At 34.8% G+C, this 288,358-nt stretch overlaps 15 protein-coding genes across 21 annotated transcripts; 3 read left to right on the top strand and 12 right to left on the bottom strand.

The window, feature by feature from the left end:
- Nucleotides 1-15,031: 15,031 nt before the first annotated feature.
- On the bottom strand, nucleotides 15,032-26,378 carry dap (cyclin-dependent kinase inhibitor dacapo). Its single transcript, XM_014360912.2, has 3 exons — nucleotides 26,230-26,378; nucleotides 22,135-22,812; nucleotides 15,032-16,805 (listed from the first exon to the last, which is right to left on the bottom strand). The coding sequence occupies exons 2-3, from the start codon at nucleotides 22,784-22,786 to the stop codon at nucleotides 16,699-16,701; spliced, it is 759 nt and encodes a 252-aa protein (XP_014216398.2). The 5' UTR covers nucleotides 22,787-22,812; nucleotides 26,230-26,378; the 3' UTR covers nucleotides 15,032-16,698.
- A 15,744-nt stretch (nucleotides 26,379-42,122) lies between these two features.
- On the bottom strand, nucleotides 42,123-68,343 carry LOC106645132 (uncharacterized). The gene is made up of 3 exons (XM_014360914.2): nucleotides 68,241-68,343; nucleotides 42,939-43,101; nucleotides 42,123-42,304 (listed from the first exon to the last, which is right to left on the bottom strand). Exons 1-3 carry the CDS (start codon nucleotides 68,258-68,260, stop codon nucleotides 42,140-42,142), a joined length of 348 nt encoding a protein of 115 aa, XP_014216400.2. The 5' UTR covers nucleotides 68,261-68,343; the 3' UTR covers nucleotides 42,123-42,139.
- Nucleotides 68,344-88,320: 19,977 nt separating this feature from the next.
- Nucleotides 88,321-89,681, bottom strand: LOC111643549 (dynein light chain Tctex-type protein 2-like). Its single transcript, XM_089588514.1, has 3 exons — nucleotides 89,631-89,681; nucleotides 88,656-88,855; nucleotides 88,321-88,486 (listed from the first exon to the last, which is right to left on the bottom strand). Exons 1-3 carry the CDS (start codon nucleotides 89,679-89,681, stop codon nucleotides 88,321-88,323), a joined length of 417 nt encoding a protein of 138 aa, XP_089444640.1.
- Nucleotides 89,682-94,624: 4,943 nt separating this feature from the next.
- LOC106645122 (uncharacterized) lies at nucleotides 94,625-107,720 on the bottom strand. Its single transcript, XM_014360898.2, has 2 exons — nucleotides 106,956-107,720; nucleotides 94,625-95,008 (listed from the first exon to the last, which is right to left on the bottom strand). Exons 1-2 carry the CDS (start codon nucleotides 107,284-107,286, stop codon nucleotides 94,836-94,838), a joined length of 504 nt encoding a protein of 167 aa, XP_014216384.2. The 5' UTR covers nucleotides 107,287-107,720; the 3' UTR covers nucleotides 94,625-94,835.
- Nucleotides 107,721-128,579: 20,859 nt separating this feature from the next.
- LOC149375387 (uncharacterized) lies at nucleotides 128,580-131,663 on the bottom strand. Of its 2 annotated transcripts, XM_089588498.1 has the most exons (3): nucleotides 131,602-131,663; nucleotides 131,406-131,536; nucleotides 128,580-130,176 (listed from the first exon to the last, which is right to left on the bottom strand). In XM_089588498.1, the coding sequence occupies exon 3, from the start codon at nucleotides 130,051-130,053 to the stop codon at nucleotides 129,070-129,072; it is 984 nt and encodes a 327-aa protein (XP_089444624.1). In that variant the 5' UTR covers nucleotides 130,054-130,176; nucleotides 131,406-131,536; nucleotides 131,602-131,663; the 3' UTR covers nucleotides 128,580-129,069. The 2 variants fall into 2 exon arrangements, with proteins under 2 accessions (XP_089444624.1, XP_089444626.1); XM_089588500.1 differs by lacking the exon at nucleotides 131,602-131,663 and having other exon boundaries at nucleotides 131,406-131,543.
- Nucleotides 131,664-139,795: 8,132 nt separating this feature from the next.
- On the bottom strand, nucleotides 139,796-143,096 carry LOC106645121 (uncharacterized). 3 transcript variants are annotated; one of them, XM_089588487.1, is made up of 5 exons: nucleotides 142,863-143,000; nucleotides 141,257-141,862; nucleotides 141,003-141,169; nucleotides 140,492-140,915; nucleotides 139,796-140,149 (listed from the first exon to the last, which is right to left on the bottom strand). In XM_089588487.1, exons 2-5 carry the CDS (start codon nucleotides 141,737-141,739, stop codon nucleotides 139,991-139,993), a joined length of 1,233 nt encoding a protein of 410 aa, XP_089444613.1. In that variant the 5' UTR covers nucleotides 141,740-141,862; nucleotides 142,863-143,000; the 3' UTR covers nucleotides 139,796-139,990. The 3 variants fall into 3 exon arrangements, with proteins under 3 accessions (XP_089444613.1, XP_089444612.1, XP_014216383.3); XM_089588486.1 differs by adding an exon at nucleotides 143,059-143,096 and having other exon boundaries at nucleotides 139,796-141,862; nucleotides 142,863-142,993; XM_014360897.3 differs by having other exon boundaries at nucleotides 139,796-141,862.
- Nucleotides 143,097-144,070: 974 nt separating this feature from the next.
- On the bottom strand, nucleotides 144,071-147,713 carry LOC106645129 (uncharacterized). Its single transcript, XM_014360910.2, has 3 exons — nucleotides 147,298-147,713; nucleotides 147,105-147,163; nucleotides 144,071-146,704 (listed from the first exon to the last, which is right to left on the bottom strand). Exon 3 carries the CDS (start codon nucleotides 146,577-146,579, stop codon nucleotides 145,284-145,286), a length of 1,296 nt encoding a protein of 431 aa, XP_014216396.2. The 5' UTR covers nucleotides 146,580-146,704; nucleotides 147,105-147,163; nucleotides 147,298-147,713; the 3' UTR covers nucleotides 144,071-145,283.
- Nucleotides 147,714-157,842: 10,129 nt separating this feature from the next.
- Nucleotides 157,843-159,174, bottom strand: LOC106645120 (exosome complex component RRP4). The gene is made up of 3 exons (XM_014360896.3): nucleotides 158,961-159,174; nucleotides 158,656-158,896; nucleotides 157,843-158,585 (listed from the first exon to the last, which is right to left on the bottom strand). The coding sequence occupies exons 1-3, from the start codon at nucleotides 159,107-159,109 to the stop codon at nucleotides 158,064-158,066; spliced, it is 912 nt and encodes a 303-aa protein (XP_014216382.2). The 5' UTR covers nucleotides 159,110-159,174; the 3' UTR covers nucleotides 157,843-158,063.
- A 1,725-nt stretch (nucleotides 159,175-160,899) lies between these two features.
- Nucleotides 160,900-164,998, bottom strand: LOC106645131 (uncharacterized). Its single transcript, XM_014360913.2, has 5 exons — nucleotides 164,751-164,998; nucleotides 163,249-163,934; nucleotides 162,931-163,156; nucleotides 161,772-161,957; nucleotides 160,900-161,646 (listed from the first exon to the last, which is right to left on the bottom strand). Exons 1-5 carry the CDS (start codon nucleotides 164,806-164,808, stop codon nucleotides 161,495-161,497), a joined length of 1,308 nt encoding a protein of 435 aa, XP_014216399.2. The 5' UTR covers nucleotides 164,809-164,998; the 3' UTR covers nucleotides 160,900-161,494.
- A 5,179-nt stretch (nucleotides 164,999-170,177) lies between these two features.
- LOC149375386 (glutamate receptor ionotropic, kainate glr-3-like) lies at nucleotides 170,178-172,299 on the bottom strand. Its single transcript, XM_089588928.1, has 7 exons — nucleotides 172,282-172,299; nucleotides 171,841-172,161; nucleotides 171,619-171,725; nucleotides 171,372-171,542; nucleotides 170,814-171,049; nucleotides 170,532-170,746; nucleotides 170,178-170,450 (listed from the first exon to the last, which is right to left on the bottom strand). Exons 1-7 carry the CDS (start codon nucleotides 172,297-172,299, stop codon nucleotides 170,178-170,180), a joined length of 1,341 nt encoding a protein of 446 aa, XP_089445054.1.
- Nucleotides 172,300-176,318: 4,019 nt separating this feature from the next.
- On the bottom strand, nucleotides 176,319-190,335 carry LOC106645125 (uncharacterized). Of its 3 annotated transcripts, XM_014360906.2 has the most exons (7): nucleotides 190,015-190,335; nucleotides 188,358-188,496; nucleotides 188,124-188,275; nucleotides 187,295-187,647; nucleotides 186,700-186,918; nucleotides 182,993-183,421; nucleotides 182,322-182,922 (listed from the first exon to the last, which is right to left on the bottom strand). In XM_014360906.2, exons 2-7 carry the CDS (start codon nucleotides 188,490-188,492, stop codon nucleotides 182,675-182,677), a joined length of 1,536 nt encoding a protein of 511 aa, XP_014216392.2. In that variant the 5' UTR covers nucleotides 188,493-188,496; nucleotides 190,015-190,335; the 3' UTR covers nucleotides 182,322-182,674. The 3 variants fall into 3 exon arrangements, with proteins under 3 accessions (XP_014216391.2, XP_014216392.2, XP_014216390.2); XM_014360905.2 differs by lacking the exons at nucleotides 182,322-182,922; nucleotides 182,993-183,421; nucleotides 186,700-186,918; ... (2 more) ...; nucleotides 188,358-188,496; nucleotides 190,015-190,335 and adding exons at nucleotides 176,319-176,802; nucleotides 176,879-177,295; nucleotides 177,752-178,316; nucleotides 178,378-179,112; XM_014360904.2 differs by lacking the exons at nucleotides 186,700-186,918; nucleotides 187,295-187,647; nucleotides 188,124-188,275; nucleotides 188,358-188,496; nucleotides 190,015-190,335 and adding exons at nucleotides 183,708-184,257; nucleotides 184,333-185,113.
- Nucleotides 190,336-192,232: 1,897 nt separating this feature from the next.
- On the top strand, nucleotides 192,233-231,540 carry Hipk (Homeodomain interacting protein kinase). The gene is made up of 15 exons (XM_089588471.1): nucleotides 192,233-194,036; nucleotides 213,700-214,416; nucleotides 221,610-221,984; nucleotides 222,980-223,072; nucleotides 223,168-223,386; nucleotides 223,685-224,057; nucleotides 224,204-224,421; nucleotides 224,518-225,159; nucleotides 225,251-225,969; nucleotides 226,216-226,305; nucleotides 226,866-227,150; nucleotides 227,239-227,395; nucleotides 227,590-227,837; nucleotides 229,023-229,433; nucleotides 231,261-231,540. Exons 2-15 carry the CDS (start codon nucleotides 213,703-213,705, stop codon nucleotides 231,457-231,459), a joined length of 4,743 nt encoding a protein of 1,580 aa, XP_089444597.1. The 5' UTR covers nucleotides 192,233-194,036; nucleotides 213,700-213,702; the 3' UTR covers nucleotides 231,460-231,540.
- A 16,220-nt stretch (nucleotides 231,541-247,760) lies between these two features.
- On the top strand, nucleotides 247,761-250,025 carry Mdh2 (malate dehydrogenase 2). The gene is made up of 5 exons (XM_014360908.3): nucleotides 247,761-248,128; nucleotides 248,541-248,756; nucleotides 248,827-249,099; nucleotides 249,194-249,523; nucleotides 249,598-250,025. Exons 1-5 carry the CDS (start codon nucleotides 248,051-248,053, stop codon nucleotides 249,724-249,726), a joined length of 1,026 nt encoding a protein of 341 aa, XP_014216394.1. The 5' UTR covers nucleotides 247,761-248,050; the 3' UTR covers nucleotides 249,727-250,025.
- Nucleotides 250,026-250,183: 158 nt separating this feature from the next.
- On the top strand, nucleotides 250,184-252,242 carry LOC106645134 (uncharacterized). 2 transcript variants are annotated; one of them, XM_014360919.2, is made up of 5 exons: nucleotides 250,184-250,690; nucleotides 250,778-250,903; nucleotides 250,994-251,119; nucleotides 251,191-251,505; nucleotides 251,595-252,242. In XM_014360919.2, exons 1-5 carry the CDS (start codon nucleotides 250,418-250,420, stop codon nucleotides 251,844-251,846), a joined length of 1,092 nt encoding a protein of 363 aa, XP_014216405.2. In that variant the 5' UTR covers nucleotides 250,184-250,417; the 3' UTR covers nucleotides 251,847-252,242. The 2 variants fall into 2 exon arrangements, with proteins under 2 accessions (XP_014216405.2, XP_014216406.2); XM_014360920.2 differs by having other exon boundaries at nucleotides 251,570-251,832.
- A 953-nt stretch (nucleotides 252,243-253,195) lies between these two features.
- 14-3-3epsilon (tyrosine 3-monooxygenase/tryptophan 5-monooxygenase activation protein epsilon) lies at nucleotides 253,196-259,480 on the bottom strand. The gene is made up of 5 exons (XM_014360916.2): nucleotides 259,409-259,480; nucleotides 258,831-259,295; nucleotides 255,856-256,162; nucleotides 255,430-255,773; nucleotides 253,196-255,041 (listed from the first exon to the last, which is right to left on the bottom strand). The coding sequence occupies exons 2-5, from the start codon at nucleotides 258,892-258,894 to the stop codon at nucleotides 254,986-254,988; spliced, it is 771 nt and encodes a 256-aa protein (XP_014216402.1). The 5' UTR covers nucleotides 258,895-259,295; nucleotides 259,409-259,480; the 3' UTR covers nucleotides 253,196-254,985.
- Between the last annotated feature and the right edge of the window lie 28,878 nt (nucleotides 259,481-288,358).

The raw sequence follows: 288,358 nt of genomic DNA, 5'->3' as shown, positions 1-288,358 counted from the left end.
TCAAAAATTTTGGTATAATATTTGTTTAATTGATTGAATTTGATTGAACAAACTGATTTTTTTCGTTATAAATCAGTACTTTTGGATATTTTTTTAAAAATACGTTTTTGATATATGTTTCCAATTTATAATTTTTTTTTTTTTTTTATTAAATACTCATATAATTCTATATTATAGCATTTATGTATTATTAACATACAGATGTATGTTTTTAAAAAAATATCACAAATTATTTTTATTATTTACGTTGGTGTAGTAACTGAAACTGGTAAAACAAAATTTTGAGAAGTAATATTTCACCTAATTGTTCTACTAATTTATCGTTGAAGTATCTAGTTATTGAAGAACTCATGTTCGATACAAAATCAACAAAGCATAAAATATGTTTTATAAAAAATTCTGTAAATAAAATAAAAGTCGATGAAATTAAAAAAAAAAACTTATTTAAAAGAATATTAATACTATTGAAAAAAATTACTTTAAAATACATTTCTAAAAATTTCTAAAAAAATATAAATGACTTTAGAACGAACCGCTGTTAGAATTATAAAAAAATTCCATTAACTTAGTAAAATACTTGCTCGCAAAATAAGTGTTGCTAAACAGTTAAAACGTTCTCTAAATAAAAAACATTTTAAAAATTCTAATCTTTAGAAGACATCAGTTAGTAGTAGTAGTAGTAGTAAGCTACTCGCTGGCGTACGAGGAAAAAAATGCTTTTGAAAATTTTATTTACACGTAGTGGATTTCATATATTTTTCAAGGCTCAAATTATGTTTGACATTAGGTACAAGTGATTATTAATCTTGAAACCTATCCTTTGAAAAAAAAATAACTAAAATAAAATAAAATCATAGTTTTTGAACGTTTAATTTTGTTAAGCTGTGCGTCACGCAAAATCGTGTCTCTCGAGCCTCACCATCCATATCCATCGATCAAAACCATGTCACCGTGACCGTGTTAAAATCAATCACCATGACCCTCACACTTTAACAACACAACAATAAAATGCACAGCCGTATCAGCTGTATCAGCTAAAAAAAAATAGCAAACGCGTGCATTTGACTTTAATTGTTATTACTGGTTGGAGGAAAAAAAATTGTAAAAGTGGTTGTGCTGAAATAGGTATTATTTCGCCGTTTCGGGCATTTAAAAATTTTGATTAAAATCGACCATGCTCTTATCAATAATTTTTGCTGTAAAAACAGTAAAAAATACTCTAGAAATCAGTAAAAAAAAAAAAAATAGTTTAAATATATTATAAAGTTTCTGGACCACGGAACAACACCAGATTGTCATTGTAGAAAAATAATTTTTTTTTTTTTTGTTTTTTTTCAGCGTACAACAAACGAGCATCCATACCTAATATATATGCTCCACCTCTCTGTTTTATAACACATACACGTGTATATACGTGCAGTCGCGGCTGCGGTTATTTAAAAGCGTTTCGCGCCGTAAGCCAAGTAACGAGAAGAACAGAAAGAACCATCAGGCACAAACAAAGAGACGAGGAGAGAGAGAGAGAAAATGTATAATACCTCTCTCGCTCGCGCGCTCGCTCGCTTTGCCCACATGTACCCTACTCTCTAAAAATATTAACCGCGCGGCGCGCGCCTAGCAACAGCTCCTACGTGCTGCTGCGGAATCACGCCTATGGTATCTCTGTGCGTACAATATGTACGACCAGTTTTCAAAGCTTGTCTCTGATCCGACCGTCTGGCGGTCTGTACGACTTTATGATTTGTATCTCTGTGTGTGTGTGTGTGTGTGTGTGTGCGTGCGTGTGTACACTCACGCATAATCTACGCACACGATAGCGCTCGTCTGACTGCAGAGATAACGGATGATTCGACGACGGCCAGTACAGTGCGGCGTCCTTCCTTCCTTCTTTTTTTTTTTTCTTTCCTTCCTTCACTTATTTTATTTTCCATTTCCACTTCGAGCTTCGTGTCTTTTGTTTGGGGTTGCTGACCTACACCTTCACCCTCCATTTCCCCCCGTTAAGTGTTGTGTGACTAGATTCTTGTCTGATGAATGTTAATTCTATTTATTTTTTTTTTTATTTTCTTTTTCTTTCACCTTCTTTCTTTTCTGTTTTTTGTTTGTCGAGGTGTGTTCTCTCGAGTTTTTGTAAATATTATACACTTGGACAAAGTCAATTGTCGTATCCACGAAGTGGACTTTAATTTCAGAGCTCACTCAACGAGAAAAATACGTGGGTTGGAGTCACGCACAATTACTGTGCCGTAATTCACTAAAAAAGCGATCGACTCGTTAAGTAGCGCGGACAACTTGGATGAAGGTGATGGCTGGAGTTTTTTTTTCGGCTTGTGTTTCGCCTTGAAATGTTTTTTGGGCTAAGAAACAAATTAAGGTTTTTAATAGCAAAAAAAAAGAAAAAAAAACATATTTAAACCCGATCTATAATAATTACAACAAAGTAATGTAACAAAAAAGTATAAATTAACAAATGATGGGTCTGACGATGAATAAATGAGAATCAAAGTATTGAAAATAGTAGAAAAGTAAATAATTTTTTCATCATAAATAAAACGCTTAGTCAGAAATAAAAGCTGTATGATTCATCATTGATTTGGATTCCGATAACTACTGTTTGTACAAAACTTCAAAACTACTGTAGAAAAATTCTACGCTTGCCGTAAAAATACCTCGAAAAATACACTTTTCGTTTGTGGAGCCTTTTGAGTTGGAGTACCGAATAATAAGTATTTGTTCATCATATACGTAGACGTACAAGGCGCCAATTTGTCTTCTGGCGCAAAGATCACCATATAGCCATATTGGCTAACAAGTTATATTTGCTGTATATTAGATTAACAAAAAAAAAAACGTCTTTGTGAATTAGTTTTTCGTACAGTTGACATCATTCTGATTATTACACGTGGTGTACAATAACGAAACGATTGAGAGCTATTCACGCCATTTGGATTGAATTGAGGTGTAAGTATATGCGTGGTTCGTAAGCGATTTAATTCCGTTCATCAAGTTGCACATTGGCTTTCAAAAATTATTCATACCGTGCCAGTGATTTATCGGCCTGGAAAAATTGGATTTGTGCACTTGCTGCGTAATGATGAACGATTTTTGGTACATTGTCGTGGCTACAATTACCGACAAGCGCATTGATTTCATGCTCTTTCGATCGATTGAGCTAAGTTGTTAAATTGTAATGCGATGATGATTCATCGATATTTTAATTGCAACGTTTATTAAATATTTAAATATTATCATACTGCTATAAATTTTTTTATCTTTATAAATTTATAAGTATTGATGAACGGAATGTTAAAATTTATGTATTCCTTTTCATGCTAGGGAGTTTTTTAAATATTTATAATTGTACAAAAATATTCAACTACAAGTTTAAATTGATTTTATAAAAAAATTAGTTTGTATTACTGTATTATACAATCACGGAAGTGCTTGTTTTGGCAATACTTGCAAAATAAGAGTTTGTGTATACTTTCGAAACCACGAAACCAGTTACATTGGCTGGCCCGAGGTACTGTTTGGCGCGATATGTAGGTCACTATTCAGGAAGAATATCAATTGGATGCAAACAAAAAATACATTCGGTGCTCACATTTTTTGGTCAGTAATGTTGTTTCATGGTTTTCAATTCTGTCACATTGCAGCAGTTTCTTTTTTTTCACTTTTTCGTTACTTTTTATTCATACTCTACAAAGAATTTGAAATGGAAATACGTTTTTTAATTAAAATACCCACTGTAGTTCTTGTTTTTTATTTAAATAGATGTCTTGCTCGTAACCAGGTGCTGACGGGGTATTTTTTATCCATCCATGATGAAAAAAAAAAAATCAAAATTTAATCTTTTTTTGTAAAAAACCGTCGAAAATAATGAATTTTATAACAAAGCTACTGTAACTCAGGTAAAAATATTAATTTCAAATTTTTAATAAAGCTGGAGTGATGATTATTATTATTTTTTGTCATTAAAAAGCTTGAAGTTCAAATGACATATATCTGCTAACAATTTAGTTATGTTCTACGTATAGAATTGATATTAAAAATTGTAAAAAGTGATCTCTACAGTTAAAAGCATCTTGGAAACTTCAAGGTTGTAACACCGTAAGAGCAATCCACAAGAACATCCTGTGCATTGCAAAAGCTCTAAGTAAATATTGCGTCTTTTGATACGATAAATAACATCAACAACAACAATAGTGACATCAAGACTCTACTACTATTTACTTAATCTTTTTCCTGTATCTGTTTAACTTGAAACAAGTGACAAGCAATCGGAAATAGAATTTCGTTACACACTCTACTCCTGTTTTCCTAATAATTATTTACTTCAAAAGCGTCACGTGCTTCTGTAACATAATTATTTACTGTAACCTGTAAATAGTGGGTGGGAGTTGGTGTATTTCAAACAACCCTGTGCTTTTCGTACCCAACTTCGTAATTTCAAGAATATTGTAGGTACGCGATCCCAACTACGCTTCGTGAAGCGGCGAGTTATTCTGTGTAGTTTTTCCAATGTAGCTCCTCCGTATCAGGAGAATATGTGTCGATGAAGTCTATTTTTTCATACTTTGTTTTTGAAGATGCAGCCTGTGTAGTTCCATCAGACATTCGAATATATCACGAGTGCGTACACCCACTGAAAGCTACTTTTGTTTGAGCAGCCGCTTACGAAGTACACGTCAGTTTAAACGAATAAAGCGTTGGTTTTTTACTTTTTTTTCTGTACAAAAACTTCCATGCTTCATGTATAGAAACAAGTATATACACACGCTTTCAATAACGCGTCTGACGAAATTCCCTTTCTACGTTTTTTTTTTTTTGTATAATGTTTTATTAGCTTTTTCTGATATACATAGGCATTCAATACAGCTGAAGCCACAAGGGCTAGAAATGAAAAAAAAAAAAAAAAGATTAAAGATTATCGCTTTACAAACATATAAAACTAATCATATTTATCAAACAAATATTTGGTTTTTTTTTAAGAAAATCACAAATTAGAGAGCACGCTTAAATATTAGGCCTCTTAACAATATTCGCAATAATGTACGGTGGAGGCCCAAGAACATAGTTCAAGGCCCTAAGTATTTTTACTCTAGAAGCAGCATAAATTGGGCAGTCCCACAGAACGTGATTAATGCATTCCGAGAGGTGACCGCAAGAGCAATTAGAGCTCGCAATGAACCCAATTCTGTGTAGGGACTCACCCAAGTTATAATGGTTCGCTCTAATACGATTGACCGTAGAGGTAAAAAATCTGTCTACGTTTAGACCAGAAAACCAGGGCCCGTTAGATTTCCTAAATGAATTTTGAAAGTAGAAAGTACCTCTAGTGAGACTCTGTCCCTTACTCCACTTGTCAGTGCTACTGTACATTGCTCTGTAAAAAGATTCACGAAAGTCAGTGAAGGGAACTTTACAGGAATCACTAGATAATTCGCTGGTTGCGTCCTTGGCCAGAGAGTCTGCTCGCTCATTTCCCCCTGAAAGTGAGCTGATAGTCAAAAATAATTTGGCAGCCCAAGCTTTGTCAGTCAAAACCCTGGTACAGTTATGAGCCGGTTCACTAGTGTCAGAATTTGTATCGAGGTCAACCACTTGTGAGCTTTCAGCGGGAACAGGAGACTGACAAAGACCCTCATGCAACTGGCCAAGGGTGAGAGCACCAGTGGTCGTGGTCGCAGGGACAGGAACAGGAGGCATTGGTGGATCCATTGGTCGCTGCTTTCCAGTGAAGCAGCCCTCGTTGACGTTGGGAAGTGCAGGAAAAGCTTTTTCAGTCGAAACCTTGGCACAGTCACGAGCCAGATGCCCTTTCTCTTTGCAAAGAAAGCAGGACAATTCATCTGAAGAGAAGAACCGGTTATGTTGAGGGCCATTTTAAGTGAAATATATAGAAGCAGAAAGCTTAAGGAGATCCTCTTCGCTAATATAAATCTGTCTCCTGAAGCTGAGAACATGAGCAAAATCTTTATCTATTACACTTGCTCTGATTGAGTACATTCTTGACCTCGGTGTCATACCTCTTTTCTTGAGTTCTTCAATAATCAGCTGATCAGGTATGCATGGACGAACATTAGAAATAATAATTTTCCTGTTTTTGGTGACGTACAGGGCTATCTGTAACTTGTTGCCGCCAACATCTAACACCTTGATTTCGTCGCTAAACTTGTCAACAAGTTTACGGTTCTTGAAGAAAATACAAATACAACTTGCAGTGCAGAACCGCGAGCAAAAACACTAAACTAGGAGCACCCAATGTTAGCCCCTAAGTTAGACACAATGTGAGAAAAACGCACAACTTATAGAGCACTTGCTACATATATCCGTTTACTTTAACCGCTCACATGGAATTCCCCTTTCTACGTGTACTTCACCAACTTCAGCGCCAACTTCGGTATCAGGAGCGCAGAAGGTGCTCGCTTCAAGCGCTTCGAAGTTTTACGTATAGTTGTAGTGGAGCTAGACGACGAAGTTCATACACACATGCACACGCGTTAACGCGCTAATGCGACGTGACATTCGAAGTTTACCAAAATGGAGGTTTCATACGCTGATAAATAGATAGCTTTGAAATACTTTTTTCATAAGATTGTATCACCAGTTTTTTATTTATTTATTTTTTTTTATTTTATATGGGAGGAAGAGGTATAAACTCATCGATCTGTTTTTTCATAAAAAAAAATAGCTGCATCAAACGGTTCAAATTAGTTTATGTACTAAAACAAGCGCGAAGTTTTATCATTTGTACGAGAAATAGTATTATTCATAAGATAGTGATTATCGCCTTAATTACACCAGTTTCTGAAGTTTTCTCTAAATTGCTTTAAAATGGATTTTCTAGCTTCGTAAAAAGACCGCCTATTATTTTTGCTTCCTTGTTACATGATACAAAAATTTAAGTCCTCAAACTTAGTTGCTGCACAAGAATATGTAATGTGAACCTTTGGTAGTTTTCATTTTAAGTATGCTAACTGTAAGTTAGCATTATAGAGGCGATGTGTTCTTAACAAGGCCTTTATTTCATACTACAAAATTAGGAGCCTATGTTACTAAGGAGTTATGAAGTATAGTATGCGTTGCAACTTCGAATTTGGAAACTCAAAGAATTAGAAGTTTAATAAACTTTAAACTCGCTCAATATGTAAATGTAGATACCAGAATGAAAGAAATTAATTTACAATCTGCAATTTTAGATGTAGGTATGTTTATAACTTTACTTTGAAGATATTTCCTTCATTATTGAGTTAAAAACAAGTACTTTGGTTCTTTCTGTCTTTTTTTAGCTATTCTTACTTCACTGGAAAAAAATTTAGTTGTCAGTACATTTATAGACACGTACGTTGGCTCGAAACTAATTTGTTTCATCACTTTTTTGAAGAATTAGCCATCAGGAAAGCAGTGCCTTTGAAGAGCTTCTTTTTTGTAATTTATTTCTGATTGGCTTGAACGATGATTGGCCGAAACCTATTAATTACGAATATTCAAAACAATGATTATTTCTCTTTAACATTCACTTCTTTACTGGGTAAGTATTTCATGTAGCCAAATAAATATTTAATTGTATCGCCTCTAACGAAATAATTATTTATTGTAAAGAAAAATAGTATGTATTAAAGTAAATATTTGATTCGTTTATAAATGGCATCATGTGCTGTAAAAAAAAAAAAAACATTTTCTCATTGATAAAAATTTTTTTGTTTACAACAATTACATTACGCTATTGTATTGTGTTTATCCGACTATTCTGTATATTTTAAGGTCTCTTCAGTTTCTTCAATGAAATAAAACAAGTTAAATAAGCAGTGATTTTGTTAACTTGGATTGTGAATTAATTAAACTAAATGTAAATTAGAAATGATACCACGAATATTCAATTGATATTAATAAATTTTTTTAGAGCCTCTTACTTGATGAAATGTTATCACTTGACGAATATTAATGCTTCAAACTATTAAAGTATTAAAAATTCAAAAATATAAAAAACTTCAGATTTAATCGCTTTGTGTGCGTGTGTGTGTGTGTGTGGGGGGGGTACTTCAAATACAAATACTGCAAAATGTTAGAGTTGAAATACGCAATATATACTATTCAAAACGCAACACAATCGCACACAATGCCTTTTTGTATCAGTTAAGATTCCTGTAATTTGACGTCTTGTACTTGTACAAAAATACACATGCAAGACTTAGTAAGAGGGTGATATTGAAATGCAACGCATATAAACACAGTGCTGTACTGCGTAGTGATCGAGCATATGAGCACACCTGCATGCATGGCTTCTTTGTCAAAGCACTATGATTTTGTACATCTACTCCTAAAAAAAAAAATCTCAAAAAAAAAAAAACAATTAAGAAAAGAGGCCAGTTTGAGTAAACTAAATGGATTTCATTAAAAATTATTGTTAAAGTCAGTAGATATGAACTATAATCTTCATACTTCGATGTCAAAATTGTATAAAAAGAAAAATTCACGAGCCTCATTAAACAAAATAGATAATTACATTTTTTTTTCTTCAAAAGTGTACGATTGCTTGCGTGTAAGCTTGCGTGAACGATTTCGTACAAAGAAGCCAGGAGATATTTTGTTCGAGTCGTTGGTGTGAGTAATATCGCATTCTTTGTCTCCAGATGTTATCATATACACATTTAATGTCTTCATATTTGCAGTATATCCTAGTGACACTAAACCACGCGAGTTTTGTAAGCGAATGCTTTCCGACTCTCTTTACAATGGTTGTGAGTCAAATAGGATCACAAGTACCATTTCGGATCTGGCCTTGTCGGGTCGAAAAAAGGTTTCTCAAATCTTCAAGTAGCAACGTAAAGTAGTAAAAAAATGTTTAAACAGGTCGTATATGATAAAAAAAATGTATATAAGTCTACATGAGAAATGTGGCATTAATTGGCAATGCCTTTCACTCAAGCCACGACCACATATTTGATCCAAATATTGATTTTAAAAATAATAAAAATAAGAGTAAAAAAAAAAAATAACTCAATACTACAATAGGAGGGATAATCATCATCATAATGATAATGGTAACAATAAAAATAGTAATAATCATAAATGACCACAACTTATGCTACGATTTTCAAAAATTGTTTAATAAAATATAGAATAATAATTTTTACCAACGGACGTCATTTTTTAAAATTAATTAGCTATTGTTCTTAGTATTGCAGCACTGCCATTACCCACATTGCCTTACGAACTAACTAAAATACAAAGCAGCAAAAAGAACAGTGGAATCAGAGCCATTTTCAGTTGAACAATAACAGCATACACACAATTGGGTGTTAAATAAATTATAAAAAAGTTAAATAATACACGGATAAGATGCATGTGATTTTTGACACGATACTTCAAAGATAAATTTTTTTACATTATCGCTATTGTTGTTTGTTAAACAATTAAAAGTAAGGAATATAAAGCGTTTGTAAAAGAGATATTGAAATGGCGGGAGTTTACTTTAAAGTAGACGTATAAGGTGGTTAAATAGTTTCGCAATTTCACAATCAGTCATAAAAAATAAATAACAATATGTTAAATTTTGATTGTGGACACCGAGAAAAATTGTTTGAGAAGATAAATATATTTTAACAACTAAATTCAACCAAGTTAATTTTTAATTTTGATGATTCAAAATATCTAATAAGGCCAGAAATCTTAAGAAATCTGTCGTTTTAATGATCATCTGAGAAAACGATATTTTTTTTACGGCTTACTCGTTGACTTTTCAGGGTTAATGTACGTTAAAGCAGTACGTTATTTTTCTGCATAACATTACCTCGAATAACATTTGAAACGATTGGAAAACCCTCTAATAATGACTAACATAAACCAAAAGAAAAATATTAAATTATTCGCCGTTGAATAGAGGCTTTTTTGACATCTCGATGAAAAATGAGGGACACGTGTAGCGCATCAATGCCCCTTTTTCTTTTTCTCTCCTGCAAAGGATGCGCGCTCTTTAAATATCCCTCCTTCGAGCTGAAGTGCACCCGCCTCCTTCCATAAGCGTCTGTTTTTTTAAAAGCTTTAGGGTGTTTTTAACGCAGACGCACTTTTGTCTGACTACAACGTTCAGATGTGTTGAATCGGGTATTTGAAAATATTTGATAAATGATTGATGCGACGTATTTAGTGTGAAAATTATTTTTTCATCATCCATTGACAGCAATCGTTTGATGGTGTCATTATTCGTAAGTGACATAATAAACTTAACCCTTTAATTGAATATTTTCTAAAAGGTAGCCAAAAAAATTTTTGTTTTTTTTTCTAAGCATTTTATCTGTTTCAAATTGTTTTTGTTTTATTTACTCTGAATTTTTTATTTACAGTTTCAAGGTGTTTTGATTAAAATTGATACAAAATCCGTGACCATATAAATTGTTGTTTCTTTATCCTAGATTTGCTAATAATGTATGCTTGGAAAAGTAATTAGTTTGTTTAATAATTACTGATAAGTCTTAAAACAAAAATTTTTTTTCAACTAGTAAACAAAAGTTAAAAGGATTTCTTCAACTCTTCAGAGTCAAAAACTGTGGAGTATGTGCAACATACACAGGTATACGTCCAAGTGCTGCTTTCTCCTTGTACGAGGCATCTATCCATCTTTTTTTCGAAGAAAAACGAAGTAAAAGTAATATTCAACCACTGAGAGGTCAAGAGCCCCTACAACAACTTCAACGCGCGTTTACTCAGACATACCAATCAACAAGAGCCTTTCTCTGGCAAAAATCCAACGATCCTCGCGTGTGCCCTTTCAACCCGTACGTACGTGATTGTAGGGTTCCACGCGAGCTTCATCTCAAGCGATGCACCAAGATCGAGCGAGTAATAATATCATATTACGAAGAAGAATCGTGATGATGATGCTTTTCCATGTTAGGCACTGGTGGAGCAATTTCTACGATTCGACTCCCACGAAAATATGCTTGAAGAGAATTTTACTGTGTCTTATTTTGTAGTGATCGCTAACGCGATGAATTTTTTACCTAGAAAAGATCAATACAGTATAAAATAAATGGCAGTTTTTTCAAATTCGCTGCATCACGTTCTCACACGTATATTATTTATTGTCAATTGCAAAAATTAGCTAGTTACTTTTTTTTTTTAATTATTTTTATTGGATTTTTATTTTGAAAGAACAGTTAAATGAATTTAACGTGGAAATTTTTTTTTTTATTATTTAAAGCAACTGTTTACAAAGAAACGCAAGTGTTTTTTACGACTTTCCATATGTGTTTTTGCAGTAGCAATTTTTTATTAATTTCTTACACAATAGCACTCTCAAAATATTTTAAAAAACTACACCTCGAGTTTAACTTCATAAAGACAAACAAAAACTAAGTACCACGACAAATTTTTATTTGATTCAATTGAAAATGAAGAAAAAAAAATTTATTAATACTTCTGGCGCGCTCTGCGATGAACACACGTACTAATTTTCGATCAATGATGTTTTGATCAATATTTTTTGTTTTTTAAGGCTACCTACGTTGTAAGTTCGATATTTATAATAAATCATTCAAGAACTAAAAAAACCTTGTAAAATTGAGAAATACATTAAAAATGAAAAAAAAAAAAAAAAAAGATCAGAGTAAAATCTATGAGATATAAATTTAATTTCAACACGGCAGTATTGCACCATATCTTGTCAATGGTCCGAATTCTTTGGACTCGAGATTCGAAGGAAGCACAGAAGCTCCTCGGCAGTTAAAGATACCTCGTGGGCCTCGAGGACTCTCTCTCGTGGCATTCAAACGGCGCTTCGCGCGCAAGGTGGTCTTCATTGCTCGTCAGTGTACACGTACACATAATGCACTTCTACGTGGTACGTGCCGTACAAATTTAACGACTGCGCGTACACACACACACACACGAGAGAAGAAAGAAAGGAAGTCCGTCCTTTGTCGCACAAAGAGCTGGAAGATAAGAGCGCCGCGTCCGTGCGAAGATTGCAATCTCTCTTTCTCTTTCGCTCGCGCGGTACTTGCTCCGTTGTTGTTTCGTACATATATATATACATATATATATATATATACGAAAGCCAAGCTGGAACGAAAATAATTGAGTCGGATTCTCTCGGGTAATTGAAGCGAGCGAGCACTGTGAGTAGGTACCTACCCCGCGATCATTTCGTTTTACGTTGGAGATGAAGTTTTGAGTTGGGAATGAAAGGGTATACAGGGGAGCGCGTGGGATGGCTGTTGCTTCTCTGAAGGTGGATCGTTTGTAGCTCGCCGTGGGTTTCAGTGCGAGTGTGTCTGATGAGAGGTATATGATGCAGTTTTTGAATGAAACAGGCATTTTCACAGTTTTATCGTAAAATTGTAATAAAACAGATTGTTCGAATAGCCGTTACTGCTTTTTTTGTATTCTGAATTGTGAATCTTAAATAAGTTGTAATGTCAGAAAACGAGTTTTGGAACACGGTTTTTGAAAAAAGTGCCAAGTGGCTTTAAAATTGAAAGTCAAACGTAACCGCAGTCCGCACTAATAATCCAAAGCAGTCGTTACAAGGTAGCTGCTCCCTGTTTCAATTTCCGTTCTGGGCGATCGGAAATCAAAACCGTATAGACGAAGATGGGAAAAAAGGAATTCAAAGAGCCACCGCGAGTTCCAATATACCTGATGGAACTATTTGACCGTTGGGTGTGCTTCTTCGCCTTTTTTTCTGGTCAGCAAAATAAGAAACTTAAAAATCCAATTCGGAACGTAAAGGGTCAGTGCACGTGGAGATGTAAGATATAAATAAAGTAGAGAGAGAACAAAAAATACACTATTTGACGTTTTTCGAGTTATGCCCTGTTTCAAATTTAATTTGAATTATTAAAAATCATTATCATTTTTAAATAAAATTAAAACGACTAATAATTTAAGGGCTATGTTCTTCAGTTTTTTATTTTATTGATAATGTTTCAACTACACACTAGGTAGTTAGTCCCTACCAACATGGTACTGTAACAAATCAAATTTTTAGACAACGATACATTTAATAAAACCTTGTTTACAATATATTCTTATCTTTTGCGACCGCGATCTCGTACGTTTATTTTGTACTCAAGATTGTCTATAGAAATTTGCTTTGTTATTTTATATTATATTTTAGTGCAATGATAAGGACTATACTTAGTAAATATTCGAAAAGTTGTCAACAAACAAAAACTGAACGGCATAGCTCTTAATTGGTTATTTTCGCTGTTCTTGGAAACTTTTTATATTTTTGAACAAAACAATGTAAAATAAAGATCATTTAAAAAAAATCCATTAAAACAAAGAAGGTGCACTATCAGAAGAAAGAATAAATTATGTGTGTAGGTATCGAAAAAAACAAGATGATGGAGCGACTCTCTCACTGCAGCACGGCAAGAGTAAGAGATAAAAAAAGAAGCCACGAGTATATGAAAGGAAAAAAAAGGTTCGCAAAGAGAGCGTGCACCTGCCGTTTTCTGTCGCACCGGTGGGGGTAAAAATGTATACAAGCTTGCTTATATATACCTACCTTCGTGCAGCTTCCCCTGCACGTGTATTGTATACACACCAACGCAACGCAACGCGTAAGTGTGCGATTCTCCCGAGCGCAATGAAAAACGCTGCACCTGCCTTCCATCGACCCCTCACTCTTCGTCTCTCAGAGATTTTGCACTTGCAGAATACATATATATGTATGTATGTACAAGGTAGACGAGCAAAATGATCCCCTCGAGCCAGTCGACCTCTTCTTTCTTTCTTTCTTTTCTCTCCCTCTCACGTTTTCTTCTCGTTCACTGTTCCTCTCTTTTTCCCTGCACCTTGTACGCATCATAGTTGCTTTCGTTTTCTCCGCAGGTATATATACCTATACGTACCTATTGACGATCCAGTGCTACAGGTTGAAGATCTGCAAGCTGCGGTTGTGGTATCACATTGAAACGGACAAGGATATGGCTGTGGTGTATGTACTTATTTATACATGCGACTGGTATTACTCGATGAGATTTTTTATCAACACTTTTGATATCTACTTGAAAATTCATATCAAAGGAAGTAGATGAAAGTTTTTTTTTTTCGTTTTTAATATTTATTTAATGACAAGAACACCTTTCTCGGACGTTGAGGTGTACAAATTATGATTTGTTAAATCGGCTGACGCGTTGCCTGGTGGGCTTTTTTGGGATTTAGAAGACTGTCTAAAAAGGTTGGTAATACCAATAATACTGAAAATACTCGTCGATTTCGAGAAGCAGCTAATTTTCATTGCTGTGTTTTATTTTTCTATTACTGTTTTTTAAGTGCTACGATTGGAAGGAAAAGCTTTATCGCGTAAAACCAGTTTTTGTCCGAGTTACGCTTAGGAATACGATAAGTACAAAAGGAAGTGAGCAATTGATAAAATGTATCTGTTGTACGTGAAAAGGTGCAATCACGGCGATAAACCATTTTCCGTGAATAGAATTTTAATCTAAAACCAACTTGTTTTTTTTTTTTATTATTTCTTGTTCACGACACCGTTCGATATCATACTTTTGTTGTGAATGAACTTGTATAGCTTGAAAATTTTTAGGAAAATCTGTGGAAAAAGTATTGAATAATAAAGGACACTGCATGTGATCAGTAGAGGGTGACTCAGAAATAAAATAATATATATTTTTCTGTCTTTTTTAATAAATTTTATTATAAACAATAGCATATTAATCCACTTACATATGTTAGTTTTCTTTTTAAACTCTCATAAAATTTACTATGCTCGCTTATTACAATAATAGGTTTTTTTTATCGCTACACGCTTACTTGATAATCTAATAGATAGAATCGGCTCGCGTTTGAGTTGGCGTACCCCCAAGGTACTACAACTGACGCAGTGATTCACTTGCCACAATCGTCACTTCTCATCCATATTTTGACATTTTTTTACATTATTGTATTTTTGTTGCCAAACAAACGTCTCTTTCGCTTTCAACTTTAAATCTTTGCACGTCCATATTTTCGCACTCGCACACCTAATAACATTCATTGTTAGATTGTAATTTTTTTTTTCTTTTTTTTTTTCTTTCTTTTTTTTTTTTTTTTATCTATTTCTCGCTTACAATGGTGTTTTTTCTCTTATACTTTACTTTCAGCCATTTTTCTCTTGTCTCTCTTGTACTTGCTAATCACACAATAAAAAATATGTACGCGATAAGTTAAGATTACTGAGATCATACTAATACATCACAGGGTTACATCATAAATTTACGTTAATTATTTTTTTCTGTTTTTTTTCCGCTATTTTCTTTTTTTTTCGTCTCATAAATGCGACTTTCCACTAGTTCCTTTTAAAATTGAATTTGGAAATCAATGAAAGGTTACATTTATTTTTTATTCATGTAAGTTGCACTTTGGGAAGAATAAATAAATTAACAATAATTGTTGTGTGATCGTATAAAATTTTCTCAGATTAAAAGACTTCGTCATTTTTAATTGCAGATGTGTAATATTGTCAAAAAAAAAAAAAAAAAAAAAAAAAAAATCAAAACATCCGTGTAACCGCAAAGTAGTATTTTTCAACTGTAATCTCAAACAAAAAACAAGAGAAGGGGTTACAAAATTAAATTAAACGAAGAAAGATGTCATTTTGAATAAAGGCTACTTTTTCCAGACATCGAAATTCTCATGCTTTTCAAAATCATGATTGTTTATATTTATACATCGAAACATTATTCTTATCTAATATTTATAAAAATCTAAAAAAAAAAAATATATATTTATTAGGCCTTAGCCAATTAAAAAAAAGGGTCTATTTTACATATTTTACAAGTTAAAATACAAAGGTGCTATGGTCACTGGGCAGGTAAGAAAACGGTTTTCAAGCATCACATCGTGAAAACCGCTTTACTACCCAAAGCACTAGAAAAACAACGTCGAGAATGGCACGCCTCTCGGCCCTGAGTCAAGGCAGACAAGTGCAATCGACCCAACCTCGAGAGGAGGACGCGTCTTTCCGGATCTCCAAGTGCACGCGGCAGCGCATATGGACAAGACCATTCTCCGATTCATCCGCGGTTACGCGTCGTTCACGTACCTATGACGAACAGGGATTGTGTTGAAAAACAAAGACCTTAGAGGGAAAAAAAAATAAGGAATAAGTTAGTGCGCGTGAAATGCAGGTTACTCCCATCGCGGAAGGATAAAAAAATTCATTATGTTTCCTGATCTTTCTCGGTGATTGTCATCGCGCACCGATCGATGAAAAGAAAAAATTGATTGACAATAGGTGAAAGATAAGGCTCGCATTTTTTTACCTTTGCGTTTGTGACAAATATTTATATACACAATTAAGAAGGGCTCAGAAAGTCTTTCCAAGCCCCTCCTTATTGGGTGCGTGGAGAGAATCCGTGGCGAGAAAAGTAAGGAATCATAATGTAAATTTTTGTCCTTCCACAATGGGAGTACAAAAGTGGGGAAAAAAAATTGGGGAAATGTATAGGGTGAATGGCACAGCCAAGCAACCCTGAGTTTCACGCGCACTGGCTTGTTCCTCACTTATTTCCCTCCAAGTTCTTTGTTGTTTAACACGATTTTTCTGTTTGTCACAGGCACGTAAAAGACGCGTGACCGCGCACAAACCGCCGAAGGAGTTGCACACGATTGCGGGAGAGAGGCCCAGTGGGAGCTCCTTTGTCCTCCTTCGGGGAAAGCCTTTCGGCTTCCGGAGTGGGAGGAGCTCTAGCTGAGAATCTGGCTATTTTTGCGCGCCACTTTACTGGCCGGTGGTGAGTCCATGAGGCCCTTCGACGAGCCGTTCAGCGTGCGCTTGCGGCACTTCATGAAATCTGCGAACAGAAATGCAAAAAACAAAGGTTTAGGGAATTCGGTGGGAAATTCTATCGTCTTTCGCATCGATGTAGTGCTCGAGGTGTGAGAGATATGCATGCGGGGCGCTTCACCTATTGTAATTCGCGCGTACGAAAAAACAAGGCCGCGCGACCCCCACGATGTAACTTGTAAGTAATGCAAATGTAAGCGAGTCGCGGCATTTCGCGTTTGTATTGCATTTTCATGGATTCGGCTGTGCTCTCCATAATGCGTGAATCACTTGAGAAATCTTTGGAAATTCCTTATGGAAATCAGGCGTGACATCACGTTAAATTCCGAGTTTTTTTTTCCGTTATCTTTAATTCAAGTACTGGAATCGTAAATTTTTTCGCACACAGCAGCGGTCGTGCTAACGAGAGGATGACGAGCGCCGCGTGTGCAAATATTTTTTTCCACGCTCGCGCTCTTGTTTGTAATCTTTTTTTTTTTCACGCGGTTGCAATGCCCCGTCGCGATGCTTGACCTTGAGTCGATGACAAACAACGACCGTCGGGGCACTGTACAGAGAATCCACGCACGACAATAAAGAATTAAAGTAAAAAGGAAAAGTAGGACGGAGGCGGAGCTTATCTCGCGACTCCGCGGCGAATTCCATTGCGTGTCTGAGGTGATTCAAATTTTTTTTTCTCTCTCTTTCTCTGCGCTCGCGCTTCATTTGCTCATCCGGATAATCGGATTGCTCGTGTGATTTGCGAGTTATTGCGCCCAACGAATGATTGCGCGTGCACATTCGAGATAAATTAGCAGCTCGTGTGGTAGTTTTTTCGCAGCTTTAATAACCTCGAGAAGGTAAAAAGTATAAGGAAAACAAAGTATCTTCGTTAAGGTTACAATGGATCGTTGTGTATAGCAACTCGCAATGAATTCGAAAAATCCGATGATACAGGCAAACAGACGCGGGTCGATAATTATACGCGGGAGACGGCCACGCGACCCCTCGGCCATATTACCCTCGGATCGTGTCAACTGCCCTCGTCCTCCCAAAAAATATACATATACACGAATTCAAATGGGCGCTCCGGCGTAAGGAGCCTCCCCCAAAAACGAGGCACGCGGGCCCCGTTAATGGGCCCCTCGCCGAAAATTAAAATAAAGTGCGCGCGTGCCACGTTCGATACGGCACGTATGTACATCTTGATATACCGGCGTGCGACGCGATATATATCTTTCGTACCCCTGCCCCCATCTGTTACCCATTTATACTTCCCGCATTTCTAGACTCGCGCTCTCTCTCTGTGCTGGTGGTTTTATATCTAAATGCGTATACGTACATATGGATAGGCTCTTGTTCATGCATATGCATGCACGTACATATATAAGTATTTCCAACCCCCTCGGCGATGCTGAAAGGTATATATGCATATGGTGCTTGTAAGATAAAAAAAAAAAAAAAAAAAACGGTTTTAAAAATAATAGACATGCACGCGTGCGCGGGTGGTGTTGGTTTATTTGCATTCGAGGGGGTTGGATTCCGCGAATGTTGATTCTATACCCCCTGTGGCTACGGACACCAACAATTATAGATATACAAGGCGAAATTTACGTATATAATTGTACGCGTGGCTTTTGGGTGTGCGTTGTTTTTTTTTCCTTTACTGCTGCTGTTTGCATTTTACCCGCGCGCAACTGTTGCAACGATAATAAAACGCAGCGGTGTTACGTCGCGTGACTAAGAAATTACGCCTATTTGTAATATTACGGGCATGACGAAATAAATTAACGGGCGAGAGCGCATTTTATTTGGAAACCGATCGATTTCGAAGGTTACGTGGTGCGCTGACAGCGGGAGAAAAAAAAAAAATAAAAATGAAGCCGTCAAAAGAGCCATTTAACGCACACAGCCTCTCCCGTTATAGATCTCGCGTACCCGTATATATACAGGGGCGGGAGAGGAGCGCGCTAGAACAATCGGGGTGCAAACGAGCTTTATGGGGTGCGCACTCGACATCTCAATGTCGCTCACTGCAGCTGCCGAAAATTTTCGAGTAGTGAGTGACGAGCCATAAAACTGCAGCGCTGCGGACAATAATATATATGAATGTGTACGCTCTAAAATGGGGGAAGATCGGACGACCCCCCCAGAGCGTCACGCCGATATCTCTGAGAGAATAAGAGCCCATCAGCACATGCTTCACCTCAGCTTGCGTTTATGAGCTTTCCCGAATTTTTTTTTTTCATACACTTGGTCCCAACGAAGATAAATCACTTCGTTTCGATTCGCGCTACAAAGGTGCGTGTGTCAAGAACGAATGATCGAACGTGATCTTTTTCTAGGGGGGGCGGGAAAACGAATTTTTTCGACAGACGGGGACTGACAGTTGGAGAGGGCTCGATAATCGAAGGGGCTTTAAAAGTTAAACAAAATATACACGCATTTTGGGGATTGAGACACGTAAGTTAATACTGTCGAAGAAGAAGAAGAAGAAGAGAAACCATCTGTCTGGTGATAACTTTGGCGCGCCAAATCCATGCGTAACGGTTACTTTTAAAACGGGCGCGTGGGTGTAAGGCGTTGCATTAAAGGTCAACCGTTGCGGGTAAAATCCAAGACAGTTCCCTCGAGAGAGAGAGGAAGTACTACGTCGTACAAGAAAGTCAGCCAGGCAGGAAAATATGGAGAACGGAAGTGAGGAGCGTTTAAATCGCCGTCGTCGGTGCGCATGTTATACTTTTCGAGCGAGTTAAAGCCTCGATTTTAAATGGTAACAGACGAGAGAGAGAGAGAGAGAGAGAGAGAGAGAGAGATATGGCGCGCAAAGTTACGAAAATAATGCACACAGCTGATTTGTATGTGTATATATAGAATATAATACGTACCCCCATGCGCGTTGGTTAAAAATATAGGGGGAGGGGGGTGCGGTGTATTACGGTATCCGTGCGAGGGTGCAGTCTCGCAACCCCCATATGTACGTATCGTTGTACCGCACCGGCATACCAGAGGCTTTTATGTATGTATTGTAACAGCTGACGCTGTTGCTTTCTCCCTCGCCCGCTTTGCTCATTAATAAAGTACGTTACGCTGCTTACCGTACACGCGGCGGGCGAACGTCATATATAGATGTATATGTACATCACGCTTTCCCTTTTCCGCCCCTTTGGTACACATGTATTTGCTACAGCTACCCCTCTCTCTTCTTCTACTTCTTGTGTTTCTGCGCGATGGCTCCCTTTATTTTTTTTTTCCGCCCTGGTATATGGAGTTTGGTCGATGACGACGACCCCCCATCGGTGATGTGTAATATAATGTGCGGCTTCGAGTACTGAAGGAAATTTTTTTTTTTTTTTTCGAGATAAGGAGTGGAGAGCGCTGTGTTTCGGAGTTGTCTCGTTTTTCTCTCTGTGCGTCTTGTCACGGATGGAATCGAGACAGAAGGGAAGCTTAACGGAAATTTACGGTTTGGACGTGACAAGTATTTTTTTTTTTTTGGGAGGGATGAAGGGGGGCTGGATTGACGGTGATTAGAGGCAAGTTTTTGGACCTCGATCGGTGTGATGATGATGGTGATACTGAATGAAAATGCGGGTTTGGAGGATTGAAGCTCGAAGGGGTGCTCGAACACGGGAGGGTGAAAAAATTAAGCTGGGAGTCGGGAGAGACTTATTATTATTTCGAGTGTTTTGTAAATGTAAAATCAATACGTGAGTTCTAAAAATATGGTTTGGAAGAAGAAAACTACCACCGTCTGGTCTCTCGAGTCTCTCGTTCGTGCACCCCCTTGATCGTGGGCTCAGAGGGCGACGATTGAAAAAACACGTCTGTCCCACGAGGTGCGTATGTACAGCCGAAGCTGCACGCACCGGGAGATAAAATATAAACAGAGACGACGGCGCTCTTGAGTGCAGCGGATGAGAGGAAAAAACGCCCCCGCTCCTGTTTGCTGTCGCGGCACGGACGAAAATAAAATTCGTCGTCGCGTGGGTATATTTTTGTAAGTGGAAGCGCAGTACTTGCACGAAGAGAAACAGCGCGGGGGATGATTGCCTGATGGCACTCGACGAAGGATACAATGCTGTGACGATAATGTCCCTTTTTTTCGGTTACGTTCCTTTTTTATTTTAGGGGCAAAAAGTAATTCGATACTCGGTTTTTACATCTTTCAGCAATGATAATAAGCGACTAAGAAATAAATTGTTCGCTTTTTTTTACATTATACAGATTGATATAAGTATGTTTTTTTCTTTGAATCCATACCTTTGCACATTTAAACACAACGAGGTAAACAAAAACGAAAGCGTGTAAATTTATGGATGTCAGAATGTAGTTAACAAACTACACATAAGTACACTTGTTAACCAGTTTCTCTTTGAAGAATTACTCATGGTATCGGGGTAAAAAAAAAAAACCTGCTGGTACCTGATTACAGTCGCCATACAACTATAACACAGCATTAGCATTGTTATTTATTTCGCGTGTTTCTTTTTGATAAAGACACGCGTCTGTCATGAACGTGTTTAGATGTAAAAATAGTGAATAATAAAACTACTCAGCATAAAAAAGATAAACGGATGGGAAAAAAAAAGTCTTATCACACGTAAAAATCACATTAGTCTCGACATTCTTAAAAGCTGATTGAACGTTGACTTCTAGCCAACTTGAAAATGTTTACCAACGAATTACACATATTGGTGCAACATTGTTCTAACGCATGTTTTAAAAATTCATCGCTCGAAAGAAACGCACCTTTGCAGAGCTCAAATGGTTGTGTGCCAATGGCTCGAAGTAACTCGTTTAAAATAACTCGGGAACTTAAAAATATCTCGGCAAAAACTTTTAAAGCACCCCAGCTAAAAATATTCCACGTACATTGAAGCACACGCATTCACACTCACGCGAGCAATACATCGTTTATGTTTTATTTTCTTACTGGGGAGGGGGGGGGTCCGAAATTCGAAACGACAACGCACTTCAATTTTGTCGTAAACCTATGAAAACTTATTCCAGTGACGTGCATTTCGACGACAACGATAGCTCAGAGCAACGACTGTTCATTAATTCGACAACCAATAACGGTGCAGTTTAAGTAGTAATTAGCGAACTGCTCCGTGATTGGTTGTCAATCATGAGGCAGTTTACGTTGGCTTAGTTCTTATGTGTTCGAGCTGGCTTTCGTTATTTCGGATTCTCACTTCCTACTAGGTGTTCTTCTTTCACACACTAGTTGAAAATGTAATACGACTCAAGTTAGTGGCGCTATGGCTCATCAAAGCCAAAGCCGCCATCTTTGTCATTTTACAAGTACAATCAGATAAAGAGAAATAAAAAAAGTAACAAAGATTTTTACTCACCGGTTATCGCCATTTGTTTCCTCATCTGTCCCGGCGTGGTGCTGCTATTATTCGTGCAACTCCTCCTGCTCTGCTTGACATGCTGTGCCCTGGCATTCCTCTCCTTCGTCATGGCCGTCGTCGTCAAGGAACCAAGGTTACAGCTCTCCTGTGGCGGCGTTCTCTCGGACTCACACATCGAATGGTAAACTTTGACGGGCGTAGGTATCGTCAGTGAATCATCGGCTATTCTGACTGTCCTTGGCGAGAGCATGGCCGAAGACGACTTTTTCGGACTCGAGGGCATGCTTTTCTTGGTGTAAGGCATACCGCGCCAAGCGTAAGGCTCAGGAACGTCGTCGTTCGCCGTAACGATTTCCCACTCGAACCTCGAGCCACTGCCGTTCTTTGGCATCTCCAGCCTAAAGTCAAAACCCCAGCGCTCGGTCTCCTGGATCGACTGGGCTTCCAACTCACTTTCAGCCATAACACGTGCCTCTACGTGGTCCACTGGACCGAACAAGTCACGCTTCACCATCGCCAAAGCTTCTCGGCTCGGCTGTACTCGGCCTCTGATGCTCCTGCCGGTACTCCTTGGTGGCGTGCTGGTACTGCCAATCCTAATTATCTCCGTCATCAACGTGGCAGCAGGATTGAGTACGCGGGTACTCATTTTTCCTTCTTCTTGGTGCTTTTTAACTATAAAAGATAACAATTATTGTTGAAGACTCTGCTCGGAGGTAAATCATCCATCTTTGCATCAGGCTGGATAACAAAAATAATCCAAGTTGCTCGTATGTACGGGTATGATGTACAAATACCTATTGTGTGTCGCGCACCCATAGCTTGTTGCTGAACCAACAAGAAGGAACCTCAGTAGTAAACGGAAGAATATTTTCGCCTAAATCACAACGGTTTGGTAGCAATTCGTCCAAACGACAAGAAAAACCACGTGAAAGATGATTTTATCGGTATTCGCCGAGAGTCGTGGTTATTGTGACACGTAACACGTGCGCTCACTATATCGACGGTTGGGTAAAAGACAGAGCCAACTCAGATACTTGGTGAAAAAGGAGCCAACTCGAAATTTGGGTTGAAAAAGGAGCCAACTCAGGTTCGGGTTGAAGAAGCAGCCAACTCGGGAGTAATTTTTTTCATCAAGTTTTGTTGTGGTAGCACTGAAATTCACAATATAGGTATACCTATATAAACGAACAAAGATTTTTCATTAATCCAATGGTTCAGAAAAATAATTTATGTTATTGTAATAGAGTGTACTATACTTATTAAAATTTGTGCTTTTTATACGTTATTTTTTTTATCTGTTCTTATGTTTGCCTCTCAAATCTGATTTAATAATACCATGGTCATCCTTTATTTTATTTTCAAAATTGTTCAAATTATATCGTGCTAAACATCTAAAAAACATAAAAAATGTAAAGCAAAAGTATTGCAAGTAAGAGAAATTAAAATTACTCCAGATTCTACAATTTACTTTACATACGATTTTGATGAACGATTCCAAACTACGTCTCTGAATTCACACACACTTGTAAATCATGCACTAAACAAAGCATATAATACAAAAATTCAATTAAATAATGAAAAATAAAGATCTTAGAGACATGTGCCAGAGTGGTGTCATCCGGGTCATCCCACAAGAATATCACAGTTTTTATGAAAATATTATGAAGTAGCGCGCCGCATTGACATACATTTAGTGTATCAATAGTAGAGAAAAATTAAAGATTACAATAACTGTTCATGCTACAGTTCACAAAAAAAAAACATTTGTATAGTTAACACAAGTTTTTTTTTATTTAACACGACGTTTGAAAATAAAAAAGTATTTAAAAATTTTTTGAAGAACATTTAAAATGATTTACGTCCATAGTCTCATCATAGAATTACGTCTAATCGCTGCAGACTTGTAAAGTACATAATTTAATGAGTATAGTACACTCTATTACAATAACATAAATTATTTTTCTGAACCATTGGATTAATGAAAAATCTTTGTTCGTTTATATAGGTGTACCTATATTGTGAATTTCAGTGCTACCACGACAAAACTTGATGAAAAAAATTACTCCCGAGTTGGCTGCTTCTTCAACCCGAACCTGAGTTGGCTCCTTTTTCAACCCAAATTTCGAGTTGGCTCCTTTTTCACCAAGTATCTGAGTTGGCTCTGTCTTTTACCCAACCGTCGATATACTCTCGCGACTACACACGATTTCACAATGTCGCGCTGGTTTTTATCGCGACACTGTTCTTTGTCTTTCCCCTCACATATCTTCCGTGGCCAAAGCGACATCCAATCATACACGCACGAGTGTAGTTTTTGTCCACATTGACGAGAAACTCCTCAGGATTTTACGCGGGAAATTCTTGTTGTACTCTCTTGTGCGTTGATAACTTCCTTATTTTTTATCATTCCCTGCTTTTCGTGCCGTGTGCAAGATGAATTCAGAAACGGAGCGCGGGATCACCGTCGATACTATCGATATTGTTGATCGATTGCTCTGTGATCGATTATTTTTTTTTTTTTTTTTTTGAACACACGCACTGTTTCAATTTTTATGTATAATCGTATGATATTCCGCGTCGATGAAAAATTACGAAAGTCGGATAATACGTAATGATTGTTCAACTGTTACTATCATTTTGTGTACTTGTCCCCTGATTCGCACGTGTTTCCCGAAACAAAAGCCGAGTGACAGCTAATGCACTGCAGTGACGAGCGTGTTTCAGCACGAAATATTCGTCAAGTGCTATTAGCGAAAAAAATAAAATAAAATAAAAATTAAAGAAGCAGCAGACGGAATTTTCCTATGTATAAGTGAGTGAGCTCTATGCGTCGTTGCCAACCTGCCACGTTCATCGCGTTCCAGCCCCAAGGCTATCGACAAGAAACGACTTGTAGATACATGCACGTCCCAGTCTTTTGCTTCTCTTATTTTATTTGATTTTATTTTTCGGAATTGTTGTGTAGTTCTGTTATTTTTCTTGCTCTTTTAGCTGTCTCCCGACTTTCATTTCAAGGAACACGTGGGGAACTAATACAAAATGACGGTAACAGTTTCAGACTTTCTTAGCTTTTTCCTCGACGTAGAGGTTTACGATGGTATACAAAATTTTACGCGCTCCGTTTCTGAATTTAATCTTGCACGCGGCACGAAAAGGAGAGAAGAGGGAGTTAACATCGTACAAGAGAAAGCAAGGGAGCGACCTCGACTAACTACACTAAATTATCGGAGAAAGTTTCGAGTGGTTCCCGCTCTTTTGCGTAAGTATATATATATCGTGCTGAGCAGTCTCTCGTCAGATTTGCCGAAAACTACACCAGAAAATATGTATGCTTAAGTATATTATATAGGTATACATTAGCATATGAACGGGTGTCGTTTTAGCCACAGTTGAGATAGCAGAACGTCGGGACAAGAGTGCGCGTATGTACCTACAGCAGATGCTAAGGGTGCAGTCCCACCGTGCGTAAATCATTCATCTTGTGCGTAATACAGCTGCGAAATAGACTTTGCGCAATAAAACGAGCCAATCAAATCTATTGCGCGCCTTTTTATCCTGCTCAGCCAAAGTTCGCCCCGTTCACATGGGCAGGGAAAGACCAATGCACAACTAGTTTACGCTCGTGAATGCAAATGAAAGGTTGGATGTACTTTTATCTCGCTTACACTAACAGGCTTAAGTGGGTTACGCATCGGTCTTTCCTCCATTACGTGCCGTGGGACTGTACCTTAATGGTACGGGTGTTTGCAAAAACGATGTATGTGCGCGTGGGCCATACATACGAAAATCACGACTCAGCAAATACTAATACATCCATTTTTCGCGCAATAACTTTTGGGAGCAGCACGTGATTATTATACTTTCCTTGCTGTCTGGATAAATTGCTCCAATGGTGTTATTCAATTGAAAGTATTCTTTAGCTTATTATGGCGGAGGTGGAGTTTATCCTCCTTTGCTCGGCAACAAGCGTTGGGCACGTGTCACACTCACACTAGGTATACGTACACATATACATATGTGTTGGGTACGAACAGCACGGGTTACTTTTGTTTTCTGGCCTGATATTATTTGTAAAGTTCGATAATTCACCTTTGAACACTGTCCTTAACAACACGGGAGAGATGGTTATGAACGCACTTATTCGTAATCACGGGCTTATTTGTCACACTTGCTCCAAAACTTGGGGCCTCTTTTGATAGTGGCGACGAGGCAGAAACTCACGTAACACACGCGTGAAGCGCTCTCGAACGACTGACGCTCGCCAATATCGTTGCGAGCAGCGACGAGGCCGACGAGCAGCGCGTAGTGCGAGTCCTGCAAATTTGCAATAATGGGTGCTTCGGGCAACTTCGGTTACGCTCGTATAAGTACGGACGAAGCTGGTTGGCTGGTTTCGATCGCCAACCGCCGCCTCTCGGAATCCCACCACTTAGTATTTTGTGAGGGGTAATTCTACGTATACAGATTCTTTACGCTTTCCCCTCCGTCGGTCGCCCACTTCACGATCATTGAAACGGACACAAGTGTATGGGTACATATGGATAGGCAGAAGAAGGAAGAGAGAATGAAAAAGAGACGTCATTAGGTTCGTTTGGAGCTTAATTCCACCTCAAAATACGAGTTTTGCTCCGAACTCACCAGTGGTCCTGAGTTCCGAGTTATACTTCTACGCCATAAATATAAATATACTGACTGTAGGAGTTTGTCGGGTGAGTTCGGAGCAAAACGCGTGTTTTGGGGCGAAACGCAGCTCTTTTGAGCTGCTCCAAACCAATCTAATGTACCTGGTATGCCTTCCCGACAATAATTTGATCCGAAGGCTAAGACCAGGGCCCAGATAGGCGAAACTTACATCGGTGCCTGGCCAGGCTTAAATGAAGAGTTTATTACACAGTGTAATGAGTTATACCCCATGCTATGATCAGGCCCTGGCCAAGATAAACGTATATATATTACAGCCATTTCTGAGAACTATGCCCAATAGACTCTGCATTTACATGCTATCGTCATTGGCATATTAAAAAACCGCCTCAGATTTGTTTGTGATTTGAATCATTTACACAGCAAAGGGGACCTTATTTTACACAGCTTCCGAAACATCGGACCACAGTTGGAATACGCACATGAGCAATTAGTTTCTCAGAGGTGCGAGTCGAATGTGTAAAGATCGTGTGCAACTTTTTCGGGCAAGTACCTCTATGAATTTTCACATGTGCTTTGTCACCACGCAATAATCCTCGTGAAGGGAATTGGGAACATGGCTGTACCACGTGACACGGTGATATATACATCATTACTAGAAAAATAGCAGGACAGGCCTTATGGGAGAAATTAAGTTTTTTTTTCGCGGTGGAAAAGTTGTCGAACTCAAAAACTTGATGGAGTACATATTTTTAAAATTATTAGAGTTAAGTTATTTTTTGAAATGATGAAATCGTTTATTAAGGCTGAACAAATCTTTTTGACAGTAAGAAGTACAGTTAACCCTTCATTGAGCTACTCGTTTCTACTTTCTGCAGCTGCTGCTGTCACCGTTGCGCATGCTTAGACGTGCTTTATGTTATAAGTTAAACTGCACTTCGTACCTTCAAAACGCTATTTTCAGCCTTAATAAACGACATTGTCATATAAAAAAAATTAAAACCTAACTCTTATAATGTTAAAAATATGAACTCCAATAACTTTTTGTGTTTTTTACCTTTTTCCCCACGAAAAAAAAACAAAAACTCAATTTCTCTCATAAGGCCTGTACGACTTTTTTTCTAGGAGTCATATGTATGTATATATATATATATATATATATATATATATATATATATATATATATATATATATATATATATATATATATATATATATTGTTGATATATTGTTGCACGTTGGTGCCCGAGTAGCGTTTAATGTTTCTCTTACCGAGGGCTCAAAGTGCAATTTTACGCCCGTGGGCACACTTTGCACCCTGTAAATCACTTTGAGCCCACGGGCAGAAAAGTTTTTTGCACCCTCCGGGCCTAATGTACTTTTCTGCCCTAGGGCCCAAAGTGATTACAAAGACGCAAAGCGGCAGTTGCACTTGCCCATGGTGCGAAATAGTAGTTTTCCTCGGATAAGTGCCATCGTCTCTGGGGCTATTTTGTGGCCCGAGGGACCTGCGAAGCAAGGGCCCAAGGAACGTAACGTAGACACGGAGCGATGACGCTTATGTGGCGAATCCTATTTTTCCCGCCACGGGCACACCCGATCCTCTAAAACGCCTGAGGTCGGAAAATAGCACTTCAGTCTCGCTGTAAGAAAAACTTCTTCCACGAGCCGGACATAAAAATACAAAATCAATCGTATTTACATGCACTTTCTATGACCTCCGTAATGACGGTGTTCATCTCTACTCCATCTGTAGAAACCCCGTTTATCCTACCTAAAATCTATTAACCCCAATTCCCCTTCCCTTAACTAACCCTTATATTCTTCTATTTATCTCTTTCCAACTTTACCAAAATTCCATAAACTGGGCTCCAGGTCACGATAAAGTACACTACACTTAAGTACTCTAATTCTATGGTCTTAAATTTCAGTAAGAATTTGGAAAAGGTATTTAACTGCCACAATCGCACCAGAAATAGCTAAGACCTCGCTGGTAAGCAAGACTAATTGAAAAAATATAGAACACCGGAAATAATAATAGAACTCTATTGGACTATGGCTGTTTACGTCTTATATAAGCAAGTCCTTGACTCACTTACAAATTCCGAACTAAAAAACAACTAAGCCGATTCTCCGAAGCTCTTTTCCCTTCCATCTCTACGATGTTCTGTTTTTCTCCCCGAATTAAAAAACAACTAAGCTGGTTCTCCGAAACTGTCTCCTCTTCTATCTGTTTACGACATTCTGTTTTTGTCTCTGTGGACTAGTTATATTATTAGCATGCACTTCACTCCAAACTTTGAATTACCAAAACTTACAAGTATTCACGACAGTAGAAATGGAAACAGGAAAAAACAAAAAATAATAACGCTTGATAAAGTAATGACAGTCCGTTCGCTTCGATTTCACCATCGGGGGTTAAGGGTTAATTCGAGATTCAAGGTCGCAGATAAATTTTTAAGCCAAAAATTCTTACAATCAGCAGATGATGATAACCTTGTAACCCAATTGACAAAAAAAAAGTTTTTTTTTTCGAAACGCAGTTAAAAAACACGCTTCGAATCGCAAGAAACGTATATCCATATGCTACAAGCAGGTATGTGTAAACAAGAGCGAACGTGCTCAGTTTTGGCGGGCTTTTTCGCGTGTACGTCTCACACCCATCCGCCTTCCTCTCTCGAGAGGCTTCTCTCTTTCGTAATCCGTATAGGCAATCTATACTACAGCCTCGAACAAGCTGATGGTGCCTGCTTCCATCTCTTTCTCTGTTTTTCTCGTGCTCCCTCGCTTGTATAATATGTGACGCACAAAAGAGCGAGCGAAAAAACCCAGAGTTTCGTCAAAACAAAACGGACACCATACCTAGTTTATCTTATCGGAACTAAGTAGCACAATTCGCCTCTATTTTTCGATCTTTTCCTGTCATTAAAATACATGCGTCTAAATATATTCTTCCCGTAAATAGATACTCTTTATTGTTATGACACGCGATTGTGTTATTTTTTTTTTATCTTTAATTCGCAATAAATTTTATGTTAGGTAATTTTTTAGTATGAAAGTGATTGAAATAATCATTTACGCCTGTAGAAACAAACCCAAGTTTTTGTAAAGATGTTTTTTATACTTTTGAGAGACGATTATTCGTGTTTACAGAAGAGCGCATGGAAGAGTCAGTGATATTGATTATAAATTAAAAATACATCCTTAATCTTGAAGCTTATTCGTTTATCTCCAGACTTTCACAACACTTCAATGTAATCGATTACTTTTGACGCACAATAATGTTTCACCTGCTGTACTCGCTTATTCACACCTCAATTCATAACTCTGCAATCCTCTTTTCATCTCCAATATGTGCACTTTCTTGTTATTAAAAAATATATGCGATAAATCGTAATTATCATTTTTTTTCAAGATATACGAATGGTAGCTACCAGACAACGTTTTCTGTGACCTACAGAAACATGTTTTTTAAAATATTGAATTATTTATTAGGTATTAAAATAATTTTAGTTGTGGTCTAAATATTGCTGATATTTCAGGACTTGGATCAGTAGAGCAGTTGAGTTCCTACTTTGGCAGCTTTAAACGTTACTGCAATGTGTGGTATAGGTATCCCTCTCGAACGGTTTTGGTCTTCCGGTTTTTTTAATTTTTTTTTGATGAATGAAAAAAAAACTTGAAATATAAACTACTGCCATTGCAGTGTTTTTTTTAATGTTAAAAAATATTACTGTGATAAAAAAAATCTAAAAATAATATTAAAAAATTTAAACAGTTTAACTGTAGTCCAACCCTTAGAAATCAAAGTAGAATAATTTTTTTTTTTTCTTTCTTATAGAAGAAGCTTTGTCATAGAGAGAAAATTTACACATAGAGGATTCTCTTGAGAATTTTAATTTTATTTTTTTTTTTAAGTTTATTTTTTTACCATCCATCCATGTATAATTAAATCGTAAGTTGAAAAATCTAAGAAAGCGGCAAATTTTCTGCAAAGTAACATAAGTCAATAAAAAAATGTATGTTAGTGTGTGTGCGTGTACGTTTTTGTATGTGTAGAAATAGCCATGTATTATGATTACCTCATTCGTTTTTGATCAAACAAGGCTAATTTTTTTTCCAACTAGATTCCTATTAGCTTTGAAAAAAAGAATTTATACTATGCCGTCTAATTTTTTTTTAATCTCTAATTAATCGATTTTTTAATTCAATTTAAAAAAAAAAAAAAAAAAATAGTTGATTTTTCCCGTTATTATCATTAATTATAATTGTTTTAGTAGTATAAAAATGATACACACCAAATCAACTTAGAAAAAAAATCTTCCTGCATTAAAAAAAATTGGAAAATTATTACAGATGATTAAATTAAAAATAATAGTACAATTTAGTAAAAAAAATTACTGAGATGTATGTGAGAGGAAGTTTCATATCAATGTATGGCAAAATATAGCTTCGACGCAGCATCATATGAAATCGTACTCTTAAACACAACTCGCCTTCCTTCTCTTGCCTCTTGCTTCCTTTTTATCTCTTGCTCGCAGCATCGTCCGAGAGTATACTTTACGCTTTTGAAAGTTTTATACACCTATGCCTCGCGTGTATGGTGGCACCTTATGATACATCCCGATAAAATCGCGTCGCAGCTTTCTCTTTCCCTCTCTCTTTCTTAATCGAGAAATGATGGCGCAAGGAAAGAGGGGAGATGATGATGATGATGATGACCATTCGAAAAGTTATATAGGCATGCTTATACTCTCCGCGTCTTTCCTTCCTCGCATGATTTCTCGTATACAAGCGAGCGATGGGCGGACGTATTTTGCTTCTTCGCTCGTCATTCGCATTACTTACGCGTCTGTGTTTTCTTCTCGGATTCGAAAGACGTTCGAACTAAGGCGCGTTAATGCCCCAGATGACCGATAGGGTACAGCACCATACAGTGAGTTAGTATGGATGCAGTATTCAATGAACATATTGTTGAATTTGCAAACAATATATGTATGAATCAATCTATAATATGAAACAATTGATTTAAACATTTATAAATAATTAAATTATTTTTTTGATTCTGTTTGCCGATGATTTGTCAAACATAATTTAACAAGAAAAAGACAATTTTTTACTGCAACGAAAGTAGTACAGTTTAAAGAAATATTTTTTTGCTCACGAGTTTAAGAAATTAATTTTTATTTGAATTAATTCATTACATGTTTTTTTTTTTTTTGACATGTGAAAAAATATTTAAATTTTGATTTAATTAAATATACATAATATGATTTCTTTAAATGTAATTACAATTATGTAAATTTAATAATACAATAGTGCTCATTTTATCTGAACCGAAATTTCTGAAAATTTAAACTGGAACTTAACAGTGAAGCAACGATCGATAAAAAAATTGTTATTTTAAATGATTAAAAAATCTAAACACACATACAAATGTAACTATATCATATTGAAACACTATCGATTGGCCTCTAAAAGCAGAGGCACATTTCGACGTTGTGATAATCGAAGCTCATTCGGTCTTTTTTTTATACATTGACAATAAATTTGCAGTTCTTCAAAAACCAAATGTCTTTTGAAACCTAAGATATGTGATAAATCATTCCTATTAGGAATGATAAATATTTTAAAGTAAGATAATGTTTTCAATATCGAGGGAGATGAAAATAGTCACATGCGTAAATTTAGAATCGATAAGTTATCTAAGTCAAGAATTGGATTTTGTTTTTATCTTACATCTATTTTTATCTATCGCTATATTTCAAGATGATGAACGTGACTGGAAATATAAAATATTCGCATCCAAGCTTGAAATAAATATGAACAAGAGCTATTATCCTGATAAAGCTAATACAATTACATTTCAGCGCCGGTGATTTTACAAAACGCAAACAAGATAACAGTCGAATTTTCGGATTCTTGTCGGATTTGCGGTACAAAAATCATTATTTTACTCTATCGATCAAAGAAAAAGTATGCATACGCGCTTTTTTCTCTCTCAGAAATTAGGGTGATTTTGGATTTTAATGATCGAATAACAGTAATAACGATAAAATTGTCTTATAAAAATGAAATAAAACAAAAGTTGTTTTATTGCAAAAAATCACGTAGTACACATGAAAATCTTGTAACTTGAAAAAACTAATTCACAGCTGAAATTATTACATGGTGCAGGGACAAGTATTTTCGTAAAATTTTGTTCAAGAAGAAATAATATTAGTTGCATACAAACGCTTATCAGGTAGAAGCACTGCTCTGACAACTCATTTGTTGTGCAAAGAAATAATTGTGAGTGTTTAATGTTATCAAACGGCGTTGGTATTTTGATAATTCCTTGCAATATATTTATTGATTTTTGTGGTTTTCATTCTGATAAAGATCGTGTTTGGAGAGGTCAGCGAACCTTACTGATTAAGCAGTTCGTATAAAACATTAAAAATTTTTTTCATCATAAAAAATTTTCCATAATTCTCCACTAATAAACTGATATTTCTTATAAAGTAATCATAGAGTAAAATTTAAATATTATTGTTAAATTGTATTAGGTATACGATAATGTTCCCAATAATAAAATAATTACTGTCCTGGTTTATTAATTTTATATTATAAAAAATAACTTTAAATGGTTTAAAATGGTAAAAATTTTAATTATTTTTGTCTCTTACAACTTTACGAACACACAGTTTTTAAAAATTTTATTTCAGTGCTAAAAATACGTATATTTTTTTTCAACTCTTCATCTAACATTGGAATAATTCATTTTTATAAGTGGATCAATCGTCTAAATTTTAATGTTGTTATGTGTATGACTAAAAATAAACCATAGTGTTTTATCTTATGTTTGGTTCAGAAATGTAGTTCTAAAGTGAAAGAATTATAAAAAAAAAATCTTAATAGGGAAAAGTAAAAGAGTGTATTCTTGTAAATTTATAAAAATAATTAGAAAACAGATTTAAAACTATTTCCCGATAGACTCAATTGTTTGTAACTTTCTGATTTTTTAAATACAATTATATTATTTGCTACTATAAAATGTATAATTTTAATTTTTTATTCAATGCAAAAATTAAAACTACTAATTATTGAATAATAGTACGAATAAACCGATGACAATAAAAATTTATTGGTAGGATTATTATTATTTTTTTTGTTATTGTTATTTGTGTAATTATCATAACTATTATTTATACTACTACTATTGTCATTGTTACGATTATTATTATTATTTTTTTTTATTATTACTGTTATTATTTATAATTCGACTAACTAAGTAAATAAATCCAAAACTCCCACTGACAGATAACGTAGTTTTGAATATATTCGACAAAAACCAACATTTCCACCCATTTTTCCACAGCTACTCAACAATTCCATCTGTTCCGCGTAAAAAAGCGCGGCAATAGTCTTCTCGTCCCCTCTGCATTAAATAAGATACCACGTGTACCTATGCACACATTACACAAAATTAGATTAAAAAAAAAAAAAAGGTCGCTCGTGGACTGTCGCTCGCAACAGTTGGCCAACCGGCCCGATCTCTTCCTCCCTGTTGTAAGTCATCTTTCCGAGTCCTTCCAAATTTTATAACGAAGCAGAAGGAAGCCTCGCGCGTGCCGAGGCAAGGGGAGTGCCGCGGTATATCGCGCGTGCCATCGCTGCCCACGCGTAAATTTTTTTTTTTTTTTTTGACACTAATTGGAGCGCTAGACCATACATGAAAATCGTCAGGTTACACGATCTACCGAGAGGGTGTTGTTCCGTGCGCTCGTACCTACGTTTGACTTGAGACTTGACTAGGGCACTCGCTCGGAAAAATTTAATCTTCCGTACGGATCGAGTGGCTCGAGCGCTCTTATGTAAGATCGTAAAGTCCAAAAGCGCGTCACACGGTCTCTTGGATTATTATTATTATTATAAGCATACCACACAAAAGGGCAGCGGATACCTTATCTCTGTACGGTTGCAGGAAGCAAGTGGGGAAAAAAGGAAGAAGAAGAAAAAAAAAAGAAGCACACCTTGACCCCACATATATCTCAATCTTCTTTTCTTCCTGGAATATAGATAATGCGACGTGAGGAACAGTAACTTGTCATCCTCAAAGCCTCGTTAGGCATCGAGCAAAGGCGAGCAAAGGTAAGCCACTTACTTACCGCATCCTCGAAGCAGCTGAAGAAGGAACAGCAGAATTATATCGATGCAACGTTTTTTTATATACATTACCTTGTCGTCGGAGCATGTGCGCGCGTAAATTAATATCTTGAGCGGGTGATTCGATTTACGGAGAGAAAAGAAGGAAAGCGCGTGTTGCATCAGGAAGAGAGTAACAAGAGAGGAAAGCCGACAGCGTCACCTGCAGCGTCTCGGACCATGTGCTTTGATATATAAGCATAACTATCCTATACTCAAGAGAGGCTTATTGTTCCGTCTTATCTTCTCGGGCTACCGGCTCTTCTTTTACTTTACGTACACGCAGTATAAAAGTGGCATCTATGTGGCTGCGTCCTTTTTTTTTTTTTTTTTTTTTTTTTTTTCGTTTAGGTAGTAGATTTTGTTGCTTATCGCGCAAAAGTTTATAGGGGCGTGCTATATGGGGATTTAATGTTTGCAGGTTACGAGGTAAGTGTGGTTTCTGAGAAATTCTAGGAAGATTCCCAGTGGTGAATGCGGAAAGACAACGTGGGTATTTTCAGGGTGTGGAGTATTTGCAGTTATCTGACTTGGGCATAGTTTCTTTTTCAAACACATTGCGTCGTAATTTTATATTAAAATTGAATCAACAAATTGTCCAAGGAAAAAGTGTTGTTTTTTTTTTTACATTTGTGTCACCAAACTTGACAAAAAAAAAATCCATTTTATATGAAAAGAAAAACAAATAATTATTTGTTCGATTACTTTAAAATAAATTTTTTCTCTAAAAGTATTAATTTTACAGTTTTTTGCTGGGAAAAATTTTTTGAATATCGTATAACATGTAGTAGCGAAAAAAAAAATTTCATGCCAAAAGACTGCATTATTATTAATTTTCATTATACTACATCTACATACTTTCAAAATACTTGAATAAACTGTGACACTCAAATATACGTTTTACCCTTGATATTCACTTCCATTTAAAGATTCATTATCAAGTGACTATACCTTTTTTATTTGTTGCGTGATTAGATTAAAAACAATTTAGTGTTTCGTTTTGCGAGATTTTTGTAAATTGATTTAGACTGTTAAATTAATTCTTTTTTTAAATATCTGGTAATGTTGTTGGTATGCGCTGCATACGTTTTGATAAAAAATGATTTTAATTTACAAATGTTATGGCATTTAATTTTTTAAGTTCTCTAAAAAAACTGATACCATTGTTCGTAACAACATTTCATAGTCAAGTTACATTATGCACACATATGGTGACAAAAATATGTACAAAATAATGTAAAAAAAACTTTTCCTCTTAAGGTAGTATGGTGATATGCAATGAATAATGAAATTCAAAACATCACTTATAGAAATAACATAATTAATATTATTTCAAATCATAGATTTATGATGTAATGATGATTGGATCCTCTCAGTTGGGACGTAATTATATTTTGTAACTGATAAAATATTTTTTGTAAAAGTAAAATAACTAAAAATTGCAATGGTTTTTAAGTATTTTGTACAATGTCATTATAAAATATTCACTTACAAATAATTACATAATATGTTGTTAATGAGTACAGAATCAGTTTTTATTCCCTATAAAATATTAGTTTTCTCCAACAAAATAAAAAGAAAAAAAAAAAAATAGTAATAATATCCGTAAAAGCTAAAAATAAGAAAAAAATGTATTCCTTCCGTGCACTCCTTTAACTCCACTCGGCAACACGAGATGCGGTTTTTCGGGCCATTGTCGGTGATCCCTCGTTTTTTTTTTTTTTTTTTTTTACTATCTACCTACACGCATTCATTTTTCGACGCCTACGAATCATCATTCTTCGCCAAACCATTGGCAGACGGACGCAAAATACATCATAAAGCTTCGAGCATGCGCGCACATGTGCAAATCTTTTGTATAACTTATTGTGCATCGCGATTGTGTAAGCAGGCCACTTCCGTGGGAATCGTCCCCGAAACGGAAGTGTATGGTACTTATAGTTCGATTTCAACGAAGCTCAATCCGTTCTGTATGTACACTTCTTTGAGTATGACTGTATGGTTTTATTTGTGGTAACAGTTAAAAGATTTTTTTTTCAACACAAGTGATGCTGAATTGGCTTAATGCGCGAGAAAAAAAAAAGGTGGAAAGGTGAGATGTGAGATCGACGGGGATCGCAGTGCTATCTCTGAAGTGTCGTTTACATCTTGGAATCGCGTACGGAAGATGCGCAACGGAGATGATGTTGCACGACACGACGAAGGCAGAGGATTTTATTTTGAAACTCGTGAGCTGTACAGTAAACATACGGGGAATCTATTCTTCTCGATTTAGGTACGGTATATTGTCTCGTTGGATAAGCGAAAGACATTTAGCATCTTTCAATTTGTACGTCGAAGAGATACCATCTCAAAAATAAATTGAAAATACACAACCGTATTGATAACAAAAAGAAAAATTAGTCTAATAAAAAGAAAAATCAACCGTTAAATCTCATTTTTTGTTAATTTCGTTTTTGTGAAAAAAAAAAAAAAAAAAAAAAAAAAAAAAAAAAATTGATAATAATAAAAACAATCATAACTAAAATTTATATTTTGGTAAGCAAATAAGTATCAGTGATCCTCTTGTACTTTTTGTCCTTGATAAATCAACACAAACTACTTAAAGTACAGAAAGTATACTTTTTTTTTTTTCGTTATTCCTATGATTTTTTTACATTTACATTTTTATGAATTAATTGAACAATAAACATTTTTATAAGTGTTTTATATTGAAGCCAATATGTTACAAATGTTATAAAAAATAAAAATTTATTTGATTTTTGGTACATTATTGTGTAATCTATAACCAAAGGGTTATTGCCCCTATATTTAATGTCTCTTAGAGGATAGCCTCGAATGTAGCTAACCCTTAAGAGATTTGTTAACAATTTATTGAAGATGAAATAAATCCAACTATTTTATATTTCGATATCTTTTTTTTCCATATCAAATCTCAAATAAACAGACTCGGTGTCGAGCGAATAGGCGCACTAGGGATGAATATGTGAACATCGTTATGCTCACTAACTCTATGTACAATTAGATCAAGAACAAAGACAACTGCACACTCTGTCTCCATCAACATGCTTATATTTATGAATCACCACAAGGTAAACTGTATACATCGGTCTGGCCCAGGCCCTCTTCAGGTGCACTAAAATTAAAGGTTTTACAACAATATAAAATTCAAATAACAATAAATAGCGCTAACAAAAAATCGACGGCAGTCACAATTTTGCACAATACTTACAATATTAATTATCATATTATATGATACATCAACAGATTACGTACAGCAAGACACGCATCGGTAAATACGTGTCTCGCTAGACAATGTGGTGTTTAAAAGAATTCGTTCAGTAAAATCAATTTATTCGCAGATAAGGCTTATAATAGTATATCGGTGTATGTATACTAAATGTTTCAATGTACATATGTAAGGACGGGTAACGAGCTTTCAATCAAAGGTAACTATTTATTAATTCTTAAATTATTTTTAAAAATTCTTGTAACAATTTTTTAGATTTTGCGTATCGGTCATTGTGTTCAATATGTCGTTAGTCAATTGAATATGTACCATTTCTGAAAGAAATCCATTATATATATATATATATATATATATATATACACATATATTTGGTTCAGTATCTAAAATATCGACATTGTCAAAATTAAATGTGTGTTTGGTGGATGACGTATGTTAACCTAATGCCGACATTGCCGACTTGTCACTTTTATTTGTTACATCCCTAATATGCTCACAGGTTCTTTTGTTTAATTAGATTTTTTTTAATTGTCTGCCAGTCTGATCGACGTACTTTTTTTACATTGTGTACACTTTATTCTGTAAACAATGCTACTTTTCTCCATAGGAGGAGTGATGTCTTTGTCCAACCTTATGACACTGTTAAATTTGTTTGTGTTTTCATAAATTACATTACAACTAATTTTCTTAAAAATTGATTTTGTCTTTTTACTATAGTATTTGAAAAATGTTGAAACAATAAACAGTTTATTTTTATTAACGTTTACAATTTTAGTGCCTTCGTTTTCGTGAATTTGGCATGGCCTTTTCTATATATATTTATTTATAAATGTTACCGGGTAATCGTTATCAAGGAGAAGTTGTAAGTATCGTGCAAGGTTGTAACTATCGTCGATTTTTTGTTAGCGCTGTTTATTGTTATTTTAATTTTATATTGTTGTGACCTTTAATTTTAGTACACCTATAGAGGGCCTAGGCAATGACCGAAGTAGGCCTAAACGTTGTGCAATTAATAAATATGTAGATGGCGAGACCACTTGAGTTTTTATTAAATTAAATACATATACTCACGGAGATATATACACACGCGTGGCGTTATTCGTCGCTGCATCTCAACAGAGTGTTCTGAGCATGAGAGAAAAAACAAGAAGCAATTAAAAGACCTGCTGCATTCTTACGCTCCCCTGTACACTCTATTATTTTCATTGCAACAGAAGAAGCAATAACGGGAGGAAAAAAAAAGATAACCAGCAACGAAGGCGCGAGCGGAATTTCTCTGATGGCTATAAGTATATTATATATATATACGTATACTTTTGACATTCCTATTGTCGCGGTCGATTGTGCCCACTTCCGTGGGAATTCGCGGAACGGAAGTGCAATTTCTCCCATTCTTTCTCCACCTGTTATTTCACAGTGCTCGCACCGTGCGCTCAACGCGACGGAGGCGCGAGGGTCGCGCGTGGAGGCTGGATACACAAAAGACGCGCACCTCGCGAAGAGAAGGAGGTACGCTGGGAGACAGGGAGAAAAAAAGAGGATTAGTAGTAGGAAAGGGAACGGAGAAACGGTGGAAAAAAGGAGGCAGGTAAGCGCCGGGAACTGTGGGACCTGCAGCCGAGATTAATTTAACCCCCACGTACTTGCGCGCTTGTTTTCTTTTTTTTTTTTTTTTTTTTTTTTTGTCTCATTCTCGTGGGTTGTGTGCACGTAAGTATATGCGCGAGATCGTTGCTTTCGAGAAATTCTCAGCAATTGCTTCGCTGTTGCTCGAGCTATTCTTTCCACGATGAGGCTCTCCAGAATTTTATTCGATTTACCTGTGCTTGCTCGTCTGGGCTTTTTATGTCGCGTGTTTCGATGTGTTTTTTTTCTTCTCCTTTGTTGCTGCTTGCGATGGTGATTTTAACCTAGTTTTTAAGAAAAATGCGCCAAGTGTTTCGATTCTCCTTTTTTTTTCATTCAGGGTACAGGAGTGTACAGTTGAGGATTAAAATAAGATACAATTAGGTAATTATGGACATAAAAAATTGCCAATGGGCCATAGAAAGTACGGTTGAACAGTCAAAATTTAATTTGCTGTTAAAACGTTAACGAAAAACGTTTGTTAATTGTTTAAATTTCATCAATGAGTAAAAGAAAAAAAAATTTCAAACTCAACATAGCAAAATTTTATTCTAGTTTGTTTACATCGAACTTGAACATCAGTTTAAAAAAAATTATTAAGGCTGATCTGTATGCAATTAACGAATACCGTTTTTCCCGTCAAGTTACCTCGGTAGGCACCTGTTAACTAATTAGAAAAGTTTCCGGGGGTCACCAATTGATACTCTACGGTCTCTGATCGGGTCGTAGCGTAAATTCGTTTTGCATTACGGGTAGGAATACTTTTTCAATGGATGCTTTAAGAATTGTGGTGTGATAATAAAATGACAAAAATATCAGACAATATTTTATCGATAGTATTAACTTTGTAACAAGATAGCACATCATGGCTAGACTTATTAATTGAATGTGCAATTTAGGGAAGTGACAAATAAGTACGAGAATTGTTCAATGACTGAGTTGGTAACTTTTCACTCATGCGTATTTTCATATTAAAGCTATATATACTTTGCTGTATCATGTGTATTACCACTGAAGCTTTAAAAAATATAAAAATCAATACACATTTGCCTATTAAAAATAACAAATTTTCAATTATATTTTAACATATTTTTTAGGATCAGGACTTCAAGTGAATGAGGCTAAATTCATACTCACAGGTTTTATATTGTATTACTGATTAACTTTCGTTAAATAAAGAATTTTTCATTATTTATGAGTATATCTTAATACACCCTGTAAAAACAAGAAGGTTACTTTTTAGACTTAAAGAAAAAATGGTGCTTTTCAATATTATTTTTTTTTCTTCGTAGGTCAAGTTGGCTACGCCAATTTTTTTTTTTCCTTAACTTCCGCTATTATTTTAACTTAAAAAAATTTTAATTCATTTTTATTATTTATTTCTAAATATTATTAAAAATTTTAAAAAACGTCCAGGTTTAATAATTGTTGGTTGTTAGAAGAAAGTTTAAGGATAAACATGAATAATTTGAAAATTGCTAAATGATCTTCTCAATAAATGTTTGTACATTTATAAGCAAAGAAAAAAACAAACTATAAAATAAGGGTGATAATCATATTTTTTATCCAGACAAAATTCTTCAGGAAAAAAATGGTTAGCAGAAATTAAATAATACTTGGGTTTTTTTTTACAGACATATTGGTATTTATTCAGCTTTTGACAAAATATTTGATATAATTTATCGGTTTATTTACAGTAACACTCTTAAAATTTAAATGGTTATTATTTTTTAATATTGCATCATACATTAGTCATGCACATTCGCTTGTGAATTTTAAAGAAAGTTACATTTACAAATTATCACATTTTGCAATATCATTATTCTTATCTTTCGTCAACCAATATATAGTTTTATTTCTTTTTTTTTTTTACTTTAATCAATATATTTTTTTGATAGTTTTCAACGACAGTTTTGCCTTCGTAAATTGACTAGAGTTCGTTGCCAATCAGTTCTTTGATTCTGTTGCGCGCAAAAAAATCTCGTTACGTTTGATAAAAACGTTCTCTCGAAAAGTTATGACTTTTCCAATTTATCAAATTCGCTTAATTGGCTATACTAACATCCATTCAATTCATTTGCAGTCCATAAATAAGCGTATATAAAATCCACCTATTCTCCTTCAACAAAATATATCGCGTACAAAAAAAAATTAATCTCAAAATAAAAATCTCCTCTTACGCTTCCTTCGTTTCGATGAAAAAAAAAATTCAAAAAATCACGACCCGCTATAACCGTCCATTTCTGATAAAATGGTTGTTAAAATGTCGATTTATTCGTTTCGTCATTTTTCCCTGTTTTAAGTTGACTGTGCAGGATTTTCCACATCGATTTCGGCTCTTTCCCCATCGATACCAGTGCTCCTGGGAATTTTATTCCCGTTTGGCTGCTCAACTTTCATCCATTCCCATCTACCCTCGATGGGATGGCCTTCTTTGAAGTCAAAGTTCCACTTGGCTTTTTTCTGCAACCAATCGCGAGAAAAATATTTTTGGGGTGATTTTTTTGAATAGGCTCAATTTTATTAGTGAAAATTTTCATATAATAATTTACGAGAGAAAACAAAATTACTAATCAAAAACATGTATAGAGTTGTGTGATATAAAATAATTTTTCGTTACTCCTTATACTTGTTTTTACGTTCTAAAACAATGAGGTAGAGAAAAATAATAGGTTCAGTATTTTAACTCATAAAATAAATGAAGATTGATTGGTTAAGGTTTTTTTTTTTTTTATTTTGCTTCTGACTAATGTAAACAGCTTTTTTTAATTTCTATGGAAATACAATTTTGTGTGCCCAAAAACGTTTTCAGAGCCCCAGAGTATAATATTTTTCATTCATTAATTTTGAAGTGCTATGTTTTTCATTAATTATTCCGAAATCTCATATTTTTGTCGCATAATATTCAAATGTCATACGTTTTGTCAACGTCGTATTTTTCTTTTATGCCGTTGATTTGATAAAATTATACTGCGTTAAAACATCAAACATCCAATTGTTTCCCGATTTAAAAAAATAAAAATAAATCTCTAATATCCTCGTCTACTGAAAATTTAACTACACACCAACCACGATAAAACTCCCTCACAAATCTCACCTTTTCTAACTCTTTCCTATTCTCCTCCTCGAACTTACGCTTCAGTTCCTCCTTCGTCGGTAAATTGTCGTCATTCGTATCGCCAAAATTCAAACGCTTACGCACTCTCTTCAATTTTGCCTCTTGGCTGTCCGGATTAGTTTCTGCCATTGCGAGGCGAGCCCTGAAACATAAATTAAAAGAACACAAATTCAATAATCATCCATCGATCGCTGTATTTTATTTTACTCATGCGCATCCATCCATTCGTTCGTGTTACGAAATTTTTAATAAGTAGAATAATAAATACATGAAAAATACGCAAAATCTTTATTTTCAATTACTCCGACTCCTACCACTTAACCAATAGCCCTATGGAAAATTCAGAATTGTTCATTATACAGGCGTCCACGCAAAAATATATACTCACGATATCAGCAGTTCTTTCATCCTCGTCGAGTCTTCGCATTCAGGATTTACTCATGTAAAATAATTAACCTCGACTTTGCACAATTTTTTTTTCATTCGTTAGCACGTCTTTGAAATCTCCACGCTAAAAGTTTTTTCCCCTTAACCTACGACTAGACTACGTTCATCCTATTTTTCACCACTTAAAACCTATACCTCTAAAACCTAAGACTTTTTTCCCTAAAAGTATGATACAAAAATATAATATTCGTAGAAAGTTTGACTAGAAAAAAGGGGTAGATATTATGAAATAAAAAAGCCGTGTTGTCGCTCGGCCAGTCGTTTCGCATACGACTACGGCACCGTTTGCGTTTTAGGTTAAGGGTGGCTCGGCTGCGCCGTCATCGGATCGATAAAATCGAGGAGGGTGGCTCTTCTGTGTACGGGAACAGTTGCGCGACAACGTCAGACGGTACGGCTTTCGGGGGTTGTCGCGTGTGCAACACCGGCGCGAGCTTCCCTTCCCCCTCTGCCCTTTGTTCATTGACCCATGGGGTATACATGCAGTGTACGTGTACCTACAGTGTGAATGTTTCCGTGTGTATGTTTGTCCGTGGTATCACTGTGTTGGACGTTTAAATGGCTCCGATGCCGATGGGATTTAAATGCTACAACCATGTGTACATCTGTTGGGTTTTATCCGTTATGTTTTTGGCGACCGTGAGTTGCTTGATTTTATTTTTTGATACGTGGGATTTGTTGCATTTCGTTGAATTTCAAATAATTTTTTTCATTGTTATTAACGGTGAATTTACATGAAAAAAAGCCTTGAAAATTTATAAATTAATACTGCTTCAAATTTTGATATAGAGCATGACTGTATTCATTTTATTTGTTTTTTGACAAAGTAGTAAGTGTAGGGGAGATATTTACTTTAAGTTACTTGAAAATTTATGTTTGTTGGCAGAAGTTGGGAACCAAAAATCAGTCCGAAAAAAATAATACTAATTATTGTATTCTTTCGAATCTCGATAGTTTCAATTTAAATGTTACGGGATGCTAAATTTTAATGATTTTTACTTTTTTAACAGTAATTTTTCATTGAAACAGGAAAAACCCCCTTGACAATTTTTTACTAAAACGCGTTGATTTTTATGCGAAAAAATTTGTATCTTGTTAAGTTCTTGATAATCAGCTAATCTTTATTAACAAAGGATTTATATGATTTGGAAAAAAAAGAAATTATGAATAGTTACTGTTTAAAACGAAAAATTTGGAATCAAATTCCGTGTCCATTTTGTAAATCCTAATTTACGTGATAAAAATAAATTTTTAAAAACCTTGGATAAACCTTCTCATAATTCTATCGAAAATCTTAAATTACTGTATTTTTAGTTTAAGGTATCAATCTTCGCCCCGTAACTGACATAGACTACTCGAGTATCTTTGCTTTCAATGAAAACAATACATGTATGCAGGCAATACCTCACAACGATCACAATGATCAGCTCCTGCCCCTCGTCATCTTTGAATACTCAGAAAACACATCATCTCCACTTGGAAAAAAATCAAAACATTTTTACGTCATCGACACTTTTTTTTTTTCTTTCAAATAACAACTGGATGAGAAAAAAGGCACTTTGCCACGCGAATTTTCTCCCGCGACGTTCGCGAGTCGACTGCGCGAGTGAACCCAACGGAGATAAACTATCCTAGTGCACCACGAGAGAGAGAGAGAGAGCCAAGTATAATCCCTTTGAGTCTGCATGGGTACCGTTATATTAACTCTAGAAAGAAGGAGAGAGAAAGAGCGACGCCGGGTCCCCACTGCCATGCTATACCATCTATTGCTGCACTTGTACTTGCATCACTTGCGCGTATGCACGTACATTGTAAGTAGATATGTGCTGCAAGCATAACAGTATTTGCTACGTGCGCAATTTTGAAGCAGCGCCACCGAGGGAAAAACGAGAACTATTGGTCTGGCACAGCAGATGGCAAAATGGCAATATTCGCGATATGTGCTTGATACCTATAGGAACACAGCACCTCGATAGATACACGAAAGGTTCTGTGTTTATTATATCACGAATTAATACAATGTCTCAAGTGGTACAATCCTATGTAAATAACTAAAGACAAAATTTGTACTACAAGCACTATAAGCGCTTGAGTATTACTTCAACACAAGTCCGTGTACTGTGTGATACGTGATACGTTTTATTAGTTTGCAATGTAGTCAACACAGACCTCCTCTGATCAATCAGAGAGCTCCGTTAGCCCTATACCGGCGTGTTAAGTACACAGTATGTACAGACGTTCATACGATACGCTTGGAGGATCGGGCCCCAGCTAAAAACTCTAAGAAATACACAGTATCCAATGTATTTCACTGCGTTTTTTAATAAACATGCCTGAGTAAAATATGTACATACTACTCATAATTTTATTAAAAATTTAACCCTTAGAATGGTTGTCGATGTATAAACACATAACTTTCTGATGATAGTAATGCTTAGCAGTCTGCTAGCAGAAGACAAACATATTGTTTAGTTTCACATATTAGCACAGGTATTGCTGCGATCGCTTTTTCAGCTTGTGCACGTAGCGAATGTACGAGCAGTGGACGGAGACGTCGGAACGCCTTTGCTTGTTGTTACACTCTTGGACGTCTCTGACTCACGTTGTACGTTTGATTTTCTGAAAAAATATTTTTCTCCGACTCAACGATGAATCCATCGTAGTTTTTTTTTTTTTTTTTTTTTTTTTTTTTTTTATCGTGGTCTCTTATCACACTCAAAGCTACGGGATGTGTATACTTATCGGACAACCATGGATTTTTCTTCGAATGGGAGCAAAAAAAAAAGAAATTTGATAACGCAGCATTGTACCGAGAACAACTTTCCCAACTTTCCCGAAAAGACTCTCTTCCTTTTTTTATTCTCCCTCCCATCGGATAACACATATTTCCTCGGTAGTATTTAGGTCATGCAGGCCACGAGTCATTGATCCCGACTAGAGAACAGGAACGCCCGGTGGTCGTCCACCATGTATATTACATATAAACGCGCTTATATTCAAACCGGAGACGCGCTGCTGCAGTTTTATATGTGTACATAATATGAGCATGAGTGACTCTGTGGCCGGTCGAGGTGCGGTTGGTTACACGCAGCGGTCCATGCACCGATCATTTTATAAAGGGGCCGTTCAACCCGCTTGGCTTTTCATGCGTACAAGATGCTCTCGCTGCTCTCTCTTCTTGTATGGGTTGTGTATAATGTATTACAACAGTGGAGGATGAGAGGATTTTCTTACATTAGTTTTAAAAAAAAATTATTTTCTATCGTTAAAAAGAGTTTTTAGGAGAGTAAGAAAAAAAAATAAAAAAAAAAAAAAAACATAAATCACCCAAAAACATCCTGGTTACAGGAGAAATATTCATAGGTAGTATTTTTACTTTTCAGAGTGACCAAAGGTATACTCTACGTGTGTGCATGCAATAGAAGACTGGTGGTGTTGTTATTTTTTAAATTAAATTTATTTTTTTAACCATGCATGGACCGATTGAAGATCGAGCGTATGCTGTTGAATTTCTGGTGGTGCTACCTACCGCTACTTCCTTCAACTGAATACGTGTGACTTTAGGTCTCATTATATTCAAGACTACTATCAGGTTTTAGCCACAGGCAAAGATATCTGACATTAAAATTGAGTTAGGGATTGATTTATAAAACTAATTTTTTTTCCTACGTACACCACAATATGCGTATATACTGAAATAAAATTTCAAACTACCTATTTGAATGTAATTATTTATGCATAAGTCATTCGTATGGATGTGTGGATACAATTCAGTTGCTCAGCCATACATCTAAAGTAGCACCTTGCTGTAACTTCGTCTTTAGACTAATATTGATTTATTACCTTCTTAAATTGGGGATAGGCAAAATACGTATTTTAATATATAAATGCCTCGAATTACTTCAATACAAAGGTAAAAAAAATATTTTTAAATACTGATTTGAATACATTGTAAATGCTGTTGCTTTTTTAGAAATTGTAAAGCTATATTTTTAATTTCGCCTTTTTAAATACAATATTTAATGCCGATGTTTATAAAAGCGTATTAATTCATAAAATATTTTTTAATAGAGACAACATTTTAATACTTTCATAAATGATCAACAACATTGAAAACCCCTATATAAGTTTTTCAACACAAAAGCCATACCTATTCCTATCTTAAATATAGGAGACAGTTATACTGTGATTATGGATCATATAATAATATAATCACGATTGAATGATAGTTATTTTCCTGATCACAAAATTTTAGTTATTTAATGGCATACAAATAATTGAATAATTTATTGATATTCTAAAAATATTTTTAGCAATATAAGTGACGGAAATAAAAGGTACATTTTACAAAATAAGAAAAGCTTTCGTTCATTTAATTATTTATCTTTACTAACCAAATCGTAAGTTAAATTTATAATGGACGTATCATAATGTAAAAGACCCACAGTTTTAAACTGTATACTTGGCAGTCATAAAATAATTATTTGCCAATAGCGTTGACAATGAGATTTCTAATTAAAGGTGTACAGAACAACCAAATATGATACGGTTAAACTTATCATCTGAAAAAAAAAATTGTTTATTACAGATAAAATATCTTTCTTTAATACTTGACTTATTTGAGGCTTGATAGAGTAATTTTAGAATATTAAAACAACTTACTGAGGCTAGTAATGATTCGTTTATTTGGAAAACATTAAGAGCTTCGAATCTGGTATCCGAACTTTTACATCGATAGGAAAACAATAATAGCTACAAATAAATGTAATAAATATAATTTATTAAAATTATCCTTGACTATTTAAATTTCTACCTGATATGTTATGATTTTGTCGTTATCATGATACATCAAACAATTGATCAATGTAGAATTAATCTTCTCACTCTGTAAGATTTATAAAAGTTTTATAAAATTTTAGAGGAAAATGGAGATGTAAAATTAATGTTTAAAAAATAAGTAAAACCTTTTTAATAAATTTTTAAGAGTTTTTTTGTATGATTTCAGAAATAAAAATAAAACTTTGTTAGTAATTATAAATTACCTGTTTAATTGTCGAGCCAGCAGACCTAGTTAATAGTAGGGTCATGAGTAGGGCATCAAAAAAAAAAATTAAATTTGGTAGTAATCGTAGAGTTCGAGTAGCATAATTGCCGATAAAAAAGTATACAGTTAAGTCACAATAATTTAAAAAAAGTATAAAATACTCAGCGATGCATAAAAATATTGATGGAGAGTAAAAATTTGAAAAATCGTTTGATACTTCAACCAGTAACGTGTACATTTTTTGCAGTTTTAATATAGTAAGAATTTTTTTTCGTTCACTAATGTAATTAAATGAATCATTCATAGCCACGTCAGTAGAATTTTGAAAACTGTTGTTTAAATAATGACATATCGTTTTATATAAATCTTTAAGTATTACAGTACAAAATATGAATTGCAACACGATAGCATCTATTATTATACGGTAAATTAGCTTTATAAAAAAAAATAATGGGCTTCGCCAGTGGTTCGTTAAATTGTTAGCATAAAACCTCAAATATATAAGAATAATTGCATGGAGAATGTACTTGAAAAACAAAAAAAAAATATATTTTATTCCTTGTAACGTCCATTTGTTAGCGTTCATATTTTTTTTTAGTCCCTTAAATATTAAATAAAATTTTGTAAAAACAGTGATGGCCATTTTTTGTTTAGCAATAGCATGAATTAAAATAAAATCGACTGCTACAAAAATAAATGTGTTGTTAATAAATCCATAAATAGTTATAATAATATCATTAATATTAACATAGTTTTCCATAAAATCTTGTAGATCAAAATATTGTACTATGACTAAAAATGTCAGTAAACAAACATTATAGGCAACTCCAGTGTATGAATAACTAAACGACGATTGTTTAGAATTATTGTTTTTAATTGAAATTTCTTTAAAATTCATAGGTAAGGTGCCAAGTACTCTATTATACAGATAAAATATCTTTAATAAAACTGGAAGTTCAGAATTTTTAATTTTTTTTCTTGAAATTAATTTCCTTGACATTTTAGCAGTAGCTTTTTTGTTGCTGAAAAAATATTTATAATTCATTGAAATACAAAGAATTTCTATTTAATATACTTACTTTGGCAGCTTTTTCACGTAAAATATACTTTTTATGGAAATAATAATACTGTTTTATTTGTAACTTTTATGTTTACTTTAAAAGTATAGGTGATAATTTGCTTTTGATGATACCGTTTACAAATAAATTATTGTATTCTACTAATGAAAGTTTTCCTCACTTGATGTCTCAGAGACTCAAAGCTGATTGACTGTGGTAAAGTAATTTAAAAGTACCATAGTATCTTATCGATTTTTGATGTTTTTATTTCAAGTACGTGCTTTAAAAGTAATATGCCAGTGACAACATAGTACATTTAAAATTCATAGATAAAAAGCTCGAGTCACCACTTCCAGAAAAAGGATGTGAATCCTAACTTGTCACTCTTCGGATTACACTAAATTATGAAATTGGGCTATGCTGAGCTGTACTTTTTTTATTAAAAAAATGTAGAAGGGTAACGAACGTTGAAAAAAATTTATATTATTTTATAGTTGTTGTAGCATTTTATGGACGGTAAAGTTCTAAATTTTTACGTATCACCTTCTGACGTAAAAACATATTTGGAATTTTCCATTTTCACACAATTTATGGTATTTATGATACACTGTGGCATTTATTGTATACGTATACTATATTTAGCTTTGTAAGTCATAAAGTATTATAGGTATTTGAGATCGTCTCTAGTGACACTGTCCTGTAATATGTAAATTTATATTTCTCTACTAAGGTCTGATCCGAAGAGCGTAATAAATTATGATGCTTTCATACTTATCATCTAAAAAATTACGTATGGAAAACTTTATTTATCGTACTACTTGTGCTACTTTTCTTCCATACTTTATTTATTTTTAACTTCATAATGACGAATAGTGACTCGTTTATTGAAAAAATATGTAAAGCATCGAATTTGATACATCCCCTTTTGCATTGATGTAAAAATAGTGATAGCTAACAATAAAGATATAGTTTTTTATTAATCATCTATGATAGAGAAATTAGTAAACTTGAAGATTATTACCTGTATTGTATTTAAAATCATCGTCAACGTCAATTCAGCAACTAATCAATACACATTTAATCCTTTTACACTGGTTATTCATCAGACTTTGATAATATTTAAGCCCAAAAATTTTATGGTTTATTATAATTGTATTTCTTATTAAGTGAAATCGTTTTTAATATTGCTTTTTGAGCAGATCAACGGAATTGAAAATTTAATAGTAAAATTAGGTAATGTCAACCTTTTAAAGGAGAAAAACATTACGATCAATCAAAAATTTTCTAGAGTAGTCAGTAAGAATATCGTTCTTAAAATTTTTTTATACTTCTATACATTGGATTTCGCGTTGAATAAGTTGTAAAAATTTCTAGATAAAAAAAAAATTTTCAGCACCAATTAAATTCAAAATAAAAGATTTAAGTAGAAAAAAGGCACTGCTGCTTGCGCCCTGATTGAAGGTAAAAAAGGCGGGAATTCGTCTGATAATTGCCCACTTGTGCACCCTCAGAGCTGCACATGAGCGAGAAAAGGAACATATGTCAAGGCTTCTTCAAGTCGGTTGCACCGTCCCTGCCAACATCGACTTTACTTTGCCGGCGCGATAATCCGTGAGCTAACAGCAGCAGGTGCGCGCGAGAATGCAGTTCGCAAAACTGCACCCGTACCGTACTTATATACCTACTTGGGTCTGGAGGTGTAAGCAGGAAGACGACGATATGCTCGAGCTGGGACGTTTTTCACGTTTTGGAAGTCGTGATTGCTTGGAAACATTGTACCTGTACGTGTGAGAGGTGGTCGAGGACGGGTAGCCTTTCAGCTGTCGCCATGACGGTTTAATCTTTGGTTTTCTTTTGAAAGATAGTCTTGAGAGTGTACGAAGCCCTGATTTAGATTTTTTTTTTCAATTTATCGCAATGTATTCTTGAACATTGGTAGTTGAAACTTAAACATTGGTAATTTCTCTTGATTTTTCCATTTTTATTCGTTTTAAATTTTTCAACGCTTATTTTACTTCTTAAACGATTTTAAAATAAGGTGGGATTGCGAAAAATTTTTTAAACATTTATCATGTGAAAAGTGAGGTGCTCTAGTTAATAAAATACATACAAATAATTTTATGGATTTTTAAACTCTGAAAAATACACTTTTATGTGTTGAAAAATTAAATATATCAAATTCAGTTAAATAAAGTATAGAAAAATAATTTTAAATGCTCCCAAAAACCTTAAAATAATGTTTTAAATATAATACAATTCATTATTGAAAAATATACTCAATAAAATATTTACAAGTAATCAATAACCCAATAAATAATGTATTATATTTTTTAGAAAATACATTTTATCATAAAAATATTTGAACACATAAAAAATTTTTTTTTTTTTTTTATAATGTAATCCATAGTTTAGTTTCTTCAGAAAATATGTCTATTACATATTGTGATATTAAGCGCGGGAAAAAAATTTTTCAGCTCATATGATGCATCATAAACTTGGAAAAAACATTGTAACGCAAAGTATACGAAACCATTTATGCCCAAATCTTAACACGCAGCATCCCTAAAATATAAGAGAAAAATGCTTCTCGGTTGCACTGAATGGATCTCTTTGTAGTAAATCTCAACAACATATCCATGGATGTACCATATCAATTAAATTAAATCAAGTTGTATGGATTTTTTTTGAAGTCTTGGCCTCTGGATGTACAGTTTTTTTTTAAAAACAATAATTCAGATATCATAAAATATTCATGTGAATCCAAATAGCAATATTTCAATTTTTAATATAGAATAATACTGGGCATTCTTTCATGCAATAAATTATTCATCGTACGTATGACCTACCAAAAAACTTATTTGTTATTATAGAAATTATATTACCAGAAGCTGTATAAAGAAACAAAATTTATTTTACAAAACCTCCGTTGTTTGGGGCAGAAAATAATTCCACATTGTCCATATCAACGCAAGCAGCCCTAAAACATTCTAAAAATAATGCACAATGACTCTCAGCTAAGTCAAACTACTCTCTCTTTCTTTTGCGGAAGGAAACGGCCACCGCTATCCGACATAGTGTAAACGTATACGGCATGAGCGCACGGGTGGTAAATGGGCTTCCCTTAAAAAAAAAAAATCTACCCCCTCTATATAATATATAACGTGTACATTTTAGGCGAAAAGAGAAATGCATATTCATGCACGCGCCTGCGGGCTTTCTTTCTTCCTTTACTTTTCGTCATACAACACACGCGAGCATATGCCGTCGCCGCACACTTCCTGCAGACGCGCATATGCTAAAAATCTCGGTGCACCATAATAAGGCCATACACGCGTGTAACTCTCTCGGCGCAACTGTCGCTTCCTGCCCGCGGCACCCGGACCTTGAAATTTATTCCTCCCTCGGGCTGAAAGTGTGTACGTATTTATATGCAAGAAATCCCGGAACTCAAAGTCGAGAATGGGAAATGAAAAAAAAAAAAAAAAAAAAAAAAAAAACAATAATACTGGGGACGAGAAACAACGCGCTTGATGCGGTGAGCGTGAAAAGCGCGCGCTCGCGGGTTGGAGTCATTTTTTTTTCATTCGCTGTCCTTGCATAGTGAGTGTATATGGGGTGGGTATATGTGTGTGGGGAGTGAGTTGTGTGGATTGTCCTTTTTTGGGCGTTATTAGTATGAAAAGGGAGCGTTAGAGTTTTTATTTTATCATTGGAAACTATTTTTAATTATTTTTAGAGGGGGTAACGATAGGGTGGACATTTTTTCATTTTTATACATTATGATGCATTACATCGACACTAATTATTTAAAAAAAAATTTTTTTGTATTTTTATTAATAATTCATTGTTATTATGAGTGAAAGATATTTTTTTTTCACGATTTATAACACAATATTCATCAAAAAATCGCATAGTAATAATTATATGTAATATTTTCGATGGGAAAAAAATTCGGGAAACAATATTTGAAAAAACCATGCAAACGTTTAACTAATATCCTTAAAAATAAACATAATTTTGTTTTCAACATATTACACAATTTTTCGGTGGAACAATTTCGGTTAAGTATTTTGTTACAAGTAGTAATGAAAAAATTCTTTTAAAACAGTACAGCCTTAACATTTTGGAAGAATTAGTTTCTGTGAAATGCTACAAAATTTATTGCGAAACTCAGGACATAGATTATGAAAATTATGTGGAAATTTAGGGAGATCGCTACATTAGTAAAAAAAAAGTAAAAATAAATAAATAAATAATAATAATAAAAATAACAATAATCATAATAGTAAAAATAAAAATATTAATAATAATATTAATAATAATAATAACAATAATAATAATAATAATAATAATAATAATAATACGTATGGATGAAAAAACAAGAAAAAAAACTGTTGTCGAAATAAAAGAATGGTACAGTTATGTCAGTGAAAACGCTGAAAGTCAGAATAAAATTAACGAAAATCAGGATTCAACATTGCCTACTTACCAGACAGTCAGTGAAATACCAAGACCAACGCTTGCACCGATAAAATGCAAAATATAATGCACCCTTACTCTACACTCATTCCTTTCGTTACATATTTTCATTTCCATTACGCCTATGTACGATAAAAAGATCTGTAACGATAAAAGAGGAAAAGAAAAAACGCAAAATCACTGTAGTAGCCATATACATATAATATATTGATAATAATAAAAACAGAAGAAAAGCCCATGCAAGCGGTGCTACATATATGTAATTACTCGCAAAATGCACCCATCAACCCTCGTCCTTATTAAGGCAACAATCATCAAGTATGTAACGCGATAACAATATAACACAAGTCTCGTTTCGGCAAAAGAGACAGCAGCCGAGTGTACATCCTCTCTCTTCGCAACTAATTTTCGCCCCACACACGAGTCTATATACCCGAAGCGTCCATCGTATAGAAAGCAATTACACGAGCGCCTCGCGCGTGTGAATATACGCGCCTTATCGATTCCCTTCCATCTCCGCTTATAAACTACTGCGCCTAGTGTGCACTTTTTTCCGCACCGTTTGACGTACCTCGGCATTGTGTCGTACCGCAATGTGGGTATATATATATGCGTACCTGCGCGTAACATAAAGCAGAGCGTAATTGCGAGGATCCATCCTCGAGATAGAGGCATTAAAATACCTCAGAGACTAAAGTAGGAATTTTTACAAGTGCATGCAGTTCGCGTGATTTTTTAAGGAACGATCCGTGAAAATGCAAAGTTTTTTAATTGCTCGCGTCAAAATGTGCTCGGCGCTGCTTCGATGATAATCATTTTTTTTTTTTTTCCGGGGATCGAGATTTTCGTGCAAACGTAGAAATCTTCCGGTGTAATTATTATTGCACGTCCTATCTGGACGGGACTACCGGCACTCAGCGATGAATTCATCACCGGTGATATAGGCTGCACGTTTTTTTTTGTTTTTTTTTTCGAACTTATCGCAGGGCCGTCGTTTTTTTTGCCTCAACTCTCACACTGTGGTGTGGGAATGAAAAAAATCAGTCAAGGGCCCGCAAAAAATCTCAGCGCAGCGCATTGCGAGTCGGTAATAGCTCCCGCACTGATAAAGATCTACCCCACGAGCGTGTGTATATATGTAGGTTTCTCAACGAGTCGTGTGTAATAATAATTCCTAACTGACTCTCAGCTGTGCAGGTATATGTATGTATGTAGTGGGGGCATCGTTCACCCCGTCGCGTTGGTACTTTTAAAAATAAGTGCGCTCCCCTCGCGCCTGATGCCTCGGTGGGGAGGTCGACAAAAAACAACACCTCTTCGCTCTTCTTCCGTTTCGGCGTTCACTCGTGGGTAATGTTGTTATTTTTTAATTTTGAGGATTTCCAACGGATGCGGGGTTTTTTTTCGTCGTTAGACTGTGGGAGAGTATTTTTTTGCAGATGATACGCGCACTGTTTTTTACTCGTGGAAACGCGATTCGATGGGGCGATTGTGTGTTTTATGGGTGGCGTGGAAATTTTTTTTTTCTTTTTTCTAAACTTAAGGATTTATTTCACCCAGGGATCATTAAAAAATAGGATGGGAATTACGTTTTTTAAATTTATTAATTTAATGCTTCAAAAATCAGAACCGCACATTTTCAATCATTCGTCGGCTTCAAAACACGGCACCTGAAGCCACTTAATAAATTCTAATAAATCTTCTTGAATATGAATACATTTTGCGTATTTATAATATCACTTTTAACTAGATATTATTTTCAGTAGATATCTAAAAAAAAAGTTTAATAACATTTTTTTTTTAATTTTAATTACGTATTTTTTTTTTAATAATAACTGAATGACTTTTTTTTTTATAAATGGACGAAAGTAATGAAAAAATAGGAATGTGCATAAAAAAATTACTTTTTTCTAAATCAGATATTTTTAAAAATAATTTATATTGAATTTCACCATTAGATATATTTATATTGATATCTGTAGGATGAAAAATTTTGTCGACCCCAAAATCAACTTCTGCGGTAATCTCCAGCATTATCCCAGCAAAAAATGCGATCCGTCATTTTTCTACAATACAGTCGCGCACATCACTTGACACTTGTGAGACAGATAAAAAAAAAAAAAAAAAAAAAAACCAGCTGATGCAGCAACAAAATTCGTTGATCCGTCGTTTTTTCCCAAAAATCCTCTTTGCCAGTATCTCTTTCCCTCCTCTCGCAATAAACACGCGGTGCATCTATATTTAACACCGCAGCTCGCATCCGGGGGAGGTACTACACGCAATGCTCTTTTTTCCCTTGATCCCTTCCCTTTTTGAAAAAAAAGGACCCCCTGAGCGACAGCGAGTAAACGACCGGGATTTAAAGTCAACTGAAAAGGCACAAAGCTTTCTGTATACCATTTTCAATGTGAAGGTTAATGGCGTGATGCGTGCGCGAGTTAATTTTAGAATTTTCTTATGGATGAGGGTAAGTATAGTTTACGTGATTTGTGGCGTCCTCATGTATACAATTCTTGAACTTGAATTTTACTTTTTGTGTTAAAATAAGAACGCTTAATGATTACATCTGCAGAGTCGATACAATACAATTAATATAGAACGACATTAAGGATAACAAAAACCTTTACTGTTGTTAATCATCCCTCTACACGCTACATGCACAAAAATAAAAATATCACATTCAAAATTCTAAAGTTTTTCTCTCATCAAATCATTATCTGCGGAGGTCAGTGTTTTTTTTTTTTTTAATTTGTTTATAGTTAAATAGTAATTAAAACATGCTAGATCACCAAATGTGTTGAATTTATAAGTGAAAGTGAAACATTGTTTAATGTGCATTTCTTTTTTGTCAGATAATAATCACTATGATGATATTAACTTGAACAAAATTTTTTGGCAAAATAATTTTTAAATAAATACAATATATAATACTTACAATTGGGAAGGTATTATATAGATTAAAAATTTCTTATATCTGTTAACTATGTGTAATACTGCACGGTATTTTTTTTTCATGACACTAAAAACAATTTTTTTAATTTTGTTTCACACTGTGAAGTTAAAATTGTTGTAAAATTTTATTTAATATCTTCTTAACTATGTAGATTATTCTTTTTGATGAATTTAGATAAATTATAGGAAGTAAATAAATATTCCTTAATAATTTTTTTTAAATAATAATAATCATTATGTATTCAAGAGAAATCGTCAGGTTTGGAATACAGATGAGAGTTAGAGCTTTGGGATATGTTTCTCTTTATCGAAACATTAAATAGACTACAGTAATGAAGACTAGCGCTCTTTTGTTTCAAAGTTATATCAAACGATCAAATTGTACGTAATGAATGAATTTCGAGTGCTTGCACCTCTGTAGCAGAAAATGATATGATTTTCTGTCTAAACGTAAATGAATATATAGGAGAGAAAAAAATTATTAATAAATCTTGAACACTATCCAAAAGTTATATGCGTATCTTGATAAACATCAAGATGATTTACGTCGGTTTACGTCTTGCAGCTTTAGTTTTTTTATTTTAATTATTCGTAACTTTTGTACAAAAACTTCAAAATCATAGGACAATAAAAAATTCTTTTTACAAATCATGCACCATACGTTTTTTTATTTCTAGGTGCTTACGTTCGTTTTTATTGAGGTTTTTGTTTACACCTTTTGAGAACATAACATCATTAATTAAAGACCAAGTTTAATCGATGTATTTATATTCGATATTAACGTATTGGAATAAAAAATTTGTTAAAGTTTAAAACTGTGACCTGTTGAATGTTCTATCAGGAATTGTACATACAATTTTCATTTAAATTCGTAACTCATACCAGACAAGTCCACCTCATTGGTATTCTACATACAGATCACCATTGTCGTGCACTCCATTAACAAAAAAAAAATCATACTATCGTAATTATATTATTATTTTATCAAGAAAACGATAATTATCTTTCTCCATGTTTAACAAGATAAGAAATTGTTAGCCTAGAGACTCAATTATCCCATTGTAGTGCTTTACTCGTGTGTATATGTAATCATAAGACATCTGCTCTCTATTGCACGTATTGATGCACAAAACGAGAAAAACAGAGACCCACGTTGCAGCAACGTTATTGTCTTAATAGTTATGTACATATTTATTTATGTACGCGATCAAGTGCAATATTTCTTATCTGCCTACGACCCGACCTTGTGAATATTGTGCATGCATATGTTTCATGACCCCATTGTTTTAATCTTCTTTACATTCATTGTAGGTGCATAGTAAATAAATCGAGCATAAAAAAGCAGTATGTACCGCAGATGTTTAAGTGTACATACTTTGTGTGTTGTGACTCGTTCGTTATATTTTACAATTGTTGGTGGATAGCCGATACTTGTCATTATTGCAAAAAAAAAAAAAAAAAAATTATAGGAACGATTGTTGAATTTTTACATAACAAACATAAAATAAAAATCGAGCGTTAAAAATGCTAGACAGCCGGGTTTGAAAATAAATACAGTGCAAAATCGTTTCATATAGATGAATATGTCATAAATGGAAATGGAACATGGAAGTGAAAATGATTATTGTTAAATATGTAAAACTGTTAAATTTAAACGGGAACATTGTTCGAATAAATGACCTCACATTACAATTTCTGTGCACTTTTGACATCTTAATTATGGTTTTACTAATAACTAAATTTCCAAGTATGGCAATTCTAGAGGTAACATATAACTAATTATGAATATTTATACTTTTTAATAGTTTAAACTTTTCATGAAACTTCTGTAAATTATGCAGAGTCAAAAGATAAGTGACGCATTGATAAATTGTTTGGTGTATAACGATTTCGAGAAGTACAATAATATTACGTACCAGATGTGAATTAAACAATTATTAAATAATAAGCATTAGAATCTGGTTTTAAGTTTTTACAGTTTTTTCATTTTCAATCAGTCTAAGAGAAACATAAATTTTTTTTGAACGTTTCCTTTGTTTTTCATAAAATTAAGCTTACAAAACGTAAAAAAACAGCGTTGTAAGGTTTTGGGCATATATAGAACTTAAACAACTAAAAACTCGTGTCTGAAGGTTAAAAGCAATTTCTTGTGCGCAGAGTTATAAAAAAAATGTTAAGTTGAAAAATTTAATTTATAAATATTATGAAAAATAAAAACATTTATTTTCAGCTACTACTCTTTTCACATAGATGTAAAAGTGCAGATATCAGATTCGAAGCTTTAAATGTCTTTCTATTTAACGAATCATTATTCATGTCGGTGAGTATTTTTAATAATATTTGAAGAGTACATCAGCAAATCTGAAATAATTGATGCACACCAGAAAATCACTTCATGCAGTACAAAAAACAAAATATATTCTACGATATATAATTTTTACAGATGATGAGCCTAACAATATCATACTTGGTTATACTGCACACATTCTAGAGATTTCATAGTTAACGTTACGTAAAAACTGTCAAAACAGTCATGAGATATCTGCTAGCTAAATAAGCTTACAGTGTGGGTCGTTTGAATAATTCTCTATTTGTTGTCACTAAGAATTTCACATGAGATTTCATAGTACGAATATAACATTTTGACTAGTATAGTATAGTGTTTGCTTAATATTATATATATTTACAGTATACAACTACATACCGTACTAGTCTCTAGACATAGTACCTTTTTTATAATATTAAACAATTCAATAACTGTATTATGGTTACTTTAACCAGAATCTATTGTAATTAAAAAAATTTAATATTTTGTTTGGACGTACTTTGAATGTATCTATTTCTAAAATTAAAATCCAGTTATGATTAAATAAATTTTTTTTTAAATTTAATACTTCTATTGCGCCACCTATTTGGATAAATTTACCATTACTCGATATTTTAATGGTATATCTTGACAAATTGATTGTTGCAATATTAAAAAAAATAAAATAAATGTATGTTTTGTAGCCTCTCAAAATACCTGCTAAACCGAGTGATAATCCATCGAAAGATTCTGAAAATGGCAATGGTAAGAAATTCTAACAGTTTAATCCATATGAACACAAAGCAATATATTAAAAAATTTCGAAATATGTTCTTTGGGTCGATAAAATACTACACATTATCAACACTCAGGAAAATAAGAACCCTCTTACATTTTCTACGTAGAAAATGACAAGGCTGACTTGACATCGTTTTTATATTTTTACTCGTCACTTAGTGTTTTACTTGATGAGAAAAAAAAAAAAAAAAAAAAAAATTACTTTGCTGTACCTGTCTTTTTTAGTGTCACTAAATCATTTAAAGAAGTCATAAATCGATATCATTTCGTTGATTAAGAGGTTAACGAGGTTCTGTTTTTATTTTGGAATACCATTTGACTACTAGTGAGCTTTGGGGGCTAACATAAAAACTGACATTCAACTGTTAGTTGTGTAGCTCATTAATTTTTGTTTTCGTTAAAATTGTGATTACTTCTTTAATAATATTTGTATATTTCACTCAAAAAATTATTCATTCGAAAAAAAGGCTTTCAAAGTGAGTTTCAAAATTATATCGTTTGAGTGGCGAGTGTTATCTAACGTTTTTCAAGAGAAATTGATTTTTCAATCAAATGAAAAACCAAAATTATTTTTATTCCACTGAGTTGTTTTTTTTTTTTTTTTTAGTTCAAAACTTCTATTGCTACGACGATCCTTAAATCAGTATCAAGAATGGGAACCAAAAACTTCAATTTTTCATTAATAAAATTGTTTTACTGTTATAATCGAGTGCTAGGATCTATAACCATGAATTTTGGAGAGATGCCGATTAAAAATAACAATTTCAAGCGCTGGTCGTTTAATTATTCTAATTTTGGAAATGCTTACAATATTTGTTTACTGGCATTCTTAATCGTGACTCAATATTTTTTTCTATTAGATGCTCTGGAAAAATTTAGTCAGTTTAAGGATTTACTAGCCGTAATTTGGGGATTTGCTTCAAAAACAATAATTTTTGTGGCAGTTGATTTTATTTCAGTTTCAACTGTTGTCAAACAAAGAGCAGCCATTACTATTTTTACAAAATTAAATGTAATTAAAGAATCAGTAGGAGGATTAGAAAAAAAGAAAAATATTAATAAATGGAGATTACAAAGCATTGCATATGCATTGATAATACTTTTTAAGTATACCATACTCATAATTATTATCATTTATTCAAAGTTTTATGCCTATGATTTAAGAAATCCACTATTTTTTTTCATAAAATTAATTCATTATATGATAATTGATGTGGTTGTATTGCAGTACATATTTTTTACTATTCTTATTAGAATTTTGTTTAAAATAATATGTTGTAATTTGAAAAATATTTTTGAAACTTCTCCCAGCAAGTCCAGCACTGGTTTATTTTATAATATCACCGAACGAAAAAAATTTCTGGCCATACTTAAATTGCAAAGAATTTTCATGTCATTGTTTAAAATATCACACAAAATATCTAGTTTTTACTCTTTACCAATTTTTTTATGTATTGCCGTGTACTCTGTATTTCTTTTATATCACACTTACATTTGTATATACTTGCTTATTGTTAGAAAGCATAGTATTGCATTATTTGTAGAACAATTATTGTTATTTTTTAATCCTTTAATCATGACTTTACTGTTGACCAAATCCGCCGAGTTAGCAAGTCAACAGGTAATACATTACTTATTTTGAGTTTTTTTTCCTTTCTCATTGCTAAAATTCCTATGAAAATGAAATTTTTGTAAATTTTATAAATTAACATAGAGTAAAAGGATTCAACGTATATTGAATAACTGTCTGATGTACAACGATGGTATCAAATACAAAAGTGTTACATATCAGGTAACAATTAAAAAACAAGGTATCCGAATTACAAACCATTAAAAAATTTAAATGTTCATTTTTAGTTATTACTATTCTCACTTCGATGCAGAAGTACAAATATTAGATTCGAAACTCTGAACGTTTTTTCACTGAACACGTCATTATTCGTATCGGTAAGTGGTTTTTAAATTACGAAATATAGTTTTGAATTCTCGAAGTGCACGAGAAAAGTATTCCATGAAGTTATAATGAACAGGATATTTGAAAAAAAAAATTTTTTCAGATGATTAGCATGATAATTTCATATGTGGTTGTACTATCCACCTTCTTTGTATCTTATTATTAAACTGTATTATTATCAGTTGATAACTATAGCTTCACAACTTTTAACTGAAGGCCTTTTAATTACTAGCTTCTTTGTAAAATTTTGTTTCAATATTTCAAAATTTCATGCAACACTGCACAGTATTTTTATTTTTGCTATCACTGACATTTTTAATGATAAAGTATTTGTGTATCTGTAAGTATCAAAATAAATATTTAATATGATTTTAAAATTTTACATGTACATCATATAGATAATTAATTTACTAACAAAAAAAAATTAATATCTACTTGTTATTGTATTATCCTGTAGCCAATAACTAATATAAACTGTAGTCGACTTGAATATTTAGTACGATAATAAGTAGCGTAGCAAAATAGTATTTAGCACACGTATTTGTGCAGTCAATCATACAGAAAAAATTCGTTTCATCCTCAATCGTTAAAACTGAACTTTTCAGTGTTATCTATGTTTTTTGTGACCAAGGTCTAGAAAATATATACTGTAACCAATATGTATTTTTATCGTTTTAAATTCAATTTTTTTATTTATTTTTTTTTTTTTAATAGCCTACTTCTTCTGATGTTAAAAAATTGTTAAGTGAGTGGTTTTTTATAGAGGAATTTTTCATCAACTAAATTTAAAAATAGGGGATTTAAAAATTAACACACAGTAGCCACATGATAATATTTACCGATGGCAACCAATTTGATGCATTTGATTTGCATATAATACATCATTGACTGGTTTATAATATGTTTATGTTTTTATAAACGCAGCATAAAAAAAAAACACGCAAGAAAAATGTCTGTGTAACAGAAATTTATCGAACCGAAGCATCGTCGATCGCGCAAAATCGACTCGCATTATGTACACGAATGACCCCCAATGTAATTCATTCCCACGCTTTCGAAGACTCGCAGCATGCACTGAATAATCGCGAGAGACAGACAGCACATATACAATGCACGAGGGAGGGGTCAGGTGCGCAAGTATCGACTGTCTGAAAAGGTGCTCCGTGTATTTCGTACGGCCAGCTGCTTGCCAATACATTATCAATCGCACGGAGCAACGTGGGAGGCTCTCTCGGTTCATTGGAACAGAAAAAAAAAAAAAAAAAAAAAAAAAAAAAAAAAAAAAAAACTGGCAACCACGCGAATTAGCCTTTCCACCCCACGCACGTATATACATATACCTTTAACTAGTAAAGGGTAGTGTATAGGAAAAAGTGCAGCCTAGGAGGTAACAGATATTCCCTCCTCTCCCATGGGGGCGCATTCGATACCCTCGTCAGGAGAGGGGATAGAATTTAAAACCACCAACAAAAGGGAAATCCAAGCTCCGCCGAGGGATCTCTAGGAGCCCCAGCTCATCTCTCATTCTCTCTTTGTCTCTGCCAGAGGTGCAAGGGTGTACACGTAACGCTACACTGCACGTTTAAATCCCGTATGTAACGTTACTCGACAAAGGGAAAAAAAGAGAGAGAAAAGAGGCTTTTGCACGATAGCCGGATGCGGAGTAACCACGTGGAGGAGTGAGCGAATATAAATACTCTTACGGCTATCCTGGTTTTTTACCCTCTTTCTGGATCGGACACACGCTTCGCGGACGGTTTTAGTGCGAGCGTTATCTCTTTTTCGGACCTGTTAGACGAGCGAACTCTCACTTTTGTTTGTACTTTTGTTGTGAATCTTTTTTTTCTCTTTTTTTTGTGCAATTCGAGGATTTTTATGTACGTACACTGTGCTTATGGCGCGATGTTTTTTCTCGGTAGGATGTGTAGTAATTCGAGACAACAGTGGGGTGGAAGTCGTATCATTTTTTATTTATTTTTTAGAGTATGAAATTTAGTCTACTATTTAATACTACAGTTATTCATCCACTTTATTTATTTATTGAAATTTTTTAACTTTTTGTTATAAATTTTCGTAAAAAATTGACAAGACCTTACTACTTTTTATTATAATTATTTTTCTGTTTTACTTATTTAAATTAATTAATTTTTTTTTAAATTTTAATGGAAATAAAAGTAAACTTATAATTTTTTATTATGATTATTCATCAATTTTATTTATTTGAATTGTTCAATTATTGTTTTAAAATTTTAATGGAAATAGGAGTGACCTTACCATTTTTATTATAATTATTTATCCACTTTATTTATTTATTTAAATTTTATTTTTAATTTTAATGGAAATAGGAGTGAGCCTTAGTCTTGGTAAAGAAAATTTTTTGAGTAGATACTTTAATTTCTTAAGTGATTATATTGGCTTACCAGATTGTAAAAAGCATTAACGCAGATTACGAAATACATACAATTACTACATTTGACGTGATAAGCAACTGAAAAATACGAAAGTTTCAGTACATCTTGTAATTTCAGTTTATTAAATGTTGTGTATTTTTTTTCGTATCTCAAAAATATTTATTTACAAACAATCGCACATCTGTATCTGATTCGTGTTAATCTCCAGTCGAATCTGAGAAAGCAATTGAAGTTGATTCGTTTTAGGCTTTTCAAAGGAACAATGTACGGCGTTATTATCAGGTGAAATTGCGCTCGACTTGCATTGGATTTCAACGCTATCGGTTTCATTGATGCACATTTATAGATGTAGATATGAGAATTGTTTTGAATTCCCCTTCGAGCGATGCTATCAAAGTACACCTTTCTGACAATATGAAAAAAAGCCATTCAGCTGAAGAAAAAAAACCCTTTTCATACATTGTTAATTTTAAACAACAATAAGATAAAATTGTAGCAATATTTTCTTATTAATCAAAAATAACATGAAAAATCAACAAATATTATACCTGAGAAAATAAATTTTATTTGGCATTTCGTATCAGCCGCAAGGCATCTGACAAAACAAAAATGAGGAAAACCACCAAAAAATATTTAAACGGAATTCATATGTGCCACTGTCGATTAAAATCGAAAGTCACAAATTTTCTAAGACGTGGCATGAAAATTATAGCGCATAAGTGCGTTCATTGCCGCTATTAAATTTTATTACCCCCGAACCCTACGGTATGTAATACACTATTTCACCTCTGAAAAGAAACATCTGTTGGACGACGAAAAAATAATGAGTATCGTATCTCAAATGCTTGAACTAATTTTGTAATGCGCATCATTGCTGAAAGCAATCGAATGACGTCTCTCTTTGATATGTTTATTTGTTTATTCGTCTGATACATCCATACGGAAAATATATAATTACTTTTTTTATGATTATCAAGAAAAGGAGGGGCATCAGGATGCGTCATGTTGGGCGTTGGCTGTAATTACTTTAAGTTAGTTCTCTAAAGTAATTAATTGAAAATACTATTTTTTTAGAATACCATTATTTTTTTAATTAATGATAATTCTTTTAACAAATTTACTATGAATGTTAATTATTATTGTTCAGGAGAAAAATCATGCAGAAAATAATTTTTTGGGTTCCCTAACATTTTGTAAGCAAACTTTTTTTCCTGATTTAAGTAGATGCTTTATGCTAAAAAAAATTGTTTTTTCATCACAATTAACAATAAGTTAAGAAAAAAAAAAACAGATGTTAGGAAAAATTTTATTTGGCAGATAAGTACAATACGTTTTTGATATTAAAGTTTATTGTAAGGTATTGGAAATCGATTATTAAAAATTAAAAAAAAAATTTTTTTTCTTCCAAATTGCAATGCATTGTATTTAAAAAAAAAAAAAAACCAAAAAATTTTATTCATGCCTAGGACTGCACACAGTGAACTTTACCATGAAACTACCGAAATGTTAAAGCGTTAGACCAGGTATAAAATCTATTACTGTAATTCACTGTTTATACACCTTTTTTCTCGAGAGTAATTGTTACCATGGTTTTGTGGTAAACATTTTTTGATTCGCATAGTATTTCAAGATTTTGCAGTTTCACGGTATAAATTACTACAGTATTCCCTACATTCACCTACACTGAAAACGAAATAGTGTACCTAGTCAACTAGAGGTAGGGCAGTTGTTACCTCGCTCACACTAAAGCAGAAGAGGCCCAAGACTAGTGATGTTGCTGCGCGAGACTTGGGCAGCAGCTGCACAAGTCGTATGGTGTACGTGTTGAGCAAACTGCATGGTGCAGCAGCAACGCTAGTCATGGGGTATTTCAAGAAAGCTACATAACAATATAAGGTAAAGTACCCTCTATTCGGACACATAATTTTAGGTAATCCACTATTTCTAACTTCACAAAGAAATTAGCTGTTTTTACGAAAAAGACGATTGACACATAGATAATAAAGTAATTTTTCTGTCACTTGAAAAAAAAAGTTCTTTGTGACCGTGTGATCATTGTTTAAAATAGTTATAAAGATTCAGTCTCAAAACCCCTATATTCGGACAATGCATTTCTAAATAGTCCGAATATAGGTCCCGTTACGACGTACACAGTAAAAAAGCTTTACTAGCGAATTGTAAAAATTTACTAAATTAAATAATGTAAAAGTACAATTTTTTTTGCAAAATTACAAAAATTTTCGTAGTTGTACAAAATTTTTGTAATTTCACTAGATTTTATGTTGGACAGAACTGCGACCCATATTAAATGTAGTAAATATACAAGTCAGATTGTAGTCCATTTTACAACTTCCTGAGTAATTTTAATACTGCGCAATAGTAAGTTTACAATCTTTTTGTAAAATAAGCTAACGGTACGTAAATGGATTTATGAATAAGATACACTATACAGTCAGACTGTAACAGTCTATACATAATACATATATCCAGGCACGAGGCACAGAGGCTGCGCATTGTGAATGTAAATATTGCGAACACAAAAGTAAGTATAAAACAACTTTTACAAGATTTAACAAAACACCACGAAGTGCTATTGCAGGCTTGCAGCTGCTCTCGGTTTTCAGTTTATTAGTGATATTCGTCGATATCGCAATGTAAGTTTCGTTCTTTCAGTTATTGTTTGCAAACTAGCGAATTACAGTTTCAAAAGTAAGGTTACAATAATTGAAGTTAATGTACAGATTGTAATAACGAATAGTTCTATTGTTACTCTAATATTTTTTTTAAAGTTTTTATTTTATTTAACGTCTCAGTAGATTGTAAGACATTAACAAAAAAGTTTTACGTTAAAGTTATCAATACAAAATAAGATTCAGAAGAAAAAAAAAAAAAAAAAAAAAAAAATTTTTCATAACGATTTGTAACCCTTTTCCCGATAAATTGTAAAACAATTTTCAGATTGTTGTTAATCGTAATAAAATTTCGTTCTTTATTCTCACTGTAGACTGAATTTATTTATCCATTTACAATTTCATTTCAAAAAATACTACAGAAGGTGTAAGTCACGCCCTCTATCATTAGTAAACTTACTATTCAAATGTTATTTTTACTACTGCAGTTGTACTTATACAAGCGCACCGTAATTTTACAAACGATACTGTAAAGTCACTACTGTATTTGTAAAAGTACGGCCGAAACATCAGTCGTACTCTGGTATTACAAGCGTCGTTGTAAACTTACCACCCTTTTTTAATATTACATTTTTTTTGTAAATATACTACATTTCATATGGGTCGCATTTCTGTCCAACATTAAATCTAGTAAATTTACAAAAAATTTTTTAATAGAAGGCATGAGTAGCAGACACCTTAAGATGCGAGTGCCACTGACGTACAAATCTGGAATGTGAGCCCCCCTGACTTGTGCAACTGCTGCACAAGTGACTGAGAATAAAAAGTATTAGGGTATTTTGTGTGATTTTTGCACGTGCTGTGGCGGAGGATGCACAATTTCATTTTCAGTGTACAAATATTAAAGTATTAATCATGAAAAAACTTGTACTTTAAGCATAAAAATTTTATCCAGACTCGAATGCCGATACAACGAGAACAGTCGGTAGAGCAATAGCACGAAGTAACTATGTTCGTCCGAGTTTTATATAGTATTTTCCGAAGATATCGACATAAAAATATGTCAATTAAAAGAAATTGTCGTCCAACTAAAGAGACCTTTTTTTGTTTAGCTAAACAAACAAACAATAAAAACGCTCTTATCATTCTTTCCAAAAAGCATCAAAAATTGGTGTGGGGAGGAGGATCCCCAAAACAACCTACCTGTGTCTAGCGGCCAGCATGTTTTCCCGCCTGAAAAGTTCAACGTTCCTCGGCTGCACAAACAGAGTATCAGGCACAACAAAAAATTCTCCTCACTTCCTTTGTATCATGTACCATCCAGCAAATCCGCAGCTCGCCACCTCGCACCAAGCACTGCAGTCACACGTGGTGCATCCGAGGTCGTCAGTCCAGCGCAATCGCCCTTATCACACACCAGAGAGAGTGAGACGATAACAAAAAAAAAAACAAAAAAAAAAAAAAAACGAAACAGTAAAACAACAAAAGATAAAATCGAAACAATCAACCTGGAGGAGAAAAGACTACGCGCCACGCATCCGGGGATCGACTGCCTCGAGGGAGACCCAACGCGCGCTCTCGATAATACGTCACCTCCTCTCCCTCCTTCACCGCGAGATGTGTATTCGTCGTCTTTTTTTATTTATTTTTTTTTTTTATTGTGCCTCGACGCGCGCGCTCGTTCAACTTGCAGTTGCTGCAGCGGGTACGTGTATTTATAGGATTGGCGCGCGCTTTCGGGGAAAAAAAGATTCGCCGTCGAAGCAGTGCAGAACCTCGTCTCTGCGGCGCGCGTGCCGATGGTGGTGAGTGATAAGCTTGAATCATCCGCGAAAATACCGCGCAGTCTTTCTTGCATCGCGAGGACGGATGGCACCCTCCTCTTCTTCGTTGTTTCTCAAACTCGACGCTGCGAAGGATACGTATTTTTCGCGGTCTTCTCCGGGTTTGAATAATTTATGTAAAAGGGACGGGTGTAGGGGATGTTAAAGGGACACGTGCTCTGGTGGGTATTTTTCATGAGATTATATGTATAGAAACCGTGTAGTTTCAAATAAAGACGTATGCGTACGTTTGAGTGATGTCGATCGGTGCAACTGTAATCCCGTATGAATCGAATGGTACCTCCACAGCTGGGGTATATACGCACGAAGCGGATCCCATTAAGGAGCGTACACCCGGAAATTTTACATCTCAATCTCACGTGGCTATTGTATGCGTGATGTCTTCAAAGCCGTCCACGTAATTTGTAATAATCTCGCTGGGTGACTTATGCAAAATCGCGTCGTAAAATTGGAGCGGCACTACAAACAGTCACGAATACATCTATAATCCTGTGTATAGCCTCACGTAATTCGGTTCAATGCCCTTTGAAGGATATGTATAATCCTGTTTTAAGGGTTTGAACCGGAACTCGATGGTGGTGACGGCATCACGTTTCCCGACCAATGTATACACAATGTCTTAAGCCTGAGAGAGAAAAATCGAAGGACAGTGGGGAAGAAGGGGACAAGCAATTTTTCGTCGCTTTCCCTCTCGGCGTTGGCTCGGGTTTTATGACTTTTCGCCGAAATCGATCCTCAAGTCGGTTCTCGTACAATGTATGAGTACATAGTGCTAAAGATTTTCCTGCTCGTTAAGTTTTTTTGACCCTACTTGAAGATCGTTACAGAAGTACGTGTTGCGTTATGACTTTACTTTTTTTTTTTCAAGATCGTAAAAATGAAGTTTTACACGAATTGAGTTCAATGAACTGTATATCCGAGTAGGAGTATTCGCTTGGTACGAAGTCCCTTAAGGGTATAATATACAGATTTTTATCGATTTTTTCGTTTCTCTACTTTTAGACATATTTATAGGTACATTGATTTGACAGCTACTACACATTTTAGTTAGAAAAATTATTGCATTACATTTTTTATTTCTCGCAAAACTTACCACAATTTATTAGAAGTACTTCATTTTTTTCAAGAACCAACTATTTTTTCGATTCTCGTTGGAACTTGATTCTATTAACGTCCATTCCTTTGTAGTCCGGAATCTAGTCTTCATTTCAAGTTAAGTAGTTTTCAGTACAACAACATTGCAATATCCACCAATAAAGACATCTTAGTTTGTCATGTTTGCACGTAGTAAACAGTACTGTATAATAAGATTGTCATAATTTTTATCAGTACGATGGTTGACAAAAATAAGTTTCATCCGTATTAATTTATGACTTATTTTATTTAATTTACGAATTGTTTTATAATTTTATGTATGTCATGGAAATGTTTTTTTTTTTTTTTTATAATTTAATAATTAGTAATCGCATTAGGTAAGGATTAAAAATTATTTTTTCTTACAAAAATCGTTCATTTTACTTTTAGAGTTAGAGTATAGATGCACTACCACGAAGCACAGCAGATGTCAAACAATTAGGTGTATCCAGTGTTTCTCTGGGAGTGAAAAATGGTCCTTTGGCTGAAACTAATAAAAGTATTTAAAAATGCCACTCCTACGGCAATCAAATCCACTTATTACTGGGCACGTCTGAGTTTCGTGCACCTCAGAAAAAAAAAAAAAAAAAAAAATCGACACCCCAAGTAACAAAAACCACAGACGAGCAGCGTGGACAGTCGACCGGTGCATGGAAGTGATTTTACGCTCGACAGGAGTCTTTCCTTATATTCTCTGCTACACGTGTACACGCCCAATAGTATAATCTATACGTATATGAACGTATACGTATGGGTACATTTGGGTGAGGCGGCCAACGACTTGCATCGGCAGCGCACTTTCATTATTTGCGTTTCGCTCGACTGTCCCTCCACACTCCCTTTTTCTCCTTCCGTGATTCCGTCAAGGAAAAGGGACGTTTATAAATCGGAGGTGACGCTCTTGCGCCTTACCGATTTTTTTTTTTTTTTTTTTCATTTCCAAGCACCCTTCGTACATTCTTTCGTAGGAGCGAAGGGAGGGAAAAGGGTAGGTGATTTTCGGGTATTTTGCGTTCGTTCGTCTTAATCACGTCTTTTTTTTTGTTTGAGGTCTCACTCGGCTTTGCGACTGGAAAATCATTCAACTTAATTTTTCACGCTTCCACGACTTTGGGGGAGCGCGTTACACCCTTTTCCTTCCGTAAGATTTATTATAATGGATTTGTGAGCTGTCATTGGTAAACATTATGTGTATTTTTCGAGACTGGGTGATTGATTTTTTTTTTTTTTTTTTTTTTTTTTTCACTCTAGAATACAAAATCAAGACCCGATGATTAATTGATTTTTTTTATTGTCTAATTTAAGACTCATCATCTTGAAAACGAATATTGAAAAATGTAATAATTCCCTCTGTAAATTTTACACAACAGAATTTGATTAAATGTATAGTATGTACACCAAGTTTGAGGGTTTGAAGATTATAAATATATTAATATTTTGTATTAAAAAATTGAAAAATTTTTCTTAAATCTTCCAACCAAGTTACATATTCATTAATTTATTTTCTTTTTTTTTCTTAGTCCTTTAATTAATACTAATTATCTCACAATAATATATTCATCAGTTTAGTTCATAGAAAAGTTATACAAGTGAAAAAACGAATCGATAAATATCGTAATCTTACTGTTTTCCACTTGTTGGGTGCTTGTTACAACAATAATACTTTGCAGCTGTGCTACTACTTACCTTAATATTTAAATTAATTTATAAAACGCAAAATATATTGTATCATAAATGTAGTTGTGAATAAACTTATTTGTAAGTAGATAAATACTAATATAAAATAATGTTACAAATAAGCAGCAATAATTATGTAAATTTTTAATAAGTAAATAAGAAATTAATTAAAAAATAAATAAAGAAAAACTGATTAGAATTTTTATAACTATTATATTAAACGGCACATATAATTTTTTTAAATAATCACTTGTAATACCAGAAACTTGTACCTCGTAATAGGTAATAACTATTTATGAAATACGAAACAAAGGTCTCTGCATAAGTGAGATTTAATACTATCCCTGCTATTAATATGCCACTCGACTGATGAAGTCTACCATTGCTTGAAACAAAAATATGGAGTAATCCAAAGAAATCCTCAGTAAGCATCACAAAAACTAACATTAGAACGTAATTTTAATCAAATTAATGTCGTAATGTATATTTATAGGACGAGGTCATTAACATTCGGCACCGAGTAACACGATTTCTTAACCGTAACTGTTCCCCAGACAAACATCCTGTTTCCTAAAGTCAGCGCTAACGGTAGAGACACTCGCTGAAAATTTTTGCTTTTTCACGCTGAGGCAAAAAAATTATTACGTACAGACGCTTTCTATCTGGAGTTCATTGTGAAATAAAAAAAAAAAAAAAAAAACCAGGCAATGTAAGATCAGTGATACTCTTATGTTTCAGGAAACATAAATTACCTGAGGCACAATGAAAGGGTGTGTGACTGACATTAGTCTGTGTGATTCGCTTGGCTGTGCACTACGTACAGTTCTAGAGTTAAAAAAAATCCCGTAGTTTACCACAGCGATAAAATGTAATTTTTTTACTGGTAAAAAAGAAATATTTTTAAAAACGTTTATTTTGTTTTATTAAACCTTTTTTTAGTACATTGAGACCTATCTTGGTCCACTGTGTTTGAAGAATGCAATAAAATAAAAAATTTTTACTAAATACCAAAAAGCTAAGTAAATAGGTTGAAAGCCAATCACTGCATCTTGGCAGATTCATTGTATCGTATGAATATTGTTACGATCCGTTACATAAATATAAGTGCGAACACGCAAGTGAAATATAATTATTATGCTCAAGAGTAATAAGGAATGTCGAATCAATTACAATCAATCTTAATTGTATAATCTATAAATAGTATACATCCAGAAAAAAAAATATTTATATTGATCAATTTTAACAAATAAAACTCATATTTGCAGATTACAAAATTATTCATCATTTTCTTATAAAATTCGAGCGTGAGACAGCAACGTAGCGTAAAAAAATACGCATATGCACAAATGTACACCTCGGATGCGGTGTGGCGGTCGTGATCCTTTGATTTTCCATACCAAGTGTAGGATTATGTACACTTTTGCGGTGCGATTCGGTCCGTCGCTCGCGTATATGCAAAGTAGGCACGTATTCGTGAGAAACAGTATGCAAGCGGTTGTCTGTGGTATTTTCTCGGTGGTTTCCAAGCTCGTCTTTCGATGGAAATTCCCAATCTGTGATGTGAAGGAACATATACTATGTAATAAAAAAAAAAATTACCCTTCTGGGATGCGATAGTCTGGGAACAACAATACTGCGAATTTTTAATGCAATTTTGTGGAAGTGCGTTTAATATTAAATATCTAAGTTTTTTTTTTAGATTTCCAAAGAGTAATAGTATTAAATTTTGAGTAAATGGTTGTTTAACGTTGTTTTATACCCTATTATGCTCTTTTTACCATTTACGTTTTTTTTTTTTTGGTATTAAACATCGCATTGCTAACTGCGTGGAAAAACATCATCTTAAAAAATATTAAAAATAATACTAACAAAAAAATTTTTTTTAATTTATCATTTAAAAAATTCTTATTGATGTTTCTGATAATTTTAAATCATACTAATAATTTGATATCTCAAAAGTTTTTGAAATGTAAAATTAAATATAAAGTTAATCAAATCTTATGTAGATGGGCGGTTCACTTAACGGAAAAATTATGGGAATTTTGAATTTTTTTATTTTTCAATTTATATTTTGCAATATTGTTTGAGATGATCGTATGTTTTTGAAATAAAATTTTGGGATGTTATACGCTGTCACACTCAATTTTTGATGTATCCATGTCAGGAATTAATTTAAAAAAAAAGATTTACGATAAAATGTAATTTTTCTTTGGATTTGACACATCAAGGTTAGACTATTACACTCTAGGGATACAGACTCATTTATAAAAAATACTTAAAATTAAATAATACCTTAAAATAATTAAAAATAATAAGTAAAATAAAACTATGTATCAAACATGCAGGTTTTCGTACACCAGCTATTTTTATTCCACATTATCAGTTTTGTAGAACTCTTCCTCTCGATATTCGTGTTTGTACTTCTCATTTTTTTTAACTTCTCTCCTTTGAAAGTATAAATTTTAATAGTTCATTGTTATATAAACAAAAAAATGTATGCAGGACTGTGTTACTATTAGTTTTATATCGACAAATTATACATTAGTATTCGATCAATAAATCAATTATTTATACTATAGCGTAGTATTAAATAATAATAAAAATAATTAGTATTTTTATTTTCATAAATTTTCCCCACAAAAAAACGTAGGATCATTGATTTGCAAATTTTCCTGCTGTACTACCCTCTAATAAAGCAAAAAAATCTATCGTGTTCGCATTAACACAAGACAAAACTGGTAATGCTCTTCACATCCATCACACTTGCATGACACACTTGCATGTATTCGCAAATTTTCTCGCCACCATCCAAAGTACACGTCTAATCCCGTTCAACATATCATTTGCACTACAAACCCCTAATACCCCAACATATGACCAACCAACTCTTCATTTCGGGTTTTTCAAGTCACAATAATGCAGGTATACCGTGTACATTAATCCAAACGACAAGACAACAGTCGAACTCCATCGCACCTCGCAGGACACACTTAATCAACTCTCCTTTCTGAAAAAGAAAGAAAGGAAGAGAGTCAAACCCCCTCAAAGGACGAGTTTTTGCGCGCCCACTTTTATAAAAATGGTATATAATGATAGCCACAATAATCGCAGTGACTTTACGGGCATCGGAGTCGAGAGGCCAATGGCTATCCTTGACTGGGCCCTTAATTAAAGCGTCGGTTGGGACAAGAGGAGGAGAACGTACAAGGGACCGACGCGCCCCTACGACTAGATCTGGTTTTATTTCTCCTTTTAGGTACCTACAGGACGGACACGCTCTCCGCTACTTGGGCCAGCGTATAAGTATGGATACACCCCGGTTATTGTGCGTATATGTGTATATATATACATATACAACGTGTGCCATATTATACATAGGTGTTTGCATTGGCGAGCATTAGGAGTCATTTGCATAAATGATGCGAGAGGCGTGCGCTCGTATGGTCCCGCAGTGAAGGGCCTCTCCTGCCATTATTCCGTTTTATTGTGGAGTTTTCAATAGGCTACAGAAGTCGGACCGAGAAGTGGTCATATATACGAAAGTCGCGCGTTATTTGCTACTTCATGTAGCAGGCGCTTGGGTATATTATACAGGGGGTTTTTCGGGTTTGTAAAATGCCTATTGATGTCAGACGGGGTCTACACGCTCGGACTGTGAGTTTTTTTATTCACCCTTTTTTTGGGGGGGGGGTGAGGGAGGAGTCCTGTTTGTGGAAGTTGTGAAATGAAAATGGAGGATTTTTCAACTGTTTTTGCAGTTATCAAACGAAAATGCTCTTATTTTTAGAGTTGGAAGTATACGCGTTTGGGAAGTTTGGAAGATAATGAGTCGTAGAACAAAAGAATTCGTATAGAGTATTTTATTTTGTATTCGTGTGTTACGATTTTGTTCTTAAATTAGTAATGATGTGTTCGAATATGAAAGTGTTTCGTTAGTCAAAAATAATTTTATTTTGAAACAATTGATGAAACAAATTTCTGAGAGTTTAGTGATGTTTTTGGAACTTTTACCAATAATAAATAACGAATATAAAGTACGAAATCAGTAATCGCTCGAAAATATGCCATGTGGCCGATTTCATATTTTTAATAATATAGTACAATATCCATTTATCACTTTAGTTACTCATTTTTTAATTAAACATCTGTAGTTAATAAAACATAGAGCACTAGTGGTCGTGTGATTAAAAAATTTAAGTTATAGAGTTGCATTGTGCAGTTGGCTTGTGTTGAATAAATTTGTTCAGGAAATCAGTTTTAACGATGTAATTTTCAAAATTTCAAAAGAAAAAAAATTCTCAGATATCAGTAAGAAATTAGAAAAATCGTCATAAAAATACATTAAAATCACATTATGTGTTTGACATCACAAAGAAATTATTCTTTTGTTCAAAAATTTAGATAAGAAATACAATTTTTTTTTATTATCCATCCACATTTCCACATATATTTCTACCACGTATCAGCAAAAAAATTATTGTTTGAAACAAAAAATTAAACTAATCAATATATATTATCATTTTAAAACGCGGCTATTAGTCAAAAAATCTTTTACTTGCTTGAAAAATTACCAAAAATTAAAAAGTGCACCAAACTAATTTTGTGCGACTCACAAGCAAGAACCTTTGGTTTGAAAAATACTTCTGAATTTAAATCTTCGGTAAGCACTACAGTCAACTAACAATTATATATTAATTATCTTAAAAAAAATGTGACTCCTACGTAGGAGGACTATAATAAACTCTTTGTACAATGACGCGAGAATTTTTGAGTGGGAGAAATATCGGCGTCTTTCATACCTTCGATCAAGCTTAATATGGGTCACGTACACCACTGAGCAGTAAACAGGTGGACGGGCTCTTTTTTTGAGAGAGTGTAGACAATATCGTCAAGCGTCGGATAGAGGGTGAGTACTTTTAGGATCTAACATAACTTTTTTCCGCGTCACTTTTTTTCTCCAACTCGATGTATATTTTCTCATACTTTTGATTTCATAAAGTCGTTTCTGGGCTTATTGTATTATAAATGTACTTTTGTGTACCTTTACAATACCTTAACTAAGTATTTCCATATTTTTCCCTAACCCTACAAACTCGAACCTTTCCACGTTTGCCCAGACTTGTATGACTATAGGGCAAAGAAAAATCCAGTAAACCTGGTGATAACAATACTGGGCGTGGTGCATACCTACAACGTGTCAACTTGTCGTTGGTATGCTAAACAGTTTTTGAACATTATTTTCGATTCTAATTTTTTTTTTTTTAATTCATCCTACATATCCATTGTTTCCGTCCTTTTGTTCATTTGTATGTATCGATCCACTTAAATTTTTCTTACGTATTTCGATTTGCTCTGAACACGTTGTTTGGTGCTAGGTTCATGGTACGAGTAATGCATTAAAAGTTTTTGAAAAAATAATGAGCTTTTACTATAAAAAAAAAAATTGCTATCACTTGATCAACACCTCAAGGCTTTGACTGACAAAAATCGACAATTTAAAAAAATGTCATTGGATAATTCTTTGCCTCTCAGGACGTCCCGAATTTTTTGCAAAATATTTTATTTTAAGAACGTGTCAACATGAGATCGAACATGCCATTTTTTACACTGACAATGAATAATTTTCCCTACTAAATTCGTTAATGTTAAAAGTTGTTCGTAATTTCTAGAACAATCGTGTTCAGCAGGTAAAAATAAGTCAGAAAATTCGCCCAAGTTCATTCAAGTTGAAAACACTACGGCTAATCCTTTGGCTCGTGGACTCACATTTTTTTTTTTTTTTACGTAAGCGTATCTACGTACTTGTTTACTTGGTTATACTCTCTCGATTCATAGGTATTCAGGACTCAGGTCTGAGCCACCAAACGAAAGATGCCAACTTTTGCAACAGCCATAGCGGCCGTGGGTCTGCTGTGCTTCGCAGCGCAGGCAGTCAAAGTGCAGAATTTCACTTACGAATACATCGAGGATTTGGGGTTCGTCAATTACGCAATATCTCGAAATATCAAGAAAAACCTCGCGTACATGACCAGATACAGCACAAAAGAGGCCCAGACGGGCGACCTGCAGTTCACGCTGAAGATAATGAATGGCACCGAAAACCACCGAATCGTGAACATAACAGTACCTAACACTCGCAACATTATTTGCGAAAGCGAAATCAAACTACTTTACACCGACGTGTTGGAGAATACGATCGTGATTGTATGGGAATCAAATTGTTACAAAGAACGGCTCGGATGGGTCAGTCTCGTCGACGAGGAAAGCCTCGACATCGTCCACAAGAAATACGTACTCGAGAAGAAGGGGAAGTTTCTTGTCCTTGTCGATCGCTTCGGCGTGAGCGTATGCATGAGTAGCAAGGTGATGTGCGGCGAGCAGCCAAATTCGTGTATGATCCGTTTCAACCGCACAGGTAATAACAAATTCATATTCCGGTAAAAGTACGGTAATCTGCATGACCCTTTGATTATTTTCAGGTGGCGAAGTCTCCAAGTTCGTCCAGTTTCGCTCGAAGAATTACGCAGTAGCCATGGTAGTGGACGAACTCGATCCGAAGAGTGGCTGGTACTTTGTTGATTTGGTCGAAAGTATAAGTTCCATGAAAACCATGATCATCAGTCATGTGAGCTACAACGGCTCCGAGACCGTGTTGGCCAGTCAATACCGATACGAAACTGGTAACCGAAACTCTGTAAGTGTTTCGAATGACAACGGGTACTTAACGCTATGCCACGAGGCCAACGAAGTTATGGATGATCCGCAGACGTGTATGCAACTGGCCTTGAATGGCAAAGTGGACGTCATCCCGTTCCGCTTTCAATTGCACAAGTGGATGCACAAGATATTCAACCAGCGCCTTGGTGGCATCATTGTCATATACTGCAAGAACCAGTGGATATTTTGCTTCAGATCTCCGGTCTGGGTGCAGTGGCTAACTACAAACGGGACGGTGTCGAGGGAGGTCGAGCTCGCCGGAGTCGAGTTGAATGGGTTGTATAAGGAGTTCATGTTTTCCAGTGTCAACTACTTGGAGACGGACACTGAGCATTGTTTTTACATTGCTCACGCATTCCAGTCGGATGCCAACTCAAAAACCAGAATCAAGTACTTCAACAAGTGCATTGACAAATGAGAGTTCGATATTTACTCTTTCTAGTACTCGTTACGAGAGTTTTAAAAATATTATTGCTATTGGTTGATTTTGCTGAATAAAAAATAGATGAGGTTCATTGCTTTTCAAGTTGATTAATTGTTTTCATGGGTTGCATGGTGGTGGTATGTAAAAATTAAAAAAATATGTATCAAGAGAATATAATATAAGGACTATCTCGAAAAGTTTATTCGTACCCTAATCTGAACCTACAAATTCTCGAAATCCTAGATCCAACATTTAGAATAATGTGTGATTACATTGATTTTTCCTCGATGAGAAAAAGACTGATGCAGTACAAAAATGGTCAATTTGTGTGTTGGAAAAAAAAACCTATTTAAAATCCTTAATTTTACTGTCTCAAATATTATTAGTAACATATAAAAAGTTAAGCAATAGGACGGAAGTTTTTTAATTTTTTCAAGACGTGTTTTCTCTTGATTACTTAGCTCATAGTCTTTATAAATGGCTCTAGTTTATTTCCTTAGAGCAGACGTACAGACATATTTTATCTTCCGATTTTAATCAAAATTTTTTTGTTATTTTGAATACAGAAACGTTACAGTGGAATTTACGTTAAATTTTCAAAACCCAAGCGTGATTTAATACAGTTTTCTTCAAGTAGTAAAGTGACAATTCGTTTATCATATAATAACATTGTTCAATAGAACCAACATCACTAAATATAAACAAGTTTAAATTGTGGTTCTTTTGTACTTACAAAACAACTTGAAAATCAAATTATCAGAGTGATAAACCGTATGTCACACCTACCAAAGAAAAATTGATCATGTACTCGCGTATCAGCAAAAACAAACCCGCTCACTTCCACATCTAAAACTCACACTTTCAAAAATAACCGACTTATTCAAATAATTATAGAGCCTAGCAAGCTGCTGCTGCTGTCTGTGTGACCTTAACGAACAAATGTACAAATAATGGTCCCTGCCGAGAGATAAAGGGCTAAAGTCGTTTTTATTTATCTATGGCGTGCGTGAAGTGGTATCGCCACTCGAGAAGAGAAGAACCCCCATTTATGGGTGTATACAGGACGAGTTTGCTCGAAAAAAAAAAAAAAGGGGGGGGAAGCGTGCAAGGGGCGCGACTCTTCTGAAACTCGAAGCGACATAATCGTTGACATCAGACCGCGCTTCTTTTATACGTGGGGTGTGTGCAGTGTATTAAATCCATTGTTGTAGTTTGGCGCCTAATATCACACTGTTGTCGTTTATAGCGTACACCTATGTACGTCGGGCAGCCCGGGATTTGCGTTTATGGAAATTAGTTGTCGCTCACGACTGGCCCTATTAGTTATGCCTTTGTGACATGACGGGTGTGGTGGGCTTGAATTTTGATTTCTTATGTTGAAAGCTTTTTATCGATTGAAAATACAATTTTTTCTAAAAATGTGTTAAGTAACAAAAAACCGAAGTGTAGGTCTGACCCTTGGAAGAAGTGAAACTTGAAAATGGTGTGTTACTCTAAACATAATATTATGAAAATGGAGTAAGAAAAGATTTACTAATGTAAGGATTTTTTCATTAAACGAAAAATTTCTGTATTAAAAAAAAAAAATTGTATTATTTTTTTACTAGTAGTCTTAGAAAAAAAAAAATTTGTTACACAAGTATTAATATTCCATGTATTCCAATATTTGAGAAAAATGTATGTTTGTGCGTGCGAGCGAGTGTACTTATGTAGATGGTTCTATGTGTACTTTATCAGTTGTATCTCAGGAATTTCATATCTTTTAACTACCCAAGACTTTAAGTCACTGGTCCATTTTTAAAAAGCAACAAATTTTTATAATTTTCAATAATTAAAATACACAAGTTCAAATATTTTGTATACATGAGGTTCAGTAAATACTGAGTTTACACAGGTGAATTATACTTATGGGAAGAGAAAAATTATATAGCCGATGTAAAACCACACATAAGTATGACTTTTCATGCGTATAGACGCATTTAAAAATAGCTAACCACTTGTTGTTGCATAAACGTATCTCATCCATAGACACGTAAAAATAGAGACCCAACATACCTAGGTCAAAAATTAAAAAGAAAGATACTGCTTTGGGGGATTCATTGTAATTAGCCACACTAGTCGTACGCCACATTTATATATGGATTAGAGAGAAAGAGAGCGCTGATCTTATCAAACCAATATTTCTCTTAGTTTCCGGCCACCAGCCGATGCTTATGTTCGATCTATACTTTTATGTATATCCATGATCTCATCAAGTGGTATGACAGAATTTTAAAAAATGGCTTTCAAATATTTTTGTATTCGACATTATCTAGAATTGTTTATACTTCTCACGTATATTCACATGAAGTGAAATAAATTTTTTTTAATTTTTCAGAGTGTCTTAAAAAGTGACTAGTATATACCTCACACTTGTAAAAAATGCCTATTAAAAAGCCATTAATGTATATCAGTAACTCGCTTGTAATGACTAGGTGAATATTAAATTGTAAAAGTATTCGCTGTTTGCCAGTTGCCACGCACAGACGGTGTACAAGCTTTTACACAGGATATTATAAAAATTTGTTGCTTGAGTTTCTGTTGCTACGTATAGGTTAATAAGTATCAGTTACATGCGTTAAGGTAAATCTTAGATGCAACTATTTCTCAACGAGCAGTGAACTTGGCAGTCCAAAGGTAAGAGTTTTCAGTTTCAAATTACATTTTTACTGTGATCCATTAGATTCTTTAACTCTAAGGTCCTAGATAAAAATCTAAATATCTTATTATTCATAAACAGCGAAAAATTTATCAAATCAGTGAGTCCTGCCGTGAATTCAACACTAGTGTAATCCATCATATCACTTGACCACTTCATGAATCGAGAACAACGATAAGGAAAGAAACTATTGAAAATATACACAAAAAAAACCAGATATTGTACAATTCCCCAGTAAATCAGTGCAAAAATGGACGACTGTCAGCAGCAAGAGCAGCACACACCTCATAATTCCGAAAAAACTATTCCCTCTTGCAGTAATTTTGTCCAACCAGGGGAGAAGCTCCACAAGTGCCTAGTGTGCTCGCAAGCTTTTAGCTGCAAGAGTTACCTCGCAAAACACAAACGGATCCACTCAAGAGAAGAGCAATTTTATTGCTCTATATGCTCCAAAAGTTTCACCCAACAGTGCTATCTCATCTCTCATGAGCGCACCCATACTGACAAGAGGCTTTTCCACTGCTTCAAATGCTCTAAAAGTTTTTCTAGAATATGTAATCTCACAACTCATGAGCGTACCCACACAGGGGAAAAGCCCTTCCACTGCTCCAGGTGCTCTAGAAATTTCAGCCAAAAGTGTCACCTCAGGACTCACGAGCGCACCCATACTGGCGAGAAGCCCTTTCATTGCTCCAAGTGCTCCAAAAAATTTACCAGAAAATATAATCTCGTACATCATGATCGTACGCACACGGGGGAGAAGCCCTTCTCCTGTTCTGTGTGCTTCAAAAATTTTACCCAAAATTCTCATTTAATATCTCATGAGCGCACCCACACAGGTGAGAAGCCATTTCACTGCTCCAAGTGCTCTACATCTTTTTTCAGAAAACATCATCTTATTTCGCACGAGCGCACCCACACGGGGGAAAAACCATTCCCCTGTTCCAAATGCACCAAAAAATTTTCCAGAAGAGATTATGTCACAGCCCACGAGCGTACCCACAAAAAGGAGAAGCCCTTCCATTGTTCCAGCAGCTCTAATAATGTTTCCAGAAAAGACCATCCGATGTCGCATGAGCGTCCCCACAAAGAGGAGAAACCCTTCCACTACTCCAGTTGCTCCAATAGTGTTTCCAGGGAAGGTACTCCTACATTACATGAGAGCACCAATACCGAGGGGAAGCCCTTCAATTGCTCCAAATGCTCTAAAAACTTTTCCAGAAAATATTATCTCATAACGCATGAGTGCACCGACATAGAGGATAAGCTATACAGTGGTCCAGCAAACTCTCAGGCCATCAGTGAACTCAAGTGTGATCTGTCGAGGCATGTACCAACTTATGAACCAAGCCATGAACTTCCATCTTCTTCACAAACGTCTGGTCATTCGGCGAAGTTTATAGACAACTGCATGGCCGAGAAGGTGTTTCAGTGCTTCATGTGCCAAAAGAACTTTGCGGAAAGACGTCACTGGGAGATACATTCGTATCAATGTTGTTAGTGCGACGAAAAAAGAATTACCATTACTTTTTTTAAACCTGCTTTTACAAGTATAACTTACGAAATTGAAATTAATTTAAAGTAAACTTTTTTATGTTATTAAGGAGGAAATTTTTTTTTTTTTTTTTTTTTATAAGTAATTATTCTGTATCAAATATGATTGAAAATATAAATGATTTTGTAAGCACTGGCAACTATAAAGCCAGTGTGATTTTTGTATAATTTGAAAAATAGTGAAGTTTTATGCGATTATGACTTTAAAATTGTATTCCTTCGTATCAACAATAATTCACGCATTTAAGTATGAATCGTGTATTTTCATACAATTAATTTTTTTTTGCACAAGTTTTTGAACAGTTCATTTCAATTATTTTCATTAACTGGAAATTAAAATTCAATTATATTAATAGATTAATTTTTTAAAATTTTTTACCTAGATCGAAAATGATTAATGTATTTTAAAGTATTACCTTCTTTATTTCAATCAATAAGGTGCAATTACTCGGATGTATTACGATTGTTTAGTCTCTTAAAATTAATTTAAAAAATTTATCTACTCCTATACTTTAAAACAGCTAATGAAATCTACTAATGGCAAAGGTTCTAAATTTTTTGAATAAGCAATTCATGAAAAAAAGCAGAAAATTAGAGTCTAAGAAAACTTTGCACAAATCAATTAGCAGCGATTTTTTTGTTGTATTTAGTGATTAATTAATTTTAAAAATTAGCAGACAAATATACGGTAGTATATATTTTACTGTAACATAACTTTTTTTTTTTTTACAAGTCAAGTATCACATTTTGAACAATGAAATTATAAAAATTTGGAACTTGATTAAGCTTTAACAAGGTTCTAGTGAAAACTAATTATACAGATAAGATGTTCGGTAGTTGACTATGTTAATTCACCTTGAAGCTTTTTAAAAATTGGCAGAGCTGCATTTATCAATGATGTCTAATAGTTTATTTTTTGTAGTACAGTTAATTAATTTGAATAAAACTGAACGACCGGTTGTCATACGACTGAAGGTTTTTTATGCGATCGATCGGATTACTGATTTCCCTGCTTATTTTAAACACTAAATACATGAAAATGTGGCAGCAATGTGGTATAAAAATGATCTAAAGTAATAATAGGAAATAGTAACTCCTTCGGAACTTCCACTTGCTCGTTTTTTGATAACCTCAACATTATTTAGGGTTTACATCAACAATAAAATACCACTTGGTTTTTCTTGCAAAAATTTTTTTTTTATTTATATACTTGTGCAAGTGTGCATACAAGTATATAAATAAAAAAATTTTTGCTCGAGAAAAAGCAAGTGGTGTTTTATTGTTGATGTAAAACCTAAACAATGATAAAGTAGTAATAGTTTGACCTTTAAAAATAAGTACCCGTATAAAAATGTATTTATTTAAAGCGAATGTAAAATTCTACTCATGATATACATAGAATAGTTCGTAAATTTTTATTGTATTTTATAATTTTATACTACTTCTCTTGTACGGCACATACGTTTTTAATTGAAAAAAAAAAAATTGTTTTTGTATGATTATTAATGTATTTACTTTAAAGTATAAAATTATTCTGAAGAGGGTATAAAAATAAAATTACAATAATTGAGATCACGCAAAACGTCTCGGACATAACTAATCATGAAAAACTTTCAATCATTGCGTGACGAAAATTTTTTGAGTAATTAAATTAATTGAAATCAAGTGCTAGTCATCTATTTCATAAAAGCATTTATATTATAATTTTTCTATAAAAAATACTATAATAATGGACAATATATTATAATTGTAATGAAAAGATTTAAAAATAATAACAATACTGATAATAATATTAATATTAGTAATAATAATATCATTAATAATAATAATAACAATAATATTAATAATAACAATATTAAGTAAGGTTGACCACTTGTTCTAATTCTTGGATTATCAAAATTGTCAATACATTTATTATGAAATAAACGGCTCAGCATAAAGTTAAAAATGAACATAACTTCTACACGAATAATAAAGGATAAAATTACAAAACACAAAAAAAAGCAATAAACACGTTTACAAGAGCGCAATAAAAAAATACTCTCAGTGGCAGCCGTTGAAAATTATTTTTTTTAATTCACCCCTAATTTTGCGCGTGAAAGAATACGCTACATTCAAGTACATCAGCACCAAACTGCCTTACCCTAACCCGCACACAGAGACCCTCATGCCAAAAAACCCGCGTACCAGATGCAGCATCGCAAGATGCATTTTCCTGCGTACAAATCTACGGCCCTTTTTTTTTATCTCCAAACCCCTATCATGTCTCGACTCTAAAGTACAACATTTTATAGACTGTGCCTAACTCGAGGAAGCAGATATGCAGTAAAAACTCTCTGACGTGCTTTCGTGTGCTCTACAGTGTGTCACAACGATCCAATGAACCCTTACGAAAAATAATGACCTTCTGCACTCGGCTCGACGTCATCGATGATGATGATACTTCGAAAATGTCGTAAACTACCGCATGAGCTTTGAGTCATGCGTGCCCCTTTTTTAATATTTTTATGTGCGCGCGTTGTTTGAGGTGCACACCTTGATTTTTGCCGTCTAGATACCTTTTTTTTCGGGACAGGAAGGGGAGAGTGTAGTTTCGTAAATTTGACGATTTGAGGGCTAGGGTGATCAATTTTCTTTTTTTTTCTTTTTTTTTTTGTGCAAAGTCAAGGAGAGGCGCGAGTGTCAGTTATTGAAGGTCTCGTATGTTACAACGCCGAACAATGGGATTGACAGTTTTCTTGGAAATAATGGAGAGATGGGGTGTGTAACGACACGTGTCAGCTGTCACATGGGGCTTTCATAGGGGGTAGTCGATTTTGTTGCTACTGAATTTCGGATTTTTGACGCTTTGTTGCCAAAATCCGTATTTTAGACAATTTTATGATTTATCGTTGAGAGATGACCAGATTATTATTATATATTATAAAAGTCGTATTTTGTGTGTAAAAGTTTAGGTATATTTAATAAATTAAGCCAGTTCCTGAGGCATAAAAATATTTTTTTTAAATAAAATAAAATAACGTTGAAAAAACTACATTTCTTTTGAATCAACAACTGTCTCTTAAAAGCTAAACTAGTGAGACTATATTGAAGAGAAAAAATATTATAGAACATTTTTACCTGTCACTAATGAGGGAGCGTAAAAAAATGTGTGTTTTTTTTTTTTTTTTAATTACTAACAATCATAACAATACTTGCTCAGCCACTCGACCATCACATCTAAAAAAAACCTCATAATCGCGTAGGGACGTAAAACGTGACATCTGTCCAAGTATAGATAATTTAAACTTTCAAAGAAACCTGTACCATCGACCTTTTCGCACAATAAATTAAAAAAAAAAAAAAAAGTAGTAACAAAAAAATACCCATGAGTCTATATCGTCACCTTCCGAAACATCATCTTCCTAAAACGACGAAAAATACCCAAATATTGTATTCATTACCTATGGTATATACGTGCTGATTTCACGTAAATGTACGTAGGCTTAGAAATACAATACACATTGACACGTAAACGCAAGATAAAGGAACCGAAGAAGAGGCACATCTTTCCTGCGCATCTGGACTGCTCGAGCGATAGGAAGCGCTCGCTATTTTAGTTAAGTTCCTCTCCTCTACGCACGCGAGCGCAACTTCTTTTTGTCGTCGCGCCTTCAACTTCTCTTGTTCTTCTCGACGGAGTGTGTAGATATACCTATTCTGTTCCTTTGAGACACGCGTGCACGCGAGGACTAAGTACGTCTTTTTGAGGATCAGCTGCCGGTGCGGAGGGAATTGTAATCGCGTGACCTGGTTTTTCTCATTTTTCCCTGCATAGTCCAATAGGACAAAGGCATTGAAGATGAGGCCAGGCGGGACATAACTGTCCGTCTCTGCTTCGCTGGATCTTCCTTTTTGTCCTCCAAAAGTGACGATTTTCGTGGAGGTTTTCGTCGTTGGCCAACTTCTGTCGGAATGTCTCTTTGTACTTGGCTTGTCGACTTCTCTTTTTTTCTCGGCCGAAGTTGGAAGTTGGCACCATGTGACCATAGTACTGGCGTCTATTTTTATAAAAGCCGGGTTAACGGGTTTCGTTTGTCTTATTTTAGGTGAAGCGCGGAGTGAAGCGTGTGTGAGGGATAAGTTGAGGAACGGATTATTCAAAGCGCCTAGTGCAGCAAACATCGACCCAACACATCTAAGAATAAAACTGTTTTATGCTCTAAAATCTTATGATTTTGAAATACGAGTCCTCGTATTCTTTTCTTTCACGTATTCAATAATTAACACGTAGAGTGCAATTTTGCTGTACTCAGTTCAAAAAATTTACGAAGAACGTAGTAAAATTATAAAGAATGTTCATTTATACTGTGTAGGATTATTTCCGTATGTGTAAAAATAAAACAAAAATATATTTTACTGAAAGGTAACACGTTCTAAAAATTTAATAAAAAGTTGGTTAGTTGGAACAAAATAGGAGAAACACAGTATAGCAGTTTAACTAATTAAATACTATTATTTAATGTAACTACAGTTCATAATTTTAAAAAATAAAAACTGAACGTCAACGAATGTTTAACACTTATTTGATAAATTCATCATCAAATCACTGTCGTTTCTATCAAAAGTTTAAAAGATATCTTGTAATTATTTTTCTAAAATTCCCTACATAAAAATTAATGTGAATAATGTTCATAACACTTTTTGATTATTGTCCAACGATTTTCTTTTAATTTGATGATAGATAACTCCTAACTTGGGGGGAACACTGTATTTTTGAGTATTTTACATAATAACATTTTATTATTTGACAATGAAAAATTAGTGTCCCGCATAATAATTAAAAAATCTGAAAAAATTTTTAATTTTATAAGTATCTCACAATCAGAATAATCATCCTTACATTATAAAATAAATTAAAAACTACTTAAATATCAAGGGGTTGATTTATTTATTAACTACATAAAACTTTCATTGTTAAAATAGTACTCAATATTTTTTAATACATTTTTATTTTATCTATATGTGAACAATTTTTATACCTAATGAATAATATTACCGCATGAATAGAAAAAAAAAATTTTTTTAATTTGATTGTCAATAAAAAAACTGAAATGTACTTAAATTAATCAAATTTGTTTTAGAAATATTTGTAGTTACATAGATATATTAATTAAAATGTTGATTCTGATTAAATTCAGTAATTTTTAATGATAGCAATAACTAATAAAAATTTTTATAAATACTAAAAATTATCTATTCATAATAAACAGCGCATACACAACAGTATGCAAAAAATGTTGGTCCTTCAGTCGTGTGTGACGTGTAATTATCTTTTTGACGATCCCAAAGAAAGCCAAATTTACAATCCAACGATTGACTGCTTTTTTCGATAACTGTAACAATCACAACTATTTTGTACCTAAAATAAATTATACAATATTTAAATTTAATGTTCAATACTTGCAAAAAAAGAAATTCAGAGGAAAATAGTCATATATAAGACAACCATCAATTAACATTATTGTTATATTTCCTAAAATAATTAAACCAATATTAACTCATTATTAGATTACAATCTTTGTACATACCTATCAAACTGTAGTGTTTGAATTTTTTTCCTGATTTCAGCTGCAGTATCAACGCTCATTTTAACTGACTCTTTGTAATTGTAGGTAAAATTTTCAAAATTTTCAGTCATAATCGCCTCTACGAGTTTGGCCACTGTATCCGGCCTAAAAACATTTTTAGAGTCAAGTCTATAACTATTCTGGTATTTAACCATCTGCATCTAGTAAAAAGTTTTAAAAAGTTATTATAAACAATAATATTGTCAAATGGTATCGTTGCCATAACTATATTAGAAATTTTGAGAATCACTGATCTTATGTATTAAACTTTAATAGAGATGTGCAGATAACTTCTGATGAGATATAATATGCATGCAATTTTTGTGCCTCAGGAAGTTGTCACGACAATAAAGATTTTCAAAGAGCATTATATAATGCAAGAGAAACTGTTGAATTTTGTAACACATCAAGAAACATACGAGGCTCTTTGAAAATTAAAAAAAAAGTGTGTTATATATTTTTTTACTATGCGTAGTTTCTTTTCGTTTTTTAGCATTGTCATCTGAATATAGTAAAATGAAGCATTAAATTTAATAAAGTAAGTAGTCTATAAACATTCTATTAACCTTCCCTTGACATGGTCTGTCAAGATAATAATTATTTGGCCCTTCTAGCGTGCAAAATTTTACTTTTTGTACTTGCTTGCAATATCTATCTTTTATTAACGTCTTACTTTAAAATTGATTAATTTTTAAAACGCCCAATAGACTAAGTTATTTCGTAATAAAAGTTTCATTACGGTTATTAAAATCCATGGATTTTACAGCATCATGTCACAAACCATTTTTATTTTATTACAAGGAGATAAGTAATATTAATATATTTAATTTATTTATTCTTACTTCATTATCTCATTATTGTCTCTTGTCATGCATGTGCATGTTCTCAAACTTGACTTAAATCTATGGATGTATATATGCTCATTGTTTTACCCACCTGGTTGTTCTCGCCACTTGCTTTGTCAATGATTTCAATATGCGTCGGCATAATTCACTTTTACGCATTTAGTATTTGCAATTAAAATGGATTTATGCAGAGTTTGCTTCCGTTCGAGTAACACCTGCCCACCGCAAAGGCATAGGCACTATATACTATTTGCGTTTCCTAGTAACCGCGATTTGATGGATCAATTTTACTTCTTGGTCTTAGTGGTATGGCTCGAGCGTAATTTTTAAGATCTGCTTCAATGATTGTAAAAAATACTTGAAAAATCTTATTTCATGACTGAAAATAGTAATATAAACTTTTTATTCTTACGAAAACAATTAGAAAATTTTTTGAGCAAAGCAAGAATGTTATACAACTGTCGCAAGTACTCCATTATTTAAATATTATATTTTGATGAAGTAGAAAAAGTTTAAAAAAATAAAAAATTACTAATCCAATAGTAGATGTTCAAATATTCTACAAAATTATTTCCACGAAAGAATTAACTAAACAATTGAAATCGATTTCCACGGAAAGAAAGAAAAACATCGGCGTTTGCACCCACAACCCTATACTCTCCAATTGGTGCTTATTATTAGAGCGTTTATTCCCGTCAGCACAAAAAATTGAGCACCGCACGGTGAAAAGTAAAATCGATATCGATCCGTTCAACAAAACGTCTGCAGCTGCTGCATATGTATACACATTCCGTTCCTCTCCTCCTCTTCCCGATCCACGAATTCGTACTCTGTATACAACCAAAACGCACGCGTCAGTTGTAAACACACACGCGGGTACATGCACAATTTTGTAATCTATATACTGCCGACTCATCGGGTATAAGCTGTATAATTAAGCTCGCCGCTCTTTTTTTTTTTTTTTTTTTCTTTTTTGTACAGGGTTGAGCGATCGGTTGCTCCAAAAGGTGGCTGAAAACATGCCTACCCCCATGGTGGTGGCACCCCTTGGTGGACACCACTATGTATATAGTTGCGCGTGTCAAAGCGGCGCGTGTACCTCTTTTTTGGGAATACCATCCAGGTGGAACATCGGTACGTTACAATTAAGTCGAGCGATCACTCGGCTGTCTAATTTGCGCCGATTTTTTGGACGCCCATTCCGTTTCAAGGGGTCAGAGCGAAAGAGAGATGAATGAGATTGTACGTGTATGAGTTTGTTTTCTTTTTCACATTTTATCACGTAACTCTTTTTCTTGTATTTTTTTCATATAAATTTGTATTGTAAACTTATTCGAGTGAAATTATTAAGATTTTTTAAATTTAAATATTTAGTCTTGATATTAATGGTAAGTGTGATTCCATGTGAAAGAAGATAATTCTCGTATGACTCTGGGCAAAAAAGTGGTACAATTTATGAAAAACATGTTATACATTTATCCCGGATGTTTAGATACAACTATCTTTTCTATATTGGAGGAGCATTTCTGATTAAATTTCACAAACAGTTTAAATTTATTAAACACTTCATGAATACCAAATGCAACTTATTGATATATCTTTCAAAATGTTTTGATTTTTAAGATTGTTTGCGATGATAGTAAATCTTTTAAATTAGTCATCAATATACGTATTAAAAGTGATTACATAAAAATATGTTTGAATTTTCAAAAACATTTTGTATTTCAAGTAAGATTTAAGAAATTCAAAAATGTTTATATAATTGTACATTAAATGTAGATATAAAAAAAAAAATCAATAAAAATTTTTAATTTAAATTTAAAATACATTTTAAATGTGCTTTAGAATTACAAACTTTTCTAGCAATGTATATGTGCACAATTTAAATTAATTTTAATTACTTATTTCTATCACAAAGTTTCGTGGCATGACTTTCATGCCTTTTACGCAAACAGTACAATATTATTTCACACTCATGGAAAATAAGAAATGTGTCATTTAAATGATGCATAGTTAACAACTGTGTGAAAATTTACAGTCGTTTTCCGACATTAAATTTGTCCCATGATAAATGTTTTAAAATAACGAGAACAACCAACCTATACAATGGTTATACGGTCGCACGAAGCGTGGCGACGAGGCGTGCTGTATAAAACTGCTGACGTCGGTTGCAAATGATACAAGTTACGATGTAAATAATAAGCGGGAAAACTTCGTGAATCACAATGGTGGCGTGACTACCGTAGTCGTCCGTACTTATAGTGTGAAGCAAAGAGTAAAACCGACGTTTGTACTTAAAATAAAAACGACACTAAAGTGTTTTTGACCCTCGTTATTTCTATACCCGATAACGCAAACTTTTCGAAAAGTTGAATGATGTACAAGTAGTGTACAACTGTGTATACTTTTTTTTGTCATCATTGGATTCTGCCGCCATTGTTATCAACCTCATCCAACAACTTACGCACAGCGAATTCAGGTATCGTTGCACCGTGATTATACTTGTATATTTAAGCACAACTAAAGGTAGAGTCAATTTTGAGTTGGATTCTTTGTTTTGCTGCCACTGACAAAATTTTAATTTCAACTCCAATAATATCGTAAATTTCTATGTTAACTGCAGCGTTCGCGTGCACTCATGAATTTACGTCACGTTGGAGTGATACGATAGCGTTTATTTATTATTCTACAGAATTATTTCAAAGCCGTGCATTTTTTATCTAATAGGTTGAACTGTATGATTGGTATGGCTCATATGTTTCTTTTTAATCTCAAAGATCTGTCCACTATTCGAGTGGACACACAAAAATTGAAAACAAAATGGTGACCGACGGCGTCCATGATTGTTTCGTGATAAGGTGATCCCCAATAGCTCTCGGATTTGCGTCAGCAATCGTAAGTATTAATATATATATATATGTATGTGTGAGTGTGAAATCTATTAGAATATTTGTAGTAATAAATGTATGTGATTATAAATAAATAATAGTAAAGCTCCCTATCTTCATCTCATTGTTATTATTATTTCAATTTTGGACAGAATTGGTGGATCAATCAAATACTTGTTCAACATGTCGAGTACTTACTTGAGCATCACAGAGAGTTTTTTTTCAAACGAAATGGTACGTACCTATTTTTATTTCAAAACATTTTCATAATAATTTTCAAATTTAACAATAAATTACGAAAAAAACGCAATGCTGTTGACTAATTTTAATCAGCATTTGTCTCCTTGTGGTTAACAAATGTTTTTCACTCCACTTCTTTTCACCATTATTTTCTGGTCAAACGTAACATTACATTAAAAATGCAAAATAATCTGTTTTTCTAATGTTATTTAATTTTCGATTTCAAAACTTAAAACATTATACGAAAAAAAGAAAAGAAAAAGAAAACAAAAATACTAATAAAGAAACAACTTTATTTTCTTTTTTTTGCTCAGAATAAGCCATAGCTTTCAATAGGTAAAAAATCTCACTTTATGGTTGATCAACGAATTACGAACAGGTCTACTCTCTTCAAATGTTAGAGAATTTTTAAAAAATTTTATACTCATAATTTTACTTATCTTTAGACATTTAAAAACTTTAAGGTATTAAAAAGTTAAAGATTCACGACACATACAATGGTTATTGCTGTTGTTGTTTTTAATATTAAAATTTTTGAAAAATATTTTAATTGTTTTGCATATACTGAAGTAACAAAAGAAAATTCGAGCATTCAAATAGCAAAAATAAAGTAGGTCTAATAGGTTATTTACTAATTTGCGATATTATTTTTTATTGTTAATAAACTTCACGGTCGCAATAATTATAGATTTTCACTCTACTAACGTTGTTATTAAAAAAATTATACTTTTCGTTTCAGACTTTTACGTAGAGTACATGTTTTAGATATTACATATAATTCAATAGGTACTTAAAGTCTGACAATCTTGTTATATAAAATTTTTAAATTGTTACATTATAATTCAAAAATTTCACTTTTTAAGAAAGTTTTGAAATTTTTTGCAACAAACAAAGTTTGTCGATTTTTTGAAGTGTAAAAAATAGTTTTTGTGAGAAGGAAGGTGCAACAAAAACAAACACACCAAAAACGTACCAGTAATTTAAAAAAGAATTTTAATAGCATATTCATTTGATTTATAAATCCTAATTTAGTATTGACTAGAAAATTATTATCCTTAACCATAAACACATTACAGTAGTTATAAAATTAGGAACTTTTGAGCAAACACTCTCTATCGAAGTTTTGTACAAACATACGATACGCGATAGCTCACATTCCATGTGAATATAAATGTATAAATGGTTGAAATTAATTAGTCTTTGGAGGCGCTGCACAAGTCGGTCCCAATGATATACATCCCGGACTCGACACTTTCAGGCTTCCGGTGAATGCGCACATACATACATATCTCACTACATAAGGTCTCTCATTTTATCGCGTACAGTCTGTGACTGCCGTTCACTCGAGCTTATTTGTTAGTGCAATAATTTCGCTGGTAATTCTTGAGCTGTCGATTACGGCAAAAGGATAACTCTCATCTTGCCAGAATCGAAGCCATACGATAATTATCGCTCGAGTTCGTGATTTTGATTCGATGATAAGTGCACGAGATGACTTTTTTACAAAAAGCCTTTAAAGCGCGTGACTATAACAGTGATTCGCTAATACATGATTTTGTTACATTCGATTGTCTAGTTGGAACATAGTGAGCACTGCTACACGTTAAAAGAAAAATCAAATAAAACGTTGTATAATTATTGTAAAAAGAAGAAGAAAAATATTAGTAACTCGTATGATTTGATTATTTGAATGGTCGTTAAAACAGCACGCGCATATATTTCCAGAAAATATTCCAGTAACAAAAAAAAAAGTATAATAAAAATTAGGTGCAACAAACGTTAGTGAAAGGATTTCCTGGAAACATATTTTTAATCCTACACCCCATCGGCTTTTCACAAATATAGTGTCAAAATTTTCATTAATCACTATTTTTTACATAGGATTACAGTACACATCTTTCAACTTACACTTAAATTACTTATTCATAAATAAAAAAAAAAAAAAAAAAAAAAAAAAAGAATAAAGGTATAATAATAATCATTTTTCAAGCGATTTTCTACACAAGACTTTAAATGCACATTGATTTTATCGCTCGGACACAGCGATTCGCTCATAGCTCTCACATTAACGATAACTCCAATTACGTTTCTCTTCACTTCTCTCTCTTTTTTTCCACAACCGTAGGTAATAAATACACTTCGCATAGTTCATCGCGCAAAAGCACATTTCAAATCGACCTGTCGAATTTCGAAGCTTGTAGCGATTTCGTCGATGGCTGAAGTAGCATTTTGTCCATTAGGTGTTGCTGCGATGTCGGGGGCTGCTGGTTGTGTTTGATTTCCGTGAGTGCACTCGAGCTGAATTTCTTTGCGGGACTGTTCTTTGTCGATCGCAGGTAATCTGTAAGAATAAGGAAAATATGTCAGAGATAGTACGATACTTATTTCATTAGTTTTTGGCTATTTTATGTCTCATCGAGTGTTGTGATTTTTTTTTTTTTTTTTTTTTTTTTTTTTTTGTGGGCAACTGTTTTTAAGCTAATTGAAAAAAAAATCTTTTTTTTTTAAATGTATGTAACGTGTCAATCAACAGATATTGTGGGCTACCCCAGTTTAGAAATAACTAAACTATAGTGTTTTCAAGGTCTCGTTAAAATCCATAATTTATCATGGCTTCGAGCAATCGACTACAGAGGTGAAATAATTTTTTCAATAAAAGCTTCAAGTTTTTTTTCCGTTCTTCGTATTAAATTACCGAAAATGACAACAAAAGTATTGAACTGAAAAATTAAAGGCAACTTTTTTGAAGAAAAATAATTTTTGTTATATTATACCTGATATTTTTTATTCAAGTTAACTTTTACAACCATTAGTTAGCTATAAAATATCGCAAACGATTTGTTTGTTAAAAATAGTGGTAAATATTTAAACGAAACTTTTACAATACTTTCTCCATCATGATCATGTAACTAAAATTTAATTCTATGTGACACCCTTAAAAATGTAATTTTTCAAAACAATTGAAACGATTTTGTTTAACAGCAATAGAAAACAACAAATATCTTGCACTTAACCAATCGTGCTGATCGCCAAGTGCCGAAAAAAATTATCTCAGCATCCCTTGATCCCGCCTTGATTAATTTTTATATTCCACATGAAAAACCCACTAAAAAAAGCTTCGGACAACCCCGATCAACTCCAAATAATCACCAAAACTTTATTTTCCAAAAAGCCCTTCCGTAAGTATACCAATACCCGGGGACGAAACTTCTCCAACTCGGCCAGAACCTCATCTCCCTTATCATATCACCCCCTTCTCTCCCAGCTTAACAACCTCCACGTGCCGGTCTCGAGAAAAAAATATATCCAGCAGCCATCTAAGTAAGTAGTTCTGCACCATCGTCGGGCAGCTCCTATATTTAGCCTTCGGCTTTCATTCTCGCTCTTCTTACAAGCGCTACATTATACTTGTGTACCAGACGACAGGTGTGCTCTCGCTCGGATCGCCATACCGGTCTCTCTCTCTCGCTCACTCGTTCGCCTCTCATTTTGCCAGAGTGGATGTGTACAGATTTTTCGTCTCTCTCTCTCTCTTTTTCTCTTTTTCTCTTTTTCTCTACAGTACAAACATGCGTGTGTGTGTATACGCAGGTCAAAAAAAGTAGTCGCTTAGTCGTCCTATTATAACTAACCGATTTTTTTTCTTTTTTTTTTTCTTTTTTATCTCTTTTTTGTCCTTTAGAGGAGAGAAGGAGTACACAAGGCACGTGGATTTTGCTTGTCTTGGCTTTTGGTGTATTATGGCAGAGAGCCCTCGGGGAGGTGGGAAAGAGAGAAGGATCGCAGGGAGCAGGTGTGCAGCATCGGTTGAATTTCGGCGGGTGTACCTTTACTGATGAGAGAAAAAAAAAATAAAAAAAAAATTGCATCTCCTCTTTTTTTTTTTTTTTTTTGACGATGGTGTTTCGTATTTTGGGCGGTTTGCAAGTTTTCGTCGTATTTATTAATATAAATCCGTGCGTCTTTGTAAATTAAATATTTTTTCATAAATTAGGGATGTCTTTTTTTTTCATTTTTGTATTAGTCGCGTGGTAAAACGTTTTTTTTCATCGAGTTTTTCGCGACAGCGTTGAACATGCACAAAGATATACAACAACGATTGCAGTTAAGAGACATATTCATTCAGGTCTTCAAAACAAAAAATTTTCAATTTTGCGATACCATGTAACAAAAAAAAAGTACTCAAGAGACATATCAAGGATATGCACAAATATTTTTTTTAAAATAATAAGTGTGTTTATTCGTATATCGTGTGTATCCAATATTCTAAACATTCTACCACAAGAATATAAACACAATCGATGGACTATGCTATCTTTCTTTTATCTCCATACCCCCGCACCTTCGCAAAACGTGTCGTCTCCTTCCTCTACGTGTACACACAGGGTAGGACAGCAGGATAGAAAAAATACCCCAAAGCTGCAACGGTCGCTACCATATGGTCCTTAGCCTTGGAGTCTCGGGTGTGTTGTACGTATAACATATATACACGTGTATATTATGAAAATCGAAGGAAACGAGAGAAAGGGCACGTGTTAATGCGCTCAACAATAATGGGCAGCGTGAGAAAGTTTGCGCGTGTGCGAGAAAATCGTGAGGGTGAGCGTTGAATACTCCATAGGTTGTGCTTTTCAAACATACAGGGATAAAATAGGGGGGGGGGCGACAACAGTAGGTGGGTTTTTGAAATTTTCCAGGATTGGTAAAAGTGTACGGGGGATAGGAGTATAAGTACGGTCGGATGTTTGAGGGAAATATGAGATTCGATGAGCTTTCGATACGACGACGGGTACGGGCTCTCGTTTGCCATATGCTGTAACTTTCTGATTGGTATGTTACTCGTCGAGAGGTGTCTCATGGAGGTGGGCCAACCTTTTTTTGTTTGAACTGATGTCGTTTTTGTGGACGTAGCTTGTTTTTTGATTTGTGTACCATATACTTCCAAATGTTTGTTGTTTCACGAAATGTATATCTATTTAGCTTTTGGCCCCTAAACCGTTTTGTTTGTAACCCAACACTAAGTTTTACAATTACAATTATTTCTAAGTAAAAAAAAAAAAATTTATTTTTAACACAGGTCAACTTCCTAGCTTTAGGAACGGTGTGGTGCACATTTTGTCACTAGTTTTGTTACCAAAATTGGATCCAAAGGTGAGAGCTAAGGAAATTTCAATTTGAGAAGATACGAGAAGTAAAAATGTATAATACTTCAATACTTTAGATTAAATTTTTAACTGTAAAAAAATTTAATTATTATATTTACAACAAAGTGCTCGAAAACAATTTTCCTAATAAAAATAAAGCATTTAATTTTTACGGAGAAAAAATTTTCAGAAAATATACTCGGAGTATATACGTGCAGTTACGAAACTCGCACTAGTACTATGCCACCTACGAATATTAATAATTTATGATTTCAACCTGCATGAAATAGCTTATGTATGTATGTATCTACTGTGTGTTTCAAGACAGACAATATTTAATTATGTTGTTTGTTAAGCATGTCGTTCTGCTCTCAGTTGTTTCCATGATGACTTGAGGATCAGTGCCTAAGCACACGATCAATAAGAGCTAATTTGGGAGTACGCATGAAAACTCCAAAAAATCAGGTGTTACTTTGAGCAACATTTTCAGTATTTAATGGTTTTTTCTGAAAGAATTCCAATTAACTTTTACCTCAAAAATTTTTTTTTTATCAATAATGTAATTATTTTACAATTACTTGGCACATCAATACACAATTAAATTAAATTGTTAATCAATGTAACTTATTAAGAGTTACATTTCTCTTGTCATTGTTTGATTGCAAAAATAAATATTTTCGAACCTTGGGAGCAACGAACGTAAAAGGGAAAAACCCCCGAAGGAAAAAAAAAAGAAGAAATGACAAAGAGAGAACGAGAAAAGCGCGCGCACTTTACGACTCACGGAGCTTTTTATTGTGTCTATACCTACAAGGCAACGTTCGTGTTTTCAAAATAATAAAAGGGAGAGGGAAGATTTTCTTTGTCACCGCGTCTCCCGGTTTTCTCTCCCTCGCTCCCTCTGGGCTTCAGGATCCTTTTTCCTCGCAACCGTACTCGTGTATACAATGCACTGGAGGAAAAAAAAAAATTCAGATGGGAGAGGCAGACGTGTCTTTTCTTCGTGTACAGTGCAGCTCTTTCGGATCCCCCACCTGCTTAAGGTATATGTATAAATGCGAATGTGCAAGTTTTTTTGGCGGGAAAGCCGCGAGGGTTTGTACCTACCTACATACAACATACCTGCTGATAGAGACGTGTGTGCACGTTTCGGTTGAGGTTTCTTTGTTTCTTTGTTGCGAAGGAATAGGCAAGTACTCGCTTGAGGGGTGGAAAATATGATCGCCAGAGAGGGAAAGATGGACGCGAATTTTCCTTTGTGACTCCGTACGACACGCGCTTCGTTGCGTTACGCCGTTGAAACTGTTTGGTCTTTGTTTCGTGTTTACGTCCTGTGCGCAGTTCGAGGGTTAAAATTTATTGTGTTGCACTGCAACGGTTTATTTTTTAATAGGCTGCTATTAAAGATTATTATTATTATTATTATTTAGTGAGTAAGAAATTAGGCATCTTTTTTAAATTAAAAATTTTTATGGCATTAATTTTTTAGCTACTCCCACCTCTGAACCCCTTAATCCAATCCCGCTTAATTTTCAATAAATTTCGATTGCATACATTTTTTTAACTGCTTCAAACTACTTGTTGGGATAGAGAGCAACATAAAATTTCCATAAACTTTACTGGCATTAATTATTCAGCTATTTTCGTCTTCTAAATCGCTTGACTATAGTCCCAAAACTCAAAAAGCCCAAACCTAATTTTTTATAAATTTAAATTGCACAGTTATCTTTAATTTATTGAAAATATTTATTTGAATAAGAACAGTGTGAATTTCTTGCTTATTTATTTTAGATCTGCAAAAACTTTTGTTTTTTGGTAAAAAAAAAAAAAATTTTGGTTCTCTATTGAAAAACTTTGGTTTTTTTCGTTAAAAAAAATGAAATAGAAAAAATCGGCTTGTAAATGTTTCAAAATCGACAATGCAGACAAAAAAACACATCACCGACCACCACAGTGCACAACCACAGAGACCAATAAAATATATAAATCTGCACCCAATGATCGGCTAATCATCGTAAAAAGCCCAGAAGTCCCGTGCATTTCCTCCCTTGTACTATTGGAGTTTTCACACGCGAACATAACAAACAAAGCAAGCGAAAATCCGCATCGACTCGGAAAAAGGAGGAACGTGACGAGGACTCGTAAAACCAGTCGTAAAAACCTTAAGTCCCATTTTTGTAAGCTTTTTTCCATGCCCATCCAAGCAGTTTCGATACACTCTGTACACCTCGAAAAACTTTAAATTGTAAAAGAGTGACGTTAACGACGAGTAAACATTTTTCATAGCCCTCCGACAGGCGCGACTTTTTAATTCATCCATCGACCGGAAGATGCTAGAAAGTTACCGTCTTGGAAAAAAAAAAAAAGGAAACTCGCCATCATCTGCTCTGTAGCTCCGTTTTTACGATTACCTCCTTTTACGCGTTTCGGATCTTTCTTCTGGCAGGGCTCAGAGCATCACTACTTATTTCCTTTGTATGGTATTTGTGTCCACACGCGATATGTAAAAGGAGGCGCAAGAGACTCGCGACAAAGCAAATCGGAACGAGGATCTTAGGACTCGTCTGTCGTCCGCAGATGTTTTACACGAGAGGATGAATTCATTTGTCACCAAAGCGTGTGCCTCGAATCAGCTCGTTACTTTTACGCACAAAGGGGATGGTAAAATTAAGTATGTATTGGACCTTGTGGAGTGACGGTGGAATAAACAATGTTAATGTTGAGCAAAGCACATTGGATTGCAGTAAAGTTGATGGAGAAAAATTGTTATAAATTTTTACGACTGCTACGAGCTCTCTGCATTTCATTTACGCGATTCTTCTGGGTATTGAAAAAGTAGTTGCGGTGCTTCCTCAATGTATATAGTGGCTTACGTTTATACGTAATAAAAATAGATAAATATACAGAAGACGTGATAAAAAAAAACAAAGTAAAGACACAAACGAGGAAATAAAGGGAGAAGCTTTCAAAGCTACCATTAAATTTTATCTTCCTCGACGAGATGTCTGAGAAGATTCCAAGGGTTGGTTCGTAAATGTGGACGCGTCTCTTTCTCGGTCGCTAAATTGCGCGACGACGTCAATTACGCTTCGACGAGCTTACATAAAATCTTTTTTATAGCTTCTTCTTCGAGGTACCTTTGCTCGAGGGTAAATTGCGCGTTGATTTTTACGTACCGAAACACTGACTCCTCTGGGCTTTTTTTTTTTTTGTATTTCTACTCTGTAGGGTGAGAAATGCTTTCTCGCGCATACTACACCCAAAAAACAATAATGCAGATAATTTTCAATTGCATTTGGAAATTTTTTCTTACGGAGAACGTTTATAGTTACTGAAAATAAAAGCGAACCTTAAACTCGAAAGTTCCCAAGGCTATTATAGCTAGAGCTCAATTTTCTTCTCAACGCGAGTATACTTGAAATATAAAAATCTGAGTATACTGAAAAAAAAAAAGAAAAAAAATTTTTAGAACCAAGAAAATATTAACTCAAATATCTTTTTTGTATCAAGAATATTTTCTTGAAACAATATAACATTACCTTATTTCAGACATTATTCACTTGAAATTCTCGTAAATATTTTCTTGGTTTCTAAGAAGTTTTTTTTTGTACTTGTGGTCCATTTTTTCCTCAAGGGGATAAAAACCGCTCCTAATAAAAGTATAGCTAACTAAGTAAAGCAGAAAATCATGAGAAAAGTAAGAAGATCCCCGCTAGTGATAAGCGCGCGAAAAAGCGTCGTCGATTCGTCAGGTGGCATACGACCTTCGAGTGGCCTTTCCCTCCCGCACACTCCCATCGGTCGAGCACTTGATTAAATCGTGGGAAAAATACCCATGCCTGCGTGCCTATGTGCGTATACGCGAAGGCGGTGGGGTACATATAAGTAACAGGTGTCGCGCGCTACTACTGTCCCGCTTCGCTGACTCACAAACGTTGATTCCCTCGTACGATTCCCGGTAACGAGCGCATGTCTGTCTGATGTCTGTTGATCGGGGTGGAGTTGAAAGTAATTGGCACTGAGATTATACAAGGAAAAAGGGGGAGTAGACGTGATTTTTTTTTTTTTCTCGCGTGGGTGCTAGAGGACGGTTTTTTTTGGGAAACGAGCTTTCGCACGCTTCTTGATTATTAAGGAAGAGTATAGTAGAGTACGTACGTTTGAGTTTTTTTTAATTATTTTTCAGTTGAGAAATTTTTGCCACAAGAGGTTTTTGTCGTTTTTTTTTCTGTTTTTGGAAAACCCTGTCTTTAGTTGTGAGATTTTTTTGGTCTAACAAAAAAAAAAAAAAAATCATTTGGGAAGAAAACAAATTAAATTGATTGGTAAAAAGTTTAAATTTAAATCAGAAAGATCAAGTATAAAACTAGAGAACCCAAACAAAAACCCTCGAGTCGCACATGGTATATATTATAACTTTCGCAATCAGTTTCAATAGGTTTAAAAAAAAAAAATCTGCGAAATATGCACCTTACGCTCGACTAGTTCCAAATATATCGTTCAGCAGCAACATCAAAGGACGAGTATAAGAAGACAACTACAGAGAAGTGAGAGTAAGGGAAAGGGCCCTTCGTCCGATGAATCAGACATAATATATTGTGAAGTGTATACGTGTATATAAAGGTCTTTTTAGTGAAACGATGTGCCGCCGACAGCATTGAGATCCCTGGTTCATGAGTCACTTTGTAATTTTTTTTCTTTTTTACAGTTACAAATGTGTACATGAGAAATTCCACATAAATATTCTAGCTGACCCACGACGAGGGAGATATTAATTTTTTTTCATTGTGTTTTCAGGATAAATATGTATTTTCTCACACCTACATAAATAAAAAAAGGTCTTGAATGTGCACCAACTAGCCATCTAAAACAATTCTATTTTTTTTTCAAGCTTTTATAGTATTATAACTATTTAAAATAGCTGTTGAAAATGCTGCAAGATAAATAAAACATTTTTCTAATTTCATAAAAAAACAACTTAAAAATCTTCAAAAAATTTTGTCTAAAATAAATTTGTTGTCAAAACTTGTTGAAAATTTTTTTATTTTCGAAAGAGGCTTGTTTTAGTATTTAAAAAATTTTACTCTGTTTTTTATTGAAATATCATGGTAAGAATTTTTAAATACATTTATGGGCTTATTTTGTGTAAACATATATTTAACCATTATATTCTGGACACCATTTTTTTTGTAAAAAAGTAAAATTAATGAAATACTTAGTAGAGTAATAATAATGCATATAATATGAAGTAAACAAAAATGTAATGAATAAAAAAAAAATTTTAATACAACAATAGTAACTACAGTAAGAAAATTTATTAACAACATGTATGTATTAAAAGATTATTGTTTTTACAAATGTTTTAATTAAGCAACAGGCATAAAAAAATTTCCAGACACCCCCACAAGAGTGTTTCTTTGAAAAAAATTTCTTTGAAGTTTCAGAATTTTTTGAGTGGTGATACTTTTTGTAGAATCGCTCGCATACATTTGACACAGCGTATATGATTCACGAGAAGAGTAAAGAGCCTTTCGTTGCTAAGCATATAGTTAGGATACACGTGCAGAGGGTGAAAGGCGACGACTACGTTGACCAGGTAATGTACCCGATTGTGGGATGACTAATCTCTTTTTCATTTCTTTTTTTTCGAGAAGAAGCAAGTCTTAACTTGTCTAAAGTAGAAGAGGAGGGAAGAAACGGTCAAGACGATTCACGTCCCAACTTGCTCGATGGTCCACTTCTTTAAGTGCTGTGCTGAGGTGAAGGCGTGCGTATTCTTACATCAGACATATTAGTACAATATATTAAAATTTTGTTTTTTTCCTAAATTTCATAATAAAATTTCTTTAGTGTGCATATTGCTGAAAAATAAATATTAAATAATATCTGATACGTATCTTTAAATACATTTTACTGCACAATGTGTAAAAAATTGTAAATAAATAAATAGCGTTTTTGGTCAATACTTTTTATAATTAGGTTTAGTTAACGAAAAATTAGAAAATTTTAATGTTTTTTTGTTTAATAATTTCAAACTTTTGCTGTTTGGCAATTTTCATCTACAAAACAAAAATACCATGAAAATGAGATAATTCTTAACATTTTAGCTTAAACTTTAAATGGAAAAAAAAAACACGATCAAAATGATTTTTGACACACACTTTTTTTGCGTTCAATAAAATGTGCGCACACTTACTCACATAGAATGAACACGGAGAGTAGCAACTTCCCCTCCCTTTTAACCGATTAAACTTCAGTCGTGCTAAGCGTGCCAAGCGTTAGGAACTTCCTGTACCACATCCTCCTCGTCTCCATCTCCTGCTTATACAGTATATCCGTATCCAGTCGCTCAAAACAATAAACCACGCCAACAACGAAACCTGATGCATTGCCTCGAAAATGATACATATATATATATATATAATATAATATCCTTAACAATAGTATGCGCTCTTTTCAAGCCCAGCAAAGAAAACAAAGGAGCTTCCTTGGATGTATACATGCTCTCTTCACTTCCTTGTACCCTTAAACCTTTATTCATATACATATTGTAGGGCAAGTAGAATAATGCACGTACGTGAAATGAACAAGCGATGCAGTATTTTTTTTCATCTTGGCTGACGCAAATTTGAAGAGGCTACGGCTTACATTTTTTTTCTAATTTCAATATTTTAAACACAAAATATTTTGAGGTAATGAAAAAGACTACATAGTAAAGGCCATATAAATAATTTATTTATTTTTGGATTCATGATGCAAGTTTGTAATTTACAATTTAAAAGATGTGAAGCTACGAGGTTGCATCAAAGTCTAACAATTTTTTTTTTTTTTTTTTTTTTTTTTTTTCATTTTCGATCAAACCACATGTGAATTTCCTTATAATGTAAAAGTCAATCATGAGAAGTTTAATTACCTAGCATTAAAAACAAAAAAAAAAAAAAAACAAAAAAAATAAAAAAAATAAAAAATAGAAACTGTTTTTCACGATACAGTTTAAAGATTTTTTAGGTCAATGGGAAACCCACCGTATTCTTTCCAAATACCTGCGTACTAAAACGTCGTCAAAAAAGTATAGGGTTTGGCTTCTCGGAGTCTCAATAGAAAAAAAAACCTTCGCGTAAGACAGGTAGTCGAAAACAAGCCTCCGCACGATCTCCCCATATCCTTGGGAGACCCTCAAGGAAAAAAAAAGAAAAAAAGAAGAAGAAACTGTCAGAAGACGAAGAAAAAAAAATAGAATAGAAGAGGCAGGGATCGGTAAGATAGTAGTATAATATTCAGGTTCGGTCCACGCGCGCGAAACTATTGTACAGGCCAGTTCGGGGCCCTGCAAAAGTAAAAATAGAGAAGAAGAGAAAAAGGGATGTATACGTGAAAGAAAGGCGGGAAGGAAGACGAGCGTAAAGGCAATAATACACCTAACATGTAGACGTGTTTTAGAAATAGTATTAGTAACGTGGTATGGATATAGAAAGGAGGAGTAAGGGGACGCGTGGATCATCAGCGCGCGCGCAAAAACATCGCCGAAGACAGGTTTTTCCTATATATGTATATACAAGTATGTACGTAAGGCCCAGTCGAGCCCCCTGCCATTGGCTATTTATATATATGGCTTCGCACGTGCGCGCGGGTATATACATCGACTGTATCTTCTTTTGCTTATAATACATTAGCATCAGAGCGTCCACCAGCGTGTTTGTGGCCCGCCGGACTTTCACAACCGTCAGCCTTTCCCGCCAAAACACTTGGCACGACGCGCCAATTTTTAGACACGATAGGCGTGTAACCCCCTCCCTTTCTTTACTCTCTTGATCGCGCGTTGAGTCACTTTTTTTTACAATTTTCTCCCAGAATATTAAATTTAGAGAGTTGGAGGGTGTGTAAAGTACAATACGAAAAGCTTTCGATAAGATGGACGATATTTTAAAATGCAAGCACATCCAAAGCTCCAAGCAGAAAAGTTTGAAGAAATATATATTTATAACGGAATGAATGAAATAAAAATCATGCAAGTACAGTCTAGGGTTTTTACAACAGCTGCTAACACAATACCCGAAGTTCTGATTCAAGGAAAAAAGCTCTTCGTATAGCGAGTAACACTGATATAGTGCGTTCGGTAATTTTTAAAATCTTATTTCAAAAAATTTTGAAATCAAAAGTAAGATCTTCCACGTTCCATTCACGGTAAGAGAGCACGCTTATTGCTGTACACCGGGGCCACGTGTTCGTCGAGACACTTGGCGTCTCTTTCTGGAGTTCATGTACGCCGCAGAGAGAGAGCGCATTTACGCCTTACACCTCAACTACTTGAACTGGGCGCGTGTCTCTTCACGGTGAAGATATACGAGCAAGAATAGAAATTATGCGACGTGATGCTCCAAAATGAATCACATGTTCTTTACATTGCCGTGCCCGCCTTTTTTTCTCTTATCTCTTCATTATCATTATAGGCGCGAAAACTTTTTTTTTTTTTTTTTTTTTTTTTTTCTCTTGGTACCAATAAGCCAATGTTAGTGATTGATTCGTTAAAAAATCGACATTTTCGTAATCTTCCATAAATCGTTTATTCACAGCATATTTGTATATATAGTAATTTACAATAATCAAGAGGAAAATAAATCTTGTTTACATGATTTCATGTTCTCTATAGAAAGAAAAAACTGCGCATTAAAAAAATCTTTAACATACATATAAATAATTCACAAAAAAATCAACTCAAATTTAAGTAACATTGTGTATATAAATGTTTGTAAGCGTTCGATCGTACATAGTTTCGAGTCGTTACATAAAAAAATTGCACGTAAGAAGGTAACACTTATAATTAGAAGAAGAGAAAATATTTCTTCGTGTATATATCGCTCCACAAACTTTTAACAAAGATAAAGTGCTTTCGTAAGAAATATTCAACTAAGACAAGAAGTGGCATCAGTCGAGAAGGAATCACACATTATTTTCACAACCATTGTGGAATTGTTTCCAATAAAAAATTACTCGTCTATCAGTGAATCTACACAAGCCTTAAAAACTTCATGGCGCGTCCCAAAATTTTTCGCCCATCAAAGACGAAGAAAAAAAAAAAAAAAAAAAAAGAAAAAAAAATGCACAACAGTCGTGAGAGCAACTATTAACATACAAGTTACTCACCCTGTATGCTGGTCTGCTTATTGTACGGGCAGGCAGCAGCGGCACGTCTCTTACTTGGCGTGCTCCCAAGCCGAACGACGGTGACTTTGCCACTCGTCGTGTTGTCAACGACGACCTTGTTCTCCTTGTCCTTGTCCTCGGGGACGCAAGGATCGACACCCCAACGTTTGGTAAATCGGGCCCGTTCCTCGTTGAGCGCCTCTTGGAGCATTTCCATGGTTTCGCGATGATTCGGTGGCCCGAACAGACAACGCGGCACCCGCGACGCCTGCACTCGTGTAGCCATCATCGTGCCCAAGTGCCACTCGTGGTAGAATTGCGCAGCCAGCATTTTTTGCCTCTTCCTCGGTGATCGATTTTTTTCGTTTTCTTTTTTCCAATGAGCCACTCAAGACAATATTGAGTCGGACTTAACGGTTGGGTGGTCGTAACGACGAGGAACTCCAAAAAGCGCTGGTTAGTCGAACGATGATGTTTCGGAGCTCGAAAATTTGGAGCACACAATGCGAGCAGCCACAGCGGCAGAACACATGCGCTCGTACTCGGGCAAACGTACTTTTTCAAATGCGTTCGAGAACGGCGCAATTCAAACTTCCGAACGCCACTCTTATCCGACTGTTCTCGGCTAATTAACACCACCGCTTTGCTGGAGGCTTGAACGTTACTATCTCTGACGACACCGACTGAACCTTAGACTCGAGAGCTTGGGATGTCTCAAGTCGATGTTAACCGAAGGCTGTCCAAGAACAGTCTAACTGGGGATGTTCTCAGACATTGCCTTCGTCGACGCGACAAAAACCCGCAACAGCCGTCGCACGCGCCACTGGGCGGTTACCCAAGGCGGCGCGGCTCATACCAACCCAAGCGTCGCCTAACGGCCGTATGCTGCACTTGCAAGGCTTGAGGCTTTTATGTGCGCGCCGAAAAAAAAAAAAAAAAAAAAAAAAGCGCGCGCACGGATGAATTAAGTTTGTGCGCTCGAGGCGATGGATTTTCAGTAATGAAGTGCGTGTGCGCGTTTTTCTGGAATACCTATATACTCCACCGAAGCCGATAGGTGAGATGTGCCATTAAACGCGCGCTAAAATTGAGAAATAAGTGCGCGTACAGAAAACAGAATGTCGGTTGGTGTACATTCTATTACGGAATAATGGAGGGGACAATGTGGTGGGCCCACTATACCAGCCGGATGACATTAAAATATACGTACATACATACTTACGTGTTACTGATGATAAAAGGATGCGTTTGTAAGTGCAAGAGGAGACGGAAATTCGTGGCTTGCCGTTATATAGATTTCTGTATGGTTACGGTAATGCAAAAAGTACATGCGGGAAAGGAAGTTTTTCGAGAAATTTTTGGGATCTCTTTTGTTGCGATACCATGGGAATTGCGTAATTTTTTTTTACTCACGCTACCCACTTGTTTGTACATTATTTTTGAATAGGATTCGGTTTTTTTTTTTTTCAAAAGTACGTTGTGTTTTCAAATCTTACCTATATGAATATTTTAGAAGCAATGCATTTTTTTTAGTGCAATAGTCGAACTACGATTACGTACCCAAGTAATAATTCACTATTTTTTTTCCAAATTTTTTATTATTCTTTATACACAACACTGGATTTACTTTCTTTCAAATTCGTACAGATAAGGTTTCTAGATAAAAAGTTATCAAACGATTAAAGTTAATACGAAATTAAGTGGATAATTATAAACTCAATTACAATTCGTTAGAAAACAGCATTGCCTATTAAAAAAAAAAAAAAAAATATTTTCAACTGTAGCGAAGCACAAGTGTAAGAATGAAAAAAAATATATATATGATTCAAAAATTTCACTTACAACCGACAGGAAATTTTTCAAAATTTTTTTCGTCGTAAATTTCTCAAGTAGCTACCGATAAGTGCCAACAATGTTGAAACTTTATACTTCCCACTTTTCGGTAGACCAGCACACGCAGATACATAAGTGTTTGAAGACCTTGGGATTCTCCTGCGAGTTGAAACTTGTCCTAAAAATTTTTCACAGTCAACTCCCCTGGAGTGGAAGGGTCTTGAATCTTATCTGGCGTGGCACTATTGTATATATTTTCAGCAGTCAAGAAGTTGGCCATAAATCAAGGCCAAAAATGACAGTAAATGGTCTCAAAGAACGCTTTGGAAGCAATCAAAATTCCCTTGTTACCACAATGAGGAACAGTAAAGGTTAGCAGTAAAAAATCAACGTCCTCGTGAAAGTTACATAATAGGAACGTTTGTTTACCCGAACGAGGGTCGTCATCGTTCGTACAGTGTTTCGTGCACCAAACGCTAATCCACAACCTGCTGCAGTTGCATGTCATATACTTATGTCATCCAGACAAATAAAAAAAATTTTCACATTTGTAAACAATGTTAAGTACGACGGAGGATGTATTTTTCAAGAAGCAATGTAAAAATCACGCGCCACCATCAGGTGGCACGTCAGATTTGATAAACGAGATCTCGTGCTATATAGGATTTCCTGTTTAACACTTCCATTCGTCTTTTGATTTTATTATTCAACATTCATGTATGCATACATGGTATACACAGCCTATAGTTATAAAGCACAAAAAGCACGTCGAAAGAGAGCTATAACCCTAGTCTCGCTGTAATGTCACCGATAGCATCGTATTATAGTGCAGCCGGATGCTTGCGCCGAGATTCATATATATTAATTCGCGTCACAGTTCGATACCCCTCGAAAGCAAAGACTTTTTGGCGTGGCGTGTACTTACATAACAGCGATTGTGTTCAAGTTCGTGTTTGTGTACATATAGATGCATATGTGGTTGCAGTTACGGATTTGAAAAAGGAAAAATTCTGATCGCCACGAATATGAAACAGATTCGTGAATTTAAATTAAAAAGTACAACATACATATTATATACAGCGAGAGTGAAGGTGTACTTATTCCGGGGATTCCCCGGAATGGCACTCTGATAATACGGGGGGAGACCCCCTTCCGAGCGACGTAATTACGCAGTTACCTGCAGTGTATATGTGTAGCCCCTCTTACCTACACTCCTGGAAGGCCGCAATGTGTAAGTAAAATCTTTCACGCTTGTTAGAAGCGACAGTTGTACTTATAATGGGGGTCGAAAAATGCGCGCACTCTATCGACCTCCTCTTGATGGGGGTTAGAAAACGACCGTTGCAGCTTTATTACAAGCGTGATGATGAAAATGGTCAAGGGTTATCTTGAGAGAAACAGAAACACACATGCGGGCATTAAGTTGCGTATATTCGTAAATGTATGTACAAAAAAAAGGAGAAATCAACAGGTGCGCGCGTTATTTCAACTTCCCAGGGATTTTTCGTTGTGCCCTTTTTAAGGACTAACATCACGTGCGTACAATATGCACAATGGCCTTGAATGAGGGAGTTTCGGTTGGATTTCTGTTGAATCATTCATGGTGTGTGTGGTGTGTTCTATATTCTCTTGCACGGGATTGAGGCTCATTACGTATGCGGCAATGTCCAGGGGGGCGTAATTATTGTGTTCTTTTTACCTCACTCACGTGGAACTGCTCCGGCTTCTTGGTGCGACAATTGTGCGGGGGTTGTGGTTTTTTTTTTTTTTTTATGTTTTCGCTGATTAATGAACGACTTGGTATGGGAGTGGCGGTTTTTATTCATGAGACTCTGGCGAAACGGTTGCTGCAGGGTTTTAAAAAAATATGATATATTCGTTAACCTCAACTAACCACTAAATGACATGTTGTAATTCAAACAAAACTTTGCAGTTTTCTTACAGATCTACACACACATAATGATCCTAACTATATTTCAATTGCAATTTCCAACTAACTTTCAATCACGCGGACACTCACTATCATTATTAACCTCACCCAATGTACCTTAGAAACGAGTAAAAAATATTTTTCATTATTTATGCTACTTTTTGATTTATAAATAATTTTTAAAAAAATTTAATTTTGTAAATTAAATTTATTGCCATTATGTCACTGTAGTTTTACTATTTTTATATATTTAGTATATTTTTTGTTTGTTTATTTTAATTTATTTGTACAGTCTGCTCAATTAATTTGTTACTAAGTATAATTTGTTATTGAGTATATTTTAATTAATATTAATAAATTAGTACTAACTGTTATTTTAAATTTTTCTTAAACAATAATTCATTAATTAATATTTATTTTTATCTAAAATTTCTTAGAGGAAATAAATTAAATAATTAACTAATACATAATTTATATATTCATTATAGTTATTTATTTATCAACTATTATTAATAATAAATTAATAATTTGAAAAATTAATTTTTTGGTCAATCAAATCAAATAAAAATAATTATTTTAAATATTCAAACATTTCTTAATGAATATTAATTAATTTGTTAACATTACTTATTATTTAAATTTTTTTATTTGACATAAATTAAATAACAAGTATTATTTGAATTTCTTAATAAATAACAGTTAAATAATTAATTTACATATAATTCACATATTTATTAATAATTGTATATTTATTATGTAGTATTTATTTATTAATATTAATTATAATTTAATAATAACAAAGATAATTGTTGGATAATTAAATCAAACGAAAATAAACTTTTCTATTATATTTTAAATTAGGAAATTAAATTGTCCTAGTTTATTTTATGGTTAATCTTTAGAAATTTTTGAAGTTAGTAAATATTATTTATGATTAAAAATTTCTTGAATAATAATTAATTGATTTATATAAATTATTATTTAAAATTTCTCAATAAATAATAATTAAACACTTAATAAATGTATTATTTATATATTTATTAATAAATACTTAGTAATAACAATTAATTATTATTTAATTAATTGAAAAATAAGCTTTTAACAATTAAATCAAATAAGAATAAATTTCAATTGTCCAGGTCCATTTTTTTTTTTTTTTTTTTTTTTTGTATCGGGTTACCGCGACAGCCTATTGGCCCAGTCGCCGGGGCCACCCACTCACCAGCTATGTGTGGGGGTGTATTGCCACACCCATTAAATCCTCTCTTTTTAATTGATACCATACAAATCATACCATGGGCACAGTGGAAGTATCTCCGGTGTAAAACACCTTGTCAGTTAAGCTGATACTCTCTGCACCGGGGGGAAGTGCATCGGGTCAACTCGCCACTGTGTAGCCTGGGTCCGAAGCATCGGATCCAGGCTAATTAGCATCCCCGGAGAAGCCCCATGTTTTCAGGGGCCACTCCTCGCCGGTAAGGCCGGCGATCCCTGCCTGGCATCGGGCCGGCTAATCCCTACCTATTAGGCCCTAACACTGTTTCGCATTCGCCCAGGCCCGAAGACCTATGGAGCAAGGAAAAAACCCTGGAATTACTCTGAAGGAAAATTCCACGGAAAAACCCGCCATGAAACAGCCGGGGTTGCATAGGAACTTTTTTCCGGTGAAAACAGTTTTTTGAAAAAATCTGCACTCACCGGGAATCGAACCCACGACCCCTAGAACAGCGTTGTATCAGTAGCAAGCACGCTTACCACTGAGCCAACGCCGCTCCTATTGTCCAGGTTCATATTACAGCCAATGCCCCGAAATTTCTGGAGTTATTTAGTAGGTATTAATTATCAATTAATATTTCTTAATAAGTATTAATTAAGTAATCAATATTAATTATTATTTAGGATTTTTTATGGACATAAATTAATAAATTATTTTTATTTTAATTCCTCAATAAATACTAATTACATAATTTATAAATTATTCATGTATTCATCATTAATTGTATAAAATTTAATGGACATTTATTTATTAATACATATTATTTTTTTATTGCAAGAAAATAAATGATAGTCAGTTAAATCAAATTAAAGAGATTTTTACTATCCAAGTTCATGTAATTATCAATATTCTGAAATTTGTGAAGTTACTTAGCAAGTTTAACTTATTATCAAATGTTTCTTAATAAACATTAATTAATTAATCAATATTAATTATTATTTAGAATTTTTTATGGACATAAATTAATAAATTATTTTTATTTTAATTCCTCAATAAATACTAATTACATAATTAATTTATGTTACGTGTATTCGTTATTAATGGGATAGTTTTTAATGAAGATTTATTTATTATTACGTATTATTTTTTTATATTAGGAAAATAAATGTTGGTCAGTTAAATCAAATTAAAGAGATTTTTACTGTCCAAGTTTATTTAATGATCAATAGTCTGCAATTTGTGAAGTTACTTAGTAAGCATAACTTATCATTAAATATTTCTTAATAAACATCAATTAATTAATATCATTAATTATTTGAAATTTCCTCATGAATATTAATTAATTTATTATAAATATTAATTAATTTACTATAATAATTATTCAAAATTTCTTAATAAATAATAAGTAAATAATCAATAAATTATTATTTATATATTTTTGAATGAATGTTTATTAATCAATATTAATTATTATTTAATTCACTAAAAAATAAACTTTAATTGATTCAATCAAATTAAAATGAATTTTAATAGTCCAGGTTGATATTATAAGAAATGGTCCGAAATTTCCAGAGTTATTTAGTAAGTATTAATTATTATTAAATATTTTTTAATTAATATTATTTAATTAATCAACATAAAGTATTATTTAGAATTGTTTATGAACATTTTTTAAATATTTTTATTTAAATTTCTTAATTAATATTCATTACATAATTAATTTTTAAATTTTTCATGTATTCATCATTAGTTGTATAGTTATCAGTAAACATTTATTTATTAATACATATTGTTTTTTAATAGTAAAAAAATTAATGTTGGTCAGATTAATCAAATTAAAAAAACTTTTATTATTCAAGTTCATCAAATTATCAATAATCAGAAATTTGTGAAGTTACTTAGTATGTTTTAATCATCATTTAATATTATTTAACAAATAAAAATTATTAATATTATTTATTATTTGAAACTTTCTTGTAAATATTAATGCATAATAATTATTATTTAAAATTTCTTAATAAATAATATTTAAATAATTAATAAATGTACTATTTATGAATTTATTAATAATTATATATTCATTAATGAATATTCAATAATCAATATTAATTATAATTTAATTATTTAAAAAATAAACTTTGGTAAATTAAATCAAATTAGAATGAATTTCAATTGTCCTAGTTTAAGTTATAGTCAGTGGTTAGAAATTTGTGGAATTATTTTGTAATCACTTATTATTATTAAATAATTTTCAAGAAATATTAGTCAACTAATAATTGTTTATAATTTCTTCGTAAATATTAATGAATTAATAGTAATTATGTAAAATTACTTAATAAATATTTATTAAAATACTATGTATATACTAATTAATAGTTATATTTGTTAATGAATATTTATTAATTAGTATTAATTATTATATATGATTTAAAGAATACATATTTTTTTCGATTAAACAAAATTACAATAAATTTTGAGGTAATCAGAAATTTGAAAAAAAAATTTTTTTAATTATTAATTTTTAATGACTAAATAAAAAATTTTACTTAGTATTCATCATTTTGGATTTGAAGCTACAGCTTGATATTACATTATTTTTAGTTATAAAATTCAAACTATTTTTTAAATAATTTATTAATATTAATATTATTATTATTTAAGAGGAACTAATTTTTTTGTTATTAGAATTGTAATATTTATTTTAGCAGCTATTTTTTCACTTGTAAAACTAAAATTGATGTTAAAGATTTAATATCTAATTCTTTTATAATTTAAAGTATTGAAAATTGTAGTTTCTCGATTAAAAACGCTAATTTGAAAAATAAACAACTATTCGAGAGCAATAGATCAAAGGGTAAATACGACCTTACCTTATCAATTCGACGAAACTTATCAATTCGACGATCCTACCCTGACGTGCAAAATTTCTTAGGTATACGCGTTTATTATTCTCTCACGCATGTGTGTGCATATTACACGTCCTGTCCGTTAATAAGGACCCATCCGTCCTATATTTACCATATACGTATGAGGAGGTATCCGAAACTTCTTTTTTCTCCCTAACACCCACGTGTTCACTATATACCTATATATTATGTGGGAGAAAGAAAGACACGAAGGGGGCCACTTGCCACTTTCCAGGGGGACGACTCCAAGCAGTCGACGCACTTCCGGTCATGTACACACACATATAAAAATGTAAACCGGAACGGATCCACGTAAAAATGAGGGGTCCTTAATTGTACTAGCTCGATTTTTCGTGTATACCTCTATAATACACACCCATACATATCCATAATCCCCTCCTTTTGGGATTCACTCTGCTGGGGGTTCATTTAGCTGTCTCGACGGGAGTGCACTTTTCCATTATCATTATCGTTGTCGTTATTACTATTATTATTATTATTATTATTATTATTATTATTATTATTATTATTATTATTTTTACTTATCTTTTTTGGAGAAACATGGGCTCAAGTAGCTTTGCGTGTACCAAAAAACAAGGTCGATGCACATTGCACACGGGAGTATATTTATACCACGGTTGGGATTACTGGGCTGCATTTCCTGATGTTGATTGTATGAACAATCATATAAAAAAACCCGTGATTTTTCGACCCCCTCGCAATGTGTACGACGCACACAAAAATAAAGGAGGAAGACGACCAACCGCAACGTTAGTAATTATTCGTGCTGCGGGGCCGAGGCGGATAGATTCTGAACGATTGAATGTGGAAGCAGGTGTGCGGGCGTGTAATACTTTCCTCGGTCTTTCCCTTTCGTGCCCTGGAACTTTGTAAGGGGGGTAGGCGTATATCGTCGTGTACTTGGATAATACGATAGGGGGGACGGAGAGGGCGAGGAAGGAACATCGGGGCTTGTTCTTTCCGGTGATTTCCTCCAGTCATTCCCGGGATTTCTCGAGAGGGGGGTATTTTTCATTTGGAAAAATTAGGGGGTACGTTACGTGTGGCTAAAGGTGGTCGGTTTGCGGGGGTTGGCACGAGAAAAGGGGTTTTGGGGGATATTGATAATTATCGGTGCCGACTGGTTTCGAGAACTGTTCAACGGTTTTATTTATTTTATTTTATTTTATTTTTTTTTTTTTCGTTACCTTTTATACTCGTTCAAGAAGAAGGAGAAGCTTAAAATTATTTTTCATTCAAGTATCTTGTGACGGCCACTTTATTTTGTTTCGATTGAATCGACACTCGATCACATCAACCCGCATTACCTTTCAAATCGTGAAAAAAATCATTGCTCATATACTATACAAAGACATTGATTCTATGAGGCATTCAAGGAATCACCAAATCATTTGTTCCACTGTTGAGTAAAGGCAAAGTAAATAAAACTACCGTCTTGGTTGTACAGAGCATAAACATTGGTTATACATACTATGGACATACAACTGATGTATACAGGGTTTCTTGTAGTTAGGATAAGTAAATAGGTTTTAACTGTCCCCCATTTATTTACAAATACCTCATTCATCGACCCATAATGAATAATCCCTCACTTGTAGTCATCAACAGGTGATGAATATGAAAATAACAGATCAGGAGGGAAAAGCAAATGATTTTAGCGACGAACCCCTTAAAAAGAGTATAGGTGCGTCGCAAGTAACAAACAAGCCACTCGTGTGAATTTTGCATCCATGATCCGCACCGATATACACAGGCAAAAAATACCTTTTAAAAACGCAACTTCTGCGCCCGCGTTTGACCATCGCCAAGCCAGACGTCGTGCGAAGAAGGAGGCAAGCTGGAAGCACCAGGACCCAAAGAAAGAGAGAGAAGCGTAGCGACGCCCATTGTATATGAGAGAGAGAGAGAGTCCTGCGGGCGACGCACGGCCAAAAAAGAGAACATCCACATCAGCCGATGGAGCTGCACCTGGCCACTTGCAACTCTCTCTCTCTCTCTCTCTCTTTCGTCCGATTCTCAAACCGATTCGTGCAACTATAATGCGCACTGCGACTTGGAATTCAACTCTAGGTGTTTATGTGTGCCAGTGGCTTTGTTTTACGTGGAAACAAAAACAAATCAGAGTTAATCGAGCGTAGGAGTGTACAAAAGTACGCGAGAGCCGGTAATCTCGGTGGTGGCGAGCTTCAGAAAAAAAAAAAAAAAAAAAAAAAAAAAAAAAAATTGGAGGAGCTTTGAAGTGGCCGCTCGGCACGCGTAGATACTGTGAGAAAAGGAAGAGCAACGAGATAGCAGCGTTGGTGGGCTACAACGTTGTTGGGTATAGCTTCACCGTGTCGGCGACCACTCGAAATGTTTAATCTTCGGAAATCGGCGATCGGAAGTCATTTTGGACTCTTGTTTCGTTTAAGATGCTACTTTTTCTTTTTTTTTTTTTTTTTTTTTTGACGACAAAAAAATTGTATCTCGTATAGGTATACTCGATACTCTAAATGGAAACTTTTTTGACATAGTGGCACGCCATATTTCGGGAATTATTCGTCCTCTGGTATAATAACGATGTACACGTAATTGGTGGCCCCAAACTTCTCCATCTGTAGGCACATCTGTTCTCCTTTGAGTTAATTTCACATCACGTGAATTCCACCTATGGCGTTCTCTTTGTTTATAAAATGGAACCTACGTTTTGTCGTGTTTTACACAATGGAACACTTGATCGACAGAAAAAATAAATTTTTTAAATTTACAGGGATAAGGAGGGACTTGCGGATCTTTACTTTCGAACATTAACAATTGCGAGCTACGATGGATAAACACGTTTAAAAGGAGGAGAAGAGAGAAACCCAAGCTCTGATTTTCCCGCACCCCTAGACACAAAACCCTTTGGCTCCATTATTTATTTCGTATATTTTCCCTGATGGATCAGTGCAGGGAGTGGGGCCTTTAAACATCTGCAAGCGGCTCTCTTCGTTTCGTCACATTTAGTGAGCTCGGCGACGCCAGTGCGTATTATATGTGGGCGGCTTGTTTTCGTATTCACGTTTTAGGTATATAATGGATACACACATAGAAAGAGAGTACTGTGGAGTTTTGACAAAAGAAAACTATCTCTCGTCGCATGTTAACCGTTGGGTCAACGGTTTTTTTTTTTTTTTTTTTCTATATTCTAGTCGGAAGGTAGAATCTTTGTTGTAGAATTCATTTGTTCGTATTAAATTGATGCGCTGTGGTTTGGTGTGTATTTATCTTGTATGAGATTTTTTTTTTTTTTATGATAATGAATCTTGACGACGAACTTTGTCAAAAGCTATTTAAAACAGATTAATTGTTAATCACAGCGTGGGCCTTAATTAATGTCATTCCAACAGCTCTAAGGCGTAGTTTTCGTTGAACTACATATTTCAATAGAATATACATTATATCTTTTATAGATATACTTAAATGATTACAAAGTCGTTGTCTTTATTTTTGGATACAACTCGATTAGAATTTTGAACCACAGATTTTGATTGTACTTACTAGCAGTAAATTTTTTTATTTTGCAGTTCACAGTATACATATAGAACAAAGTAGTAAAAATTTAGTGAACGTCAATAAATGAAAGAAAATTTTAATAATTTTTTTGGACATGTTTTGCCCAGTTGAGTTAGTAAGAATCATCAGATGAAAAAATCACTGCCAATTCGTAGGAGTAGTAAGCTTCTTCATTTTTTTTATCGCAACCTTTTTTTTCATAGACTTAATCTATTCTACATATTATTTTTTCATCCAATCATAACAATCTTTAATTTTTAACACATAATCTATAATATCATTTAACCACATAGCTAATTTTTTTAAATTTTATCTAAAGTGTATACATTTTTTTGTAGAAAAATGTACGATCTCTAAAAGTTTTGATCATAGAATATCTGAAAACAAAAAACCGATTTTCCAAAACCGATAAAATGAAAAAAAAACGAAATAATTAACTGATAGAATCGAATTATCACTATTTAATGATGATAGATATCTAAACACAAAAAAAATACCTCGGAATATTTATCAAAATCGGTGGAAAGAATGTGACTGATAACACGCACATTTTGACCAGAGTAGTGTATTTCGATTCTAAAAATGTATTTACGTCATGTCAACTCAAGACATGACGTTTCGTCCATCACAAAGCTCTCTCCACAGGAGGAAGCAAAAAAAAATACCGAAAAAAAATCCAAACTCCAAACGACCCCCTTCGCTTTCAAAACCCCATAGCTCCATATCTATTTCTCCAAACCCTTCATCTCCCCCATTCATCTCGATCCAAGCCATCGCTCTAGAAATCCTCCCTTCCACATATACGCCACAGACGCCTACAAAAGAGTCCCAAGATTCGTACTGACTCGAGAGAACGGCCAACTGTCCTCGCCACGAGGAAGGGCCAGTTTCGTCCTTTCAACTCGAGAAAAAGGGTTTCGCAGCGCCCATACACGCGCACCCGGTATATTTGTCAAGACGACGCATCAGCTGCTCTCCACCGATGAATTGCTCGTATGTGCGTGTTATATGCAGATGCCGTGTACTCATAGGTACATATATACGAAATTTCGTAGGTGTACAACGGCCGACCGGAGGTGTCTTTTTGCCGGACCCTCGGTCGGTTTTCGGCTTCTTGTCCGTTTTAATTTACGACACTCGTCCCATTTGTATTACTTGGTACGCGTTACAGGGTTGTGCTCGTGCGAACTTTCACGTAATTGTGCAATAAAATTTGAGTGGCGTTCATGACTGAGCGAAAAAGCCATAACTGATAACTCGTGCGAAAAAAAAAAAGGTGATGGGAAAATAAATGGAGACGATCGAGAAAAGTAATTTTGAAATTTGATGGCTGTGTACCAACTGAAAAACTTATACCTCTGGACTTTCTCACCCTTGAAACAACGACCTAATGGTAAGAGGTAACGACAAGTAGGAAATGTGGTGGACAAAGAGCAAAGAGTGTACACGTAAAAGCTCGTAGGCGCGTGTATGGGTGGTTCCATGAAAAAATGTCCTTTTTTGCAAATCTCTGAATTACAAAAAAAAATTTTTTTAAAGTACAATTTTAGGGGGTGATTTTTTCATTTTTTTCTTCAAGTGTTGTGAAGAAAGATTTTATTTTAACATTGACCAAGAAAATTTTTTCATCCGATCTCACTTGCTCAGTTAAAATAAAAACAAATTGCTCTGATCCTCAATCCCAATACAAAAACTCTAAAAGCCTCAAAAACAAATGTGCCACAACTTATTTGTATTATATTCTAGATATATATAAGAAAAACTTGATTGTTCCAGTAGTACACCTTAAGAAGGAAAATTTTTTTGTGGGATTACCAATGTACAGAAGACACTCGGGACACGTTTTACTTCGCTGACCAATTGTTTTTCGTTGCTCTCTGTGGTCGCAAGAATTTAGCGTTTAGTAAGAATTAGATGTTTACAAGTGCATTTGAGTTTTATATTGTCGACGACGAACAAAAAAGGGTGTGGGAACGAACGGAAGTGCAAGTGCACTTCGAAACAGTCGATACAGGAAACAAGACGGTTTGCTCCTGTGGGAAAAGTACAAGGTTGTTGTTAGCAGGTGTAATGAGAATTTTCACAACTACATTATTTTTTTTTTTAAATAGTTATGTCAGACACTACTTTTACAATCACATGAATACAATTACATATTTTTATATTTGCCATCAATCACGTGATTTTTTTTTATGATTTCTAATTTAAATACATATAAATAATGATTAAAAAAAAAGTTTTATCACAAAATGTTAAATACCAGGAATATTATAAAATAACAATTGTAAATCATGGCGTGTAATTTAATACTCATATTAACTTGAAATAAACAGTTTTTATCTGGTTGTTTTGTTTAAAGAATAAATAAATGAAATCAGATAATATAACTCTGTATCGTTTTAAGATCATGTTGCAACAATATTATGTATTTTATTTTTTTTTTAACTAAGCCGAGTGAACCGTGTAGTACGTCTCAATCAATCACGCAATAAATAAAGAAGTTTAAACTTTTCGTAATGACCACATCACATGACACTTTTAGACTTCATAATTATAATAGTAATTCAGGATCTCATGCTTCTTTGAATTAATATAGCAAAAATCTAAAAAAATTGCGCATTTTTTCGTGCACAGTCATGATAGTCAAATAGGAAGAAGCTACGAAAAAAAAGGGGGAAAAAAAATACAGAGAAAGAGGAAAAGAGTTGCGCAATAAAACTGCACTCGGGCGAAAACAAAGGAAGAGACTACACACAAAAGCAGAGAGAAACCCGTCATTTAGCACAGGAAGTGCACGAGCTTACATCAGTATTTTTTACACTGTATACATGTATATATACACACTGCAAAAGAGATTATGTATGTGTCGCGGGCGATGAGTATATCTGCGAGGAAAAATTTCAACGACGCGCTTGCTTGCCTGGCAACAGAGAGAAGAAAGAGAAATACCGACGAGCCGTGAAATGCGCGGGAGAAAGAAAAAAAAAAAAAAAAGAAAGATACGAACTTTTGCGGCCTCGCGGGTAATCTTGATTTCTCCGCGCCTCCTGTGCTTTTTCTTGTGTATGCAATGTGTTGTAGGTAATTTTTTTTTTTTTTTTTTTTTATTACACTACGCATATACCGTACTTTGTCGCCGTCTCGCTCGGTGCTTTTGAGCGAGCCATGCGATTGCCGATCTCTTGCCGAGCATTTGTCATCCGTTAACGAGAGTCCTTGTTTTGCTTTTCTTTGCGCTTCTTTGTCTCGAAAAAAGGCAGGCGTACGATGGACAAGATACCAACAATGAATCGAGAAATTATGTTCTGAAGTTTAAATGGCTGGGGTGAATTAATGACGGTGAAGACAAAGTTAAGATGCATATATTTATACAGTACCTAATTACGACAAAATTTAAGTATTAATGATCCACTTCTTGGAGTAAAAAAAATTTATTTAACTTCATTACATTAATACTTTCTCTTGAATAATAAAATTTAAGTAAATTGGAAGAAAATTTCATTCAATTAAGTTATTTTTTTTTTTATTCGAATTTTTTATTGCAATTTTGCGGAAAAATACTTGTTCAGGATTAACTAAATTTTTGTTGTATGCATCTTTTATTACACCAAAGTTGAGTCTCCTATACTGATACAAATCCATATGTGAGTAAAAGTGTTTAATTTTTTTTTTTTTTTTTTTTTTTTTTTCATAGTTAAATGTGTACATGCAAACCTTTTCTTATAATAAAAATTTTATTTCCCATTTTATGTAAAAAAATCTGATATAATGTATTTTATTACCCATACACACATCAACTGTGGTCAATTTTTGTTATTTTATTTTTAAGCAGTTGCCAAACTGCTATTTTTGATCTTTTATGTGTAATATCAAGGGTTGCTTTCTCCAGTATTTCTATAAACAAACTAAAATCCAAATAAATATACTTTATTGTTATATAAAAACATTGAAATAACATTTGATCAACAGTAAAAATAATTAGGTAGCAATAAAAAGAAACATCTTACGACTTTTTTTTAACATGGCCATGCATATTTAAAACAACAAGCCCGAAATGATAACATTTTGATCGTTGCGACCTACAAATATATACATATTTTATACTTAAAAAATGGCAAATTCATTGATTATATACTAAGCGCAAGTGTTAAGGTATGTATTTTTTGTCCATTTCTCAGCCAATCGAGGCTGAAATAAATAAATGTAAGTAAAGAAAAACTACAATAATAACAATAATAATAACAATAATAATGATAATAAAAAACATTCGTCTAAACTGGATCCTGCGAATTTATTTACAAGATGAATGTAACTTATTAAACGTTCAATTAAAACCACGACCTTGTTCATCACAATACCCCACTCAAAACCCCCAGATCAGCCCAAAAAAAACCGGCAAGAAAGCCCAAACCCGATTTTTCCGCGCGCCAAGTATCCTCCCGTCCAACGGTTTTTCCATATCATCAACGACCCCGGAGAGTCCCTCCCGTGCCTGCAGCCGTTGCCCGGCCCTCTGTGTTTCTCCCTTCCTCTTTCTCTCGGCCAAAAAAAAGCCATCTAAACTCCCGAAAAGGTGCAACGCGAGCGTTAGAGACGAGAGATCCTTTTAAATATCCCGAGGGCAGTAGGAGACTTTTTTCCCTCTCTCTCTCTCTCTCTCTTTCGACGCAACAGCTGTTGTGTGCACCCCCACCTGAGGAGGACCACGCCGCGCGTGTTACTCGGGAGAGCACAAAAGATTGGTCTTTTGTACTGCGTATAAAGATATGTACGCGTTGGTGCTGTGTATGTATATGTCGACGGGACTTTGCTATTTTTTGAGAATAAGGTGCTTTGGAAGGCAACGTGGACGTTTTTATATGCACGGAGATCGGCAACCGTGGATTTTAGGCGTCATTTAGAGGAATCGCCGATTGCCGATTTTTTAACGTATTCGGGTGATCTTTCAATGAGTTACAGATAATATTAAAGGATAGAGTTTTGCAATGAAATGTATAGCCATCGGTATGGAAGCGACAAAGAAAATAGAGTATATTATACGGACAAGCCTCTAGTTGGTCACGGGAAAATCAGAGCTTGAATTTTGTTCACGGGCTACAACGCACACCTCGATTTGGCCAACGCATGCAGCAGTGGCGTTTAAAAGGCCTTTGCCGGAAATTTAAAGCGCCTCCGTCGAGCATCCCCATGTATCTGTACAAGAGTCGCTGTTGCTAGCCGCGCGTGTGGGCGAGAGAAAGAGGAGAGAGGCAGCAAGGTGGTTGCCAGGAGCGATGGCGAGGAGCAGCTGCTGCCGATCGCGCGAGTAATACCGATGAGAGCACGCGCGAGTTTATGTATAACGAGTATTTGTGGATACGTTGGTGGAAATGATGTTTTTGTCACGCCTCCGCTGCTCCTTTTTTTTCTCCGTTACGTTGTTTCCGTATCGTCATCGTTGTCAACTTTTCTTTTTTTTTTTTTTTTCACTTTCGCAAATCGACTTTTCCTTCGAGGGGGCAGGATCGGTTTGTTCTTTCCGTACGCGTCACTCAGTCGGATGCCCCTGTAGGAGGTGGAACGGGTGGAGAAGCAGAAGCCTGGATGGCTCGGTCTGCTTGAGGGGGCAGGAAGCTTCCAACGGTCGCTCGGATTCCTCCACGGAGATTTCCTCCGAAGAGGACAAGCAGGAAGGGTGGGAACTCGGGGGAGGAAGGAAGTACAGAAAGAGAACTTGGGCTTGGGAGAATCGGTTAAGATCGTTATTAGGTAAGGGATTTTTTTTTTTTTTTTTTTTTTTGGCTGTTAGAAGGTGGTTTGTACCTTTGAACGAATCTAATTATGATTCGATGATGGTAACAAACTTTAGGGGCTGAAAAATACACCACGATATGTTGGTGATTTTTTTTTTCGTGTTATTATTTTGTGCTCTCATTTTTATTGTATATACTTATTTGTTTTTATTTATTTATTTATTTTTTTTTTTTAAACACCAGTAATAAAGTATATCACAATTAATGTCGGAACATTGCAAAGAATAATTATGATCATGATACGATAGCAATAGATTTCCGGGGCTGTGAATTATTACGATCTTGTTTTTCCCTCTGTTCATTTGATGCTTTTTTATTTTTAACCATTTTTTTTTTTTTTTTTTTTTTCAATATATTTATGTTGGTACGTATATTTAAAAAGGGAGAATATTGTAGTTACTAGCGAAACAATTTAAGAAAACGTTACGAAAGTTAATCTTGTTTGTTTAATTACGTAAAAAGTTAACCAATATAATAGGTGTGGTATTTTACTATCACAAAATGTGATCGCAAACAAAAAAATTGTCACCAAACAAACTGATAAATAATTTTTATTGCAGTATAAAAAAAAAAAAAAAAAAAAAAAAACAACAACAACACAACACAATTTTCCAGTATGAAACGTATAATTGCTGTTTGTTTACCCCAGAACTAGTGAGTGCCCGTCTGCTCTTGACACGCCCACAGATGAGTAAGCAGATAGGAGAAAATTTCTCGCATTTGTATATGTATCGAGGTGAAGGTCAGTACCGTATAGCCTTGAAAGCATGTAGGCGAATAGACGCGTTTAAATGTTCAAGTGTTGAATAAATACACTAACTGTTAGCGTTACCAGATCGCTTTGTCTTTACGTACCAGACGCGTGTACTAGACGAAGACGCAACTCGTATCAGATATAATATAAGTACTCCCATAATCAAATTGCATTTGCACAAAAGTGGCAATTAAAAGAAAAAGAGGATATCCCTACACAAAAATTTCAATTCCTATACTACAGTCCTTTGAAAGTACCTGTATGGCAACCCACCCCCTAAAGTATACCATCATACACACAGACGCAGCCAAAACCCAGCATCCTCCCGTATATCAACAATTGCAATTAATTCAGCTGCTGCGGGTCCCAAAAGGCGCCACTTGCCAATAAAACATGAAAATAAAAACTCGCACGTGTTCACCGCGTAAATATCCCAAGGACGCAAAGAGAGAGAGAAAAAAAAAAAAAAAAAAAAAAGAGCAACAAGTGCCCATTGACTTGGCATAATGTATATTTCGCGCGGGTCTTCCCTTTCCCTCTCTCGATAATGTGTAACAAATCGCATGGCGGTAAAAGATTCCCGCCACTTTGGGTTTGGGCGGGAGCCCCTTGGATTGTTCCTTCCGTAACGGTCGTCTTCTCTCTCGTTTGTATGCATAGGTATATATATATACCGCGCGAAGAATGCATTGCACCAAGAAACGGCAGGTGCGAGCTCCGAAACTTCATTAAACAACAACAAAACGCAATCCCATCTGCGTCTCTTGCGCGTTCCCAGGCCCTCTCTTTCTCTCCGTGCGTTGCTGCGTGTGCCGGGGGTGAGAGAAGGAGAAGTGAAAGAGAGGAGGCGACCGGTGCGGCAACGTCTCGTGCGTTAATCGGCCCGCGTCTTGTCTGTATTGGCGTGAAAAGCGGGCGACACACACGCATACAACACTACTACCACTCGATGCAAGGCGAAAACAGTTTTAGGTGATGGAGCGTGTTTTGACGATGATAATAATGGTGCACCGGCTCTGTTATACTTTGGGCAGCTGTATTTTTCTTATATGCAGGTATATTTCAAGGTAAGAAAGGAGGGGGGGTTACTTGGGCTTTCGGTGTATCAAAATCGGTGGTTCGCTAAGAGGGAAGGTACGGAGGTTTTGGGGGTGTGGTAAGGAGGAATATCGGCAAGTACGTGATTTTTTTTTTTTTTTTTTAAGACACGGAAGTCGTCGATGGGGTGTTGGGGTGTCCATTTTTTTCCAGAGGGTGAGCTTTGAACGAGGGAACGATGTTGACTAGGGCACTTGTTTGCAGAGATAGGTATAATGTACACTAGTTTTGAAGCCACAAAGTTAAGTGGGATCATCATTTTTTTTTCTTTTGATTTTAAGGGCCATCAGGGGTTGTCGAAATTGAGCTATTTTATTTCTGTAATGACGGGGGTTGCTCATAAAGGTTTATCAAAAGATCTTGGAAAGTATGTTTTTTTAACCAAGCTATAGAATTTTATGACTTTGTCCGAGTCGAACCATGAAATATCAGCTATGATGGCATTTTTTCAAAAGTAATATAATATTAATTGAATTATGGAAAAAATTTAATGAATTAGTAAAGATATCCGACTGCGATGATCAAACATTCAATTGATTTAAAGTTTTTTATATCTAATAATATTTAGAATTACTAATACTTTTGGATATCCTTGTTTAAAACTATTTTAATTTTTTATTGTTCGGCAAACATTTTAAAAATTTAATAGTGATATAATTAATTTATCTATGGTTAATTGCTAAATCTATGTAACGTAAGATTAATGTAATGGCTCACTATTTTTACTAAACTAAGCCAGGTTGAAATATTTTTTTGCATTTTCACCTTTAGGGAATTCTATCAAAAAGTATCACGAGTTGGGCGGATGAAAACACTGTCCGAATTTGATTACAGTAATGTTTGTTTGAACAAATTAAAAATATCGCTTTTGATATCACAAAAAAAAAATTTTTTTTAACTTTCTAGGGTCTTTTTTAACGGTAATCTAAATTTTTTGTGAAATTTACCAACCCTAATTTTTAGCTCAATTATTCGTGCAGGAGTGCGATCATTAACACTGAAAGGATTATACACATGTCTATTATTCATATTGAAGGTATGATTTCAGTAAGCTTGTAAAACTACAAGGCCAAATTTATGATTGTATGATTGTAAATAGATAAATGCAAAAATATACATGGTTGAATTCGTTCCCGATTAAAAGATTTCACTTTTGTTGTTTCATTTACCATTTATCTTTCTAATAAATTAAGATATATTACAAAACTTGTAGCAATACAAAGTGTAATAATAATGGGTATAAATCCAAAGCACTTTTAACATTCAAACTAGAGTAGCCAGCGTACACAAACACGCATAAAAGAATCAGTACTGACTTAAAATGATAAAATAACATTTTAAATTTAACATTTATCTTTATAATAGTTTATGATACAATACAAAACTTGAAGCAATAAAAAGTGTAATAATACAGTAGCTCGCGTATACTAATACGCACAAAATAATCAGGACTGACTTAAAATAATAAAAAAACTTTTTCCAATGAACGAAAAATGAAAAAAAAAAAAAAATTCGAAAAAAAATATTTCGTCATTTATTCAAAACCATTTAAGATGACTTGAATCTCTAAAAACACCTATTTGATAATTAAAAATTCGGATCGTTGATCAATTAATTAGTATTGACTCGTCAAGGTATTCTTAAGAAATGATAAAATAACAGATAAAAATGATAGTAAACTCTATTAGGCCCTAATTTGGTTAATAGTTTGATTTTAACACCACAACTTGACAGTTTTAAATTCATAAATTTTAGTCAAAGGAAACATTTTACTGTCCCTAACGTTACTGAACTCTAATAGAGTTAAAATTAGTTTTTTGCAATTAACTTTTTACGTGGATATATTGGATCCTTGTAAATCTATGAAAAAATGTGAATCTCAAATAAATAATTAGTTAATATTATTAGTTAATATTATGTACTAATACATATAATAGTTACAGAGGTTGAAAAGGTCATTTTTTTTGGTGGAAAATAAATTTTTAAAAAACTAATAATAATTTTTGCAGTATCGTTATAAATTTTTATCAAATGGATATACGTGGTCAAATAATTGGAGATTTCATCAAATACGAAATTTTTTTTAAATACGCTTATACGCAAATTACAATACTGATGGACTAGGAGGCAATAAAAATTTGAAAACAAAAATAAAAAGTTTTGCCCATTACAGAATGAAACTCCATAAAGTTTTAAATACAAGGATAGGGTTTTGAAATAATATAAATTTTATATTTTTGAATGTATTTTTGAAAGATTTGTTTCGTGCTTTAAAAAGTTTTCTTCTATTTCAGATCAATATGAGGTCGAGGAAAGTTGTAAATTTTGTTCTACGTTTTTGTAATGTACGCTTATGTCATATGAACAAGACAAATTATTGAAAAGGATGAAAAAAAAAAATGTTTACAGGACGATGGGTGAATCAGAAATGAACTACATAATCAACTATAATAATGATAGAAAATGCTTTTTTATTAAAAGGAATTTTTACAACACTCTTAATATCAGCGCGTAAGTAAAAAAAAGTTACAATTCGGTATTTAATTAACGAAATAGTTAATAAACTATTGCTTAAAAAGCTGTATAAAAAAAAAAATTTACAATTACAAAAATTCGATAAAAATTAATTAATCAATATTATGTTAAAACGGCTCCTCCATTTAAATTTGAAACTTTTTATGACAATTGAATTATTAAATTGGACAAAGAGAGAACCAATTCATAGCCACATAAACTTTCGACAAAGTGATATGCTTGCCCTTGAATTATTACGACATTTCAGCTCCTAAACAACTTACTTATATCTTCGGGAACATAATTTAAACAAATTATTCGTCTGTTCTATTTCATTTCATTGTTTTAAGCATAAGCATACAAGAATATTATCATTGATTTTTTTTTTTTAAATATGTTTTTCAAAGAATTGCGACCATCGTTATATTTAATGCGCCTATTATTTAGACTATGGCGCTCAGTATGTGTTTTTAAAAGATAAGATAAAGAAAAATATTTTTTGCAAATTTAACATACTCATGGCTTTTTGTCTGTATGCGAGCGAGCATGAATTGATAAATAATGTTTTGTGGTATAAGTTTTTTCACAAACTGTACATTTGTATGGCTTTTCGCCCGTATGGGTGCGAACGTGGATTGTTAGACTGTGTTTGTGAGCAAAAGACTTGCCACAATCGTTACATTTAAAGCACCTATTGTATGGATTATGGCGATTCGTATGCTTTATTAAAGAAGAGGATTGAGAAAAAGATTTTTTACAAATTTTACATTCATATGGCTTTTCGTGTGTATGTAATCGAGTATGAATTGATAAATATTGTTTTGTGGTATAAGTTTTTTCACAAACTGTACATTTGTATGGCTTTTCGCCCGTATGCGTGTGAACGTGGATTATAAGTCTGTGTTTGTAAGCAAAAAATTTATCACAATCGTTACATTTAAAGCACCTAATGTTTGGATTATGGAGCTTTGTATGCCCATTTAAATGAGAAGATTTGGTAAAAGATTTCCCACAAATTTTACATTCGTATGGCCTTTCGTGTGTATGTAAGCGAGTATGACTTATTAAATTATGTTTTGCAGTAAAAGCTTTTTCACAAACTTCACATTTGTATGGCTTTTCGCCCGTATGGGTGCGAGTGTGGATGGTAACATCGTGTTTTCGAGCAAAAGACTTGCCACAGGCATTGCAATTGAAGCGTCTACTGTTTCTATTGTGATAACTAATATGTGCTCTTAGAGTAGAGGATTGAGTAAAAGATTTTTTACAGAATTTACATTCGTATGGCTTTTCATTAGTATGGATTCTAGTATGCTTTGTTAACTCATTTTTGCTCAAAAATGACTTAATACAATAACTACAATTATGACGTTGCCTATCCACACGTGTACGTTTGTGATTGTCCAGTTGAGTTTTACTGAATGATGTAGCATTGTCATAGTTTCCCGTAAAAATTCGCTTATTGTGATGCTTATCGACTTCCATTGTATTATTATCCATTAATTTTTCCAGTAAGTGTTGACCAGGTCTTCATTAAACGCTATGATATTTTTATTATATTCATTTGATGTTCTCTGTTAATGCAGTTTGTATCTAAATATTTTGGCTATACAAAAAAAGTTCCTGAAAATAAAAGTTGCATGCATTCAATAATACGGGAAATTATGTTCTATCCCGTAAAAGATTAAAATATTGTTATTCACATCAAACTAACATTAAAGTTTTTAAAATAGTAGTGTTTATGTTTATTTATTGTGAAAATTGGGAAAATACGAAATAAATATCGTTGTATTTAACTGACGTTTGTCAATCAAGGTATTTGAGTCTTATCTGCGTATAAATCTTCAATAATTATCAAATAAAAGAGTGATACACCAAACTTACGAAATAATTATTTTACTGCAAATATCAAATGATCAATAGTTTCACACTTTAGTTTTAAATGATATGTATTCTCGGATGTATTTTGACCAGAATTATCTATATTAAACGCACTTCGTACGATCTTATCGATTTTGGGTATTGTTGTATTCTACCTTTTATTGTTGTATTTTAATTACCTTTAGTTAAATATTGGTAATCTCTTGTTGAAATATTTTATTTGAATTATTTACTAACAACCTAAAATTGATCAACCCCATTTAAAATAAAATACCAAAGAAATATTTTTACGTATCCTATCCAACCTCACAACTTATGAAGAGGCAACGTCACGTGACAATAAATGTTGGATAAAATAAAATTACTTCAGAGTCAAAGTCAGAAAAGTATGGGATTGTCGGCTTTTATACACTTTTTCACGCAAAACGTTCTCAACAGGCATTAAATTGTTTATAATTATTCATTCCATAAATATTTTACAGATACAATTTTACTGCAGCAGTTTATGTTAAAAAAAAGAATTTAATGTTATCTTAATCTAATAAATTTTTACTACTCAAACTTGTACAATTTTTGGGACAAACAGGTCGTTTTTGCCTTCCGTTTTCTCATGAGGCAATGTTATGAAAATCAAAAAAAACCCACTGATTTTGTAACTTATTCATACGAAAAGCGCTGCACAACAGTACTGTAGACTTCCATTAAACACTAAAAACTGCTGTATGGACACATTTTCAATTTTCTGCTTAGTCTTATACTACGTCTTCTTTATAATAATAAGCATACCCATATGCTCACTTTGCACTTATTGACGTAATTGTACATCTACAAAAATATCATGAGCACCTTACAAGGTGTCGATCAACTGTACCTTACGCACTTCTTACACTGTACCAACACGCAAACTAATTTGTTGATACTAAAACTTCGATTTTCGGGAAGTAAAACTACATTATTTAGTACAAACTCACCTTATGCAGCTAAAGCACCTCACTTCTTCTCACTTTGGTAATACAATGGTACAAGAGAAAGCTGGAACTTCTCGTTGGTAAAGGTGATGTGTCACTCTACGCGTTTACGATCGCCTTAACTCGATGAATCACTAAAAGTAGAGCACAACTTATACGAGACTGTACACGCCATATTTTCGTGGTGGGAATTACAAACCTTAAACTGACCATATCCATTGAGTTTAGTTATTTTATTGAGAAGAAAATATTATTTGCTACACAATTTTCTACTTAGATCTATAGACTTAAAATAAAATTAAACTCTATAGTTGCTTGTACTTTGGGGAACTTTGGCTTCTAATTTTTTTTAATACGATATTTCGAATATTTAGCGGTTGCAAATAAGCAGTTTACTGAGTTTGGACGTTGATGATTCCGCATCACGATACCTTTAAATGGTAAATAAAGTGTTCCAGCTTTTCCTTGAATTATTATATAATACTTGAATTGTTATGTTCGTAATAGTTATAGGTTGCCGGAATACCAAATTTGTTTACATTACTTACACGGAATTTCGATTTGAAAATTGTTATAAGGTTAATAATTAAATAAAATTCTGAACCGCAGCTATTAAGACACAAGAACTACTTCTATTCAATGTACAGAAATTTGTTTTGTTGCATCCAATAAAAATTTGTTGTTGCGTCACCGAAACTTAAGTTTTTTTTTGCACGACAATATAAAAACTGATCATATCATGGTCATCATGATGTAGTCACTGATTTATTTATTGATTTTGAAATATCACTTTTATAATTTCGAAGTGCATCGATGCCTGAGTGAATAAGGGGATAGCGATACTGATACGAAAACAACGGAAAAATTGTGTTTTGTCTATGCGAGTAAAACCTACATAAAATGCTTTCAAAACATTAAATAAGACTTTTTCCATATAATTATAAAAAACACTAAAAATAAGTAAAATTTTTTAGTTTTTGTACGTAATATGTCATTCCATTTGCTGAAATAATTGCGTTTTTTAAATTTTACCATCAAGGCCATGCGACCATGTAACGCATAATGTAAAAATGTTTATTTAAATGTTCACCTTCGAAAGAGAAAGAAAAGATTTTGTTGTCAAAAATAAAAAAATTTTCAAAAGGATGCTGGGCGTGTTGAAAATAATCTACACTTATAAAAATTTGTGAAAATTGAGTTTTAATTAATTATACAACCATATTTAATAAATTAAAAGTATTTATGCGTGCATTCAAACGTTTGTATTACAAACTGCGGTAATTTTAAGGAAGTAACAGGTGTTGTTTAAATTTATGTAGATTTTCTTGCATCTTATACTTATGCAAGCAATTTTTTATGCTGCCGTCATCGTTAATGTCGCGTTTTTTTGCTAAGTGCGCGTTAAGGAAACATTGAATGCCATCAATTTTATCAGACATTTTTTAATCAACTGTTTTATAGCATAATATTTTAATTCTGAATTGTATCCACTTTAATGTAACCGAGTAAAACTTTGAGCATGTGTTTTCGAACAGTGCAATTTAATATTATACATTTACAAGAATTGTCATCGAATTTTGTCATTTAGAATTTCACTGAATATTTGCATTGTTTTAAGGGCTTCCCGGCAATTTTCGTTTTAATGAGTTCACGAACAATAGACTGCTATAATGCAATGTGGGGTCTCATCATAGGACTGATTCCAGAGTTGGCACAAAATGTGAAAACAGTAATAAGTGATTTTGAAAAAGCTCAGATTGATAGCGCAAAGAATAATTTCCCAGATGCCAGAATTGTTGGATGCTTATTTCACGCCAAACAAGTCCGTATGCATTTATAGTTACGTAAATAAATATAATATCTTAAAGAAATTAACATTCATATAATTTTTGTACAGGCCGTTACAAAAAAATGGACAAAGTTAGGTATACCTATCGAGTACGATGACATTCTTGAAAAGGTCTATGCTATCTTTCACTTACCACCAGATAAATTTGAGGACGGAATAAAGTTTGTCCAAAGTGAAATTGACAAGGTGCATCGCCGCAATGGTGTGAATCGAGATGAGCTTCAAATCCTTGCAACATACTTAATCAATGTGTGGTTACCGCTGGCAAATATAGCTTCGGTTAATAATTGTCCTATTAAAACGAACAATACGACAGAAAATTTTCACCTGAGTGCTAGCAAAAAAATGGGGATTCGACCAAACGTTTGGAGGATGTTAGGTATAATATAATATTTTTCTTACACCTACTTGTATGTACATTTTTCTCGCTTAATTTTAAAAGATGATCCCGTATCTAAAATATAATGTTAAAGTGTTTAGTTAATTTGTGCATGTATACATTTGTGTGAAACAGATGAAATGGTCAAAATCATGAATGATACCGTAGAAAGGTATAATCGTGCTGCAAGGGGGCTTCGGATACCGGACCACAGACCAGTACAACTGCAGTTAGCAGATGTGGAAATCGGTCAAGCGGAAGCGAAATTGAGAAGGAGACGGTAAAAAAGAACATTAAACGTTACACGTTATAATTCACTTTTTAAATCTATTGTACGTATACACACCTACTACGTGTGTACATTTTCATCGTATACTAATGCAATGGTTACAAGTTTTTTTGCGCTTACACCACGTGCTATTAACCTATATACATATATTTATATGCGAAGGAAAAATAAGGTATTTATTGTTATTCTATTGCAAAAAGCTTAAATGGGTTTTATATCGAAGTTTCACAATAGAGCTCGTATTGGTCGTAATGGGTCAGAGATACAAATTTGCTGTAATAAATTAAATGTTATTAAAATTGTACATCTTCGCAAGTATTGCAGAAATGGATCGACAAAGAAACCGTACTACAATACCGATATTTATTGTAATATCACACATATTTATCATTTCCAATACTTAAACTAATTACGACAATATTTTTACAGATACACTGTTGATGAATTTATCATTAGAATTGCAAGTCTGAGAAGACTCGAACTAGCAAGAGGTAAATTTTATGTGATGCAAATATATTATACGAATGTAAAGTAATAAGCATTAAACTAAGAGAAAAGTGTATTAACCAGTTAAAATTAATTGATTACATAGTGTATCTCAGGAATGCTAATGCAAGAGAAGATGAAAATTATCATGGCGATGATACAAGTGACGTCGATGATTCTAGCAGTAATAATGATTCTTCTGATGAAGACAATAACGATGATGGCACTCGTGAGAGTAATGATGAAAGTGAAAATGAGCGAGATCGGAATGTGATTCAAAATGACGATGAGGAGGTTGAACAGGATGTCGATTTTTTCAGACGAAATTTTAATCCAAATCCTGGAGCAGGTAAAATAATTAATTTTGTTAACAAAGTCATTGTGATAATTTTTTTTTTTTTTTTTGTAAATCGATAATTAAAAATAGAAAAAATTTGCAGTATGGCTTGATAAAAACCTATGAAAAGTTAGTAGACGTAAAAGTTATTATAGGGCACTGGCGGTCGGTCATGACGTGTAAAATGAAGTTTATATTTACGAAAACGTAGTAACTGCTTAAAACGTATTTTATGTTATTAAATGCACAATTTAACATTCATGAGTCCTTCATCATTATTAGGTGCAGCTTTCTAAAATGAAGTGGTAATTCGAAGAAGAAGACGTCGACTAGTGCGTAAGTGTTTGTTTTATTAATTATTCTGAAAGAGTTGATGGAGTATTCAAGACAAATGTACGGAAATTAAAAAAAATTATTGGAAAGCATTGGTTCTGCTTATTGTGATATTAAATAATATTAAAGACAAGTGCACAAACTTTCATCATTCTTACAAAAGTAACTGTAATCAATGCTTAAACATTTCATTACTTAACTATTCAAAAAGTAGTAACAAAATTTTTTGAGTGGTAGTTCCGTTAGTAAATGCAGAAATTACATAATTCGTTGTACTTTGCAGTTCGTGATGCTATGTTGCTCGGGGACGGGCAAGAGCGTGAGCTAAATGAAGTCGAGGAAGATGAGCCAGAACGTCCAGCAGCTCGGCAGAGAGGTAGACCTCGTGGAAGACGTGGAATTCGTGGTAGAGGCGCAGCTTGTGGTAGAATTGTAGCTCGTGGCAGACACGAACCTCGAGAAAGAGGTGTGCAACCAGCGGGAGGTCCACGTGTTCAAGCTTACCGAGTCCGAGGCCGAGCTGCACTACGTGCACAAGTTATAAGCGACAACGAACAACAGAGCGATAATGAATCTGTACAATCGGAAGAAATGATGGCTTTGGATGCATATGAAGAGCCAGTGGTAGAAGCTAAAAATGCTGAATTTAACAGAGATCTACAATCTCGACAGCTCTTACCAGTAGTAGCTGCAGTAGGAGATCTGGCAATGGAGCTAGATGCTCATGAAATGGATGCAGATGAAGCAGTGGATGATTTTCTTCGACAAATTCACAATGAAGAAATATCATTAAAATTGGCAGAAGAATTAGAAGGCCATAGAAGACGTCTGTCTCTGGGTTTGTAAATTTATTTTTCTTTTTTCATGTCAACCGATCGTATCCAAAATAAAATAAAGTTCAAATATTTTGTTATTGTTAATATAAAACGGTAGGTCAAAGTACGGAAAATAGAGTTGTAAATTCCGAAACTGATGGTATAGAAGAAACGCATTTTCTCAATCCAGCTGAAGCTATTGCTCCACAACTCAATGAAGTAAATATTCATCCTGCATTGCCTGAAGAAGAACAAATAGAAATTGTAGATCAACTTCCTGAGGCAGCTAATAATCAACGAGATCCAGAAGTGCTTCATGGTATTGGAAATGTGGCACCAGCTGTAAATGGTTTGTATAAATAAATATGTAATAAGTGTAAACAAGTATTCAATTTTTGAGCATATATTTACTTAATTTTTGTTCCACAGTCAATAATCAGCAGAATGAAAAAAAAAAAAAAAATTCGTCGAGCCGGTAATAAGGCCAGTAAGTAATTGTTTTTAAAATTGGTAGTTGTAAGCACTGCCACTAACAATAAATCACTTATAACAAATATTATTACAATATAACATCTACTAGCAGTCTGTAAATAGTAATGATTACGAACATTGCCTAATTCATTGATCTAATTTATTTTTATTAAATTTAAAGAATGTGTGTCTTGCTTGAGGCGCAAGAATGTGCAACTCCTGAGACCCTGAAGACATAGGCTGTGCACTTTTTGCGCAAACGAGTGGTTCAAAATGAGAAGACCCACTGGTATGACATGCCCTTACTGTAGGGGACTTGTAGAGTCATGGCTACCAAGAGCAATGATGCCTGATCTCAAGTAATAAAATATTAGCAATAAATGGAAAAAATATCAAAAATTTATCATCGATTGTTTTTAATACTAATTTTTTGTTTCAGTGCACCATTGGCTATGGAAAACAATGAAATCATTGTGATCAACTGATAACACCACATAAACAACAACAATATAAACGATAAAACTACAATTTTAGAGCTTAGTGATCCATGTAGATTGTAAGATTGCGTGTTCTACACACCATGCGCAAAAGAAAATTAACCCAAATTTTTTTATCACTGATATTTTTCAATAAAATATTTTAACACGTGTCTCATTGTAAATAAGTGTCTTATAATAGTTGTAAATGAAGAGATCCCAAAATTATTAAACGAGTACATATTTTTTCATAGTTAAAAAGTAAATAAAATGGCATTGCATTAAGTATTTGTGACGTTAATTTTTAGGAAAAGACCTGTTTCGTGCGACTCTTATGAAAAATAATTTTTGAAACGTAAACGCAATAGAAAAATAAGTTTTAATCAACTCTCATATTAACATTTTTTTTTTATGTAAATCGCTGTATAAGTTTTTATAACTTGTTCATAACTACTTATTTTTAACGCCCAAGGGTTGTTATGTAGTATTTACATAAGCAACGATTCCTAACATTTAGATAGACAGTCAACCATCAAAATTTTGAGAAAATTCAAGTATACAAGTCATGATTTCTTTCCAATTTCTGGTGACGACATTAATCAAGTAAAATAGTGGTTATAATTGAAAATTGAATGGCACAAAATAAGTGTTTTATACACATCTCCTTATTTGTTCTTCTTGACTACCATGTGTTCTAAATACTATATGAACTGAGATTCAAGGAACATTTGTTTTTTAACTTTTAGATAGTCTTTCAACGGTTAAAGTAACGAACTACATTTTTTGATATTTAAATTAAAATGTAACTTGCTAAATGTAATAATATTACTCTTGGCATGATATTTGAGGCCTATATACAACACCCAACAGAATATCTATTTCAAATCTCACATTCACGAGTTTTTATTCATAATTTTCAAGAAAAATCACAAGACTTTCAGATTGAGGAATTACTTTCCATTATTGCGTAAGATGTGTCGACGTGCAAAAACTCTCAAAAAGTAAAGGTACGGAGTTTCTAGAAGTCCAAATAAACAAATTAATTAATTAAGAATATTTTGTAATAGAGGCTTATTTCCCAAGAATCACTGTATATATGTTGATATAGTGACAATTCAGAATATCAATATACTTGTATACTGTTGTCAATCGACTATTTAACATCATAAAAGTATATATTTAAATTCATAATTCTCCGATGTTTGAATAACAAAATTTATCCTTTATATGAATGTTAATACTTTCACTTATCTGATTATGTCCCCCAAAATTTTCATTCAAGTAATTTCATTACCTTGAATGCAACAAAGTCAAGTATTGGATCCACATAATCACCTGTTATGCACATGAAAACTTAAACGCAAAGTTAGTATACGACCGTGGGAAATTGTACATGTATGTATATTTTATTTTTTGCACATATAATGATAATATGCGTCGGAAGTAACTTGTGTACAAAACGCTTTTGCATCCCGATAAAACTCTGTGTACTAAAAATGTTTTTATTACTTACCGTGTACAACATTTATCACTGAAGTGAAAAACTTATTTGATCGTGTACTAAATTTATGTATACAATTAAATCTGTGTACAAAAAAATGTGTTCAATAAATGTGATAGCTATTATTGAATGTGTACAATATTTTGTGTACGCCTTAAGATTTATTTATTTCTCGTGTAGGAAAAAAGTTGTGTTCAATATGAACGTGTTCAAATTGGACTTTATAAATTATCATGTAAACAATTGAAATACATTGTGTATAAAAGTTTTTGTGTAAATCATTGCGTATAGCTTTTACGTGTACAATTCTAACGTGTCTAATCAATACCCTGTCGATAAAATAATAGATAAAAATGATAGTAAACTCTATTAGGCCCTAATTTGGTTAGTAGTTTCATTTTCATACCACAACTTGACAGTTTTAAATTCAGAAATTTTAGTCAAAGGAAATATTTTACTATCACTAACGTTACTGAACTTTTATAGAGTTTAAATTAGTTTTTTGCAATTAACTTTTTACGTGGATATATTGGATCCTTGTAAATCTGTGAAAAAATGTGAATCTCAAATAAATAATTAGTTAATATTATTATGTACTAATACTTACATATAATAGTTACAGAGGTTAAAAAAAGTCAGTTTTTTTGGTAAAAAATAAGTTTAAACAAAACTAATAATTTTAGCAGTATCTTTTTCAATTTTTATCAAATGGATATACGTGGTCAAAAAATTGTAGATTTCATCAAATACGAAATTTTTTTTAAATACGCTTATACGCAAATTACAATACTGATGGACTAGAAGGCATTAAAAAGTTAAAAACAATAATAAAATATTTTTATCCTTTTTATTATAAAACTCCAGAAAGTTTTAAATACAAGTATAGGGTTTTAAAATAAGATAAATTTTACATTTTTGAATGTATTTTTGGAAGATTTGTTTCGTGCTTGCCATATGAACAAGACAAATTATTGAAAAAAATAAAAAAAAATGTTTACGGGACGATGGATAAATCAGAAGTGAACTACATCATCAAATAATTAATAAAAAAAAATACTTTTCTATTAAAAGGAATTTATACAATACTCTTAATACAAGCGTTTGAGTAGAAAAAAAGTTGTTTTTCGCTATTTAATTAACGAAATTTTTAATAAATAAATTGATAACAAAATTGTTGATGAACTATTGCTTTAAAAGCTGTATTAAAAAATAGTTTTACAATTAGAAAAATTCAGTAAATATTAATAATTATCAATATTTGGTTGGAAAATCTTTTTCATTTTGATTTGAAACAATTTATTACAATTGAATTATTAAATTGGAGAAAGAGAGAACCAATTCATAGCCACATAAACTTTCGACAAAGTGATATGATTGCCCTTGAATTATTACGACGTTTCAGCTCCTAAACAACTTATTAATATCGTTGGGAACATAATTCAAACAAATTATTCGTCTGTTCTATTTCATTTTATTGTTTTAAGCATAAGCATACAAGAATATTATCATTAATTTTTTTTTTTTTTAAATATGTTTTTCAAAGAATTGCGACCATCGTTATATTTAATGCGCCTATTATTTAGACTATGGCGCTCAGTATGTGTTTTTAAAAGATAAGATAAAGAAAAATATTTTTTGCAAATTCAACATACTTATGGCTTTTTGTCTGTATGCAAGCGAGTATGAAGTGATAAATTTTGTTTCTTGGAATAAGTTTTTTCACAAACTGTACATTTGTACGGCTTTTCGCCCGTATGGGTGCGAACGTGGATTGTAAGACTGCATTTCTGAGAAAAAGACTTGCCACAATCGTTACATTTAAAGCACCTATTGTTTGGATTATGGAGCTCCATATGCCTTTTCAGAGAAAAGAATTGAGAAAAAGATTTCTTACAAATTTTACATTCATATGGCTTTTCGTGTGTATGTAATCGAGTGTGAATTGATAAATATTGTTTTGTGGTATATGTTTTTTCACAAATTTCACATTTGTATGGCTTTTCGCCCGTATGGGTACGAATGTGTTTTATAAGACTGTGTTTGTGAGCAAAAGACTTGCCACAATCGTTACATTTAAAGCACCTATTGTTTTGATTATGGAGCTTTGTATGCTCATTTAAATTAGATAATTGAGCAAAATATTTCCCACAAATTTTACATTCGTAAGGCTTTTCATGTGTATGTATACGAGTATGAGATATTAAATTATATTTTACAGTAAAAGTTTTATCACAAACGTCACATTTGTATGGCTTTTCGCCCGTATGGGTGCGAATGTGTTTTATAAGACTGTGTTTGTGAGCAAAAGACTTGCCACAATCGTTACATTTAAAGCACCTATTGTTTTGATTATGGAGCTTTGTATGCTCCTTTAAATTAGATAATTGAGCAAAATATTTCCCACAAATTTTACATTCGTAAGGCTTTTCATGTGTATGTATACGAGTATGAGTTATTAAATTGTGTTTTAAAGTAAAAGTTTTATAACAAACGTCGCATTTGTATGGTTTTTCGCCCGTATGGGTGCGAATGTGGATTATAAGTCTGTGTTTGTGAGCAAAACACTTTCCACAATCGGTACAATTAAAGCATCTATCGTTTCTATTTTGATGACTAATATGTGCTTTTAGAGTAGAAGATCGAGTAAAAGATTTTTTACAGAATTTACATTCGTATGGTTTTTCATGTGTATGTATACGAGTATGATTTATTAAATTATGTTTTGCAGTAAAAGTTTTTTCACAAACTTCACATTTGTATGGTTTTTCGCCCGTATGGGTGCGAGTGTGGATGGTAAGACTGTGTTTGTAAGCAAAAGACTTGCCACAATCGTTACATTTAAAGCACCTATTGTTTGGATGATGGAGCTTTGTATGCTCATTTAAATGAGAAGATTTAGTAAAAGATTTCCCACAAATTTTACATTCGTATGGCCTTTCGTGTGTATGAAAGCGAGTATGACTTATTAAATTATGTTTTGCAGTAAAAGCTTTGTCACAAACTTCACATTTGTACGGCTTTTCGCCCGTATGGGTGCGAGTGTGTTTCATAAGACCGTATTTTCGAGCAAAAGACTTGCCACAGGCATTGCAATTGAAGCGTCTACTGTTTCTATTGTGATAACTAATATGTGTTTTTAGAGTAGAGGATTGAGTAAAAGATTTTTTACAGAATTTACATTCGTATGGCTTTTCATTTGTATGGATTCTAGTATGCTTTGTTAACTCATTTTTGCTCAAAAATGACTTAATACAATAATTACAATTATGACGTTGCCTATCCACACGTGTACGTTTGTGATTGTCCAGTTGAGTTTTACTGAATGATGTAGCATTGTCATAGTTTCCCGTAAAAATTCGCTTATTGTGATGCTTATCGACTTCCATTGTATTATTATCCATTAATTTTTCCAGTAAGTGTTGACCAGGTCTTCATTAAATGCTATGATATTTTTATTATATTCATTTGATGTTCTCTGTTAATGCAGTTTGTATCTAAATATTTTGGCTGTACAAAAAAAGTTCCTGAAAATAAAAGTTGCATACATTCAATAATACATAAAATTATGTTCCTTTGCGTAGAAAAATGAAATATTGTTTTTCACATTAAACTAGCATTCAAGTGTTTTAAAATTGTAGTGTACGTGTTAATTTAATGTGAAAATTGGGGAAATACGAAATAAATATGAACTTTTTATTGCCATAGAATTACCTTTTACATATAACAATTACCTTTCATTAAAATGTTTGTAATCTGTTGTTGAAATATTTTATTTGAATTATTTACTAACAACTTAAAATTGATCAACCCCATTTAAAATGAAATACCAAAGAAATATTTTTACGTATCCTATCCAACCTCACAACTTATGAAGAGGCAACGTCACGTGACAATAAATGTTGGATAAAATAAAATTACTTCAGAGTCAAAGTCAGAAAAGTATGGGGTTGTCGGCTTTTATATACTTTTTCACGCAAAACGTTCTCAACAGGCATTTAATTGTTTATAATTATTCATTCCAAACATATTTTACAGGTATAATTTTACTGCAGCAGTTTATGTTAAAAAAAAAAATTTAATGTTATCTTAATCTAATAAATTTTTACTACTCAAACTTGTACAATTTTTGGGACAAACAGGTCGTTTTTGCCTTCCGTTTTCTCATGAGGCAATGTTATGAAAATAAAAAAAAATCCACTGATTTTGTAACTTATTCATACGAAAAGCGCTGCACAACAGTACTGTAGACTTCCATTAAACACTAAAAACTGCTGTATGGACACAATTTCAATCTTCTGCTTAGTCTTATACTACGTCTTCTTTATAATAATAAGCATACCCATATGCTCACTTTGCACTTATTGACGTAATTGTACATCTACAAAAATATCATAAGCACCTTACAAGGTGTCGATCAACTGTACCTTACGCACTTTTTACACTGTACCAACACGCAAACTAATTTGTTGATACTAAAACTTCGATTTTCGGGAAGTAAAACTACATTATTTAGTACAAACTCACCTTACGCAGCTAAAGCACCTCACTTCTTCTCACTTTGGTAATACAATGGTACAAGAGAAAGCTGGAACTTCTCGTTGGTAAAGGTGATGTGTCACTCTACGCGTTTACGATCGCCTTAACTCGATGAATCACTAAAAGTAGAGCACAACTTATACGAGACTGTACACGCCATATTTTCGTGGTGGGAATTACAAACCTTAAACTGACCATATCCATTGAGTTTAGTTATTTTATTGAGAAGAAAATATTATTTGCTACACAATTTTCTACTTGGATCTATAGACTTAAAATAAAATTAAACTCTATAGTTGCTTGTACTTTGGGGAACTTTGGCTTCTAATTTTTTTTAATACGATATTTCGAATATTTAGCGGTTGCAAATAAGCAGTTTACTGAGTTTGGACGTTGATGATTCCGCATCACGATACCTTTCAATGGTAAATAAAGTGTTCCAGCTTTTCCTTGAATTATTATACAATACACGAATTGTTATGTTCGTAATAGTTATAGATTGCCGGAATACCAAATTTGTTTACATTACTTACACGGAATTTCGATTTGAAAATTGTTATAAGGTTAATAATTAAATAAAATCCTGAACCGCAGCTATTAAGACACAAGAACTACTTCTATTCAATGTACAGAAATTTGTTTTGTTGCATCCAATAAAAATTTGTTGTTGCGTCACCGAAACTTAAGTATTTTTTGCACGACAATATAAAAACTGATCATATCATGGTCATCATGATGTAGTCACTGATTTATTTATTGATTTTGAAATATCACTTTTATAATTTCGAAGAGCATCGATGCCTGAGTGAATAAGGGGATACGAAAACAACGGAAAAATTGTGTTTTGTCTATGCGAGTAAAACTTACATAAAATGCTTTCAAAACATTAAATAAGACTTTTTCCATATAATTATAAAAAACACTAAAAATAAGTAAAATTTTTCAGTTCTTGTACGTAATATGTCATTCCATTTGCTGAAATAATTGAGTTTTTCAAATTTTACCATCAAGGCCATGCGACCATGTAACGCATAATGTAAAAATGTTTATTTAAATGTTCACCTTTGAAAGAGAAAGAAAAGATTTTGTTGTCAAAAATAAATAAATTATTCAAAAGGATGCTGGGCTTGCTGAAAATAATCTACACTTTTAAAAATTTGTGAAAATTGAGTTTTAATTAATTATACAACCACGTTTGTCAATTAATTGACATATTAACATAATTCCTACTATTAGTACATTAAACTTAATAGATTTATTTTATTCATTTAAATATATATTTGTTCATTCATTTACGTTTTCAAATGGTTTTTAATATTAATGCGAAGACCTTATTTAGAAGTTACATTTTAATTTACCATTAAAATTATGAACTCTAAAACGCTCTGAAACTTAATTGTAAAAAACAATGTTTCCAGTTAAATTTTTGATATTTTCTTTTTTAGAGGTTGTAGAGGAAGGTTTACAGTACTCGTTGTAACATATATTTTTTTGTATCGTACTTTTGTACTATAGCTCTGAAAATAGAATCAAAACGCATTTTTCAAAACTTAGAAAACTTATTATTTTTATGTGTTGGCTTTATGTACATATATATATCAATGGTATAAACTAAAAAAGGGCTTTGATTAATTTGTTTAAAAAAAAATTTGTTGAAACAATACTTGACCATATTATTTCGATAATATTAACTATGAATTCCGGGACATTTCTGTTATGTTTTTTTGGAATTAAAAAAAAATCAAATTAAAATTAAAATGGGCGTGTTAAGTATGGCAATAGAGCCAAATAAAAAATTTCCATTTAGTTGATATTTTTGCGTGATAAAAAAATAAATAAATAAAACGAAGAATAATTTATAAACACTGAAACACTGAAAATCTAATTGAACGCTTTCAAATATCGCAGATTTTCTAAAATGACACATGCATGGATCTTATCAGTGAATTTTTTCATACCAGATGTAATGTAAATTACACATAAGACAATGGTAACTAATCATGAGGGCATGTGAAAAGTATCCCTATGAAGTGTAAGCTTGTCACCGTAAAATTAAGAGAGCAAACTCTGCGAGTTTCAAAAATATTTCCTAAAATAAAGGAAAATCGGCCGTAACACTTGTAAACTTACTTCTAAATGTCCCAAGATATATCACCTAAAATTAATTTACATTGAGAATTGATCTATTATTTTAGTTTACAACAAAATATAGTAAAAAATGTGTACATCGTCGTAGTATAAAATGGTTCAATTTTTTTGTGCATAAATATAGTTGTAAGTGATCCATTCGATAATATGATTAATAAAGGTTTTCATATAAGCCTTTTCGGACCATAAATGTGTACGAGGTTTATTTACTTTTAGGTGAAATTTCCAAGATTCTTGTGTTAAATGTTTGTAAATGATTTTTCATTTGTACGATTTTACCTTAGTATGTATAAGAGTATGATTTGCAAGGTTTTTTTTGTCAGCAAAAGATTTACCACATTCGTGGCATCTAAATGGTCTATCGCTGTTTTGGACGAGGCTATGCCATTTGGCATTACATTTTGCAAGGAAAGATTTGCCACAGATTTCGCAATCACATGGTTTTTCCGTGTGGAGATGTAGGTGCCTCAGAATCTTGTTTTTATCAGTAAAAGCCTTTCCACACTCATTGCATTCGAACATTTGTGTGTTGGCATGGCTGAGAACGTGTTCCTGATAAGTGTCCAGGTGACCGTAAGCTGTGCCGCAAATTCTACACCCATATGGCCTATATCTTATATGAGTTCGAATGTGCCGTATGATATGTTTTTTGGAAAAAAAAGTTTTACCGCAATAGAAGCACTTAAAGTAACGGTTTTTTATCGTATGTATTAGAATATGTGCTTTGAGATCGTTATCTTGAGAATAGGATTTGCCGCAGACTTTGCATTTGAATTCCTTGTAACTAAAATGGGTGCGCTCATGTGTTCTCAAGTTGGACGATTGTGTGAATCTTTTACCGCAGCTTTTACAAACCCATGGTTTTTCGCCGGTATGGATGCGCTCGTGCGTTTTCAAATAATATTTATGACTGTACGTCTTGCCGCAGATTTTACACGCGTATGGCCCTTCTCCTGTGTGGCTGATGTTGTGCAGTTTGAGATAATGCAGGGAAAAAAAAGATTGATCGCAATAACGGCATTTGTAGCACGGGTTGGCTACATTGTGGTCCAAAGTGTGTGTTTTTAATTGAGATATCAACGCGAACGATTCGCCGCATACTTCACATGTAAATAGCTTTTTAAGTGAATGTAAGCTCTCGTGCAAACTCAATTGATATGCTTCGGCAAAAGATTTATTGCAGCTTCGACAAGACCATGGCTTTGGGCTCACGTGCATAAGTTCGTGCCTTTTTAAAGTAGATGATCGGGTGAAACGTTTATCGCAAGTGTTACATGAAAATGGCCTTTCTCCCGTGTGGATGCGCGTGTGGCATGTAAGATTGTGTTTTCCGGTAAAAGACTTGCCGCAATCGTTGCATTTGAAGCGCCTGTTTGTATGAAAGTAGTCGGAAAGTGATTTTAGAAGGGCTGATCCAAAAAAGGGGTTGCTCAAGCGAATACAAGTGTGCTTTGCTAATTCACTTTCGCAAACAAACGATTTAATACAATAGTGGCATTGATAGCGTCGTATATCCATGTGTAGGTGCTTGTTAAATTCCATGTTATGACATAACATTACCAGTGAGCGTTGATGGAGACGTCAATTTAAGATATAATTGTTATATTCGGTGAGTGAAGTTAAAATCAATATGTTTTAGTAAAGCAAAAAAAATTGCGAATATCTACTTTCCGGTACAACAGCTGAAAATTAAGATAAAATTATATGTTTAATAATTTTCTACAATAAATAAGGAAATAATTACGTATATTAGAAGCGAAATAACGTAAAAGCTTTTATAGACTTTTTAAAATTAATTTTATCGCGTGAAATGCAAAATATGGCTAACTATGTCAGCGCAAGATTTGTTAATCACGACCCAAATATTGTTTAATAAAAATTGATAGATTTTTAGGAATAAATGTTGGGTAAAAATTTTAATTATCTCACGAGTTCAAAATATTTTGTAATTTCATGGATTAAATTAAGTTGTGGTGGGCCTTCACATTTTGAAAAATAAAAAAAATTATTTTACAACTATTTCAAAGTTGTAAAATTAAATGAAATGAAGTGTAAAGCGTAAATTAAAAAATAGTAAATTACCTTTTTTTTAAGATTGTTTGTGGCCATCATAGACTTTTATTCCTTCAAGTAACGTCTGTCTGTAATAACACAAAAATATTTTGCAATTACTTATTGTGATGCTAGTAATGACTCACTTATTCTACAACAATAACGGGCTGGACACACTAAATAATTTATATTAATAATCAAAGCGTTAATTACTTAAACTTACGATTTTTAGGGGCAAGCATTGAATGTTTTCTTCTTGAGCGAAGGAACCAAAATATTGAAACCCACCAGTGTTGTATCGTTACCCATACAAACGGCACTACTTGTAAGCACAATTTTAAATCCAATAACTACTGGACATAACGATAATTTTAGTCCTTCACAATTTATGTAATGCTTCGTTTTCTCCATTGCGATGTATTTACGCACATTTTGCACTTATTCTGTAATTGTATACGGATATCCTCCTTTGTATACGCGAAGCATTTTGGTGGCAGAAGAGCTACAACTTTTGTAAAATAACACGAGTTTAACTAGTATAAACTAACCTCGTATTATAGCTAAGGTACCTCACTTCTTCTCACTTTGGTAATACAATGGTACAAGAGAAAGCTAGAACTTTATATATGTAAAGTTGATGTGTCACTCTACGCTTGTACCATCGCTGAAACTCGATGAATCACTAAAAGTAGAGCATAACTTACACGAGACTGTACACGCCATATTTTCATGGTGGGAATTACAAACCTTAAACTTAGAAAAATCACGGCGTTATGTTATTTAATAAATAAGAAAAAACCAATACATTTTCTTGTAAAAAATTCCACGATCACAGCAAAAAATTGCGTTTTTTTTAAAGAACATGTAATGTGCGTATGAATTTTTCCAATACATTTTTCTAGACCTATTCGAGAAACAATATTATGTAATTTCACAAATGAACATAGATTCTCACAGGAGTCAGTTATTAAATTGTATTTAAACAACCATTTGAACAAATCAAAATTATTTTAAAAATTATTATATTTGAAAATAAATTAATAAAAAATAGTCTGACTCTAAGAAAGAAATCAACTAATAAAAATAAAAAAAAACAATCACACGAATAATCTTCCAAAAACTATAAGTCATAAATTTACGAACGTCTCAACTTTATACGAATCATGGAAAGTATTGCACGAATCGGGACGCGTTATTTTTCAAACGAAGGAGTAACAAACCCTCAACTTATATTTAAATTACTTAAATTTTCATCGAATTGCCGGTTGATGTTTCTAACTAACCAACTTACAGATCGTGTTTCAAATTGTATACAATTCACTATAGTAAACACTGTCTGGCATCTTGAGACAATTTTGAAGCAATACTTTCAAAAAAAGACAGAAGGGTGAAAGTGCGTGAGCTATCGTCTTTTTTGGCTATTTTATAATATAATTACATGTAAATGGCCACAGTATAAGTATATTACTGTCCATCTGTATATTATTTAGTATATATTGTTGTGCTATTTGAGATTCGAAATCAGCTGCCAACCCGTATACGTAAGCTCCTTTCATAAGGTGGGAAATTAGACTTTTGCAATTGTGGATGTGCTGCCCTTTGAAAAATCCCTTCATATTCGATAACAACAATTATTAATGGTAATGTGATGGACAGAGATTATATTAATAGGTAGCGGGTGGCGTAACAAGCTCTGAGCAAAAAACAAGGGCCATTACCCAATTTCGACGCAGCCAATGACAATTAGGGCTCCGAGTGATTTTTGTGTTTATCTTAGGAAGACTCACTTTACAAATTCGTACAAGTTCGTTGCACTGGCTGAAGAAAAAATTTTTAAAAAATTCTGTAATGCGCACCATCTTTATAGAATCAGAAACGTTTAAATTGGAATACCTTTAGGGTGCCTGTACATGGGCGTCTTAATGTCTTAAGACTGTAAGCCACACCTATGGCGGGTGATTCATTCAAACTGATGTTAACTGAATACCGATATAAGTTGTTTTAAACAAGGAAATAGACACTTTATTCATCATAAAACTATGTAACCTGATTACATTATAACGTTAGAACGTTTTTTAAGGCATCAATTGAAAAGTTTCTACAATTCATGTTAATACAATAATTTTGTCAACATAACCTCTCTTTTGAACGACTCAGCGTTAACAAAATTTTTTTTAGTTTTGGTGGCTAAATATCTTTCCAATATCATAATGCAATCACGTAACATAGTTTTGTTATGAACAGGATGCCTATTATCTTGTTTAAAACAAATTATATCAATATTCAGTTAACGTCAGTTTAAATTGAATCACCCGCCATAGGTTTGGCTTACAGTCTTAAGACATTAAGACGCCCATGTACAGGCACCCTAATTATCGATGACAAACCGAAGAGATAACGATAGAAACGATGTGGGAGGGGGGGGGGAAGAGAGAAAAACAGAGGTTTTGTCAACGCATAGCCAAGGCATCGTTACTTTCAAAAATATCAGTGAACAAATACCTTCTCGGTGGCTCGATTGTAGAAATGCAGTTCCGCCGGTCTCCGGAGTTAAGCATCATTTGCTGCGGTTAGTACTTGGATGGGTGACCGTTCGGTGCTCTTCGTTTCGCCCGTGATGTGTTCGTTTCGAGGACCGGTTAACTGTATCTCTGTCGTCTTGACCAGCTTGAAGGTGCAGGAGTTAGTAATCCTTGTGTCTATACGTGTAGACACTTGGACCTAACTCTTGCCGACTTTTGTCTTTTTTTTTTTATTTTTACTTTAAGATAATGTTTATCAATGTCCTTGGCATTAAATACTTTTTTACGCATGTTAAGCGAGTTTTTAAGCATACAAATTGACGTTAAACGCGTATGGCCCAACTGAGGAACACCACAGGTGTGACATTATCAGTGGGTAATAAAAACATGGTATATGGCTTCTTTTTTTTTAAGGAAATATGGTCCTGATTTATTTTGTGTAGTTAAATTTAAAAAAAAAACTTCTCTCCAGCTGGTTGGGGAAAACAAGCCTTGACGCATGCTTTTTTAAATTTTGCACGTTAGGTGTATTATTTGCGAAATATTTTATAGGTTTAGCTCTTTCTGGTTCTTATATTTATGTAAAATTTTCTAATCTAACATTTTTTAAAAACATATATTAATTTATTTGTAAAAGTAGCGACACATGTTGGTAGTACATCATGAATAATTTTTTCCTCGATATCTCACACAAAGACGTGTTACATCGAATAGTGACAATAAATTTTATTTTTCTTGATACATCGTCAGCCTCACAAAGTTGTCGGATAACAATTCAAAATCGGTCAAGTTTTTTCTCGTTTTTTAGGCGCAACATATACAGTTTGTATGGCACTCGTAGTTCTATATTGTCTTGTACTCATACATAAAAAAGTTACTTACCAATAATGATTTAGCCAAGTACTACATAAGAAATATACATTAAATAGATAAAAAGAATTACCTCACGTTTTTAGGCACGACTGATTCACACAAGTGCCCTGTATTTTTGCCAGAGTAAAAAATGTAACCGCCACTTATAAAGACATGTAAATCAACTATCTGAAAAGATGGTGCTTAGATTTGGTTTGTAGTTTCATGTTCATACCAAAACCCGACAGTTTAAAATTTCGTCGAAGGGAAAAATGTTACTAGCCCCAGGATTTGCACAATTCTGATAAATTAAAGTTATTTTTTTTCAGAACCATCTTCATGTTTGAAAAATTAAAAAACGTTGAAAAACATTAATTAAATCATTTTTTTGCTATATCTTTTAGTTTGTATTAATGGTGTGTGTGACTGTATAAGTAGTAAGAAAAAATGCAAGTCTCATCGAAGTATAACTTTTTTATATCTTTCACTTATATTCAAATAACAATCCTGATGTATACGTAAAGGCAATAAATATTTGTAAATAATTTGAAAATTGATTTCTGGCGAGTATAGTATTGAGTTGACATAATTACATCAAGTTGTAAATACAGCAGTTGTATATCTCAAAAAAATACAAACTTTTGATATTTTTGTATATTTTTTAAAAACTATTTTGATGCTCTGAAAAGTAAAGAAAATACTTTAGCAGACCAAAAAATCAGTATTTTTGGCCACACCTAATGTTTTAGATTTATGTATGGTCATAGAAAATTGTAGATCTTGTTGTGTTACGTTTTAGAATACATATTTAAACCTAAAATGTGATTTTTATGGTCTGGACATTGATAATTCACACCTCGATTCACACAAATAGCCAAAAACCGAAGTAATAGTGCTCATATTGAATAATCAAAAAAATTCGTTTAAACTTCTACTAATATAGTTGTACTTTTCGCTTAGGTAAGAGATTTTTTTTTTTAATGCACTACGTGGTATGGTTACATGGTATACTTAAGCTTATAGAACTTCTCCGCCTCGTACACATAGACGGCGGCGTGGTCAGAGTGAAAAGCTCGCACGTCGCCTTGTGTTGTGCCTTGCAGTAGCAGTTCACAAAAATCCTTACCGACATTAGCTCGGCGAACGATAACTTTATTAGAATTATATAATTTATAGGAATTAACCTTATTCCCTTATACATATATATATATATAGACTCATAATATCACACTTTATCAGATATACAAACGATGTAACCCGTTTCTTCCACTCTCATTTGAATATGAAGCAGTTAGAGGATAGGGAATCATGCACTTAAGTAATACAATTCACGAATTACACTGCCTCTAGTGTACATATATTACGGTTGTTTCGTAACTACTTTTTTAGTGCTTGCATTTTCACAAAATACTTTCTTCAAAAAGATGATTGAATTTTAAGGCACTCATTACATATACAACTACATTTAATCTTATTGTTTAATACAGATTTGTAATTTCCATTACCCATCCTCATTTAGTATTCCACCTTAATTCACTTCACCAAATTTAACTACAAATAAAAACAGTCGATTTTTCGTCAAATACATTGATATTTCTTTTACTAGCAGGCTCCACCTATGCTAATACATTTTATTAAACTGCTTGAGACAAGTATGTTTGAACAGATATGTAACATGTGCAAATTTAAAAGAGATTATTATCATGACACTTCGAGTTAAATCAATGAGAAATAAACTTACATTTGGAAATTTTGATTAATTGGGTATTTAACTGCAATCCATCAATTAATCTTTTTATGGAAAATCCTAATTTCATCTACTAATAAACTTAACAGCAAAAAAAGTTAGACAGAATGGTCTAGTTTCGCGATCAGAGACAAAAAATGTATAATTCGGCTTAATCGATTATCAGACGGATAATCATAATTACACAGAAAGTTCTGAAACAAAACTATGGTTTATAAAACGAGACTAAAATAAAACTAAACAATAAATGAAAAATATACATTGACACACATGTAACGTATTTCTAAGAAAAGAAATAACTAAGTATTCACGAAAGCAAAATGCATCAGTTTCATAAAAAAAGCCGCAAAATCCTAAGCAAATACACCTGCGGTATGATTACGAAAGATCTACCGTAGTCATTAACTATAAATCGCCGAAATAATTGAGCAAATCTAAATACATGTTTGTACCAGCAGTAATAACAAAAAACCAGCAAATTTCCAATTCAAAATTTCATCTACAAAACTACGAGTATGAAACAAATACACAAGTCTCGAATTAGTAAACGAAAAAAAAAATATGCTCAACTAGTTATGAGAGCACAAAAAAAAACATCTCAAACATGATTCAATTACTGACACAACCACTACATGCTTTGTAGCCCATTAAAAATAGCCACGTAAATAACAACCTTACGCATGTATAATATTAAAGTTAGTACAAGCATTCTATGAAATAAAGTCCGTCATGGATGAAGAAAAATTTTAAATAAGTTAAGCAATAGTCTCAGTAAGAGAAATACAAAATATAATCAGTAAAAGTAGTCAATATAATAAGCGTTGTACTTTGTGACCCAATTTTATTACCCAAAGACATTGTGTTTTTCTGTAGAAGTGTGGTATGCTCACTGGATAAAAGTAATCACAATAACTCAGATCGTGCAAAACACGATAACCATAACTAGTACTGTTAGAAATATTAATTTACTTACAGCGAACTTTAATTATAACTCCATAATTATTTTGTCAATAAAAAAAGTTAATCGTTTTTTTTTCTGTTTTTATTTTTTTATTTTTGGACGTTCACTGCATCTTCAGCAGAAAAAAGTGAACTCGTACCTCATGGGCAATACAGTGCAGGCGAGTTAGTTAATTTATTGAAAACATCCTTCGTCCACTTTCATGACGTGATAATTATAAAAAAATAGCAGAAATAGCTAAGTACATTTTGGCAAAGTAAATTATAACAGAACATACGGGGATGAAGGTCAAAAAAGTCCGTAAACCACGTTCTTTGCCATTTTCGGTGGGGAGAAAAAATTAATTGGCACAAACAAATAATAGTATGTAGAAGCGTTTAAAAAAAGAAACAATACGAGGTGTTATGCGTCTCAATCGGTCTACAACTTTTTTCATAAAAAATAAAAAACGCTTAAAATGGCCATTTTTTTGCATTTAATTACAGCTACTTAAATGGTCTTATGAACTTTTGTTGAGCTCAAACTGTAGGTATTTGTGTAATACTTTTCTCTCTCTGGTAAAAATTTTGTTAAAAATGTTTTTTGAGTTTTGTCACTATTTGCAAAAATGTAAAAAAGCTGTTTTGTTAAAATGGCGGAGAAATTGCCAAAATATATAGCTATTTCTGCGATTTGTTAGTAATTTTTCCGTCAAAAAAGTGGACAGAGGACCTTTTTAAAAAAACTAACTCTCCTGCACTTAAACAGAGCAAGCACAAGGTACTTTTTTTATTAATAAAAAAATTATAGTTGTCCTACCCACCTACCGAGGAAGAATAAACTTAAATAAGAGTCTTTGTCCACATCAGCTTTTGAAATATGCCGTTTTTTATCGAATGACTTACCTAAAAAGCGCGCAACAACTATGTGAATATTTTCATTCCATACTTGGATGTATAAACATTTTTTTCCTCTTTATTTACGTGAAATCAGATCTCATCCCTCTGCTCCTGGATAAATTTTTAAGCATAGCGATTTCTTATAATGAACATATGTGAATTTACAAATAAAGTGTTAAACATCTGATCACATTTTTTAGTATGCACTTGCAACTAGTTAACTGTGCAATAATTTGTGTATTTATAGTAACTGATATTTTTTTAAATTTAATATTAAAAATAACGACAGTTAATCAATGATATATTGGGATTGTATAATTATTGCATAGTTTCTCTGTTATAGTCATTTTCAATCTTAAATTTTAATTAGCGTTAAACAAAAAGTTTAGTTTGATACTTACTTTTTAATATTTACTTGAAACCACATTATCTATAGAAAAAAAAAAAAAAAAAGCGAACTGCTACACAAGAGGCTTGAACGAAAAGGCAAAACACAAGGCGACGTGCGAGCTTTTAACTCTGACCACGCTGCCGTCTATGTGTACGAGGCGGAGAAGTTCTATAAGCTTAAGTATACCATGTAACCATACCACGTAGTGCATTAAAAAAAAAAATCTCTTACCTAAGCGAAAAGTACAACTATATTAGTAGAAGTTTAAACGAATTTTTTTGATTATTCAATATGAGCACTATTACTTCGGTTTTTGGCTATTTGTGTGAATCGAGGTGTGAATTATCAATGTCCAGACCATAAAAATCACATTTTAGGTTTAAATATGTATTCTAAAACGTAACACAACAAGATCTACAATTTTCTATGACCATACATAAATCTAAAACATTAGGTGTGGCCAAAAATACTGATTTTTTGGTCTGCTAAAGTATTTTCTTTACTTTTCAGAGCATCAAAATAGTTTTTAAAAAATATACAAAAATATCAAAAGTTTGTATTTTTTTGAGATATACAACTGCTGTATTTACAACTTGATGTAATTATGTCAACTCAATACTATACTCGCCAGAAATCAATTTTCAAATTATTTACAAATATTTATTGCCTTTACGTATACATCAGGATTGTTATTTGAATATAAGTGAAAGATATAAAAAAGTTATACTTCGATGAGACTTGCATTTTTTCTTACTACTTATACAGTCACACACACCATTAATACAAACTAAAAGATATAGCAAAAAAATGATTTAATTAATGTTTTTCAACGTTTTTTAATTTTTCAAACATGAAGATGGTTCTGAAAAAAAATAACTTTAATTTATCAGAATTGTGCAAATCCTGGGGCTAGTAACATTTTTCCCTTCGACGAAATTTTAAACTGTCGGGTTTTGGTATGAACATGAAACTACAAACCAAATCTAAGCACCATCTTTTCAGATAGTTGATTTACATGTCTTTATAAGTGGCGGTTACATTTTTTACTCTGGCAAAAATACAGGGCACTTGTGTGAATCAGTCGTGCCTAAAAACGTGAGGTAATTCTTTTTATCTATTTAATGTATATTTCTTATGTAGTACTTGGCTAAATCATTATTGGTAAGTAACTTTTTTATGTATGAGTACAAGACAATATAGAACTACGAGTGCCATACAAACTGTATATGTTGCGCCTAAAAAACGAGAAAAAACTTGACCGATTTTGAATTGTTATCCGACAACTTTGTGAGGCTGACGATGTATCAAGAAAAATAAAATTTATTGTCACTATTCGATGTAACACGTCTTTGTGTGAGATATCGAGGAAAAAATTATTCATGATGTACTACCAACATGTGTCGCTACTTTTACAAATAAATTAATATATGTTTTTAAAAAATGTTAGATTAGAAAATTTTACATAAATATAAGAACCAGAAAGAGCTAAACCTATAAAATATTTCGCAAATAATACACCTAACGTGCAAAATTTAAAAAAGCATGCGTCAAGGCTTGTTTTCCCCAACCAGCTGGAGAGAAGTTTTTTTTTTAAATTTAACTACACAAAATAAATCAGGACCATATTTCCTTAAAAAAAAAGAAGCCATATACCATGTTTTTATTACCCACTGATAATGTCACACCTGTGGTGTTCCTCAGTTGGGCCATACGCGTTTAACGTCAATTTGTATGCTTAAAAACTCGCTTAACATGCGTAAAAAAGTATTTAATGCCAAGGACATTGATAAACATTATCTTAAAGTAAAAATAAAAAAAAAAAGACAAAAGTCGGCAAGAGTTAGGTCCAAGTGTCTACACGTATAGACACAAGGATTACTAACTCCTGCACCTTCAAGCTGGTCAAGACGACAGAGATACAGTTAACCGGTCCTCGAAACGAACACATCACGGGCGAAACGAAGAGCACCGAACGGTCACCCATCCAAGTACTAACCGCAGCAAATGATGCTTAACTCCGGAGACCGGCGGAACTGCATTTCTACAATCGAGCCACCGAGAAGGTATTTGTTCACTGATATTTTTGAAAGTAACGATGCCTTGGCTATGCGTTGACAAAACCTCTGTTTTTCTCTCTTCCCCCCCCCCCTCCCACATCGTTTCTATCGTTATCTCTTCGGTTTGTCATCGATAATTTAATACAACTGCGTGCATTAGCGAAAGCATTTTTTGCGGATGGATAAATTTTGGATTTTTCAAACTTTTGGGCCACTATATCTTCACAGCATTAAAATTAAAAAAAAAAAATGTATTTTGCATCCCTAAAATGCATAAAATTAACGCTAACATCATCTATGTGGCTCCAAAAAAATTTGTAAAGCTGCATTTTGTTTGCACACGCGTCGTCATAAGTGAAAATGTCGGACTGGCATACGAAGCCGTTACATCAATTTATCCACTCTTTTTTATACTTAATATAAATGCAATAGCTTTTTGTAATATTATTTTTGTTGAAACTTTGGCAAAAAAATTACTATTTTTTGCTCAAAAATCTCTGTAAATAGGGTATTCGACTGAGCCATGAAAAATCCATTTTTTGCAAAATGCTCAACACACGATCGTAAAAATTAAATTATGAATAAGAATTTGTACTACAATTCTCCGACTTGAATGTTTTTTTTTATTCTTAAGAACATATTTTTTCAACTCCTTTCCAAGAGAAATTGACGTGACACATTTAAGTATTGAAAACTCAAGTCTTAGTAATTTTGTTAAACAAACAAATAAATTAGAATAAATTAGAGTAAAATGGTACACTGCATACAACAATTGAGCGAACGCATATATCATGTACGTATAATAATAATACACACGGACCACTATATTTTTGCGGAAGCCCATAAAAATGAAAAAGGCACGGTAACCGAGGAAACGACCGTTAAGCATAAAAACGCTCGCCCAGCTGAACATCAGCTACCGAAAATTCTCACGATCTCGCGCGCGCGTGCAGGATGATGATGGAGGTAAAATACATATAATATATATAAATAACGTGGATGAATGGAGAAAGCTTATATATAGCCAGGGCAGCAAGTACAGCAGCTGCGACGGGGGATAAGTGAGAGGGCGTATCCATGACTGGACGTCAAGGGAGGGATTCATCATCGATTTGGTATACGTAATTGCCTTCTGTTTCCGAATAATAAATTTCTTTTCATTTTTTTTTCCTTCTATTATCCGAGCACGGCACTTTTCAAATTATTAAAGGCTGGCTTTTTTTTTTTTTTGTCAATGTCACTTACATATAAGCAAACTGAAAATTTTACAATAAACCATGGGTTTTGACAGCAATAAAACTTTGAGATGCTTTGCATTCATTTTATTATAAAACAATTTCCTTATCAAAATTGAGCTCACAATATCTTCTGTTACCCATATTAAGTTAAAGATAGTAATTTTTTATTTTATGTATTAGGTATGTATCAATCTCGCACGGTACAATATGGTATGGTACTTATGACTTTATGAATTGATTATTAAATTCAATGTACAAAATTATAATTAAAAAGTATATTTATAAATATTTACATCTCAACTCAATGTGATAATGTACTAAAATTAAATTAAACTAGACACGGTTACTTCACTAATTCCGACAGTCTTTGATGAGTCAATATCGAGACATCGAGCTGCACCTCTGGATGTAACATTTCTTTCACTGTGTATTTCATTGATTCCTCATAAGCATAGGTGACCGATGTATCTGACAATAGGATGTTGCTCTTGGTTAGACTAAAAATACAGTTCCTAAGTCGTGCACAAACTTCTCTGTTTTCTTGATTAACACGAGACAAATCCTGGGTGAAACCACCCTCCGATCTGTCCGTGTCAGCAACATTTGCTCCAATCCACACGTAGCCATTGCTTCCCAAAATCAAACAGGCTCCATTTGTTAAATTGTGAAAGTGTGTCTTTTGTCTTTTGATAAAAGCCGGAGACACTTTTAACATGACACCTTGCGACAGTTTGCCATATTTCAAAACTCTAGTGTGCAACGACAACGAGCCATCTGCAAATATACTCTGCACTTCTGCGCATATGAGGTCTCCTTCTTGTAAATACCGTCTCATGGCTTGTTCGTCTTCCACAGATCTTCTCCTCTGCAATACAACGCAACACAGTTATTACAACTCATGTGACACATAAAGGCACATTAATTGCAATACATACCAATTCACCACCAGGTAAATTCACACTCGACAGCAACAAAACAGCATCTAGTTTTGCATTGCAATCAACTTTCCATCGTTTTTGCTGTACTTCCGTTATCCTGCCAACAACAACGTCACCGATTTCTCCCTGATACCGTGTTTTGTAGGGCCTCACGGATATTAGTTTGTTGACTCTTTCCAAGCGACCAGCAACAGATGCTCTCAGCATTTCTTGCTCATCGACATAAGTACCATGACCTCTGGAATAAAATACATTTTGTTTTAATCAACTGATGACTTTTAACTCATCACTCTTTCGTTTACCTTAAAAAGTCTGGCTGAGTTGATATCTCTTCACCAGGAGTGAAAAACATCAAGTGAGGATCCGGAAGCGAGGGAAGGTGTTGATTGATACGATTCACGGCCAATCGCACGAGAATTTGGGGCTCTTCAGCTTCAGTTTGGCCGTTCATGTTTTAAAACTTTTGTTAAAAAATGATTTTAAAAATGTATTCGTCTTTGTAACACACAATCACACGTGACAGTGACACATGGAGAAACCTAACCCTTAAACCGGTGTGTTGTGTTGTTATTGTACGATTGCGATGGTCTAGGGACTTTTTTGTCTTTGATCTAGATTCTTTTTTAACACTAGATATTTGTGTGGTTACCCTAATTGCGCGCTAAATTCAAACGTGCTGTTACATGTTTTAGATGAAAATTACATTAAATCGATGTTGGTTGCATTTTTTCACTAACTTTTTATTAGCTTTCAAAAAAGGAAATTTTTAAGGAACCTAACAGTGCAGTACCTACATCTGTAGGTATCTGTATACTTTATTCGATCCATATTCTTAGCGTTGTAATTGAACTTTTGATGTAACAAAAACCGAACAGATAACACACACGTTTTGTTCCGTTTAAATTACATTTTGCACGGATTTCGTGTTAAAACTACAATAATTTTGAGTTATTTAGTCCATAGTACGCTTATTTATAATACACTATAACTTTATGTAATAAATACAACTATTTAATGTACAAAAGTACTAAAACTATTTGAAATTTCGTCAAATAATTATATCCTTTTTATTTCATCCGCAGTAAAACAAGTCGAGCGTATTGCTTGGCGAAATTCTTCAACGATCAGTTGCAATGAATTGCAAAAAAAAATTAAATTGAAATTAGCTTATCAGATAAATGTAATCCAAAGTAACGCTATTTGATTTGTTTACACTCTGAAGAAATATTTATAATTTTGAATTTAATTCCATCAAATGCTGTGCAATTTTGATTACACATTAACTGAATCAAATGTAAAAGCAACAAAAAAAATTTAATCAACTAAAAAATTTTTTACATAACTTTGTTTCGTAAAAAAACGACAACACGTGGTGACAAAAAAATTATACGATTATGTAGGTTAAAAATTATTTCAAAAAAAAAAAATTTAGGAACATATATATTTGAATTTCTGTTAATGAAATTAAATCACCATGAACTACTGAAAAAGAACCTTTTTTTCAACTAGTTTCTGTTCAAGTTATTTATGTTATTTGTATATTTTCCTATTAACAAAATGTGCATGTACTATCAACTAACAAAATTACATCGCAAAAATAAAATCCTTAATATGTACCAGTTTTATTTCGATTTTAGAGCCCTGAAAGATCCTGTAGGCCCTGTGCAAGCTGGGCAATGGCCAATTTAGAAACAGGGCTTGTTTTTTTTAATTTCACTAAAAGTTGGATAGTTTTCAATTATTTATTTTTTAATAAAATTTTTTTTCTGCTAAAAAATAGGCTATTTTTTCACCCCATAAAAGTGATTTGTTAATAAATTGTAAGAAATACAGTCAAAATTAAAAATCGAATTTTAAACGGTGTTTTCTGAAAAAATCATAATTTTTTCTGGAAATATACAACAAATCCTAATGCAGCAAGTCTCAGTAGATAGTAAGTTTATGAAAAAGTCTACTAAATTAAATTAAATTAAATTTTACTGTAAAGATAAATATTTCTAACTTTATAATGTCTGTCTCATCATTTTGAAGTATTATTGTATGAATACGTACACATGATTTTTAACATTAAACTATTCCGTCTCGAGTCGCCTGAAATACGGGACACGTTATATTTGTAATATTTGAAAATCAAAGGTTGAAATAGATAAATATTGGTTATTATGTAAAATTCTAAAACACCACTGTTGAGAAAACAGACCTCGATAGAACGGTTTACTGTAACGACTGCACATGTACTTTTATTCTTAGGTAAAAAAAAACCAACAAATAAATTACAGCTTTTTTTAAATTATTTGTTGTGAATTATATATTTATTAACAACTTCGTTGTACACGATGACTTCATGATGTTAAAAAAAAAAGAATTAAAGTAATTTTTAGTTCTCGTCTTGATTAATCAATATAGACAACAATGCCATGTTATTTTACATGTACAATATGTTAATTGCATAAGGCATACATTTATGGTACAGTCAAAATCAATTTGTTTATAAAACAGTGCACATGAAATATGCTTAAATAAACATATTTTCCCAAGTTATATTTTTTATCATTCCTAACTAAACCTCAGTCTTTTCCCGACACAAATATTTACGAATGTAATGAATAATTTTAAAAAAAATTTAAAACTTAATAAGAAAATAAAATGCAAAAGGTATAAAAATGCACGTTTTCCTTCAACACAATAACACACTCGTCATATTTACACAGCATTTAACTATCGAAACAAAAATATGCAAATTGTTTTTTGTCCAATACTATCTGAATGATTGATGGACAAAAATGGTGACGCACACAAGTCACTTTGCCGGCAAATACTCTCAAATCGACATGTTTCAATCGGGCAGTTCTGATCTGGGGTGGTTTTTTCTCTTTCGGAGTCTGTAGCACATCATAATTGCCGACAGGATCATACAAACTATTATGCCCATTATAATAATGGAGATCCACATGCCTGCCAACATCATTGTGTTAGTACATTGTTCCTCTGAAAAATAATGATACATTTTTATCATAAGGTTATTTTCAAAAATTCGCTGAAAAATTAAAATTCATGTGTATGAAGTTTTTTTTTTTTTTTTTTTTATTCTAAACAGCACCAAGTTTTCTCACCTTTTCTGTGCATGAAAACGTCTTGTTTGTCGTTGTAAGCAATGAGACTTACATTGTTTATCAACACGTCGATATCGCCGCAGGAAATTTTTACCAGAGAATTACACGTGTAAATACCACTGTTCATCGACGCAGAAAACAATTTAATCGAATGATTTTTCGTTTTATTTCCTGTTATTACTGTGTCTGTAATAGATAAAAATATCATTAGCATTGTTTTTTCACTGTACCTTGATAGGTATATATATATATATTACGTATACAAGAATATTACTCCACAAAAAGTATCCCAAATTTGTACCCCATTTTTTAATAATTTTTTTTTTTTTTTGAGACACGCCCTCAAGATTGGGCTCATTTTATTCGTAATGTCATGAAAAATGTAAAAATACAACCGTTTAAAAATTGTCAACTCGGATTTCAGTCGAGGTGACCCCTTTTATTAATACTAATGCAATTATTACATCTACATATTATTGTATCATACACAGGTACATAATTTTTGCATGTAAATTACGGAAAAAGTGTCACCTCAACTTAAACTCACCCATGACACCTAGTACATGTCCAAACACTCATTACATGACATTGTGAGATAACTAATGCCCTATCTCAAAAACGTGTGTCTTAAATGTTGTTGTGAATTGGCTCATGTATATTCAAGCGCACACATATTATTGCATTGATCTGCAGCAAATATGTTTTTTTATTAAAAAAAAAAGAAAAAGTTTGTATTGGATGAAAAAAAAAAATAAATAAATAAATAAATAAACTGTTGATTAGACATTTTTCACGTACCTAGATTTTAAAACCATTCTTAGAATTAAGGAAATCTGAGTATCCTAGTCGAAACCAACTTGCCTAGCATTTTCAAAGATTGTTTTTAAAAAAATTTTATTATGTCCTCGCGACGGAACGAGATGATAAATGTATTCACGGGAGTATTGTTATACACAAAAGTAAAATAAAGTGAAGCCAAGAAACGAAGCACTGCAGATTATGAGTTGACCCAAATTTTTAAAAAAACCGACTGTAAAAATGTTTAAAACCTAATCTCAAAAGCTTAACGTATAAAACAACAATGAACCACATTAGTTTTAGATGAACGTATACGATGCAGCAACAACGAAAAGTACAGAAAACCCAAAAAACAACTCACCTGTGCTATTTGGAAAATTGTCCTCGTCCAAGAATATCGTAACGTACACACGCTCAACGTAAAAAACTTTGTGATCGTGCGTTATCTGAAACGTGATGCTACTGTTATCGCTGCTGTTCTGCGAACCCTTCCACGCTAAAGTCATCGAGGCCGATGTACCATTGAATCCGCAATCGCCGCTCACAGTCACGTTACTCATTGGTATTTGAATTTCCTTCGTAACGATCTAAAAAAAAAAAAAAAATAAATAAAATAAAATCAAAATATCATCAAACAAATATATACTGAACTTATCGGGCTACCGATCAAAAAACGTACCTTATTGTCTACAGTGCGATAGGGAACCCTAAACGACACGTTCATGGAAGCCAAGGTGCAAAAAACATTCGCGTCCTTTGACACGAGATACTTGAAATTGTGTCTGATCGATGCGTTAGTGCTTACAACCTTGGGTTGATTTATCGACATTTCAACCGACGAGTTCGTCAATCCGGTTGGAACTTCGGTTCGCGGGTTGTCGTCTGATTCCAGCTCCGTTGGCTCTGAATTGAACGACGTAGTTGTTTTGCTACTTTCGGTTGAGGTGACCGAGTTGATATCAACTGAATTGTCCGTTAAATTTTTTTCCGTTATCGATGAATTGTCGATAGTATCGATGACATCGGTAACAGCATCATCCGATGGATCCGGTAACGTGGAATTGTCCGCTAAAGGTAAATTGGTGTCATCGCTGGTTTCGTTCTCCCTTTTTTCCTCCGAAATGACAATTGGTTGCGATGAGGATTCGACTATGTCGGTCGGACTGATGGTCGTCGAGTCGTTTTTAAAATCCAGCAAAACGGCTGTCTCTGGGGTTGTCAAATCGTTACCTTCGGTGACATCACTTTCAGTGTTATTTGCGTCCCCCGCTTCAAGTAGGATTTGATATTCTGTTAGGTTCATATCGATGTCTGGATCCTCGAATTGGTTGGACGATCCTGGAATGGTGAGGGCTTCGACGACTTCTGTAAAACCAAAATTTCATGGATACATATTTTTTTATGAGCAACTTCGGTAAAAGGTTTTGTGATACGCGTTTAGGTACAGTCAACCTTAACAGTATACTTGGTATTGGTTCGTAAAATAATTACTTGCTAGGTGTTTAATAATTCTTTTCTACGAAATTTTTGTTATCTACTCAAAGCTCATTACTTTTTTCTATATCACACATATTTTTCTTTACTTTTTTCTAGTCGACGTTTCAGATTAAAAACTTGGAGCAGAAAGTTTAATGATGTTCTGATTAGTGAATCTCGCATATAGATAACGAAATTTAATCTTCCGTTTGAGTTGCAATTATCAGACAATTTTTAACGAGATTTTTAAAATGAATATGAATTAATAACTAGTGGATAAAAAAATAAAGTAAATTTCACAGCATAGATCGCGGAGTGTCTAAAAATTCAATTGATACTCATCACAATCATCGATCCGCTAATAGAGCCATCAAAAGCACATCAATGAGTAATCAAATCATCGTTGTGGTGACCAAACGAATATGTCACGTAAATGTTTAAATTCCGAATAAACGCGTAACGGAAATATTTGAAAAATTCTTATGCGCGCTCGGTAACTATATGTCCGTGTTTTTTTAAAACAAATTCTTGCGCAAAACTACACGACACACCTGCGCACGGCAAAAAAAGAAAAGAAAAACATTACTCGCCATCCCGCGAACGTGGCAAGCAAAAGTATTTTTTGTATTCGCTGTTGAAAGTTGTAATTAAAAAATAAAAATAAAATACATAAATGTGTAAAAAATTGTAAGCTTCGACACTCACCGTCGGTTGAAATCACCATGAGGACCAAAACGGCCCCAACGACCCGAAAGAGTCCCATCTCGCAAACCGGGTCCAGGAGCAGCGATCCACCGCCTACGAGTCCAGAGACACAATACCGATGTCCCGAGAACAAATTCGGGTATGCAAAATTTTTCCCCAAAGACCCGAGCCGTGTACACAGTCGCGCGTGTCAAAGTGCTCTGCGGAGCCGACGAGAGTGAATTGATCGCCCGAGCGTGTATAGATCCGAGCGCTCGGTTTAATTAACAATTAGTCACCGAGTCAGCTGTACGGCGCTCGTGATGCGCGGCCGGCACGTGTTTGTAAGTATACGAGTAAAAGTGAAGAAGAAAGGAGAAGAAAAAATTGATGGAGTAGGTATATAATATGACATTGTGCATATATGGGAGAGCGAAGACAATGGTTTTTGCTTGCGGGAAATTCCTCGTCTCCCCTATATTACCCTTATCTCTCGTTCGAACGGTCTGCGCGGTGACGACGAGCGTAAGCCGGATGGATGGTAAAGGTCCCCGTGGAGCCCTTCGTGTCTTCCGCTGTTCCGGGCTTTTCTATATATAGGTACCCCTAATTTATACCTACCTGTCATTCATTGTGGTAAGTGCAGCGTTTTGGCCCTTGGCTGGTGGACTTTCCCGTAACGATTTTCTTTTTTTCGTTCTTTTTAATACCCGATATTTATTTTTAAAAAAAGTTATTGAAAGTAGTTAATGTTCGATAAGCAGGGACTATCTTGTTTGTCGTGCCAAAAAGTATATACGTATTGCGAAACAAGTAGAGATGGATAAAATTAAATGTTTTTTTTTGTCTCCTTTACTTTCATGATGTAATTGAAAAATCAAAATCAAAACTGTAAACAAAGCGAATAAGGTTTTTTGGCCAATTATCTTACGCACTTTCAGATACAATGGGTTAAAAAATCAGAAGAAAACAAGGTAGTTTCGTAGAGGTTCCTGTCAATAAGTTTAGAGACCGTGTCGGAATTTACGAAAAAATTTATCAAATTGTCGGCGGACGAAGGTCGCGATGGAAGCGTAATGTTTGTTCGTTAGAACGAAAAAATTCACAGAACGGATAAAACATGAAGAAAAAAAAATATGTATAAGTAGATGCTACCGATTTTTCGTTAAATGGATTAAGGAAACGTTTAAATATTTATTATTGATTATGATAAAATATTTTGCACCCCAGAGTGTTAAAAAAAAGAGCGATTTTCGGTTAGCAACGTTTCGTTTTTTTTTTTTTTTTTTTAATAAATCGCTTTTTGAAAAATTTCACTTATGGATATTTAGCTTTTGTACAATACGTAGATTTCGTACAGCAACGATACGATGACAGTCTACTATTTTCTTATCGATCCAACAGTATTTCTTTCGATAAAAAATTTAGATTGTACATTTACTAAAATGATCTTCCTTCACTTCAAAATCAAACATTTTTCTCCTACACTCTTATACCCAGATTAGAGACATAAAAGATTAATAGAATAATTGTTATTAGAAATCGTGTCAAAGTCACTCGCTTTTGTCGAATATCTTAGATGTATATGTTATACCGGTAGTATGACGTTTTGCCTCGTCTTCCATATCTTCGCAAATTTTGTTATGACAACATGAGAGAATCATTCCTATACTGATTTTCTCCATGTACAGCTCGGGTGCGCGGTGCATCTCTTTTTTGCTTACAATATTACCCACGAATTCGTGGACAATACTTCCTTCGGTTATTTTTTTTACGCTGGAATTGGAGGCTTATGAGGCAAATAACTGACAGCGAATCGTTAAGAAACCTCTTTATCTCGAAAATGTTCATTTGTATTTATTAAAAAAAAAAAAAAAAGAGAGAAGAAGACTTGTTAAATAAAAAAAAGAATGATACGATAGTATAGTTGTAGTATTAACTAAGTGGCTTTATTTGAAAGAAAAAAAAAAAAAAAAAAAAAAAAAAAGTATATTTTGTACTTAGTCACGCACGTCGCTAGGACAAGCAGGCTTAAGGGACTTGTGGAGCAGGGCCCAAGGGACTCCTTGACCTATCCTGGTTGGATGAGTAGAAGGTGCGAATACTATTGTTCCTACCAAGGGCGAGTTAAACGTCCCAAAAAAAATGCCCTAAGTAGGGGAAACACTTTTTCTCGTAAAACTTACTTAGTCATACTGGTGTAGATAGAAAAATTGTAAAATAGAGTATATAGTTTCGAATTGAGTTTTCATTTTTCAAAATAATTTTTTTTTTCCATTACATGTGTACGTGGTTGTTGAAAGACGTTGAAAAAAATGTTTAACGCGTGAGAAGTATACTATTACATTTATTAGTAAGCAATTATTAAAGATGGCTTTTCATACTTTCTATACAGAACTTTTTAATTGAGATATCGATATCTATTAAAAGGCTAGGAATTTAAAAAAAAAAAAAAAAAAAAAAGCGTGATGAACCTTATTCCCGTTTAATCTTGTAAAGTTTTTGATATCGTGATGACAATTTAATTTCAGTCACAAAATTTTAAGCTATTCAAGATCTATTCAAGCAGAAAGATAAAAATTATATTAAAACTGAACATTTTTGGTGTATATAGATTTATTAGTACTTCGTATTAACATGTATTCAAGTACATTATTTCATGCTCCGTATAATCTACAGATCTCACATAGTTTAGTGAAATGTATATTCATTAAATTTTTTTTTACTTGATACAACTATTTTTTGTAAGAAACAATAAAATTTTTTTAGTCCCGTATGATTTGGATAATTTAGAAGAAAACTATAAACTGTATGTCAAAATCTTAATAAATTACCACATTTAATATTATATCTTACCTCTTACACAATTTTCATGTTACCATCAACTGTGTGATTTTTTTTTATAACTTTTGACATAAATAATCAAGTAGTTGAAAAAAAATTTTTTTAATAAAAACGTATACGTTGTACATTACATTATGAAGTTACAGCTACGTAGAACATACAATTTAATTTAATATAAAAGTTTTACATCTATTTGTTTCTTTTGAAGATTGAACAGTACAAATTTGTCATTTTAATATTATAATGCAACAATTTAATATTTTTAGATTCAACAAAATATTCTCCTGAATAGTTCCAAGAGTAAACAACCTCTTAAAACAAGATTATATTTTCTTACTGTCGGGAAGTATTCATTTTAAATAAGAAAATATTTTTCATGTAAAAATAAAAAACTATGTTGTTTCCAGTAAATATTGTACTTATTCTGAGAATTTTTTTTTGCAGAGGGTTTCCGGAATATTTTTTCAGTAAAGCTGTAACTCTTTCCAAAACCAATATAATAACGCAACGACATCGAATAAAAAAAAAATAAATAAATAAAAAATAACCGCAATCAATGACAACTAGCCCTCAAAACGATTTCACAAACTCGCACACATACGAATGCATGCACCACACCCCGAAAATGCGGAAATTAAAAGGCACGCGCTGCAATTTGCTTCTGCGGTTTCCTATTTCACGAGCACTTGGACCCCTTTTATTCATATATTTATGTCCTTCTCATACATTCAATGTCACCCGTTGTACGTGCTTAGACCACGTAATTATACGCGACCATAATCACAGTATTTGTTCTTACCCTTCCACGTTAGACGGTAAAAAAACTCCAAACATCCAGCGGGGGGACTTTTTTTTTTTAATCCGTTATATGTAAAAGTCAAACAAATGTTAACAGACAGACAGTAATATAATGTTCCAAGCAAAAATCAAGGGGAAGAAAAATAGTAAAGGAATAAAGGAACTGCCTTCATTGCTTGTGTTTTTTTTTCTTTTATATATATATATATATATATATATGCGGCGTACTTTTTAGTTCTGGACTTTTATTTATTCGTGGATTTGTCCATTTTTCACAGATATCAATGAGGCCATTATATGTGATAAAAACCGTTGAATCTTCTCAAAATTGTAGTAATTTTCTAATTTCTAATTGAATGTATACTTTTTTTTTTTTTTTTTTATTTAAACCCACAAAAGAATTCCAATATAATAAGAAGTAGCTGAAATGCAAAAATATAAATTTGTTTATCCATGGCACGACTGCCACATTTACTGAGTAAAAAGTATGAGTACATTCGTATAAATTTAAACAAATTTTTTTGATCAATCAGACACTTCTGTGAAGTACATTTTGCCGTTAAATTTGACAGTAAAATCCCGGTACAAAGGTATCATAAATATTTGTGTAAAATATAATAGTAGAATATAATGGTTGATAAATAGGCTTAATAGAAAAAGCTGTTTACAATTTGTCTAGTTAAAAAAATGTCCTAGAAATATATTATTTAATTACAATAATCACTTTACTACCAAAATTGAAGTTACAAACGTATGCTATAGTGTTTAACCATGATTTGAAATATTGTCTTGGCTATGGTGAATTTTTAAATAAATAATTACTATGAAATTTTGTAAATTTTTTATAATCATAACAAAAAAATAAAGATTCGCCACCCAAAAATGTTGCGTTCAATAAAAAAAAAAAAAATCTGATGTAATATTACTTGAAGCTTTTTATTCACAAGAGTACTTTGAACAATCATTACAAAATTCTCATTTTTTCTAAGGAATGCAGCAAAAGTCCATTCACCCATCCTACGATGATAATCAACAGAAGAGGCAAAACGTCAAAAATATCAACAGGACTCACGAAATTCTTCGCCTACAAATAACAAAAAACTGCGTATTATTTTTATTATTGTAATGTTAATATGCTCGAAAAGACTGACCTCAGTTGGATGCAAAAACGATTCATTAGAAACAGCCCTTTGAAGTATACCGCTGTCTTTTATCAACGCAATGCTATTTACAAATATATAAGGTATGAAAAATGAGCAAAAATACTAAATAATGGACTTGTTTATAAAAATCCAGTTGATTCCACCTGGAAATCTACATGGATTTTAGATTTAAATATATCTAGTTACTTTTAGAAAATACACAGAACTTTTATGAAATTTTCGTAGAATCGTGATAACTTCTTCGCGTGCTTATTGCACTTATTTTCTAGCAAAATTCACGCAATATCTTAACAATAAAACGGTACAAATAATTTTTTAAATGTAAAATCCAATCACGAAACACATGATAATGTAACATATTCTACTAATCAATCAATTGAGTTCCATGTAGATTTATAAAGGTTTTTTAATGGTGTGATACAAGTTACAACCTCTGATTTTGCCGGGACTCCATTATGAAAAAGTTGTGCAAAATAATTTACGCAAAACCGTCAAGACTCTACGAGGACTTCACATGAATTAACAAAGACTCCAAGTATATTATACGTACATTAAAATAAACTCGGTATATTTCATTGTAAAATCCATAAATGTGCCCGGACAAAACCCACTGTATTATTGTAATAAGGTGTAAAAATATCATTCAATGCCATGCATACTTGTAATTAATCAATCGTAGAAATGGGCTCCCGCGCGGCACACCCATTGCCAAAGTTGACTGCATTATCGGATCCAGGGGTTCAATCAGACACGGAACTTTTTGCTTTTTCAGGGTCAACATTATATCCGAAGTCATGAAGGCGTACTTCTTTTTCGAGCACAAATTGCTGAGACCCTCCAATATGCTTCGGGGCAAATATTTTTGCTCTATCAGAATCCGCTTGAAAATTCCTTTGACAACCGCATCCGACGACGTCTATACGCGTGACGAAAGACACAATGGATTATAATTGTTGTACAATCGTAAATGTGGTTGGTTCGATTATCCGTTAGTCACCTGAAAGAACTCGTAGTCCGCGCTACTTTTCACGACCGCTAGTTTGTACGATCTGTCCTTCAGCATGCCCTTCATCGTCCGGAAGGGCACGACGTAATCGTTGACTGTCAAGTTGCTGATGAGAAAAGCCGAGTACGACGCCAATATCACCACACCGGTCAAGTGAGTGATCCAATTGATTAACCGCACCGAGTCGATTTTTGTGAATTCGTGACCTGAAATAAAAAAATTTTTAAAAAATTACATGCACCCACGAGAGAGTTAGCGTGGTGGTGGTATCACCTTGGGCGCACAGTGCGCCAAACGCGTGGAGGAACGAGTGGGAGATGGAAAAGCACTCGACTTCTTGTCCCGTGAATTCCCGTTGTTGCGACAGTATCTTGCAACCGAGTACAGTTGATACGGTGAATAGGATCAAAAAGACCGCGAGGCTCGTCCAAATGCCAGAAGAAAAGGGACTCACGTAGGCCGTCCAGTTTGTGGCCGTGTCGTAGGACTTCTTTATGAAGATGCGGTACCTGCGCGCGTTTTTTTTTTTCCATTCCATTGTCGTTAATACACATAATTTAGTTACAAGTGATCAAACATTTCTTTTTTTTAAATTTTAAATACAGCTAGAGGATGGATTATTGTGAAATCAACGTGGGTATGATAAGGATTCAATAGGGTGATTCACTACGGCTTTCACGACTCCTAGGTGATTCAGGGTTGATTAAGCGATGATTCAGGGCTGATTCCATCGTGGATTCAACGTTGAATCATTTTATACGGTAGGTTTGCCGTTGATTGATTATGCATGGCGTTCTTGTTGAATATATGTTTGCTCTTATAGGAACCTACTTGGTAAAAAAAAACGGAGAGGTGAACGCGATCACGTCCATCCTGTCCAAGCTCATGACCAGACTGGCAACCGCGAGGTCGATTTCTTCTCTGACGAGCATACCGACCATCCCGGACCACGAGCCATTCGGTTGTAAAGTACCCGCGGAGTCAGTTTTGCGGAATCTGATGCTGTAAATGAATAATTTTTCTTTCTTTTTTTTTCTTCATTTAAATAAATTTTATTGATCAGGGTGGAAGTGCTCACCTGCAATTCATGTTTTTCTCGAGAATGGAAACCACCGTCCCGAAGATACCTGTGATGCCTGTGATATTACCAGAACTATCTGTTTGGATTTCGGCCAGTGGTGGACTCTTCATCGTATAGTAAATTTCCAGCACCACCATTTATACACCATTACAAAAATTATTCGATAACCGAACTATATGATAATTTAGTTTTATCTTTTTTAAAATTAAAAAAAACAACCTCGATCCACGAAGCTCGAATTATTTGTCCTTTGAGGTCATTTCTTCGCCGGTAGAAAGACAAATGGTTCATTGTTAGTCCTTTGTCTTTGTCCCAAGATCCGAAATAATTATTTATTGATTCCCGGCCATTGGCAATATTGTAAACTTCACGAAGCTCTAGACTGTTGTTGCTGCTGTTGTCTCGAATTTTTTGTACCGTGACCAACAGACAATCCAGAGGCACGTAAATAGTCGAGAAAAATGCTGCAACGTCTGTTTCTTCGCCGAAAAAAATTATCCACTGTATGTTGTCCATCAAGAACCAGGAGTACAATGTCTCCTGTGAGTGACAAAAGTTATTTCGTCGATAAGTGATCACAGAGTCAATCTATAGTATACAAGTATGCAAGGTTTTTTTTTTTTTTTTTTTTTAACGTGTGGGACGAAAACAAATGCTTACTTTCATAAATTGTTGCATTTCTTCGGAATCGTTAATGAGCACAATCAACGTTTTTTGGATAGTCAAGTACTCATTTTTTACCTAGAAGTAAAATACGCAACAGCTCATAAGTGCGATTGTGATACGTATATATTATTTTTATGACGTATTGTATTGTATGTTTTGTATCATACTAACATTACTACTATATAATATTATTGTATGAATATTAGATGTACATTCGAATTTTGTTTCTTCTGGTGTTCACAGAGAAATCTTTTGTCCCTGTACCCAAACGAAAATAATCTCATTCGTTTAATTGTTATTAATTATTTATAAAATTAAGTTAATAAATGTATTAATAAATATAAAAAATAATAATAACAGTTAGTAAGGGTCAAAATTGAGCCTGTAATAAATATTAAAAGGTATACGTTAAAATTATTTATGATTCATAACATTTATTGTAAGATTTTTTTTTTTTCATCATCTGCGATTAGGACGAAATTTCATTTTAATTATAATAACGAATAAATAATAAATATTATTAGTTAAGATTTTAATGAGTTATCATTCATGACAGCTATTATCAGCTTTTTTAATTTTCAAGATGTCATTGAAGAATGAAATAAAAAAAAAAAAAAAAATTGTAATAATATGTGATAGTGCCCGATAAAACCAGCTATTGATTTTTATTCCAAGTCCCAAATACGCACTCAATTAATGTTCACTATCGATTATCGTCACTTATAAATCTAGTCATTTGCTAAAACGATCACCGCGTTTCCTTTTCTATAAAAAAAAAATTTTTTTAATTAAAAAAAATGCTTGAAAAATCAACTTACTTTGTTTTTGAAAAACTCGATGGTAAAAGCGAAAGTGCGAACGTGAAGCTTCGCAAAGTACAACAGAATTTCCATAAAATGTCCAGCTCTGTGAAAAGCTTACAATATACGATCAATCATTTATTGAAGGGATGTAACAACTATAATCGATTTTTAACTTACAAGGCGAATGCATGGCACTTTCGTCCGTGTACAGAAATACAATGCACTTGATGCGAAAGATGTAACGTACGCGTTCGACAATGTGCTTGTAATGATCGGATTCCATGACCAGTTGAGCTTCAGCACTACGGTTCGGGTGATAAATGGTAAGCCAGACAAGTATTGTTAAAAACGTAAATCCTAACGAGTAGCGAGGGTGTTTTGACACGATCATTTTTATTTTTGAGGCTCGAATGACATGGAGAGCGAACAAAAAACGGAGCGACGCTGCCTATTTATTTTTGCGAGCGTAAGTGACGCCGTATTTTTATTTTTACGTGCACCGATGAAATTGTTCGAACGATGTTGCTGATACAGTGCTAATTTACGGACTAAAATATCATGATAGACCATACTTATCGAACGAGTAAGGTCACGCGGTGTAAACAAAGCGAATAATAAGGGTAATGTTTATTTTTGTTATTTTAATGTCATTTGTACCAGAAAACGAAGGATAAATATGTACAATTTACGTAAATCGATGGAACTTGTGTGTCTTTTCTGGCTTTAGTTTTTTTATGGATGCCTGAGCATAAATAATTTTTATTTAAAAACGGTTATGATTTCTAAAAAAGATTATAAATAACTCGAAAATTTCACTTCAATTAATAACGAACAATAAATATTGTAAGTTAAAAGTCATAATTAGTTATTATTCATAAAAATAATAAAAAAATAATAATAAGTGATAATGACTGGTAACAACAATTATTAAATAATATTATTGGTCTCAAATGTGTACTTTATTAATTCTCATTATTGGTAATTATCACTTGTCGTTATAGTTGTTCACTGATTACGATTGTCACTTTGGTAAATTTTTTGAACGTTTAGAGGTACGTGAATGGGTGTGTGTGGGTTTAAAATTACAAAAAACTATAAGGGTTGATCATGGCATAGCTCACTAGGCCAAATCACTGTTTGATCTTCATTTGTTTATAATTGTCGTACCGTTTCAAAACCATAAGAAAAATAAAATTGTTTTTATTTTTTAACTGCTAACCATCACGAAAATTATAGTCCAAGTATCTTGAAAATGTCAGGAAGTCCAACTAGGTAAAAAATCCTTTTTTTTTTTTTGTTTAAAAAAATCTACCAAATAACACGTACATCTTCCCTAGACGAGCATTTTTCGATGAGCAAAAAAAGAAGGTTTCTAGGTCACTGTGACAATTGCAACCTCGTATACAATTTATCTTACTTTAATGCGCGTGAGTAGAATATTAAATCTTAATTAGCTTGCTTACCTGCTACATATATATGGGTAAAAACTATTAGTACGTTCATCACTACCCTTGTATAAAAAATAATAGTCAACGCTATCTGTGATCAATAAAAGGACGACATATTATGTATATCTGATTGAAATTAAAATTGCTGTGTATACATTACTTTTTTTTTTTTTTTTTTTTTTTTTTTGCAACACCGACACGCATACGAAATCAATAATAATTAATAATAATACGCATACGCGATGAAGCACTTGATGTTTTGTATTTATGCGCTTCGCGAAAAATACCAAACGTGTCTCGGTGGTGATGCGTGCGAGGTACGATCATTGTTGGAAAAAAAAAAAAAATGAGCCACACACGTTGTATTTTCAAAACAGTATATGCTCATCATCAGTAATTAAAAATTGGACGTTGCACAGCCAAGCAGAGATCTCACGCCTCGTCAAACCGTCATTTCTCAAATAAAAAAGCTGACCGACTTTGTCCAGGTGCAGAAGAAAGATTCGACTGGAAGATACCGATCATGTATCGAGCCCCTGCACGCAAAGCACCCCACGAAGTTACCTTGCTTACCCAACAAGATTTGAACTGACGAGTAAAACTCATGTAGATGATTTTTCATTATTATCAAGCAGCTGCTTCTCGTATTTCATTTTATTTTATTTCCTAATTAGATGCACACAAATCAGTGCTTTTTTTAGGCTTTCTTTTTAATTTTATGTAGTTTAATTTATTTTAATGCACACACCCTTTCTGGGCGATAGTCCAAAAAAAATGAGTGAATCAACGATTGTTCGTTTAGAGAAAATATTGCGAAGAAATCTTGCCTACATAGGATGACGAAATATAATTACAAAATGTAAAAATAAGTCAAAAGTACCTTTGATTCTTCAACGCTTGGTACCGTCAGTATGGCTCACTTGGTTCGTTCATTCTTACATAGATCATGCATGACTTTCATACCTATATACCTTGTCAACGAATTGGTACCGTATTTTGTTCGTTAGTGTATAACTTATCCATGCAATTTGTTCGTGTACAATGATATCGCGCGCGGCGGGAAGTACATGCGGGTCGAGGTGAGGTATGACTTGTAAATAAATACGTCGCAAAGCCCTTGCTGATTTTCACGCTTCGATTAACATCGCGAAGACATTCACGGGTGAACGTTTACAAAGAGATTTTATCCATACATCCGCAGTTGCAGTTGGTTACCGGTAAACTGATGACGATCGATCTCAGCAAATGAAATCACGTTTTACACTGATTTGGCTGGTTATCGCATTTTTGGACAAGGATACAATTTCAATTTTTTTTTTTTTTTTTTTTTTTACAAATGCTTAGGAATCCATAAAATAAGTGTGCTAAGTCCAAGGGTAATCAACCTGTACAACCATCAGAAGAGTATAACGAATCTTCAGACGGTACAGAATCGAGACGGATGCTCGAGGAAGCCCGTCATATTTTGAGGAAGTAAATTGATCCAATACACCAACCCAGAGGATTTCCGCTTGATGGGCTTTGCAGAATTGGGCTGCACACGTGACTCTGTGCCTTCAGTGGACTGTGTTCCCTTCACGATTGGCAGGGATGAAAAAGAGTTTTAAAATACCACGCCCGAGCGAGCAATGACCATCCGTTCAAGAAGGAAATTTTTAGAAAATGTCGATTAGGTGGGACGGGAAAAAAACGTATGCCAATAGGATTTTATGTTTAAACTATTTTCGAAATTATTTGATTTATTATATTTGGATATTTTTATAAAAGTTATAAATAGGCATTTATTTTTTATAATAAAAATACGGACACGTTTAAACTTCTATATCTACACAAACTGAATGATTTCTCCATGACAATGTTCGGTATTTCGACATTTCTATGGAAAAACACAAGTTATACTGTCATACTTAGTTGTTGGTGTATGCAATTTTCTTTAAAAAAAAAAAAAAAATTTATGCAAAAAAAATTATTCTAATAGGTACAAATTTTACAGCAACAAGCGACTAACTCGAGCGTTTAAAAACTATCGATGCCATCGATAGGAATAGTAACCGGATTGTTGGTCTGCATAACGACCCAATTGCCTGAAACGCTTACATTGCTTATGGCAACTGACTTGGCAATGTGACCCGTGACGATTTTAGCCAAATCTTCCGGTGTTTTTGTCTTGTATAGCGAGATATTGTCTTGGAGAAGGCACACATAGTCCTTGAACGGAGTGTTGTCCACAGACATTAGTACGGTCGCGTTGCAGGCCAACGAGCCTAAGGAACAAAAAACAATTGTAAGTCTTTGTTAAAATAAATCAACTAATACCGTAAAATAATCATAAAACCACACCTTTAATCTCATGTCCTCCAGCTTTGACGAACAAGACGCTCTGGACATCATTCCAAGACTGCTCGTTGACTTTTAGCCTTAATTTGTCGGCAACTTTTTGCACATTAGCGAGATTCAGTTCGTCGCTTACACGACCGGTCAACAGACCAAGCAAAAGCGCGTTTTTCGCGTACTTTTTGTCCTCCCCTCCACAAGCACAAAAATTTATTGTTATGTTTTGGTTCTTGGGGCCAATGAACTTACTGGCAATTATGCCCAGTCTTCGAGCTAGATTGACCCATGGAGGATTTTTTAAATTATTTGTCTTGATTGTTTCTGTGATCGAGTGTTCCTTAGTATTATTGTTCGAGAGCGGCAAAACTGGCTCATTTTTATAGGTCTCACCAGTTGTCGTTTCCGCCTCTACTGCTTCCTCAACTGGAAGTTTAAAGAATTTAATTAATGGCAACCTAATGTAAGTACTTGGTACACGATAAATGCACAAAGCTCGATTTTACACACAAATAGTCAATAAATGTACCATTATGGAATTCATGCGATTCATCAAAACCAAAAAATAAATTTGCTTTGATATCAGATGTCATTGAAACTTAGATTTTTTTTAATGTCAATTGGTTTTTACCCTCCTCATTGTTCTAATAAATGGTGTACCAAGCGATTACGATTCTTGTTTAAATGAATACAGCACGATAGGACAGACGGTTTTCGATTTTAAGTAGAGTAAAAACAGTTTTGAAGCATATAAATATATTTGGGATTTGACTAATTACTTAGTCATAAAATAACAGTAAAATGGCTTTCAAATAAAAAATATTCTCCTTAGTAGCTAAATACATTCCAAAAGAAAAAATATTGATAGAAGAAACTCGTTACCTAATTGTATTAAATTTGGATCCACTATTGGTTTGATATCTAGACTAGAATCGTCGCCATCGTCGCTCTGATCCACCGTAAAGGAATCTATTTGGTTTGGATTTGTTTCGTTACTGCCTACGGATTCGGCAATCAAACGTTCCGCAACTGACCGCAATCCTCGACGTTTGAACGTTGTTATGCTTGCTCCGGTATCGGCAATTAAATTTTTCGAAGTTTTCCTAAACGTGTGGCCGGTATACCGTTCTGGACTCGGTAGTCCCAGCCAAGTGGCTATTTCCTTTGGCATGGTTCCAATTTTGTTTATACCAATGGGATTGTTGGTACTCTGTCCATTGCGAGTGCACAGCAAAAGACACGGCGGTGCGAATGGTGGTCTCAGGCTCACGTACTTTTCTATAATATCAAAGTATTTGCCTTCTATCACAAAAGTCCTAGAAACACGATTGTTCGAACCGGGAATACTAACGATCACAAGGGAATTTTCAAATCTCAAATTGTCAATTTTCAATCCACGCAGTTCTTCCCTCCGACAAGCACCAGTTACACCAATTATCAGAGCAACCTACAAAAGATGGCAATTTAACATTTGAACTACTGAAATCACAGCCACTGAATGACATTACCTTTTCAGATATGAAAATGCTGTCGGGAGCTGTGGTTAAAAAACGATTCATATCCCTGGACGAAAAGACTGCTGCTCTCTTGGCCTTGTATCCCTTGTGTTTTTCTTTGAGAAAAGCCTTCAAGTTGCTGTACTTGTCGATGTCAATGTTTTTGTTTATGTTCAGCATTGTTTTCAACATCGAGTACTTTGCCCACAAAGATGCCGAATTCGTGCGCTCCGACATGTGTTTGAAGTAACTGAGCAAAGTGTTTTCTTCGAACGATTGATTATTGCTCAATTGCTGCCACTTGAGAAAATCGTTGTATCGTTTTTTGTACAATTCTTGGGATTTGATCGAAGGTACCTCCTGCGTTGAGCTCTCTATTTTGTGCACGAGCTCGGGGAGGATGTACTCCTCGAATCCGTCGTCGTCGCTCATCTTTTGGGATATATTTTAACGACAAGTTGCAACAATTGTGACGATTAATTTTTCGCGACCGACGAAGAAATTTACATTTTGTATTTGCAACACCACTGCAGGCAAACCATACAATAACAGAGATTAGTTGTAGATCTACTTATCTACTAATCTCTGGCAATAACACATACAATCACACAGCAGGTAAGGTTAGTTTGTTTTGATTTTGCTTCGCCGTTCCTGTTCCGTAATCTGGCCAGTTAAAATAGCAGCGCTTTTTATATATAGCTGTAGCGCCAGTTTAATTCAAGGTAGAGTTGACTTGTAAGATGTACGTGAAGTTACGTGTAGTAATTAATTAAAGTAATTACTACTAAGGAATGCCATATGGTCGATTTTATTAAACCATATGAATATCTATATTTTTGGAGGTAGACTTTTGGGTGGAAAATAAATTGTAAACTTGCCGCAAACAGCACAGACCACGTCAACTTTTTATTATCTATTTATAAAATTAGTTGCGGCTGGTTTATAATTGATGAAAAGGCTCTAATATAAGAAGTAATAATTATTTTAATCAGCGCCATCTAGCGGTCTTTATTTTTTGGCCAAAAGTGGCTCCTAAAATTTTCAATCAGAGCATTCAGGATTAGAGCCATTTAACCTATTATAAACCAGCCGCAACTAATCATATAGTTATAAAATGAAAAAATAACAATACATGTGTTTTTGGCGGCAAGTTAACAATCTATTTTCTACCCAAAAATTTACCTCCTATGTATTTGTACTTTTGAAGATAAATTTTCAAGCATAAAATAGATTGTTAACTTGCCGCCAAAAACACACGTATCGTTATTTTTTCATTTAATAGCTTCATCATGAGTTGCGGCTGGTTTATAATTGACTAAATGGCTCTAATCCTAAATGCTCTGATTGAGAATTTTAGGAGCCACTTTTGGCCAAAAAATAAAGACCGCTAGATGGCGCTGATCCAAATAACTATTGCTATTTACAGCAAAGTCACTTTGATAATTATAAACCAGCCGCAAATAATCTTGTTAATAGATAATAGGTAGTTGACATTTTTTGTGCTACTTGCGGCAAGTTTACAATATGTCTTTTACCTGTAAATGGACCCTGAAAAGTATAAATATTCCACTTATCTTATACGGCTCATAAAATCTACCATATTTACAAAATTAAAATACTTTAGACCTTTTATCATTAACTCGCGGAAGCACAGCCCTTTAACTTTCTAGTTTAAATAAACAGCTAACTTATATAATATGTACATACCAAGATTTGTGTTACAGAAATCTTGAACAATGATTAAATAGATACGTAAAGTAATAAGTCCAAAAGAGACAACTAAAGAAAAAAAGTTTAAAAAAGAAGTTCGGTTACACAGGAAGAGTCTCCTAAAAATGGAGCATTGGATCTCACTTAATTTAAATTACTTTACAATTTATCTTTTACCTTAAAATCGACCTCCAAAACTATCAATATTCTACTTATCTTATATGGCTCATAAAATCGACAATATTTATAAAATTACAATACTCTTGACCTTTTACCATTAACTAATGAAAGAACAGCCCTTCAACTTTAGATTTCCAATAAACAGTTGACTTATATAATATGTACATAACAAAATTTGTGTTACAGAAATCGTAAATCACGATCAAATATACACGTAAATTAATCAGTCGAACAGAGACAACTGAAGAAAAAAAGTATTAAAAGAAGCAGCCACATGAAGAGTCTCCTAGGAATGGAGCATCGGATCTCACTAATTGAAAAATACATTTATTACAGAGATGTAAATTTTAAGTGTTATAAGTAAACAAAGAACCCAACCTTCTCTGATCAAGTGAGATCCAATGCTCCATTCTTATATGAGACTTTTCGTGTGACTGTGCTTCTTTTTCAGGCCTTTTTTCTTCGGTTGTCTCTTTAATGGACTAATTAATTTGTGCTTACATGAGTTAATGGTAAAAGGTCAAGAGTATTGTAATTTTGTAAATATTGTCGATTTTATGAGCCATATAAGATATGTAGAATATTGATGTAGAAACTTGCCGCAAGTAGCACAAAAAATGTCAACTACCTATTATCTATTAACAAGATTATTTGCGGCTGGTTTATAATTATCAAAGTGACTTTGCTGTAAATAGCAATAGTTATTTGGATCAGCGCCATCTAGCGGTCTTTATTTTTTGGCCAAAAGTGGCTCCTAAAATTCTCAATCAGAGCATTTAGGATTGGAGCCATTTAGTCAATTATAAACCAGCCGCAACTCATGATGAAGCTATTAAATGAAAAAATAACGATACGTGTGTTTTTGGCGGCAAGTTAACAATCTATTTTATGCTTAAAAATTTATCTTCAAAAGTACAAATACATAGGAGGTAAATTTTTGGGTAGAAAATAGATTGTTAACTTGCCGCCAAAAACACATGTATTGTTATTTTTTCATTTTATAACTATATGATTAGTTGCGGCTGGTTTATAATAGATTAAATGGCTCTAATCCTGAATGCTCTGATTGAGAATTTTAGGAGCCACTTTTGGCCAAAAAATAAAGACCGCTAGATGGCGCTGATTAAAATAATTATTACTTCTTTTATTAGAGCCTTTTCATCAATTACAAACCAGCCGCAACTAATCTTGTAAATAGATAATAAAAAGTTGACGTGGTCTGTGCTGTTTGCGGCAAGTTTACAATTTATTTTCCACCCAAAAGTCTACCTCCAAAAATATAGATATTCATATGGTTTAATAAAATCGACCATATGGCATTCCTTAGTAGTAATTACTTTAATTAATTACTGCACATAACTTCACGTACATCTTACAAGTCAACTCTACCTTGAATTAAACTGGCGCTACAGCTATATATAAAAAGCGCTGCTATTTTAACTGGCCAGATTACGGGACAGAGCGCCAGTTAATTCAAGGTAGTTGACTTACCGACTTGATGGTAACGTAGAGTGCAACCCACCATCACTTGCTGGTGACGATTGCGGAAAACACCCCGTATCTGTAAAAAAACGCGCGCGTAACTTTGATTTTTTTTTTTTTTTTTAAAGGGACACAGTTGATTTTTACCTTTGACGTTTCGGATATTTACGTTAATAAATTTTAATACAGGAACCAAGAATAAGACGTTTTCAATTTGTCATAGCTCAATTGAAACTCTCAGAATTTCATTGACTATCTACATTTTTTCATTCTTCAGTTTATTTTTACATAAAAATCATGTTATCCATTTCAATTGCAAAAGTGAACGTATTAAAATGAGCACTTACTACCAAAAAATGGTAAATGTGATAAAAAAATCCTTTTAATACTAACAATTATACCTTATCAAACTATAGTATGTCCTATAAAAAAATAACATTATTTGTGTAAGAACCTATCTTTACAGGTATATAAATGGTTAAAGCTAAAGTTTTAAATACTTTATTTATACCAAGCTGGACTTTTGAAAGTAAATACTGGCTTAACAGGTAAAAAAAAATATACAACGATGTAATTTTGTTCTTAAACTTTATAGTTGCTTTTACTTTAATATATTTTAATTATTAAAAATATAAAATATTTTATCACTAGTTATGTATGTATCTATGTATATATATATTTATTCATTTATTTATAAACAACAAAAACACGAGATAGTAGAAATGTTTAAACTTGAACATCAACTCACATGAAATGATTTTTTTTTTCACAGGAATGTTCAGTACTTGAAAGCTATTTAGCATTTCGTGCAAGCTTCAGATAAATCATCAAAATTATTATTTTGTAAGCATGCATCATAAATACACCATATTTTCATTAATAAGTATATTATGGACAAAACTCTTGCATGATGGTGATAAAAGACTGACTGAGTGCATCAATAACTTTCGATGCCATCGATGGGAATAGTAACCGGATTGTTGGTCTGCATAACGACCCAATTGCCAGAAACGCTTACGCTGCTGATTGTGACCGATTTGTTAATGTGGCTCGATACAATTTTAGTCAAATCTTCCGGCGTTTTCGTCTTGTACAGCGAGATATTGTCTTGGAGAAGGCACACGTAGTCGTTGAACCGAGTGTTGTCCACAGACATTAGTTTACTCGAGTCACATGCCAAGGAACCTAGAAAATAAAAAACAATTGAAAACTTCGTAGTAAATCATACTTTTACAATGAATGATCGTCAACGCACCTTTAACTTCGTGCCCTCCAGCTTTAACGAACAAAACGTTCTCGCAGTCACTCCAAGACTGCTCATTGACCTTGATCTTCAGCTCATCTGCGAGGTTCTGAGCGTTGATGAGATTCAGCTCACCCTTCACGCGACCGGTCAACAGACCAAGCAAAAGCGCGGTTTTCACGTACTTTTTATCCTCCCCGCCGCAAACGCAGTAGTCCACTACTATGTTTCGATTCTTGGGTCCTATGAACTTGCTCGCAATTATGCCGAGTTTCCGGGCTAGATCGACCCACGGAGCATTCGTTGGATTGTTCGCCGCAACGAGGGATGGTGCGTTAACAATTCCCGTGATCGGAAATTCATCAGTTCTACCTGACAGCGTCAAAAATTGCTCAGCTATTTCAACTGCAACTCTCGTCTGTGCCTCTGCTGTGCTTGCACCTGGAAATTGAAATAAATTTGTATTTTCAATTGATTGATCATTAAAAATAAATACATTAAAAAAGGCTGATAACAAAATAAATTAATAATATATCTGTATAAATTAAAAAAACTATTTGATAAGTAAAAATATTTAACAATAAATAAAAATTGGTGTTCAATAACTACATTACGTGTAACAAATTAAATCATTGTTTTTATAATGAAATTTTAAATTGTAGCAAAAACCAGATGTTCCTGTAGGGAAATGTAATGCTTTTGAAGCAGGAAAAATTACAAGCTGTACCGTTGCCTAGAGGATCTTCAGCTCTCTGGGTTCTGTCTAGGTAAGAGGAATTGCCATAATTGCTTTGATTATCCTCATAAGTATTGAACTGATTGTACTTAATTCTTTTATTCCTAAAATTGTCCACAACCGGCATCAACCTTCCATTACGCTTAATCACCGCAGTGCTAGCTCCAAAGTTTGAAAGTAAAGTCTTTGAAGTGCTTCTATACGTGTGACCATTGTACTTTTCTGCACTTGGTAGTCCGAGCCATGTGGCTATTTCCTTGGGAATGGTTCCCATTTTGTTTTTACCAATCGGTTGATTAGTACACTGATCATTCTTAACATAAAGAAACAGATTGGGAGGTGCATAAGGTGGCCTGAGTTTCACGTACTTGTCTATTATGTTAAAATATTCTCCCTCAATCACAAAAGTTCTAGCCACTCGAGTCCTCGTATTTGGAATACTGATAATAAGAATGGAATTTTCAAATCTCAAGTTTTCTATTTTCAATGCACGCAATTCTTCCCTTCGACAGGCACCAGTTACACCTATGATTAAAGCAACCTACAAATATAAATCGTGCCTTTGAGAGCCTGTACTTACATGAAATATCGTATGTACAAACAGACAATTGTTTACCTTTTCGGCTAAATAGATGTGATCAGGAGCTTCAGTCAGAAATCTAGAGACGTCATTCAACGAAAAGACTTGAGCTTTCTTAGCCTTGTAGCCTCCGTGTTTTTCTTTGAGAAAAGCCTTTAATCTTTCGTATTTATCGATATCAACGTTTTTCTCGACATTCAGCATAGTCTTGAGCATCGAGTACTTGGCGTACAACGACGCTGAATTTTTGTTTTCCGATATTTCATGAAAATAAGTGAGCAGAGTGTCCTCGTCAAAGGATACGTTGTTGCTCGTCTGTTGCCAATTGATAAAATCATTGTACCTCTTTTGATACGTTTGTCGTGATTTGTCGGTGTAATTTTCCATAAGTGGACTCTCAAGTTTGAACTCGATTTCATCAGGGATGATGAACATCTCCTCCTCGGACATCTCATCTTCGTCACTCATTTTTTATGTCCAACTATTTTTGTCACGTCAAGGAACTTCAGTAATTACATTTACTTGTCATATACGCAATCAACGATTAAGTTTTATACGCATTTTTCATTGCATAATTTAATACACTTGAAAATACATGGGAGTGAGTTTAAGGTTATCACTGTCATTGTCTATGTTTTGCTTACTTCTACATGTGCAATTTTTTATTTATAATCTACGAAATACGAGTAGATAAGCACAGGTGATTATCCGTTAATACTTTACTGTGACACGAGTTCAGTAGATTATATTATTCATTAAATACTGCAGTAATTGCACTACACGAAAAAATTAATAATAATGTATGTATGTGTGCGGTGTACTGTCCTCGAAAGTTTGTGTTGTGAGCTTGATGTGAGCCAGGTATTTTTTAATTTTTTTTTGTTATAGTCAGCGCCATCTCACGTTAATGATTTTGAGTTAAAAAGTAGAACTCTCATCTCAGTTCTCAGAAAATTCTCCGCCAGAGAGCGCTCGTAGTATGTAAAACTGCAAAAATAATATTTATACTTTTGGAGGTCAATTTTCGGGTAAAAAACTAATTGTAAACTTGCCGCAAATAGCACAAACAACGTCAACTTTTTATTTTGTGTTTATAAAATGAGTTGCGGCTGGTTTATAATTGATTAAATGGCTCTACTATAAATAGTAATAATTATTTGGATCAGCGCCATCTAGCGGTCTTTATTTTTTGGCTTGGCGGTTTGGCCAAAAGTGGCTCCTAAAATTCTGAATCAGAGCAATCAGGATTAGAGCCACTTAATCAATTATAAACCAGCCGCAACTCATGACAAAGCTATAAAATAAAAATAAAACAATACGTGTGTTTTTGGCGGCAAGTCAACAATTCATCTTATGCTTGAAAATTTATCTTCAAAAGTATAAACACATAGGAGGTCAATTTTTTGATAGAAAATATATTGTTAACTTGCCGCCAAAAACACACGTATCGTTATTTTCTTATTTTATAGCTACCAAATGAGTTGCGGCTGGTTTATAATTGACTAAATGGCTCTAAGCGCTAATGCTGCGGGTCAAAAGTTTAGGGCCACTTTTTAGTTCAAAAATCCGCAACGCTAGATGGCGCTGATCCAAATAGTGATCACTATTTAAAGAAGTGCTATTTAATTAATTATAAACCAGCCGCAACTACTATCAGAGATAAATAATTAAAACTAAACACTATTGGTGCTGTTTGCGGCAAGTTTACATTTTGTCTTTTACTGAAAAATCGACTTCCAGAAGTGTAAATATTCTACTTATCTTGTTTCTTGTATTGGCATTATGCCTCTACCACGTGACCTCAGTATATATATGACTAATGTAGAGGGAAAATAACACAGGTCTTATGGGAGGAATCTTGTTTTTATTTTTTTTCGCACGTAAAAAGATCAGAATCATATCAAGGCAAACAGAGCAGAATCATAGCATCATACCCGTTAACGTTTACCAGCCCGTACCCGGTCTACTGCAGACAGCGCGTGCAGAATGCAGACTAAAATTAACACAAGGAGAGGTAGCTTTGAAGCTTCAGCGAGACCATTACACCTTGTTGGTAAACATTTGAAGCTAATTTAAGTACATATATGATATCATCACGGAGACGAGTAAACATTGAATTTTTAACCTGCCTGCAGAGACTAAATTGAGACTGCAGAGACTGAACAGAGATCAACTCAAAATTGGTCTAAAAGTGATTCTTAATCAGAAAAATCAGCAGATATTTCATATTTTAAAAACACATCGACTCTTTAGTTAGCATTATATGAAACAGTAAAAATGTATAACAAGACAGTACATACTTTTTCGATTTTCAATATACTTACCTTTAAAAAGCATCATATGATTCGTACTTTTTTTTTTTTAATATTTCAGGAACATTAAAACCATATCTGCAAAACTTACCAAGATGAGGTGTAGCAATGACTTTCGGATGCTGGATGAGTTTGAGCAGAGTCGCGCTTTTCGGGGGTTCCTCGGTGAAGACGTCCAAGCCAGCGCCACCGCAGTGCCCGCTCTCGAGGACGCTCAGAAGCCCGGACTCACTGATTATACCACCACGAGCGACGTTCACGACGCAAAAGCCTTTCTTGCACTTGAGCATGTTCTTTCCGTTCAGCAAATCTAAAAAGCGCAAAAAAAAGCAGAGTCAACGACATCGATTTTTAGTTCGAGACACGATTACAGGTTTTTGTCTTGCTGATCACGACACATCGCTTATTGAACGAAAGAAACTAATATTTGTTCTTTCTAAACAAAAATAGTTAAACATTTATTTTTTAGGATAACGGGATCAAGCTATAATTTAGGAAGGTTCATGGAGAATGGAAAAAGAGAGAAAAATGTATCACCTACATCTTTGGCTTTACTAATCTTAAGTTTTATCCATTCTGCGAAAAAGGTAAAAAATGGACCCCAAGTCATTGTAGATTAGAGAAATCAACTAGTATGTCATTAAGTCTAAATGTTGTAAAATAGGTAAAAAAAATATATTGCCTACCTTTAGTCTCCTTGATAAGCGGCGTATGGACAGTGATGTAATCCGCCCGCTCGAGCACGCCATCGACGCTGGCATTGTCGACCCCAAGTTCCCTGAATTGCCCTGGGGTGAGCAGCGGGTCATAAGCAAGGACTTTCATGCCGAAGGCCTTCATCCTTGCGGCGACTTCGCGACCAATGCGTCCGAAACCGAGGACTCCGAGGCACTTGCCCTCGAGTTCACGGCCGGCGTAGACTTTACGGTCCCAGCGGCCCTCTCGCATCGACTGGCCCGCTTGTACGACATTTCGGGCCAGGGCCATTATCATCGCGCACGTCAACTCGCAGGCGCTCGTGCTGTTGCCACCTGGTGTGCTGAAAAAAGACGGAGGGGACGTTTTTAATTGATTTGTGATCCGTTTTTATGGACTCTGGCTTCCAATTTTCAACATCTAGCACTAGCGATGGACTAATGAACAGCTATCAGTTTCATCTTTAAAAACCGGTATCTTAGCTCTGTTGTTAGTAGGTCAGAATTTTTTTGTCACGTGACCAATGCGCTAGACATGCTGAAAACTAGCGTCACATTTGTCGAGTTTACAACGCGATAACTTGTGAATTGCAACTTTTTAGTAAGCTTGTGATTTTGTAAGACCAACACAGTGTTTCTTGGAGATCGCAGATAAGGCGTAACCCACACACACACACACATCACGAGTGTGAAATTAAAAATTTGCTTATCAAAGAAACGAGATAATTTGCTCTCTTGGGGGTCCGCGTGCGTAGCTCATATACTGCCCGAGTCAAATGACGCGCTTGTAATGTAGTGAAACATATCGCAATGTACTTACTTTAGGACCAATATGCCTTGGCGCGTGGCAGCTGGGACGTCGATGTTGTCGACGCCGGTGCCGGCGCGTCCGATCATCTTGAGATTCGGGGCTGCGGCTATCACGTCGGCCGTTACTTTGGTCTCCGATCGGACGATCAGGCCATCGTGTTTCTGCACATATAGGAAAGGAAATTGATTTTTACTTGAAATATTTTCATTTTTTTTTTAGTCGACAAAAAATTTGACTCCATACCTGCAACTCTTCGATGAGCTCCTCCTTTGACAGCTTGTACTTTGTCGTGACATCTATTTCGTATCGGGTCAGTAATTTTGCGCACTGATCGTCGACGGGGTCGCTGATTAAGACGCTGTTCAAGTTGACGGCCATTTTTCTGATAAATGAAACCATATATATATACATTTTTTTATCAATAAAAAACTAGGTCGACATGTTTCGCGTTTTTTTTCCTCCACGTCTGTACGAATAATAGTTTTGTCGCACTGGAGCTCATTATAAGAATGTAATTTAACCGTGTCGCCAATTTAATTTCACTTATTGATTTCACTCTTTAATTCATTGATATTGAATTGAATTAGTCACATTGCTACTGCAATATATTTTATATATTTTTTTATCACCAATATCTGTCGTCTGATTAATTTTAAACAAACTAATAAAATCTCGCATAAAGAAGCTTCAACGCGTGGATGTATGAATCTTTTGAGAAAGGATACAAAAAAAAGTCTCGTGAATCAAATGTACGCACGTGGAATGTTTTAAAATAAGTGTGTAGCTATTTTTATCGAATATCTACGAAACGAGTGGAAAAAAAGCTCAGTTCCACACTTCAGAATTCTTTGCATGGGATTATATTACGTGATGTACAAACGATGAGATAACACGATAAGAGTATCTAAGAGAGTTTTCGTAAGTTCAAAGATGCACATTATGCTTACGAAAAAAATTTGAAAGTAATGTACGAAATCGTTAGTTTTGTTTTAATTGATCTTTTATCATCGAAAGTGTTGAGTATTTTTTATCAAAATCGGTAATAAAATCGTGTACTCGTTCATTCAAACGTACTTATATCGTTTACAGTAGCACACATTCTATGAATCTTGAAAAAACGTGATTCTTACAACTTTAAAATGTTGTTAAATAAATTTTGTAATCATATTTTACAAACATTGTAAAAATATTGAAAATGAGAAATTGGGCTAACTTAGTAGATTGTAAAAAGAAACAATTGAAAAAAACATACTTATTGCTGAAAATTATCGTAAATCAGCTCAACCTCTACCTTGAGCTGTTGTTATCCATACACAATATCAATGAAAGTTATCAGTTTCAAGCAAATTATCGAGAAAGTAACAGAGGAGAAGTGATTTCTAGTGTTTAAAAAATCATCGGGTATTTTCAACATTTTTACAATGTTTTCATAACGTCATTACAACTTGATGCCACTACGTTGTTTTTTAAAACGTTGCGTGATTTTAGGGATCGCTTTAGTTATTTCAATCTACACTATTTACGTAATATAAAAAAAAAAAAAATCATCCACCAACAACAATAGCACCTTGAAGACGTAAAAATATCGGTTGACTTCAAAAAAATATTAAAGAAAAAAAACTGGGTTTCCATTATTCCAAATACCGATACGATAACTAGAAACCGGCTTCCAGCTCCGTCGGCTCCTCCATTACAAAACCCATCCGCCTCGTGACACATCGAGCGCATCATAATTCAGTTCAGCCGAGACAAAAAAGTGCTCCGTTAAATACATATGCTAATCGCCATGAAAATAAAAATAAAAAATAAATAAAAAGTTCTATCCTCACTGCAAACTGGGACACAATAAGTACAGTTATTATAAAAGAAAAAAAAAAAAAAAAATGATGAATATAATTACCGTGTAGTCGATTTTCCTCAACACTTAACTTATGGGTGTATCCCCTCGAAAAAGCTCGCTATGCAGCACACACTGTCCGATCGCGAAACCGGCCTCGTCTGGACTGTCGAACAAGTTTATCGCACAGCAACAGCCTCACTATCCCCGTCCCCACGGGCGCAACTTGTATATAGGCATGTATATACATCGGTAACATAATGTTGTATGATACGTGCTCTCCCTCCCAAATTCTCTGTTTCTTCGGATTATCAGTCGCACTCGCGGTCAAATGTTGCTCGATCTCCCAAGCTCGCGCGGGCGTGTGTGCGTCTCTTATGCATGTATGCGAAGAGCCGGTCTTCCCTCCGACCTCCGATCTCCGATACCGATCTTCTGTGTAGGTACACATATTGTGATACTTTTAGGTATATGGGTGTCTACTTTTGTACATCATGGAATGAGATATGCTAAAAGGTGTCACGACTAGGGTATCGTGACATCAGTTTTGATACCGGTTATCACCCATATAAAATTATATCGTTATCGTGGGTATTGGAACGTCACCATAACGTCCTTTTACGTATTGCGTTAGCGCTATAAGTATATATGTTGTGTGACTTTCACTTTAGCTGTATTTTATGATGTGATGATATAAATATTATATGTAAACTTGGTTTGTGTTACGCTTTGCGAGTATGCATTGCTGACCCTTCCAATTATTGTCCGTGACCGGTATATGGCCGGTGCTTGTGTGATACGTAACTTATTTGTATTTTTCTTACGACGGGTATTAGTTCATTTCGTACTTTTACCTTTTTTTGATAAGATCGATGCATGTATATGGATGACTTATCGAAGCAAGCGAGTGTGACGAAAAATAATTTTCTTCATCCGATTCGGTGAGAGTAATATATTTTTAGTAAACATGAATTGGTTTTCGACTGATTTGAAACTTCCTAAGCGACTTTTTTATCCTTTTTAAAAAATTTCATTTTTTTTTTTAAACAAAATAGGTTCATACGTCAATTGGTATCGGTTCACCGATCGATCGGTTTTTTACAACAATTGAAACGGCCGATCAGCAGTGAAGTAGAACTCGTTTTTAATGTTTTACAGTTTCATTTTACTTGAATAAGTTTCCTTTATTTTTATGGCAATATAACAACTTGTTACGATTTCATTCGAGTAGAAAACTTTGTTCCAAATCCTTGAAAAGTTTGAGGTCGTTTATTAACAGTATTATCATGGTCTGGATATTGGCGATCGGTCAAGATTCAATGGTATACGAGCGATTTCCAATCGACCATTAAATTAAATTCGAATCGACATTATTAAATCCTCGGTAAAGAAAACAAACTCCAGATCTTTTGAAAAATGATCCACTCCAAACATTCCAATTTTTCATGACGACCATACCACGTCAAAAGTACGCCTTTGGCCTTTGGCTTGTTCATTTTTTCCATTTACAAGTACACGAAAAAAATTACTAAGCCAAAAAACATAATCAAGTTGAATAAAAACAACCATAAAATGTAATATTAAAAAACAAAAGGTAAGTTCATTAGTTCATGTATTTTATTATCTTTTTGATTGTATAATATTTTATTTATTAGTTTACAGCTTATATATATATACATTTGGAAAAATCAGCACAACGACCTCTTACCGACTAATGGTACGTTTGATGGTAGGTAACAACTGTATCGCTTTATGATATCATATTACCGGTAGGTAACTGACTAAAATACCGCATATGTTGGTATCATACAAAGTTGCATTATCGATTGAACAATTTTAAACACTTGATTTTTTTAAATGTGAATTACATAAAAATACAAACGTCACAATCATGTACAACCGATGAAGAAACGTTTTGACAATTAATTCCTTCGTAAACGCTTGAAACACAATACTTAATCAACAGGAGAACTCTTACGAAGAAGTTCAGTGTAAAAATCTGATGGAATATAAATACACAATGAGCTGCAAATAAAGCTAAGATGTGCCGAGTTGTTGCAAAGCATTTTCAATTATTCACTCGGACTGTGGTTTTCGCAAGCGACTCATAGATATGGATCATGGATGGATGGAGGACAAAAGAGAGAGAGAGAGAGAGAGGTACATTAAATATAAAAAAAAAGGGTTCAAACGTGGTGGTGGGGGGTACGACGACTCTCTCGGCGATCGCCTGCGGTATTAGTTCACGCGCAGAACGAAGCGCGTCAGTCGTCGTCTCAGTACAACGTGCGGTGGGCGTGTAAGCCCGCAGTGCCCGCACACAAGAGTTGAGTCGAGTACCTAGAGTAGTACTGCACCGAAGCACCGTAAGGAAAAAAAAGTAACAATTAACGAACAACGGAACTTGCCCACGTGCGTTAAATTATGTACAATACCAAAAACTAAAAGGTATAATAACAACCAACAAAACGTATAGACGCAGTAGTTTTTATTTAACGACGTGAGAGAAAGTGTGTCTCGCTGTTCGGTGCTCCCGAGTGTGCTGTGTGGGGCTTTTACGTGATGGTGGCCTGACAATGACAACGACGTTCAGTGAGTGTGTGTGAGTGTATATGCGTGATGTATGTATAATGTACAACCCTATCCTATACCTACTTATTAGGTAAGCGAGAGGGCGACCTAACACGAACGTGTGCTCTTTTTCGTATGGTCCTTTTGTGCCCCCTGCGCTCTACTTGTAAATATTAAACATAAATTTTGCGTGTTTGAGACTCACGACAGTAATATATGCTGCCCCAACCGAGGCTGCGGTCTTTACTTTAACAACCTATACCGTATAATAATATAAATTGTTGAGTGTTGTGCAATTGTTGGTGTTGTAAGTTGTGTTTAAAACAAAAATAATCAACGGCCCACCGATGGTTAGATAACCTGTTGGGAAACAGCAGCTGCTACTGTAGGTACTGACACACTTGGCAAGTCCAGAAGACGACGATCAAAAATTATCCAGCAAACTTGGCGTTTGCAACATTAGGCACCCTCTCCCCCGTAGTTGTAAGGTAGAAAAACAAAAAGTGACTTTGTGGCGCAACGGACGGCGCTGTGGTGAATGATGTGCGTGCCGGGAGTCTCCGGGAGGCTGTTGTCGTCTTGTAAAACTTCTTTGACGTCGTCGTCGTCGTCGTCGTCGTCGTGGTTGCGGTCCAGCTGTTCCGTCGCCGACGAGGAACCACCGCTGCAGACGACAGTAGACTGTTATTGTTATTGTTGTTGTTGACAGCTCGGGCTACGCCGACGGCGGCGACGACGACGACTCCTCACACATCAGGCTGCCGTATACTCTGGACTCTCTGGAGATAGGACTGCCCTCCGTCCGTGTGTTGCTTCTTCTCAACACACACACGACGACGTGCCGAGAGAGAGAGAAGTTATATAGTTTCGGAGTCGAAGCACACGGTAGCGAGAGAGAAAGAGAGAGAGGCGGCGCAGCACAAAATGGCTGTGTCGCGCTGAGACGGGAGCCCAGCCGAGCTTGCCTCTGCTCCACTGCTGTCCAGTCTGGCTGCGGGTCTCCCCCCCCCCCCCGAAATTTTACACCAAAACTAATTTGTAGAGGAAAAAGTCAAGGAACGGCGCGTCGTCGTCCTCCTCTTCCGAACAGTACGCGAGTGGTTTTTGTTTTTTGGTAAATAAATGTGCGCGAGAAAAACAAATTTAAACGAAATTCAAAGCCAACCTCTCAACATACAAAACGTGCAGAAGAGAAAGGCAAAACTGGAGTTGGAACAACAATAACAACGACTGTACGTTGCTGCAGGGAAGGGCCCTTGGATGAGGTGCTGTGTATAAAACACTCATAGCTCGGTGCCGGGGTCCCTGGGCGTATAGTAACAATATATGACGATGAAGCTGTAGCGAGCGTGAAAACATGAGCGGCCCGAGAACGCCGAGGCGACGATCCTTGTACCTAAGGCCCGACCTCCGCCTCCTCGTCAGCCGTTAGCCGAGAGGAGAAAGGCGAGGGAGAAAAAGGGAACGACGACGAGAATCAGCTCCGAGGGAAACCCGGCTGAGAGGAGCGAGAGGTAAGATTGATTGATTGACGCGGTGTGCAGTGCACCGGGGCTCCCTTTTTTTTTCCCGTCCCTTTTACTGCACACTCCCGAATGGGCCTTATTGCTTCTGCAGGGTCCCCTTTCCACCTCTCCTTTTTTTGTTCCTTTTAATGTCCCGGACGTGCACTGGATCGTTAACTGCTGGGACTTTCTCTCGACAATGTAGCACACGTTATATTTTTACACATTTACGTGTATTCTCATTTGCTTATAACTGTTTGGCTGCAGAAATAATGTATAACAAAAGAAAAGAAAAAAAAAATATGCACTCGATTCGAGTGACTTTGCCGTGATGACTCTTCTTTTATTTTTTTTTTTCTTTCGCTCTTATCTGGCATTTAAACCAGACGACGGCGCGTGGAAAATTTTTCACGCGCTCTCCTCTTTGAAAAGCTTCTGCAGCGAAGCGCGCACTCTCTCGCGTATACACATCATTTGCATTTATATATATATTTATTCGTGCATACTTACTTGTGCGTAAAAATCTCTCGGTGGAGTGTAATAAAAGAAGGAGAAAAATTAGAGCGCTGGCCTTTTTATTTGATGGAAGTGTAAAATTTATGCGGGCGCGAGGTCGCTCTTTTTTTACATCTACATCTGTCATGCGGGAAGGGATGTTTTTTCCATCAGTGCAAGATTTTTTGGAGCAAAAAAAAAAATGGAGAGAGAGGATGTGAGTCGTTAACGTATATTTACGAGTGCATGGCGAGCCTTTTTTTTTTTTTTTTTTTTTTTAACTGCCAAAAGGTGTATTTTTCTTTATTCAATAGCGATTTTTCGCTGTGAAACGTTATAGTGCGTATAATACATCGTTTGGTTCTTGGAAACGATGGAATCTTGGCCGAGAGAGCGTGTGCCTCTCTCGAGGGGACGGTAATATATTTTTCGCCTTTCGAGTCTGTATGAAAAGTGCGCGCTCAGATTATTATTAAACGCCTTACGCACACGTATAATATATATGCACGCGCGCGAAGATGGTTATGCGTTTTTGACGAGATACCGTTTGGTATTTGGCGTGAAACTAGGCCAGAGAGAGAGAGAGACGCGTTAAAATAAATATTTCAACATATTTATGCGGACTCGTGATGAAAAAAAAGCATTCTCGAGAGAGAATTTTTTGGAATTTTTTTCGCACATTGCTTGCAAAACCAAATATATTTTTCTTTCCAAGTCAGAAGTTTTCTCGATCGTCATTCAAAGGGGTAAACCAGTGGTGTGTTTACATGCAATGGAATGCTTGAGTTTACCCTTAACAACTATACACCCGTGCGGTTTTAAATAACAGATCATTAATTGTTTACTTCAAGCGTTGGAAAATATTCGCAAGAGGAAATTTCTCGCTGATCTCATGTCGCGTGGGCCTCCTTTTTTTTTAATTTAATCGAAAATTGATTTTACTTTACGATGAATATATACTTCGAACGAGTTGATTTTCAAAGTGGGTTTTCCATAAATCACGCGCTAACTTGGGAAAATTACTTTTCTAAACGATTTTTGTGTACTTAATCGACTAATTTATTAATTTATAGTCGAATAATCAGCACAGCTAATTTAGTCCGTACTTTCAGAACTTAATGAAATATAAAGGTTATCGGTGTAGACGTGACTTGAAACAAGGCAATCTAGCAGAAAACAATACATGCAGAACATTGTTTGTTCTTTCGCGCGTGTGCGAGGAGTAATCCAAGATTTCTTTTATCTTTCGAGCAAAGTACCACCTCGTTCTTGAACAAAAACAATTAAAATGGAAATTGAAAGGCTACGTCCCAGGGATTTCAGTAAAATTACTTCAGTCATAATTATGCGAAAAAAAAAGATTTTAAGTTGGGTGTTTTTACTAAATACGTTTGATTAACCGAAAAGCATACAGTTATCTCTAAATTTTTTTTAAAAAAAGATACCTGGAAACGTCGTAATATTAATGAAAAAAAAAAAAATAATAAAAATAAGCACGTGGTCTTTGTTCTCATGGTTGAGAAAGTTTATCAAAAAGGGGAAATTCCCGATGGCGCAGGAGCAGTAAGAGCCAAATGTGATAAAAATTCCACGAGACGTACTGTGCACGTATTTATAGTTGCGTAAAAATGTAAAATTCAAGAAAACTCGTTATCAATAGAGAGAAAAGTGGTCGATAGTCATTTGTTTTTCTGTTGTAAAAGTTGCCAAGAAGTGCTTGTAGATGAAAAGACCCACTTTGGGTTCGTATTGCTGCGTATCGTTTCTGGATTATTTACCACTATAGGTCAGCTTGCACGGGTGTACGTGAAATTTCAAAATTTACGGTTTGGAGTGAAGTTAACTTTAAGAGAGTACGAGGTAGCTCTGTTATCTAAAGTGCAATTTCCGCAGGCTGATCGTTCAATTTTGATAAGATCAAACGATTTTTGCCATCCATTTTTTTTTTCCACTGCACACAATTCATTGCACAGAGCAACAAGTTAAGGAAAAAGAAAATGAATGAAAAAAATAAACGTTGTAAATCACTCTGTAAGTACTTCTATTCATGTGTAGTACAATAAAGGCTTTATCAACAATTTTTATTTTTCCTGAAAAAAGAGATTAGATTTTCAAGGAAGTACGTCTTTCAGCTCTGCAAAGAGGAATTAGAAATTGGTTAATTGATCATATTGTTAAAGCCGTCCGTGAAAATTTACATTTTTGCTAATATAAGATTTAAAGCTCTGTAACATTGGTTCTTACGATTGATACTGATATAAGTCTCATATTGAAAGTTAATTCACGAAAAATATAAAATCGCATGCATGAATGAGCATTAATTATTAATGCAAATTAATACATGTTGACATTAAAAATAATCCCTTTTTTCATAGTGAAATTCGACTTGTAGGTTATAGGAACGGCTAAGTAACCATCAAGTAACTGAAGTTGAATCGCTTTCGTCATTACCTGTTACTATCTTTCGTTAATACGACTATTATTAATTTCTTAATTGATAAATAATCGAGTATTCAAGCGATTTTGAATTCAGTATCAAATAATTTAATTACACTTCAATTGACGAGACAGTAATCAAAATAATTAGTACTTCGACAAGAGTTTCTACCTTACCAACGGTTATATTTTTATAAATTTTAATTATTTCTCAATATAATACATCGATGTATACATCGTAAAAAGACGTACTAAAATAAATACCTTTGGAAATCGATGAAGCCAACTTTTTTTGTGTAATTTCGAATTTCATAGAAAACGACTATTGTTTGGAATCAAAAACAAACACTTGAAGTAATTTTCCGTCATAATCAGCGAAGCGAATCAACTGAAACTTACACAGACCCTATAAAATCGAAAAAACTTGAAGTGTGTTATTCTAATATTTTGTTATGGTGAAAAAAATATATTTTGTTATGATGTTGTAATGCTGATTAAAAAAATCAACGCTCAATTTTTTTAAACTGTAGGGGCCCGTTTCCTAAGTTTGTTTTCTAAAAAGAAAAAAAAGGTCATGTGGTTCTGTAAAAAATGCATCCATAAACGTAAATTTACAATAAAAATAGTCGTCAAGCGAATTTCCACGACTTCGAAACCAACAATTAAACGCGCTCGCCGCTTTTGAAATCCGCTTCAATTTGTTGACTCAGCTAAATTTTCCACAATTCGCCGCCTCTGTATTCGTGACTCTTATTATTCTATTTCGTCAGTATTAAAAATACGTACATATATCTACCGAAAATTGCAGCTATCTCTTCCTTGAAATTCATTGTTCTTTCGATCGCTCGATATATCATTTTGATATTAATTATTACCGCATGGAAACAGAAACAAAGAACAAAAAAGACAGAGAGATACGGAAAAAAAAATTTCTTCTTTTTTGAATATTCGTTTTAATGATTATTAAAAAGCCATGTCGCGGTGTGCATGTTATTGAGAGAACTTCACTTGTATGTATACATAAATATCGATTAATATCATAACACATGAGCACGAAAAACTCGTTACCCGAAGCGAGTCCGTATCGCGTACTTTTCACGCTTATTCGATTTTTAATTGCTTCTCACTCTGCCGAAGATATTACGTCGGCCTACCTGCCTGGCTGTCTGTCCGTGTTTTAAAATCGGTCGAGAAATCCGTTGTTTTTTTTTTTTTTTTTTTTTTTTTCCTCCAGAGAAACATCATTCAAGGATAAAAACGACAATCGCCGTATTTAGTTTTTAGGTACAAAGAATAATAAATTCGCCGAGTGTGCGTGTATTTTTTCCCCCTCGCAAATGCGTCGTCGTCCGACGAATATTGTTTTTTCTGATCTTTTGTGATTTTCTTTCGCTACTACTTACTCTTGAGCGCAAGAGCGTGATGCGTTCGTTTTACGTTTGAGAGATGATTTCTGACGTGCGTGCCGGTGCTAAGTGGTAGTCGCTGTGCTGTACTATCTATATTTTTTTAGCACGCGTGCTAAATAACTGGACTAAGCACAATTATTTTACGGATATCAATCGCTTTGAAGACAAATTTTTTTTTTATTACATTTTTTGCTAAAATATTTTTACACTTTAAATATGTTTTTTATCATCTAAAAATGGTACGGTATATCTTTAAAGAATAAAATTTATTACAAAACATTTAAATAGTGTACGTACTTTTTTCAAGGACCTAGACACTTTTTTCTTCCAAATTTTTTTTTCTCCTTTCAAATGACATGCACTGTTTTTGCTGGAAAAAAAATTTCTAGTATTTTATTATTACATGAAAAAAAAAAGAAACTGTTTTTTTCTAGCTTGAATGATACTTTGTGTGGCCCAAGTTGGAATTGATTAAAATTAAATCACTATTCTTTTCTTACTGCCAAATGTACAATAAATAATAAATTATTTGAATCACTTAAATTTTTTAAAGAATTTTGTAAAATTTGTGAAACATGAAAAAATGGTAGAAAAATGTTTGTAATTCTACTTTTTACGAGGTCCTCCTTGACGGTTATTAAAATTTATATAACTTTTTTTTTAGTCAACTTCCCGGTTTTCAATCAAAGCATTAAAAACAACAGCAATAAAACACAGCACAAGGTATAAAAAACTCAGCACAGGTGGGTATCCAATTAAAGGCAAAATATAAGATTTTACAAGAGAATACAATAATCGACAAGCAAAGGAAAAATAGGAAACCCGCGCATTATTGTTATTTAAATTGCGCAACAATAAAAATATATGTGTACATAATGAGCGCTCGAGCTTGTACGTAGTATCACAATGCCTTTAGCCTCTTTGTAGCAAATAACATTGCGGAGAACGTAAATTATTTAGTGGGGAGAATGAAAGTAGGTATATACTTACAGTGTAGCGTCGTTGTGTACTAACGTTCATAAGGGAGGGAGGGAAAGCGAATTGTTGTTGCATGATTTATCTACGTAAAATCTCTCTTCTTTTTTTCTTTTTCTTTTTTTTTTTTTTTTTTCAATTCTGTACTCAAAGCTATATGAGCCAATCAATTAAACAATGTAAACATACATTTTTTTGAGCAAAATTAGTAAAAACAAAATTTTTATCTGCTGACAAATTATAAGGCTTGCGTAAGATAATCGCGTATATATTATTTGAGAGTATTGTCTTTTTGTTTTCACCTCAAATATTATTAAAAAATTATTATCCTAAATTTTGAAAAATACGAATGTCTCGTTCAATAAAAAAAAAAAAAAATTGTTTCTTTATTTTTTTGTGGAGTTATATATACATTAGAAGTGTACAGTTGTGACAAAGTTTTTCTTTGCTTTCCTCATCTCGCATCCATACAAATGAGCATTTCCGTCTTCACTCGTATACATACCATCTCGTCTGCTACAAACTCCGCATCAATACTTAAAATGCAATTATCCGAGTCGAGAAGAATCGTCTTTTCTATACTTTGTTATCCTCGCTCGCGTTGTTGTTCATCCACGAGCTTCGAGTAAGTTTCCACGTACACGCATATGTACATGATGCCAAGAGAGAGGATTCTATTTCAAGCTGGGAATTACATTATTCAACTTAACGCACCCACACACACTCGGGAGTGAGAAAGCCACTTTTCTACCAAGTAAAGTTCGTGAGCGCACGTATGCGTAACTCTGAGGACGTCAAGTCTTCGTCGGAGCAGACATTACCCCCCTCTCTTTCTTTTTTTCATTTTTTTAGCCGGCTTCTTTTTTTTTCTTTTGTCTTTCTTTTGAAATTGAGTCACGGGAAAAAATGCAACCTCTCGCCGCAGCCCAGGTCAAAGTGCAATGTGCCGAATCGGTGATTTCGATTGCGTATACTATTAATGTATACCCTCGATGCGTTTTGAATCTTGCATTGCTCGAACTCGAGGACAAGCATGGGGCAAAAATTTTTGGCTTTTGAGAAATTTGAATTACTATTATTATTTCAGGAGGGTTCCGAAAGGTCTCTGTTTTTTTCGTGTAATTTCAGAGGAAAATATTTCTTTTGCACAAAAAGGCGTTCGATTTTCGTAATACTTTATACTAATGTATTTCACACAAACATATTGATTTCGATTGAATTATAATTACCAATTTTTTTGGTCACAAAATCATACTGTTAATATAGTACATCTTATCGTTAACATCAATAATTTTTACAACAACGCGTGATAAGTAAATCGATCGTAGATTGAGAGCACGAACTCGCATCAATGTGGTGGTTTTATTTTGTTAGGTGACTAAAGTATTTTTCTGCGAGTCACTATGTACTATAAGTATGTCTTTGATCCTTATACGTGACATATTTGAAAACTATTTATTATTAAACTCTCAAAGCGAGTAAAAACCCGTCTAGAATAATTTTTCGAAGCAAATATTTACAAAGACGGAGATAATTTTAATGGATCTTTTGTAATACCAGAAACAATCTAATTCGGGGGTAGATACACATCAATAAAATCCGTGTCCTGGAGGTCAGAGACAAAGTCACCTTGTAAAAACGAAACTTACCATCTGATTTCATTTCACTTACAATATTTTTTTTAAACCCATATCTCGAACCATATCAACTGGCTGCTGTCCCATGTATATAGCTCAGTAAAAATTTCTTTAATTTTTTTTTCTCAATCGCTGCCGTATCTCTGTACCACTTAATTGCTGTGATGTATGTATATAAAACAATACACTTTCTTTGACAAACCAAGCTATTTTCAGTGGTTCTTTCTAAAAAGGAAAAATCAAGAACTACCTCCGAGTCGATAACCATATAAGCAAGTGAATGAGAAAAAATATGAATATAAAAAATAAGAAAGGATTACGTCTATATGGTTCATCCGACTGTGATACATGTATAGGGACGGTCAAACGATCGAAAGAAAAACATACTTATTGTTGAGGAAACATATTCGTGGATGTTGTTGGTAGAGGATGGGAGGGAGTGCGTGTTGGAATTACGCGGAATACAATGGCCGTCGAGTCAGCCATTGCCTTTTGCGGTTTTTGCTTTCCAGTGTAAAAAAAGGATGCTCCGCTAAGAAACGGCCATGGTTGGATCCACGCTTTTTATCTCAGAATCCGCACACCTTTCAGAGATTAACTTTTGATGCGATGTAAGAAAAATTTTTTTGTTTACTTTTCAAGTTACAAAACTATATTTTTGAGAGTATAAGTGGCAACTTATACTCTGATGCTCGAGTAAAATTTAAAGAAAGTAATAATCAAACATTGGAGATAATTATGAGGCTGAATCATAAAACATTACTATTTAGATTGACACGGCTCAAAAATTTTGTTGCACATCTCGCATCTTTGATAAGTTTGACGTGATCGAAAGAGAAGACATTCCCCTCGTGTATATATAGCGGTATACAGCTTGCAGACAAGCCGCACTAAAAACCCAGATTTGCCTTATCCGCGCGAGCTCAGTACACCAAAACTTTCGAAAAAAAAAAAAAAAAAAAAAAAAAAAACTAGAGTCGAAGAGGAGAGGAGAAAATTTTCAAGACCCCCTCCCAAAAACCGCGTTCAAAAGTATATAATGCACATCCATCTGCCTGCTTCAACTTTAACGAGCGTCCCCCTCTCGGAGCACTGCAAGCATCGACGGATCCCACGGAAGGTATAGGTACAGCTCCGTGCAACTTAGGCGTCAGCCGTCCCGGCTTTCTCTCTCTCCTGTTCTTCTCCTCCCGATGGCCAGAGAGAGGAACTTATTATATATTGCACTCATTCTACTCTCCCCGGCGATCGATGCGTGCAGGTAGATTTCTCCCGGTTTTTACGGCTTAAAGGCTCGATTGCTCGCTCGTTGAATGCAAAGTGCACTTCTGCTCTGCCGCTGCGAGTTTCTTCGGGAGGAAAAAGGATCTTCGCTTCGGGACACCACCTGGTCGCGTATGAAGGAAAGAAAAAAAAAAAATAAATATGAAAGAGAGAGAAAAGCATTCCAACGCGTTTGTGGGGTAGTCGTGTATAATATATAGGTATGGGTGTGCAGAGAGAAAAACGTGCGAGGGGGAGGTGAGGTAGGTTGTGTACATCAGCCGCAGTATGGCTGCGCACACACGTGGCTTAAAATCGCTCTGCCGGCTAGCCAATCAAGGTGGAAGGACGGCTAGCTGCTCTTGGCCAATAGAGTCGAGGGAGGTGGATCCTTTTTTTTTTTGAGTTGGGAATAAATGTTTCTTTTTCGGTAAGTTGTAAAATTTAGAAAAAGCTGTGTAAAGGAATTTTTTATTTAACAAGTTGTAACTCTCACATGAGTGTTACAAAAATGTAATGAAACCGTTCGAGTTCAGTTTTATACGTTTTATATGTATATAATCAATAAAAGTTTCTTTGGTTTCAAAAATAGATTGAACTATATTTTTCACTGGATTAATTATATCCTCCTCTTCTCGATCAAAACACTGTAGCACCTACTACTAAAATCATAATCTTTCCCTCGGTGATATACAAATTTTTCAACATTAAACATGGCCTTCTCCAGGTGTGAAATAATAGGTTAGCAGTAAACATATTGCAAGGTAGTTAGAAAAAATTTAAATTATTATTGCAAAATAAGCCAGCCTAAACATCGTTTCTTGACCATCCAATGAATTTCTTTTTTTTTTTTAATCTAACGATGATGTTTTTGATTGTATTTCAATACAAAGAAAGAGATTTTTTTGCGCTGGACCAACTTGTTGGACATTCATTTTTGCCAACTGAAGCTGATTCTGATCTTCTTCTTCTTCTTGTAATGTTATTTTTTCAAAGAATTTCCCACAAATTCCAGTAAAAGATGCACATCAAGTCTATGTGTCGGTACATAGCATTGGATTAAAATAAGATCCTCCAAAAATCGTAGAGACAATTTTTATTTCAGAAAAACCCTCATAATAAATTGCTCTAATGGAAACTTTTATTAAAGAATAACTACATTTCAATTTTAGAAAGAAATCCCCCATAATCTTCAAACATACCCTTCTTCCAATCTCCATCAATTTATTTTCTCCTAGACAATTATACACCGAAAAGAGAATTCGACAGAAAGATCTTCGCCTCCTTTGCTCCGAGTTAAAAGTGCACCTTCGACAATACTACTCATACCAGGAAAGCCTGCCGTTTGAAGTTCGAGTGCCAAGAGTCACACACCAGGAAGCCGGGACCAACAGCAGCCAGAAGGGCGCGTCGTATACCTACGTGAGGAAAGAAAAGTCACATATCGAGTTAAGAAAGGCTATATAGTACCCACACACGGAGAGAAAATATTTGCTCCACTGCGATGCTGAGGATTATACAGAGAGCGACGCGACGACGAAGAACCAGCAACCGGCACGGAGTTTAAAAAAAGAGAGATGGCCTGTGGTACTTAATCTCGAGCTGCCTCCGCCCCTCAGAGTCTGGTTCATCCTCCTCGTTCGTGTGTACGCGATGTATTTCTCCATCACCCGTTGGTGGTGTGTGTAGAGAAGGCAGAGGCGTAATCCGATCTTCAGGTCGCGCCGAGAGAGTCCCGTCTCGCTTTTCTTCTGTATACATTTATATATGCGTTCCTCTTGTTCTTAGCGTCCATACAGAGAATGGGCCACTTGAACGAAAAACTTTTCAACTTCGGGGGATGCACCGCGCCGATGGTGCCAAATATATATGAGGGGTCTCCGCCCAGACTCGGGAAAATGCGGGTTTGGTCGAGCGTTTTTTTTTTTCAAAAATACGCTTTTCGACATCATTTTTCTTTAAAAAATCGTCTTTGAGAGGCTCTGTCTTTGTGTGCACTACTTTCAGTTGGGTATTTTTGGAAACAACAATGGGTGTGGTTTAAAGATAGGCTCTTCTTTTTTTCTTTTTTTTTTTTTTTTGTCTACGTACGTCCACTGCATCGGTGACAAAAATATTTGTTTCGTCCAAGGTGTTGTAATATTAATAACGATTTTTCAATATCCATGAACATCTTACATTTGATATTTTTATGTCAATCAAATTTTCTTGATTTGGTCTTTTTTTTTTTTTTTTTTTAATATACGTATTCGTTGATAGTTAATAACTAATTTTTTAAATAAAAAAATGTCACTATGTTATAAGCTTGTATTGTGCCATAGCGATGAGAGCTGAAATTGAACAGAGATTAGAGATGACGAAAAGTTCTGGGGCCACACATATAAGTAACGATTTTTTTTTTTTTTTTTTTTCAAGTCAACAGCTGCATCTCTTTTTCATGAAAGATTGATAAGTGCAAGGTAGAGTTGGTGTTCTCCTAAAAAAAAAAAAAAACTCTAAGCTCTTCGTTCCATTTAGAAAAAAAAACCCCCAAGGTTTTTCGAATCTCCGATCCAACTAATGCGCCATTGTGCGCAGTTCCAACAATCACCGGGGCTTATTCCGAGAATTGAAAAATTGAACGCACGCGGTCGACTGTAATTCCATAAAATTTATATCCTCGCAGAGCGCGAAAATTATCGCGTAATGACCAGTGGTGGGGTAATGAGAAAGCATTCCCGCGGATTATAATTGAAGCGCGCGGGGAAAAGAGATGTACCCAAGCTCGTATTATACATTACGAATTATATTTTCCAGAAATAGTTTTCCGGAGATCACACGTAAAGGGGGGGGGGTGTATTTGAATAAAAAACGGCTTTACAGTCTCTCGGTGTACACGTGCACGATCTTTGAGGTCGACGATGGTTTTTTCCTTTTTTTTTTTCTTTCATTTTCAAGATAGCGTTCATAAATTTTAATACGAGGTATATATTTTTTTTTTTTTTTTTTTCTTTGTGAAACGTTTTCTTACGTGTACGTTTAGTGAGTTGAAATTCTTATATTAGTGCATCGTGTGTTACAGTTGCTAAGGCGAGCTGTTTGTTAAAAATAAAATGCAAATGTTATGCGACGCGGTGTTGCGTCAATAACGAAGAATGCATTGAAAAACAACTGAGTAACACATTTTTCAAGCACGTGTCTTTGTTGTTTTGGTTGAGTGATAATCCTTAAATTTGCGTAAAGTTATAAAACTTTTGACGGCGTACATTGTATACTATCGATTATCAACAACGTGACCCTAGCGCGGAATGGTGTTACTTTGTACCGTTGTAGTGGGCAATCAATTTTTAATTTCGAAGTAAAAAACGTACAATTAATCATAACGCTGTTGTCACAATGAAAAATTAATGGGAATGATGACTGTACAGAGATACATTTCACGATAGAGCCGCGCGTGGGAAAAAAAAAAGAAGCATAAAAGTATGAACGTGTGGAATCGCATATTGAGATCTATAATCACCTTTGGTATGAAATTGCTATAGCTAAATGTTGAGGGACATAAAAAAGGACTATTATGAGATCGATTGGAAATTAAATGAATTTGTACACGCAGAATACAGCTATATAAAGCAGGGTTTACCAGAGGAAATTAGAGTATCTGAGTAGATGTTTTTTTATTGGGATAATTTTACTTTCCATATTTACGCAAAAGTTGATCCTTATGGTAAATATTACAGTAGTATTTTTCGGTATTGATATTATTGTCCGCAAGGTATAACTTGAATATTATAGATACAACAACGACATAAAATTACTGACAACATGAATAAATAATCTCTTGTACGAATCGTAACTCTACAACGCGAATGTCAATTTCCTTTTTATAAAAAAGAAATAAAAATTTTTATCACACTCGACACTTCACCTACATTTTCCACTTTGTCCCCTCGAATCTACCTTGTACGTGTGTGTAGTGCACAGCTACATATATTATATACTTAATCCTGTGACAGAAAGAACTCGGCCGGCACATCTCCCAAGTCTTTGATTAACGAAAGCCGACGTGGTATAGCTTTTGTCTCGCCCTCGGTCGTTCGATTCTGCCTTTCCACGTGCGCTTACATATATATAAAAGACCAAAAAAAAAAAAAAAAAAAAGTACGAGACAGTCCATTTCAAGCTTCTCTCTCGGGCTTCTTATTCCACCCGGTTTTCCTTAATACCTCGGAGGAAGAAAGAAAAAGAGGAGAGGCAGGTGATGCGTAAAGAAAAGTCGTAAAAACACATACACACGCGTAGTTTCCTCGAGGAAAATTTCTGGGAGCTCGGAAAATTTACGCCTCGCTGATACGAGTGTGGCTTTAATTTACTTCGGTGGCTCCACCCCGTCCGTTTGTTAAAAAAAAAAAAAAAAATCCAATTAACTTCCCGGGAGTGGATTTTCGGAGGGAGGAAAAAAAGCACATCTATACTCTTGCTATTGAAACCAAAAAATTAATTTTCACCCGCGATGAGGACGAGTGGCTTTCCAGAGCACCAACACCAGTGACACGTGAGATTAGCGCGATCGATTGGTCCGCGTAAGTACACGCAACACAAATAACCGTGGCGTGACGGCGTCGTCGTTCCGTGGCTTCTTTTTCTCTTCCTATGCCGATTAAGCGCAGGATTAATCGACCGTCCGATCTTGTTCTACGTGACGAAGCTCCTCTCCACCTCGTGGTTGTTGAAAGAGAGAAAAGACGGACGAGAAAAAAAAAAAAAAAAAAAAAAAAGGAGAGCTAAAATCGCGGACGCGACGAGCGCTTTTTTCTTCTTTTTGTTTCGTGTACAGAGACTGTAATACATGTGACAGACAGTAGTGTCGGCGACGAGAAGGAGAGAACGGGATGGCTTTTTTCCGCTGTGCTGCTTCCCTCGCAAGTGGGACACTCCGAGTACAAATGCGCGATCCCATCTATTCCGTATGTCGCAGACGTGCGGGGAAGCCGAAATTTCGACAATACAACGGAGCGACGTGTGTTTGTGTCATCGTTATTTTTTTTTTTTTTTTTTTTCTACTCAAAAGGATCGGGCTATTTTGAAAATCGACGCGAAAGCTGAGAGCTGCACTGTGTGTGTGTGCGGGCGCATACGTATATGAGTCACCGTTTTGTAGGTCGCGATGTCAATGTACCTTGTATAAAAGAGATGCATTTTCGCGATCCGGAGCCGTGCATTGTACGGCTTTTACGATCCATCGGAATGTCTGACGTTAGGGTCTAAGCGTTGCATTGTCATTTGGTGTTTATGAGAGTGTGTAGGTCAGAATCTGCAAATTGGAGGATGTATGTGTAAGGTGTACACAAATATTGATCGTAGATTGAATAGAATTTAAAATTATTTATTTGCTCTGCTCAATATTGTGTAATACTACGTAATTACTTAAACGTTGCAGTTGGTTGAAAAGGATGCTAGGTATCTTTCGTATCAATGTAACTCTGAAAAAGTTTTGTGTAATTGCAAGCAAATGATGTTCACTTGTATAGCCACATTTTTGGACCAATTTGTCAACCTGCCGTCAATATCGATACAAAATCCATGAAATTACTGTTCCTAAATAAACTTGCTTTCAGTATAAAACGGTATAAAACCCATCATATATTTTTGGACAATCGATGACGCGAAAAAAATGACTATTAGAATTTGTCACAAAATGTATAATGTCTACCATTATCACTTAAGTATATTTTTATCCTAGTCCCAATGAAAGACTAATTTAGATTATCCTCGGGTCCCTTCCGTTTGTTCGAACCAACTCGGACACGTTCCATTTCACGTTCTCTTGGTCAAAGTCACTCTTTATCCTCCCGTGATTGGAAAAAAGTTCTTTTTTACTTCGCTTTATTCAATGGAAAAAAAAAAATGTTCAATATCAACATTTAGTTGCTGAAACTCATTATTTTGATCCTTGCTTCTAGGAAAATAATAGTTGAAAAATCCTTAACGAGTGAACTCTCTCCCTTTGTTTCCAAAACTTGCGCAATATTGCTTTTCTCGGAGACTCATCCTCCTCCGTATAACTACGATCGTTGTCACAACAACGGGGGAGAAAAAAAATATGTAACGTTCACCCGTTACCACATAAGCATCGTACGGTCGATTAATCGATGGAGGGTCACCTCGATCCTGACTTATTCGATCCAATTCCCAAAGAAGAGGGGAAAAAAACACCTTCATTCAAGGCCGATTTCCAGCTTGGAAACTCTCGCGAACGAGTTTCTCTATACCTTTGTTGTATACACGCGCTAGCCTTTGCTATCGATTAATGTTCTGATTCGCATGACTCGCTCTACTGTATTTTGTTGGAAGAATTCGAGGTGTTTTCACACACTATGTACCTACTCGTTTGCTCCAAAGTTACAATGATTCTTACCAAGTGTTTTCAGAAATCACTATACGTTTATCCACGAAGATATTACCAACACTGGGCTAACAAAAGGTGCAGATGATGTTTTTTGCCTGTGCTAAAAATACAAAAGTCAACCGATAGTAACTTGGAGCTTGTGCAATTTTTTTTCTTTTTAGCACGTTTCACGTCGAAACATGACAAAAGACAACTGATAATCCATTTATCTTCCTTTTTTTTCTCTCCAACGCTGCACTTTTTGGCTTCATTTTTTTTTTTCACCACATTTGCCTTGTTGTTTACATACTACACGTTGTGTAAAATGAATGTACGAGCTCGGCTCGAAAGTAATCGTTAAATCAATTTTTCCAATGCTTGGCTCTCTCCCCACGGTAAAATGTATTCACGATAACTATGCATCGTCAAATATGTTATTACGTGTGCTCCTTTGTGGACAAAAGTTACAATTTAATTTTCACCTCTATCTGGTCAATGGTTTTTCATCAACGCTACTAGCATGTCCTTTTTCTAAAAACATCCAAAGCACTCGATACAAGTACTCGACTATCTTCAAATTTAGCAAGCGGTGCACCAAACTAGAATAAACAAATCCCCATCGAAACCAAATGCCATTGAAACAACGCACCGACTGAGAGTTTCCAACAGCATTCGTTAGCAATCGTTGTTTTTGTGGCGATCGAAACGAGTGCAGTATAAAGCTATACTTACTATCTATACGTGCATTGTAAGTATACGCGCGAGCGAAAAACAAGCAACGCGAGCGATAGACAGCCCATGACTAATACACCTCATTCGCGATGGAACGACATTGTATGTATATGTGTGTGTATGGTATAGTTGTTGAGCGGAAAGACAGTTGACTCATGTCGTCAGCTTGTGCGTGGGTTGTATATATACGCATCCAAACGAAGAGAAAAATATTATAAAGAGGAGCAGGAAAGTGGGTCGCGGAACTTGTGGGAAGGATCCACTCTGATGGGGATCAGGATTTAGACTGAAATCGGGGAACGTGGGGCATTTAAAAAAAAATGCTTTTTTTGTTTTGTTTCCAAAGTAAAATTACGGGCTCTGTGCGGGTGCTAGAAGTTATCAGGCTAGTGAAGGGAATACATTAAAATACCATAGAATGATGACCTCGTAGGACCTTGTATCTATCAAAAAAAAAAAATGTTTTTTAAGGATATCAGCTACAGACTTGGTAGCAAAAAAAGTGTATAATGCGTACAGATGTACTAGAAAGTGGGATTAAAAAGAGGTGAGAAGTTGTGCAAAAAGAAATAAAAGAAAAAAATTGTTAAAAAACGAACTATCTGCACGTAATTACGTAAAGTTAGTTCATGTAAATAATAAAAGAAAGAAAGGGGCGTAAAGTCAATAACAACCATAATAGTAGCAGTCGTAGTGTTGAAAAAAAACAAAAAAAAACAAGGTGTTTTGTTAAGCTACTCACAATATTTATCAATAACAGCAAGTGTAAATAAATTGACGGACAATACTGTTTAATCATTCGTTTATATACGCTTTTATTTATTACAAGTGTTTGTGTATGCAGCTTTTTGTTGTTAATACTTGTACAAACTCCATGTAACAAATAAGTATTAATAGAATTAAGTTGAGCAACTAAGTTTATGTGTGTAGGTACATTTAATTCATTGAAAAGTGACGATGCATCATAAGGGATGTTAAAATTTATTTAGAAATGAAATTAATAAATCGCAATACCCATGTCTTTTAGTCCTTGGGAAAGGTTATTACGTATCAAAAATATCGGTAAAAATAGGGAATACACGACTTTATTTTAGGGCTGAGATGATATTCGTTCACTGACGTTTCTGCACTATCGACATTTTTCATTAATGTTTTCCATTGAGGCAAAAAAAATAAATTCATTTTAAACTTCACTTCGTCATTTGCACTGAAGTGTATAAAAATACCGTTTGACGTCACATTAAATCGACTTTTTTCATACATCGCATCAAGTTGGAGTATATCACATACCACGATCAAAGATTTAATCATGGAAATTGAGGTGTACTCCAATGACATTCGATGCATTGCAAAATTGTGACATTGTCCATCTGTAAGAGGCTAAACTATCACACGAATTTGTGGTACCGGGGTATGTGGTCGTATGTGGTAGTACGACGATTGAAGAATCACAAACGCTTTGGTATAGTCTTCACTGAAGCAATACACATCTAAAACTCAAAATACGATGACGTCAAAGTAACCTAGTTTAAAAAGTGTCTTTCACCACAAGATGCCTACATGACAAAAACATATATATACACCTATGCAATTTATCGCTCACCGAAGTAGATTTTTGTTCTTTTGCAACTCTAATGCCGTCGCGATGGAATAAAAATCAAAGAGATCGATTTTTCTGCTAAAAATACATGTATGCATGAATCATATATTGGGCAAACGCGCAAACTTTCTGGTATATTGCACAACTCTTATTCGCCTGCACGATATGTATAAAATACACACACATGAGAGTCGGGCGGTGTTATTAAACGAACAAGAAGCGCGAAAGTGAATCGAAAAAAAAATTGTTATCCACACTTGGATTAGTTGTTGGGAAAAAGCGCGCTCGTATTACAGCAACAGATGAAGAGTCTCGACGCCACGTTACTTACATATCTGTATAGTATACATGAATCAAGCCTCGAAGGATGTGTATCATTATATTGGGAAATGATTGCAAGGCTCCGACGGTGCCTTTTCCTGTTTCACACTTTGCTGCATATTACACTGGCTGGTGTCTTTTCGCTTCCCTCTCCGCGTTGTTGATAATTTTATGGTCTCGAATTGGGTAAGTTCCGTATAGGTTTGTGTGAAAACTGTTGATTAACTTTTTCTTTTTTTTTTATTTACTGTACATTGGATTGTGCCTTATTGTATCATTGTAGAAGATGGAAAAATATCAAGTGAGAGCGTATAGATACAGACATTTGCGTTGAGCAGGATTTAAAATCAATAAAATCGCTTTCTTACACTTTTTGAAGAAATTGTTAATAGATTGATTTGGATTTAAATGTTTCTATATAATTGCGACAAGCGAAGCACTTGAGTGTAGTTGGTACATGAATGTCAGTTATAAATTTAACAATATAATAATTGCTTCATGGAAACAAATGAAAATGTTATTTAATTTTTTTTTTTTTTCTATAAAATTCTCGACGTTGACACTAATGACAAAACGTATTAGTCCATCAGTCGCTGTTTTATTCCATTAAGTGTACAGAGTGAGTGCATTAGCGTGTTGTACACTTATAGTGGATGGGGACAAATCAATTTACCGAGTAAAATGTGTTTCCAAAACTTTTATTCATAAAAGCGGAGTAGCAATAAGTAGATTAGAAACTCGCCAAGCGATTATTTTTTGTATCGACGAAAAAAATTCGGTGAAGTATGTAGTTAACTGAAAAATAATCATTTACTTATCGAAAGCTTATTCATCAATGAACAGAATTTTTTATGCCTACAAAAACATACAGGGGTATCAAAAATTACAAAATTATAGATATCTAGTTTGATAATTCATTAATTAGCTTTGCGTACACATTATCCCTTCTATTACAAGAAATAAAAATTATAAAAATTATTAAGCACTATTGATATAAGTTCCAAGACTGTAACATCAGTGGGGATTATTTTAATGTTTTTCTTTCGCACACCAATTGTTATGCAAACAGGTACACGCGCACGTGTACAATATCATACATTTTAATGGTTAAAACATGAAGCACAAGTTTTTATTGAGTAACAACATATACCTCGAAAAATACATGATAGATTTAAAAGCCCGGAATGCCTTAATTTTTAATGTTGATAAAAAAATAAATCAACCCAAGACCTTCTCGTGCGTTATTTTCATGGCACTCAGTTATTATGTACATTTTTAGGCCACTCGTCGAATATCCACGTGCGAGCAATATAGCATAGCACTATATTATAGGGTAACCATCAGCAGTAAAAGGAAAAACTCCGACAATTCTCTCATTATAACTTACATACAAGAAAATCGACGTTTTTTTTTTTTCCTTCGCCTTCGCATTACGTGGGTATAATACACGCGGTGCCTGTACGCCAATCGATCGTACATACCTATCACTCCCTCGTAGAATCAGCACTTGGTAAAGCCGGCGTTGTTTTTTTCTCTGTATTATTCTTTTGTGGCAGCTATCAGAGAGAAATCGAAGGTAGAAAAGCTCGCGAACGATTTTTTTTTTTTTTTTTTTTTTCTATTGAATTCGGTGAAAACATTTAGGACTGTCGCCGCAGTGGAGCAAATAATATATATCTTTGGACCGTTGTGTTATTTCAGTCGAGGATGAGACTATGGGAGAGAGTGGTTTTTTTTTTTTTTTTCGTCTGACTCTCGTGTGCGTCGAGTTCGAAGATACAAGAGTTTTGTAAAATAAACGCTCAATTCGTGATGTTCTCTCTCTCTTTTTTCGTTTGGCATATTAACACAAGTGCAGTGTCGGAATTTTCAATGTATATTGTATAATTTATGCGTGGAATTAACTCGCCCGCTGCTATTGCACGCTGGGCTTTTTAATTCATGCAGACTTACGGAATTCATATTTGTGACGAAAAACTACCCGATCTTGTGGCTTTTCATATACTGCACGTGCAATACTTGTTTCAAGTGTACTAAACATATAACGTCTAATTAGCAATTAATTTAATCCGTGCAGTGTAGAGCGGGATTTTCCAGTTTTTGGAGTTACTTTTTACCATTTGGTAAAATTACAGTCGCTAGTAATCTATGTTTCTATGATGTGGTCAGTCAGCATAATTATTACACGATCATTATACATTAGTTGACACATTTTTAAGGGGTACTTTTTTCCTTAGAAAAAACAAGAGTAACGTTTCTTTACTAAAAATATGATCGACCAAACGTAATATGGTATGCCTCAGCCATGCAGGCACGAGCATTGTTATATGTCGGGATTTTGTCACTATAGATTGATAAATTAACGTCGATGCTACCAATTTTTATTTAAAAAAAAAACAAAAAAAAAAACTCACCTGTTTTCCATTTTTCGTTGTTTCAGGGAATGTGTGACATGTTCATCCAGCAGACGAGCAGCGTCAACAGCAGCAGCAGCAGTAGCGGCAGCGCGAGCACGACGAGCGCCTACCACCACAGTAAGAAGCGCAAGCTAGAATACGACCTCGGCCAGCCGGTCATCCAGCACGCCCTGGTCCACTCGTCCACCAACGATTACCCGACGCTCTTGGACAATTCACAACAACATCAGCAACACCATCAGCAGCAGCAACAACAACAACAACAACAACAACAGCATCTCGGCCTACCATCGTCGTCCTCGTCCTCGCATCACCATCATCACCACCATCACCATCACCATCACAGCAGCAGCAGCAGCAACAATAACAACTGTCACAGCAATCACCATCATCATCACCACAGTAGCAGCACCAGTAACAGCAACAACCATCAGCAGCACCACAGCAGTCGCTACTCTTCGTCGGGGAACAACAACACCAACAGTGGTAGTAACAGCAACATCAACAACAACAACAACAACAACAACAACAACAACAACAACAGTGGTAGTAGTGGCAGCAGCGGTAACATTGCAACTGTGTTTGGCTTGCACCACCAGCCGGCCAATAATGGCCTGCACCACCAAAAGCAGAGCCCGACATCACAGCACCAGCACCACCAGCAGCAGCAGCAGCAGCAGATCCTCGTGCGCGCCTCCACGATCAAACTCGTAGACACGTATCAGCGCTGTGGCCAAAAGGTTTGTACAATGTATTGTTTTTTTTTTTTTTTTTTTTTTTTTTTTTTTTTTACTATTCTACTTCACAGCAACCGATTCCACATGCGATAGTGTAGAATTTTTTTAGCCGAGGATGATGCGTTTGAAGTTTCAAACATTGAACTTATCTTGTTGAAGCACCAAAAATTGCCCCAGGTGACACGTGCTGTCTCTGTCCTAAATTTTTTTCTCAAGTATGAGACCGTACACTTTTTTTTCAAATATCTAATTGGTTATTGGGTTACGCGTCAGGGATACTTGTACCGACACAAATAAAATCCAATAGTTCGGAAACATTGCATCGATTATTCTTGATTTTGGACAAAGTTAGTAATCGTTATCGTGGAGCTTTTCCCAGGTGATGGGTTCGACGAAATAATGTTGACCATTGTTGAGACGCTTGAACGTACTGAGTAATGTACGAATTATCCATTTTACAAAAAAAAAAATGTTTTCAATCTATAGTATCGATTGAAAACTGACTCGAGTGTCACCTAATTGGTCTTTGGACGTTGGATACCTGTTTTCTTAGAACTTAATTTATGAAAAATTAATTATTCATTTTTCTTTAATATTTAATCAACAATACAGGGAGTGTGGCGAGGAGTATGGTGTAGTTGCAATCTATAAATTGTTTATTTATTAATTATCAAGACTCATTCTAAAATCTCAACAGCTTCTCTTAAACCTTTAACTAATGTGTACTTTTGAGGTTTTTAAAAAATCATAATTAATAATAAGAATAATGATGATAATAATTATACAGTGAATCTTTCTATGAGATTGTAGTTTCCAAAAGCGTGCACGTACCAAACTACACAAACGACCGTCCATCTATACACGTGTATAGCTGTGCATGCGATAAAAGTCTTTACGTAACGCTATACACATTTATCTACCACACTGTGCTCTTGCTGTTCTCAACGTATTTTCCTGAATTTTCCTCCTGAAAGTTTCTCGGTGAGAGTTTTCCTCGTAATTACGCGTTGCACACATTTCGCCTTTCAGCTACCCGCGTGTAAGAGAGCGAGATGATGAAAGTATGAAGATGATGCATGATTGCCTACTGGTGATGTTTTATCGAGGGAAAATCTATGGACATTTGTTTTTCCGTTTTTTCCTAGCAAACAATACGAGTAATTGTTAGGTTACTTTCTCATGTAGATTAATCAATCTTAAACAATGATTTTTTCAAAGAAAAACATAGTAGTAGAACAATTCAACTTTCGACTATAGTTAATTCTTGAGAAAAGCCATACTTTATTGTAAACTTTGAGAGTATTGCAAGATTTTTTTCTTTTAAAAAGTACAAACCAATATTATAAAAGTACCGGAATGCAGTGTCACCTTTGTTAATTTATTTAAAAATTTTTCCACCAAAATTATATGTCAACAATGTACAATATACCTGAAATTGTACGAAAAAAAAACAAATGACTTAATAGACTCTCACTATTGTATTAAAATCATGGTATTCCGACGATGTGGACAGCTGATTTTTCACCTACACTGCTGAGATGTAATTGGCATCGTCATTCACGTCATCATTGATAATCGCGTCTTTTAGATTGTTTTTCAACATGCCTCGCTCTACGCCTGTAAAAAATTTATCATCCATAAGATAATAGGTGAAATTCAAAAAGTGATTAATTAGGCTATTAGGAATTAGTACGAATTTTTTAATATTTATTACAAAGTTATTTTCTGATCTATTGAACGGTAACGTTACAAGTTACAACACAAGCTTTAAAATGAAAAAGAGTAATTCAATTTATTGTTTCAAAAAAAAATTTGTATTTTTCTGTACTTATTAAAAACAAAGTCTTAAATACATGTAGGTCATTTAGTCCCACAAAAACAAAAAACGAATACAAAAGCTAATGCAGTTCTAAACAAATGTTAGTTGGTACCATGCATTATCGAAAAGTATTTATTAAAACGTAAAAAAAGGAACTTACACGATGCACTTGAAAGATCGTTTATAAATGATTTTTTACTCAATAATATCCCTTGTACGTCGAAAAACTTTTAATATACCCAAGTAACATTTTATTTTGAAATATTTTCCTTTTAATGCCAACATTTTAAGGGAATTCCAACACCTCACCAAGAGATAAATGCTTTATTTCAAGCAGTAAATTTTCTCACATAACATTAAAAGAATTTCTTAGATTTTCTCCATTAACTTCATATTTTTTTAATATTCGTTCTTAGAAGATACCAAAAAGAGACATTGCACAAATGATTAAATGGTACTTTAAAATGATTCACATTTACTTGGACTCTAATATTGCTTTTATATATGCTTGTCACGATGTTGAATCATTTTATGTTTTTGAAAACAATTAAACATTCCGTTATTTAGGTTTAATATTTTTAGTTCATTATGCTATTAAAATTTTCATGGTAAAAGTATGTTTTTCGCGCAGCTTGGCTCACTTTACCGCGCACCCCCTCTTGCACCCCACAAACTCAATATTTTCCTGACGTTTAACGTTTGCATTGTTTAAAATGCACTATAACATTCTTCTATATTTTGCTCACCGAATAATTAAACAATAATTAACTCGTCGGTCGATTTTTTTCAATACCTTTGCATTTTTCAAAAAATTTTGTCCATTTAAGCGAGACAAAGAGGTTACTTTCCACAAGAGCCTGTGTTAATCACATGATTTTCGTTTGTATAATTCTTTTAAAAATGACCTGTAACAAATATTGAAAAAATTCATGTAAGTTTTACGTATTTTATACTATTAAGAAAACTCTATATTATTGTGATCTCTGCATTTTATTATTACTCTCCCGAACCTCCTTAATTACACATATTTTGAGCTTCAAAATAAATGCTTTGTGTATTTTTACTCCAATAGCTGTCTAAAGCTTTTATAAAGTAGTATGAAATTTTAATACAAACGTATACAGTTTGTTTATTCGTTATCTAAACAAAAAGTTGGACCTAAAAATATGAAAATATAAATAAAAAATAAATAAATAACTTGAAAAGGTAAATTATAACGCACATTTGTTTAGCTGATATAATAATAATAATCAACGTAATAAAAGTTTCCTCATTCGATATCAATACAACCAATAATTTACAAGTGTATCAGCAAAATAAGTCTAACAATTAAGTGTTATAAGACACAGTACAAATGAGTAAGTATCTTATCATTACTTTCACAGTCTACCAAAATTGTTGTTAAGAGATAAAACCTGCTGTTGTAAAAATTTCTTTTGTTATGGTGAAAGTGTGAACTTGAAAATCACTCGTCATTACGTTTGAAAAATTAACATTAGGAATATTAATTAAATAAATGAATTATTAGGAAATAGCTGTTGATGAAAGTTTGATAAAACTTTGTAACATTTCATTGGCAATGACTTTTTGTGCTACATCAAATGACTAATTTCTTATCTTTCTTGAGCTTACTACTGTAAAGATTAAATAAATAAGAAAAGGGTTGCAAGTAATGTATCAGAAACGAGAAGCATATTTAATTTCATGTTGTCACCGTATGGTTCGTACATGTAATCGATAGTTTTTGTAATTATATATAATAAGTGTTTGGTTGCGTTGGATAAAAAGTTGGTAAATATTGAACATATGTTTAACTCGAAAACCTTAGGTTCAAATATTCATTTTTCCACTATCCACGAAATGAAACGTATGATTATTTAGTCATTGTTTACAATTATTCCATTATTTTTTACTCTGAAACATGCATTGTTTTTGCTTCATTGCGTATTGTACAGTAAAAAAATAATATATAATAAATATATTTTCAATAATATTTATAAGTTGACGGTCATAATCGCCTTTTCTTATAAACATACTTTCGACGCCAACTTTTATAATACGCAAGCTATTTTCGAGCAACTCTCACTAGCAAAAATCTTTAATCTTACTTTGACCGTAAAATCAAGAGTATTAAATTCGATACGAGACTTTCCTTTGGCTAAACGTTGATAAGAAAATCGGAAAACGACAAAATTAAAAACACATTTACACATTAGTCGATAGTTAACACTGCGCCGCTGTGACGCACAGTCATAGATATACTTTCCAAAAGTGCCAACCAATTAGTCATACCGTAAATTACATATTTCTTTCTGAGATATGAAAGGATACCATCAGCCTCAAAAGTTACAGTTGAAAATTATTTTTATCTCGATTTCTATTATTATTATTAAATAATGTTAAAAATTCCTGACTCATCGTACTTGAAACGTAAATTTTCCACGAGATGAATAACAACTTTCTAGCATTTTTATGGAATTACAGCTACAGGGCTCCATAAGTATATACAATCATGGCTAAAGATGCGCATGTGCACGACATGGGTACGACCGTACGATCGTTATATAGATAATCCAATCTGAAGCGTCGATTCATTTCCCCATTCGGTCAACGACCGAACTCGTACCACCACGCTATAGTCGCAAAGCTTGTAACAACTGTGGTACTAGTTACTTACAAGCCAGAAAAAATCAGATGTAATATTTTTTTCACCCTCGTATATCTCTTTAAAATTGCCTTTTTTTTTTGCTACGGAGCTCGGAATATTTTTGTTGCTACAAAACGTGATAAACAAGTCCGTCAAGCGAGCCGTCAAGTGTATTAGTCACTTTTAGCTATTTTCTCATGACGCATCTGATACATAATGTATTAAAAAAAATCTCAGTATAACATCAGCTTGAACGGATGTCTCGTAAGATCTGTAAAAAAGAAAAAAAAAAAAAAAAACTACGATGACCTATGAAATTTCCAACGACAGCAACCAACTATACCCTACGACTCTACCTCTATTTATTTAATCCAAACAAAAAAAGTCGATTCGTTCAATAAAAAGAAGAAAAAAAAAACAAAACAAAAAAATCTGAAAGTTAAAGAGGAATCAAAGTAGAGAGAGATAGAGAAAAAACTTTCACACGCGCGTGCGAGAAGCCACGTGTCTCGTACGTGTGCGTAAAAAATAAATTTTGGGCTCTGCGAACGGACCATCGATTTTTTTCAAGGTTACACCATTGCTCTATAACTCGTACGCCACAGCAATTTATTTCATGTATTTACGCGTCGCTCTCGCACGCGTGTGTATATTCTTTTATATAAATATCGCGTATCACCGAAAGATACGAGCTTATAATATAGAGATAGAGAGGGTGTGTGCGTACACGTGTAGCCCGTATCTGTCGGTATGGTATATACATCAAGTGGGAATTTCCATGGAGATATATATACGCCCGAAGATTGTTTCGACTTTTTGTTGTTTTTGTACATTATATTCTTCTCGTATTTTTATCAAATCAAAAAATAGTTGTAGCTCTGTTTCGCCTGTGAAACGGATATTTTGAAAGTAATACATATAGTAATTAAAACGATGGTATGGTTGGCATTTGAAGACGTGATGGATGATTTTGCAAATTTATGTTTAAGGATGAATTGTAGATCTCTCTCTTTTTTTTTTTTTTTGCACATTTTTTCCAAAAAAGTTAAGTGAATGGGTCTGCCTAGAGAAATCAGCGTCTGGTCCGTAAATGGAACATGTTTCTCTAAACTTGTTTAAACATGTTCGACACGTAGGTCTAACAAAGCTCCGCGAAAGGTTTCAAAAGGGCCCGTGTTTGGTAATTTTTATTATTCCATCTAAATCTAAATAAATTGTCACAGGACTACGGAAAAATACTGTTGGTGATCTAGTAATACCAAAATTTGTAATTTTCGTGCAAATGAAAGTCCGAAAGATTCATAAAATAGTACAACAAATTGATATAGATAGCACGCAGGGGGCGGAGCCGTCTGTGCAGTATCACGAATGTGCGAAACGATCGCGTATGGTTTTGCGGACTGATACGAAATTTAGAACCGATACTTGTTCGTGTTACGGCGAAACAAATGATTTTGGACAATTTACATAAATTAAAGGAGCCCCCTAGACCTGCACATTGATGGTGACGGATACGCTTGACCAAAAATTGGTGTTCTCAAAGTGCCAACTCCCCCCCCCCTCCCTCGAGTATCATCACACTGTACAAATTTTCTAAACTAAGGCGTCCCCACCATACGGTAATAGAAAATGGCCACGTTGGACAATTAAATAACAATTACGAAGCAACCAATGACACAACGACGCTCACAACTTTCCCTTTGTACAGTGCACCGGTGAGAAAGCGGGTGCGTGTCCCATTGCTTCATTACCAATCGAAATTTCGAAGGGTTCAGTCTTCAAATCATCGAAAATTATTTCTGTGGTATATCTGTAGTATTTAAACCGAGGCGCGTACTTCTGTCCTTAAATTAATTCTGTGGCATAAGTATATCTGTAGTTTTCAAACCGACGGTTGTGTATTTCTGAACGGTGGTTTCGAGCGGTTTCGAGTGTTTCGAGTGATTGTCATCCCAAGGTGCGAGGATGAAACTGAAGGTTCTTACGGGGGTGAGACGCCCGGTACCGGTGTGGATAGGCGGTATCGTTATGGCTCGCAAACGAGCCTCTCTGGCCCGCCACAATCGAGCCCATAAGATTTTCCGGCCGTGGGAAGAAGCACGTATTTTTATTATTTACTCTCGATCATTGCTTTTTGTTTTTCCTTTTGGTGCTCGACAAGAGTTACTTTTGAACGACAGTCACATCTTTGATTTATACAATAATAAACGTAACAAAATGATATAACTGTAGTGTAACGAAATTCATGTGGTTTTTCCAAAGCAATGCATCATCACTGTTAATCCAAGCGTGTTAAAGTACACGTTGAAAGTGTGCAGAGTTGCAATTTTCGTTATTTATAAAATACATCGTGGTGGCATCGATAAGAATTTGAAGAACAACCAAATCCATGATGCATCAAGTGTTTGACCAGTTTTTCCAAACTAGAGACTTTTGAATGGAAAAACCCAATGTAGGAAAGCTATGGAATAGGCTGAATAGCTCTACAGTCTTCTTGTGTCAATCGTTGATGAAAAACAATAGTTTAGTTTAACAGAATTTAACATGAAGTAGTGTACGAAGTATGGATTTGGTTGTTCTTGAAACGTTCATCAAGACTACTATAATGCCCTTGAAACAAAAACAGAAATTTCGATTACACGCTTTGAACGTGTGCACACGTTGGATTGTACAGTGTTGTACTCTGCAGAACATGTTGATAAACGTCGAGTATTTGGTTTTTGATTGCAGAGGAGAATATTGTCCCGCGACGGTAACGCCGATGTTCTGGCGATCCAGTCAGGCAGCAGCAGCAACAACGGGAGCGGAGCGAGCGGCCTAGCGTCGTCCCATCAGCACAATCACCACGGTGGCCAGCTCCAATCCTCCACGCAGGGTAACAACACTACCCATCACTTGCACAAATCCAGCGTCATGGCGAACCATCCGAAACAAGTTAGCAACAACAACAACAACAATGGCAACAACAACAACAACAACAACAATGGCAACGGATCCAATCCTCAGGGTGATGGTGATTACCAGCTGGTCCAGCACGAGGTGCTCTACTCGATGACGAATCAGTACGAGGTCCTCGAGTTTCTCGGGCGGGGCACTTTCGGACAGGTCAGTCTTGCTCATTGACAATTAATCGTTAAAACAAGTTTGAGTTTTTGAATAAAAAGCGGTACTGTTTGGGAGTCCTTTGATTTAATTATATGTGCTGGATATCGGGAATATACCCGCGCAAATGTTTCCCTATTTATCTAGAGAAAAAAGTATTAAGATCGGTTTAAATAAAAGTCGATAGTGCGTGTACGGATTGGTCGAGGAAAAATCCTTCACAACGTGACTCTCGATTGTTCGGTGTATAACTATTGGGATTGTTTCTTGCGCCAATGCTGCAAATTCAATACTTGCCCGACCACATATAAAAGTTTTTTTTTTTTTCTTTCAATACTTAAGAGCCAAACGTAATTCATTGTACTCTCGCGCGCTGCGAAGGTCCTGCCTCTCGGAAACACCTGCTGTGTAACATGACTTGGCTGCCGAGCTTTTTCTCGTCACTTTCTTTTGCAAGTGCATTAAGCGCGCTCGAGAAAACAATTCTGTGCGTTCGCCCATGCGTGTGCTAACTTTGTTTTTCTCGTAATAATCGGATTTTAATTGAGAAAACCTTTCTTTTTTTTTTCTTTTTTTTTTCACGTCGGCAAAATTGTGCGTTACAATCAAATGGTAGAGGATTGATTTTTACGGTAAAGTGTCTGTATAGGAATGCAAACAAGTGATACAAATAACATATTTAATCATAGAACTTAATAACAATATAATAATAATAGCACTAATTAAAACGTTTTTTTAAATATTTTTGTTAAAAAAAAAGTCTCTACTGTGAATCGCGAATTTTCATAGCACAAAATAAATATCAAGGCAAAAGTTTAAAAAACGATCCTTGACCGTAATATTTCTTCGCCCCTTGATCGAATTCAAACGCTGCTTTTCGATTTTATAAGCCTTGACAAGCGCTTTTTTAAGCTCCAGCAGTGTGTGTTTTATTAGTTTTACCCAACTTTTTCGACCATAAAAAAATACCGAACTTGAGAATTGCTTTTCCTCCGTAGGTCGTCAAATGCTGGAAGAAAGGCACCAACGAGATAGTGGCCATAAAGATTTTAAAAAATCATCCATCTTATGCTCGGCAAGGTCAAATTGAGGTGAGTACACACTATGAACTCTCTCTCACACACATACATGTGTCGCTTAATTTCTAATGATTGCATTTTTTTTTTTTTTCTTTTCAATTCTACAGGTCTCCATCCTGTCTCGTCTCAGTCAGGAAAATGCGGATGAGTTCAATTTTGTGCGTGCCTACGAATGCTTTCAGCATAAATCCCACACTTGCTTAGTGTTCGAGATGCTGGAGCAGAACCTGTATGATTTTTTGAAACAAAACAAATTCTCGCCTCTGCCACTGAAATACATCAGGCCGATCCTCCAGCAAGTGCTCACGGCGCTGCTCAAACTGAAAGTGAGTAGAAGTGTTTTTTTTATTAAGTACTTATTCTTTAAAACTGTAGAAAAAAAATCACTTATAGTTTTTGTTTTTCACACAAGTAACTCGAGTTATTTTAAAAATAGAACCATTGTTGCTTCCAAGTGCATTGTTTACTAGAGAATTTTTTCACTAGAGGTAAAGAATGTGTTTTGTTTGCCTTCGCTGTAATTATAGTCGAAGAGACTAGTGAGAGCTACGACTGCTCGATGATAAATAAAATAAAAACCCAACACGTGTGCACAAGCAAATAACACAAATCTCGATGTTACAGCAACTGGGTTTGATCCACGCGGACCTGAAGCCAGAGAATATCATGTTGGTTGATCCCGTCCGACAGCCGTACCGCGTCAAAGTGATAGACTTCGGCTCGGCCTCACACGTATCGAAGGCCGTCTGCAACACATACCTCCAGTCGCGATACTACCGTGCCCCAGAGATAATACTTGGTTTGCCATTTTGCGAGGCTATTGACATGTGGTCGCTCGGCTGCGTCGTCGCCGAGCTATTCCTGGGCTGGCCTCTATACCCCGGTAGTTCGGAGTACGATCAAATTCGATATATTAGCCAGACCCAGGGTCTGCCAACCGAGCACATGCTCAACAATGCCAGCAAAACGACCAAGTTCTTCTACCGGGACATGGATAGTAAGTACTTTTCAAATGAAATTGACACGGCCGATCGTAAGTATTTTTCGTTATCTGCTGTTTAATCATTTCGCCTATTCTATACAACAACAATTGCTCATTAAGCCTCGGATTATTACATGCTAGCGTTGCGTTCGTTCTTTCAGGTACGTATCCGTTTTGGCGTCTTAAAACCCCCGAGGAACACGAAGCTGAGACCAGCATCAAGTCCAAAGAGGCCAGAAAATACATCTTCAACTGTCTCGACGACATTGGCCAAGTCAACGTCCCCACAGATCTCGAGGGAGGCCAATTGCTCGCCGAAAAGGCCGATCGACGAGAGTTCATCGACCTACTCAAGAGGATGCTCACGATGGACCAGGTAGTAATATTTAATTCGACCAATCATTACTCTCGAACGAGAGAAAGTCACTTTTCACGCAACAACAATGTAACATACAATTGTTATTTAATTTTCTAGGAGCGGAGAATAACACCAGGCGAAGCCTTAAATCACGCCTTCGTGACCCTAGCCCACCTCGTTGATTACGCCCACTGCAACAACGTCAAAGCCTCGGTGCAGATGATGGAGGTCTGCAGGCGTGCCGGTGACTTTACGGCCAGTCCGCCGCACCATCAACCCGCTCCGGCCCCACAGCCACCACCAACGTCTCTCGTGACCAACTTCCACGTACCAACATCCAACGGCACTGCCGTCACCCTCACCTTCAACAACCAAGTGCAGCGTCTGGTGCGCGAACACCGCACCGCGCAGTCTGGCTACGACGGCCTCTACCAGATCTACAGGCCAGACAACGGGCGCCGAACCACCCAGTACAGTAGCTCGTCCAGCAGCTCGACCGGCGGCCGGGGCGGGGTCCACGATTTCCCGCACCAACTGGTGCCAGGCATTCTATGCCCACCGCCTGGCTATCAGACCATGCCCAGTCCCACCAAGCACGTCGTCGTGGCGCAACCTCCCCAGGCCCAACAGACCCCGCTGCAGATACAGCCCTCCATCATTTCCCAGCAAGCGGTGGCGGCGGCTGCTGCGGCTGCGGCCACCCAGCAGTACGCGGTTCCCGTTTCGATGGTGGAAACCGGCCGGCAGATGCTTTTGACGGTAAGTAATATTACTACTGCTACTCGTGTACTCGTTGGTCTTGGACCATATCTCATGGTTATGCCTTTTGTTTTGGCGCGAAAACCTGCAGAACGCGGTGCAAACATCCTGGCCCGGTGGTAGCAGGCAGATGGCCGCGATCGTGCCTTCATGGCAGCAGATACCGCCCCAGCACGCTGCCATCCAACAGCCGCTGCTGAGCGACGCCGCGGAATGGGGCAGGCCGCTGCTGGTTGAAAGCTCGATCTTGCAGCAGAGACCAGTCTTTCCGGTTACCGAGGTCTACAACACGAGCGCCCTGGTGGACCACGCGCCTCCTCAGAATTGGGGCAAGCGTAGCGTGAGCAAACACCATCAGCACCATCTGAGCGTGCCCCAGCAGTCGCAGCACCGTAGCCACGAGCACAAAAAAGAGCAGCAGCAGCAGCAGCTTAGTCCCGTGAAGAAGCGCGTCAAGGAGAACACGCCGCCGAGCAACAGCGGCCGGGGCAGACTTCAGCACTCGCCCCTGCCGACGATACAGCCATCGTCGTCGTCGTCGTGGCAGTCGTCTTCGCAGCCGGTACTGGCCTCTCAATCCTCGGCCTCCTTGACGTCGCACCATCACCACCACCACCATCACCACCACTCGTCGTCATCGTCCTCGTCTTCGTTGTCCTCGAGCAAGCACCATCAGCACCAGCAGAACGATCATCCGGTTCAGGGGTCGTACGGAAGACAGCAAACTATCACCATTCATGACACGCCCTCGCCCGCGGCCTCTGTTATTATAATAAGCAGCGACGACGACGACGAGTCCCCGGAAAAAGGGTGAGTAACTATATTTGCTGGGTTTTGGTCCGACTTGACTGGACTTTCTCGTCAATAGCTATCTTCTTCATAAAATTTTCAACAGTATTGTACTGTTTTTCAATGACTAAACGAACCGTCAATGACAAATGATTAAGTAGCTATTGTAAAACAAGTCAAACCTATCTTTCTGAACCATATACCTGTACGTGTAAGCCATGCAAGCTCAAACAGCGTTCTACTATCATAATTAAATGTCATTGACAGCTGTGGAGACCGACAGTGCAATGCTTGTCAGAGCTTGGCACCCCGCCTGTCTGGCGATGGACGTCCTGCCCGTGAGGAGGTCATTAGAAGGTATATTTATAAAGATACGAAATACACATTGCTGTCTGATCCCCTCCCCCCCCTAAGATCAAAGATAATCAAACTAACAAAAGGATCGTTCATGCTGATAATTAGATGTGCACCATCCAGCCTCCTATGTTTTTCCCCCCTCCTAAGTTATGTTTACATTCGAGGCGCTGCATGTGTATTTCGTGTTTATTGTTTTTATACTACGCTGACTGTATTCTCTCGGCAGAGGTGGACCAGTTTTCCTTATTTTTAATTACAGGATTTCAATACTAATGCTCATTAAAAAAAGAAAGAAAAAAAAAACCATTAGCTTTTATTCTCAGACGTTTGGGTTGCACAGCTTGGAGTGAAAGTTTGTTCCTTGATTCATCGACTAACATTATTCGCACAATCTCCAACTTGAGTTCTAGTTTCATTGCGTAATCTCTGTTGAAAAAGTCGTGGATGCGAATGAATTGCAACGAAAAATAAATTCTTCAACACCACACAGCTATTTTAACACTTGATCGGTATAAGGAAGAAGATCTCGTCTAATTTGGTGTCTTTTTGTCGTTTTAAAGCACCGAGTCGACACCAAAGGCGATGCACAACAATCAGACCCAACAGGCTCATTCGACGACGAACAACGTCTCGTCTTCGTCCTCGTCGTCCCAGCGCGCTCTGCGCAAAAACGTCATCAATTGCGTGACAGTCGCGGATAGCGATGGCGAGATCAGTCCAACGAACGGTCGGATCCACCACCATCAGACGATATTCTACCCGCAGCCGTCGATCCCGCTGACTCAGCACCAGCAGCAGACGACCCAGCACATAAAGCACGAGCCGCAGCCACAGCACCATATCAAGTGAGCTAATTTTTTTTTTTTTTTTTTTTTTTTTTTAATAACACTGTTTTTGGTGTGTGTGTTTTTTTTACACGTGTTTTTTTTGTAGTTCTGGCTACTCTTCACAATCTCAAAAGAAGCGTCTGTTGGCGAAAGTACAGTCAGAGTGCAATGTGATGAACGTCCCGACGAAACCTGAGCCTGGTGTTGAGTACCTCTCGCACCCCTGTCACGCAGCCGCTTGCAAGGAAGCACCGACATATCAGGTACATTGCAAAGTCAAACCGTTTCCCACAAGTGTAGTTTCGCTTTTTCCGTCAGTCGTACTTTTTGTCCAACAGTGACACGAACCTTGCAATTTTTTTATTGAACAAATAAATCATCAGATCGCTTCAAGTGTATACTTTGCGCTGTGAAAAAGCCTAACGACTAATCTCGATGTGGTCTAATACTTTTACAGGATGACGGTGGCTATGATTACAATGAATACTCTTTACAGTACGTGACGACGAGCAACGCCCAGGTGGTACAGGCGCCGGCAGTGCTGCCACCACCCCCTCACCTGCTGGAGCAGCATATCGTTTATACGACGACGGGCGCTGACAAGCGAGTCTCGTGGCCGAGTAAGCGCGAGTATGTGCAGCCTCCAGCGGCGCATACCCGAGAAAAGTGGGCAGTTGCTGCTGCCAGCGGGGTGCACAGTTACAGGTACTGTGACAAGTTTGAGTGCCATGGCGTGGGTACTTACTACCGCAAACGCAACAGTTTCAAGCATGTGCATCTGTAAATGTCGTGATATGCCTGACTGTCGTTGGAGTATGACAAACGGATTGATAATTATTTCCAAATACTAGACGCTTGTGATTTTTTATTTTTATTTTTTGTTATCATTTGTCTGATGAGTGTGCCAGTGTGAATCTCTATTATGTTTTTTTTTTTATGTTATGTGTGTTTGATAATTTTATTTGTATCATTTTTTTATGGCTTTTGCTTGTGTGTCCAGTGTGAAATTGATGAATGTTGAAGGCGGCGGCGGTAGCGAAGTGGTTTAGGAATGCGTTTTTTGTACGTGTATATACTTGAAATGCACCTCTGAAAAACTCATTCCACATGCGCGTATTCCAATGGTTTGGAAGCCATATGTAAATAATGTAAAATAAGATTTCTTCATTGATGTGACTCAATTTATTTTCAATACTTCTGGGACGATTTGTTCCTGTGACAATGAGAATAGAAGAATAACACAGCAATACAGAGTTAAATGGACTTTACTTAGTACCTTTAAACTAGGCTGTGAAATAAAATTAAAAAAAGAAAATAAAATAATAACAATAATTTGTTTTAATTAAAAAAAAAAGAAAAAGTACTAAAAAAATCCACGATTGGTTAATCCAATTTATGGTAACATTATTGTTATTCTGTGATGTACGAATTTCTGGCTATTATTGTGACATGCTCTTATATGATTATTTTATTTATAAATTTATTTATTTGTATGACTATTTTTAGTTGCACAATTTTTGTATAATGAGTGTATTTAATTCTAAAAATTTCATGGGCATGCTGACAATTTTATTTTTACCATGAGTTATAGTGTATATCACATCAAACAACAATAAACACAAATAACACCCAAAATTTTTCTTTACACGCTTTGAGTCAATCAAACATAATTTACCCTTTCTTGGCGATTTTTTCGTATTATTATCATTATTATGATTGTTATTGTTGCTGTTTTTATAACTAAACTATATTTAGTCGATGCACGGCTAGTGGAACCACTGAAAGAAACGCAAAATGTAGTCACATGTATGTAACGCAAAATAAATCCAAAAGTCCCACCTGAAAATTCTAAAAACACAATAACGAAGTGATTATTTTTATTGTTTGCAGGCAGAGCCAAGTTGTGGGTAGCGGAGCCGTGCACCCAAGTCACGGGGTGTCGAGCCACGCGCACGTCTCGAGTGCAGCCCACCACCTGAGCCCTGGTGGCACGTCCTTGATCGGCAGCAGCAGCAGCGGCATCGGCTCGAGCTCCGGAATTCCCGTGAGCAGCGGTGGCCGTAGTCCCGGCGGAGCCGTCGCCCCAGCTATGATAGCCGCGAGCGCCCAGCACCTTGGCCAGCCGCTCTACCAAGAGTACGCCCACGCAGTGCGACCCAGGGCCCACCCGGTACCACCGCCCGTCTACGTGACCGCAGCACCGCCCAGCCAAGCGGCACCACCACCTCAACAGCAAGCGCTCCCTACCTACCAGGGATTCACACCCGGGTGGGTACCTAGACACCTAGTTGATGCATGCACGTGTGTACCACTTTTATTATCTTTTATTAGTATTTTAATTTAGTATCTAGTTACACGTTCCCGTTTCAAGGTTTTTCATGGCATTACACGAGGATTTGCATTACAATTGACTGGGATTTCCCACGTAGAGTAATTCTATATTGCATGTGATTGTATACGTGGAAATACATGAATATCCTTAAATTGGGACACATCTATGCGGTATGTGTTTGTGCGTAATGTAGATTTGTTTATACGGGTCACATTTAATAACTTGAATGCTTAAAATACGCGGTTTTCAACGTATATGACATCGTACATTGTCAAGAATTAATGCAAGTACTTTACATGCTGTGAGGTGTTTCTCTTGAGACCGTAAATATTTGTTTGGTTTGGAAACTTATTTCCAAAGCTCTCTCTTTTTTACACTATGCATTTTTGGTTTTTTCGTTACTTTTGTGAAATTGAGTTTTTATATTTAGTTTTTTTGTCACGTAGGTATGTTTTTTTTTTTTTTTTTTTTTTTTTTTTTTTTTTTTTTTTTTTTTTTTTTTCCGTAAATGATTTGTTATTCCTTGATTTAGGAAAGGCGAGCCATTTTGGGACGTAATTGTAGCAAGCACGTCAAACAGTATTAAAGTAATTTTCGTTGTTATTATCTTCAAGTTTGCATTGTAGTTTTGTTTTTTTCAGAGAAACGAGTAATAAAGTAGTATCACTATTTTTTTTTTTTACTTCTCTTGTGACGTATAAGCCTGGTAATAGTCGACAATACAATTTGAAGTTTTTTCAGATTCCCTAACAATTAAGCTCTCGGGTCACTCATTTTTCTTTCAGCGTCCCTTTACATATTTTTCCCACCAACCTCCATAGCGTAATTTACTTGTTCGTAATAATGTGCGAAAAATGGGCATTTTCCGCACTTTTTTTAGTACATAAAATTTAATTTCCTACAATGTGCGTAAAATATTTTGCGGTCTGCAGCGAAGGTCGTTTATTTTCCGGTGTTCAAAAATTTATTTTTCGTAATACTACACAAGTATGTGTAAAAGTCGAATAAAGTAGTACAATACTACTTGAGACAGCTTGATAATTATGTCACCAGCGAGCTTTACTACTGACATGCGATTAGTGCTGAATATTATCAGCAACTTCTATCTACATGATAAAACGTAGAAAATTGAGTTTAACAACATATTTGTATTTTGTTAGACTCTTTAGTCCCACAGTTAAAGAGTTAAAATAGTTTTGTATGCACACTCAATAAATTTTACTGTTTGGTTGATCCAAGGTTGAATAATGGTTACAATTCCACGTAATTATTTATTTGTACGATGGAAATTTTTTTTTTACACCCAGTTCATTTTTATACTTTTAAAAAGTGCCAGTAAAATCTTTTTTAAAAACGGTAATTTGATGTTTGTGAGCTTCGCCCTCATGCAAACCCTCCACCGAAAGCTCTGACCCTTGGACCCAGAACATCTTTTTTGGGAATCATAAACATAAGTACATACTTTACTTAAAATTTATCAGCCATTCAACTGTGGACAGAGAAACATGGATTTCTATAAATATCTTGATGTAAGGTGCAGAAACCATAAAAACCCTTTTTCATTATTGTTTTCTTGAAACTTGTGCCCATTTTTCTCGCATACATGCATTACGAAAAGTCTTGTACGCGACCCTTGCAGAATAGCCGCGTTATTTGTCGCAAGGGGGTGGGAAAAAAAAAAAAAAAAAAAAAGACTTTGTCCCTGAAATGATTTTCACAAGATATATAAGACCATAATATATATATAAAGCCGGGCAGAAAAACTTGACCTTCGAGAGACACCCCTCTGATTGCAGCTCCTCGCCGCTGGCCCTGTACGATTCGAGCCGCGCTCTACCACCGCCGGCCCACCACAGCTCGGCCCGGCCGTTGCTGGCTTCGCACGCGGCGCACCCTCTGCCCGCCCACATGCAGCCCACCGCGGTTTACGGGCTGGCCCCTTTGTCGCCCGCCAAACACCAGTACCATCAGTCCAGCTTTTGGCTGACCGAGTGAGCTGACGCCAACGAGGCTGGACACGTCCTCGTTACCCTGGACTGCCACCAGCCGTGGAGACTTGCGTAAAACAGTCGCAACCAACCCCTCACTTTTTTTTTTTTCTCTCTCTATCGTCCACACCTCTGACGAATTTACTCTTTTGGTACGGATACGATTACGTTCTAGTCTAAATTACGCGTCGAGACGGTGGACCCTTTTTTTTTTTTTGGTCCCGATGTTTATTGTATAAATTTCGTGAACAATGCATGTGTCGAAACTTTGTTTTGTTTTTTGTTTTTTTTTTTTTTTTCTTTCCAACGAGGCCAATCGTTTGTGTAAATAAAAAGAAATCGGACGAAAGATGCGGCTTTCTTGAGAAAAAAAAGTGTGTATATATGGTTTTTTTTTTTTCTTTTTCTTACCAAAAACGAATGGACGCTCATGTCAATGAATTTTGGCTCGAGAATTTGATTTTACACACGCGTATACAAATGCCTCGACTCTTCTACCAAAGTCTCGTTTGTGCACGTATCGAACATGGGAGTGATTTAATAAATGAAAAAAAAAAAAAAAAACACATCAAAATCGATGGCTTTACTCGAGAGTATAATCAAGAGTCTTAACGCATACTTGGACCATTGCGCAAAGTATCGCGGCCGGAGCTCAAAAAGCGCACGTTTTAATATAATTATATGAAAAACAAAAAACAAAAAAAAACCAAGGAGGATCCTCGAGTGTTTTTTTTTGTATATTAACTTGTCTTGACACACTCGCACGTAATCAAAGTAACCGGTATAGAAAAGAAAAAATGTGTACAACACAGCGGGGGAAGATAAAACGACACACACCGACAATCCGTCCTTTGAAGCTTCTTGAGCCAAAAGAGATCCTCCTTGCGTTGCATTACATTAATATACATGTGTAAGTCCCGCTCGCACTGCCCGTCGTGTCCGAAATCTCTCGCATTGTACACCCCCTCGTTGTAACAAATCATATTTTCATGTGTGCGCACAACGTAAGAAGACAGCACCGACGTATTTCCCTCTGCTATCCAACTTCATCCGGCCGCTTTACTTCGCGACGTGCCCACATGTATTATGTATAATAAATAAAAGAAAAGACTCTATCCTACGATATATGATATATGTATATGTGTGGATGACGTGTGATTAGCGCAACTGATGATGTAACATTGTGAGCCATTTTTAAGGGGAGAGAGATGAAATGAAGCGACGCAAAATCGAGTGACAAGAAGAAGAAACCGATCTTGCAAATGTGTACATGTATATAAATATGCGAGGGAAAAACAAAAAAAAATTGCTGTTTTTTAATTTAACGATGCGCTGCTCCTCTCTTCCGTGCATGCGCAATGGTGTACTACTCGATGCGACATGTAATCTTTCTCTCGCTGGGCGAGAGGAGCGTTTTTCTTTTCTCCCCAAGGTTCGTTCTTCGACCTATATATTATTGTGTAAAAATAAAAATTGTATTCGTGTATATATACATGTAAACGACATGCTGCGTACCCCCCCCAGAAACACCTTTGTACATAGACGATTTTTGTTTCGTTGTCTGTGGGGCAGGTGGTTGTTCGTTCGACCTATGCATGAACACGAGAGAAAAAGTTTCGGAGGAGGAACACATTTTTAGCATGGGTTTGGTTTTCCTTGCCGTTTTACTCGGTCGCAGTTGTCGAAATATTGTACGAGGGTTTAATCATGTGAACGCTCGTATACACGAAACGTAAGAGGCACGTGCGCGATCGATTGGGTACGTCGTTTGTTGTAATTAATCATACGTATAGTTGACGACTGAATTTACGAATTTTACCTTTTTTTTTCTCCTTCTTTCGACTGCACTAAAACTAATGATTATTGCTTTAATGATGTGTTTAATTAACGAACAATGGTATGATTGACGAGTATCGTTTATTCTAAGCTTTGATAAGTTTTCAATTGGAGCACTTGACGTTTTATCGATGGGGTGGAGAAAAGCAAAGGTTCGCACGTTCGTCGAAAAAAGTCAGATGATGATCGATAACTCGTTACTACTTTAAGTACATATTACAAGCTATGCTCTAATTTTCTTCGCATTGAACTGACGCTTTACAAGTGTAATATAAACGTGTAAATTTAAGAGGTTTTTTTTTCGCACATCTCTTTTTATTGATGTATAATTTAACGTATAGGTCATAGGTGTCCCGCACTTCCTTTCGGTAATGGAAGAAGATGATGATGATGATCGAGAGCTGTGTATTTATCGAGACAAATAGCGTTCACTACTAGATTATTTGACAATGAATTTTTTTTTTTTTTTTCTTACTCACACGGCACAAAACAGCACATTGATTGAGTGCTGGTGTGCTTCTTGTAAGGAGATGATTTAACTATATTCGCTGCAGGCTTGCGACTGCTACGGGGAAAAATCGTAACGGTTGATCAGACGATTTTTCGCTGCACTGCTACATTATACGAAGAAAAATCTATGTATACGTTTGTATATCATTTGATTACCTTGTTATCGAAACGTTGTTTTTACCTAACTGTACATACATGTATAGGAATATATGAATTTTCACGAGCGTAGAGAAACCGTACCCCCAATTCTCGCTCGGTGATGATTTTCAAATCAAGTATAGATTAAGATTTTTTTTTCTCCTTGGTCAATTTAATCTTTGGCATAAATATTAGATATAGAAGACACAAAGCTCACGTAATCACCATATCATCCTTATTGATGTTTTATTGTGTTGTACGAAATTAGTGATTTTTTTTTTTTCTTCTTTCGTAGTAAAAAGGTAGAAAGTTCGAGGAGAGTTATGTTTTGCCTTGTTTAATCGAGAATAGAGGGACGGAGCGTAGAATTTAAATGAAAGAGTAAGAAGAGATATTTTATTATTAAAATAAATAAACAAATAAAAGATAAATGCGCAACAGACTTTAGTAGGAGGATATACTTGTTAGTCGCGTTAAATTTACCATTTACCAAATTGCTTGCTTTTCGACGAGGAAACAGAAAATCCTGAATACGTTTTCACAATGCTTTTTTTCAAGTGCATATACGTACCACTTAATGAAGAATCCCTAGAGATTTTTTGCTTTTGTATATTTTAATCACTCGTATTTATTTATTTTGGGATGCGTATTTATAGTCGTACAGATAGGCAGTAGCGTTCGATCAAACGTTTGACACGTCATCGTTTTTCCTTAAATACAATAAAACGTATCTTTACGTACATACATCTATTGTAAATATTATATACATATATTTGTATAAATCAAAAGCACTTTTTATTTTAAACTCGAGGTAGTACCTACATTGTTTTTTCTTCTGTTTTTAATCAAGATCTTCCTTTGAATTTTCTTTATTTATTTTATTTATTTTTTTTTTTTCATTGAATTGCATTCAACTAATAATTTTGAAGCTTCCATTACAATTTTGTTGTATTATTATTTAATTGTACGAGCAGAGAGAAAGTGCTATGTTTTATTTCTGCTCGTTATTCTTGTGCAGTGGATTATGTACTACGTTAGGATGTTTAATTCAACGAGTACGTTTATCGCACGGTAATAATATATTCGCGATGTGCAGTAATGGTACAAAAAGTGAAAAAAAAACTTTTCAATTCGTGTGAAGTTGCTTTTGAAGGTATAGCTAGGGGAAGAGGGAAAAACTAAGTAATTAGCTATTATATCAAACGGACGGGGTTAATATGTCGATTGTAAGTGATATAAGCGTCCAGGACGAATAAATATTTACGTATTGTGTGTAATATATTATCGTACGATGACTATGACCGAGGAAAATTAATAAGAAAAACGTTGAAATATTTTAGAAAACACGTCACAAATATCTTAGAACATCCTTTCACTCGATAAACTTTAGTGGTTTACACACATATTTATAAGCGACAGGGCCAATAATGATCCAGAGCATGTATTATATCATACATGTGCAGTATCTATGAAACATTTGGGTCTGTATGCTTTATTTTTTTTTCTTTTTTTTTTTTTTTTTTTTTTTTTTTTGTAATATACGTCTTAAATTATTGAAAATAAATATTCAACAGAACTGCATTTTTATTGAAAGACATTTCAATTCTTTAAGCTACTGTATGTTTGTGTACGAACTTTCTTCTTTCGAGCAAACAATTGTTACGCTAATCGAAGACGAAACTATATGAATTTTACATAATTAATATTGATGGACGTTGACGTACTTGTGGTTTTTATCACATCACCTAATACTACTACATCGTACGGGAAAAAAAAAAAAAAAAAAAAAAAATTAATTAATTAATTAACCTCATCGATGTGCCTATTTAAAACGTAAATTTAATCGTACCGTAAAGACTAGCGAAGCATAAAAATGTCGGAGTTTAGGTTTATGGAGTATTACAATTGTGGATCAATGAATTGTTTGTCGTAAAAAAACAAAAAGTTTGCGCACACGTGTATAAACATTACTAATTAACGTACCTTGTTTTCCTATCCTCTTTGGTGGATATGCCGTTTCGTTCGTAATTTTAATTTAATTGTTAGTAGCTTCTGAGATGTCTTTGTAAGGAATAAGTACAACAGCTACATGTGTTTGGCTTCAATTTTTTTTCACGATATATACGTATACATGTTTATATTAATGCTTTATTTTTTAATGGAGGAAAAAAAATTAAATCCTTAGTCATTGAGTATTTTGAGTTGGTTTGTTTATTTTTTTAGTTAAATATATAATTTTCGCTAACGTTTAACGAAACATCACATTGAAAATGTGTACAACAAAAAAACTCCTACATTGTTAATGGTTAAGAAAATTAGATGAACGTAATACGGATTTTCAGATTATGAGATAAAAAAAATTAAATTAAATAATAAATAACCAATGGCACGAGTTTAATTAAGGGCTGATATTTAGTGTGTAGAAGACGGTGAATAAATATAGAATAATTGTCGTTTCTAGTTGTGATATTTTACGATAAATAATTAATAATAATATAATAAACAAAATCGTTAGTTAAGTAACATTTATAATGTTTTTTGGTAAATGGCTAGTGGGATTATAGTACATACTAAAACAAGCCAAGTTGAAAAAAAAATATATACACTTTTCCTATTGTGAATTATATATGATTATTATAAAGCCTTAATATGCGCGTTGAGGAGAGTTACTGAAAGATAATAACAAGGTACATTAAAAATTAGTCAAAAGAAATTTTTTTTTTCCGATGATTTTTATTGTACTGCTGTGTTACAAAGATTGAAAGGAAAAAAAATACAACCAAACTTAGCAAGTATACACGCAGCGAGAAACGAAAAATTGCTTGCAGGTGTATGACTTTACTTGTAAATATTTAATTAAAACTGTATGCGCACGCATATGTATTTAATTGATGTGTAAAAACAAACTGATTCATGTGAGACGTTATTTTTAACTTTGCCCGATGTGTATATGTTTCTTAAAAAAAATAAATAAACTTTTTTGTGGTATTTTTTAGGCTAGGAGTAGTGCCTAAAAAATTTTTCAGTAATTAGATAACGTAGTGACTCTAAATGATATTTAATATAATCAATAATGGGACTGAAGCTGTGGTATCGGTAAAGACTATTAGTGTCGATATTTGCGTTTAACTAAATGACTAAACAAACAAAAATATAATAATAACGATAATAATAATAATCTATGAAATTACATTGTTAGCCGGATTTTAGGTGGGTAAAGTCGTGTTATAATAGAAAACTGTCTAATAGCTCGTATAATTATTTTTTTTTTTTCGTTGCGACACACAGTAGTCCTGTTTTGATCAATTTTTCTTTTTTGTTTACTTTTACGGGCACGGAAAGTTTCAATTATAAAATTAAAAGAAAAATTACTACTCAAATTGCGATAAAAATAAGAATTTTTTTTCATTGAGTTTTAATTAATAATAATAATAATATGCTACTAAAAAACGTATGAACCTAGTTTCTTGTTTTAATTTTTTTAGAATAATATTATTGATGGTTTCTTTAAATGTAAATTTTATCTATGGACTTTAATTGATTACTTGAATTTTAAACAAAATGGTAACTATAATGTTAAATTGTGTATATCTTTTTGAAATCTAATGCCAACTTCGTAAAGGTGTCTTGAATCATTTGGTTAATGTACGTACGTGTATTCGATGAATAATAATTAAAACGCGTTCCTTTATAAATGTAACCAATCGTCACTGTATTGTAACGTTGTTGAATAACTAATGCGAGCTCGTTTCTTTAATTTTTCATGAGTAGCTATTTACTCAACATTTAAACCTATAAGTACAATGATGAATACTTTATTGCTTAGTGTGAAGAATAAATTCGTTTCTACGTACCAAAAAAAAAAAAAAAAAAAAAAAAAAAAATCGAAATAAGTATAAAAAAATTCAATTTGAGCGTTGTTATTTAACTCGGAGATTTTTTCGAATTATTAGATAACCATAAAAAGTACATTTTTCAATTAATACAAGTTTATTCGAGCTATAGAAAAATATGATCGTAATTAAATTGTAAAAAATTAGATTAGCTCTTTCCATCCGTGTCCACGCAGAAACAAAAAAAATAAGGGTTAAACTGACAAAAAAATATTAACGCAATGTGCGAGATCGCGTTGCCCAATCGTGACAATCGAAGCCGACATGTTTTAAGTTATTGAAATAGTTTTTTTTTTTACCAGTGAAAGTAGAAAGAGAAAAAAATTTTTTTTTTTAAGAGACCGAAAATAAACGGAATTTGCCCTATTTGCCTTGTCCGTGCATTGCAATTGCCAAAGCTCTGAAAAGAGATAAACGATCGCGACTTACATCAGAGTGGAGGAAAATTGTGTTAGAAACACCTAATATAAAGTGAATTTGAAAATAATTTGTTTTTGTGTTTTTTTTAGCTCTGGAATGGGTTATCATTAATAAAGTAAATAAATAAATAAAACGTTTATCGAACTGAACTGATAATTAGGAAGAAAAAAGAACTAGTAGTATATTGTATACTGTAGCATAATATTTCTTATACACTAATAATTTTAAAAAACAAAAATAATACCGTACCGTTTTAATATACTTGTAAGAAAAAGTAGATGGAAAGACAAGACGAGATAATAGAGAATATTTTTGGATTTCGATAGATGTGCGTGTTCCGTATATGCAAGGGAATATACGTGTTATATGATAGTTGTAATTACTAAAAAAAAAAAAATTAATAATTATAAACTTAATCATAAACCTTAGCCTCTTTGATTATGTATATCGTGATCACGATAATGTAGAAAAAAAATCTATACATCACGATGTAGACAAGGTGGTTTGTTCATTCTGTTGATTCAGATTGTGCACTAGAAATATGTGTTTTTTCTCTCGAGTTAGGACAGCAGGAAAAATTTTGTGATTTCGAGACGCTACGGAGCGCGAGTTGATTTTTCTCGCTTAGCTTTACCATTAACTATTATTAACAGTTTTATCACTATTACCATTCACATAACTACACGATATAAATCAACCCCCTTTTCCGCGTTGTACTATTAGTTGAACGGAAAAAAAAAATTATTTCAATACGATAAATGACGTGTGCTTAGCTTGACCAAAATTTTGAATTATTTTGTGACTTGTTGTAAAAAAATTCCCCCGTTGTAATGATTGTATTGTACGATAATCGAGAGCAAAGGGAAAAAAGTTTTTAGGGGCGTTTGATTGCTTTGAAGCTGTGAGTAGAATTTAAATCTACGAAAAAACAAATAAATATATATATATATCTTATCCGAAGATTGTAATAGCGATTTTTTGAAGAGAAAGAGCGTACATATATGTATACCCTTTAACGAAACTTACGATTTTGCGTTTTTACTAAACCTTCATTCATACCCACAAACACACGTTTTTTCCATGTCACGAGTATACCACAAATCGATGATAATGTTGTAGAAAGTTTGCATAGGACTGGTTTAATGTTTAACTTCAAAAATATACATTTTTTTTTTTTTTTTTTTTTTTTTTTTTTTTTTTTTTTTTCATTTTTTTGCGAATTAAAAAAAAAATTTTTTTTCACATCACAAGCTATATAAGATAATCTCGGGATCATCATTCTGTAAATAGTACCCAAGTCAATTGTTATTTCATGCTGGAGGAATACAAACTTTGCGAGCGTTTTAGCGAACAATTTAACGATAGTAGTAAAAATGGATTCACGAAGAAAAGTATACTTATGCGCAACAGCAATTTTTCAATTTTTACTCGTGCATGGGGATTAATATTTGTAAAGATGTAAGAGCTAAATATTACGAAGACGCTAATAACATTTGTAACATTTGCGAAGCATACTTGTTTTACTGCAACGTAAAACAATTAATTAATTTAAAAAAAAAAAAAAAAAAAGAACATGTACAATTGTAAAATATTTGATAAACGACAATTAAAATCTTGAAAACGATGCACACATGTTATTTTTTAATTTATTTAATTTTCACCTCATTTTCGTCCTTATTTTCAGTTTCCTCATACGTTTTTGTTCCTATTTTTCGCGCAACCTTATGTTATCAAATCATCCACCAGAATCATAACTACATTGGTAGGTGACTTTTTTTTATTATAATTATTTTCTATACTATTATTTTTCGTTTAATTATTTATTTTTATCAACCATCTAAATTTTTTTAATAACATATTCTTTTTAAATCAATATTTTGCCACGTTTTTAGAAAACTTTAATGAAGAAACAAGAAAAATTTAAAATCAAATGGTAAAATATTAAAAAAAAATAGTTGTATGTAGTTCTTCCGACCAAAGTACAAACGTTAGATAAAATTCGATCTCTTCATAAAATAATTCATTAATCAAACGTTGATAAATGAATCTGTCTGTGTAAGTTGTGCAAAATTAGTAAATATATATTAGGTACCTTTACTATTACCACTACTGATGTTTAAATCAAGAAAAATGTATTGATGCGTGAAATAGAAAACGCAAAAAGCTTTTGTATTTAAATGTGTGTGGAAGATGCGTCACTTCTATAAATTGTATAAAAACAGCAATGTTTCATACAATGGTCTTGCGTGGTAATATGTGCTGTATAATTTAATCAGGACGACTCAAAATTTTAACTTTGAATGGGAAATTTAATTACCATTAAATTTTTACTGTTTCATAATATTATCGGTATGTAAATTTGTTTTTTGAAAAAAATAATTCGCCGAAATCTTCATAAAAGTAAAATTAAAAAAAAAAAAATCTTTTGGAATTTTAAATGCATTATCTTGTTCTAGATTTAAAGTTTTTACTGTTTAGATATAGAAAATTTAAATATGTATAACTATTAAAACGATGGCGATTTAAAAAAAAACTCAACGATGTATCGTAGTAGGAAAAACTAAATTATTGTCCCAAGAAATTGAAATAAATTTATACGGCGTAGCATGTTCAAGGTTACTATTGTGCTATAGACTTGGAAGTAGCAGTGTTTCTACTTTAAATAGTAAGAAAGCACTTTTGCTTTCTTTTCTAAAATGTAAACGTGTATTAGAATTACAGTTGCCATTAAATCGCTTTGAGAAATACGCTAGTGTATTTTCAAGCATTGATTTTAGACAAATTTTTCATGATTAAAATTTTACAGTCAATGATTGAAAAAAAGCTTGTCAACACTTGAGAAAGTATTATTTAATACGTAATAACCGAGCTATTTTAAATACAAAGTAATAAACCAGTGTCTAATAAATACAATTTTCCTTCACATTGCGAAACATAATAGTTGATGTATGAAAATACACGCAAAAGTAATAATACCAATGGTGTAGTTTTCGTGTATTTACTAACCAACCAAGCACAAACGTTTGTGGATCGAATTAGATGTTGTAGATGAGCAAAGTTTGAATTATAAAATAATAAATTTCTAATGTACCCGGATGAGTAAAATTTATAAAAAATCAGGGTATACGAGGTATGTACTATATATATAATGTAATGTAGTTACAAAATACGTCGACGCCCTTTTGTGATGTAATGTATATTTCGAAGTGTACAGGCCGTTCTTCGTTTTTATGTATATAAATATTTAAACACGAATATATTAACAATAAAAATTTTTACCTATTGCATTTTGTCTGTGTAGAAATGCATCTTAGATGTACTTAAACGATATGTATGGTCCGACGATGATGACGTTCATTGACGAAATTCGATATTTTTATCTTTGAATCTAAAAATCATTTAAACTTGGCATGAAGTATTTTTAATTGTAAAGATATTTTAAAGATATGTGATAAAGATACGCGGTTTAAAAGTATTTTAATTTGTAAATGTTTAACTATAATTAAAATATACATTTTTGTCTGAACACTCGTCGACAAAAAAATGAAAAAAAATTCCATACGTATATTTAAATGCCCAAGTATATTATAAATAAATTTTAAATATTTTATAACAGAGACTTCTACGAAATTTTTTTTTTAAATTTTATATTTCAACTAAAACTACGTGTAATAATTAGTCAAAAATATAAAGCGAGAAATAAGAAAAATTTTAGGATGACTGAATCCCAAAAATTTTCTAATAAAAATTTTTATTTTACTTTCATTAAAATGAAAAAAAAGAAAAAAAAATTAAACTGTCCTATTTTATTTTTGATATAGCAGAATAATAATAACCGATTTCACGTACTTTTAGTTAAAACTGAAAATAATTAGGCAACACAAAATAATTTCGTAAAAGTCTCTGTTTTACAATAAGTTCGTGTATTTTACCTCTAAAATTTGCAGGTCCTTGTTTTGAATATTTTACATGGTTTAGTACCAGATGAGAATAACCCGAATATCGTTGATGAAAGTCGACTGGGTGAACACTTGAAAATTATAAAGTGCCCCTTAATAAAGCCGTGCGTTTTTCAAGTCCTGATAAGCAAAAAATTAAAACGATCCAATTTAACAACCTATGCCTTACACGTATGTATATTAGTCATGGAACTACGATAAAACATATACTTATGATATGCTAAATCAGTGTCCATTGTATCATAGATATTAAAAAGCAACGGACCAAAAATCTTTCAATTTGTTTACTATAAACAATCGTAATATTTATCAATAGTGAACTTTTTTCAGACTGTTAATAATAATAATTATGATAATTAGTAATATAATATTAATGTCACGCTTACAAAAGTGCTTCAGTTGTTTCGAATGGCTAATGTGTGTAATTATCACAAATCGTAAAAAAAATTTGGCATCATTTTTCAAAGACAATAAATGTAGAGTCAATGACGAAAAAATTTCCGAATAGTACGCATAAAATCAAAAATAATAAGACTAATTTTGATTATTAGAAACAAATGTGAAGTTTCTGCGTACTTGTACATTACTGAAGCACTGGCATTTGAGTTCACTCGCAATATGTAAGTGTTTTGTAATAATGCGATTCCATCCCAGTAATTTTTCACAGCTAAATATATAAATAAACAAAATTCAATCCTTCGTGAAAGCACAAAAGGTACTCCGAAACTCGCAAAAATCAAAAAAACTGAAAGAAAAAAAAAACCTTCGCTTTGACTTGATGAGGATATTAGGTGTATGCAAGTCTCATTTGAGCGAATATACCTAAATGGTTAAAAGTTCGTTCACATGTTAAAGTTTAGTCTCCGCTTAGAAATGAAGTAGATTATTACAGGCATCGAAGAATTTCGTGATCCTATTTTTCGAAACGACAAAATAAATAAAAATAAGACAGCCGATCTTATGTGCAGTAATCGAATCTTAGTATGAATTTGTAATTCTATGATATTTGTCAGATGTAAATGATACACATGAGAGATAGAAAAAAAAGTGATTTTAATTGTAATCAGTGGATAATAAAACGCGCAAATAAAATGAAGCAGATTTGCGTGATTAAATTCCACATTCAATTAAACGATAATAAGCAACATCGTTCGTAATGAAGAAAAAAAAAATAATAATAAAATGAATAAATGTTGCCTTTCGTCAAACAATTATAATAGTAAGTGTAAGTTTTGAATAACGTTACGTGTAGCATTTTATGTATGACACAAAAAAAAAGAAAATTTTAATGTTACGAGTACATAAAAAATCCATCATGAGCACGAGTTGTATGTATATCTTTATAATATGCATACGATGACTGGATGTGTTGCAGTTCGTGGTGGATGGTATGGTAAAATGATAGTAACAATAATGATAAATATAACTGTAATAACGAATGTGTTATAAAGATTTGAATGTCCTAATTCACTGGGACTTAATAAATCAATCAAATACTTGAAGAATTTTGCATTTATTGTATTGCATTTATTCTCTATTTCTTTTTTTTTTTTTTTTTTTAATTTTTTTAATTATACCTATTTTACAAGTTTAGTAACTTGACGATAAACCCAAAATTGGAATTTGAAATGGTTTTACCGTTCACAGTTTAAATAAATTTTTCTGGATGATCATTTAATTTTCGTCGGCAAGGTAAGTGTATCTTCTTCAATACATTTCTAAAACCTCAGTATAGGTGCAATATCCTCTACTAAAAGGCATCTAACTCATGAAAAATTTGAGAGTTCAATATGTAAAAAGGCGAAACTCTCACTCCTTTGAGATGGACATTACATTTATCATCACTTTTGATTAATAAATTATGAAAAATGTACACAATTATGTATGTATAAAATAAATTATTACAATGTTTTGTAAAAGTTCAATTTTTAAGGAATATAATTATACCGTGCTGCATTTTTTGGGATCAAAAATGTTATAAAAAGATCAACGAGCAATCAAATAATTATTATATAATATGATATTATCAATAAGACAACAGAAATTTTTTCACCGATGCAATAATTTTTTTTTTTTATTTGAAAAACTTAAAAATAATATTAAATGTGTTACAACTGTTTATGCATCTCGAGTATTGTAGATGGTTAATAACGTATTACTATATGTACCCTCAAAACTACGTCAAAGAGACCTTTTCATGCACTCTTTATTTTCAAGTGAATACATACCCTTCTTATGTAATAATCTTGTAGAGTTGGAGTACTATTTTTCTTTGTGAATACTGATAAAAAAACATCTCCACATCACCTACAGAAAATACCTGCCGATCGATCGGCAAAAATCGACTAAACATTTATTAAGGTTTAATTTTTTTTTTACTATGTGCACAAGGTTACTCTATGACATTTAACTTTATTCATTTAAAAAATAGCTGCTACCTCGCCAAAAGAAGAGTTGACTAGAATTCTTTGAGAAAAAAATGAGAACTAACGTATTTTGCATTACTTTTCCAATATAAAAATCTATTTTTCTCCGCGAGTTTTCAATCAATCGACTCAAATCTATAGGCTAAATCTAACATTAGATGGATAAAGAATAGGCGCACTCTCCTCTCTTTTGGCAAAAAAATAACTAATTTTTAAATCATCAATGTTATAAATTAATACTGCATGTCAAAATAACGGGGTAGGCAGCTTTAATTAAGGTTTTTAAAGTACATACACGTTTTAAAATTAAAAGAAGGTAATGTTTTTGTCAAAATACCGACGTAATGTAAGAATCGACCAGAAATTAAGGTAATAAGTACCTCCTTTAATTTACTTAATCCTTCCATTGGCTCAAAAAATAAGGCGTAGCATAGCTCAGCTATAGGGTTCATTGTTCAGTACATTTGTACAGCATAAAGTACCTAAATGAAGGTTCGCTCACACGAAAGCGTGTAAAAAATTCACGAACGAACTACATTTGTTGATTAAAAAGAGTTTTTTTTTTTTTTTTAGAAAACGATACGTTTTCTTTCGGAATACTTTACCGCACGCAGTTAGTCAACTTTCAGACTTTGAGAGAGTCAGTGAGTTACATTTTCATAGTTTCAACTTTTTAAACAACTTTTGTTTAAGTAAACATTTTTATTAATTGTTTTATTCCGTAAAAATCGACTTTTAACAGAAAAAATTTCAAAAGCAGGTATGTAGTAAAAACAAATTATTTTTCTTTTAATAAATTACCATTGGTTTTTCAGCTCAAAACTTTTATTGCTCTAAGATGTTTGGTAAATTGATATCAAGAATGGGAAGAAAAAAATTCAAGCTTTCAATGTTAAAACTATTTTACTTCTACAATCGAATGCTTGGGACAACAGCTATGAATTTTAATGAGATCTCCATTGAAAATAATATTTTTAAACGCTGGTCGTTTAATTATTCCTACGCTGGGATAGCATATAATATTCTTTTACTGACATTTCTCATTACCATGCAATATTTTACTTCACTAGAAATTTTTGTTGAAGCTTATAAGAATATGAAATTAGACAGCAGCATTAACATGGATGTTTTTTTTAAACTTACTTTTGTGACAGTCAATTTTATCTTGATGCATACTATTGTTAAACATAAAACAGCTATTACTATTTTTACAGAATTAAATTCGGTTAGAGAAACCCTTAAAGGATCGAAAAAAATATTACATAATGACAATTGGTCACTAAGATATCTGAAATACATTTCTTTCATACTGTTCAAGTGTGTTGCGTACAGCAGAGAAGTAATTTTGCCATTAAATTTTATGCTACCGGCCTTCCGTCCGTGGTACTTATTTGATCTGTTGTGTCATCTAATTAAATTGATGATACTGGACGCAATACTCCTTCAATGTGCATTGATTGTAACGTTAATTGGATGCTTATTAAAAATGATTAATTATCATTTGAAAAATAATTTCGCAATGTCATCGGGAGTGACAAGTATTGATTCATACAATCATGTAAGTGAACGAGAAAAATTACTGACACTCATAAAATTGCAAAGAATCTACGTGTCATTGGCTGACTTGTCAAAAGTTATTTTTGACTACTACTCCCTACCGATATTTTTATGTATAGTGGTGAATTTAGGGTTTCTTATGGAGTATTGTTTCACAGTTATCATATTTAGTTTTTACTTGCGCATGACTCCCGTAGGATTCTCAAGATCAGATCTCGTACAAATCTTTAATTATATAATTATGATCTTATTAATAACTCAGTGTGCAACTATGGTAATCAAACAGGTACAATATTACTAATACAAAATTTTCTTTTTTGCTGTTAATGTTTTATAAAGCTGTTATACAGTGTTATATAAATTATACAGAATGAAAGGATTAACCGTACATTGATGAATGGTTTGACGTCTCACGATAGCGTGAAACACAAAAGCATAACATATCAGGTAAGAACTTGAAAGTAATAAATTTATGTTTTAAAAATGATTGAAGAATTACAACAATTTTTTTTAGCTATTACTATTTTTGCATCAATGCAAAAGTGCAGAATTTAAATTTAATTTTGCCGACCTTTTTCAAATAAATGAAAATTTTTTTATATCGGTAAGTGTTTTCCTGCTGTTTTAAAATTACGTTAGAAAGTGAAAAACAATTAAAATACGTTAGAAAAGAATTTTGTACTAAAATGTTATAGTATGTTATATTTTTTCAGGCTATGGGTCTAATGATGTCATACATGATTTCTTATGCCTTTTTGATTTTGGAGACTGGCATGCGTAAAGGTTGATGTGACTAATCCCACCCTTATATTTTTCAGCACTGCTCTCAGAGCATTTTTTTTTTGTTTTTTTTTGTTGTTAATTATATATTATTACAGTTAAAAAGTGAAACAAATATTTTTTTCATGTATCTTTGCATTATATGTCAGAAAAGGGACTTGAATATAAGATGAACTATAAATTTGATTAAAATTTAAATAAATTATCGTAGTATTTCAATTAATTTCCTCATAACTTTAATATCAAGTATAATTTTATTTTTTTCAGTATTCACGTATGTATAAAGATGTTTTTTTTTATTTATCATACTTTTTACTTGTATCGGTCATATTTATTCAAACGTCTAAATTAATTTGTCCGACAAAAAGGACATAAAATATTTCAAACTGACTAATAACAAATTTTTTTTAATTAAGAAAAATTATCTTAGCATGTAATTTAATACCTATATCTGTTTCATATTGCTACAGCCAATGAGGTTGAGCCTTTGCAAATGAACTGAAAAAAAAAAAATAAGTAAAATGGTTTGTATCAATTATTTTGCTAATTTACCTAGATACACTAAGATGTGTAGTAATACATGATACATGTATGGATCCCCGAGAACAGCAATTGAGGGGTAAAATAAAAAAGGGGTGGGAGTAGAGAACCATAATTTGAATTTGCGCGCGGACACCGACACATATACATATACATATATTACAGTGAATATAGCAGAAGAAAAATATGCTAAGCGTAGCAGAAGAGTATTTACTGAGCGCATTTATATTTTATAGGAGCATCAGTAAAAATAAATCGGTATCTCATAATAACGTCACTGCGGCATCACGTTACTAAGCGAAAAGAAGAGGAGAACCGATCAAACGGTGCAGTGTGTGTGACGTGCGTGTTTTATCAAATAATCATAATATCACTTCATGCCTGTAATAGTGTAATCTTGCGCGCGCGCTCCCTCGGCCACACACTTGCTGCCACTGCGCCTTCTCTCCTCCTCCTCTTTTTTTCATTCCACCCGAGCTTTCGGAGTCGCTGCTTGTACTTACTGACAAACACTACCATCAGAAAGGCAAATCGTCAAAATGCTGCCGCGTTTTCTCAGGCCGACCATCACCATCGCCACCCAGAATGGCGCCAAGCAGCTGTCCACTAGCTCCCAGGTCAGTTTTTTTGGTTGCCCTTTTTTTTTCTTCCCACCAACATCTCTCCACCCGCCTCTAGAGCCTTAGCTGCAGTATCTGTGACAGTACGAGAGTTATGCAATCTGTTTTTTCCTTGACGATTTTCAAAGTTAAAAGCTATATATCCTTTACTTGAGTACTGCTTACTGACTTGGTCAAGGACGTGAGTTGATCTTAAGTGGGAGGTAAATGAGGCCTAGGCTACATATTTTGCTGTTGCTGCTGCTGCTGCTGCTGCTGCTCTAGTTCTCTTTGACCTTGTGCAACAATCGTTACAAAACGTAAAGTAATTGGTTCATTCATGAAAATTTAAACCAAGTGATTTTTCGAAATTTCATACTTGTGATGCAAGAGTAAAGCCAAGGGTTTTAATTTAGAATTTTTATTACAGCGTAATGCCAAAGTGGCCGTCATGGGTGCCAGTGGTGGCATTGGCCAGCCACTGTCCCTCTTGCTCAAGCAATCGCCACTCGTCACCGAATTGTCGCTCTACGACGTTGTAAATACACCTGGTGTAGCTGCTGATCTTTCCCACATCAACACTGCCTCCAAAGTCACAGGGTTCACCGGACCAGATGAGCTCAAGCAGTCGTTGAAGGGAGTTCAAGTAAGACGTGTATACGTGTACACGATAAAACAGCCGAGTATCTTGACGTTTCATCTGTTTTCGTGTCTAGGTCGTTGTCATTCCTGCTGGTGTGCCTCGTAAACCGGGCATGAGCCGCGATGACCTTTTCAATACAAACGCATCGATCGTGCGCGATCTCGCCCAGGCTGTTGCTGAAGTTGCGCCAAAAGCTTTCGTGGCCATCATCTCGAACCCTGTAAATAGTACCGTACCAATTGCCAGTGAAGTATTCCAGAAGGCCGGTGTATACGACCCCAATAGAATTTTCGGAGTTACCACTCTTGACATTGTTAGGGCAAACGCCTTTATTGGAGAGGCTAAGGTAAAAATTTTAATGAAAAACAAAATAAATCTTTGTCATTGCCATGTTGTGGAGGAAATTCACTCCCGTCTAAATAAACAATGTATCTTTCCAGGGATTGGATCCCCAAAAAGTTAGTGTACCTGTTATCGGAGGACACAGTGGTATTACCATTATTCCACTGATATCCCAAGCTACCCCATCAGTATCGTTCCCGCAAGACCAGCTCAAGGCCCTCACCGAGAGGATCCAGGAGGCTGGCACGGAGGTAGTCAAGGCCAAGGCTGGTACTGGCTCGGCTACTCTCTCCATGGCCTATGCAGGCGCCCGATTTGCCTTCTCCCTCATCAGAGCACTAAACGGCGAGTCGAACGTCGTCGAATGCTCTTACGTTAGGTCCAACGTCACCGAAGCCAAATACTTTTCCACCCCCGTTGTGCTGGGCGTAAGTACACATACTTTGAGAAAATTGCGTGTGTATATGAAATAAATCGAATTGAAAAATCATTCGTGTTGCAGAAAAACGGAGTTGAAAAGAACCTTGGCCTCGGCAAGCTCAGTGACTTTGAGTCGAAACTCCTCGCTGCAGCTATTCCCGAACTCAAGAAGAACATCCAAAAAGGCGAGGATTTCATTAACAAGAAGTAAATTAGAACCATTAACGAATGAACGAGAGGAAAAAAAAAAAAAAAAAAAAAAAAAACCCGTAATACGAAGCTGTTAGATTGATTTTTTTCAATCCAGGAACTTTATTGTTGACGCGAATTGCAGCATTTACATGTCAATAGTGCGATCGAGAATCATGTAATATCTTGTATTATAAAGTCGATTGATCATAAGAAAAAGAAGAAAAAAAAAAAATTCGCTAGACGAATTTTTCACATTGGCCGATATTTATAATCATCATTGTAAGCCCTTGTTAAATAAAAACCAGTTAGTTAAATAAACGTTTGTTTTCACTCTAACTTTCCCTCAATCGAATATCCTTGAAAACAAACAGTAAACATAACACACCGCGGGTTCGAAAACCCACAACAACAACAAAACAATCTCAAATTTAAGTATACGCTTGTAAGTCCATGAGTTTTAACAGTCGCGTCGAAACGTTTGAAACCATTGGAAGAATACACCTATCTCAAATCGACGTACCAATATAACTCTATAATCGTCTTTTAATTAGGAAACAAAAAAAAAAAACTAATAATGATAAGCGCCCGCAAACAAAAACCGATTAACGAATTCTCAGAGTTTCCGAGCAGCCATCTTCAGTAACCTTAAGTATACAGCTTGGAAAAACCTCGCACTGGCGTCCCAAGAGTGCACACCTCGTGGGGAGTCAATGGCACCGGGTCTGGGCTTTGATTTCCCGGAGTTGAACGACGACGACGACGACGACGACGACTCGGTGTTCGAGAAGACGATCCTGGTTGACAGCGTGTCTTTCATTGTCGATCTCACCTCGTCGTCGTCCTCGAAGGACAATTCATGCAGTAACGAGCCCAATAAGGCCAACGACAACACGTGCTTCGTCGACCTGGGGTCAATCGGTTTTGCGGAAACGCCGATGAGCACCGACCAGCTGCTACAACTACCGATCGTCGGGGACGGCGAGGTGAGTACGACAACGAGCTATGATTCTTTTTTCCCTTCGGATGATCTTTGTACCGCATATGTTTGTCGTCGGCGTTTTCACCTGCAGACGATTCCTGAGGAGCAAAAAACACCGGTCGCACCTCCGACTCCTAAACGTCATCAGAAGAAAGGCTGGGCTGTCGTAAAGCTTTGCAGCTGGTTCGTTCAAAGGTTTATCACCTGGATCAAATGGGTTCGGCTTTGAAACATATCATTACACATATGCACTTCTAAAAACATCCCAATAATTACTCGTTTGTACCCAAATAATAAATATTTACAGGGTTACGAGCACTTGGTTGCACTGGCGAGGTTCGGCAAGCGCAGGGGGGACGAGCTGGCGCAGGTCGCCACTCTGATACAACGAGAGAACTCCCTACTGTTGACCTTGTCCCGAGAAATCGCGCGGGTAATTATCTCCTCGTTGACAAATATACAATATTGTTTCGACAAAGTTGAATGGTATGTATGGTTTTTCAGCTGCGAGACAGCAACGAGGCCCTGGCCAACGAAGTCAAGGAGCTACGAGCAGACAGGGAACGGCTGATTGGTGACGTCGAGAGTAGACTGAAGCACTTCGAGGAGATGATCAGCATCAAGGCCAAGTCGGTGCCACCACCACCACCTCCACCGCCTCCACCACCGCCACCTGCACCAGGCGTTACGCCCTTGCCTCTGGTGACAAAGGGGGTGAGAAGCAGTGGCGAGGGTAAGACGTCGTTTCCCCACCGGCCTTCGATCACAGTCGAGGATCTGATGAAGGTCACGTTGAAGAAGCCATCGCAGAATCCCAAGGTGAGTGTCCCATCGTTCGGTGTGCCTGTGAATTTCCTTTGCTGAGATACGGTTGTCGTGACAGGTGATGGGAATAAATCTGGTTGTAGGAGAGCGTTCGAGGTCCCGTTGTTTCCCTGGACATGCTGCGCAACGTGAAGCTTCGGTCCGTGAAGAAACGTCGGTCCATCGACGTGAGGTCACCTCGAGCCTTCACGAGCACACCGTCGGCTCGACAGAAGCAGGCGAGCCTTAACAGCTTGTCGCCGATACACCGGAACGCCGGTTACGCGCTTATGCGTTTTCTCAATGGTGACGGCCCGGATGCCGGCAAGAGGCCCATCGAATCCGATTTTACGTGAAGTGATTTTGTCCATCGTTTTTTTTCTTTCTTCTTTGTGATACAGATCGAGTGCCTTTTTTTCCCTCCTCTGTATACATTACACGCGTGCGATGCGTTCAATTGTACAATTTTGTGTGTGTGTCATATATACAATAAGCCATTTTAGTCGATGTAACGTAAAAAAAACTCTGCTGTGATATATGTATTTGTCCGTTGGCTTTTGACATTGATTTTTACAAGAAAATGAAAGCAACAGCGTTTTTATTGTATTAGACAGTTTTTTTTTTTTTTTTTTTTGGTTTTTTTTGTTTATTTTTCAGCTTTCACGTGTGTGTGTGGCTTTTACAGTAAAAGTTTATATTATTTCGGTGTAATTGTATTTTAAACTCTAATACATGGAGCATCATATATGCATGCGGATCCAAAATACTTACGAAAAATCACTGTTTTTTTTCCCCTTCACCCCAAATTCATACTTATTGTAATTTTACTTTTTTTCTCTCTCTCTCTCCCTCGTTATCGCGATTTTGCACGAAGCGCGTCCGCGTTATCTGCACCACGCACTCCAAAGTTATTAATTTTGCTTCGAGCAAAAGCGAGTTGATTTGATTGAAAAGTCGCTTCAAACACACACGCATACACACTTATTCTTTGCCTTTGCAAGAAGCAAGAAGTAACATTTTTGCTTTTCTAATCCTGTATCTTTAGTCCCATTGTACAATTCATACCACAATCATTTTTCTTTTTTCTTTTTTATGTTTATGCTCGACTCTTTGCACAATTAAAAATATCAATAATCTTACTTTTAGCATTATCGATGATTACTTTTATACTTTATTCTGCATCAACGAGTGTTTGTCCATTTTTTGCAGTATACTTTTGTGATATAATACTTGAAAACGCGCGCGGGGTCACACGCAAAAGTACACACACACACACACACCTCAACATTGACGCGCTCTTTTGCTGATTTTTCTAATCACCTGACCTTATCTGCTGATTTTTTTTTGCCCCATTTCTTGCCTTGCAAAGCCTACGTCGAAAGTTTTAAACTTAGTTCCGTTCGCACGTGAAATCTACCATCTTAACTTGATTTTTTTTTTTTTTTTCAACAAAAATTTGCTTGTCGCGTTTTTTCTGTGTTCAAAGAAGATTGACAATCGTAGCAAATTTTTTTTTCTACATCAAATGCACAGTATTGCCATTGTCTTGTTGGAATTTTCAAAAAATATTTTATTAATACAGATTAAAGGATGGAACATGACAAATTTATGATACAACTAAAATATTAAAAAATAAAACAAATAACACAAGTAAAACGATGACCAAAAAATAGAGACAGAGTACAAAGAAACATTTATTCTGTCATTTTTTTTTTTTTTTTTTTTTTTTTTTTTAATATCATAAAACTATTTTTATCCATACAAGTTTGAAGTAAGAGAGAACGTATAGTATGCAAACGTACACAGTCGCGGAAGAGAGATCGGCTACTCGGCTAAAACCCGTTTAGTACGACCGCTACATTTGGGACAGCTTCTAAATATTCATACCTCTCGTTACTTTAATTTTTTATCATTGCTATTCCGTACGATGTACAATTTTTTTCTTTTTTTTTTTTCAAGCAGTGTAAGAACAAGAACAACCGTCACTAAGCTAGTTTTGTAGCTTGAATTCTTTCAGTCTACCATGTGATTAAATACGAAACGGTTATTCAATTTTCCTAAATTTTGCAGAGTAGTTTTTTTTTTGGGCAACGTTACCATGTGTGTCGTCAATATTAATTTTTTTCTTTCCCCTCTGAACGAATGCATACGGAAATGGAGTACGGTTACTTTGGCGATTCATTCATGAGAATATAAAAAAAAAAAAACTTGATGAATTGTTATAGTTTGATGGGCATGGGGGTGATTGGAAAATAAAAGTGTAAACGCGTTTAATTACAAAATCAAAATGTATTTCGGAGAAAATATTCAGCGGAACATTTATTATTGCTCGAATTATTTATATATATATATATATATATATATTTATATGTATGTTTGTATATAAATTATACAGTAATAAAAAAAAGAGAATCAGGCAAGGAGATAAGTGTAATAAAAAAAGGGAAATTTTTTAAATACGAACCAAAAAGTGGTTATGGCTTTTCATTTTTTAAATGCTCGACATTCGGAATTTCGATTCACTTGTTTGCTTTTAAGTCTAAACACACATTTGATAAGATGCGATACATCGTTTATTAAATTCTACAAACGAAAAAATATAGTTAATGAGACGAACATTGACATTACATTGGATTAATCGTGATCGCTAAATTTTCTCGTGTAATGCACCTCTGACGGTATTACATATATATAATTTCATCACCTCTCCACACGCACACTAGTAATATATATATATTTATATTTTGCAAAAATTCAAAGCTGAGAGATTCGTGGATAAGAGAATATCTACGTCTCTCTGTCTCAAAAATTAAAATCAAAGGAGAAAAACCATAAAGATATGCAGGCTTTGATTACTTAAAAAAAAAAAAAAAAAAAAACTAATAATTTTGGAAAATTTTAATCCAAGGCATACACTATGCAAGGACGACACTTGAAAGTTGTTACACATTATCTTTGTTCTTTTTTCTCACTGCGCTCGTGGAAAAAAAGGAAACGAAAAAACATGTTGCCGCGCCTTTTATTTTATAAATGCTTGCAATCTCACTATATCGCAGGGTGCGTGTCATTTACATTATTTTTTTTTCCGTTTCTTCATATATAATATACTTCTTTTTTTTTTTTGCTTTCCATTTCTGCGTGCTCCGTAACTCAACATGTGTGATTGGATGAATTTTTTTTTCTTTTCCATTTATAATAGCGGTTTTGTAGTTTTTGGAGTAACCGTACGTGCGTAAACATTATTAAGAGGGTCACGCAAAAAAATTGCTACAGACCTCGCATCGCTCGCTCCCTCCCTTCCCCTGTATACCCCCGATCCCACCCCAACCTCCTGCTTCTTTACTGAATTGATTTTTCATTTTATTTATTTTTTTTTATTTATTTGCTTAATAATTATTAAGAGTTTGTTGGTTGTTGTTCATCATCATCATCCCGTCTCGTATTTTTTTTTGTTGTGTATGCGCGTTTACTTTAAAACACTCACTGCAACTAGAGTTACGATACATCCTGGTCTTCCACATCCTGCAGCTGTTCTTTTTGCTCACCTTCACCTGTTAAACACAGAAAAAAAAAGAAAATCGATAAAATACGCGTGTTGTATGGAAAGGCACATAAAGAACGCAATACTGAGTATGGATTTTTTTGCGCCGTACATGTTTCTATTAAGGTGCGAAATAGCTAACCTGGAGATTTTCATGCGATAACGGGATAAATGACGGGAGATCGAGAGGAAGGAGGCTTTTAGGACTGTACACTGCTGGCCAAGTCTCTGGATGCGTTGGCTGGGACGACGGGTGGTGCTTCGGGAACGGGCTCTAAAATTTGTACTCATCCAACACTCATCAACCTTACTCTGATGTGCAGTGTACACACGCATACACCCACCTACCAACGTTGTAAAGTGCCAAGAGAGAAAAACATGATTTTTAACAAACTAACCCTCGCCCTGCATATCCGCAGTCCATAAGGTAAGATTGTCCCTGAGCAGCTGCATGATGAGCGTCGAATCTTTGTAGCTCTCCTCGGAGAGGGTGTCGAGCTCCGCGATGGCATCGTCGAAGGCTGCCTTCGCCAGGCGGCAGGCTCTGTCGGGGCTGTTGAGAATCTCGTAGTAGAATACGGAAAAGTTGAGCGCTAGCCCGAGGCGAATCGGATGGGTCGGCGGTAGCTCCGTCATGGCAATGTCGCTTGCTGCTTTGTACGCCACGAGCGAGTTCTCAGCGGCCTCCTTTCTGTCCTGGCCGATCGCGAATTCGGCCAAGTAGCGGTGGTAATCGCCCTTCCTGTCTCATCAAACAACAACATTGTCACAAAAACACATACGTATTACAGATCTACAGAGGTAGGTGTTTCAGCAAGACTTACATTTTGTAATAGAAAACTTTGGACTCGCCGGACGACGCCGATGGGATGAGGTGTTTCTCGAGTACGCCGAGTATATCGGCGCAGATGTCCTTGAGCTCCTTCTCAACCTGGGCGCGGTACTGGCGAATCATTTCGAGCTTCTCTTCTGCGCCCTTGGCCTCTTCTTTCTGCTCGATACTCGAGATGATCCGCCATGAGGCTCGTCGCGCCCCAATGACGTTTTTGTAAGCCACCGACAGGAGATTTCGCTCCTCTACCGTCAGCTCCATGTCCATGGAAGCCACCTGCTTCATCGCCTCGACCATCTCTATAAAAAACAATCAAAAGACAATCCACATTAGTTTTGCCATGTATATATACATTTAAACAGAGGATTTTGGGGGAAAAGCCGGGTTTCATAACTTATTCATTAGAGCCAAATTGGGCAATTAATCAGTCACGCGGGTGACGCGCACTGATTAGCTTTACAGTTAGTCATCGGTGGAGTTTTTCTCACGAAGCGACAGGAAAACAAGTTCATTAGCCTAACAAGCTATATCATCAATTTTTTGTTCTCTTTTCCTCTCCAAGTCCACACTGTAAAAGTACGATGGTAAAAAAAAAGACTCATGCAACGTTCTATTGTCGAAAAGCCAGAGTTGGCCCATCACGTATACAAAAGGTGAAAATTACTCGACACGCAACACAAGCTCGTTTATCCATACATTGTTATTGTTATTATGCATACACACACATAAGGTACACGGTATAGTGTACATTTGTATAGCCATGCGTCTGACGGAGGGGGTGGGCGGTAAGGCCAGGAGGGGTGGGCACAGATCAATACTTTCCCCCGAGCTCCCGTGTCGACTTCTCTCTCTCTCTCTCTTTCTCGCGCGTGCCGGCCAGACCCCCTTTTCATGCAAACGGATATCATCCCCCTTGATTTTCAATCCTTACCCCCTTACTTTTATTTTTTTGCTTTCATATGAAGCTATACACCCTCGCGGACAATTGTATACATAATGACGCTGAGACGAATAAATTAACGGAGGGAGTGTTGGCCGCGTTTTTTCATTCAAGACACCAAGAAAAAGAGAGAGAGAGAGAGAGAGTGCAGGTAAGGGCAAGGGCAGTAGGAGGAGAGCCGTATAGGTGCCAGGGGAGAAAGTGGCTTTGATCTCTTCTTTCTTTGGCGCGGAAGTCAATCTTCGGGGGGGAAAGGGGATACTGCGGTTTTTCCCCTTTCATCCGCATTTCGTGGGAAAAATAAGCCTGTCAAACAAGGCCGTACATTCAAAGAGTAACAACTCGGCGTATTATCAATTCAATTTGGAGTCCGTATACATTTGATATCTGTTGTGCTTTTATGTATATACGTACGTGCGAGGCTGATGCATATTTATATATTCCGACGTGTGCGTATGTCTGTACAACCAAAGCGCGAGGCACCTGCGACGACGACGACGGCGTGGGCGGTCGGAAAAATTTATGCCCGCGCCTCTGACTCAGTCGCTCCCGCGCTCCGTCTGTCGAGAGAGCCACCCTGTTTTTTTTTTTTTTTTTTTTTTTTTTTTTTTTTTGACCCAATAGGAATTGATGCGCACCTGATGATGCGGATATTGGAAAATTATTTTTTTAAACGTCTCGCAAACTCGATTGGTTATTTTGGAGCTTCCGCCCTTTCGATCGCTATAGATCGGTCACCCGTCCGGTGCTATGTGTACCCTCGAAGAGACTTTTCTCGAATTCTTTGGAACGCACAACCCGATTGGTCTCTGCAAAAGATAAAAATCTACTCCAACCCAGTACTGGGGAGGGAAAAAAAGGAGTTGCTCCGAAAATAACCCCCAGAGTTCCCAGTCGTGGTGCCTCCTCGAGGACATAATATGTGTATATATAGGTACACCGGTGGCGACCATTCAACGTCCCCATGAACATGACACACCTGCATGTGCTCACACACACGCGTATATTGGCAAAAAGAACGGGAAAGAAAAGGAGGAAGCACGGCTAAAGGAGAGCCACGTCCGTCTGGAGTTCCTTTTGGCCTATGGACTCTTTCCCTCTTTTACGAGAGAAATATATACATGTTATGCAGTGTGCGCGCCTCCTCCATTTCTCTCTATCCTCTGCGCTCCTTTTGCTCCATACGTTTATGGAGCCTCCTTTACGTATGTAGGTTGGGTAACATGACCGGACGATTAATGCAACGTATACACCGTCCGGCGAAATATGGGCGACAATTTTCTTTCTCTCTCTCTCTCTCTTTGTATCTCTTGGCAACCATCGTTACCCAAGTACTTATATGACTTTTCTTTGTTTCTTTTTTGTTCCTTAAATTATGCCCTACCCTCAAAAGCGGCTGCGTAATGTACATACGCTCTATGTGCAAAGGTGTATACATGGTGAGTCTCACTTTCGGAGCAGCCAGCCGCGTGGACGGAAACGCGCGTGCCTCTCTCCCTCTCTTTCTCTCCAACGTAGGTGATAAGATATACGTTGTTGTACCTATAGAAGCCTGCGGCGTCGTCTAGGCTATTTTTCTTTTTTTTTCCGCGTACCTAATTCAATTTGGGGAGCTTTGAGAGAGGAAAACTTTTGGAAAATGAGAGTTAGAAAAAGCGTGAGAGGCATCAGGAGGTGCCTATGGCGCGGATATGTGTATATATATATACAGACAGCTATACCGCGAAGCGATAGAGAGAGGGAGGAGCGACGGAGGCGTCAATCGATCGAGCTCTAGGTAGGCCCGCTCGCGTACACGCTTCTAACCCCTAACGGGCCAACTTCCCGGTTGCGACGATGATGATGATTATGACACTCGCGTTCGTGGGGTTAGAGCCGACCCATGTCTCGAGACACCGGGCGTGCAACGTAGCGAAGTATAGTCAATACACGTATCGGCCAAGCTTATGGGCTCTTAAGTATGTATGCGCGCGAGGAAGGTACATCGAAAAGAAAAAAAAAAAAAAAGAAGAAAGAAAACAACTCACCATCGTATCGTTCGGCTTGCTCGGCAAGCTTGGCCTTGTAGACGTTGTCCTCCCTGTCGTTCATCCTGGAGGCTTTACTCGACTAACGTATATTAACAACAATAATAATAGCAATCACGTTACTATCCACACAATGATCGGGGGGACCACTCTGGTTGTATACTCTCTCTCGGAAGCCGCGCGCACTTTCTCAACCTCTTCCTCGTCGATGTCGTTCTCGTACCTACTTCGTAGTCCGTAGACTCTCTTTGCACGCGCAACACACACTACTACGACCTACACCACCTCTATTGCTCCTCTCTGTGACGACGACCGACAACGACGACGACGATGATGCGAGCGCAAGCGAGAGAGCCTGATGCGTGTGCTTGATCGTTCCGTTCGTGTTCCACCGACTGTGTAGGTATGGTAGGTATACGTCCGTGTATATACCGTATTCCTATATGCTGAAGCTCCAGGTAACGCCTATAATTAATAAATGTGACAACTATTTTATCACATACGAGTATCGGGTTGGTTAAAAAATGATAAAATTGTTATCAATCACTTTGCACCGGTGTATAAATGTGGGTACTTACGTACTAAAACTAGGTGTATTTACGCCCCACCTACAGCCTGTGTCGGTCACTCTGCCAGAAATCACCCTCTGAGATGTATCTGGCGGGCGCAACGCGCAGCTGCTGCTGTTTAATATATGTATATATGTATGTGTTGTCTCCTCTGTTTTATCCGGTTCTTTTGGCGATTTTAACAATGACGCAGTTCATGGTATTATGAACATGGTGACATATGGTCGATTTTATTAAACCATATAAGTAGAATATTTATACTTTAAGAGGTCAATTTTCGGGTAAAAAATTAATTGTAAGCTAGCCGCAAATAGCACCAACATCGTCAACTTTTTATTTTGTGTTTATGAAATTAGTTGCGGCTGGTTTATAATTGATTAAATGGCACTACTATAAATAGTAATAACTATTTGGATCAGCGCCATCTAGCGGTCTTCATTTTTCGGCCAAAAGTGGCTCCTAAACTTTTGAACCAGAGCTTTAGCGCGTAGAGCTATTTAACCAATTATAAGGGTGCCTGTACATGGGCGTCTTGCAGTCTGGAGACTGCCAGCCAAAGCTTCGGCGGGCGATTCAATTCAAATTGATAGAGATCAATATTTTTTTTTTCTTGCATTCCGTACAACAGACACCTTGGTTTCAATGAAACTAGACTCTGAAGTCGTATTTTGATTTTAGAAACTGGTTTTAGTAAAAAGTTTTGAAAAATTTGGAGTCAGTATAACAAACGACTAGTCGGTAAACAGGGAAATTGCAGTAACAGGCTGCCAGCAAAAACTAGTCATTTGTTATACTTACTCGAAATTTTTTACCAAAACCAGTTTCTAAAATCAAAATACGACTTCAGAGTCTAGTTTCATTGAAAACAAGGTGTCTGTTGTACGGAATGCAAGAAAAAAAAAAATATTGATCTCTATCAATTTGAATTGAATCGCCCGCCGAAGCTTTGGCTGGCAGTCTCCAGACTGCAAGACGCCCATGTACAGGCACCCTAAACCAGCCGCAACTCATGATGAAGCTATAAAATAAAAAAATAACGATACATGTGTTTTTGGCGGCAAGTTAACAATCTATTTTCTACCAAAATTAGACCTCCTATGTATTTATACTTTTAAAGATAAATTTTCGAGTAAAAGATAAATTGTTAACTTGCCGCCAAAAACACATATATCGTTATTTTTTTAATTTATAGCTTTGTTATGAGTTGCGGCTGGTTTATAATTGATTAAGTGGCTCTAATCCTGATTGCAATGATTCAGAATTTTAGGAGCCACTTTTGGCCAAAAAAAAAAAGACCGCTAGATGGCGCTGATCCAAATAATTATTGCTACTCATAGTAGAGCCACTTAATTATTTATAAGCCAGCCGCAACTAATTTTATAAACACAAAATAAAAAAGTTAACGATATTTGTGCTATTTGCGGCAAGTTTACAATCAATTTTTTCCCCAAAAATTGACCCCCAAAAGTATAAATATTCTTCTTATAGGGTTTAACGAAATTGACCAAATGGCATTACTTAGTATCAGTGCTCTCAGATGTGACTGGCAAACTTGCGGGAAATTCAAATTGGCTATATGGAGCAAGACGCAAAACCCCAGATAACTCGACAACATTTCATACACCACAACTTGATAAATTAATCCTAAGCTATTTAACCCAATAACCCAACGCGCCTAAAGACAGTATCACAAGCTTTACTAATTAATAAAATACAATAAACAATAACGCAAGCGCCAATCCCCACACAACCCGGGGCGCTTACTGGCCGCTTTGATAATTAATTGAATAAATAAAATAACACAAGCGCCAATCACCACACAACCCGGAGCGCTTACTGACCGCTTTGTTTTTTAAAATAATAAATAAAATAACACAAGCGCCAATCACCACACAACCCGGGGCGCTTACTGGCCGCTTTGATAATTAATTGAATGAATAAAATAACACAAGCGCCAATCACCACACAACCCGGGGCGCTTACTGGCCGCTTTGATAATTAATTGAATAAATAAAATAACACAAGCGCCAATCACCACACAACCCTGAGCGCTTACTGGCCGCTTTGATAATTAATTGAATGAATAAAATAACACAAGCGCCAATCACCACACAACCCGGAGCGCTTACTGACCGCTTTGTTTTTTAAAATAATAAATAAAATAACACAAGCGCCAATCACCACACAACCCGGGGCGCTTACTGGCCGTTTTGATAATTAATTGAATAAATAAAATAACACAAGCGCCAATCACCACACAACCCGAAGCGCTTACTGACCGCTTTGTTTTTTAAAATAATAAATAAAATAACACAAGCGCCAATCACCACACAACCCGGGGCGCTTACTGGCCGCTTTGATAATTAATTGAATAAATAAAATAACACAAGCGCCAATCACCACACAACCCGGAGCGCTTACTGACCGCTTTGTTTTTTAAAATAATAAATAAAATAACACAAGCGCCAATCACCACACAACCCGGGGCGCTTACTGGCCGCTTTGATAATTAATTGAATGAATAAAATAACACAAGCGCCAATCACCACACAACCCGGAGCGCTTACTGACCGCTTTGTTTTTTAAAATAATAAATAAAATAACACAAGCGCCAATCACCACACAACCCGGGGCGCTTACTGGCCGCTTTGATAATTAATTGAATAAATAAAATAACACAAGCGCCAATCACCACACAACCCGGAGCGCTTACTGACCGCTTTGTTTTTTAAAATAATAAATAAAATAACACAAGCGCCAATCACCACACAACCCGGGGCGCTTACTGGCCGCTTTGATAATTAATTGAATGAATAAAATAACACAAGCGCCAATCACCACACAACCCGGAGCGCTTACTGACCGCTTTGTTTTTTAAAATAATAAATAAAATAACACAAGCGCCAATCACCACACAACCCGGGGCGCTTACTGGCCGCTTTGATAATTAATTGAATGAATAAAATAACACAAGCGCCAATCACCACACAACCCGGAGCGCTTACTGACCGCTTTGTTTTTTAAAATAATAAATAAAATAACACAAGCGCCAATCACCACACAACCCGGGGCGCTTACTGGCCGCTTTGATAATTGATTGAATAAATAAAATAACACAAGCGCCAATCACCACACAACCCGGAGCGCTTACTGACCGCTTTGTTTTTTAAAATAATAAATAAAATAACACAAGCGCCAATCACCACACAACCCGGGGCGCGTACTGGTTGCATTGTTTGTTTGAAGAAAGCATCAAATGATAAAAAAAGTTTTACGCAACTTGAAAGTGCTCTTTATAGTTTTGTGATGGGCATTCGTGTTATTACTTTATAAATTTTATTACTTTTCAAAATCATCATCTAGCGCTCTGGAATGTGTGGTGATTGGCGCTTGTGTTATTTTATTTATCATATTAAAAAACAAAGCGGCCAGTAAGCGCCCCGGGTTGTGTGGTGATTGGCGCTTGTGTTATTTTATTTATTCAATCAATTATCAAAGCGGCCAGTAAGCGCCCCAGGTTGTGTGGTGATTGGCGCTTGTGTTATTTTATTTATTCAATTAATTATCAAAGCGGCCAGTAAGCGCCCCGGGTTGTGTGGTGATTGGCGCTTGTGTTATTTTATTTATTATTTTAAAAAACAAAGCGGTCAGTAAGCGCCCCGGGTTGTGTGGTGATTGGCGCTTGTGTTATTTTATTTATTATTTTAAAAAACAAAGCGGTCCTTAAGCGCTCCGGGTTGTGTGGTGATTGGCGCTTGTGTTATTTTATTTATTATTTTAAAAAACAAAGCGGTCCTTAAGCGCTCCGGGTTGTGTGGTGATTGGCGCTTGTGTTATTTTATTTATTATTTTAAAAAACAAAGCGGTCAGTAAGCGCTCCGGGTTGTGTGGTGATTGGCGCTTGTGTTATTTTATTTATTCAATTAATTATCAAAGCGGCCAGTAAGCGCTCCGGGTTGTGTGGTGATTGGCGCTTGTGTTATTTTATTCATTCAATTAATTATCAAAGCGGCCAGTAAGCGCCCCGGGTTGTGTGGTGATTGGCGCTTGTGTTATTTTATTTATTATTTTAAAAAACAAAGCGGTCAGTAAGCGCTCCGGGTTGTGTGGTGATTGGCGCTTGTGTTATTTTATTTATTCAATTAATTATCAAAGCGGCCAGTAAGCGCTCCGGGTTGTGTGGTGATTGGCGCTTGTGTTATTTTATTCATTCAATTAATTATCAAAGCGGCCAGTAAGCGCCCCGGGTTGTGTGGTGATTGGCGCTTGTGTTATTTTATTTATTATTTTAAAAAACAAAGCGGTCAGTAAGCGCTCCGGGTTGTGTGGGGATTGGCGCTTGTGTTATTTTATTTATTCAATTAATTATCAAAGCGGCCAGTAAGCGCCCCAGGTTGTGTGGTGATTGGCGCTTGTGTTATTTTATTCATTCAATTAATTATCAAAGCGGCCAGTAAGCGCCCCGGGTTGTGTGGTGATTGGCACTTGTGTTATTTTATTTATTATTTTAAAAAACAAAGCGGTCAGTAAGCGCTCCGGGTTGTGTGGTGATTGGCGCTTGTGTTATTTTATTTATTCAATTAATTATCAAAGCGGCCAGTAAGCGCCCCGGGTTGTGTGGTGATTGGCGCTTGTGTTATTTTATTTATTATTTTAAAAAACAAAGCGGTCAGTAAGCGCTCCGGGTTGTGTGGTGATTGGCGCTTGTGTTATTTTATTTATTCAATTAATTATCAAAGCGGCCAGTAAGCGCCCTGGGTTGTGTGGGGATTGGCGCTTGCGTTATTGTTTATTGTATTTTATTAATTAGTAAAGCTTGTGATACTGTCTTTAGGCGCGTTGGGTTACAAAATAAAAAAGTTAACGATATTTGTGCTATTTGCGGCAAGTTTACAATCAATTTTTTCCCCAAAAATTGACCCCCAAAAGTATAAATATTCTTCTTATAGGGTTTAACGAAATTGACCAAATGGCATTACTTAGTATTGTGATTACTATAATTACTACACATAACTTCACGTATACTTAGGGTGCGTTCAGACGCAACGTCAGTAGGAGTGTGCAATGCATGCAATAAAAGCGATACTAATACTTCCAAAACAAGAGGGGGAAAAAGTATTGCCATTGCTGCCGAAAGCCATTGAACAGTTTGTCCTGTTCATGCGAGGCGTCAATACTTTTTTGTAATCCGTTTGAATGCGCGAGTGCGAGAGAGAGGGCGAATGATCCGTCATCTCTCTCGCATCTGTGCATTTAAATTGATTGCAGTTTGCTATTGATGCTCCATGAACAGGGCACTCTGTGCAATTGCTGTTTGCAGAGGAGGTAATGGAAAGATATCTGTTCGTAATGTGTCTTACGCGTATAAGGTCAAAATTAAAGTGGAGATTCATTAATTCGCGTTAGTATATGCCATGAAAAAAAAAAGATTCTCAATTGATAATGACCCACCACCGATAAGAAATTTAGCATAAGGTTCTGTTATACCGACAGGAACATGAGATCCCTGACACACCGACAGATGATAATCGGTAATACATATCCCTTATGTACCTGTCGTCTAAATTTCCGATCATCGGTGCGACAGATTTGTTAATATAACGGTACCGACAAACTTGTCGATTTTACAGGGATTTGTGATCATCGGTGTGTTTATCAATTATAAACCAGCGGCAACTGATTGTATGGTGATAAAATTAAAAGTTAACATGATATGTGCTGTTTGCGGCAAGTTTACAGTCTATCTTAAGCCCAAAAATTAACTATATATTTGTACTTTTTGAGGTCGATTTCTGGGTGAAAGATAAACTGTACACTCGCCGCAAACAGCACAAACTACGTTAATTTTTGTTTTACATTTACAAAATTAGTTGCGGCTGGTTTATAATTGGTTAAAGGACACTACTATAAATTTAGTAACAACTTGTGGGGACCCTCACTACTATTTGGATCAGCGCCATCTAGCGGTCTTTATTTTTTGGCCAAAAGTGGCTCCTAAACTTTTGAACTCGAGCTTTAGCGATTAGAGCCATTCAGTCAATTATAAACCAGCCGCAACTCATGATGTAGCTATAAAATAAAAAAATAACAATATGTGTGTTTTTGGCGGCAAGTTAACAATACGTCTTATGCTTGAAAATTTATCTTCAAAAGTACAAACACATAGGAGGTCAATTTTTGGTAGAAAATAGATTGTTAACTTGCCGCCAAAAACACATGTATCGTTATTTTTTTATTTTATAGCTTTATTATAAGTTGCGGCTGGTTTATAATTAATTAAATGGCTCTAATCGCTAAAGCTTGAGTTCAAAAGTTTAGGAGCCACTTTTGGCCAAAAAATAAAGACCGCTAGATGGCGCTGATCCAAATAGTTAGTACTATTTATGGTAGTGCCATTTAATCAATTACAAACCAGCCGCAACTAGAAACTTAGATGAAAAATAATATTTTGACGTTGTTTGTGTTGTTTGCGGCAAGTGTACAATTCATCCTCTACCCGAAAATTGACCTCCAAAAGTATAGGTACTCTACTTATATCCTTATATGGTTTAATGAAATCGACCATATGGCACTACTTAGTACCTTAGTATAGTGATTACTATTATTACTATACATAAGGATAATTTCACGTATACGTGTTTTTTTGCACTCATACTTGTACTTGTGTGTGCTTATGTGTTTTTATGCAGATGTCGTGACCGGGCTTCAGTATTTATAAAATTTTTAATAAATTTACGTATTATTATTATTTTTTTAACAGGATTTATTGTAAGTGGAGTCGAGGGATTATTAATAAAAAAAAGGTTTACAAATTTTTACATTTAACCACATTTATTGTGTTTTCTAATTACAACTACGGTTTTATTGAATAATTTTTTTTTTTTTTTTTATTTATTTGAGATATTCAAATGGGTGTTTTCAAACAAAAGTACTTGATTTTTCGCACAAAAATGACTGTTTCGATCGAACTGTATTTAATCCAATTTTTGACTATAATGAATTACATTCTTGAGCCATACGTATTAAAAAAAGTGTTTTCAACCAAACGCATTTATTGGCTATTCATTTGCAACTTGCAAAGATTTTTTTATCGGTTTGCTACATCGCTCATAAATGAAAATCAAAACAGAAAGACAAAAGCCAATTAACATAATGTAGAACTATCGATCACTAATTAACCTGTTGGCATCGATCTGCGGTGTATTGGGTACGCGCTGAATACCGTAGTACGTCATTAAAAATCTCTTTAATTCTTCGTCATCGAAAAACGGCACGTAAAAATTTCTAGCGATACTACGATACGCGTACAGTTTCACCCAATACTGTCGAACACCCGATTCCGTTATCGAGTAAAGCAACGTCGTTATCTTATCGATGTACGGCGAATGTGCCGAAAACCTCATGGTCCGGTAATAGTTGAAGGGCTCTAACGGTTCTTCGACTGTACTCAAAAAAGAACTGTCTCGAAAGTAAAATTTGTACTGTAATCTGTAGTAAATCAGGTACCCGTACTCCGCGATGCACAAATTTACGTCCGATGTGAAAAAGAAAAACGTGCAACCGGTTTCCGAAAGGGGGTGCACCTTTTGTACTTTTTTAGAGATTTCGCGCAAAGCATCGTCAGTAAGTATTTTTACTTTGCAAGTACTTGTGCGAATCGAAACTTGTTTCCAGTGCCATTTTTGCACCGATAACATCGTAGTAAGTCTTGAACTCGTAAAAATGTTTTTGAAAAAAACTTGTGCTGAATATTCCTTCCAGTGACTCCGATATGAAAGTCACGGATATGCAAATAAGAGTCAGATAAACAATTCGGTCGATACTCTTGTTCAGTGGGACGCGCACGTCACTACCGAATAAAATCATGACGAAATTATAACTGTCCGCAAGTTGTGAGTTGTAGTTAAATAATTTTTTGAAAATGACAAATGATAAAATCACAAAAAGAAACACAACAACCAAAGTGATTGACTTCCAGGGGACCTTGTTCTCATAGAAACCGTGTAGTTTGATGCACATTTGCACGTGCCAGTTGTACTTTACAAAGTACGTGCTGTACGGCCGATCGAATCTCTCTGGTATCACTTTCCACAGTCCCTCCATGTCAAGTTTGTCGAGGTACAATCTCCCCGTGACGTTGGGCTTGTCTTGGATATCAATGGAGCAATTGAACGCCTGCATTAAGTATCGGTAAAAATTTTCAAGTTCACTTTTACCTAAATACGTACGCTCTATATTTTACCTAAATATGTACGCTCTTTATTTCATATAATATTGAAAGTCTTTGTTCGTATTTAATTTAATTTTTTCTAAATGACATGGATATAAACCTAAATTTTATAATTTTTTTACTTAATACCAATTGATAATTGGTCAGACAGCTTGCTCTTAATTTTAGTGATTCTCTCGAATTATCTCTCTACATTTTTTACCTTGATACAACTTATTTAACAAGATTTTTTTATTTTCAGATTTTTAACACTGCTTGAAAATGTTGCTAGCAAATGTGATAAATCAGTATAGTCTACCGGATAAAAAAAAAATTGAAAAAAAAAATGTTCACAAAACAACAATTTATACTATATTCCGTAATGTGTACACCAACAAGAATTTACTTTTTAAATTACATTTTATAGTACTATTCCATTTTTAGTGCTACTTGAAATCAATTTCATACAACTGATGCAGTATTATCTAATGATATGAATATAAAAAAAAAATGTTTACCCCTTACAATATTGTGAGAAGTGAGAGTTTTCATCAAACGAGTATTCTGTAGTTGCAAGCCTGAAGCTATAGAGCTGTCACTCATGATACTATGCTCTTAGCATACTGTGTCTATTCATGTGGTATACGTTTTCCGACAGTAAAAGCTACACTTATTTTTCATGTCAAAAATAGTTCCTATCCTTATATGCAATTTCAAGATTTTATTGAATGTAATTGTTTATTTGACATTCATTTGAAGAACATTATAAAAATTATCGATACTTATTAAATTTTTTTTATGAGATCTTATTAAAAAATAAGGACGATTTTTTATCATTTTTCATTGCTTTATGCATTATTAACAATTTTAATATAAAATACCAATACTTACAGGTTTAAAAGTACAAAAAAAAATTGTGTATATATAATCAATATAAATATTTTTTTCAAGTTTCTATTGGTAGAAATATCTGCATAAAATAAATTATTGAAATTGAATCAATACATTTACTCAGTTTTTTGATCATGTAAAATAATCGCTATATCTTGGAAACTATAAAACTTCTTCATAATACATTGAAGTAAATAGAACTGTTTTTTTTTTAATTAATTAATTCGGCCTTTGATATTTTTAAAATTATTTTAATTCGTTTATATGAAGATACTATTTTTGTTCAAACATTAACAAAAAATGTTATTTTATAAATAAAACCATGATAATCATGCAAAACGCGTGACAAAGATAAAAACTTTGTTCGGTCATTTTCAAAATTGATTTTCACTTATTCCATAAATCATCTCGAGTGAAAAATCCAATGATACTTTATGTTAATACTTTTTACGTAACCTAATGGGCAGCAATTATTCATCTTGCAATCCCGCTTGTTTACTATATCAACCAGACTCGCAATGCCTCGAAAAGGAAGAGAAATTTTTTTCAAAAGAAAAAAAAAAAAAAAAAAAATTGGTCCGAGAGTAATTACTTAATTAAAATAATGCCGCAACGTATATGCGTGCAAAATACCATCGAGACACTCGTGAAACGATGTACGTCTTTTCACGTAAGTTATGATTTTTTAGTTAAAAAAATTAGTGACTCGCTTCTACTTCTCCTCTATAAAAATCAAAAACTCGAAAACAAAAAAAAAATAATAAAAATAAAATAAATAACCCATCCTCCTTATTCGTTGTCTCCACGTATATTCACAACGAAGAGACCGGGAAAGAAAAAAATCGAAGAGCAAAATCCGATCGCGGCATATTTTCCCGAGAGCGCGCATTACATAACGTGTGGTACGGCTTACGCGTCGTGAACCGCAATTTCACTTTCTTCGCACACGCGCATGTAAGTATAGTATATACTCGTGGTAACCGTCCGCCTGGGCGTGTTTGCGGATAAGAGAGTGGGAAAAATCACGTGTATTGTGTGGATATATCATCTCGCGCAAATTTTTGCGACCCCTAAAGGTAGTAAAATCGAGAGTCCAAATCCAATCGAGTAAAGCCAAAAAAAAAAAAAAAAAATGCCAGTGGAATCCTCAAAGGGTGGGGTAAAAAATAATAAAATCTCGAGTATATACGTATACGTGTATGAATAACGGGTGCATGTGCACATATAGCGTACCGGAGAGCCGCAACCTTGGGAGGATTAAGTATATGCACCGACTTGCGCGCTTGCACGTACATTTATGTATATGTATGTATGTATGTATGTATGTATGTATGTACATACGTGTGTATAAAAAATGATGGTGTTCGGTGGAATGTTTAACGCTGTAAATTACAAAAATGACGAAATCGGGCTGCTGCAGTGGGGAGCACGCGAGAATATAAATATGTGTATGTGTTCGACTTGCGTGTGATGCTCGCTTCGGCTGACCTCGATTTGCAGGAGTGCGGTGCCAAAAAAACGAGAGGAGCATAATACTTGTATACCCGCGGAGTTTTCTTCGAGGCGAGGCAGGTGAGCTTGAGGGAACGGAGAAGATGATTCCCAGGAGATATGCATCTGGAGAAAAGGCCGAGGTGTTGTGCACGTGGCGGGAGGAGAGGTGATGGGATTGGTTTGCACGTCGTTGAGGGAGATTGATAACTTTCGTGGGGCTTTAGAATTGTTTTTAGAGGCTAAAGTAAATCTTTTGTGTCTCGGGACGGGTGTTTACCTGACGGATTGTGTGCAAGGATTTGGGAAAGTTGGCAGGGGTGAGAAAAAAAAAATTGGAGTACATTCGTTTATTTTAAGGAAGTGCGTAAGGTTTTTTTGTCCACGTTTGCATTCATTGTTAGAATTTTTTTTTATCGCCTTCAAGAAGATTAAGATCGTGTCGTTCATTGGAAATTTTATTTCAAAAAATTTGAAATTCATTAAATCAATGCAACAATTTATGTGTCAATTTTAAATCATATCATTATAAGTGGTAAATAGTAAAACGAATGCTTGTAAGTATTGAAACATTCAATGTTAATTGAAATAATTAAAAAATTTTATAAAAAAGTATTAACTTCTTAGCTTCGTGTACCAGTACCAAATAAAACAGGTCCTAAATTGTTTACTAACTAGTTGACATTGAAGCATCAATTAAGTTATTAAATGTAATAATTGAGAAATCACTTGAAATGGAATAAACAAAAGACATAATTCAAAGGCCAATTAGTTTTATTTTGCGATTACATTTTATTTTTACACACAACTCCACTCGAAACGACAAAACGATAAGATTTCATATTGTATACAATGTTGTTACAAAAAGTGATTAATAATTTAATTTTTCTGACAGAGATATCTTAGCGCATGACAACAACAAAAAATGGTAAAAACGCACAGCCACTTTGGCCTTATCCAAATTTACTGCTCGTCCGGTCAAAAAACTCTCGCCTTATCCCAGTGCGCGCATAAAAATTCAGTCCTGCATTCTTTCCGCAGCTAAATAAGGAGTACGATTTAATTAAATTTTTTATGAATTATTTTTTGTGCATAAAATTGGGCGACTCGATAAAAACCTAAAAGAGAGATAATCCAGATCAGCGAAAACAATCAAGGTGCAAAAATATATTCTCACGGAAAAGTTAGAAGGACGCGCGCTGCCCGAATTGCCAGTACTGATGGCAACATGCTGCACCGAATCTCTCAAGAGCAACACACTAAAAGTGCTGGTTGAGTCGGATATATCCAAAGTTTGGAAAAAAAAAAAAAATACTCGTACCTTGCAAGGATGAATTTAAGAGCAGTACATTTATAGGTGCAATTCAAGCGTTGCAAAAATTTAAATGAAATTCCGCATCTAACGAGCACAATTAAGTTATCGAAAGCTATAAAACGTGGTAAATTAAAAAAAAAAAAATTATATATTCCATACTTTATTTACTTTTTTTTTTTTTTTTTTTTTTTTTTTTTTTATTTGAAGGTCACGGAAAGAGAGCAGTACACCTTACGACATCAGCACACGATGCGCACCTCAACTGTCTGGACACAAAGACTTTGATTTTCGTCATCCGTTCGTGTCCGTCGTAAAAAAAAAGAACTTTCGATACCGGGCAGTTAATACATACATTATTATATAACGTTCCATCAACGGCTCATGACTTTCCCTTCTGCCTAACGCTCTTCTAAAAGAGGCACACGCGCGCCTTGTGACGTCCGAAGCGAGTGTATTATGTATACGCTCGCATTGATCTTCTGGTAGGCCACATCATAAAAATTTCTCAACATATCGGTACGTACATCATAAGATACCCAAAAACAGTTGTAACAATGTGATCACCGTCTTTAGGCAGCATTCCGATGAAAGGAAAACGGATGTACTATCGATACGAAAACGGATGTACATTCGACGCACGAAAAAAAAAAAAACCCGTAATAATGTTATAATAATTTATTTGTGACTCCAATTATAAAAATATAGTGAACATTGTAACTACTACAATCACAAAAAAAGGATAACAATGGAAAGTAATAAAGTCCAAGGAGTTGTGAACTTGTAATATTCAAATTGTTTAATAAGCACGTGACTTTCCGTATAACTGTGTACAAAATACGTACTTAAGAAAACGATATCTAAGTTATTTGGTATGGTCTATTCAATTTCCTATCATATCAATTACTTCACGAACAAACATACTATTAGCTTCCTTTTTAGTCATGTGGTAGTGTTTATTAAACAAAGAATAAATAATATTAAATGTGCAATGTAAATTATTTTTGAACGTATTTCGTTCCATAACTTCAGAAAACTTTGTCAAAGTACGTTTAACAGTTAGATTTCTTTCAAATTCCGTTACATCCGTTGTTAAAAGTAAAAAATTGTTCTTTGATAAGTAGTTTCTATCATCTTGAAGCTGTACTTGAAAGCTTTGTTTTATTTTTTGTTATGATTGTTACATACTTTAAGTCTAAATCTGTTTCTAAGTTGCTTGAAATGAGCCGCCAAATCCCTAAATCTGTTATCTATCAATACGCGACATAAAAGTAATGTATTAGTGATTGCTTTAATTAGTTAAGGCTCTTTTAATGCTACTTTTAAGTGCTGTTACGTTCAGAAAATATTAAGGTTTACTTATTATCGTACAGCTTTTGAAACTCACACATTCGATGCAAAAAAAGGACTAAAAAAGTATTCTCATTATTAAAGTAGTTTGAACTATCAAAGCTTGAAATTATAAATGGTATACGTTCGTAGACACTATCATTAACTTAATGTTCGTTTTAAAAAATTACTTCTGGAAGTTTTAGTGACATTGATTATTGGCAAAGCAAAGGAATTTTGGTTTGGGTCTTTCATTTTATCTTTCGCTGTTATGGGCAACATTTTAATGTTTTTTTTGCTGTCGAAATTTTTTTGCAGCTTTTCAACTTCGAAGCGCTCGGCGATAATGTATTTGATGTAAGGATATCATGTATGGTATAACTAGACCCATCATCTTAAAAAAAAAAAAATATATATATATATATGCAAATTTTTTCTTGGGTCTTAATTTTACATTTTTCCATGTAAATTTAAATTAGTTAAAAAATACTCACTGATAAAAATAATGATTCATTTATTTGAATAGCGTTGAAAACTTCGAACTTAATGTCTATACTTTCGTATTGATGCAAAAATAGTAATAGCTAAAAAAAATTGTTGTAATTCTTCAATCATTTTTAAAACATAAATTTATTACTTTTAAGTTCTTACTTGATATGTTGTGCGTTTGCATTTTTCGCTGTCGGTATACTTCAAACACTTGACCAACCTATCATGAATCCTTTTATTCTGTGTGATTTATGAAAACTTTACAAAATTTAAATAATTAAAATGTAAATTTTAGATTAGTAATGTTTTACCTGTTTAATTACCAAAGATGCATACTGAGTTATTAGTAAGATCATAATAAAGGTATCAAAGAAGTCTCTATAGCCCCATCGAGAGAAGAAAATCATGTTGTTGTGACGAATACTTTGTTCAATCATATCTAAGGATGTATAAAATACTACCCAATTCTTCACTAAGCAAAGAAATATTGGTATAGAGTAATAATTAAAAATAGCGTTTGATACGTTAACCAACGACATGTGGATTTTTTGTAATTTTATGAGTATCAATAATTTTTCTTGTTCACTTGTACGATTGTATGCAGCAATACTAGCCACGCCAGTAGACTTTCCAAAAATATTTTTCAAATGGTGGTCGATTGTTTTCAATAAATCACTTACCTCGATGGTAAATAGTATACATTGAAACGACATCACATCTACTATTATAATTTCAGTGAAGCGATAAGTTATATAATATAACCACCTTATATTGTTATGAAGTCTATTAAAAAAATCAAAACGTATTAAATAGTAATATACAATAAACTTGAACATAATAAAAAAAAAGTATTTCAGATATCGTAATGACCAATTGTCATTATGTATGCTTTTTTTCAATCTATCAAGTGTTTCTCGAACCGAATTTAATTTTGTAAAAATAGCAATAGCCGTTTTATGTTTAACAATAGTATGAATCAAAATGTAATTAGATGTGACAATAGTGGTTAAGTTTACAGTGTGATTGTCCATATATAAGAAATATGACAGAGAAAATGTACAATACGCTTTCAAGTGACTATATTCAGATTTGATGATACCTGCCAGGAAACAAATGTTATAGACCATCCCTATGTAGGAGTAACTAAACGACCATCGTTTAAAACCATTATTTTCAATGGAGATCTGATTAAAATTCATCGTTATGGTGCCAAACATTCGATTTAAGAAGTAAAACAATTTAATTAACGGAAGCTTGAATTTTTTCGTTTTCAATCGTGATATCAATTCGCGAAACATCGTAGCAATTAATATTTTGAGCTGTAAAATGAAAGGTTATCAATTGAAAGAAAAACAATTCGTTATTAGCATGTACCTACTTTTGTTGTTCTTCCTGATGAACATCCGTTTTAACGGAGTAGAGTAATGCAACGTACAAGCAAATAACTAATCGGCCTCGGCAACACAATGGCTTAAGCTGCAGTTCTTGTAGTTCGGGGGCAAAGTAACACACGCTTACACGAGTTCGAGACTTGATCTTTTACTCACTTGACTCGCACCTCCGCAAAATGAATTTCTTACTTCCAAGTGTGGTCCAATTGTTCGGGAGCCACGTAAAATAAGATTGTCATTTATTACTTGCTGAACAAGTGATTAATGTCACAATGAAATCTGAGGTGGTTTTTCAATATGCCTATAACAATACCATGTATACATATATGCGAAGTACCACAGCAATGTATAGAGCTGTTGCACGAATTTGTCAGAATGGACTGTAAAATGTAAAAAAAAAAACTTAGCTAATTCTAATTTTGACTTAAATAAAAGCTGTTAAAAAGTTGAACCTATGAAAATGTGACTCACACTCTCGATGTCTCAAAGCTGACTAACTGTGTGGTAAAGTATTTCGAAAGAATACCACAATTTCGAAATTAACCATACATACTTCAGTGACAGCCAATGCTTGTAATATAGTGACCTTTACTTAGGTACTTTAAGTGATAAAAGTGAGTAACGAGTAAATTAAAAGAGTAATTGTACTAGTCACCCCTCAAAATTGAATAATAAATTACAATAGAATCTATGGTGTATCTTGTTTTTAGAGGACCCTTAGTAGGAGACACGAAATTGGGAAATTTCCTGTCATGTCAATTGCTGATGACATTAAAGATTACCTTTAAATTTTCCGATGTGAAACATATTTGAAAGACTTGAAACTTGAATTACAAACTTTTTATCTGAAATTAAATTGCTTAGGTTTATCACGTTGACTGTTTGGAGATGATTACTTAAAAACTGATATGTTTATACAGCTATGACTCGCAAAAATAAACGTGGAAGTGTCGTGACTTCTTTTATAGGTTGTAGGTACATGTTGAACCTTTAATGTCATTTCTTCTAATTCTCTACTAAATTATCAAACCTATAAACCTTTTTCTTCTTTTTGGATTACATAAAAAGATTAATGAAATTGAAGAAAGTCCCCATTATTTTGATTGTTGATAGACAGTTATACGACACGCATTGGTACTTTGACTGAAAACATTACATTTTAATTGTCCGAAGCAAAACACATTTTGATAAGTTCGAGGTAAAACCGAAGTAGATTCTCTTAAAAAAATTTTTGTATAGGAACGATTATATGCAATTAAAGATTTGTAATTGGCGAGTGAAGAGTATTTAGTTAACATTAGCTTTATATGGGTTTATTGCGTTTTCTTTAGAAGAGGTAATAAAAATCGATGTACGTTTACAGCTATACTATCATCAATAACGAACGTGAGAGTATCACGAGATATACATTAAATATTTCAACTTGTGGTAAAACTTTTGAGCATGATATTTTAAATACCAAAATAAGCAGTGGAGGAGATTAATCAGTTTGAAAAGTTGGTACGTAAAAATGATGGATAAGATTAAAAAAGTCGGTCGATACGAAAACGAAGTGAGCACGTGCCCGATAAATTTGAATTTAACGAAAATTTTCTTTTCTATCTTAAAAAAACGATGGGTCACGCGATGAAGTCTGTTTTTTGTCGTGTGATTGGCTGAGACTAATCAAGTGACAGTAGATTTGATAATGAGATTTCGAAAAATCAGTGAAAAGTCATTTAAATTTTCAAGTTGATAAATATTACAATATTGCGTGTTACGAGAAAGATATCGTTATTTTATTTTTCTTTAAAAATATAGTAAATAAATGTTTGATTAAATATTGGTGATTGACGCTTGAAGCGCGCAGGGGGCGCAACCCCTTATTAAAAAAAAACTCAGTAACTCGTATATTATTGTTTATACTTTCGAGGTTGTCCGTAAAAAATAAAACATATTTTATTAAAGTTTCGCGAATCAACTAACAATTTACAACATTTTACTACATAAACCATAATGACACGATCATTTAGCAACGCTAAAGACCAGCTTGTGGAGCACAATCTCATTTTCTAACGAAAAATCGAAGAATCTTTTACCAATCGCACATTTCCATTGCTCGATACAGATAATACGTGAAAAAAAAAAAAAAAATCGTTAACACCCTACCGATTAGTAAGTTGTATCGCCTCTAAAAGTAAGTTTTCCCAGAAAGACTATATAATATGGTACTAGTCACGTCACAGTAACATATCTCATCAGCCATACCCGGAAACCCCATCAGCCCCTTCCAATAAAAGCCAAGACAGATCATTTCAGCGCAGCCAAGCTCGCCGGGCAGGATACACACTCGAATGCAAATATATATACTCACATCTGCGCGTTCTAGCACCACGTTACGTGTAACCGTGTACTTGTTACCGGACTCGCGTAACAAAAATGCATTTTCGCTTCGAAAATCCTCGATGCTCGTAAAAATGAACCCTCGTCCATTCGGATTTTTTCCCCCGAGCTATTATCCTTTTTTTTCCACTCGATAGGGCTCGTAAATTTTCGCTTGTCTTACATAACGTAGCGCAGCGCGTATTGACAATTAACTTCTCGTAAAACAGTGGACGATTTTCGGAAGTCCATTACGGAAGCTCGAGAATTCACGGCAGTATACCGCACGTATAAATAACACGATTTTTCACAAGAGCGTATAGCGAAGGTCTGCGGGCTATACATCTAAGTCCGTGAAAACAGGTTTTTTCGAGTCCCCCAAATGATTTTAAACCCATTCGAATAAGTTACGAAAAGACTTTGAACGTCACTTTAAGTTATCAGAAGTCATGCAATGGATTTTGAAAGATTTTGAAGTCGTGTATGAATTTTTCAATTTATTCATAAATTTAATAAACTTGAAAAAAGTTTAAAAATCGGCAAAACTTACTTGACGTTACCTTAAGTCTCTGTAAAGCACCCAATAATTTCAAACTTATAATAAGCCATTTAGAGAGAGATTCACAATTTTTGTAAGACTTTCATTGTCATTTGAATTTGCTGCAAGTTACACAAAGGCCTTAAAGACATGTAAAAACGTTAAAGACTTTGAAAGTCGTATAAAGTCTTTTTTAGCCCTCCCATTGTTGTTAAATTCATCGAATGAGGCACGAAAAAATTAACGTCATCAGAAGTCACGTGAAATACCGAAAGGCTTTGAAATACTTTTATTTATTTATGAATTTCAAGTCTTTCGAAAATTCCAAAAGTCACCGAAGGTAATTTGAAGTCACGTAAAGAAGTTCTAAATCCTCCAATGGTTTTAAACTCTTTCGAAGGAATCAGTAGACTTTGAGTATCTTTACAAGACTTTAATTGTCGTTTCAATTTCTAAATCATCCAAAAACAATTAAAACTTGGAAAGCCGTTTAAAGGTATTCCGAGTCACCCAAACGATTTCACACCGTTTCCAAGTCCTTGTAAGACTGTGGACGTCATTATAAGTTGTCAGAAGTCACGCGAAAGACTTGGAAAGTCTCCAAAGGACTTGGAAGTTTTCATTGAAATTTTGAAGCGCGCAGCTCCTAGTCGGGGAATGTGTAACTGTACAAACTGCTTTATCGAAAGATGATCCCGCTCCATAGGAGAGAAGGTACACGTATTTTTGTATACTTTATTCCTTGGGATTCGCTCACCTGCCAAAGCGATCCCGACTGTCCGACTAAATCCATCCTCCTCCCCCCTTTACCTGAAAAAGAAGCTGCACCCACGCAACGAACCAACAACTGTATATATATACTCCACTACACCCCCACACCCTGCACGTACATGCAACAGCATATTCAGCTGTCCCGTTAAAATCGCTCGGGTCCCAGAGCACGTATACAACCCACAGCACACACGCGCGCGCGCGGTCCAAAAGGAGGGCCGCCGGCAACGAGAGCCCAAGCTCCTTTTTTCCTCTTCTCCTGCCGACGACGACCTGCCCGTCCCTCCTCTCCCTCCCATGTTCAAACGAGCGCTCTCCGCTCCCCGTTTCGTACCTATCCTAAGGTGGGTGCACGTATACCTCGCGGCGACAGAAACTTTCAGTTTCTTCGGCGCCGCCGGTCGACGACGTGCTCGGCCAGCCCCTCCGTTCGCTTTGCCCGCGAATCGTGCACCAAGTATACATCACGAGTGCCTACCGTGTCCCCGGTGCTGCACACGCGTGAAAGTTTGGTTTTTTTGGAAAAATTTTTCGCCGGTTTTTTTTATTTTTTTTTATTTGGGCGAATGAGTGCTCGGTTCGTTCTGGATGGCTGATCGGCGTCGCACGAGATGATGCACCGAGGCCAGTGTAAGTTTTTTTCCAGACTCCGTCAACCTTTTTTTTCTTTTTTTTTGCCCTGCCGCTCGTTGGGGTAGGAGACTTAGAAAAAACTGCTCACGCACTCCCTCTCGGTCTTCAATCGATGATTTTCAATTGGGGTTTTTTTCTTTCAATTTTTTAGCAACGGGACTGATATTACAAGAGCAATGTGTAGACACGTAATATATTGATTTGTGGGAAAAACAATTTTTAACTGTCACTTCAATCTAATTTCTTATTTAGTCATAGATTTTTTGAAAAGGCACATTTCTTCATTCAAGTTTTTACTATAATCAAATATGTTTACAAAATAATAAAAATAACAATAAAAAATAAAACCTAAAAATCTATTGTCACACCTTCCCTGTGAAGGTAGAAGCTGTTATTTCTCAATTACGAGAAAGTCCTGTCCACATCCTTGAGGGTATACCCAACACGCGCTAAACAATTTTGACAATGGGTGTCAGCTCGGGGAGTCGTTGGATTTTGCAAGAGACCCTTTGTGTATGTATTTTTGCATAATATAATATATTGTAACCCGTATGCTGTGCATGTATGGTAAGTGTGTACACAAGTAGCTCGTTTGCCCTGCACAGTGCGTCGAAAACTGTTTGGCGCATGATTTTTGTTTTCTTCTTCTTTTGCCCGCTTTGATTTTCATGCTCGGAAGTTTGGCAAAGAAGAAGAAGATTTTTGTCTAATTTCACGCTGAGACGTTACGAATCGGCGAGTCGTTATCCATATAGTATATATAGTGTTTCCCTCGAGAAAGTGCCAGCGCGTCTCCGTGCGCGAGAAAAATGTCACTTCCTCCTTTTAACAACCAACTACTTAATTGCCCGCAGGCGGGGAGAGACGAGGCACTTTTATTTCATTTTTTTTAAACGTACATTTTTAAACATCATCCTTTGCTTGGGCTTTTTTTTAAATATTGTATTCTGGAAAATTATACGCAACTCGTTCGTTATGACGAGTAGAAAAATAATAAAAACGTCGAAGACGGCAAAAAAAATCCGTTAACGAATCAAATTCAAACAGTACAACACCTATGCAAATGTATAACGCGAGGATGTGTGTGAGTGTAAGGTGAAGGTCCTTAGGAAAAGGAAAGGTGAGGTAATTCTGGGACACCGTTTGAGCGCGGTAAAAATTACCCTGGGAAAATATAGAGGAAAAGATCGTAGCGAGTGACGTTGTAGTAACTAAAGGGTCGCTTGCGATAACTTACCGGAATTTTACTAAAAAAAAAAAAAACTTTTATTTACTATTAACGTCCACATTCGGAAGAAGAGAAGAATTGATTTAAAAAACCCCTATCACGCGATTGTCATCGTTTATACTTACAGAGTTCGCGCGAGAGTTGCCGACCACTTGCACAACACTCTCTTTCTCTTTCTCCTAATGCTAATTAATCAAAAGTTTTACTCAAAGAGAAAAGAAAAACGAAGGTCCCATAGCGCACACGCGCACTCGCTTGAGTAATCCCTCCTCGCGCTATGGCAATTAAAATAATGCATGTATATACGTGTACATATCGTGTCGTTACAATGCATCGGGGCACGTTTTATAATAGAGGCTCCTCTCTCTCTCTCTCTTTATCTGAGATTTCAAGTCGAATCTCCTCTTCTGGTGTTTTACGCCTAATAATTCATTGACGCGTTCCAGCGTTGCGCCCGGCAACAGTGTGGAGTTTGCCTGTATGTATATATATATGTACACCCACTCCTTCGCATCGCCAGTTGTTCCTGACACAATTTTCATTTTTATTTTCATTTTTTCAATCAGAGAAATAGATATACATCGTTTACGCTCACACCGAGGGTGTATCATATTTTGCGATTAAAAAAATGTGCGTTACATCTTTGCATGTATACACATATTTTTACAATATATCGTGGTTTGAGAGTTACATATTGTACCGCACGATATCCTCGTGTGTCTTGTGCCGGTGCATTATGTTTGTTCTCGGGACACGTACCTACGTAGGTACGTCGTACCTGTGCACTTGCGAGACTGTATACTTAAATGCATATCGCAGTGGAGAAAGAGAAGAGTATGTCTCTTTCTTTTATCTGGATTTTTTTTTTTTTGCATGTATGAAAAATTCCCCCGCGGCCACGGAGTACGAGGTATACCTACCTTTACGTGCAGTGTACCACGGAGAGAGAATAAGAAGAACAAGAAGCTCTTATACGTATGTATGTACCTGCAATGCATGTGCATTCCCTCGCATGCGAGGGAAAAAGCGTCGGCTTCGGCTCTTCTGGTTGTACATTTACTGTACACGTACGTGTGTATAATACTTGAGCGGTTGCACGAAAAATCGTCATCCGGTAGATCGGTAAACGACCCTTGAGAAATGGATAAAGTTTTTTTTCTTTGGGGGGGTTTTAAATTAATTTACTTTTTACCAGGACTTTAAGAGTGTCGATAGCTTTGAATTATAAAAAAATACTTTAAAAGTCATTCTAAGTCTTTCAAAGACTTCAGACTTTTTACCAGGACTTCAAGAGCGCATATAGCTTTGAATCATAAAAAAAATACTTTAAAAGTCATTCTAAGTCTTTCAAAGACTTCAGACTTTTTACCAGGACTTCAAGAGCGCATATAGCTTTGAATCATAAAAAAAATACTTTAAAAGTCATTCTAAGTCTTTCAAAGACTTCAGACTTTTTACCAGGACTTCAAGAGCGCATATAGCTTTGAATCATAAAAAAATACTTTAAAAGTCATTCTAAGTCTTTCAAAGACTTCAGACTTTTTACCAGGACTTCAAGAGCGCATATAGCTTTGAATCATAAAAAAATACTTTAAAAGTTATTCTAAGTCTTTCAAAGACTTCAGACTTTTTACCAGGACTTCAAGAGCGCATATAGCTTTGAATCATAAAAAAATACTTTAAAAGTCATTCTAAGTCTTTCAAAGACTTCAGACTTTTTACCAGGACTTCAAGAGCGCATATAGCTTTGAATCATAAAAAAATACTTTAAAAGTTATTCTAAGTCTTTCAAAGACTTCAGACTTTTTACCAGGACTTCAAGAGTGTCGATAGCTTTGAATCATAAAAAAATACTTTAAAAGTCATTCTAAGTCTTTCAAAGACTTCAGACTTTTTACCAGGACTTCAAGAGTGTCGATAGCTTTGAATCGTAAAAAAATACTTTAAAAGTCATTCTAAGTCTTTCAAAGACTTCAGACTTTTTACCAGGACTTCAAGAGCGCATATAGCTTTGAATCATAAAAAAATACTTTAAAAGTCATTCTAAGTCTTTCAAAGACTTCAGACTTTTTACCAGGACTTCAAGAGCGCATATAGCTTTGAATCATAAAAAAATACTTTAAAAGTTATTCTAAGTCTTTCAAAGACTTCAGACTTTTTACCAGGACTTCAAGAGTGTCGATAGCTTTGAATCGTAAAAAAATACTTTAAAAGTTATTCTAAGTCTTTCAAAGACTTCAGACTTTTTACCAGGACTTCAAGAGTGTCGATAGCTTTGAATCGTAAAAAAATACTTTAAAAGTCATTCTAAGTCTTTCAAAGACTTCAGACTTTTTACCAGGACTTCAAGAGCGCATATAGCTTTGAATCATAAAAAAATACTTTAAAAGTCATTCTAAGTCTTTCAAAGACTTCAGACTTTTTACCAGGACTTTAATAGTGTCGATAGCTTTGAATCATAAAAAAATACTTCAAAAGTCATTCTAAGTCTTTCAAAGACTTCAGACTTTTTACCAGGACTTAAAGTCATTAAAAAAGACTTTATAAGTCATTCTAAGTCTTTCAAAGACTTCAGACTTTTTACCAGGACTTCAAGAGCGCATATAGCTTTGAATCATAAAAAAATACTTTAAAAGTCATTCTAAGTCTTTCAAAGATCCCAGAAGTCTCCAAAAGACTTCAGAGTGCGCGGCCCCTCGGTCTTTCAGGGAGTTGAACCTCGTCAGATCAATGGTTAACATAGACAAAAACCCCATGTTTTTTGAAAAACCACTCATTTTCCATTTTCAAAAACAGCGTCGCACATCGAACACTAATTATCGAGGGGAGTTTTTCTTGCATCTATAAAATTCGTATGAATAAAAAAAAACTTTATCCAACAAACCCCTCCGCACGCACGCATTGTACAACACCCGAGATTTTTTGCGTAACTACATACACTTGCACACCCATGCACACCCAACAAGAGTCGTGAGAAGCGCATACTTATATCCAAGTCTTTTTTTTTTTTTTTTTTTTTTTTCGTGCACACAGTAAGTACTCGCACATTGCACGTACACCAGAGAGCGAGGGGGAGGAGGGAAGGGACCCGACCTCTCGGATAAACTTCTCCTCCTCCTCCCCTTTGGCTGGATCACATATTTATACACACGCGTCGCTGCACGGCGCTGGTTTTTCTCCGGTCGTCTCTCTTTCTCCGTTTCTTCTCTCTTTGCGTCCCTCCTTCTCTCCCTGCTGCAGCTCCGTTTCAATGACCCGGGCCTCATATACCCTCCTCCCTCGTGTGTGTACGTGGGTGGCGGCAAAGCGCGGCTCTCGGAAAAATATGTGTAATTCATATCCGGCGACTCGTCGTGTGGGGTTAATGCTCGACTTTTTCATGCGGAATGAATAGGAGGCTTTTTTTCTTTTTTTTTTTTTTTTTTTTTCATTTCAAATCCACTCCGCGGATGGAGTTTTTTCGCGAAAAAAAGGAGGGGGGCCCTCAACGCCCAGAGCTTCGTGGGGCTGCGAGAGCTTGGGAGCGCGCGAGCTAGACATGGAAAATATTATGACTACGGTTTTTTTTCCTTAATTTACTCAAAGCGAAAAGCTACAAGGATGACTTGGATTTAACGCGAAACTTGATATTAAATGTGCTCTATGAAATCGAGAGGCACAACGAGCAGGACATTATCTGGGTTTCGGATCTGCTCATCCACGTCGAGAGTCGCTTCTCTCGTTGTATGTGTGTGCACAAGTGCTTCGTGTGCACACCAGTGTTCTCTTCAAAATCGCACGTGTGCGGTGCCGACTTTCGTCGTTAATTGGGTGCACACGCGAGTGAGTGTTTATACATATAGGTATGCTTATGAATGAGAAAGAGAGAGCACGCGGGTGAAAACTGGAGAATCGGTTTATTCATTGCAACCGAAAGAGGTCTGTTTTGTCTCTCTCGACAATTAATTTTGATCCATGTCAGTTCACAATGTTGCTGTAACGAGTAAGGGCAACCAATTGAAATATAACGAAACAATACAAGTACCTGTCTCTGCTTGTTTATTGTCACCCTACACAGCCTTGTGTGCAATGAATTTACCGATATCAACAGTACGTCAGAAAAACGTACGTACAAGTCAAAATGGCAACTTTGGGCAAAAATCTATATGGGTTATTGGGTTCCATCACCGGCGAATCAATGAGATCCACTTATTTTGGAAGTTACAAACCAACGTGTAAGCGATCGAGTGTGTCATGGACACGAAAACAAGGTGTAATGGATGTACAATTTGGTTGGTTGTACATGGATTTTATCGTGTAATTCAATGGACAAAACGGGGCTCCTATTCTAAAAGAGCAATGTATGGCTGTACAAATTTATGGTCCACACACGTGAATGGTATGTAGGTATACATATATTACGTGTGCTCCGGAGAGTCCATATATTTATTGTACGGGGTCGCAGTACGTGCCTTTGCCATATAAAATAAAGTGCACAATAAAATAATAATGAATGCCCGCGTACATCTGTACCTACCGGTTGCTCTAACAAGCCGTTCTAACCTATAAATGGATACATATATGAGGATCTAATATTCCACTTGACACATGATGCGTGAGGCGTAAAGAATATTATTGTCCAAAGTGATGATTCGAAATGTCAAATCAGATTCTAGAGTGAAAACAAAATCCCTACACTTGCTTACGTTGAAGAAAACTAGGCAGCCGCGATCGCCGGCCGGCAGAGGTATATTTATATAGTTCCCCCAAGTGTCACGTCTTTGGCGCTCGTTTGGACTATATATTTGCGCAAGCTCTGGCGGTACTGCATGGTGTTAAAAAAAAAAAAAAAAAAAAAAAAAAGAGAGAGAGAGAGTGACGCACGTGTGTGGGATAACGAAATACACGTTTACAGTTGGGGCAAGAATATAACGCTGCGCTGGCTTAATTAATCGGCCTCCTCCCTTTGGGTCTTTTTCCTTTTTCTTTTCCTACGGTCCACGGACAGGTGGGCGCGGGTTTTTTTTTTTTTTTTACAGTGACCCGCGAAGTCACTCGGCTGGTTTGTAGGGAGATAGATCTTTTGATTGTGGAATGTTTATGTTGCTCTTTGCAGACGGACGTTCGGGATTTTTATTTTTGATGGTACACGTACACGGTTCAGTGACCCCGAAAGAATAACAATGTGTGTGTGATGGCTATGCGAAAAGATTGAATAATAATGTTTGGATTTGAGGATTATACATTGGGTTGAGCGTGACTTTTGTTGAAATAACTTTACCCGGCGAGTCGTAACAATATACGAGAGTTTTGTGTTTTTTTTTATTGTAAAAGGAAAATATTTAATATGATCACCTTAAGTCAGGGCTTAATTTTTTTTGTGCTTTTTCATTTTCCTTTAAAATAAAATTATATTTGCTAATTTCATAAAAATTTGAAACAATTATTTGAATAAACAGGATATCGTTGGGGATGGATGCACGTATTCGTGCTTAATTGTAATTCAAATGATACGCAAAATTTATTCAAATCTGCGCGTTTTTATCTTTCGTCTCGCTGCATCATTCCTCTTCCTGCTTTCTCTTGTAATGTAAATTAATGGTGATTCTGAATTCTCGCCTCTGGATGCTATACCTATTTGGTTCGTATGAAAAATCACGTTGATCTATTACCGATGTATCTTTTCTAATGACGAAGCAAGAAACAGAAGAAATCACATACTTGTTCACACGTATGTATGTATGTACACACGTTGCGGTATGGAAACTATTATTACGTATCCATAATTTATTAGATTTGAAAAAAAAATTGCGTGTTTTATGTAACATTGTTTCACGTTTAATAACAATCAATGGAAGATTATTACGCGTTAATCGCATATTCATGAAGAAATGTAATTAGAGAGTGCGCGATATAAATAAACTAGCGAGTATAATTTATAGACAACTGTACATTAAATTTAAGTAAGAATAACAAAAAAAAGGTCACGCCATTATCTGGAACAAATTGTGAGTCGCTCTTGCGTGGCCTTCTGCATGTACAACTAATTATAATATGTGATTGGAAGCGAAGGAAAAATGTATTCGAGTCAGTCGCAAGAAAAGATCGTGTTATAGTTAAACGAAACGTACAATGTGCGAGTGCACTTCCTGCGTTTTAATTAAATGCATTTATTTACGTTCAATAAATAAACATATTCAAATCAGATACGGACATGCAATCATGAGTACATTATAATAAAGATTTTTCACTCGCGATGGTGAAAAAATCGAGGAAATCGGTCGAAATCGCGTTCAATGACACCGAGGAAATAATGTTTATTGTATTATCGAACCTACAAGCGAAATTCAATGCTCGATTTTATATTATTTTTTATTGTTTAAGGTCGTTTGAGAAAATATCGATTCAATGCCTGAATGGAGTCAATTGTCTTTGATGACAAAACACTTTGTAAAAACAAAAATGCCGTACTTCAATATTACTGATTGGGCACACACTTGAGTTGGCATACCTATACTTGAGAAAAGAAAATACTCCACGCGACATGTTTGTAAATAGCATAATCGCTCACGCGTCCCCTGAAAACTGTTTACGTCTCAATTCAGTAGCACGAAAACTTTCGAATCTTCAAACTCGATTACCGAAATTACCGATCCTAAGGCGATTTTGAAGTTTTATTTTAGTGGACGAAATAAAATAGATGGCCAGAAAAATATCATAATTTCATACCGATTTACATGCAAATTTACCAATTGTGTTTCCAAAGACTCTGAAACTCCCTGTCTTTTTCCTAAGGCAATTTTGGAGGGTAGGTTTAGCAAACTAGAATAGATAGACCAAAAAAAAAAAAAAAAATTAGCAAAACGCACAAACGTGCCAATCATTTTATGCCCCGATATACATGCAAATCGAGTACACCCGGTGTCTCCGAAGACTCATCCTTCTCGCTCCGGATATATCTCTGTGGCGAACATAATGATACACCGGCTACGCAAAAAGGAAGAGGGAAAGAAAATAAATCGATTTGCATAGCGTACGAGTGATTCACGTGAGCCGTGCGTATACTCATATTAATCACGAATGCATCATCCGTCCATACTCTCTCGTGCATTCATCCTTGCGTGTACAGACGCATCTGTATACACACATTAGCAGGTATAAAAGAAGAAAACCCGCGCGCTCTCCAATTACCGATGCCACACGTGTATGTAATATATACAATAGCCAGCGTAGAAATGAAACGACACACCGCGCAAGTATTATATACTTTTTTTTTTTTTTTTTCCTACATCTTTCTCTCATTACGTCGCGATTGCATCGTTACAAAGAGAGAAAACGACAAAATTGCAATAACCATCGAGCCGAGAGTGTCACGTATATGTATGAAGTATTAGCTTTTCGTCTTCGTGCCTCGCCTCTTTGTACTCGAATCCATATGCCCGTGCACGTGAAGCACCACACACACTACGGAGATTTCATTACAAGACACCGACTCATTTCGTCATGCTCGAGGCGTCGGTGCACAAGCCGCGCCGGTGGCAGTTTTAAAGAGGGACACGCGCGCGACGCTCTTTCGCGTAGAGGACTTACCGATACTTGTACCTATACACTCGAAATAATAGTATTCCCTTCGATACCGCACTACTTATGAAGGTACAATAATGTACCATAAGTAAACTGTATCGATACAGTGGTCACAATGATGGTTTTTCACACGGTGGAGTGTTTCGTGTTGTTTTGTTGGTATGCCACACGTACTGGCGTGAAGAGAGAGAGAAACGGGGGAATCCCCCAACTGCCTACTATAGGCACTGATTACTTTACTTGCGAAAGTCAAAGTGTATAGGCGCGAAAGTGAGAGCGCGAAGGACGAAGATAATTTGATAAACGCCGTCGCCTCTACGAGTGCTGGTACACATTGTGTACGCGGCTATACCTACTCTCTTGTATAGGTTATACGTGTGAGGACTATTCTTACCGTTGGGGGTTACCGGGCACAGATTATTCCCGAAATGTTGCGGGTGGTTGGATCGAAATTATTTCGATCGGAGGTGAGGTTATTTTTACTCGCTTTGGATTTTGCTTGTGAAATGCTGTTGTAGGGTTTTTGGTGATGGACGAGATTGGGGAAATTGAGGTTGTTAGCGCGAACAGTTCGGCGGGTCTTAATGGGATAGAACGCGATGGTTTTTGGGAGATTTGCCGCGGCGACGGTGTTTTGAATGGGTATTGATGCGTCTGCTGATTTGGTGTTGTTGGATTAGGGGGAACAGGAGTATCGTGACTGCATGGGTTGTATTTTTTTTTTTTTTTTTTTTTTAGTGTCTCAGTGAACGA

The sequence above is a fragment of the Copidosoma floridanum genome, unplaced genomic scaffold (assembly GCF_036245765.1).
Source record: "Copidosoma floridanum isolate Cflo_tuat_1 unplaced genomic scaffold, Cflo_Japanese_pri ptg000007l, whole genome shotgun sequence".
In the NCBI taxonomy this organism is placed as follows: domain Eukaryota; kingdom Metazoa; phylum Arthropoda; class Insecta; order Hymenoptera; family Encyrtidae; genus Copidosoma; species Copidosoma floridanum.
Note: the sequence above shows the minus strand (reverse complement) of the source record. Positions and strands in the feature narration are given on the sequence as shown.

Bases quoted from the DNA above. Each gene is read 5' to 3' on its own strand.
- LOC149375386 (XM_089588928.1), bottom strand. The intron at 171,543-171,618 runs GTGAGCACTTCC...ATTCATTTACAG, and splicing joins GAGAAAAACATGAATTGCAG to CATCAGATTCCGCAAAACTG. The intron at 170,747-170,813 runs GTGATACCACCA...TTTTTATTTCAG, and splicing joins TGGCGCACTGTGCGCCCAAG to GTCACGAATTCACAAAAATC.
- LOC106645131 (XM_014360913.2), bottom strand. From the start codon at position 164,808: ATGGGACTCTTTCGGGTCGTTGGGGCCGTTTTGGTCCTCATGGTGATT. The intron at 163,157-163,248 runs GTACGTTTTTTG...TTTTTTTTTTAG, and splicing joins ATCGCACTGTAGACAATAAG to ATCGTTACGAAGGAAATTCA. The intron at 161,647-161,771 runs GTGAGAAAACTT...ATTATTTTTCAG, and splicing joins CGTTTTCATGCACAGAAAAG to AGGAACAATGTACTAACACA.
- 14-3-3epsilon (XM_014360916.2), bottom strand. From the start codon at position 258,894: ATGAACGACAGGGAGGACAACGTCTACAAGGCCAAGCTTGCCGAGCAA. The intron at 255,774-255,855 runs GTAAGTCTTGCT...TTGATGAGACAG, and splicing joins AAAGTTTTCTATTACAAAAT to GAAGGGCGATTACCACCGCT. The intron at 255,042-255,429 runs GTTAGTTTGTTA...TGTGTTTAACAG, and splicing joins TGCGGATATGCAGGGCGAGG to GTGAAGGTGAGCAAAAAGAA.
- LOC106645129 (XM_014360910.2), bottom strand. From the start codon at position 146,579: ATGTTATGTCATAACATGGAATTTAACAAGCACCTACACATGGATATA.
- LOC106645122 (XM_014360898.2), bottom strand. From the start codon at position 107,286: ATGCTGGCTGCGCAATTCTACCACGAGTGGCACTTGGGCACGATGATG. The intron at 95,009-106,955 runs GTGAGTAACTTG...TTATTCTTACAG, and splicing joins TAAGCAGACCAGCATACAGG to ATTACCTGCGATCGACAAAG.
- Mdh2 (XM_014360908.3), top strand. From the start codon at position 248,051: ATGCTGCCGCGTTTTCTCAGGCCGACCATCACCATCGCCACCCAGAAT. The intron at 248,129-248,540 runs GTCAGTTTTTTT...TTTTTATTACAG, and splicing joins AGCTGTCCACTAGCTCCCAG to CGTAATGCCAAAGTGGCCGT. The intron at 249,524-249,597 runs GTAAGTACACAT...TTCGTGTTGCAG, and splicing joins CCACCCCCGTTGTGCTGGGC to AAAAACGGAGTTGAAAAGAA.
- LOC106645134 (XM_014360919.2), top strand. From the start codon at position 250,418: ATGGCACCGGGTCTGGGCTTTGATTTCCCGGAGTTGAACGACGACGAC. The intron at 250,904-250,993 runs GTTCGGCTTTGA...AAATATTTACAG, and splicing joins TTATCACCTGGATCAAATGG to GGTTACGAGCACTTGGTTGC. The intron at 251,506-251,594 runs GTGAGTGTCCCA...ATCTGGTTGTAG, and splicing joins AGCCATCGCAGAATCCCAAG to GAGAGCGTTCGAGGTCCCGT.
- dap (XM_014360912.2), bottom strand. From the start codon at position 22,786: ATGAGTACCCGCGTACTCAATCCTGCTGCCACGTTGATGACGGAGATA. The intron at 16,806-22,134 runs GTGAGTAAAAAT...TTCTGTTCGCAG, and splicing joins GAAACAAATGGCGATAACCG to ATTTCATGAAGTGCCGCAAG.
- LOC106645120 (XM_014360896.3), bottom strand. From the start codon at position 159,109: ATGAACGGCCAAACTGAAGCTGAAGAGCCCCAAATTCTCGTGCGATTG. The intron at 158,897-158,960 runs GTAAACGAAAGA...ATTTTATTCCAG, and splicing joins ACTCAGCCAGACTTTTTAAG to AGGTCATGGTACTTATGTCG. The intron at 158,586-158,655 runs GTATGTATTGCA...GTTGTATTGCAG, and splicing joins ATTTACCTGGTGGTGAATTG to AGGAGAAGATCTGTGGAAGA.
- LOC106645132 (XM_014360914.2), bottom strand. From the start codon at position 68,260: ATGCTGGCCGCTAGACACAG. The intron at 43,102-68,240 runs GTAGGTTGTTTT...TTTATGTTTCAG, and splicing joins ATGCTGGCCGCTAGACACAG to GGCTCGCCTCGCAATGGCAG. The intron at 42,305-42,938 runs GTGAGATTTGTG...GATTGGTTGCAG, and splicing joins ATAGGAAAGAGTTAGAAAAG to AAAAAAGCCAAGTGGAACTT.
- LOC106645125 (XM_014360904.2), bottom strand. From the start codon at position 184,764: ATGAGTGACGAAGATGAGATGTCCGAGGAGGAGATGTTCATCATCCCT. The intron at 184,258-184,332 runs GTAAACAATTGT...TTATATTTGTAG, and splicing joins ACATCTATTTAGCCGAAAAG to GTTGCTTTAATCATAGGTGT. The intron at 182,923-182,992 runs GTGCGTTGACGA...TTTATTTTCTAG, and splicing joins TGGAGGGCACGAAGTTAAAG to GTTCCTTGGCATGTGACTCG.
- Hipk (XM_089588471.1), top strand. From the start codon at position 213,703: ATGTGTGACATGTTCATCCAGCAGACGAGCAGCGTCAACAGCAGCAGC. The intron at 221,985-222,979 runs GTCAGTCTTGCT...TTTCCTCCGTAG, and splicing joins GGCGGGGCACTTTCGGACAG to GTCGTCAAATGCTGGAAGAA. The intron at 223,387-223,684 runs GTGAGTAGAAGT...TCGATGTTACAG, and splicing joins CGGCGCTGCTCAAACTGAAA to CAACTGGGTTTGATCCACGC.
- LOC111643549 (XM_089588514.1), bottom strand. From the start codon at position 89,681: ATGCCGACGCATATTGAAATCATTGACAAAGCAAGTGGCGAGAACAAC. The intron at 88,856-89,630 runs GTGGGTAAAACA...ACTTTTTACTAG, and splicing joins CAAGTGGCGAGAACAACCAG to ATGCAGATGGTTAAATACCA. The intron at 88,487-88,655 runs GTATGTACAAAG...AATTTATTTTAG, and splicing joins CAAACACTACAGTTTGATAG to GTACAAAATAGTTGTGATTG.
- LOC106645121 (XM_089588486.1), bottom strand. From the start codon at position 141,739: ATGGATAATAATACAATGGAAGTCGATAAGCATCACAATAAGCGAATT.
- LOC149375387 (XM_089588498.1), bottom strand. From the start codon at position 130,053: ATGGATAATAATACAATGGAAGTCGATAAGCATCACAATAAGCGAATT.